The sequence below is a fragment of the Bombus fervidus genome, chromosome 11, assembly GCF_041682495.2.
Source record: "Bombus fervidus isolate BK054 chromosome 11, iyBomFerv1, whole genome shotgun sequence".
NCBI lineage: Eukaryota > Metazoa > Arthropoda > Insecta > Hymenoptera > Apidae > Bombus > Bombus fervidus.
Window position 1 is genome coordinate 10,943,383 of NC_091527.1, and position 220,343 is coordinate 11,163,725.

Here is a 220,343-nt window from a genome sequence, read left to right on the forward strand (position 1 = left end):
CAATACGTTTGATTTCTCGTTTCAATTTTATGCCACAACCTCTTTGAAGATACTTATTTTTAGCTCGTTTCTATATATAATAAATATCTTATATCGAAGAATCTGAGAAATGAATAATCCAATCAAGTGAATCGTAATTTTTGTCACTTTACATTATCGGTGTAACACGCGAGTAAGTTAAGAGTAATTAATAATTACCAGTGTATAGATCAGTAATCTCCGATAAAAACAAGAAGCTACGATACTTCAACGACGCTGATCTTAGTCGTCTAATCATTGAGTATTTGAGAGATAAATTTCACGTAATCAGAGAGCGAGTTGCGGGAAGGAGACTAAAGATAACCGATAGAGCAGAACCGTACTTATTGTTACGCGGATGTCGCAGATGAAGTTGATACGGACATCAGCAATTAAAGTTCTCCATTATCGCCGATGAGAAATCGGTGAGCATCGCTCTATGCATCGATTATGTATTTGTTTTTTCCGACTTATTCCCTCGAGTTTCAAAGGAGATACGCGATATACTGCGAATAATAAAATAATCATTGATCACATTTAACTCTATGTACATGGAATTTCAATTGGACTGGTACGATTTTTTCGGCGTTATGAGTAAACTTATAAACGTATCCAGGAACGAACTTTATATTCAAAAATATTTTCGTTCTTTTAAAAAACATTCACGCACATACACACGTGATCAATCCGTGTAAACATTATAGACGTTGCATATAGAAAGAAATTGTAAAAGAATAGCTATCAGTTTTTGAGTAGGCTCTACAAATTATTCCAAAAGATTGAACTTTCTTCTGTAATTACTCTTTCGAGTAATCATTCGGGCAATTATTTTAAGAGATAGGGAGTTACTTGAGTCATCGTTTCTTTCAGAATAACCGATACCTTTTCCTTCTACCTTATGAGATTTTCCATGACAGTAGAACGGGTTCGTGCCTACTGACGTGTTAGGTGAGATCGGTTTGTACTTCGGTCGCTGTGCATCCAACGCTCGTATATGTGCACACTCGAGGCTGATGGAGTAGGAAGGTGGAAAAGACTGACTCTAGGGAGTCGATGCTATCGATTCGGTCGATCTATGGAACCTGAACGCTCACAAATCAACCTCTACACCTATTTCCTTCTATTCTGTGTACGTTGCTAACCGATAACTATTACTTCCCATTGCTTAAACGCGTCTCGTTCTGTATATATTTTGTTCAACATCCGAGAGCGGAGAGGGAGAGGGGAGAAGATGCAAAGTCGTGTCAAACGGTAATTACTTGTAATTATCGATTTCATGGGACACAATCGAAGAAAAGGCATCGCTAGTCGAATGGAATTTTAATTAAAATTCTGTCAACGATCAGGCATCGCCGGAACGAAATTAACCGGATAATATGAAATTGCGCCCTGAACTACTTAACGAAGTTGTAATACGGATATACTTTTTCATTTGAAGGAAACTGAAAAAAAGAAGGGGAAAAATGCCGTTTTCCGTTTGGTACATTAGCCGGGGGCTCTTGCCGCGCGCGGCTTTCCCGCGCGATTAAAAGCAAAATGACGTTAATTAACGTGAACGAGCTTACAAATATACTGCTACGCTGTGTAACTCCATCAACTTGGCGATTTTTCAATGCGTTTTCTTCCATCCGACACGGGCACAGTTCGAGTTTCCTGGCCTCGCAAATATTCGATTTCGCGAGACACGAGCGAAACCTCGACTTCTGGACAGAGCCATATTTGAAGCAAGACTCGTAATTGAAGCCATTTACATACGGTGGATGAAAGTCAATTTGGAATTTCTGATGGTAATTTGTAACGTGAAATGAAACGCGGTATTGTAAAATTTTTAGGTTGGTCATAATCTTTTTTAAATTTTAGTCGAAAAACCACGTCGACTGTCGTAAAAATAAAAAAACATTTTAACATTTTGATCGTATTGTGAGATCCATATGTATGGACAGAGTATTGTGACAGATGTAGATGTGAGAGATATGAGTCACTCATGTTGATCATAAATTGAATAGAATAGAATTGGATAGAATAGAAAAACAAAGTTTACAGACATTTTTTAAAGATTCGCCTTGGAATTTGCAACTATAGTACCATCTCGTGATAAATAAATTTATGAAAATCATTCAATTAATTATTACTAACTATTTATCTCAATAACGTGCAATTAATAACTTTATGAAAAGTGTAGTTAATCAGTTTGATTCCTAAAAGATTCGTATATGCATTCGGCAATGAGGCAGAACAAGAACGTGAAGACGAAAATATAATATTTCTATAAGTATCGGTAGCAAAATTCTTATCGCAAAAAAAAAAAATTACACAAATATCGAATCAAACATCCATGCATTAGCTTTAAGACACACTGTGTACATACTGACGTTTAATCACTCGAAACGAGACGAAGTAACTGCTTTAAAAACAAAACATCCCATAAATACGAACCTGATTAAACAGCGTGCCGGTGGACGGTAGAGTAAAAACAGAAACCGCTGAAACGGAACGATATCCCGAGGAAGAAACGCGAAGGTGAAGAAGCGAAGGCAAAGAAAAGCCGCGGATGATACGTTGTCCCTGTTGTTGTTTTTGTTACAGAGTAGAGGAGAAGTACGTCACGGCGGCCGACTAGCGAAAGCTGCGCAAAAAAAACCGCAACGGTGGAACCCGGACGGTCTGTAAAAAAGGAGGAAAAAAAACCGGAAAAAAAATAGTGAACCGATCCCCACCACGTTTCCCTTCCCGACGCTTGGTCGACGGTACGGTCGGTGGTAGGGGTGGAAATGAAATCGACAGGGCGTCCACCTATCGGTCCGATGGCACGTATACAACACACGATCGCATACATGGAACGCCTTGCACACGGTGCTGGCCGATGCTTTGTCCACGTGTGTCGCGATACGTGGCACGGACTCGACCACACCGCCACGCGACTGCACACACGCTCTCTGTATGCATGTGTGTGCGCGCATGTTGACTGATCGTGTGTACGCCGACATAACTAAACAAGCAACAAGTGACCTTAAAATCTGCGAATAAAAATACCGGCTACTGATCGGGTATCGTGCGCAGCTGCGAGCCTGCCGGTGGCAAAGGGGTTGCAGGGTGTATTTCGCCGTGCCAAGGAACCACCAGCAACCCGTTGCCGCATGTAAACACCGGGATCGTAGTTTAAAAAAACAGAAAAGAAAGAAACAAAAAAAAAAAGAAAGAAAAAGAAGAAAAAAGAAACCGCTGCTGGCAACGTCAGTTGCGCTTTCCTTTTTTCCTCCCTCCCTCTTGCCCGACACGCGCTTGTTTCTGTCAATAGGAGAAAAGTTTTACCAATCAGTTACGCGCGCGTAACTTAAACCGGTAGCTCTATCGTTGATCGATCTATTATACGTGTGTGTATACGTACATCGTTTTTTTTAGCATTTTTTCTTCGCTTCTTCGAGACGAAACTGGTACGCGGCATTGCTCTGTTAATCGTCGGAGTTATTCACGGTGGTAATTGGTGTACGCGTGTATGCCGAGTTGGGCGAGTTGAAACGTAGGGACGGTACCTTCGGTAAAGAGAGAGCTAAGTGGTTTGCATAATGGGAAGCAAAAATTGTGCGACGAACAGTAGTGGAAATTGTAACGAAACTGCGTAATTCATTGAGCACTCGATAATAATATTCGTTACTTTACAAGTGACGATAGTAGAATGACGAAGGTACCTAATAGAAGGTATGCGACCGTATAAAGGTTTTTCTCATAGAAAACTTAAGAAAGGAACTCCCGCAAATTGTTGCGTCGGGTCGATCGATCAGTAGCTATTTCTTTTTGCGGAAACAGCTGTTTTTTTCGAAAAGAGATACAGCATTCGACCCGGGGTCGAGATATGAAATTAAAGAGCAACAAGTGACCTCAAAATGTACGAACATAAAAATGCGAATGGCCGATCGAGAGTTTTACGCGGCTCAATCGAACTCAAAGCGGTAGGCGAGATCGTTCGGAAAGGGGAATATGGGGTTAGAGTAAACCGAGAGGTAAAAAGGGGCGAGAGTCGACACGGCCGAGGGTAGTTCAGATAGATAAATACTTAGAAGTTACGCTGCTTTATTGACCATTTCTGACGTCATCGGCGACTACAAAGAAACCGAACCCCTCTCGTGCATATCTTGGGGGATAAAACGAGGGGTACTGGGTTTTCATCAGAATTAAAAGCACAAACATCGAGATCGCGAAACTGCTTATATAGAGTTAAACGAATTCTTTTTACTTCTTTAAAGAAACTAACATAAACAATCTGAAATTTTACTTGGCGAATAAATTGCTTAAAAATTATATTTGTGACGATAATCAAACGTTCAATAATAAGACCTAAGATACGTAAATAGGTACGAATGAATATTTTTTTAAATTAAAACAAAAAATATTTCGACGCTGCATACGCAAAGATTTAATAGGCTAAAAGGGGAAATCGCAGCAATAGAATCGCGTACAAAGAGCGGAAAGGTATTTGATTCAAGCTGTTTCTACGTTAGTTCCAATATCAGCCGTCTAAGCAAGAGCTCGCCACTGTCCAGCGACCCTTTCACCAACACAAGCAGGATTCAACCCCTTAGCACACACGGATACGTCTCCACAGACGGGGGTGATTTTTCTTTGGAACACCGACACAGAACCGAGTCGTCTCACCGTCAGGAACACAGACTCGATACGAGCATGCATCAGTGGGGTTGCGAGTATCCTCGTTTCGCTCCGAAAGCGATAGCTACCCTCTCTTTTCTCGAGAATCGCGCATGACCGAAACCATTCGCGCTCTTCCTCGCGCTATCTTCGTCGAAGCAACATCAAATGAATCGCTCCTTCCAGAGGACATAAAAGTACTCGATTGTTATCGTTAATGTCGTTCACTGAGGCTCGTATCAGTCTAAAAAGGGGAAAAAATATCGTGTATTTCCTTAATTGACTAAATACGGTTTAAAGTTTTCTTGCTTTAGAATAATAATTTACGTTACGACAAGTTACTTTAGAATGACAGCATTCTCGCAATACCATTTTAAATATCATTTTATACTTGCGTAACCAATTATTCTTTTTTCGTAAAATAGAAATAATCTACATTCCTATATAAACCATCTTAGTAACCAGTTATGCTTTTTTTGTAAAATTGAAATCATCAACGTTCCTACATAAACCATCTTAGTCTGCCTAATTTCCGTTGCATTCGTCGGAAGCTTGCACGTGTCCAGCCTATCCGATATCAGCATATACCATCGCCTCGAAAGCCCCCATTACACCTCGACGTAGACACGCACACGTACACAGGGGCAGCGTGATAAAGTAGAAAAGCTCTCTGTTCCTGTCCATCTAGGTGCAACGCGTTTGTCCGTCCTTCTCGGCGGTTCACCGTTGCGAAGCATACGAGCGCGTGGTCAGCTTGCGAAAAAGCTCTCCGTCGTTCCAATGGTGTCTATTCTATCATCCTCTTCGTCTTCGTCCACACCAGCCGCGCGGCTCGTTTTCTCTTTTTCACCAGCGATCGTTCCACAAGCTCCGTCTCCGTCTTCTGAACGGCTGGCCAGTCGAGTGCGTCTCGGACGAGATCGGGGATGTTCGTGTCGTTTGCAGTCGTCCTCGTTACGCCCTCGTGGACGTCACGGCGCGTCATCTTCCTCTCGTAATTTATCCCCTTCTCCCGGCGTAACCTGTTCACCCACCACCGACGATTCCGTCGCAAGCTTCCACGATCGAGATCCTCCTCGTCACACAAACGACTCCCTCGTTGATATCGTCTTCCTCTGAATTCATTCAGTGCCGGCTACTGGACTCTGGTTACCCTATGCAACGAGCATTTCTTCGAGTCAACGAGAATAGGCCAACGCGTAATAAGTTCTTAAGCTTAATAAACATTTCTTTCTCTTCTTTTCTTATTTCTATTATTGTCTGTCTGTGGAAGATGTTGTTACGTATAAGAAAATTTCATGCTGATAGAATAAAAATAGTATCGTCCCTCGTCGAACACTGTCCCTAACTATCTCCCTATGACAAAGATCGTATCGGAGAAAAGTTAGACTAGAAAAGAAAAACAAAAAGTGTTCCGCGACAACGACCGAACGGTAGGTGAAACGTTCGCGAGAAACATCTCATCATAAATCTTGAATTTTGCCGGGGCAGTCAGAGCGGGTGCCGCTAGGCCGGTGCCAAGGGGCGGTCATGTCCTCGCCGTCGTTCGGCTCGTCCCTTCTTTCTCGCGTTACAAACATTCCCGCATAAGTGAGTCTCTGTCGCGCATCCGGCGTTTACTTTCTCTGTTCTTTGGTCGGTCGGGTCCGATCGCACTCCCGCGGCTCTCACAGCTCGCTAGGAGAAGCAGGCGGCAAGCTTTCGTGTCCGAACGGCAGGGGAGCCACCGTCCGGGGCAGCGGCCAAGAGGGGCCACCGGCTTGCCTCCGCTTGCTGGCCGGCGCGCGTGTTTCTCTCCCTTCGGCTTACAGCATCCGCCGGACCTTCTCCTCTCTCCGCCTACGCGGTGCGAGTATGCTGTGTGCGCCAGTGCGCCCGCAAGCCCGCAAGTTCGCGCTCCGCCACGCAGCCCAAGCTCTCTCTAGCCGCGCGCTGATCGGCCACGTTCGTCAGCCGGGCCCCACGCAAAAAGGCAGCGGGGCCGCGCGCGAGCCGACTGGACACGGACACACACAACGGACGATTTCTTACTGTTAATTCGAAGACAAACACGAACGAACGGACCGGGCCGGCTTGGCGAGCAACGCGTCTCCAAGACAAGTCTCTTAAGGAAACGATCATTCTTATATACTATATATACATATACATAGTAACGTTCTCGCTCGCCGCTCAAGGAAACAGTTCGACGACGTGGTGTGACACGTAATACGAGTGAAAACATTCGAAACACGCGCGCTCCGACCTGATCACACGAGACCTCTTCGAAGAAACGGGCAGTGACTGTGAGGAAACGAACAGGATATCACGGACTGCTATCCAGTGCGCTGTTTTCGTTTGTGAAACACCGTTTACGCACGTCCTCGAACACGTCTTCTTGGGATCGCCGCGATCGTACAGGTGAGTCCGCCTCCTCAACGATCATCAGGATATTTTGCTTTTTCTTTTTCGTTCGTTTCTTTCGTTTCTCCTTTTGGTGTTCGATCTTCCTTTCATAGGAACGGTCGCGAGAAATGTCTCGTAGGGTGGCACTAGCGAGGTGTTTCAGTGTACGATGAAGAATTTTTTAATTTACATCGTTAGAACGTCTCGAGGGAATATACTTTGTAATTGGAAATTGATCGTTTCGTAGGTTCGTAAGGTGTATCGTGAGGAAATGTCATCGTTGCCAGCAACTGTCAGATCGATTCTGACTAACAGTGATGCTCTGTACTTTAAAATATTTAAATATATCATTTTTAAAGAACTGGTAGCCATTAAGTTTTTCTCTTTTCGTCTATTATCTGTTTATTCTAATGAAAGTTTTGCAACGAGGTTGAAAGAAATCGTCCGATGACGACAGAAGTGTTTCTGTTGAATTTTTATATTTTTTTGTTTGTCTCTAACTTCTTCAAAATCGTCAAATTATTACCCTGTTACAGTGCTTTTTATTTTCCCGGTGAGATAAATGAAATTTTGTTTCTTCGTTTCAAGTCGTATCGCAAGCTATTTTTATAGTTCGATTGCTTCTTTTCTGTAAAATCTAATAGGAAATAGCGTATTTTTGAAGGTGAAGGATGTATTTTTCAGTCGCGATCAGGCGATTTCCCTTTGGTCTAAGTGGCTTGTCTATCGTTCACAGATACATTCCCCTTTTTCGTAGACATTTCTCAAGCAAAGACGCGTCTCTGATTGTGTGGTGACACTCGTGGTGACAGTGTACAGTGGTGGTGGTGCTAATTGTGAGCTAAACAACACGATTAATCAATACGATTGCGAAATAAGAATAAATTTTGAAAATTAGCCGGAACGAGGGACAAATCGTATACTGACGATCGTATGAAAACAGTGGAAGTGACATTTCGTTCTAAGAATTCGGTTAAAACACGTGTCACTGGACGTTTGTGTGATGAAAAAATTCCTTGTAAATATAAGAGTCTGTTAATAAAGTGACAATTACGTATTAATTTTGTCATTATTAAATCGAAACACAATTGCCGAGGTGCGAATATAATGAAAATCAAAGTCACGTGTGCGCGTAATTAAAATATCGCAAATATGAATGTTTCATTCTCGGTATATTAATATTCCAGTTCGTGTATATTAATAAACATATGCCGATGGGGTTCGTCATCGGAAAACTATGCGGCTCATCTTAAAACAAAAGATAGGAGAATATTTTAACAACTAAGACTTCCATTCAATTTGCAAAAAGTCCAGTGAAACACGTATGAATAAATATAGTCGTTTTCAAAGGAAATGTGAATAAAATCGAGCCGATAAAATCTTTGATCAAAACGTGTAAAAAACTATTAGAACATTTTTATAGTAACATATTCTACTATCAAATATACGTAAAATGATATAAATAGTAATGAAGGCATTATTATTAGAGTATTAGAAATAACTCGTGGAACGTGTGTCTAATAAAAAATGTACGAATCGTCCGCCTCGAAGTAGATACGGCGAGTTCTTGTCAGACGTAAGACGATACATACGCCCGAACTACTCTTCCGTCGGCAACCAGATAGAACGGGGCATGTTTAGAAAATAAAAGATGAATAACACGAGATAATGAAAGATAACACTGTACATTTTTAAATAAAACTTGTAAAATGATAGATTAATGATGCGAATAATACTGACGTTACCGGAAATTGAAAAGTAAGAAAAATCATAATCTAACATACGTATAAAATCGTTAATATACACTAAAAAGTATTAAAAACACCTCTAAATATCACGTTCGTATTAATAAAAACATATTTTCGTTTAACGACAATCAATCGTGTTATCGAGTCGTATTAAAACACTTAAATCGTGATTTAAAACCGATAAATGTACTCAAACTGTCTAAAACTCGATGAACGATCGATGTTATCGTAAAAACTAACGAAATTAATCTTTATAAGCATTTTCGACTCTAATCGTAAAATCACCACCGGAATAATCTCGTCCGCAAATTCGAATCGGCTGCGTTGGAGGACGAAACAACGTTTACAGAATGATTTTCGGTGCAACCACGAGAACTCTATCGAGTACGAAAAATTAGACACTTTCACGATACTATAAAGACCCCTAATCGTGGCGGCGTTCTCGTGGAACTGAGGGTCCGAAAATCAGTATCTAACTTGGATCATGAATCTGGTGGAACCAGTTTCGCCGGTCCGAGCGAAGGGTTGGGCAAAAAAAGAAAAGAGAACGTATGCACAGGCAGTCATGCAGGAAGGGTTACCGATGGAACGCAACCTCGGAAGCGTTTTGTTGTTGAAATGCCGCGTGGCAGTTGGCAACTCGATCGATGACCGCGTATAAACAGCTAATAATCAAACGAATCGTGTCATAAACAATCCTGCGGGGGGCGGTAGAGTGGTGGTAAAAGTATAAATGAATTTCGATGACGGAGTGGGGTGCAACAACGTGACGGGGTAGGGGTGATCAATTTGAAAAGCATAGGAAATCTCGACCCGCTGAAAAATTTTGTTTCGATGTCCGACTTTCATCTGGATGTTTCCAGTTTTCAGTTACATCGATGTGTCGTAGTGTGATTTCTCGAACATTCTAAGTTTTTTGGTATTTTCGAATATCAAAAGTAACTTTCTTTTTTCCTCTATAACTTCGTTCAACGATTCTTGCCGTCTACTTTGGACAGGGGAAGATCGTCAGATACAACGATAGGAAGAAAACATTTGATGTGCTTGATCGATTTCGAATTGGATCTTGTTCAAGTCCCAAGCTCAACTTCTAAATCATTGGATCCGCTCAGATTTTGCGTAGGTTGCATTGAATACGTCGCGTATAGTGGAACATGTGTTTGATCAAGCCTATGCTGCTACTTTGAAAAGCTGAACGCTACTTTCGCGTTGAAAGGTTTCATTGACGTTTGTTCTTGTTTCTATTAAATCGTAGAGGCACGCGCTATGGGAAAGAAACGAACGTGTTCCACTGCGAGAAGTCAGACAGTGGAGTCTGTTTTTATTCATCTTATTCTGCGATGACATGTCTCCGTACCAAAATATGTACCGACTTATTTTGCTTCCACGAATCATCCAACTTATACATGGAATCTAGTTAGATCTTTTTTATTCGTTAAAAGTCAATTTCGTAATCCTTGTATGGAGATTCGTTGAAATTCCAAATATACACCTTCGCAGAAATTTATATTAAAAAGCAAAATAGAATAAATTTCAGGCAATATGAGGCAAAGTTCAAGCAAATTAAAATCAAATAAGAGCATTCTCTCAATTTTCAACGTTTGGTCAAATTTTTCGACGTCGAGTCAAAGTTGAAAATGTCTACAGTCGTATAAATCTCGCAAAAACGTAACAGGGATCACAGACTATATTTCATTCTTCTCTGTCACCCATCGTCAGTTTAATCTTTCGCATCCCTTTACGCTGCATGTCAACATTTCCGTTAAAATCAGACACCTTGTCCCTTCTTTAACACGCAAAACTTCTAATAGCGCAGGGAATCTTTCGCTATCCGCCTCTAAACCTGTCTAATAATTTACATGTCCTTCCCGCATCGTTTACGTCCTTTGTCCACACGAGAAATACGAATCCTGACCCCTTTCCTGAATATATCTCCGAAATACCAAAAAAAAAAAAAAAGAAAAAAAACAGAATCCAGAAAGATCCAGGCAAGAACTAAAACCTCGGAGCTGGTACGTCCGATCGGGAAGAAATGGGGGCGAAAGTGATCTTGCCGGTCACGTCACAGCGACACGACGACAGAACTGAATACGTACACGTCGAAGATCGATGTGCCTAAAAAAGGTCCTCAAAAAAAAAAAAAAAAAAAACAACACACTGACAACAATATATACCGACTCTGTGAAAAAACACGAGGTCGTTCTCGTTGTTGTCGTCTCCCGTTGGTGGGAGACTCTGGGTGGTCAAGGTGGGGGTATGTATGTTCCGAGGGTGAACGGTATGATAACGTCGAACAGGTCGACACGCGATGTATCGGTCGGTGAAGAGTGGAAAAAATGGGGGTGGACGGGGAGGGGGAGGATTGAAGGTTGCCCCCGAAAGAATCGAAAGTTTCGTCGAGTCAGAGAGAGAGAGAGAGAGAGAGAAAGAGAGAGAAGAGAGAGAGAGAGAAAGAGACTGTACGATCGAGCGAAGAAGAAAAGAGAAGCAGAGGATTGAAAAAGGGGTTGGGGTGAGTCGTGGTTGCTTGCAAGGGCTAGTATAGAGAGAAAAGAGAGAGGAAGACAGAGAGGAGAGGTTAGGAAGAAGGGGTAGCCTGGTATCGAGAAAGAGAAGGGGATAGTGGTAGAGAAGGTATAAGGAGGGGTAGAAGGAAAAGTCTGTCGGATGGTAGGGGTACACGAGGCGAGGGTGAGTGGGTTAACTGCAAAACCCGATCGTCCGTGTTTTTATCTTAAGACGACTCTCCGACTAGAAGCCGCGTAGGAGACGAAGAGAAGAAGGGGTTCGTCGGTGGTGGTTCTGGAAGGGGTTCTTCTCAAGCTCGGAGTCCAGTTGGAGGGGTAGAAACGACAACGGCGGCGGCGTCGACGTCGGCGGCGGTGGCGGCGTGCGTCGCGGGGTATAGAGGTTTCTGGTGGTGGCAGCGCTGGACCGTCTGGGGGTGGGTGGGGGTGGTAGTCTCACTCCGACGGAAGAAATGGTGGGGATAAGACTACCCTCGGAGGCAGGAGTGCGTTTGCGCCGCCGCCGTGGAGGTGGCATCGGGTGCTAAGGGTTGCTTATTCGCCCCAGTCCCTGGCGGCGGAGGGGTGGTCTCTCTCTCGCCCGCTCACGACGGGGGTGGGGAACCCCTCGTCCCCGACTGCAGGGTTAGGGTGGTCTTTAGGTCTGTCAGTAGCAAAGCGGCGGCCTCATCATACGGAGCTGCCGGGCTGACCAGCCAGGCCGAAATCACTTAAGACGCGTACACCTTGTAATATAACCACCGTAGAGGCGCGCGCGCGCTCCCGCGTCGTCCGCACCTACACCTACTCACACGTATATACATACACGTACATACGACTACCCACAACCACACCGTACATATACATATGTGTACATTGAAACGCGCGCGCGCGACCAAAATTCTATATGTATATATAAGCTGGTACACGCACCAACACTGCAACTCACATACGCACAACTGCCCAACCAATACAGGTCGAACCACATCGCGCTTATTTACGACACACGATCGTGCCGAAACACGCGGACACTGCTGCTCTTATACTACGTGCACGCGCGCATCCGTTGCGTATACCAGTCATCAACGCGAGCGCGGTCATCGGTCAGTTCTTCTAATATACGTGCACCTTAAGGACACGGAGGTGCATACGTCCTGCGAAGACGCGTACGTTGAAACAGTGGTGTACGCCGATCGTTTGAACAGAGGTGAGATGTGAGGTGAGGAGACACGACGCGCAGTGGTGGTCGACCGATTAAGAACGCGAACAGACGGTGATTCTTGATTCAGTGCTGGACGCGTGAACATAGAAAGAGGAACAAAACGGAATCTATATGTGTCGTGATTGGCATTCGTCACCGTGTACATCGTCGATGCCAGTTATCGTCACGATGAAACGATCGTGGATTAGTTTACCGCCGTAACAGGACACCGTTCGTTGGTTTTCGTGAATGAAAGATGCTCGGGATTGTATAGAACAAAGATGACCGGACAGTATCGTGAAAATCGAGTACAGTGTGTAAGAACATTGTGAGGCTGCTGCCGGTAGAAGGCAGTAGATCCCTCTGCTTCTTCGTCACGTTGGTCAGTGGTTTGTCGACCTTCGACCGAGACTGTTGTGTTTCTACGTACAACTCTCGTACAGCTCGTGTGACCGACTCGACCCACGACTGTTCCGTTGATCATCCCTCGTGTTATACTACGTCGTGACTCAGTGTGACACGTGTATTTTTTATCGTCCGGATAAACGTGGCTGCGTCGACAATAATAAGGTAATACATCGTGAATGTCCTGTTGACTAATGTGTTCACTAATCAACCGGGTTCAAGTGATTCTAGTGATTCTAGATTTCTCCATGTCCTTGAATTATCTTAGGGTTCGTTTCTTGAATTTCCATCTATTCGAGTATTGTTATAGGAGAGAGATGTTCGTCGACTGTCCCGTGATCATCGAAGAAGAAACCTGTGCTATCATATCGTTAAGACACTCGGCGGTACTGAGTTCCGCCCGTGAAATTCGACGTTATTCTGCGAAAAAGTTTAACGAATCGAGAAATAGGTTACGTGATACCTTCCTTCGTTGATTATTGTGAAGTACGATGAAAATTAACCCGCCTCGGTGATCGACGAGCAAAATTGATTGCTTTGCAATTGTACCGGTGGAACTTCGGTATCGTCGAGTCTCATAAAAAATTTCGCATGTCAAAATTCGGCGACAATAAAATCGCGGTTGTTAGCTGTTGACTATCAGTGGCCATGGATTGTAATTTTAATGAAGCCGCCTTTACGATTTGTACGGAACCGTTGTTCGACAGTGATTGCGTGCTGTTTTTCAAGCTGAATGAACACACGGCCGGTGTTTAACACAGACAGAGAGAAAGGGAGAGAAAGAGAGTGTGCGGGTGTATGTGTGAGCGAGACGAGTATTTAAAAAAAAAACGCGTTCGCTTGTCGAACAGCGCTGAAAAGAGCAGCGGATCGTATTATTTGGTGGTGTTTAATTGAGATTTAATTGACCCCTCCATTATTCATCGCGATTGTCAATGAGCGGTTTACGCGGTGTATGCGACCAGTGTTTCACTTTCGTTCCATCGAATCCTAACCATGAAATACAATTTATGTTTTTTTTTGTGTTGCGTTGCATTTTTATTTATTTCTTTTCCTTTCTTATCCTTTCGTTTTCCTTGCATCAACTTGATCGCGCAAGTTCTGTCATGCTATTTTTCAGCAGTTCTAGCAAAAATTACATACAGTGACGATCGTTCTTTCACTTTGAAAAATTCAAAGATGAAGTATAGAAAAGTCTTGCGCGATCAAGAGCACTTATGCTCTTACATTTAATTTAGTTATTATTCATTTGTTTACTGCAATTTATTTGCAATTTAATTGCTTCTCACAGCGTGAAATTTCAATCATCGAACGTGTCAAGGAACGGTGTATGGTTCAACAAACAAAAAAAAGAAAAAAGAAAAAGGAAAGAAAAGAAAGAGAAGAGAAAATGAAAGAAAAGGAAACAACTGTGAACGCCGTGACAACGATTAATTAGCACGGCAACGAGAGCATTGCCGCGGCACTGGAAAGAATGGGTACGCGTGACGTTTCAATAATCATTTTAAATCCATTTCGTGATTCTGCGTCCCCTCCGTCGGGAGTCTTTCGTATCAAGCCACAGTCTTTCTCTCTCTCTCTCTCTCTCTCTCTCTTTCTCGGTTTCTGTCCATCGCCAAGTGGATTCTACCCAATAATAGATCAAAATCGTGCTGTCATCCAACGAAGACCGATATTTCACGCTCTCGCGCTTCCGTGATAGCTTCTGAATTGTTCAAACGATCCACTCTACGATACGTTCCTAAATTCAAAGAGCCAAATTTATACAAGATACCTACGATTAATTCAACGTCTCGTGGTTAGGACCATCGCGGGAATAACTATTCCGTTCGCTTTAAATAGCAGAAGTCTGAAATCACAAGGAAGAGACGCGAGATTACTCTGTCGATCGGTCTTAGTAGTAGCAAGCGTGTGTGGTCAGACGTCACAGTCCGATAGACTACGAACGCCTGGCGCCTGAGACGAGAGAGAACTCGTCATGCACAATGCTAAAGCTCCATTCAAGGGAATTATATTTATTGTGATCAATAGTTCGGTCTCTCTTTACCCTATATCGAATAACTAGCCACGGTGCTGCTGATTTATTTATCAGAAGCGAGAGACACTCGAGTTGTTCCCCGACCTTCAATAATTCAGTCAGATGTCATTATTTCGATGTATATTTCTCACCGTAGTAAGGACTTGATTCTGTATGCATTCCGACATGTTCGAGCTGTCAGCAGGATGAACGCGAAGGAAACGGGTAATAATACCTTTTACAAAGAATTCGATACGTTATCGCGAAAAGTCGGGAATAATCATACATATATACATATATATGTAGGACGTATGCAAATTTTTGACAGAATATTATCTCGAGTTGTCTAATTCGACTTCATCGAGTCGCTTACTATTTTTATGCTTGGCGAATTTGAATGGTTCTGGAACTCGAAGGGATCGGTCGGCGATCGCACGGGAAATCGGAGGCGGCAGAAAAAAAAGCGGCATTTTTTTACAGCGATGAGGGGGAAAAATGTCGAGCCTTTCTTCGATAATTCTTTGATTCGTAAGGGGCCTTTGACCTATAATCAGCGAACGTGTCGAACAATACGGGGCAGCTGTCACTGTCCCTGTCTCTGTCGCTGTCGTCCGTTATCAACATCTGCCTCGTAAAGCAGCGCGGTCCGCTTGTGCATGTATGTGCACGCGTGCACACACGCGCGCACGGGCGCAAACAACGCCGGAGCCAGCATAATCTACGACAGCTTCGAATTCAGAGTTTCACGCTTATCGCGGGCACTCCTTCCAATATTTGTTCTCGGCGAAAAGGGGATCGAGTGACTTTTATCAAATGGATGTATTGTTAGCGAGAGAATGGACTACGCTTTCCCACACGGGAACAGCCTCCTTAACGTTCGCGATCGTTTTCACGGGGTTCATTAACCATGCACGCGGACCATGACAAAGCTCTCCGGTATCGTTGTCCGTAAGGAAATGCGACGACTCCCTTTTGCTTTCGAAACGCCGCGCGATTTGACAGCTCGATCCCGTGCAACGATGGTGTCGCTTGTTTCTGGTTACGAAAAAAAGAAAAAGAAAAAAAGCGTTGAATACGATCGCGTATTCGATTCGAGGTCGTTCAATTAGTATCGAACCGGGAATAGAACAGTGACGGCTGCTTCGAACTTTTTTCTCCAATTTATATTGCTACTTTCGAGTATACTGAAAAAATGGTTATCGAACTCCACGAGGTCGTAAGACGATGTATTTGTTAATTATTCGATGATTTCTTTCGTTTGACATAATTAATTCGCGAAATCTGTAAAAATGATCTGAGAATTTTTAATTGGCTGTACAAAAAGCTTCTTTGATTAATAGTCTGATCAATCTGTTATACTTTATCGCGAATTGTATCATATCGTATGAAAGTTGGTCTTTTCCGTTCGATACCATACGCCACCGAGTTTTACGGTAATGCTTAGTAATAAGATAAGAAAATTAAATATTTAGACAATATTTAATGGCTAATAGTTTATTCGCAATCATATTGATAAAAAATACTATACGCGAATTTACGATCAAAATCCACTGACATTTCTAGAGAAAAATACGTCATAGAATTTCAAATATTCATTGAAAAATACTAAGAATCTAGTAACTGATCATAAAAAAAAAAAAAATACTTTTTCGGATAAATGTTTTTTGCCATAATACTCTAGATTCTAGACACTTTGAATTCTTCGCGCTTCTATTCAACAATTTCGATTTTTTGTAACTTAGCTTATTTATGAAATCTAAAGAAAAATACGTTCCTCGCCATCCTCGATACTTCTTCAAAATTCTGAACTGAAAGGTTACGTTACGAATTTGACATGCTGTCAAAAAATGAAAGAGATCAGACGAACCCTAGCGACTGAAAGTCAATCGGTCAGAATTAAACTCTCCGTCGGTTCTTCGTTACTTAAGATCTTAGATCTCCTCGGCTTCGAATCTTAATTAATTTTCCTAAAACCAATTTGCCACGGGGATCACGCGAAATCTCGGTTGCGCGGAGTCGACGGAAACTTTTTCCACGAGCGGCTGTTCGAGGCTTAAAATGGGAACGAGGTATACGTTGCCTAATGAAATCTCAGAATCTCGCCATTAGGAATCCCGCGGGGGTGCGTCGCGTTTCTCAAACTTCTCGTTCACTTTGCCTGCGAAACTTGAGCTCCGCTTCCGGCTTAACTTTTCACCGACGTTCTGAGGAACGTCGCGCAAACGGTAATGCGTCGCGACGATTCGATTCGTTGCAATGTATCCGGCCAAAGTTGTCCATTGTAATGCACCGAGTTACAAATTTACTTCTGAATTTATTTTATTTAGCTTTGGAAACATATCGTGTTCAATGTTTCTGTAATTTAAGCCTAGAGAATTATGTCTATCGAATAATTATTCTATAAATTAACTATCGCTTTATTTTGTTTCTTTTGTTAGTTGCTTTTCGCTCTTCCTTTTCACATAGCATCTGCATTTTTCAAATTGACAAGGCTTAAATTGAAGCCGAATTTCAAGACCAGTCATTTTCAACGAATAGAATCTAGCCATGCACGGTTATCGAATGATCGTAAAAGCAACAGTAGATGTTTTAACAGCGTTAAACCTAAAATACGATAATCGTAAAACTGAATAAAAATTTATATTCGTAACTGTCAAAAATTCTGCTCGTGTTGAAAAGAAAATACCGTTGTGCGTTTATATTTGAATATTGACAAGTGTTTTATAGATTTATATTTATTAACCTTCGACTCAACTTTTCAAATTCTTTAACATTTTTGCTTCGAAGCTTATTTCTCACTTGAAAAGAAATCTTTTACTCTGAAATCCAAGCAGCGCGTAAAAATATGAATGCATTCGCTTAGTTTAGAAGATTTGTCCATTCGATTTTATTCTGAAAAACAGTCGTCACATTTTTAACGCCGAAACTGCACCCGTGTTGTCAGCAATGCAACGAAGATCGAACGATTAGGCGACGTTCCAAATGCTTCCCATTTCATCGAGCCGCTGTTAAGCTTTCAAAATCGCTATGCAGGATTATGTCTTGGCAAGTGTTGGGAATAACGACTTCTAGGCGCTCCCAAATGGCGGCCGTTGTCAGAATTTGCTAAGTTCTCGAGTGCCACACCGTGACGCATCTTAACGTATCCTCGCGTCATCGTCTGACTAACGAAAGTTTCATCGTCGAGCCTCGATTGTCGAGCCTAATCTCGTGGGAGGCGAAGAAGTCGCGAGCTAAATCGTATACGAATCAACCGAATTTACAGTTGTGAATTTCATCCAGAGGAAAATTCGTTTTGTTAATTTTGAGAATTAACAATGCTTTTTTCTATTAGATTAATGGTAAGAAATAGTTCGTAAATAACTAAGTATTTTTTAATCTTGCGAGATTCGCGTTAGCCACGCAAATGTTAATCTTAACTACTCCGTTAATTCTAATGTCACCTTAATTGTTTGTTACATGTTCCTCGAAAAATATGATATAATACGTACATTTTTTGTGCCGGGCTTTTAATTTCAACGAAGTGAAGTCTTCATGGAAAGAAACTATTTTGTTCTCATCGTGTGAATTGATTATCTTATTAAGATAAATAAATAATAATAATGAAAGCTAAGATAGAAACGTCCTTAAGTTTTTCAAATTGTGCAGCTTTACACTGTTTCTGAAATTGTTTGTCTTGGTAATTTATATTTGCATAAAGTTTTATTCGTTCTACCTTTGACATTCGAAATTACAAATTTTGATCATATAGTGAAATAACTATATAAACACATAGCTTGATAAACACGTACTAATATATTTTCCATCTAATCGTGATATTACTTAATTTTATTGCCACTTACTTTCGTCACATGTCGGGTAATTATTGATTCTGAGTTAAAATTGACTATTTTATAATTGGACATAAATAAATAAGTAGGTTCCAGAATAATCTATCGGCTTCTCGTTATGTTTTTACAAATATTACTTATATATTTTTCCTTCCTTGTTTACGCCATTCAGTTTATATGTATCTGCAAAAAATATCTGATACCCCCTTCCGTCAATCATAGTTACACCTAGTTTTTTCCTAAATTTAAAAGTACATTCCAAAATGCATGCCCTTAATACGCTGACTAATAGGAATCTTGATTGGCAGAATGTCACATAATCCAATAATCATAAAATCGATATTCCAGTATAAAAAGCCATAGAATACCATAGAAATCAAAATTTGACAATATTCAAAATAAAATCTCATTCGTGTACAGTTTGTCGATTTAATACAGTCGCCATAAATATTGTGATCCTTTACTCAATTATCTCAACTAATTTTTTATTTAATGCGTGCAATACACGTAGTAATAATACGAAACAGGTAATCAAATTTGCTTGTCACTGCGGTATTTACAGGACATCGTACATTGCTCGCTACGTTTCATCATTTTCATCTTATCCTCGATTTACAAGACGTTCTAACAAAGAGAGGAAAGTACGAGAAAGAAAGAAGGAAAGAGAAACGATCGCGACTGGCAAACAACGTTCGCGCACGGTAGCCGTGAAAATGAAATCGAGACAATAAAAGTACCTACAGGAAGGTGGAGGGCAGGGCTCCCCTTGTTTTTGAAAGATTTCAGGCCACGCGGTGAACTTTTATGAGCCTTCCACGAAGGAACCTTGTCGCTTCTAAGCTCGTTGAAACAAATGTAGCCGAATGCCGGCCTATTTGCATACTCATTGTAAGCCGTAAGTGCTTCACCCTAAAGCCGGCGGATAGCTGGTCTCGTGACGAAACCGGGAAACGATGGTACGAGAGGGCGAGACGAAAATTTTCGTCACGGACGTCCTTGCTCGTTTCATTAACAAGGATTTATCATCGAAACGAGAAGCGACGCCCTTTTCTAGCCAGTTTTTAATACACACGGTTGTTCTGTTACGTCGAAACTGATAAAATATACGGCCGTGAGCGTGTGACCGGGCTTATTTTTCGCAGGTTTCCAACCAAAATATCCGATTTCACTCAACGCTGAAAAATAATTTTATTGGTACCTCGATGCGAACAACGAAAAAAAAAAAAAAAAAAAAAAAAATGGAAGCCGTAGAAGTTCTTACGAGCGATGTTTGATGTCGACGTTACACGCTATCATTTTTACAGTTTTGCGGGTTTGATGGAGTAAAATATTGAGAGAAATTGGAACTAAAATTTTCCAGTCTTTTCTATTATTTATATTGCGATATATGAAATCAACGATGAAATTGTTAAGAGTATTTTAACGATGTCTACAACTATGTACGATGTTCCGTCGCTATGTTCTGGGAAATATAGATGCCTTACTCAGAATTGATAAACATTGAGAGATCATTCTTATCGGTGTTCGAGTAATCTCCGACTTCCGCTACAATTAAAAGCAAACCGCGGAATATTCTTCCTTCGATAGAAAAACTTACTTCGATCAGCACGCAGTAGTTATGAACTTTTAATTACGATTTACCGAGGGAAAACTGATTTTCTGATGACTTACGAATCAAGAAACTGAAGCCAAGGGACTAAAAATTTGGTCGTTTGTTGCAAGAAGAAGAACAAGATTTGGGGCATAAAAATTCGAGGACTGTAGTGGCGTTCATAGACTGTAATGTCATTCACCTAATAGAACAAGATCTTCTTTGAAAAAGATAACACGTAGGTATGTGATTAGTCGCGGGTTCTCACGCGTTCCTTCAATTATTTCCTGGTAGGCGCGAAAAGCGTCGTTATCCGACGTCGACTGAAAATGGGGAACTCGTCGCAATTAATAATATTGGTAATTGGTGTACGCGTGTCGTGTGCCGCTGAACTTCAAAGGTCATCGATTGGCAGCCAGTTTAATTAACGCAATCAAATGAAAATATTAATGCACGCGCCGCGGTATGCGTGAACGTGCATGGGGTGGATCGGTGATGGTGCGTCGCTCGCGGCCGCGAGGCTCATTATGCAAAAGTCCGTTGCGCTACCCCACGCCGCACCTCACCGTCATGCAATTTCGATATTCGTTCGGCCTCCAAAAAGATTGGATACACGCGTTAAATCGTAGCATTGACCCACATCGAATGATTCCGAGTTTGACTGCGTCGTCATGCCGACACATCTTGTAATTCGTTTTCGATTCTCAGTTTCAATTTTCTCTATGCTTTGATCGTTAGATCTCAAATGAGCGGTTTCTCTGGTAGGGTGATGTTACAATTCAATCTTAAATTTTCATAAAATCATCAGATTCGTATATTGTAAGAGAAAAGAGAGCTCAATTTTATTATTATCATTATTATATTATTAGTATCTTAATATGGCAACCGAAATGATAATCCCAGAGTTTTTAATAATACATTCCCAACGATCTTTTTCAGTTTAACCTGATTATCGTGAAAAATCTAATACTTTATCATGCAACGAGTGAAATTCATATTAAAACGTTAAGTATATCACTTTTTGTACGATCTAAATTTCCAAACGAAGCTTAACAATTTCCTAATGGTTTCTCAGGTTTTATCTTATTTTTCTGTAAGTGTTTTAGTATCTACTTATAAACAAAGGTGTACATGAGTTCATAAAAAGAGAATAAAAGTCTGTCTATAAAATGTATCACGTTGCCACATGGATCGGTCGAGGTAGCCTGGACTTATCAACGAGGAAGGATGTTTTAAAAGAGTTTGATTGCACCGCGACGTTGTATCCGTTCGGCGACGTGCTTGAGGTCGAATTTATCGCGCAAGGAAGCCAGAAAAAGCGTCGCGGCTACGGAAAAATAACATTCAACATTTAATTGAAGACCCGCCGCGCCGGTAGGTGCATTAACGATAGTTTTACAGTGAGGGGGTCGGGGGGGGGGCGCAATCGCAATTTGAAAACGGCTTTTAATTGCGTTTTCCCTTCCTTTTTTTCTTCCCTATCCCCCTCTCTTTTCCATCTACTTTCCTTTTTTTTTTTCAAACGATCCCGCGTAGACCGTGAAATACCATTAAATTATCTCGACGATCGTTCCGAAACTAATTTCGAAAAAACGTCGGTAATAAAAGTAAAACTCTCGTGCTCAACATTTTACGTTTCGAACAATGCGTCCCATTGAAAGGAGCACTCGAACGAAACGACACTCGAGCGAAAGATCCGGAAGACCGCGATGAAATTGCGAATTGAATATGTTTTTTAATATTCATTTCGACCAGAAACCGATTACCGCATCTCTTCACTCTCTCTCTCTTTCACTCTCTCTCTCTCTCTCTCTCTCTCTCTCTCACTCTCGTTTATTTCCCTTCTTTGATTAAATAAAAAAATCAAGAAAGGAAACAAAGAAGGCAAAGCTTCTGGTGTTTCTTCTTCGATAAAGCCCACACTTATGACGCATGATCATGCACGATGCTTCATACGATACTAAATATTACCGTCCCGGAAATCGTGTGGCTTTCTGCTGTTGGCTCAGTAGCAATTGGTCGTCCTTCGTCACCCTCCGCAATTGTCTCGAGGATGCGAGCCGATTCTCGCACGGTAATTGCGAATCGACGTGTCGCGTTAATGCGTCACAATCGCGTCACGTATCCAGCGGCTCGAGTCCGCCATTAAAGCGCAGTCTTCGAGCCGTGGGAACACATATTCACGGGACTGGCCTTCGTTAAAATAGAGAAGAACGCATCCGTGTTGAACTATTGGTTGTTCTTATTTATTAGATCGTGCGAAAAGTTTCTTTCGTTTCATGAGGAAATAGTAAACGCACAACGTTATTTGTTTTATATTATTTTGTCGAATCACGTACGATCCATTTTCTTCTGTTGAGATAAACACCGCGACATTTCACAGACTTGGTTTCACGTTTGTACGAAGGTGAATTGTTGTAGAAAACACGTTTGCGAAAGAAAGACACCCTAATACATCAAGATCTTGTTAATAATAATTTCCAAGTGAGTCAAACTTTCACTTCGTTCGACCGTGTTTGCCACGAGTATTGCAATTTTCCCAAAATTTGTTAAATTTTCCTTTAACGTATTCTTTAATATATTGTGATATAAAATTCGTAGATTCATACTTGTTGAAAAATTCTCCGGACTTAACACTAGATTTGTATAAATCTGTTGTATTATTTTAGGCTGCTTTTAGAAATGTATGATACAAAAGATTACTTTGTGAAAGATTATCATCAAGATTGCAAGAAATTGTACCATATCGTAGAGTTATACATTATAGGGAAGATAGCAAGTAGCGACATTTGTTATTTACAGCAATGAAAGAATTAAATCCAAACAATAAAGTTGCGATGAAATTTTGATTAATCTGTACTAATTCATATAGTTTTACTCTACAGACTAAAATACATGTTTTCGGTTATTGTTTAATGCGTCGATTCTGAAACAGATAGCATCAAAATTGTATAACCTTTCTATCGTGAAATTTAATTATGTATTTCTCTGAAAAACTCGTGACACGTAAAACAGTTGAATGTAAATATCACCTTTTCCAAAAATGAGCAATGTTGGTCATTAAAAATTTCTTAAATCGTAGGTTACTGTGTTTCAAAATTCCTTAAGAATTTAAATAATAAATTGATACTCTAAATAGCAATTTGCATAACGACAGAGATCATTGACTACGATAGCTAAATAACGTTATAATTAAGTATCTTAAAAATCTGGAAACTTAAAAGAACCACGAACTAAATCGTATCAAACGATACATTAAGTAACAACGCGCGATATATCAATTACAGGCATACACACGCATGCACGATTCGTTAGTGAATCTCACGAGAAATGTATATGTATGTTCCACATTATATGTGCGTATGTCGTGTGTATATGACACGTGTGCGAGTAAAGGACACGGTATCAGGACGAAAGACACGGACTCGAGGCACGGAGACACATACTAATTAAACGGCAGTATTGTCTGGCCCGTTGTGCGAAGACATGCTAATTACATTTCGAAGAAGAAATCCTTTTTCACCCCATAGACCTGGCCATGAATGAAGCGCGAATCTCGCGCCCGTTTTCTTTTTTCCGCCGAATGAAAAGGATTTCTCCGTTGCTCGTTCATCGCCTCTGTCTGTCTCTCGTGCGCCCGTGTACGTCTCCTCTGAAACGACCAACTGCTGTGTGCCAGTTCGTATATCCACGGGCCGACCCTAACGTCGCCATTGTATTCTACATATATATATGCACATGAGCACACGGTTCTTTTAAAAGAAAACTACTCGTTCGTCTGTGCCTTCTTCTCCCGAGAAGTCTTTTTCCTCTTGAACGATGACGATGACGTCGATAACGAGGATGTTCATGGCTGTTGGTATTCGCGTACAAGCTATTTATGCTTCCATCGGTTATTATGTAAGTGATACGATGATACAGAGAGATCATAGAGTTTGTCATTCGATCGGTTAATTTCGGAATTAATCAAACGAATTGTATCGTATTGGATCTTGTTACCACGTGAGAGTTTTATATGTTTCTTTAGGTACGTTCGTAAAACTATAAGGTTCCACAAATATTGACAGTCTATGCACAGTTTTACATCAAATATTCACCGAACTGCTGAAACGATGGAGTGCCTTTCTGACCAATACAAATTTATATTTATATCACAATTTCTCCTTTCGTTTTAAACTTATTGCAATGGTACGTCTATTTGCTGGTTTTCTATTTATGAATGTAGTATCATAAGTTCGAAGTAGGTAACTTTTTATCGTATGAAATACTTAAACACAGTTGGTGTCGAGAGCTTAATTAACGACTACGCTGTAACTTGGCCCATACTATATACAATTGAAACGAACAATAAAACCCCGATGGTGGTAATTAGCGATCGAGGCTCGATAATCAGGTTGGTTTGTTGAGCGGCATTGTGCCGGCCGTTCCCGGCCAACCGTTTCATTCAACGCATTTTGTTGTTATTTTGTATAAATATTTGCGGATTTTAATATGAAGTGACCGACAGAACGTGACGGCATAATGCGAAGGTGATGCAATTTAATAGAAATTACTTGAAATTCATTAAAACTACCGGCGCGCGAGTATCGAAATTAATTTATGCCCGTCGGTGAAACATGCGCCGCGATAAAATCGAAATTATTATAAATTCCGCTGCCGCTGCACTTGACCTTGTTGCATCGAATTAAATGTTTAAACGGATTTCGAACCCCCGTTCCGCACGCCGCGCCGCTTCGAAAATGAGAGGAAAGCAATCGACAATCACACTCGAAACGCACACATTCGTTTGCCCACTAACCGTTCTTTCACCGTTTCGTTTGTTCTTTAGATTGACGAATGACGACGTAACAGAGAGCTGGCTGGTGCGCGGATACCGGGACACAAGAGGTAAGTCGAACTATGATTAAACAATAGGACTATTCTGGCGCGCGGTTTTCCTTTGACGGTGCATTCGTAATTTCCTAAGTGTCGCCCCGTGTCGAATCGCTCGAAAAATCATCGGCCGCGTAACAAGCGCGAAATTAAGCGAGCAGAAAAACGCGAGGAAACTGAATGCATATTGATTACGCTCGCTGAGAAGAAACGAGGGAACACGGTATTTATATTCGATGAAATATGTATCGCATTGACACGCCAGAAGAGCGAATGCAACACGTGTGAAAGGTAGCTTTCAATCTGGATATTTCAATATTTTTGTCTGCTCTGTTCCTTTCGACTTTTCGGCCACTTTTCAGCCGTCTCGTTAAAATCACTCGCACGCGCTCTCGTTTCTTGTCACTTTGTCGATCCTCTGATAAAAATGCTACAATCGGATCTTGTTTTATCAGGTGTTTATAAGTAAATATACATGCACGATACTTTATAATTTTATTGACTCAAACTACGCTGGGTAATTGAACCGTTGATGTGAAGTTTAACGATCGATACAGGTTTTCGTCAATCATAATTTATACTGAAATAAAAATATGTAAAGGAATTACGTTAAATGATAGAAAGAAATATAGAGAATTTACATTTATTGACATACACAAATTTGTTATATTGTTATTGTTATTGTTATTATTATACCGCAGATATTTATGCAAATTCATATTAATAATAAGGACAAATAAAGCATTGAAACTGGAATAAGAGAACGTTTTATCCTCTAAATGCAGCAGTATATTCTCTTTGCTTTTAATATTCTGTATACGTGTTTCTTCGTGTGTGCACACTTTTTTTTATTATTGCATATGTACATCTACTTGTCATAAATACGTAAATATCCACGATATAATACATCGTATAGCGGACTTTTGTCGTGCAATTCTTTGAGAAAATGTACTAATCTCCCAATCGATACCTCTAAAATTATCACACTCTGAACGTAAACTTAATTTTTCTTTTCTTCTCCTCAACGTGATCTATCGACTGAATTTTATATCTGTAGTTTGCTTAGCCTGCAGGCGCAAAAGTACCTGCCTCTTACAAGCAGGCAAACTATTCATACGAAAAATCGCGCAATGTAAGCGCCGAGGCAGTCTCCGTCTTTGACGGATATCGTGGACGAAAGTTCACGTGGCCTGCGTCTGCGGAGGCATCCGGCAAAGGTCTCTGATTCGACCAGTGCATTTTAATTCCTCCCCGTTGGCTCTCCGCAGTTCTTTTTTAACTTTTATACATCACCGGGCAGGATTATGCAAGCAAAGAGCCGAGGTCTTTCCATGACGCGGAGCGAATGCTTAGAATTTAAAATGCATTTCATATCGTTATGCTCTCCGCTTTCTCTTTCTCATCGCGCTCTTCTTTTGCCGGGCACCGTCTCTCGCTTCTTCGTACATCGCACGCGCCCCGTCTCCCTTTTTTCACCCTCTTTCTCTGAACCCCACACCCCCTCTTGTACCGTATCTGTTTCCCTCTTTTTCTCTCTTCCACCTTCCTCTCTGTCTTCGTTCTACTCCTCTTTCCAAGAATCAGTCCTCCTGCCCGCTCGTTCAACAGACGGCATATATGTCTTTATGAACGGTATGTGGAGTAGACAAGTGCATTAAAACCTCGGGCGTTAGTTCAAGCTTCAAGAGGGAGGAGGATGACTGGGTTGTAGGAGGGTAGATGGAGGGCTCAGGAGGACACACAAAGGAATGCAAAGTAAGAACCACGACCTCCGCCAAACCCCTTCTCGCGGCTGCCCCTCCATTCCGTGCTTCATCCGGCCTCATCCTCGGCAACCTGCTCCTCCACCTCCGTCATCTCCAACCATCTACCTCCTTCTTCACCGTATCGTTCTCCTCTGCCGGAGGTTACAACGCATTATCATACAAGGCGGTCCTCTCCTCGCCTTCCCTTAATTGTTTTCCACCCCCGTGTTTTCTTCTTCCTTCTCTCTCTTCCTTCTCTTTCGCTCCACGGTTCCATGCTTGTCATCCACCTCGCTCTCCAACGTCTCCGGACAATCAGTGCCCTACCCCCCTCCCCTCTTCTCTTCGCACACCGATCACCTGCGTTGAAACCACCAAACGACACGAAAAGAGTGTTTCCCTTTGCCTTGGATGGAGACACTCGTCGCGGATCCACGAGTGGTCACTCGTAGGGCGCCGAATTCCACGCCTTCGAGCGCGATCATCCACGATTGTTCGACATCAAAGGTGATTCCCTGCAACACTTTGTGCCTCGCCCGTCGAGTCTGTGTAACCAAGAGAAACTCGTAAGCCCGACAAGCCCAGGGATTCTGGTCTTTCCCCCTACTTCTTCTCTTCCTTCATTGCAGAAATAAGAATCAGTTTGATGAATTTTGAACGCGCCCCTCTCTCCTAGTCCCCAAGCACCCGACAGATTCGTTTGAGCGTAAATGATTAAAGGAACGACGAGGTGTCGAAGGATCTTCGCGTTTCAATTATCGCCTTGCTTTTCTCTTGTTTATACGTTCGAGTGGACGCCAATCGTGATCTTTTACCGACAAAAAAATATCGTTGTTCGGCTGCCTACTTTTAGCGCGGTGATCGTTGAACGATTTGTTTCGTGTCTTATACGCAGTGGTAGTGAATTGTCGTACATTTGACTATAGTGCATGGTAATATACATACATGTATATGAGAATAAACAGTATTAGTTAAACTACAGATATTTCCGAAAGCAGCTTCCACGGAGGAGTAGCTGTATTTTAGTAACGGACAACACGAATTTATAGTAGCTTTCAAAAAGTGATTCGATTTCGATCGATTTTGAGTTGGCGTTCGCTGGTTTATTCAAACTATGTATTGGCAAATGGAGGTGTCTCCTTATGAATTCTAATGCTGGTGATCAGTGATATCCGTGCCAGTGAACGTGCTAATGCGCAGGAAGCAAACAGATCCCACGATCAGCGGCCTTCCATATTTCCGCGTGCTCGTATATTTTTTCCTCTCGCGATGCGTTCCATTCGCGTTTCGCTCACCGATTACAATTTGCCGGCAAGTTGTTTGCCGCGCCAATTTATATTCGCCCAGCTCCCAGCACGTACCGCGTTCTCCGCTAACGTTCGGTTGCTAGGAGACGAACCGGGCCGCGGTCTGCAATTGAAATTAATTTGGTTGACTTTTTGAAAGCAAGCACGGACAATGGTTCGTGCGCAACCCGAGATGCTTCTCGCCATGGTTTCCGGTGAAATTTCACGTTCGATTCTATTTTTTATTCCACGCGGCTCTCGTTTTATCGTCGTTGTATCTCTGATGTAAGAAATATGTAATTGGCGAGGGAATGAGGAAGACCAACTGGGAGGAAGGAAATCACACTTGCCACAATTATTTACCGATAAGTTTATTAGCAGAACCGTTCCCGTATATGTTCGCGGTATATGTGCAAAGTGTCTATTTGGGGATAATTTCGTGATGTTTATCTATGTAAATAAATGTGGTGTTCGAGTACACTGTTGATTCCCGTGGTGGATTAGGGAATCGAATTGTGCCTGGTGCTGCTCTTATGGGAATAGTCTGTTTCAATTTGTGACTGCGTCAGGTGTAGATTAGATAAATTCTTGAAAAAGGTTATGCGAGATAAAGTTAGCAGAAAATGTTCTATTTGAATATCTATGTATATTCTATTTAAGGGATTTTCTGAATCTTCTATGATAAGGATATAGTAGGTGAGCAATGTATTTTTCAGTGAAAATATTGAATTAGTATTATGACGTTTTTATTCGTTGTGCAAATATAAAAGGAACGAAGAAAAAAGCAGGTAATATTAAAATACTAGAATTAAAATCAATTCGCCATATTATTTTATAAATATTTTTCTCAGAAAGTCCCTTATTTTCTTGATATCTTAATATGTTTTCAGTTCTAGGATTACGAATGATAGATGTACAAAGCACGATGTTTCATTCATCCAGGAAATAAATAACGTAACTTTACACAGAAAATTCGAACAAACGAAAGTGAAACTAAATATCTCGACTTATTGTGTTTAACTTAATGAATTATGTACAATATTCAATGGCAAAGGTATTAATACGGGTAATAATTTCTGTAGAATTAAATTATATATTCGTTTGAAGGATGATAATACTTCTTTAACATATTATTGAATTATTTTGTAATTACAGAGCAATTACAATTACACATACATAAAATAACATATGAAATAATTGTATCCAGTTAGAATTAAATACTGAACTATTAATGCTTTTAGCGCTAGAAAATAGAATGTTTCTTCGGTCCTGTAGTGAAATAAACAATGGTAAACTTAGAAATGAAAAAAGAGAAAAGGATATTACAATTACATACCTTTTTTCAACGGTTGTTTTATCAAAAGTATTTGGATATTTTTACTAAATATAAAACAAGGAAATCTGAAACACGTCATTTGGATCACTTTGATAATTTTGGTACCGAAAGAAGACAATGTGTTGACAAAATTCTTCCAAAAACCTATGACAAGAAGAATCATAACCACGTTGAACAAACAGTTATAATCAACCGATTCTCATCTTTGAATGCTAACATAATTGCATGCTTAACTATTACGATTATCGTATCACACTTGGTCATTCTTACACGATACTACGCGAATTGTCAAAGATCACGGAGAGAGCGGCGATTAGTTACGACAAGTTACTGAAGTTTAGTCACAACTTCCCGTTCCAGATCGACATCTGTTTAAGATGAAACGGTTCACCCTCGATTAACCTCGACGGATGTGAAATTTCTGAAACTCTCGTTAAGGATTCCAACGCTGTGCGATTCGCTTCTAAACCACAAGTAGTCGTTCTCGAACTCGATTAGCATTCTCATTTTCGGAGATATCAGAAATTGGCTCGGTTTCAAGAAAGCACCGTCTGTATCGAAGCGAGAAGCGTGACATCGATAAAAAGGAACTTGAAAATCATTAACGAAACGATTAAATTTATAATGCTGGTCGTGACATGGAGGTGACCGCGTGATATTCGATCGATCGTATTTTCAAAAGTGACAATTCGCCACGCGAGCCAGTTCACAAACACTTTCTTTCATCTGGTTTACGGTCGTGCACCATCGGTACGATGTAACGCAATTACAAAGCCGTAACATACTAATTCGGTTAATTCCAAATTATCACCCCTGATTTTACGCGTCGTCAAGCATCGTTAACGCGGTGAGCTCGCGCGCGCGCGCGCCTATGCGGGGGCGATAAAAGCGATTCGCGTCGATTATGTATATGAGCGGCGGAAACCATTGCAAATTTTATTACGACAAACTAAACAGGCCGCGATCGCCGATCGAGAGAGGTTCTTCACCGATTATAATGGCGAAAATATTAATTTGTCGACCATTGAACCGATCGCGAAGATCGTTATTTCGTTTGAAGGAAGTTAGGCGATGGTTAATACATCGTCCATCGGCACCAGAATATGGTCCCTGTAACGCAAGTAGTTTGATCTTGTTTGTCTACTACAGCGAACTCTCAGGAGGATTCTATCTTTCTAAATATAAATAAAAATGGATTCACGATTATGACGATGAGAATTATGGTTGTAATATACAAGGAGAAATGTTAACTGTGATCAAGAGTTGTATGAAATTAATGAAAAATATTAGGAATGTCGACCACTTAATCAATATCGAGGTAAATTATAATTCGTCCAATATAACCTCGCTAATATGTAATTAAATTTATTAATCGAATAACAATATCGATAAAACGATTCTGTGTGTTCAAGAAATAACAGGTTTTACCACATGTGGGCCGTTTAAAGCGATCGAAGAACATTGACAAGTTTGACATTAATGCAAATAAAATTTTGCAAATAGATTTTGCAGATTACGCGCTATCTAATTATACTTGACGAAAAACTTGAATGCCATAACAACGAAGGCTACAACCCATGTGCTATTACGTAGTTGGCAAATTATTGTACAATGGCTTGAATTATAGAGCTACGTAATTAAGTATAAAGGAAAAATGCTAGGGTTGGTAGATCATTGATACCACAGGACACATAATAAATATCGAGTGTGAAATTTGACAATGACCCTAAACGTGAATATAAAGGTTCGTTGAACGGCACACGACCTTGCTCTGATCGCAATTTCTGATATCAAAATACATCGATTTACACCTCCATTGTTCCTCGACTCGAAATGTATCATAAAACAGCGATATGTGTGAATACCTGCAACGCATCCCCTGTTTTGTGTCGTTCGACCAGTCGACAGGGTTAATGGTTTTCTGAAATTTCTACCCGATTTGCAAAATTGCTGTGTCGGTACTTTTTCCATAACAAACAGCTATGATCGAACCTGTAATTAAAATTCCATCACTGGAGCGATTTAGACCTTCTATCGAGAAAAATCGAGTGTTCACGTCTTGGATAACTTTTAAGAATTGCTTGGACATCGACGTAAACCTTAGAGGAGTGAACAAGTTATCAGATCGGTTGATCAAATCGTCTTCGACGTTTGTCAAATGTGAAATTAATCCTTTCAAAAGTATGTTGACAATTGTTCTTCGATACGACTTGAAGAAACAAAAACACGATCTGTCGTAGTTGTTTCGTTACAACCCCTTATCGAACACGTTGAAGTTTATTACAAGATACAATTGCCTCTGGAAATATATATTGTATCGAGCAAATCAGATTTTATCGTATCTCTGTCCAAGCAACTGCCACCTAGTTGCGTGGCAAATTCCTAGGTACCAACGTCGACAGAAGACATAAGTCGCAAATCCCTATCATTGGCAATAATCAAGAACCACGAATTATCGGCGTTTTCTAATCACGCAACGAATACGAAAGCCTTGACAACTTCCCGGGTGTCCGGTCGCTAATTAGTCGGAGCGGTTGGTATGAGAAAGAGGCAACACCGGATGCAGAAGGCTACCTCGACTTCGGAGAACACGAATAATTTCCCGAGCTAGGTGGAGCTCTTACATCACGGCTCGTCACCGTTTACGAGAACACTAGAGAATCACGGTAAATCTGCGAAGGCGTGTGTAAGTGTATCGAATCGCCGGCAAACGAAGGCGAGGCAATGCACGCTGAATGGCCATTGAGAATGGCGACCGACAATGGACGATCGGCGTTCTTCCGGAGCGATCGCCGTTTCCCGCGCGCTGCTCTACGCCCATTCCCGACCAACGGGGCCGGATCTTCGCTCACTGGGCCCTCATGATCGCGATTCGAGTCTACCAGGTTCCAGTTGTTACCAGGTTACCCGCCAATCGCGACTTTCCAAACGGAATAAAGAATCCGGATAATTGCACCCGCTGCAACCGTTCGCACGCGATCCGCGCCGTCTGGCTGTAACCAGTCCTTTTCCAGATGGAGGCATCGATTTTTGCGGACGGCCTCGAGCACCCATCCGCCTCGATATCGAGTTACTGACCACTTGGGGACGTATTATTGCTGAGGATGAGATGTCTAGGAACGATTGCTATCTCTAGAGTTAGACACTTATGCGATGGCTATTTCTGGTCATGTTAGATATTGGCAGAATTCTTGAACGCGAGAAATTGATTCTCTATTTGTAATTTAGTCATCGGAAACTCTACCATGTACGTTGGTCTAGATGTTTTGGTGTATTTATACGAATACGTTTATTGCTATCACAGTTTGTCAATTGAGATTTCTGAAAGATACTTTTCAAGTTTCTTCGTAAATTAAATCTATAAGTTGATTGGAAATTGAAATGAATTTCAATAGTAATTGGAAAGAATTTTTCGTAATGAAATAACTTCTTAGAGGGTAGTCAATGATGTTGCTTCTCTTTGGTTTGTTCATGCGCAACAACCGCGCATCGTAGTTACCCAAATACAGAAAATAGAATATAATGTTTATAAGAAATTAGAAAATAAGCTTTCGTATTCGTGTCGTATAAAATTTTGAAGATTATCGAGTTACATTTAGAGTTCTGAGAAGCTTCCAGATAAAGTTTAAAATTTTTCATAGAATGTTATATTTCCGCTAATAAATTTTAAAACAGAACTCGAAGAAGTACAAGAATCCATATCGAAATCAACATGTTTCGCTTTATTCAAAATTAAAATTCGCATTGGACGTGGCCGTACGATCGACTTAGCATCCCTGAAAAGTCTCTACAGATCGTGAACCATCATGAATCCAAGAGAAAAGAAAAAGAAAAAAACAGAAACGTGGAAAGAAAGTACAGAGAAAGGCGGCAGAATTGTGTCACGGTTTCCACGCACGCGGAACGAGCTACGAGCGGTAAATGGTGAAACTAGAGTGCTTAGATCACGGTATAATGAACGTCGTACGAAGATTACGTTCGTGGGTGGAGAACCTATTTACATAGATGCAGAGGGTATGTTTGGATGGTAGGGAGCCGGAGAATTGCGTCGTCGGTATGGGGCAGAAGTACGTTCGCTCATGCACTTGCACTTCCACTCTTAACGGAGATTATGCGACGCGTGTGTCATGTGGTCGGAGGCTTATGAGTCGTCAGTGACGGACACGTGAAGATGATTCTTTATCCCTGTCTTTATCGTTCGACTAATATCCGTCATTTTAGTAATCACATACACATATATATCTGCTTGTTTGCTTCTAACGGAGAATATTTTTCATGGTAAAATTTTTACGATACCCAAAAGATTCTTATTTATCAAAATAAAATTGTAGTTTAATTAATAATCAATAAGTTATATACCATGTGTTATTTGAGTTCAAGTACTGGGTTTTCTTTCCTTCTTTCTACCCTTTCGATATAAATGTTGAAATTATTAAATGATCGATAAAATTCATCTTATATATTATTAATCACATCTTCCCTTAAAATACTGTTTGTAAATATATATCGAATCAATTAGTTATGTATCTTCTCGTACGATCAAAAGTCCGCTTTTCCTCGCTTCAACGAGCTTGACAAGAGGACCTTCTTTGAAATCTAGAAAAACGTAGGTGTAAAAAACAATTGCGGTCAAGGAATATATCGCCGCGGGTCTTGCAAGATACCGCCCGACGCTATCGTCCGGCAATATTTCCGGTTCCTGCCCAAGAAGCGTGTTCTCGAAGATAAATGATTTATCGCGCTATGAACCGGACTTTCTGTTCGTTTCTGCGAACTGAACTACACAAGACGGCGATGACGACGTCGACGAGGCAACGGGATGGAGAGGCGGCGGAGATAATTAAAAAGGGAGAATAATCCTGAATCAGCGTGTCCTCGAGCGGACGAAACGGATTCTCCTCGTAGCAGAGCGAAGGCTAAACGGATGCGCATTGTGCGCCACTCTTGCGCGTCGTCTTGTCACTAGTATCGCAATCTCTACACGGGAGCACACGACGACGATGAAAACACAACCTGAACGCAGTGACGATCTATCGGGTCTAGTCAGCGTGTCCGTCGCATCTTCTTTCGCTTTTGTGCGGCTGCGAAGGACAGATTCGTTGAATAGATTCTGCGTGGCGCGCGCGACAAGACGCCCGATCGGAAAGCTGTCGTCCGATCGCTTACGATATTTTCCATTCGCCCGCCATCCACCTCCGTCCGGCCCCCTGGCCACGAGTATTGATCGGAATCTCCGGTTTTTATGGAACTCTCTTCTCGCTCGGCCTGGATAACGCTCTCTACTTCGAACGATAACGCAACAATGAAGTCTGCAATTTCAAACAGGCAACCGCGGCATAAGGAGCGTATCAATGAGACGAAGGATAAACCGAGGAGGCGTAGTTCGATACGAAACCGCGAAATCAAGAAATGATATAATGGGTAGGGTTGGCGAATAGAAAGAAGTTGAACGAGCATAGAGAAACTCGTTTTCGAACAGCAGGCACCGATCAAACCGAAACAAAACGATGATGCTTTGATTGGCTGGCTTCGAGAAGTCTTGGAGTTCTGAAGTAAGAACGGATGGATGGAGAGAGGGGAGCGTTTGATCGTGAAAGAAAATCCAACGAATACGATAGAATTTCTAGGTAGCACGAGAGAAAGAGGAGAGGCAGCGACTGCATCCGCAGCTGCAGGAAAAAGAGAGGAGCATCGAACGGTCGAACCATCGGGCCGGCTCGTCTCATGACTCGCGGTATAAAACAATATTGATTGGTCGTACAATGTGGGTGGGATTATGGGGTGGATCGGTCGTGGAGGCGGAGAGGGTGGACCACGGTGCATTGTGCTCGCTGCGTCCGGTCAAACTTTTCATCGTCCCTCGCAGCTCTCCTCTCTTTTCTGCTCTCCTTTCTTTTTCTGTCCGCGCGCACCGACCTCTCTGTCCCTTTTCCCGTTGCCCTTCCATTCTCCCTTCGCCGTTCCTTTTTTCTCTTCTTTCCCGAGACCCCCGATAATTATTGCAGACTGTCTCGGTTTCGTTGGTCGCCCGATTCCTCCCGATTCCCGCTAACCTGCACGCTTCCAACTTTTCTACCCTTCCGCTCCGACTCAAGAAATCAGCCAAGATGTTGTACGATTCTGTACGAGTCGTTCGTTCGTGTTATTTTTTTCCATTGGTAATTTTTGATTGAAATAGAAATGGTCGTAACACGATGTTGTGAGAAAAACGAATAGCTAATCAATTACGCGATAAATACATCTATGTATAGATATATCTGGTAAGATCGGTCTTACCTCTTTTGCTCAAACATGGGAAGAAATCTTGTCCGTTTAGAAAAAATGTAATTTTATTATTGATAATTGAAAATTAAATTTTGTTCGCTGTTGTGAAAAATATAGCCCAGAAAGGGTTAAATGATACGAATAGTATAAAAGATTGAATTTCCAACGAATAATCGATCTGGAGGAAATGCAGATTTGAAAATTTATCGTATAAATTTGACAAACACGACGTTATCATTAGCGTTATTGCATTTACATAAATATTATGTCCTGCTTGCGAATTTCTACAAATGGAAACATTACAACAAACGTGATGAAACGTTATTTATTTAATAACTTCTATTTAATCTGTCAACATGAAATTACTATTAACAAACTTTCCAATTATACGAATTCCATCTCATATCTTCTGTTCTTTTACGTTTCACAATTTTAAATAGTACATGCTTCTTTTAATAACCAACAACGATATTAATTAAGTAAGCACACCCCACATTGTCTTTGGGTTAAACGATTCTTCGAATAAATGATTTTTTCAAATCTTTAATTAATAGTACAGTAACTTTACAGAATCGTACTTTGTCTCCAAAGATCATCGTATTTATACTACGAACGGCAATTAGATAGCTGTCGAAACCGATTCACGGGTGTCGAGTAAAAAAATCAATTTTTCCGTCGAAACGAAGTATTATACAACTTTGGTAATATTTAAAGCTGTTGCTCGTCGATTTCGTCGAACAGTATGCGGAAACTTTGAAAACTAATATCACCGTCAACTCTGGCTGACAAAGGCTCGCCCCAACGACATCACGCACACGTTCCTTCCACCCATACACACGCGCATTTTATAGATGCTCGCGCAAACACACGCGTTGTGTACACTTGGATTACTCGCAATTACGCTCCGTAGATCAGATGACTCTTCTCAGGCAGCGCCTTTATTGCGGCTTTATTAAACGGCGATGGCCGATGCGATCGGTCGTGGATCCTATAGTGACTATAGTGTGTAGTTACAAAGTCTGAAGGCGACAAACAAAAGAAGGCGCGATGATAAATAAAAAACAGCGTGTGGCAGACTCGGAAAGGAACGGACCGTCGCGAAACACATGCACACACACACACACATATACTGCGCAATAAAGAAAGAGAGAGAGAGGAAGAAAAAGACGGGAAAGCAAGAGCAACGGAGAGCAGAGGAGAATATACAAAGGAAAACGGAGAAAAAGGAGACGATGATTCGCCAAATTGCGAGCTTCGAGGAACTCGCTACGAGAAGCTGTAAAACACCTAAACCATACGTCTACTTCTCCGCTTGGAGATACGCTTGCAACCAGAGACCGTGCAAGTATCGTGTAACTACGCGATAACTGTAGCGCACGACCGCGATACTTCTCCAACACGAAAGCAAAGGGTACACAGAACACACGAGAAATGTTTCTATGACTCGCTATTGCTCTAGCAAGGGCCAGGCAGTAGCGAGGAAGGCCACGTATGAGAGAAAAGTCGGAGGAATTGACGGCAAGGTGTGCACTCTGGGACCGTATACCGGAAAAATTCGAAACTCGGTAAACTCCACGAACTACGTAATGATACACATGTGTTATGGCCAACTTCGGCCCTTCAAGCTGCCCGCCTTGTTACCATGGCTAGCTTACACGCTGCTACTCGTCGAATTTTCCAAATATACCGGCCAACTTCGCGATCGTCGTTTTCTTTTACGGTCGCGTTTTGCCGACCACTGACAACTTCATAGCAAGTTACGAGTGTGACGGTTTTAGTAACGTTCTTTGATAACGAGTATATGTTAGAAAATTCTGTTAAACGAGAGGTAATTTTGTTCATCATATAGATGTTCGTGTGACTGATAATTTACCATGGATATGGATATCCTATTGGTAATAAATTTTTATTAAGAGTACACGTTGGAATTAACTACGATTTTTACGATGATAGTACTTGAAAAGGACCATAAAATATTTCAATTGATCTTCTACAACCATTAACACAAAATCATACAAACTTGCATATTATTTACAGCAATAAGCATGAATAATTGGAAAATTCTAAATTTCTCTTTACTCACAGAACATTCTTACGTATTCCTTTTTTCAAACATATACCACGACTTGGTACAATTATTTACAAATTAATATTTAACTATAATCGTCTCTTTATTCATTTCCACGAGAAAGGATACGCCTCCTGTTTCTCATTAAAGCCTAAAAAAAAACCGGTTCCAATGCTCGTTTCCCCGGTTTCAAAATTTCGCATTCACCGAATCGATTTCTCTTCTGGAACACGGTTCCGCTCGGTCCTCCCCCAACGGAAGTGACAATCGAGCCTCGTCTTTGCCGTTGCCCCATCACATCGGAGCGGTTACCAGAGGGAAACGAAGAACGAGCCGTTCGATCCGCGTCGAGATTGTTTCGCGAACGGTTCGACGTTTCGGAAGAAGGGTGGACATTCTTGGGAACAGCGCGCAGTTTGGTAATTTATTTCTTGCTGGATCTCCTGACCACAGGATGCCTGACGAGGGTGGCGCTCAGGTTCATTCCCAAACTGAACTTGGTTTAGTCCGCGCCGCCAACTATTTCGGAATTAATTAAACTATCGAGGCGACCGAGTGTGTGCGATTGAATCGTTAATTAGCAACTGCCCTCCGTGCTCGTCCCTCCACAAGTTACACAATCGGCACGCCCTACCCTTTATTTACACTTGTCGCGTCTTCAAATGTTCGGGGTTAGCATCGGGATGTTCTTCTAATTAGAAATTTCTTTCTCTTTCTCTTTTTTATCACGTAAAACTATCAGTATATTTAGTAAAGCTGAAAACAAATAAACGATATTAACATGGATAATATACCGGTATGTATCGGATATTGAGTTAAAAAATAGAAGATTTGTCCGAAAGAGAGAAAAAATTCTAGATATTCAATGTACCATGAAAACATAAAACGAAATCTACAATGCAAGAATTATCCAAATGTCAGACTTCACAGCACTTACAACTGAAAGTGCAGTTAAAACGCAATAAAAACAAATACTACAAAAATCAAATGATAAAAACAACAATGCCAAACAACAGGGCATTGTTCCAAAGCACTCCACTTACAAATCCGACAAGAAACGTGCAAATCTGAAATCGATAACTCAGTCGATCAAAATGAAAACTAATTATCGAAACGGCACACGAATTGATAAGAAAACGACTATCGATGATCGCAATCGGGACAATAAATATCATCGTGTTGCCATAAGCGTTGAAAAAGAAGCTCGAGGAAAATTCGCAAATAATAATAACTGCAACCGATGGAAACGCGGTGTATTTATTTACGGACGAAAAATTATTCGCTCGAGGTCCAGCCACGATTTTCTCTGCATCCTTTCGACCACGAGTTATACCTGCACCGGCGCCGAAAGACGCGCAAGATTGTCAAGAATTACACAATGCCGCGCGACAAATGAAGCATTTCAGGGGAATGCGATCCGCCCCCACCTCGTGCATGAAAACAAGGGGGAGCAGAGCAGGAGTGGAGTTTAAAAAACAGAAAAAATCAAGAGAAGGAGAGAGTTGGAGAGAGATAGATAGAAAAAGAGAGATTGTCCGTGCGGCGTACGAGCCTCGGAGCTCCATCAAGCCCTTCGAAAGGTTATGAATAAGGGATGAAGTTCATGCGTAGCGACGCACATACGCCGCCGGTGTCCACGCATTCATACGAACTCGGCCGAGTTTAAGCTCGATTGTATGCCGATAAACGAATAAATGTGCAAATTTGACGAACCAGCCCCACTCTCCTTGGCTATCCTCTCTCGCCCCTTGTCTCCCTTGCCCTCTCCTCATCTATTGGAAAAAGGACGCGCGTACAAGCACGCCTGTCAGCGACGAGTGTACGTGAGAGAAAATAGAAAAAAAGCAGAGAGAAAAAAGTTAAGAGAGAAAAAGATAGCAGATTATGCGCGTACGCCCATGCGTCCATACTTTCGAGAATTTTCTGGTCGCATCGTAGATGCGTGAGGGCTTGGGCGCGCGTTCCATGAGCTTCCCCAGAAAAATTTGACGTATATCCCAGGAACAAGTGCGCGAATATGTACATACGTGCGTGCGCACCTGAGTATATAAAAAAAATATATATATATACGTGGAATATGTCAGTGGCCCCGAGTGGTGCATGTTGACGCGTAGATCGGCCCTGATGGGCGCGTTGGGCGTTTCTACATGCGGAGTCGTGAATAAAAATAATTAACGGAAAATATATACGAACGTCGAAGCGGCGATTGATTTACGGGAATGCACGGAGGTACGAGGCGGGACCCGTAATTTCGCAAAAACCGCGTATCTGCGGGCTCGGCCTCGATTTTTGTTTTTACCCCGACCAACCAGATCGACTGCACACCTCGTACCTCTTTCTCTTTCTATTTCGCGCTTTTTCTTTCTCTCTTTATCTCTGTCGATACACGCAGGAACAAGAAGCGCGCGTGTGTACGAGTGTGTCCGAGCCTGTGCAAATTTACGTTCGTGCACAAGCATTTAGGCGTGCATGAAATTTTTTCGCCGTTCATCGCCCTCTCAAACTGTGCAGACTCGACGGTCCACGATACTCGTTGCCACAGATATTACGGATAATTTAGCAATAGCTTTTTGCCTTTAATCAAATACAACAGCTGATAATCCGAGGACACTTCAACATGGATAATGTTTTTCGTAGCGTCAGGAGGGTTCTGCGTTTTGTTCGGCCAGTCGATTTTTTTCGACATCCATCGTTAAACAGGGACAAGAATGAGAAAGTTTCGTTCGTTTCTTCTCGGACAAATCAATATCTTTTTTGTCTACTGTTTTATAATCGAATCTCAATCTTGTCATCGTTCTTCCCGCGTGGAGCCGTAAGTAATCGCTAGCATCGATGTTCGTTGAACAATATCCCTGTTTGATCGAATCAAAGAATCGTATTTTGTGTAGAATCTATATAAATCTCTCGTATTATCGTTGCCTAAGTAATTCTCCTACAAGTATTAAAACTTTGTTATTACGCCAATGTATCCAGATGTACGAGCTTGCAAATAGTATACAGCAGATGGTAGCCCACACCCCTACAATAATCGGTGCAGTTTACTCAGGGTGGCGTGGAGGTTATCTTTAAGAGACGTTGCGAACTGCTTCCAAGTAATAGAATCGAAGTAATACGTCGCATAATCTGAAGAAGCTCCTAAAGCCGCTATAAATCAAGCGCATGGCAGATGCGCGGCGCGATCGTCTCGTCCAAAAGAATTTCGTTGATTAATCGCTCTTTTCCTAATATAATATCGCAATTGTTCCTGGTACAATCTTTTCTGTTCTCGAGGGTTCTTGTCCGACTACCGCAAAAATCGCTCGTCGCTCGCGAGCTCCGGCACGGTCAGCAAACACCGAGAGAATAAATACGCGGCCCCGGCTCAGTGCTTCTCTTTCTTCCAAGATAATAACTTTTTTAATTAAAGGAAGCAAAGCGACGGCAACGGAGAAAACAGCGTCACTGTAGAAAAGAGAGAAATAAAACGACAACGCGGTGTGTCCCGTGACGTAAGGCACCTCGCACACCGCCGTTGCACTTTGCATTATCTTATTCTGGAGAGGGTGAGGCAGTTTACAAAGCAACGGGTGCGCGAAGCGGCGGAGCCGAAGAGACGATTTAACGCCCTGAACGACTTTCTCACCCCAGACTTAGACAGAGGATGGAGTGGGGGAGGGGGTGAGAAACGAAGCACGAGGCGCTAGGGAGAACTAAGAACCTTGAGCGTTCCAGAGCAGAGAGAAAGACACACCGTTGGAAGAATAGCACGGTTGAAGAGGGACAGAGGACGAGTCTTGTAGACATAGGGCTAGGGTGCTTAGTTTGCCCGGTGTGAAAAGCGGAGAAAAGCGCAAGAGAGCTTTTTTTCCAGCGGGCTCTGAAGTAAGTGGCTACATCGTACATAGCACGTAAGTCCACAGGTGTCCGCGGACAATGACTCGCGTCCCTGTTGTACGTCTGCACATGCACATGGTCCCGTGGATAGAGACCGCTGTGATCGGCTAACGTGTGTGCGTGTCACAGATTCGCGGCCCCGAGTGCCTGTGCGTTGCACGTCCGTATATACGCGGATCCTGCGAAGGGGTTGGACTACCGGCAGAAGTCTCTTAATTTCCGTGCTTCGGGACAAAGGGGAAAAAACGAGCGCTCGAGAAAAGAGTCGAAGGTAGAAAAGGATCGTCCGACGTCTGCCTTTCTTCTTCTATCATTTTTCCGAGCCCTCTTGCTGCTTTCTACCGGTGCGCGTTTCCTCGCGCGTCCCCGTCTTCGTTCCTCTCCTGCTGCGCTCCTACGTGCCGCTTCTTCTTCGTTCTCCTTCTCTCTTCTTTCTTTTCCCTTAACTCTCTGCTCTTCGATGGTAAATAGTAAGAGAGAGGGAGACAACCAAGGCGACCACACGGCGAGGGTGCGCTGCGACTCGATACCGTGTACATATATATATATATATATGTATATACGCAAACATTCGCGTACCAGACAAGATCCTTTGAGTCTATCTCGTAACAGGTTTGCTCGGTACGTCAACCGGTGAAGCAGCCGTAGGATCGCCGTGACTTCAATTCCGCGATTGTTCGTTCCGCCAATCCCTCAGAAGTTAACTGAAGTGGCACAGAAGTTTTACCGCGTCATACGTGTCATTATATCTTCGGTTTATCCTGCGATTGTGCGTTCCGCGAAACAAGCCCGGCTCCGTTCCCCGGCAAATTTCTTTTCATACGAGGCACGCATGCGTTTCGTCAGTAATCTCGTTCGTGACTTCCGTTTGTTACTCCGTTTTATATGCGACGAAACCGTTGCATCGTTGATTTTTCGAAAGACTCGCGAAACACGGGCGTATTGAAAATTTTCTGCGCTGGCGTTACTAGCACGGAATCAGGGACTAGGTTTCTCTTCCGCTCGCCGCGCCGGTTCGTTGATCTTCGGCCGCTATCGAGTCTCCTTCCGTTTCATTGTCCTTTGTTGCGATTCTTATACGGCCTGTTCCTTTCTTTCAGAATTCACGGTGGAGACCACCCTTCGTTGTTAATATTTATTGGTGCTTATTTGAGAGCAGACAAAGGAGAGATTTATTGGAATAGAATGTAAAGAATAAGCTTAAAACGTAGTGTAGCTGCACTATCGATTGTGGCTACTCGAGATTATCTCTTTCATTGTTTCTACTTGAATTATGAATAATATCGTGAGAACTATTTGTCTGTGTTTATTCTTGTGTAGGATTGTTTTGCTCCGATACTGCATTTATTTCTTGAGATTTACTAAGATGTACATCGGTATAATTAAGAATGTAATAGCTATGGCAAGTATCGGATCTGAATTGCGGAATAATGCAACGTGTCTATTCATCCAGACAAAACTAATATTTCTCTTTCTTAATTAAAAGTTAAATATGTATATACGAGCGTTATGAAACAATCGTATCAACTGGTGGTCGACGATTTTAGTCAAAGTCTCCTTTAACTCGTTCTTAATAAATCAATAACAAAAGCTCGAAAATAGTATCGGAAAAGCAATAAATCTTCCGATTCGATTCTAACGTAGTAAGCACTTAAGAAACACGGTCCGATACTTCGGCTAATAGCTGCTATAATATTAACAACTATTCGATAATAAATAAACATAGCGTGCAATCGTTTTATCGACGACACTTTCGTCTCGAACGAAATCTTATTTTCCGTCTGCAGAAACGATACAACTGTTTCATCAAAATTATCCTCTCATCGAGCTACGTTATCAATCATTACGTAATTATCAAAAAATTATCAGATCGTAACGCGTCGTATGCGTCATCAACAACAAAACTATAAAACTAAGCAACACCTATAAGATGTCCTCTTTCCGAACAATTCGATCACTATAACCAACAAACCGAAATCTATCCGACGAAGACATCGATCTCCGAGTTCTCGACTTAAATCCATTATCCTCGCGTTATTGTCTCCGCGATGAAGCAATTTCGACATCTGCCGAATGGCAGCTGAGAAAGAACAGCATCATCTCAAATTACTCTGGGCGCTTCTTCGACGTTGCGGTTCCCTTAGATTCCTCGTGCGGCCCGCGTGTAATGTCCGCCTGTCGCTAATCCCAAAAATCTTGAAAAAGGTTCATCATCTGCTCGTGTAGTAGGTGGCTGTTTGTCTGTTTGTATGTCTGTATACGACGACTGCATAATGCCGATCGTCTCGTGTTTACGGCGTTTTGTGGGCAAACAGAATCGACGATCTCCTCCACTTTTCTTACTGCTTATTTTTGCCCTCCACCCCCGTTGCCGTACTAAACGAAACGAGGGCCTCCCTCTAGCTTCGCGGCTGGCACACCTTTTGTCGGTGTTCGCCCGAGCGATGCGCCGTTGCTCTGCATATTTTGAATATATCTGAAAGGATCCCGTGCTCCTTTTCGACGCAACACAGAGCTCGTCTCTTTTCTCGTCACGCGATCGAGCCAGACCTAGCCCCGACGTGATCGAGTGCATCCCGCTGCTAGGCGTCCTCCTGGCCGGAAGGATGCGTCCGGATGCATTCTGGGATATTGACGTAACAGTACGACACGGAGCTTGTTAAATATTTATCCTTGCGTCGGGTTTGGTCGATACAATAGACGTATTCTCCAATAAGAGGATGAAAAAGAACAGCTCCTAGGCTGGAAGTCACGCGCCGTTTAGAGGCTGTGTTTCGCGAGTACTTTAGGCAGATGAAGAACGATAGGATCCGGAACTGGCAGCTGAGAGGCTAGCCCGCGATCAATCCTGTTAATCGACTGGAGATGCCGTGTACGCGGGCGTAGATTCTTTTGACAGATTCGAGGAAATAGGGTGAGATAGAGTCGATTGTGCAGCCAGCCCCTTTGTCGGGATAATTCTTTGTCAATCAACGAGACAATCGAGGTGGACGAAGATTTTGGTATCGGACGAAGCGAGGAAATATAAACCCGATGGAACAAAAGAGGTTTAAAGCTGTTTGGGTAGTGGCAAGTGATATTCTTTTTTTTTTTTTTTTGTGCTTTAGCTTATCGGATTAAGAAAATTTTTATTAGTTATGTTCGGTCTGGGATAGTTGTTCCAGGATATGGATAGGAAAATTAGAAATTGCTTAGGTAATATCGTTTTCCTATTAAGCCATTAAATTTAGTTTTCTTTGCTACTGTATATATTGAATCGTGAAATTTATAACAGAATTTTTTTCATTAAAATCTTTCATGGAATAATTGATTCCTAATTACCATTGTACTACTAACAATTTCTCTACTATTATCAACAACGATAATATATAGAATATTTTTACCAATTAAATTTAGATAATTCGGTAGAATTACAGAAACTGTTTCATACTATAACGATAATGAACAGGATGTTATTAAAGATCTTTAACTAATTATACTTTGATCTACATACATTTACAAATTTTTAACCATTTGGTAAACACTTCATATATAACAATCCAAGTTGTTATACAATCGTATCAGCATTTAATTAGAAATTTAGCAAATCGATAAAAAAGCAAGGACCAACAGAGATACTGTAGTTTTTTTATTAGCAACCTAAGATATGCGAATAATCAACCGTACGAAGAACACGCGTGGTGTAGTTAACGCGACGCCGACCAAGGGTTTTATCTTCGTCTCCACGTAATTTCCTCGTAACGCCAATTTTCCTCAAGACTAGTAACCCTTCACACCACGCTCGAGCGCCCTCTGGGAAAACAAAGGTGTCACTTCTTCAAAGAGCTCTTGGCTTCTCTGACTCTTTTACTGTCTCTCTTCAGGGATTCGCCGTGTCGCGTCTTTCCGTCTGGAAAGATCTCGGCTATCATTCTTTCCTTTTCACGCTTTGCCACTCGTCGTTCTATCTATGTCACTCTATAGATTTTATCCCAAGCATCTCAAGATTCTTGTACAGCAGAGGCCCCCAACTAAACTTCCAGCCCCTTCTTCATCGGTGCCAAGAACTTTATCTCTTGAGGGGTTGCTTCAACAGGTTACAAGACATCGGTCGTTTGGTTTTTCTTAAGGCGAGCTTACCCCCAAGAAATGCTCATCCTCTTGATCTCACTCGGCTTTCTTAGCCTACGGGAAACGTCTGCTAATTACTACAGCCTCCCTCGGTGATTTTCTCGGCTTGTTAACCATTACCATGGACAATAAAGCAATAAACTTCCCGTAGAAAGCAACCTGTCAGGTAGACAGTCTTTTAAACTTTAAAGTTTCTTTAAGTTTCTTTAAGATCTTATCGATCCGAGAGACGATCACATTTTAAAGAACTTTTAAAAGACTTTTATAGAAACATATTGATGTTCGATCTCATGTCTGAATTTATATTTTGTTTATTCTGTTGTAACAGCGAATTTAGTAGATAAAGAGTCATTTTTATGTTTCGACTGACATCGTTCATCCATATTTGTTGAAAAGTACTTTATGCTCGTGTTTTGTCTTTTTTATAAATGATAAAAGATCTCAGTAAACCTTTACTCTCTCGGTTAAGTAAATCTCATTCTTTATTTGTCTGTACATTAAACGTAAATGAGCGAAATATTTTATTTATAATAAACTGAAAGTATAATTAAAATATAATATTAAATTTAATAAAGATATCACAGTACAAATAATAACTAGCAAAAGATATAGAAAATATCCTTTTAATACACCTTTTTAATAAGTCATTTGTTACCTTTATTACCTTTCTATTCCATTACCTAAATAAACAAACTCTCGATTACCTTAAATACCATATTACCGCGTTATCTCACCACGCACAGTAAACAAGCCTCCATAATCTCAACGCTTCGCAGCCGCAAAACGCCAACCAACCACGTAGTTCAATGAGGAGGTACTTTATCCCATTCGAAGAGGGTAATTCCAACAGGTTACAAGACGCTGAGTGCGGTTGAATCGTCTTCACGGTAACCACCCCTAAGGAAACACCGTCCCTTTACATCTTGGTCGTTTCCTGAACCCTAAGGAAGCCCATTCTACCCCGAATTCAGCCAGTTTTCTTAGCCCCTTCACGGACGAGGAACTTCCCTACGAAGATTTTCCGGGCTAGAGGGTACGGATAAGGAATCTGTTGATGAAAAGGGACAACCAGCTAGGGGATGAAAGTAAGAAAAGAAAGGAAAAGCGTTTTCTTACGACGATACTCTCCTCCTCCTATTGCTCGAGTCCTCCTACCCCTGGGCCGCCCTCGAGGGAACAAGATATCAACTTGTTGCTGTTGGGATTGAGCGTGGGCCAAGGATCTAGAGGGTCGAGGTTTTTATTTTATTATTTAGAGACGGCACGCGAAACCGACGCGCCCCATTCCACGTCATGTTTCGCCTTCTTTCCCGTCCCTGGATTAGGAGCGCTTTGTTCCGTGTTAATACGGAGAAACTTTGGTACGTTGGAAAGTTACTTCTTTCTTTCTTTTTTCTCACATTTTTTTCTTCTTTTCGTTTTCTTCGTCCCTTTTTTTTTCTTTTTTTTGTTTTGTTTGTTCTTTTAGAGATTAGAATGGAAGGTGGAAGTGATGAAAGTTTTAAAGGCTAGGAGTTCTTTAGAAATAGTTGGACGTTATTATTTCTTCTAGGGCTGTGAAATATCAAAACAGGAATTGCGTGGAGAACAAGTGAAAAATAGATATTAGAAGCAACGTACAGGAATGTTATTATTAGTCTTGTTATCGCCAGGATACTCCTGTTTCCTTCTACAGTACGCAAAATGAATGCAACGAAAGTTTACAAATATAGTGAATGTCTCTTTTTCGATAGAAGCGATGAAGTGTACATTTTTTTTTTTTTTTTTAAATTAGCGAATATCATTTTAAGATTTTAAGTAAAGAGCCACAGAATTGTACAAATGTCTGGGAAAATTATATTTTTATATATATCTAATTAATATGTAGGTAACTACTAATAATATGTTTTTCGTTTCAATTTAAACAAATGAAAAGCCACGCTATATTTATAACTAAAAAAAATGCAGTTACTTTTTTAAGTCAAAAAAAAAAAACGATCGTAGTGTAATAATAAGATAAATAAGAATGTGAAACAAGTGGCTTAGTATAACGAACAAATTGTTTTATTGGATATCCAGATAATCCAATTGAACTGTACAAACATTTCGTGACAAACAGCTGCTTTCGCTAAACTTCCTGCGAAAGATTCCCAGAACATGCGTCCATTCGGAAAACACTTGTTGAACATCGAACTAAGATTGCCTGAGCTAAGAAGCCACTTGTTGCTTCATCCTTCCTGTAAGGAACTCGCTGTCCCGTTTCAGGATACTTAGCGTAACAGCTGGATATATTCTGTCTTACTCTTACCTTGACCTTCTCTTTTCCGTGATTCAGGTTGATTCTCGCTCGATTCTTTTAACTTTTATTATTTTATGGACTCTCGTCAAAATTTTATTCCGAGCAAAAATACAGCAAAATATAAATAGTACATTTTTTCAGAAAATTAATCGTAAGATATAGATAGTAAATTTTCTAATTATTCTGTAAAAGATGAATTGTAGAATATTGTTTAAAAGTGTAACATCTAAAGATACCTTTTTATTAGGTACGGCGAATAAAAACTAAGATAACGTGAGATTATTAGGAATCTTGTTACAGCACATAAGTAGTAGAATAATCTATAATGATAGACGGAGCATAATTATAGCTTTGTGAAGAACGGTAGCGATCCCCCGATTCTTCGATTGAAATAATCCATTAGCGGTGCAACGATTAGATGAAAGGGGCGTCTCCTGAGGCAGGGGCCACGTGTTTCTAGCATAGTTCCAGACACACGTACAACTTGCACGCACGACACCAGCTTAATCAATCGAACGACGTATCGAGCGCCGACTTCGAACTGATACGAACACATCGAAACAAATCTTTCCGATTGCTTTGCTACATTGGAACAGATATTTATGCTAAATTTAATAAATCCACCGAGAATACATCTACTTTACTGTAAAATATAAATACGTTAGCTGTTATTTCAGTATCAAACAGTAAGTAAAATGTTAATTCCTACGTCTTTGTTTTATTCCTAGACGTCCCTTCGTCCGACAGACTGATATCGGATAATCCTAATGAATGAATCTAAATAGATTCGTAAATGAGTTTTAGAAGCTAAAAACTATTGTAAATTAAAGTCCTTAAAATCGGACAAAATGTTTGAAATATGTCTCGTAGCTCGTCATTGTATAATATTAGTAAGTGTGTGGCGTTGATTTTCTTCGCTCCTTTGCGATATTCTGACACAGTTATAATAGAAATTTGCTACTTGTTCGTTGGTTATGATCATATAACTAGTAATATTCATTTCACGGTTTTCGGAGAATTAGCGAAAAGCAATTTATTGAGATCGATAATCGAATTAAGATAGAGAAGGGACGATAAAACGACGCCAAATATATCCGATCAGTCTTTTCGACAAACCAACGAATCCTAACAGAAACTCGATAAGTCGGATTGACAATTGGAAAAAGAATAAATGTTCCAAACGCTAGCAGAATATTATCGTGTAAATTATAGAGACTGAATTGCATATCGTTCAAATACGTTCATTCATCCCGACATTTACGTAAATACCGTTTTGCGTTGCACGAAAACAACTTTGTCTCATAGAGCGGCGCGGATTAACGAACGAACTTCTATCGACTTAGCACGCTGAATTGACGGAACTTAAAAAGAAAAAAAAAAAACAAAAAATACAAGCTCACCCTGAAACTTGCGAGTATGATTAGATTCTGCCACGTGCCCATTGTGCCAGCCATCGACGTAACGCCCCTTCCTATACGCGCGTGTGCGTTTCAGTGCGTTCAGACACGTTCATGCGTGTCAGTGCCATAACGTGAATCGCAAGACACAGGACTGTAATCTAGCATCACGTCATTCGTATCGAGAGACTGGACTTTACGGGAATTTATTGTTACCCGGAATTATTGGATCCACGATCGCCCTTCTCTCGTGCGAGCTTCGCTCCAGAATTTCGGAATATTATTCCTTTTCACAACAGGTTACGACGTAGTTGCTTTGGAAGAACGATAACACAAACATATAACAAGTAACGAAATAATAGCATTCAAATAGTAATATAAGAAAGTAATTCTTCAAAAGACTCCCTTTAATTTTGTAATTAAAGAGTATTTAATGATGTGGAAGTGTTTGTTACATCGAAATTATCTAGCTTTATAGAAAAAAATCAGGTTTTTCTGAGTACAGTGATTGTGAAATGAATTATTTATACAAAATAGTTTAATTTCACCACTTTCTTATTTCATTGCTCTTCCGAGGTAGCGGCACGATGTTATGATATTACGAATAATACAATTCTGAACAATACCGTTTAAACTATTTCTACCATAATCGAACAGAAGTAAACGATAGAGTTGTTTCATACCGTGGTACAAAACTCGATCGCATTTCGTGATGCTATGTGAATTTTCCAGGACAGTGTTATATCGCCCATAAAACAGAAATTCCACCTATAAGTCCTTTGGAAAACAATGTTAAATGTAAATCACGTACATATTTACGAAAGTGTAACTCGAGCATAGTAAACACGAGACAAATTACCAACGAGGGAGCATTCGTGACGAGCAGTTCAAACGCGGTCGCGCCATTTGCGGTTGCACAGTATTTAGAAACGTTTCCCCTGATACGATCCGCCGATCTCCCAAAACGCAAGCCCGACGGTAAAAAAGAAATCACAATACCGCAGAAAAAGCGTGGAACGATCGTAATTCCCGCAGCTAATTCCACATCCAATAGCGGGTGTCGTAACGAGGTTTTGCGGAAGGGAGTCTCCTAATCGTCTAATCGTCATGGAACACGGCATGGAGCACCCTTCGATCGTTCTTGACGCGGTTTTCGTCGTTTCGAGGGGGAACTGAAACTTCTGATCGGCGCGATCGCGAAGAAAGATAAGAGTTACGGTCAATAGAGAAGGAACGACAGAGAGATTTCAATCTTGACAACGATCAAGGTTTCCCATCGAGACGACGCTATTTGATTTTCAACCCCATCGTCCCTTTGACGATCGGTCCGTGTGCCTGCACGAGGGCAAGAGCGTTCGCGTCGAAGGACGATCGACTTTGGACGCTGGTTTTATCGAGTTACGCAACGCGCCACGAAAGGCAGTAGACCAAGTTCTTTGTCTAACGGGCCATCTGTCACCCTGAAGAGAAGAGAGCCGACGTCGTCTCTCGTCAGGAGGGTGGCGTGGGGACAACGATGTGGGCGTTACGGCAAACGCGTTACGACGACCTACTTGTGTTTGTAAATGCTTCGCTCATCACCTCTCTATCGTCTGAGCAGGCGACGTACGACTGTATTTCCCACGAGCGCGCCAATACCAAACAGATAGCATCGTGATAAAAGAGAGATAGCGCGAGACAAGTAGAGAAGCGGACCTCTGCAAGGATACGTATGTGTATCGGGTATTGATTTTCCACGTACGGAGTTACGCCAACGGGGTAAGCCGAGACGCGACAAAGTTTATTAATCCTGGGGGCAGCAGACGCGTCTGCGTAGCCCCGGACACAGCGAAACGCGCGTTCCACGAGGATACGAAACTTTTCACGTCGATCGTTGCGCTTGTATCCTCTGCCGCTTAGTTCCTCTGTCCACTTTGTATGAAAATTCGGACATTTTTCTTCCTTTTTTTTTTTTTTTTTTTTTTGTAGCTCGTATTATCCGTGTATTAGCAAAATTCTATACTCGAAGGAATTTCGAATAATTGTAACGTTCAGCTCTACAACGATTAATACGATAATTCAACGATAAGCTCAGGAGGAAGTTCTTTACGAGCTTAAGTGCACTTCAATCCGATTCGCATCGAGATATATAACGGTGCGTTTAGTTTACTGAAATATTTGAACGATCGCAATGAATTTGGGCAAAAGAGAAACATTCAAAATATTTTATATGCATTAACTGTTGAGGGTATTCTTTCTATAAAAGGAATTCGTAACAAAAATCTATATCACATAGCAAAGTACCATATGTTTCTTCGCTTATTTCCTATTTTAGAATCTAAATCGATAGAAAATCTAAGTTAATCGTTTGGTATAGGTGTATAGGAGTTAGAAACTCAAGTCAAAGCAGATGGTTCGCACGAGAAATTCATTCATATTATACTCTGTGTTAGGTATACATCCTATACTATAGTACAAGAGCTATTGTTAAACTACATACATTTCATTGCTTTAATACGAGTTTATCCTTTTAATTCTCTCCTAGATTTACGATTGTAAAACTACCCAGAGTGCATACGATAAAACAAAGTATAATATTTATTAAATATATTATAAACATATCAATAGCAATAGCAATATATTACTAATAACTCTATTAATATATTTATTATATTAATAATACTAAATATATAGGTGAAATAATATTGATTAATAATAATAATAATAAGGTAGGAAAAATACATGTGTATCATTTTATATGTATATTTGTGAATCATTTTAACCACTATGCCCGTTCTATCGTTGAAAAGTCCGCGGTCCATCTCATCCAAACTTATTCCAATACATAACAGTAACATAATTGTAGTCTTTCTTTTAAAAAATTACTGGTACCCGATCATTTTAAATTCTTGTGTATCGCAATGAGAAGCGTCGTTAATTCGGTTAGATGGAAGTTTCGCGTAGACTGCCGGCTACGACATAAATTGGTCAACCGAAAGGCGCGGTAACGGAGGAAAGGAACGCGGCAGAATGAACGGGGAACATCTAATACATCATAAACTTGGAAACAAAGAGGAGAGAGGATGTCGTGGCAGCGCCGGAGAATCCGCCGGGCGCGGTATCCTCGGAACAAAACTTTGCCTATTTGTTAAGTCTTGCCCGCTGAAACTGTCTCAGATACTGGCGTCGAACTATGCCTCACACCTATGACCTCCTTAGTTTCGTCCTTCTTCCTTCCTTACCCTCGCCACCAAAGCGTTGTACCGATGCATCCTTCGCCGAGACCGCTGAATAGGAGCACAGAAAGACGCATTCTGATTCGTGGAATTTCGCTGTTTCACGAGAAATTGATGATACGCTACAACTCAGTTCTCCTCTCGCGATGAAAGTAAAGGAGGTTGAGACACGTACATAGATGTTTCGTAGTGTTTCGGCTTTAAATATCATGAGTCGGTCGAGTTCGAAGTTGACAAGACGTTGCAAATGGATAAGAAGATTTATATTTACTCTGTGAATTATTATTATATAATAAATTTATTCTATATTATATAATATTTATTTAAAGATTTATTATATGTTACATAATAAAATAGAAAAACTTGGGAGAGTATTCACTGAAAGAACCGAAAAGTATATAGAGTCAAAGTACGTGTTAGAATTTAATCTTAAAGTTAAGATAAATAATCTGTGGAAGACACAAGGTTTATGTTAAAATAATATTCGGTGATATTTATTAAACAGAACGAAATGTATATAAGTGAGTGATATGGTATAATTAACAAAGTATGCAGGTAAAGAATTTATGGATCGTTGACAGTTGACCAGTCACTCTGAAAGTGACTGTAAGTAGTGACCCATGATCCCTTAAATATTTTGAACCCCATTCTCTATACAGTAATAAGTATGACCTGTATAAGTGTCCTGTTCAAATGCCTGTGTAGGTGTCTGTATAAGAGTTGTATTCCAACAGTATGGAACTTAGCATTTATTTCACATAAATAGATGCTATTTCGTTTATATTATGTTGTAGTCAAATTGTAAGGAGTTAAATTATTCTTTAAAAAGAGCGAGACAAACAATATATACGTGTAATATGAAATCTGAAACATTTCTTCGTTGCAAGATATAATCTTGTATTTATGAATAATTTAAATATATCACTTGGTGATGTATTAAATGTGAATAAAAGATCGAAGTGCGAAAAGATTAATTAAACGAAAAGAAATACCGTATCGCGAGAGAAGATCATTATTATTACGATATCAAAGAAAATATTCATTCATAGTAAGGCTTGAAACTTTATATCCGCTTTCGCTAGAAATATACTTTCCTTTTATTTGAATACGATATTCGCATATGTAAATTTTATATCGACAGATGTATATCTTCGTATTTTCCTGTTTTACTCCACATTGTTTGCACAGATACATAAGTATATACATTTCCCATGCATTATTGTAATTCAGCTACATTATTTACAATGGGTGAATGAATTATAACCGACAAGTATTCATATAAGATGTATATAGGTGTATTATTTTATACTAAAGATACCTATCGATCTTAGAATCGATGCAGATTAAATATATTTCACTTTTCTTAATGAGTACTATAATTGTATGCATTTTATATATTTTTACATCTTTAAATATCTCACGAGATCATAATAAACCATAATCTAGCTACTACAATTCAAATTTGCAACTTTTCGAAACCTGTTTCTGTACTCCACATATGTATACTTGCAATCGCTCTTTTGCCGAAGCTGCAATTTAATCGTCAAATAACACCAACTCGAAGACACGAACAATGGGTACGTCGCCACCTGCAATGCAATGTAAATTAGCAGGAAGGCTAGCGTAACTATTTCGAGCCGGTAATACCTATCGGAAACTAAATTCGTGCCGGAACGAGAATTCAAAATTAAAAAGTTTGCGCGGACGAGGCTGGTCATCTGCATCTAAATTTTCTCCGGCGCAAGTTTCGGCTGGCGCACGGCTGTTTCAAAAGGATTTTAGCGTGTCCAGAGGGACAACTCGAAAACTATAAAAAAAAAAAAAAAAAAAGGGAAGAAAAAATACGAGGAGAGGAAAAAACAGAAAAAAAAGGCTGATAAAATTTTTTTGTTAGCCGTGCCGTGATGTATGCGTGATCAGAATTCGCGAAGTTTCGCGCATCTGGTTCGAGGCGAAAGTTCGAGTGCGACACCCGCACATGACATCGCTGTGTCGGAGTGTGTATCGAGGGATGGGATAGCGAGCTTCGGGGGGAGGGCGGTTTCATTGTGACGACAATATCGCCTTGGGCGGCATTGGCGAGGCAGAGATGCAAATTTCGTGGAGGACGGCTCTGTTCTCTGCGTTTTCATCTACGGACAACGAATTTGGTAATACTGCAAGGGATTCTAACGGCACTCGCTTCTTCAGGATCTGCTTACCGAAACAATTAATTTTCCTTAAGACGGAATACCTTTGATCGTTATGTGAATTTAACTTGTGAAATCCTTTCTAAAATTACTTTCAATGATTTTAGAAATAATTTGAAAATAAGGAAACGAAAATTAATATTACCAGAAATGGTTTTCTTTAAATCTTTATTACCAAGATGCCTTCATTTTACGAAGATTTACATTCGCAATTTTCTTTTGTTGCAGGGGACAGCATCTTTCAAATCGCCACAGCAACGTTTATCGTAAGTACCAATATCCTTCATCGTTATCCATCGATACTCTTCAACTCCTTCTCTAAATCACCCTCAAGCCAACCTCGAAGATGTTACGCATCGCGTTAGATGTCTATACGTATAAGAACTTAAGCTTAACCCATCGAAGCTCTCGAAGAAAACGAAGAATCGTTTATCTCGCGTCTGTAGAGACGCGATTCTTCCGCTTTCTACGCCATTGCGTGCATACACTCGTGCAGGGAGCAACGGGTTGGCAGAAGGAAGGGGTTGACAATGCAGCTGCGACGGGGTGGCAGATTCGTAGTCGTCGTAGTAGTCTCGTCGTCGTCGAAGTCGTCGTCGTCATCGTCGTCGTCGTCGTCGTCGTCGTCGTCGTCGTGCAATGTCAGTGGCGATGTGACGGTGACGGAGACAAAGTAGGAAGAAGGAAGGGTGGTTAGACGCGCGGGAGAAGGTAGGTAAACGGGTGCTCGAAGAAGGGAGGAGAAGGAGAAGGGCGGAACTGATAAACGGAGGTGGAGACGCTCTAAGGTACATAATCATGCTTGCTGATTCCTTCGCTAATAAAAGTCTCACTGTCTGCCCATCCCCGGCAGTTTCGTACCTCACCCTCTTTTGCCCTCGTCATACTCTCGTTTCTCTCGTTCCGTGGCGTTCGCAGCACACGGAGATCTACCTTTTCCGCGGCCTCTGGCTGACTCTGGTTTTCTTCTCTCTTGCTCGCGCGCTCGCAAGTCGCGGCACACACGCGTCACGTAGACAAAAGTGCATGTGTGCCTACGAGCGCGGTAACCGGGTCCGCGAAATGCACCCTTGCACGTAGCCAAGTCCCGCGACAGAGATCGGGGTGAACTCAGGCTGTGTAAGAAGACAAAAGTAGCAGGGTACGGGAAAGGGCAACGAGAATTGCACGAGATACGGGTCAGAAATGCTTGCCGTAGCAGCATCTGAAGTTGCAATTTTTTTCATCTCCCGATATCCACTCGAAGATTACGCATACGTGTATTCGTACAGTCGTTTCGTCTCGCGTCTCGATTTCCTACTCTCTTCTGTGGACTTGCCTCGTTTCTGCATTCGTTGGGGTTCGTCGATACCGTCCGGGACTTGCGACGATGAACACTCGGTATGTATATCGATTAGGGAGCGACCGACGATCCCTTCGAGATCCGCATCAAGAACGATTCGCAAATTAATTTGGCTTTGTCGGTGAGCCTGCCGCGATACACTGATCTTCAAGGTAAACAGCCCATGTACGTCGCTCTTCGTTTTCTTTCTGTGGTTCTATAAAATGTTAATCGGTATTCAGTGGAAGGATGCAAGATGCATGGACCATTGCATTAATATTTTATTTGAAAGCACGAGATCTTATAGATTATAGATGCATCGTTCTTTAGTTCGTTTACTCACAGAGTAAGACTTTCTATAAAAAAAGATTTAAGAAAATAAATTCAATGTAATAAATTCCCGTTTCCCAAGTAAACAGAGAAGATGAAACATATCGACCTAAATGCAGTTCGGTAAAAACTATCCATCACCTAAACACACCCCTTCGATCAAAACCTTAAAAAAAAGGGCTCCTGCGAGTCCATTAAACCCGATACAAACCAAACAGCGAGATGTCCGTGGAGAAACACGATCCAAATCAACGGAACAGAAGAACGTGTACACGTATTAAAAAAAGTGAAGAGAGAGCCGGACCATTGAATGGTGTGGTTACCCTCGAGGTTGTTAAGGTGAGCCAAGGGTAAGGTCTCGGTGTCTTCGTTTCAGGATCGATCTTTAAAGGGCCAAGCGTTCGAGTTCGAGGGTCCTTGGTCCAAACAGGTCTCAAGGTGTGTGTCTCTGGTGGATTTAAAAGGCCCTTAAGGTGGCCGTGTGCAGAGCAAAGAACCAGATGGCTCGACCTACCCCACCTTTCTCGTCCTTCTGCTTCCTCCACCCACGTGTCTAGGCGCTCGAGTCGTTCTCGACATGAAAATGGATTTTCCTTCGTTCTTTACTACCACTCCGTCTTTCTCTATCTTCCTTCCGTCTAGATTTCTTTTCCGACCCGTTACAATTTCCTGCACGAGAGAACGAACCGTTTTTCCCCTCTTCTGGCACGCGTTAATAACGTATCTTGATGCGACCGAGAGAAACTCCGTCGTTCGACATATGTTCCAAAGTCATTGTGCACCGTACGGTGAAAGAGACGATACAGTCGCGTTGCTCGATCGTGAAACGCTCCTGGATGCGGTTAGTTTTTGATGATGTTAAGCTCCCGTTAGGGAGGAGGCGGTTCAAAAATGGAGCCGGATATAGCGAAGAGCGTCGGCCAATCTGTCGCGAACAGTCGAAGAATTGGAAGGCTCGCGAGGGTGGAAGAAAAGATAGAGAACACTGGTGGATTCCGTTTCGGTCTTTTTATCGCAGGCACTTTAGCCGTCGAACCATTGCGTTCGCATGATTCCATAATTCAGTTTCTGACAGGCACGCGTGTATGTATAATATACTTGAAAGTCGAAAACGTAACGGAATTGGACGTCAAGAGGTGAGAAACGGTGCTGTGATGGGTTTCTGCAGGAAACTTATGCGAGCAGATGTTTCGTGAGACAAGTTGTTTTATAGACGATGATAGTATTGGAGGAACGTTGGAGAATTGAATTAGACGCTGAACGATGAATCGGCTCTTTAGTAAATAGCAGCTTCGTTAGTTTCTTCGTGACCACTTCGCAAAGCCACTTCAATGCAGATGCGACGTTAGTAAGTTTGATTGAAGTGGAAAAGGAACAGGGATAGAATCAGTTGTTAGAAAAATAATGATTGATAGAAAGTACGAGTTAAAAAATCTCTCAAATTAACTGTATCAGAACAAGCAACGATGCTACAGCCATAAAATTGACCATGTATAATTAATATGTTACATAAAATTGGTATACATAATAATGAGCATATAAATAGGGAAAGTCGTTATAGCAAATTCAATTTGATTTAATTCTTAATTATTACTCTGTACTTACTACTGTAATTATTACAAGAAAGGTATCTTTATATTCGATATTGTGGAATAAAATAGGAATAAATTTTTCCATAATGTCATTAGTTGAATTTACGAGTAAGCATTTCCATATTTATAAAACTATTTTAATTTCACATATGAGTATTTCTATTCTGACGAGTAATTAGATAATAAAAAATTGAGAATAATAGTCTATCTTAAATACTTTGATACATATGAAAATTCAAATATAATGTCTCGTATAAAATAAAAAATAAACAAGGAAAGCTCCAAATTCCGATACAGGACTCCAATACGATTTAATAAAGATACCAGGTGTAATGCTCGGAAAAGACCGATCGGGCACACGTTCAGTTCATGCGGAAAAACGAAGGTACACAACGCAGACAAAAGGTTTTACGGTCAGGACATTATGTTTACCACACGAAACGCCCCCGCGATACCTTGCTCGGCGCACCGGATGTCTCGTGCTGAGAATTAGCAGGAAAGATTTACGACCGACGACAAATCGGTCTGCAGTTCCTCTCTTTCAACCGAGGCGTGAAAACGGTCGAGTCTTCCTCGTTACTGGCCATTTTGACGCAGTTTAAGAGGTTTTAGCCACTGTGCAGTAACACGCCGGACAATGAACCGCCTCACTTTACACTCATTTTCGCGCCTTTGTACATTTTTATGGTACCCGCTGTAATTAGTTCGGATCCTTTTCTCGACTAAAGAAAACGGTCACTGAAGGTAGTGGACAGGCAGTTTTCCTTAACATAACCGAATCTTTTGTCGCTGTATTAATAGATCAAGAGGCTAAGGTCCAATTGAAAGGATACAATAATATTCTTCGGATCTTTTGTCAAGTTTTATGTACAGCTTGATAAAAGGTTCTACGATTCTTTTATACAATAATTTACCAGCTAGTGATATTAACGAATTAGCAAGTGATAAATTTGAGATTATATTTATACATTAACATTGCAGAAACAATTCCTTCTTTTTTAACGAGTATTTGACAATGTACAATGATGGTAAACATTAGCCTTATACCGATTCATCGAGTAATTCGGTTTCCTTGATAAACATTAAGAAATTCTGATTTTTGTTCTCTTCCAAATTATCTTCCAAGTTATGTAAACAATTTTACAATAAACTGTCTTATAATTTGCGCTTGCTTTAATACCAAATCTGTTGCCCTTATACATTATACAATTTATTCGAACAATTTATCTGTTTATTAGAATTCATTAATTCATTTGTGTAAAATGATTTATCGCCTTCGAGCTTACGAATACTAAAATCTATCCAATTTGTTATATAAAAAATATACTTCGGTGATCTGAAGATTAGTCTGCTCCGCGTGCCGTGTCATTTTTTCCAAAATAAAATATTGCATTTCTGCCCCTTTGGTACATATAGCGAAGAGGGCGCATCCCGAACAAATCGATCGAAAGTTCGTCACCTTAATAATCTCTTTCTTTCTGCCGTCCCCCGGTTCACGGTATTGCACGCAGCACGCGAGGGAGCAGCCGGGCGTCTGGCCAGACGGAATTTTAATGGGGCACGGCACCCCATGGCAGTTCCGTTCTCTAATGTGGAAGTAGCTCGTGCTACCTGAGCAGCTGCGCGTGTGTGCGAGGAAAAGGGAACTCCCTTGACAGAAGTTTTATTTTATTTTGCCTTACCTTATGGGGCCACCGATGAAGAAGGGGGGACCGCGCTACGATACACGGCCAGAGAAAGAGGGAGTAGGGTGAGACGAAGAGAAAGGAAAGAAGCCCCATGGGTAGACGCCGCCAGGTACCCACTGCGGGCCAAACATCACGGTTGAGAAGGGGGCCCATCTGCCCCCTAACGAGTGTGTGACGTCAGGTGTGACGACGTGTGTTACGAGCTAGACGCGTCTTCTGCGTTTTTCACCCTCTTCTGTATCCCTTCGTTACCAAAATGTATAATGCACCAATGATATACGCTATACAGGATGTTTCAAAAAGTTTCGATCAAACTTCAGAAGCATGTAATACAAACCAAAATAAATTCGATTTTCCTTGTTCAAACATTTGAAACGATAAAACATCCGGTCGAATCGTTTATTTCTCTTTTTCTTTATTTACAATTGTTCAACATCAACTGCATTCGTGTATAAATATTTTGTTAAGATAATTTATATGTATAAATATAAATAAAGTATACATACAAATATTTTATTTCGAAAATTATAATAAATGCTTACTAATGCTTTTCGAGTTATCTTCTTTTCACGGTCCTTGGCATGTTTTGATCCGCGTCGTTTTTGAAGCAAGGATACGATACGATATAGTGTGAAGTCTTATAGCTTCGAAATTAATGACGTTCGATCTATTCCGTTTAAGACTTTCTTACTGATTTTGGCGAGTACTATATGCTGTTGACTTTTTGAAACAGCATATGTAATCTGTCTGCGTCGACTTTTGTTTCAACTGGGCGTATGTAGGTACGCGCGTGGAATCGTCCGGCGGGGCAATTCATCGAATCGAGGCCGCTGCGTTTTCGCGGCATCCATTTGCCGCGATTGTGCTCGCCGCAAAAATTGTCTCTTTCAATTTGCCCGGTGTCGCCGGCTGTATAAAATATGAAGTTCGGGGTTTCACGGTTAATTGTATTGGCGTCTGAAGGGTCACCTTTTCAATTCGTGAAATTAATTTCGTGGCCAGCGCGAGCGCAAGCGGCCATCTCACCCTATTGATTGGAAAGTTTACGCGAATGCCTATACATCGATTTCGATTTCGCTTGGAACTTTGCCGCGCGCGTCTCAAAGCAACCCTTGATTAATGGAAAACCGTTTTTCACGTTCTGCGATCCTTCGTATAATTAATTATTTCTTGAATCAGCAAGGTCGAAATAAACGTTTTGATTGGAAACATCGACCGATTCTAGTCGCCTTTTTATCTTGGCAATCGATGGTGAAAAACGGAAACGAGAAGTCGCGAACTTTGGATGGCAAACGCGGAAAGTCACGCGCGCCTTATGGTCGTTCATCGCTTCGATACGTTAGGAAGTTGGTCGAAGTACTAGGATGGTAGGGATAATTACCGGGTTTTCTAAATTACAGTTAATTATGCCAGTCAGTTTGGCAACAACTTGCTTTCTTTCAGTGGCAAAAGCTGTTCTATAAAAATTTGCTTGAATCGATAGCGTGGTTCTACGGTTTTATCGATTCACGAGCTCTCCTTTTACAGGTCTTTCACAGTTTCTATACAAATTGATTTTTACGCGAAACTTATAAAAGATAAAAATCTCCTTTATCGCGTGTGCTACGTTTTCTTTTAAATATTTTCGTTTTTGGCCAGTTTAACATTAAAAATTACCGATAATCGTAAGAAACGAGGAACAGCATTAATCTTAGCAAATAATAAAATAAAAATTGCAATATTTGAAAGTTAAACATACTTTTAAGACAATGTTTCTGTCTCAGAGTAAGATATATATTTCCAGAAATAAGAAAATAACAATTTACTCCAGTTAGGACAGAAATCCTTAAATTCTCTAACTTGGGATGATCGAATTGATTCAGAAAAGTAAATTTTCTTAGAACAAATACACGAATATTCAAAACTACATACACAGAGAACGTCGTAACTTATGAAATCTCGTATTTGCGTAAATTATTCCCTATGTCTATTAAAATCATGTTGTTTTCGTAGTTTCAAAGGCACTGCATTATATTCTTATTGACACAGTGGTTCGATATCCTTGGTACATATTACGTTTCAACGATCGAAACACGCTGGCTCACTCACTTTTATCGCAGTAGGCGTATTTCGTATCTTTAACAAGACCGTTAAATTGTTCTTTATCACACGGCTCGGAGTTATCGTGCTAGGCGGTTTCTGGAGATATATGCACGCACACTTACTTGTTCTCAGCACGCCCAGAAAGCCTGTGCGTGATTTCTGCTGTTTACAAAGAACATTCACATCCGAAGAGACGAGTCAGACTTTTCCGCGCGCGTTGACATCCATTTCAAAGTCGTCGTTCAATCAGCGTCAAAAGACTCGAGTAAAACACGTTGCCAACCACGCGAACCCGTTAAAATAGAATATTACATTGCAACAAAACACCTGTATAAGTCGAAATTGTTGCAACATTTTTTTCTATCAATTTCATCATTTTGTTGGGAATGGAATTTTTTTTGGAAATATATTTTCTAAGATCGATGAGTTTCTACCATTATAAATATTTCATTTCAATTTTTATACGCAGTGTTTACAGACGTTTTATATCTATTTAATCTTCTAACGATTTCTTAAAGATTTTGAAATTTTTAATACACGCATCTTTTAATAATTCTATTTATATTGCTACACGATGTTGCATTGCTCTTACCATTGGTCCTATATTGGAAACTTGGACACAAAATTAATTCGGTTTTAGTTGTAACTAACTTCCTATTTTCACGTTATAGATTCCAAAATGTAGAAGAGGGGAACGAATTAAGATAAGGATATAGGATGCAATTATATTTCATTATTCGATGTAAGTCAGGTCATCGATTTTTACTAATGACGTCGAAACTATATTTTTGTTTCGATACAAATAAGCTTGGAAGATTTGGGAATAAATGAACATTATGACAGAGATATTGCAAAAATGCATTTCGGTCAACTGTATCCTACACTTTCTGCTCCGAAACGAAAACCAGAATAGACGGCCAGTGACCCTATCTCATCCGACGTTTCAAATAACGCAGAAAGTCAGATAGTACTTGGAATTAAAACATTTGTCAAGTGTCCTATTTTCATTTTACGCCGAGTAATCGGCTCATACAGAATTACATAAAAGTATATCATTTTATATAAACACTTACTTTCAAAACCTTCTGATCGTAATAGAACTTCGTTAAATAATACTAAACAACCTGTTTTCCAACCTTGCGTGCTAATTTCAATTCGTATCATCATAATTATCATACAAATATTTTCCTGCCACCTCCACCAATCTCGAACCACTATCAATCCAGACACGCGCCTCTACAGAAACCATAAAACTGGTGTGTCGTTGACCATCCGGAAAACACGGGATTGGTTGCGCAAAGGGTTGGCTCAGCATGCGTGCAATCCATCAAAGAGTCAAGAGTTGGCCCTCCTTCAATCGGCGTTCGCATTCTTCGAGGCGAGCAGGAGCGCGCGCGTGCACGAACGCCGAAAGAATCGTGCATATGCATATCGATCGATCGGTGGTCGGTCGGTCGGTCGCGTGTTACACGCCTTGCACGAACGAGCTCCAAGTATAAGTACGTAATACGCAGGAATGAAGGGGCATGCGTCACGGGACATCTGCCGCGGGCGCGTGGCCCCCGTTTGTGCCCCAAAGAGCACCGACTGAAGAGAAGGGTCCTTTGAGACAAAGAAAAAGTATGACGTACCGGCAGCTGCCGCTCACGGTGACGTAGGGCCCCCTCTGTCTACCACCGATCATCTAAGGTGAGTTCTCGATGGAACGAAGATTTACGATCGGTGATCGCGCGTATGACCGCAGCCGCACCGCTAATTCACACTCGAGGTGGCGTTCGGGGTGAAGCCATAGTATTTTTTCTCTCTTTAGAATTTGGACCATCTATTCTTATCGTTGTAAGAATTGTTTACATAGGTTTCCGATATCGGGAATAGGCGTAATGGTGTACTAAAGGGTAAATCGAATATTTTCACTGTTATGCACGTATGGTTTCTTCCGAAAGTATCGGATACAGCAAGAGTTTTGCGCAAGATCGTATTTTTGTAAACGCTAGTAAAAAAATGGAATCTAGCTAAAGGATCGTTTCAAGTTTGCTTTGCAAATTTCGTATATTTTTCCACGTAACCTGAGTACCATAAGAGGATGCATTAGTAGTTTACTTATCTTTATTGGTAGCTCACTTTGAACAAGAATATCATAGTCTTTCGTCTATTTTAAAAAGAAGCGGACAAAGCTGATTGACATTTAGTCTTTTACCATGACGTATAACTAGGTCCCCCATTATGGTAGTGTTTGACTTCTTTCCACGACTACGTTCTTACGTAATACGTGTAACTTGAAAGAGAGGAATTGAAATCTCCGATGGACGACGCAAACAAAAGCTTCGTTCAACCTGGTTTCCATTATAATCCGTCGACTCGCGATCGTAGGTACTTTCATAAACATCTGGAAAGTTTAACTTGAACGGTGGACTGACGACTTGCGAAAATATCGCGTACCAGTGGAACTCGGCGTAAGCCTCGATCCGGCTTCTTTTTTTTCACCAGTGTCTCCCCTGGCTGCCCGATAGAGACGAAGCAAAGTCCGAGAGTCCATCCTCAAAGCTTGCAGGCCGCTGAGTGCATGCCTTTCTTCTCGACAGAGACGCGAAAGAGGAAAGGAGACAAAGACAGAGGTACGCGGTAAAGCGTACTAATCTCCCAAGTAGACACGCTAATGAAAGCTCGGATGCCACTGTCTTTCCCAGTTTTTTTTCAAGGCTCGCTCGCTGTACGCGCATCTTTTGTCTCTCAGTTTTCAACGGAAATTAAACCCAAGACATTGAGATTCCGTACGTCGTAATAAGGATTCCTTCATTCGCCCGATATGCACGTTAACAAATTTCAAAGCTACGTCGTTTCCGTGATACTCGTATTTTTAGACATAAATTTCAGAAACGGGTTTTCTTATTTAATTCTGTAATGTATAGAAATTCGTGATATAGTTCAGTATACGTGAATTTGGCTACTTTCTAGCTGTATCGTTTGATGAGAAAATGCACTGGAATATTTCTCGACTATACGTGTACAGACGTTAGATTTGGATTAAACAAGATCGATTTTCTCGAAAATAAAATCGCCAGTTCAGTTTTTGTTATTTTCGATCTTCGTCTTATTTTCAGTCACGGAATTTCCACGTTTGACCACATTTGAACCACGATTTTCGGTCCATCTTATATAATGTGCGTATAAGTAAGCTAAAAAGTTAGGAGAAATCATTAGAACATTAAGAAGAGCAGTAACGAAATCAACAAGCAAGGTTGCGTTTGAATAGGCAGGCATTTGTATAAGTCAGAGTAAAATTCACGTGCTAGCCAAAGAATAGCGTACTGGGATCCTTGTTATTACCTGATGGTTTCCGCGCCCCTGACTAAGGGTGCTCCACAGTACCTCTACCATTCCCAATCTCCTCGCATCTGTCAGGGCACGCGAATCGCGTTTGCACTTGAAAGATGAGGTTCGGGGGAAAAAAGAAATAACACGTCCACGGTGGTACTTCCCCTTCTAAAGAGATCAATTAAACCGCTCTTGTTCAATTGCACGAAATTAATTCGCGTCAAATGGAACAATAGAAAAATATATTTTGTCCATTCTGATTTTTCCTTCAGTTTCCGATTACTATTGCATATAGTATGCAAAAATACCAAAAAAAAAAAAAAAAAAAAATTAGAAATTAAAAATAAAGTAAAATTATAATATATATAGAGGATGAAGAAATTTTTATTTAAATCCCATTTCTTTAGCTCTATTGCAGTGCAACGATAAATATTATTAAATTTCATAAAAATATGAATTTGCATAAATATGCAATCAATGTTGTTAGTTAATGTTAGTTTTTAGAAAATAGTTTCGTCAATTTACGTTTATTAATTTTTAAATTTTGATACTTTAACAATTTTTCTGGAATGTTATGGATTATAGTTGAAGATTGAAGGATGAAAATTTAATATTCTTACATGTTGTTTGTTACGAAATTATCTGCTTACGGAGAAGATTTAACTCTGCACATTTTTAGACGCGAAGAAAGCACATGTTAGAATAATCAAGTTTACCTGAAAGAAATAATTAATTACCGTGAGTTGGAGCATAACTGCGCTCGTCCGCCAACATGACATTTCATTTCCTTTACAAACAGTGTAAACATCCTCCATTCCCGCGTCTGCTGAATATTTGAACGTCTGTATAAATATGTCGCGACTCGTATTTTTCCTGACCCCACCCTTCAATTTCAAAGCGTCAATTATTCTTGTCCATTATACCGCGCATACTCTTCCACGGTTCGTAAAAGTTCCGTGATGCGAATGTCTTGACCACGATTTAATTCTTTGAGCTAAATATCAGGATTTTTGACAACACTCAACACGACACGTAATTATTTTTAAATCTGAAACATAGGACGACTTGTACTACAGAGATTTCTTACGTGACAATTAAAAATCATTACACTTGTCAAATCAAACGAGGTTAGTATTACAAAAAGTATTACTGAAAACTCGGAACGCAATTTACTCGCATCGTTATAAGACTTTATCTTATAAACTTCAAAAGGTTGAACCATTAATAGTCAATAGTCATTTCTGACTACCGTTTCGCAAACTTTTAATCGAATCAAATCAAAAACAGACACTTTATGAGTATCGTATACTTTAGGAGTAAACTAATAGATCCACAAGACAAGTGAAATAATTGACATAAGCGAAACATTTATAATACTCCCCTTCTGGGAGCTTTTAATCCTTGCACACGTTAATCTCCAAGTACCTTCGAAACGTTTCCATCCTGAAGGATTTCGACTGCGACGATCTTCCGCGAAACATTTTTGCTCGAGTCATTCGCCGGTGGTTTTCATGAGCCGAAAGAATTGCACAAGGGGTAGCGAAGGGGTTACTCCTTGTTGCAAGACAGAATTCCGAGAGTGGCAGGGAGAGAGAAACAGAGAGGATCGAGAGCACAATGACCGCGGCGAATCACGAGTGAATTTGAGAGCGAAATCGCAGGATATTGTTTGCGAGACAGATGCATCATATACATGGAGAGGAGAATGTGAGCTGCTGTCGATGAAAAGGATTCGCAAAAGGGCCCAGCAGAGCAAAGCCGCGATTCCTTTGCATTCGTCTATTCGGGAAGAACCCTTTCATTTGCATCTGTCTCCGAAATGCAAAAAGGCCTTTTCCAAAATACAGATGTTCCTAACCGGCGGGTTAGTCCGCGAGCAGCCGCTCAAGTGGAACAGAAAATAGGATATTGTGCTTTCTTCGGCTTCCTCCAAGACATTCGTTTCCACCTTCCTGGTAACCTTCGAATCTCAATTCGGTCGTAGGAGGGACAGATGTGACCAGCGATCATCTGCTTACCCCTTCGATCGAAGAAAATCACGTTTAACGAGCGATGTATTCAATCGCTTCCGCTCACGGCGAATAGGCGATTTTGATAGGCATTTTTCACAAAAGTGACGAACTACCATAAACGTTTCTCTGCGTTGTACTCTTATTCTTCCCGCGAAGAAATTGTTTTATTCTCTGAAACTGTTTGGTTTGGGATAGTCAGAACTTTAGATATTAAGGAACCAAAACCAATAAAGACAGTGAAATAATTTTGAAATTATAGGTAAATATAAACTAGCAAATTGGTTGATAGATGTAAAGTAATATTCCCAATCAGATTACTGTGGATTTTATGAATTCAAATTTTAGGCTTGCATCGAATAGAAAATATAGGAAGAAAAGATTCGACGGAATAATCTTGATATAGGAGATCGTGGTTTATGGTTATGCTCCTGTCACACGACAAATTAATCGACTGATTATTTTTAAATAAGCAGCGTCGACACTTGGCCGAATTTTTCCGCTTATAATTCTCATCGTTAGAGCACATAGTTGTATACATGGACGCGTTTATCGGTGTCGCGTTTATCATCGTTAAAATATTTTGCATCGAGCGTCAATGCGCGTTTAAACGTTATTTGCTATCGCGCGACCGTGATTATCGTTGGTCGGTGAAAAGCTATTAACGGAAGAAGCAACCGTGTACGCGAGTAGAGGAGAAGAAGCTCGGAACAACGAAAGAAAGGGAAGGTGAAAAGAGGGTTGGCGGAGGAAAATCGACGAAAGAACGTGGAAGAAGGTAGACAAAAAGAACGGAAACGGAACCACGGTGATAATGCCTATTTGGCATTTCGATTATCGAGATCAAAAAAGATTTTCAGTTCGTAGTTCATAGGTACGTGCGCGTATTAGCTGACAGGTCTGAAATTGCGAAAAAAGGAGAAAACGCAAGATCGGACCGCTTCACGAACGGTGAGACGCAAGCGCAGTGGTGCAGAAAAAGAGAGTACGCGTTAGATCGAGTTTGCTGATTTTCTGTCGTACGTAAATTCTTCGCCTTTTTTCCACCTCGCCTCACCTCCCGCCACCTCGGCTTAGCCGGCAGTGCCGCCGTCGCCCAACCTCTCCCCCTTGGTCAGATTCCATCCTCCAGCAACCATGCTCCTGGAATGCGAGGACGAGGGGACGGAGGGTGGCGTGCGCACTTTTTGCGCGGAGATTTTTCGCAACGCCCTTCGGCTTGTCCTCCACCTCCACCTGTGCCACTGGCAGTAGCCCCCTCCTCCACAGCCTGCTGCTAGCCTAGCCACGTTTTTTATTTTACCCCGCGCGTCGCCGCTCGGACCGTGCCGGGCGATCAATGAATTGAAGCGTCCGTCCTTTTTCCTTTTTTTTTGGTCAGCTCCTGCCTCTCCTCGTTCGACGCACTGCCGCCTGCACATTTCCATCTCCTTTGCACCACGTTCCATCTCGCTTCGACTCCGCTCCGAATCAACCTTCTACCTCTGTCCCTCTCGTGTTTCATCCACCTCTTTCTTTCTCCCGATTTTCCTGCACTCTCTCTGCATCTCCTCTTTCTATCCAACGGTCTTTCTCTTTTGCTGCCGGTGCCGGTATTCGTTCGTTCGTTCGTTCGTTCGTTCGTTCGTTCGGGCCTCTCTCTATCCGCATATCTCATTCTATTCCCATATCCTCCTGTTTCTCCTCTCCGTTATCGTCCTTCTCCACCTCCGCCGAGCTGGTCCACCTCTGGTCCTTCTCGTTCCTCATCCGACTCACCCTTCCGCGTTCGAGAGAAACGGACTGGAAGCTGTCCCGCTCGCACCCTGATCGCCCTTCTCTTTCGCAACGTCGTTCCACTAACGGCCTATCCGACCCTATCCTTTCTCCGTCCCTCTTCGATGCTCGCCGGACACACAGCCACCCTCTCTCTGTTTCCCTCTCCACACATGCACGCACTCACACACGTGACCGGTTACCACGGTGCATATACATTCCACATGCACCTGCACGCATGCAACCCTCGCGTTTCGCGATCTCGCATCGCCAGATAAATCTCACTGACGCTTACGTGCGAGCGACAGAGAAAAAGGGAGGCTCGACGAGAGATAGAGAGGATGAAGACTGGTGCATGCGCCCTGGAGAGGGAACATTACCTTTCCATATATGTATCCGTACTTCTTTCTTCTCTCCCCCCCCCCTCCCACTCTCTCTCACTCTCTCTTTGGAAATTTTTCTTTTTCTCTCTCCCACTATCCGACGCCTTTTTTCGTCTTTCTTTTTCACGTTGCACTTTTATTTCGACAAAGATCCCCCTCGAAGGTTAATGCGAATTTCCACGTAAAGTGACTGATGCGCCTTCGAGTAACATCGCGCGGTTGAGCGCGAGACGCGTGACCGTAAACAACCGACCCCACCGGAAATGGACCAGACCCCTGCTCACAGACCGGCGCTCTTTCTCGCGAGCTTCGGATTTTCAGGGGAAAATGATTGGAATCGTCGGATGAAAGGCAATCGATGTCAGTCCTTCCGGGAAAACTCCTCGAAATTCGCCGACGAAGAAACGCTTTTTCCACCGGCATTGTTCTAGCCCGGAATGGAACGTTGTTACACGAGACACGCAATTAATTGAAATGACGCGTAAAATTCCATCAAACGGAGCTCGTTGACGCCGAAACATAAAAATGTCAAAGTCGCCTTCCTAAAATTTGTGATGTGAATCTCACGCAGAAGATTTGTTTCATTTTAATGTTTAAATGGATCGTTCGATTTGAAAGGAATTTCTGGATATGAAACGATTCGTTTATAATTCAGAAGAATAATTCAGAAGATGTGTCGTATCTTGAGAAAGTATCGATAGGACTGTTTTTTGCGTAACGGCAACGCCAATATGAAAAAAAAAAAAAACATTTGCAATTAGTCGAGTCGACTAACATAGGAATATTCCTATAGGGGAGGAAAGATACACAAATTCCGAAAAATTATTACCAACGCGCGCTCTCGTATCGGTGTTTCAATATTTTCAGAGATTCACTTATCTCTCTGCAGCATTCCTGCTCTGTGTTATTCTTCAGAATTTTGTTTTACATACTTCCATATCATATATTGCTGTGGCACAGCCGCGTGCTCCACAGGCTTGCAAAAAGCGTTTCCCCTAGAAACCTGTGGCAGCGACAAATGTAAAATTTATAACGCATTACGTGCTCGCGAATATTGTGACACGCTCGCGTCCGGTTATCATCTATAAAAAAAAATAAAAATAAAAAGCAAGCGCAACAAGGTAAAACAAAAAAAAAAAAATACATATATGTATACAATTGCACAAAAATAGCGACGTGATAAAAATAATAATTATGTTCTTCTGCGTGGTATAAAATTGCCGGTCCCCACCCTTTCTTTTTTTTTGTCTCTTTTTTTCTCCGCATCTCCGTCCCTATCTCTCTAAAAAGACGTAAGTTTATTCATTATCCTGGACGTACAGTACTGGACAGTAGTCGACTGGACAATTGGACTGCCAACCCCATCGAGGATAGCCTGGGAGCTCCGGCGGCAAATAAAATCGTATTTCATCCCCTTGCCGGCGAAAATTTTGTCTCTCTTTCTTGCCTCCTCGTTCTCTCTCTCGTGTCCTCTCTTTTCGCGGCGCAAGCTCGTACATCAAAGCTCGTATGCGTCTATCTTCCTCCTCGAATGTTGCTGCTGTAGCTGCTACTGCTGCTGCTGCCGGTGCTGGTGCAGCTACCGGTGCTGTTGCTGGTGCTGCTGTTGCCCTTTCTCTCGCGTTCCTCGCTTCTCTGCCGACCCATCAGCTCGAATCCCCCACTGCTCACCCCCGTGAACCCCCACATTGCCCATACCCCCTTTTGCCGCCCTTCCGACCGCCACCCACTCAAGCCCATCCTGTGTACAACTCATAAACTTTTGTACCGAGGTTTAGTAGTTGGAAGCTAACTTCCGGTTCTCGTGACACGCTCCTCTGTCCAGTGTCAGGCGTTGACGATGCCAATCGAGAAATCGTCGTGTTGTTACTGCTCGTTTTCAAACACCCGCCGCGCAGCCACGCTAACCATGCGTTGTGTTCTCCTCGCCGTAAACATATTTACCTGTTTATTCCCCTGTATCGACAGCAGCGATATTCTTTCATAGATGTCTAAGCGTGTTTTAGTAGATCGTATCCGATGTATTCTTCATAACAGTAGTTTCTTGCTTTTTCAATGTTTTGGTATTTTGCAAAGCGAAGACTGCACTAAGGATGTTTACCTGTTAATGGAAATTAGAGAAGCAAAGAATTTTACGATATAATACAGAAAGTTACGTTGAATATCTAAAGCACAGTAATCGTTAAAATATCTAACCGATAGAGCCTACACTCTGTATTTTGATTATTCATATAAGAATATACATTTTCATAAACACATCAAGAATTCAGTGATTAAACTTTTTATCAACGAAAAACAGAAGATATCAGACACATGACTAACGAAACGAATTTCAATTTTTCTTTCGAATATTCCTCCTCACGTAAGAAGGTAGACATCTAGATGATTTCAAGGGACAAAGTAATCAGTCGCGCAAGAAGTTAACTCGAACGCAGCATCGCGATTTATTTCAACCCTTTCATGGCCCAGGCTGACTTCGGGACGTAGAATGCAAACCCCGGCGGTAAAGCTAGCTGACCACCAGTGGTTTTCATCGTATAACTCGATTAGCCCTGAATTCTCTCTTTTTCGATATAATTCAACGCCAATGCAATTTTCAGTAATTACGATAGAGAGCGTCGGACAAAAGAGGACAAGGCAAAAGGGAGGGGCGGTGAAGCCGGAGATCCCATCAAACTCGCGGAATCCCATCTTTATGAGACTGGAGGACATTGCAAATCGAGTTTTCGTTTACATCCATGAGCATGGAGTTCGCATGGAAGGGAAAAAACGACTGGACGATTTGCGAGAAAACGACAATTAGATCATCCGTCGCAGACGATCGCAGGCAAAGAAATACACGGCTATGGAAAGACTCGAGCTTAACGAGGTCTCCACTTTGTCTCAATATTCGACGTCTTACGCGCGTTAAAGACAAACGCATTTCGTTTCTGAGAATTGAAAATTTTGTTAAGTCGCCGATAGATCGACGTCCTCGTTTTCCCATGGCGCGATAAACGGAACGCTAACGCTCAAAGGGTAGAAGAGAAGCACGAAGGGGGTGTAGGCTGAAATGCATTTCCGCGCTGATTCTTCGAAGCGGTTAACAGAGCTTAGAAAGCTGGTTTCTCCTTTCTGAATACGGCGGAGACCTTACTTATTAGACTCAAATTACAGAAAACTAGGTTGGAGGAACGTTTTTCAACCAGCTTTATTCAACGCGGAAAAGATTAAAAGTACAAGGAGAACTCGCGGTCCGCCGTCACGAGGCGGAAGCTGTACGCCGCTTTCGACGTTTACTTACGCGCTTCCTCTGCCACGCGAGCGTAGGTCTCGCCAATTAAAAAACCCGACTTCTGCCAATGCGGTTTCGCTAGGCTCCCATTTGTGACTGACAGTTTTCATCGGTGCGCTTGCCGCCTGCCGCGTTAAAAAAGAAAGCCTCGCCACCCTGGAGCAGAGTGAGCCAGGTAGAAAGAAAGGCGGGCGCAAGGGAAGGAATGAAAGAAGGAGAGGAAAAAAACTGTTTCCCGAAAACCCTTCCGAGCGTACACATCAAAAGCATCAGGCCGCGGCGGATGCGAAGAGAACGGTCCGCCCTCTTGGCACACACTCGAAGGTGCGCTCCTAATTGCGTTATCCGCGGCGAGAGGAGAAACGAAATGAGGGAAAAAACTGTTATAATTTTTAATTGGAGAACGCAACTGTCGTCCATCAAATTGGACCATTTGGCACGTGGCTGCCACGCGAGACTCCCGTTAAACACCCCATGCAGCGTACACCGTTAGGGTCTACGCTACGCGTTTTCCTCCTGGAACTATAATAACAGGTGCTATGTATAGTAATTATAGTGTAGCGGTTCGCATTGGAACGCACAAATATCGACGGCCATTAAGAAGACGTAGTGCGCGTTCGAGGATACCTTCCGATGACGAGGAGATTTATGACGGTGATCGATAAATCGGAAAACACTTTGCCTGGAATTCGAGCATAGTTATTCTTGTATTCGTGTTAAGATTTGCATTTTCTTCATATTTAGAGAATACAACTGTGAGATCTGATACTTGACTCTTTTATACTCTTCTCGTATCTCGCGTGTGACACGATAGTTGGATCTCTTTTCTTCTATTTTATATGAAATATACCGCCTTCCTCAGTTGAAATGCTTAGCATTTTTTCTTTTTTTTTTTATTTTTAGAGATGGGCATACTAGAGTATTTGCAGTTACCGGTGTGTTTTCTTCTTTAAGCAAAGTTATATATATATATATGTATGTATAGGATGTTACGAAATAGCGATTAAATGTTTGAAATTGAACGAAGAAAAACAAAATCGACGCAGAAGATAATAAAACTTCAATTTTCTCGAATATTTTGAAATGATAGTAGAACGTTTTAATTATCGAGGACGATATGATAGGTAGATCCTTGTATTTTCTTCTTTTTTTTTTTTTTTTACGTTTCTGTAGATATAAAGAGTAGCAGGAAAAATGAAGTTGGCGTTTCTATACATTCGTTAAATTATATTTGTTACGAAATGACCATAAAACTTTCTCCACGTGGATATTATTAAAACACGTTTGATTAAATGCGACCAACGATGTTTGAATATCATTGGTTTTTTCAAACTTTTTGTTCGAATAAGTATTTAACTTTCCAATAAGAATTCGTAACGCAGTAAAATTTCAAATTAAGTGTCTTGCTTTTATAATTAAACGATATGAATGAGAAAAAAGATTTCACCAATCGCAATCAATTATTGGAAAATGAAGAGACAGCAGATAAACATTATAGAAGTGCTCGATATAAAACGTTCGTGAAATGTAAAATGTAGAAGATGTCTATGTACTTGTTTGCTTTTGTTTTTAAAAGAAATTTAGTCATTTCAACAAAGATGTATAATCCAAATACTCTTTATGCGATATTTCTTAAAATACATTAAAATCTGTAGTTCAAAGTTTCACCATGCTTCTCTAGTAATCTCTATATATTTACATAAATGTATGTTTCTGCATATTTCTCTGCACTTTCGTATCTTTAATTTCTTATAAATGCGTTAACTCGCGCAATCTACTAATCAGACAGCAGTCGCGGAGAATCGAAAGTGATTTAATATCGACGAGCTTGCGTCAAGGCTGTCGTAAATGATTGAAAAGGCCGTTAATGCGTTTTCTTGACCGGATCTGTTGCCTAATTTCTGTCAGAGTTTTCGGTCACCGCCTGTCGACGCGGAACAGACGCGGTCAAGCAGATTCTTTCCATTTGTTTCGATTGGCGGACGATCGGCGCGCGTACTCACGACCGGATTCGGAATCGAATCGTGAATTTTGCATGCGAGGAGGGGCCGTGCAGTATTCGCTCGCGCCACATCGCAGGAAGTCTCCTCTCTCTTCGTTATGGCGAGTGAAAAAAAAAAAAATGAGAACCAGAGAGAGAAAAAGGGAGGAAGAGAGAAAGAGAGAGAGAGAGCTTTTGTCGCGTTTGTAAATCGAATCCGTCGTCAAGTGCTCGTTCATATTTCACGCGGCAAGCTGCGAACGTTGTTCTCCGGTTGGAGGAGCTATCGAGAACGTCGCTGTCGAATGGTCAGAACGTTCGGTTCTTCGAATAGTGATGGCTTCTCGTTGTTTGATGGCGTTCGTTGTTTTGGTAGAGCTTGACATTCGTTTTCGTTGTTCCGTGATAAGGTTCGGCTAGACGACAGCTCGTCGATTATTGCAGGATATATGACGATCTCTAATGCTAAATAAATTTCCTGAATTGTGTAACGATAAAGACTGGATAACGTATATCACCTGCTCCTAAGTATTAGGATGCTTGCTTATGTTTAATGTCGATTGAATGCTCTTTTATTTTCTAGGTATTTTATTGTTGATCTGTTGCTTCATTCGCGTATCTTAGAATATAAAATATGGCAAAAAGTAAAATTAGGTATGATAGCCTTCAAGACTCCTAAAATCGAATTTAAGATGCATTTTACTTTTGTTCTTTTTGTAGTCTATAAATATTTATCAATAACGAAAACTTATTTCTTGTTTTATTCCTCGTTTTTTCGTACCATCGGGTATCTTCAAAATGAGTATGATAATTTCATAAAAGTTGTGCAAGTAGACGTACAGGATGCTACCACGGTGGAAAAATTAATTCTTACAAAAAAATTAATACCCAATCGTGTAACACGAATCTCAATATTGAAATAAATTTGGTTTCCACGTCTGACGTTTATTATCGATTGAATTGCTCGTAGTTCAGCAATGAACGCCAAAACAAAAATGTCTGTTTATTTATTCTATCTCTACCACGTAGGTTCATGACGTGATTCGTGTAAAGGAAAGTTTTCCCATACGAAAAAAGAGATAAGCTACAGTAATTAGTTGAATGCAATCTAATAACTCGTTTCGAATAAAGGGAGAATATATGGAATAAAGAAGAAGGATATAAATAGGAGAAGAATAAAGGTAAAATATGAGAAACTAATAGCACACGTAGATTCGTACAACGAGAGAAGAAAAATAGAGAAGATGTACGAAATAAAAGTCATGTATATTTCCTTAAACAGAGATAACAGATTCTAGTATACAAATGGTCAAAGCAGAAATGCATTGTTAAAGAAATACGTTACATAAAAGTACGCGGAATTCACGATGAACGTAGTGGAATTGACGAACAGGAGAGCAGATACGAAGAATATTGATCGAATCCCATAAATCCTCATCGGTGATGTCGATAATCGGAGAATCCAATAATCGAGTCGCGAGGCCGACGTGCACGGCTAACAATCGCGGAAAAACGAAGAACGCGAGAAACGAAAGATCGCTTTGCATTCGAAACCTGGACAATCCACGAGATATTTGCAAACGTAAAAGTTCGGTCGGAGAAAAATGGCGATTATTCGGACGAAACGATGAGAGCGGAGGGAGCTTGTGCCGCTTGAATTGCTCGATCTTCTTCTGTGTCGGTGGCGCGTTCTCGCAAAAGAAACTGGTAAACGGGGAATCGGCGTGTTCTCCATAATTAAGGAAGACCGTTTAAAGCTTACACGATCCGGCGAGTTTTCGGGGGTTGAATTGTAACTTTCTCATGAGGAAAGAAACGCGCAAACGGCTCGGTGCTCGAGATTTAACGCATTTGCCGCGCTGCGGGCCGCGTTGCGGTTCATTCTTCCCGTGATTTCGCGTCCACTGATGCGTGTCCAGCCAGACTTTTTCGACGAGCCTCGCCAGCGCGTATCCGCACGCACCGAACCGCGGCTTGCCTCGCCCGAATATTCGTCTCTACACATACACACCGGCTTTTTTAATCTATATCTATATCCATACACACGTACACAGCAGCAGTAGCGAGCGCACGCGCGCTCTCGCTTCCACTCGCATAGGAGGCATGCACACGCACACGAAGAAAGAGAGAGAAAGAAGAAACAGAACGCACAGAGCGCGCTCGCGAAACCAGCCAGGAATTTTCTACCGTCGTCGTCCTACCATCGTCGAATCCAGAATGCCGTCGTGAATTCTGCATAATGCACGGGCCACGCTCGGCCGAGCTTCCTGCATAAAATAATCTCTTTCCGCGATCGCGATTCGCGGCCCAAGCCGGCCAAGTGAAAGAGTGGCAGATGTCACGTTGCCGCGTATTTTTCACCGACCCACTCCTACCCTCTCCGCCTACCGGTCCCTCTCCTTTTTACCTACCCTGCCTCTCCCTCGTGCCGTATTTTCTATCCATCGTCCCTCTTTTTCGCGGTTGTCGTCGACAGGGACGAAACGTGAGCCGAGGGAAAGAGAGAGAGAGAGACAGAGAGAGAGGGAGAGAGAGAGAGAGGTATAAACGGAGAGGAAGAGGAGGAAGAGACGGAGGAAGAGCAGAAGGATGGATAGGAAAGATGAGAGAGAAGCGTGGTAAAAATGAGAGAGAAAAGGAGAGAGACAAGAGGGGGTGGCTACACCGGGGTGGTAGTATAACGGCGTGGTACGCGGGAACGTGCGTTACGCGCGTGTACGTGTGCTGACGTACGTGAGAGGGTTGGGATTACGGGAGGATAAAGAGAGAATTCGAGAGTGGCGATGAAAAATCATTTCGAGCCCGGTACCGAACCTTCGGCACGACGATTATTATCGTTATTAGCCGAACCGGTGCAAATTCGACAAGAAAAAAAGGGATGGGACGTATAGCCTTCGTACGGGAAGACGCCTGGTTTCTAGGCATCGATGACGTTGGATCTGAGGATATTAATGGATTACGGTCGTCCTTGCGGAGATATAATCCGTTGGACTACGTCCACAGCAAAAATGAGCGAAACGGATATCACTTTTGCTCGGCTGCTGTCGACATTAATGCCTTGTTTCCTGGGCGGCGCGGCGGCGATGGTTTTTAATTAATACTTGTTATGTCTGACTAGCGCGCGCTGCCGGTTCTTTCGTTTGGTGAAACACGGATGATATGTTGTTTGCACGCCGGGACAACGGACGCGGCGCAACACAGGCAGGATTAATGGGAGACGGTCCGATGATGTAATTCCAGGAACGTTTGATATTTCGCTGGCGCGGTAACAACGATTTTTTCCTTTTTTCTTCTATTTTTACGCGCGCGAGTATGCGTGTGTGCGTGTGTCGTTGGTTCTCTGTCGGAGGATCAAAGGTACACGAAACGCCGACGATCGATCGATTCGAGACTCGCGGAGAACACGACGAAAGTCTTCACGGAGATCGGCGATAAAAAATTTTTGTAATTATCCTTTGTTATCCGATTATCGAACGTTTCGATATATTCGCGGATAAAGAGGCGGTTATCGTGTAAAACGTCATTTTCTGGGTATATTAAGCGGCGGACAGGGGAAAACGAACGGCTACAATCTTTTCAACGGGAATCAAATATTCCGAAAGACACGGCGTGCAAACGAGGTAAAAGAGAGATGGGAAGAGGGAATGAGGAGCAGCAGGAGGTGGAGATGGTGGACGCTGCACTATATGACGACGGCAGACAAATTAACTCTACGCGTTGGCGAGCGCATATTTTCCTGAAATTAATAAAAAAATAACGGATAGCGGATGCTTCAAGCGCACACACAGCAGCACGTTACATGCACGCATAATGCGCATAAAAAATCCGGTACGTCGGGCTCGTTTAAAAAATTCAACGTATCCGGGCTTCTAGCCGCGATGCTGGACGATTTTATATGTAAAAAAAACAAAAAAAAAAAGACAACCAGGACGTCAGGAGTAGGGAAAAACGAAGGGAGCGAGAGTGAGAGAAAAAGTACGAGAGAGAAAATACGAGAGAATAAAAAGAAGCGGGAAAGATGTTAAAGGTAGGAGAAAATTAATCGCGATTTACTCGATGAACCATCGCGTAGATAAAGCGCGAACGTTCAAGGGTCGGCAAAGAAACGAACACAAAAACGGCCCTCCGTCAAAAGAGAATCGCGTTTCTGCGATGCATTAGCGACATACGAACCCATTATTTTTCACGAACTTAATCTCCCTTCGAAACGGAAAATCGAATTCGCGTACGCGAGTTTCGCAGCGCGAAAAGAGAAAATCGCAGCGAGGCAAGCGATCCCGGTGAACACTCGCATCATCCTCGATCACGGTCGACCATCCTCAAAGCTTTGAAGAGTGGCGTGGATTTATCCTAGACCGGTATTCTAATGAGAGTCCAACACGCTCAAGGACAGCGAGCGGAAAAGCAACGGGGTGCGAGTGGATAGAAGGGCCGTGCACGCCGCGTGGTGCAGCTCTGCTTGGCGCGGCTCGGCGTGGCGCGACGGTGACGACGGGTTTCGGGAGTGGGAGACGTAGGAGAGAACGACGGCCGAGGACGAATTAGCCCAGCGGATTAGCGTCCGCATATTTTTGCAAAAACGAGATAATGCAAAAAAGCGTGCTGACCGGTCCAGCCAGGCTGGTACGGATGCTGCGTAGTAGAAAGGCAGGTAGAGGAAAAGGGGTGGTTGGGTGAGGATGGTTCGTGACGGACGGAGGGCAGGAGGTGGAGGAGGTGGTCGGAGGTGGATGAGGGGGCTGCGTCGGGGGTGGAGGGCGTGGCCAGGCGGCCTCTGGCAGGTTTCAAACGAGAAAGAGAAAGAGGAACCGCGTTTCCGTGGTACCAGAACTCGCGAGAGCGAGAGCCAGAGAAAGAGAACGGCATAGCAGACCAGACCAGAGCAGAGCAGAGCAGAGCAGAGCAGAGCAGAACAGAGCAGAGCAGAGCAGAGTCGCGGCGATAGGAAAGAGGGCGAAAGAGAGAAAAGCGGAGAGATCGAGGGAAAAAGAGGAGGGAAGAGAGACAGAGAAGGTGAGATCGTAGAGAATCGTGTACGGATAGAGAGGAGCGGAAAACGACAGAGAACGAAAGAGATGGAGAGAGGGAGGACGATGAGAAAAAGTTATAGATGCATCGTTTGCATGTGGTTCGCGTACGTGGGCCGACAAGACGCGTGTGTACTGGTGCGTTGCATACGTGACACGTACGTGCATGCCACGTATGCAGCGGCGCATATACGATCGCACACGCTCAGACACACATATACACGTGGCCGCGTATCGAGCACGGACCTGTGTGCGTTTAACTATAGCCAACGTGGCCCGTGGGGCAACTGGGGGATGGGGTGGGACAAAGGGGTAAAAATCATTGCGCGGTCCAGCCTCGAGGCTGATCGATGGTTGCTGCACTCACCCCTGCATCTACTACCCTCTACCTCTCTGTACCCGTACCCTCGACGACTACCCTATACCACCTACATCCCTCCCCCCGCGCTCACATTCACTGATCCCTGGGACTCACTGACTGGCCAGACAAAAAATGGCCGGTTCGAAGCCCATCCGCCTCTGCCCAGGCTGACGTCGGGTGTTTGATGACCTCGGGGTGGCAAGAGAGGCCCGGGAGGTGAAGGGTGCAACTACGAGTCAGGGTGCAACCGACGGCGGGGGACGGCTGGTGCACCCGAGGGCCGACGGCCGGAAAACCGACACCCTCCACCCGCTACAACCCTCTACCCACCGACCACCCTTCCGACCCACCCTCGCGTTTCGACCACCTACAAAAGGGTGGACGCCGGGAGGGAATCGATGACGGTAGATGATTTTACGTAGACTAGTTCGCCGGTCAACTCTGCCCTCTTTTCGTGGATTCGGTAGCTTCACGATTCGTAGCGGACCAGCCAACGTGTTCCAAGCCGCCGTCGTCGTCGTTGCACGCCTCTTTTCTCACTACTCTTCTCGTGTTTTTCAAGGAGTATCGTTTGATGAACGCGACAGAGGATCGACGTTCTTCAGAACGGACGAGAGAAAGAGAGAGAGAGAGAGAGAGAGGATCATAGGTAAAGAAACCGAGAAGCAGTCTGAAGGATTTTCTTTTCTCCCTTTATTTCTTTTCTTTTTCTTCTTTTCCCTTGTTTTTTCGTGCATTTCACAATTCGCATACAATTTGTTTTGCGGTCGAATAGATATTGGACGATCTACTATCGACGAAATTCTCGCTTTTCGAACGATTACTATCCAATACCGAGAAAGCGTTTCATCCTATCGAAACGTTCGATTTACATAGCTCGATCACGCGTATACTGCATGTTTTAAAATTACGCGCTTGTCGACACGGTCCACCTGTCCGATCGCAAAAGCATCCTTATTTCGCACGATGTTCCTACATTTTGCAAACTCCGTCGATACAATATTCTAGAAAAAAGAAAATGTCAGAAAAACGAAATGAAAAAAATACGGCCGACCAGCCAAAGCCGCTCCCTTCGATGTAGCCTCTGGAAATTTCGATCCCCAACCGATGCTTTACAGGCGGCCTTCTAAAGTCGATCGTTGGTAACCCCTTGCCGAAGCTCTTTCCGCGCGGCAAACTGGCGAAGTTCAACGCCAATGACACGTCGTCAGGGCCGTTAATGATGCGCCCCTACCCCCGAGCCAGCGGCGCCTACACTCGACTCCGATCCTTAGGTTCACGCCCCCGGAGACAAAACGCTCCCTCTGCAACCGAGGCGTCCTAAACGGATGTGTGTATGATAGAATTTCTTCCGTCATTAAGAAAGCCTTACAATGTATACGGGTTTCTAAGCGCGACCGTACAACTCTCGTCCGTATCGTGAGACGAGGTGTCGCGCCGCGGCGTGTGTCGCCGTGGGACAAAACTTTCGCGGTCCTCGGGGCGACGAAAGTACACCGGGTCCACCCCCACCCACCCCTTTTTCGTAGTATATATCCGCGGTGTCTATTGAAGTAACGGTAAACGCGACTCGTGAAAATTCCTCGCACTTTGCGCTCCAGATCCGCCAGGTTTCTTGTCTCCTCTTTCTTTCTCCCTTCCGCCTTTCCTCGTGCGCCCATACAGCCTCCTTTTCCGCTCCCGTCACGCTTCTTCTTCGAACCGCCACGCTTTTTTTCTCCCCCGCGAAACTGCTGGCTCAATGGTTACGCGCGTCCCGCGTCTACGCTCAGGTGACGACTCCAGTCGGAAAGGGGTGCGGGCGGTACCTGGTGTCGTTGTCGGCATTATGCGCTGAGTTTTCCATGCGGGAGGGTAGAACGGAGATGTTCATCGGTTCTTCGTGCCGCAAGAGCATGTTACAGTTTGATATTTTTTCTTTGTTTCTACCGGCCTTTAGAGATACGTCTCCTCGTGTCTTGCTAGCACCTGCCGTGGCTTTTTTTTCTCACCCGAAGATACCCTCTGATACGTATAGGTATACGAGTCGGTTTTAGATCCCGTCGCCACGGCTCTGACGGCCGTTTGTCTCGAAAGGAAGAGACTCCCGTTGCTCGGTTAACCAACGAGAACTATATTGGCATTCACCGTTTCCGCGTTCGCAGTTTCGGATATTTAGATGGGAAAAGTGAGAGCTATATACATGGACGTATATACATCATGACAGAAAGTCGGGGACCGTGCTAAAATGAATCGAATTTTTATTCGCAGCCGAATACTTTCAACGAACGGCCGTTCATTGGAAGCTTCTTTAATAGACGATATTGATCTTTCGCTGCACGATTATACAATTGTATTGGCCACTATTGAAGGTCCATTTTATATATAACTGCCGCTTCGTCCTACAAACTGGTGAACGAACTTATTCGTATTATCGATTGAGCCAATTGTATCAGATCGAAATTTAGTTTCAATTAGAATTGAAAGTAGCCTCGTAGGAAATAAACCATACGATAACTGATATCCGAATAGATGGGCCGTAAACGGTATACAGGAGTTTATTACTGCCTCAAGTTACACGACTCTATCAACTTGTGTATACGGGTAGCATCGCCTCTTCCCCAATAAAACCGATCAATTCATCGGCGAAGCATTCGTTACAACTCCATCGACGATCCATCGCTCGGCGCTCTTGCCTCGATCCTCCTGCAGCGGTTATAACACGGTCACGCGTTCAATCGGGTCTAGATACTCTGACATAGTAGGTAGCGTATGGCAAAGTACGGCAAAGTGTCCCATCGCGTTTGGATACCGGTCCGTGCCGCGTCGACATACCGGCAACCCTAACCGAGCCGAGTCGATTCAGAAAGCGGCGTAGGAGCAAGAGAGGACAAGAGGAAGAGTATATGGATATAAAGTAGCTCGAGTACGGCTGATAGAGACGGAGAGAGAGAGGTGGTTCAGGCGCGTTCGTGAGAGAGAAGGAGGGAAGCGAAGAGAAAGAACTCCAACCCGGCCTAACCTACCCCAATCGAGGGCTTACGTTGGAAAGCTTGTACGGCACAACGCAGTGCGCGGTGGAGGCAACGGCAGGAGAATCATCGAAAAGCCCGGCGCTTTGCTGGGTGGTGCAGGGTGAACGAGCTACCGGTGCGCGGTCATTGAATGGACGGAAAAGGGAGTAAAAATCATTGAAAAGCGATGACTGCAGCCCGACGCTGGCAGAGTGGATCATCGAATGACCAGAGGCCACCCCAGCCCGCTTCTAGCAGCCGCCCTCGTGTGGACCCCGCTTTCATGATTTCTACTGGAAATTAGCCAACTGGCTAACGACCAAATAGGAGCCTTTCGCCTTCTCCCTTCCTCCCTGTACACCTCTTGTCTCTGAATCTCTGTCTCTCCTCTTGCCCGCCCTCTCACCTCTGTTCTCTCTTCCTGGCCCGACCGTCTGTCCCTCTCTATTTCTCATTCTCTTTCCTCTCGCGAACGCACCCTGTGTCGATCGCTCGTCCTCTCTCCCTCCTTCCCTCTCTCTTTTGCTCTCGAATTTACGCCCTCCGCCGGTGCACCCTGTCGCTCGATCGGCCGGCCATGTCTGCGTTTTTATTTCGCCAACTCTCCGGCAGTGGCACGATCGTCCGGCCAAGTCCTTCCTCGCTGAGATTTCACCCACCCAGCCCGATCAATGATCCAAAACTTTCAGCAATTACTATTACGAACTAAGTTCGAAACTAAGTTTAACCTTTCGTCCGATTTTATATTTTTTTGTTATTCTTCTTGAAGGAAGCCTTAGAGAATCTTGAAAGCGAAGAAAAATCGATAAAGAAGAGAAATTATATATATATTACGTATGCGTATATCGCGTAATATACGTAATACGGAGAAATAACACGGAAAACATTTTTTTTATAAATATTACAGATTAAAATATTAATAATTTAGCCCTGTCGTTATATGTCGTCGTTCCGAAGAAAGTAAGCTTAATAATCTAATCTATTTAAAGGTAACAAAGAAAGTTGGAAAAGAACGCGAACAAATGTAAATCAGAAAAGAAGGAAAGGCAACAGAAAGTCTGTATAGTGTCGTTCGAACTCGCACGGAGGAAACGATCAATTAAAATGCTCGTGATCGAGGGTCGAGTGGAATCATGAACGCGCGCGAACGCAATCGTCGAAAAAGTCAAAGTTAAAGTTGAATTCGCGGCTGTGGAGGCGCCTAAAACGGTGTGTCGGGTTCTCGGGCCGCGCAAGAATATATCTCGGCCGAAGGAAATATCGGATGATACCGGGCCGATCCACGCGAGCTGGAAGGTGGAAGGTGGGACGGGACACGGGAACAAAAGTTTCGCGGTTCGTGATAGAATGATAGACGTTTGTTCGGGAAAGAAAAATGCAAGATTCGCTGCAGTCACGAAATGGCAAATTGGAGTTGAAACTTCCCTCGTACAGGTTTGGGATAGGTTGGGTTAAGGCGTGACGGTGGAGGGTGCGAGAGTGCGAGGGAGGAGGGGAGACCGGTTCTCCTACGGAAAACACAGGTCGAGGGTGAGAGTTCTGGTTAATCGAGTTTCGTCTCCACGGGAATTACGAATTCGTGCGTATCGCTTTAAGCACATCCCACGATATTTATCCACCCGGGAAATTATAATATTTCTTACGTAAACTTCTTTCTATTTTTTTCCTCTTTCTTTCTTCTAACGTGAATCGCTTTGCAACTTATCACCTTCGTATCGCGGGTTCTCATCGAGTTACGGAGAACGAAGTTTTTCTTCCCAGCTTTCTTCTATAACGGCTATTTATTCGCCAACGAATCGGAACAAAATCGTAATGCCTCTTTAAAGAGATACGTATCGTTTGCTTTTGTAAATATCATCTATGTGTTATCGTTGAATATCAGAATTTGACAGATATGGATAATCGAATTTGCTATATATTCAATGAAATAAATCTTGCTTGATGCGGTTAACTGTTCTTTAACGTTTCTTTCTTTATGTGTGTGTTTTCATATTAACAAATGGATTTTATCGAATTGAATTTCAATTAAACAGTAGAATTCGAATAATTCAAAAGTGTGTGTACGTACTTATCATACGTTCGAAATAACGCTCCTCGTTAAATTAAACGTATACACTTTTGATATACTGAACCGAAGTGTGAATACATTGGTCTAGGAATCTTCCGAATTTGGAAATCTTGGAAATCTTCCGATACTTTCGATTCTTAGAGAACTTTGGATATTATTTTTATTCTGATCTTTTTATGGCATTTCAAATGATTCCTTTCGAACTAAGTTTTCAATTACATGTATCACAGGAAGCAAATTCAAACTCGACTTACAACTGTACTTTACGCTTTCAAATTTAATTTCATAACTTCGCATTCAATTTTTAAAATGTTCCTTTGCCTCAGACTTAGCAATCACGACATGTCTATAGACAGTGAACTAACTTAAGTTAAACTATACCTAGATATACGTATAACGTGTAACAGACATTCCACCAAACTCTGTATACCTGAAACTTCATTCGATATACCAATTGAAAAAATCTTTACGTTCAAAAAACACTAGCAACATTGAAAATTGTCTCCTGCGTCGAATAAAATCAAACGCAAACTAGAAACAAAGATAAAAAACAAATATTCTCTCTCTTGAAGAACAACGTTTTCAATATCCAAGCATATGCAGTCGAACATACAGCGATAGCAAGAAACGATTAGTCGTACGATGATCGAAATTAAGCGTGACACTGCAACGAAAGAGGGTGGCTGGTCGAACGTTCGCGTCACGCCGCCATGGATTCTCTCGTAACCTTAAAAAATCTTAATGTGGCTTTCGAAGCCGAATCGGGGTAAAGTTTAAATTGAACCGAGCTGGCGGAAGGGACGCGAGATGACGGCAGAAAGAGAAAGACGTAGGCCAGGGGAGAAGGTTAGGGGCTTTGGAAGATATACACCGAGCGTTGGCTCACGTGGCTCGTCGTTGGGGTTCGGCGGGGGGTGGTACAGGGTGTGGGCCGTGCGTGCGAATCCCCGAACGGAACACATGCAAGCTTTGATAAGCTTTAGGAACACATATACATGGTAGCGAGTCATTCGAGCTTCTGGCATCGCGGTTCGCATAATATTACGTAACGCGCGATTCAACGCGGTTCCTTTTTAGCGCCATCGTGCCGTGCTACGAGAAAGACCCCGTCGAAAGAGCAAATAATAGCCAGCGTCTGACTCTCGCGCGATCGGCAGCTACTCGTTCTCGCGATGTAACGCCGATTTCCTTTGGCGGTGGCATTGATGTTCAGCGGTGAACGAAAACGTACACATAAGGTTTGATGCAGTGGAGAAATTGTAGCACATCGAGACTGTGCGATCGAGTAATTAGAAACTCGGTTTTCGAGAGGTTCTTTGACGTAAAAAGGTTTTGATTCGGAGATTTTATGCGTTGCGTTTAGGTTGGTGTATTCCGTGCGTGAAATGAAATTTGTAATAACGTAATGATGTCTTTTAATGATGTATCTGCAATCCGTACAATCCGGCAAATAATACCGCATATAAAATGGAATCATACGATATCCCATATCAACAATTAACTTTCTCATTTATGTGTTACTCACATATTTCGTTACATTTTACTACGTTTCACTCTCGTTATTCAGTTTCCAAACTTCGTGTAGCATATCACGAAAACATCTAGAAGAATGTCTCTCACCTAACATCATCACCAAACAGATCAGTATGTGAACATTTAAGTACAATGTACGTTGGAATTTTTGTTCAAGCAGTATCTGTTTTCCTAAAAAAGGGAATCGCAAGTTTTTTCCTCGCTACTTTTTTTCTACTTCTTACGTATTTTTTATCTTACCGTGTCTTCTCCGCGAGATACCATGGGCCGAACCCTGACGTTGAAAGTAAGGGTTGCATCGGACAAGTAAGGCGCAGCAAGAGAGGGCAGAATATCACCCTAACCGAGTCTGGTGGCGCACTCCCTCCACTAGAGGATGCTTCAAGGAGGGTCCCTACTGCTTATTTATTTCTCCATTTGAATTTTATTATCTTGTTCCGTCGTTACGGAGCCCCGGTTCGTTTTCTTCGTTCTTACATACACGACATCAACCAGCACGTCCGCCACCAAGGACCCGGAGGACAGTCCTCTGTCAACGACACACAGAATTCCTTCTTTCGAGGGCAATTCTGCGGACGCAGCGGCGCGTTAATTCGAACACGATAATGGATCACCGTGTTTTCGCTACATAACATTCTACGCCGTCTTTTATTACATCCTATTGATACCTTCTCTGCGTTACTTTCTAAAATCTTCCATCATTATTATTGCACCGTTTCGTGTTACGTAACCGTCAATAATTCTCGCGTAATTACTGAACGACTTAAAGATTTGCGATTTTTGAAACCTTACAGTAGTATCACGATACTAGAAGTTCGTGATTAATAAAATTTCAATATGTTTTATATAACCCGTAAGATATTACATATAAGTTTCAAGTGTTCGAGTGCTTTCGCGAGGCATTGCGATTATGAGACGCCAGCGTATTTCGAGTATCCCTGGATCTTCACCGACAGTGTCCTAGAAACGACCGTTTTTCCACTCATAGGATAAAATCAAGCCGCGTTGAACGACTAGTTTTGCGCGGCGTTTGTTCTTCCTTTTCGAGGAGGACGCTCGAATATTCGAGCGATGCCGCGTTTTAACTGGGCATAAGTTTTTTAACATGGCCATATTACGTTGCGCGGACCCGTTTGCGGGCGTCACTCGCCAGAGAGAAAAAAGGCAAAGCGACGAGAAAGAGCTGGGAAGGGGTTTATACATAAGTTTCGAAGGTCCTCCAAAAACCGGCGTTCGCGGGCACCGTAGGTTTGCCAAATTGCCGTGTAGAAAAAGTTCTCTTTAAATCGTCCCGCTCTATCTGACCGCTGCAAGCCTCCTCTTCCCCTCCCCCGTCACCCTCGCTGTGCCTCTAGTCGTTTCCGGGCATAGAAAACATGTGTGCTAACATGGCACGCTGAACCTGCCGAATGTTAGGTAAAACGCGCGTGTACGCGCGGCCGGCCCTCCGAGTTTTGTGGACCCTTCTCTCTGACCCTTCAGCGCTCGCGAAGTTGGGTTTATCGATCGCTGATGCAGCCCCATGTTACGCTGCAATTTCGGTGTTTTCGTCATTCGAAGAAACTCTGACTCGTACGATATCGGCTCTCCGGCTTTCTCAGAATCACCCGTTTTCGTTCTCAACTCGTTTCCTAGCAAGTTTGCAGCGTTTGATCAAGCGCGACGACCAACTATATCGTTAGCAACGATATCTCTCGTCGACATTTAGAATTTTTAGATGGCTTTTAGTATTATTTCTTGCAGTTTTATCGACGATAAAATGATTATTATGTATTCGCAGAAGAGCAAAGTATATGACTGAAGTAAATACGCTATCGTTCTTTAATCATTTTCCAAGATTACGTAGCTATCAGAATAAATTATCCGAAAAGGAAAATTCAAAGTTTCATATTGGAGCATTCAACCGAAAGAAAATTAGAAAAATTAAATATCTTTTTTCGAGATATTTAGATATTTAGATAGAAATACCTTCAAGAAGATAAACCAATAATACTATATCTTGAAACAAAGTATATCATTTCTAACGAAATGATACGATTCGTTAATCGAAGTTCGATATCCAACGGAGGACTTTCTCCTCTCTGATAGTTGATTGCCCGAGAGATGGGAGCCAAATTGTACCTACCTTAACCTCGCTACGTTTATGCACACTTTAATCTTTTTCGTTCACTCAAACTCAGTTTTATCCTACTTACCTTCGACGCTGGTTCGACTCTCGTCAGTCAGAGTAGAAGAAGGGTTCCAGTCTTTCTTCCCTCTCGACCGAATCCTTCCGGCTCCCTCTTTTGCCCTCCTTGCGAACATGACTTAAAGCTTGCCGTCCTTCAGCCGAATGGGGTTTCGATGGGGTGATTTCGACGATTCGCTCGTCGACTGCTTGCGAGCCTCTAACTTCGTCTCGAGTCGTGGCTACCGTGGGGAAAGGGATCTCGCCTCCTTGGAAACTCGTTAGACTGACGAATTTATCGGCCTCCCCACCCTTCGATGCTTTAAAATGCATGCAGCCGTGCACATTATTCTCCGAGTTATTTATTTTGCCCGTCGTTCTCCTCTTTCTCAGGTGATATCGATGGCTCCTTTATCCTCTGCATTAATACAACAGTAATCGAGCTGTCTTGTTCCTGGTTTTAGCAAGGTGTCTTTCATTTTATGAAATTATTTCTCGACGTATTTCTGATGCTTCGTTCTCGCATTGTGTTCCGACGTTTCGCAAACATAACAGTTTACTTCTTCTAGACAGACCTGATCGAAATCGTAGTGGATTAATAAAAATATGAAGAACCATAAGTATCGTGATGTCGTAATATGTCATCGTATGTCACCAAGTAATTAGAAATCGGAGGTTTCAAGTTAGTACTAAAGTTAATGTATATTGAATATATTATATTTTAAGATATTTAGTATCAGTGGTATTTAAATTACAATTTTCACGAGAGTTAAACATTTTCTAAAAAGCAGACTATCCTATATCACGAAGATAATCATCGTTACTAAGAAGCAATCCCGAGGAATTGCAATTTTTATTTCAATATCAATTGAAAATCGGAATGATCGAGATTCGTTAGAAAAATGTAGAAAGTTTCCAAATTTAAAAAAGGAAATACCAAATTACAAAAGAAAGAAGCAAAGCCGAGGAATCGTACGAATAATCAAGACTACTCTCGATAAGTCATCGTACCTTACTCCATACTCGATCTAAAATCATGGCGTTATCGACATGGTATCAAGACGTAACCCGTCCCACAGGCGATTATTATTCGAATCCAGAGAAATCGAGTCCTCCCCCATTGTGCAGTGAGAAGTTTGACAAGGGTCGTTGAAACTTTGTTCAATTCTCGTTGGAGGAAAAATCGCAGCGCGCGTACCGAGGAACGCACGATCGAGCGAAGAAAATCGGATCGTTGGACAGACGCTGGGCGTCGTCGTCTCTGACACGCAAATCTTACAACGTCTCGGAAACGCATCGGCCGAGAGAGGAAGAAGCTTCTCCGATATTCCCGGCAGGCATTAAATCGGTCCGCGACGTGGAATTTTCTTAATAGCGAAAACGAGCTCTGGTTCCGAAGGGCGACTCGAGGATGAGGGGGTGGTAGAAGCTACGGGGAATGGAGGATGAGCGAGCGAAACGGGCCGCGGAAGACAGAGAAACCGACGAGAAAGGAAGAGAAGTAGGCAGGGTTCGGTGGAAGAAACGAAAGAAACGGGAGCAGAAGACGGAGAAGAAACGAAGGTATTGGTGGGGTGAGAAAGAAAGAACGGCAGAGAAACGAAAAAGGAGAGAGCGAGAGAAAGGAAAGAGAGAAGGTCTGAGGAGTCGGCTGCCGACTCGACGACCTCCACCACGACGATGAGAACCCTTTAAAGAGAGACGGAGAAGGAAAGAGTTAAGAGTCGGCTTGATGACGAGCGTAACGGAGAAGTAGAAAGAGAAGGCGAGGGGGCGGAAGGGGTGGAAGAGGTGGCGGGTGGCGTAGTCGGGAGGTGGAGTAGACTGGATGGAGGAGCCCACGTTGCAATGATATCGATTCCAATGCTTCTTACTAGACGCGGTTGGTTAGGGTGGGCAACCCCTTACTTTTTATCCCTTTTCCTCCGCCTCACTTCCCTGTACGCGCTCCGACCACAGTTCTCGTCCTTCTCCCGGCCCCTCTAACCCTCTTCCGATCCTCTCGCGATATTTTACTCGGTTATTTTTGCTAGTATTCCTTTTACCCCTTTTCCCCCGGTGATAGCTCCTCTATCTTTGCTTCTTCGCCGTCTTTCCGTCACCGTTTCTCCTCGCTTTTCCTTCTTCTTCGTCCGCTATCGGTTTCGGTCACTTAAGAGAGACGGACGGTGTTTTTCTCGTCGAGCAGTCAGTCAGTCAGGGTCAGAGGGAGCCGAGACGAAGTTAACGAAGTGTTATCGCCGGCATCATGATGCCGCTTGTTAGCATGCTGACTCGATTGCGTGACACGGAATTTTGATTACGCGATCAGAGAGAACCGAGTCATAGACGCTCGTTAAATTCGACGTTTGCTTGGACGAACGATTAATTTCTCTTTCATTTACGGTATCTGGTCTGTGCAAAGTCCTTTTGCCACACAGATCGTTCGACAAATCTGAAGAGACACGCGGAAACATGTACACGAGTAAATTCGGTACAACGAAAAGGAAATCCATTCACGCTCGCGGACTCGTTCTTCGTTAAACGATTCGCCGATTCAATGAGTCGGCGGTGAAATTAAATGTATTACAGGTTCGGGAAAGGACCGCAGCAACCGGTTCCCTCCTTAAATTTCCCCCACGTGCAGGGCCAAGCCAGAAAAGTTTACCAGCGCTACACTCGAACCACCGCTTCAGTTTTTCTTGGCCGCGATATTATTATTCTTTCTTTGCCGCGAGCTGACTGAACTTCGGTATCCTTCTTATCCGAACCTCCGCTTGATGAACTCTTCAATGAAGAGAAACGAAGACGGGAAAAGTGAAAGAAAGCAGGAGGAGAGGGGGAGGGATAGGATTGCAAGCGACGAAATAGATGAGGAGAATCTGAGGGAGTTAGTGAGAGAAAAGAGAAGAGCGTGTATATATATGTACATATATCTAGAGATCCCCTGATTACTGCGAATTCCGTCTTTCGCCGTCTGTCTTTTCGTCTTTCCCCGCTTCATCCACTTGACAGAGAGCGGCCTACCTCCTGCTCGCCCCTCCTCCGCCATGCTCCTTCTCCTTCCTTCCCTCTCCTGTTCGCTCGCACTTTCCATCTATCCTCCTCCATCGTCCCTTAGCTGGATTCCCCTCCTCTCTTCGTCGGTCCTCCTCTGTCGTCCTCTCTCCCCGAGCAGCAGGCTCTCTTCGTTTAATTGATTTCTTAAGACCCGATGGGGTTCGCGGATGTGACTCGAACGGATGCAGTTTTTCCTGCTTCTCGCCCCACTGTCCTCCAGCGCTCCATCCCCGCGGCTTCGTCGTTCGCTCCGTTGCTATTCCCGGATTTTCTTCTTTCTCTTTTTTCCTTCGACGACGACGTCGACCACGACCATGACGCGAAAGTCGTCGATGACGACGACGACAACGACGACGACGACAAATACGAAGATCGCGAGGACGACGTAAACGGACGTGGAGATGGACGGGATAGAGGAAAAGGCGTAGCAGAAAGAGGAGACGGAGAAGGGTGCACCGATGCTGGTAGGAGGGGGATGCAAGATATTGCAGCCCCGCGGGACACACAGAGACGTAATCTCCACGACGGAGCTGGAGACGTATTACAATCCCGCGGTCCTCCAACTACCAAGTCACTCAGTTTCCCGTGCATGAATGGCCCATTCTCCTTGGCCTGTCTCTAGGAAAGTCTCTATCTATCCCGATTACCGTTCCACCGCCACCCCTTCTTCCTTCTTCTTCGCTCATCCGCAGTGCTGGCTCACTGGTTGGCGTTTCTCGCTCTCGGAACGAGCATCAGCTCGCAGTTTTACCTTGCTTTTTCAACTACCAGCTGCCTACCTAGGCCGCCGGCTTCGGAGAACAAAGATTTCATTTTTCACCAGACGCCAGGGACCAAGGCGGCGGGTTCAGGAACGGAGGCGGAGGAGGCACGCTTCTTGCGTTGCAGATTTCTTCCATTATTCCTCTTAATCACGCCTCGCTGCGCTGACTGCGCCGTTCCTCTCGTGAGTTCTGACGCGCGGAATCAGGACAGCGAATGAGATTCTTTTAAGAAGACGTTCCTCGCCCCTGCGCCGCCCTCTCCGCCGCTTTTCTAGATCATCCCTCAGACCTCGAATTCCTGATTCTTCAACGGAGAAATTATTCTCTTAACCGTGTCCTAAACGGAACCGCGATATTTCACACAACCATTCAAAGGGCAAAGTACAAATCTTTGGAATCTCTCGGACCGGAAATCTAGACCGTCGCTTTATTAGGACGGAAACGTATCGAAGAAAGTTAAAGCTGCGACGTTACGATCGCCGATTCCTTTTCCTTCTTCTTACGTATTATTTTTCAACGATGCAAAAAAGAGTCTCGTAGACGCGCGTAGAATAAAACGAGACAGGAGTAAGTAAATCGAGCGTGTAGGTAGCGCGACAAGAATAACGATTCACTTCCCGAATCCACCTTCCTTAAAACATCCTTCTACCCCCTTAGCACAGACGGTAGCCCCCTTCGTCCTCGAGAATCCGCACACTTCTTTTCTCCCTGTCCTTCGAGCGTCTCCCTGCCAGCCTCTGAAGCTTGTCTCTCCCATCGTAGACGTATATACGAAGGGGTGCGAAGTCGTATGAGCATGTATACGGAACAGGAATTGGAGGAGGACGAGGGCCAGGACGAGGGGGACCTCGTAGAACAAAGAGTGCAAGTATAAGGTGGACGGGAGGGAGGGTTAGCTCCGAGGGGTGGGTCGGGTGGGTGGTGCATATAAGATGGGCGACGTACAATGCACGCACCCTCGGCGCACTCGAGGCTCCTCAAGCAATGCCCGTGAAGGGACGAAGGGTACGGAGGGAAGATTCCAAAAACTCGGCCGCTCAATACCTCCGTGCTTCGACTCACCCTCGTATTTTCTTTCCTACCTTCTTCTCTTGCTCCTCCTTTCGCCGCGTCTTTCCTTCCGCGCTCTCTCTTCTTGTATCGCTGCATCGTCGTCTTTGTTCAACTCTCTTGTTTCTCCGTAAAAGCCTATCTATCTCTCTTCGTCGATATCTCAGTTGCACTCTCTCACCCTCCGAATACCATCTACGACAGCGATCGCAGTTCGACGCACAATCAGGCCGATCGAGCATCGTCATAGACGACACCAGGAAGCTTAATTGCGTTTAATGGGCCTCGAAAGGGGCCGCGTAACAGGGATGGAACTTTGTTGTGTCTCCAGCCGCGGTTCTGCTTGCTTTTGCACGACCAAGCGGTTTCGTTTCCCTGCTATCGAATCGTTTAAATTGGCCAGCTTCCGGCTTGGCCAGCGGGCCGCTGTGTTTCTAATAGATCATTTCGTAATGCATATTACTCTCCCCGTGTACTCCCTCTCCTCTCTGCGCTAATTGACCGTTCAAAATTGCGACATTACGCGTGTAATTAACGCTTCACGTAAACTCGATCCCTCATTGATGTCGTAATAATAACCTTATCGGCGTAGGTTGTCGTCAAATAAGCACAACGCAACACGTGCCTTGCGCCTAAAATTCAACGTTGCATGGAAAGTTCGCGTGCAAAAGGCATCTCTGTTTCTACCTTTTTCGTGTTGGTCGTCGAACGTGGTTCGATTTTTCAGTTAGTCGAACAGACCAATATCGTGACGCCCGCAACGTAGTGTTCTTGCAAAGGGATATTTGAGCACCCCTTGTAAGGTGGATACACCGGCGACACTCCAGCATTCCTTGCGCATCCTCAGGGGGTGGGCGGTCGAAGCTCAAGTGGAGTCATCGTTTGCGAGAGTGCTTACCAGCCCAACGTCATCCTCCTCTCCCCTCCCCCTTCATCATCCTCCAATCTCCATCTCCATCTCCTTCCTTCTTCCGGAGGAGAAGACTCGCCGGGCGAATCCTCGAGCATCGAGGCATCGTCTACAACGAGAGCGGCGTAAACCTTATTCTTACGCCACTTTGCCACAAGATGTTAGTCACGGAAGGGGGCACTCTTGCCATCAACGTATGTATAATCCCTTCATCGTAACGGTGACGAACTTTCGAGAGGACGGTCCCTCGTCTCGTTCCCTTATCGCGTATTACTTCCTGTCTTCCTTCTTCGTCTCTGTCTCCTTCGCCGTCATGCTCTTTGATCCAGCCCGTGTTTACACGCGACGAGAAAGAAAGACAGAGGAAGAGTTGGAGGAGACGCTCCAGATCTGCTCGACGACCAGAACTTGGCCGGCTGCAAAGTTTCCTGCGTCTTCGACCCAGTTCGCATCGTCTGCACCCGCTGGTCCGTGATCAACGTCGTTCAGAATTATTATCAAAGATTACTGGGTCATCTCGTCTCCATCGACATTGCCAGGGAAAAGCTTCCTTTCCGGAACTTTGAGAGCCTTCCAGATGCGGCAATGTCCTCCTTTTTCTTCTTCTTTCTTTTTTTTTTTTTTTTTTTTTGTATAGTTCGTTGTTTATAGGTGATGGATTATTGAAAATTTCTGTCGTTGTTGTTTATCACTTGTGTACTCAGTTTTAAGGAATGTAATAAGCGTAATTATTGTAAGGGCAGTAATTTAAAAACGCATGAAAATTGCAGATCTATTTTATAGACTATTTGCTTTGAATTCAGTAAACGAGTTTCATCTGTTTTGTACAATTTGAATAATTACAACGTTCGAAATTTAGAGATTTCTATCCCAAATGTCTATCTGAGGTGTGGAAGTATTTGCAACATCAAATAATCAAATATGTACAACATGTTTTATTTTCTTATATAATTGGTCAAATTTCGATTACAACATTGAACATATGAATTTTTGATGCAATTTGCAAACAAGCTAATAATCGATAATTTTTCTTAAATATGGTAACATTTTCAAACGAAATAAAATTGTATATTTCCAAGCATATCACGCACAGAGAAAGAAACGGTTCGTATTGCCTAAATAAATCGCGTGTCTGTAGACCAACCATCGACGAAAGTAAGTAAGTCGACCGCGATTCAAGCTCACCATCATCCACTCGTTCGCCGAGTTAATCATATCGTCAAATTAATGCTCCCGCGAGCTCTAGTTCGGTCGTTAGCTAAAATACCCTATTCATCCGTACCCTTTCCACGAGCAGAAGCTTTTCTTCGGCATCGTTAATGCAACGTACATACCAGTAATCTCGGCACAAGCTGCCAGCACTGTACAAAGAACGGAGCTGCAGACGGTCGGATGCAGGCACTTCCTATCGGAACACTTTCCACCATCGTTTCCCATCTTTCTTCTTTAGCTTATAAGGGAGGCCTTTTCCGGACGACGAGGCTTATAAAGAAAAGCCGGTCGTGGCCATCGTCGTCGTCGTCGTCGTCGTCGTCGTCGTCGTCGTCGACGTCATCGTCGTCGCCGCCGTCATTCTCTTCATCCGCGTCGTTCTCCATCGGCAGAGTGCTACTTAGAGAAATCAGAGCGCGGCTCGGTATACGGTTTCTCGTGCTACTTACATCGTAAATAGAAGAAGACTAAGAGAAAAGAGGTATCCGGTGGATGGAGCGGAACCCGTTGGATGCCTCGAACTCCAACGGTAATGTCGAGTGCACGCTTACTCGTCGTCAGAAGAGCTTTTCTTGTTCTTGATGCGCGTTGGACAATGGCGAAAAAACACTCTCCTACCTCCTCACTCTTTCCCCACCTCGTCCCCTCTCTGTTCCTCTTTCTATTTCGCGTTCTCTGTCGTTCTGCAGGCAACTTTTCTCGTTCCGGCAACCCCTCAGTGGTCTTTTACCACTCCTGTCTGTTGGCTTTCGTGATGACACGAGAAGGCAAAGAGGAGGAGGTGGAAGAGGAGGAGGAGGAAGAGAAGAAGTAAGAGAGCGGTGGAGGAGGAAGATGAGAGGACCACGAGAAAGAGAAAGCCTCCTGAATGTCCTCCACTTACTTTTCTTCTTTTCCTCCGCGCTGGCTCCTTCTCCTTTTCTACACGGAAGAAAAGACGCGTAGGTGGAGCAGGAACGCACGTGGAAAGGACAAAAGTAACGCGCGAGGTACGATTTGAGACGTAGGTACACGGCATTCGTGGAACTTCCTCCGGTCCTCGTTTCGAAAGAGACGAGACGACAAAGAAGGTGTAGGTGTCGCCTTCAGGAATTCAAGAAAGCTGCAATGCTGAATGCGTCGAGGAGCCACGCTTTTTACCACTTCTTTCTCTTTCTTCCTCTTTCCTTGCTATTTTTTTTTTTCACCTCCTTTTTTCTTTTTTTCCACCTTTTGCCCGAGGGTCCGGATACGACGAACCAAGAACAGAAAAGGAGGTCCGCGAGAGATAGAAGAAGACCGTGACACCGAGCAAAGAAAACCGTAATATGCTCGAGTGGTGCGAAACGAGGATTGTCCCTTTCTTCGCCGCACTGCCACCTTCGTCTTAACGCCGACAAGTGTATTAGCCACTCGACTCGTTGCTTCGTCCCAAAGAACTTCTTCTTTTCCATCCGACCGATGGTGTCATCATTTAAACGTCTTTTCGCGCCCAAAGGAATCGTTCTTCTAAGTCCTTGAGGCAATTATAAGCCACTTTAACGTCGCGCCGGCTGACGACTAATTTCAGCTAGATTTAAGTGACATATTCGTGATATTAATTATCTAAGGAAGATGATATTAATCATTCGGTTAGAAGTAACGGACTTGAAAATAATTTCTTTATTTCTTCCTAACACTTGTGGGAATTATAAATACTATGGCTGTATAGCGTCAAATACATGTCTCGATTATCTCATCATCATCTATTAACAGCTTTAATGGTACCATTCTAAAAGAATTGCAATTAACTGCGAATTTTAATATGACATTTATTGCTTTCATCCGTGTTTATACTTCCGTATATGTTTCACCATACAATTTTAAAAAATATTATTTGATCGACTAAAACACAATTTACTTTTTAACGTTTCATACCTTTTGTATGTCTTTGTATATCTTTCAGCGTTCTGTGTTATATAACGAGCCGTTGTCCGATTATCTTCCTTCCAATTCTTAAAATTTTAAAAAGATGCGTAATCAGCAAACCAGAACCTAATTGAAAATTACCGTATAATATAGTAGCCACCTTTAAATAACAGATAAGTTCTTGTATAATGGTCGAGTTTGCGTAATTTCCCTTCGCCTATTGTATGAATATATACGTAGCTTAATTTGTAAAATTTAAAAGTAATTTCGAGAATCGTACCCGAAATAAACACATAATCTGTCAATATATGTCAACGTGACTACAAAAATGCCTGCGGTTTGAAAAGCGGTGTCTTCTTGAATAGAAAGCGATTGAAACACAAAAGGAAACAATTCACGGGTTAATTACAGTCACTCGCCGGAATATATTACGAGGTGTGTCAAACGACGAAAAGGCAATATAATTTTCTGCGGAGCGTAGCGTTCCCGAAGCGCGACAAATAGGCGCCGGAAGTTCGTATCCGCTGGACCAGGTATCCTTACTGGAAGCTTCCACTTTCATGGAGGAAATGAGCTCTCGCTCCTTCCGTTCGTGCCGCGATAAAGTCTCGATACGAGAACGACCACCGAGCATCACCGTACCAAACGATTTTACTTTTTCTTCCATTTTAATTCAATTTTTCAAATGCACGTACGTACATGCGCAATTATAACCACTTCCACCCTTCGATCCGGTGAGCAGACCGAAAGATAGGAGAATGTGTTAATGCAGAAAAGGCCAGGTGAAAAGAAGAAAAAAAAAATAATTTTATTCGATCTGTTCAATATTCCAGTCGGGCGTATAACTTTTTATTACGCTACATTATATCAGATTTCTTTCCAGCCGGGTCCTGGCTGGAAAACGCCGGATAATGGACTTTGAAACAACAGGCCGGTTCTGCACGCTGCGTGTGAAACGCAGTCCAAGGGGAAAAGCCGGAACGAAAAAATATTTACGCTCTTTGTTACTCGCCCTTGCTCGTCCTCCACCCTCCCCCTTTCTTTCTCTGTTAACAGCGAAACGACGAAAAATGATATTGGGAATCGGAGGACGGCTGAAAAAGTGAATGCACGAATGTTTGGAAAACATTACTCGGCCAGGATCCGGAGAAAATCACGCGGGATCGAACGACCCAACGAATAAGCGAAGAACATAATAATATTAGTAATTCGATGACGAGATCAGGATTCGACGTAATATGAGAAATTCGCGCAGATCTTTAGCTTTTACCGAATAAAAGGACTCTTATAGGTGAACTTAAAATCACAAAAGAAATTCAGATAATCAAACTTGTTTATCGATATCAGACTGTACATTACGAATAAAATAATTCGCAACTGAATCTTGTGCACGAGAGAGTGCAAAAGAGTAATTAGAAACACGGGGAGGAGTCGATCGCGAGATTTGAACGGGTCAGCGAGCCGGAAAGAGAAAAGGAACCGGCGACGGGAGAAAATTAAGCAAATCGAATTCTAGCCGGTGCACACGAATCTAATATGATAGCACGGAGCCTCTTGTTGATCGATCAATCGAAACCCCTGGAAATCTCATCCCAGCTGCACCTAATTATTAGAAGCCGCCAATTACCATCTATAAACCATCCCCGAAAATCCGCTTCCCCGCCTCTCCTATCCTTCGTTCCGTTTCTGCCCCACACCCTATTCTACCCTTGTTCACCTTGCTCTCCGAAGCGGTCGTTACTTCATCGACAAGATCCTCGCGCGCTCGGTGTATTACGAAACGTGACCGGAAACTCGTGTGCGCTGGACCAAGTAACCTCGCCTGGAAGCTTCCACTTTTCCAGAGGAAACGAGGCTGTGGTTCGATCTTCGTTCTCTGTGGCGGACCAGAGATGCACGCTACGAAAGAAAGACGGATGCCTGGATGGGGGTAGAAACGAGTGTAGAAAAGATGCATAGAAAAACGACGCGGCGGTGGCTAGGAAGGGGCAAAGAGGACGAGAGAGATCTGATCAGCGACGGTAGAAAGGCTACAGAGATATCGGAGGGAGGAATCGGAAGACAATGGGTGGGACTGAGGCGAACGAAAAGGGACGGAACACGCCGGTGGAGAAAACGGTAGTACGAGGTAGAGTGAAAGGGAAAGAGAGTAAGTGGCAGAGGGACGCGGAAAAAAAAAAGAGGAAGGGACAGAGAAAGAGCGTGAGAGAGGAGTGTCGTACTAAGGGGAACGATACCTGTGCGACTGTCTGTCGTCCGGACATCCGTTGTTTTGTTACAATCACGTATCCGTGGTTTACGCGGGCACATATCGGCGCGTTGTAACCGGCATACCAACACGAGAAAACGAACCAGGATGTGAGCCGTGACTGGGGCTCGGCTCGAGTGGACGCGGGCCCGCGATGACTCGAAAGGTGCGGAACCGTGTGTTCCGGCCTTCGTCAACGCATTATTGTACGTCGGACCGGAAATGATGTCTTAATTGACTCCGTTTGCGCTGCCGTGACCATCGACCATCGCCAGTAGTTGCTAACAGTCGAACACGTCGTTTTTATCGTTCAAATTGCTCGCCAAGAGATTGATTCGAAATTTTCACTCGGCATAGATTTATCGGGCCTCGTTTATGCCATTACGGAAGAGCCAATTTACACGGACCTCCACCAAGGGTCTCTCATGACAGAAATAGAAAATCGCATGCTACTTGTTTTTCGTTGCTCGGGCTGCTTCCGTGCGATTTCGAGACGGAAACGGTGCGAAGATTGAAACTGTGTTACCGTGGTACCGATTGCGATGATTTTGATACGACGGAGATTTTTAGCAAACTATCTTTTCAAAAGATAAAGATAGAGTTACGAAGATAAATTATATGAAACGTTTTGCCTCTAAAAGACTTTGTTACTGGCTTGTTTCTTTTGTTTTGATCCTAGAATCATTTACTCTTATTAGAAACGATATTTCTTTAGTTGTTCGTTGTGAATTACATTTAATGGTCTTTAAATATTATTATAGGTAGCATTTGATTAATTGTTTGTCCACACAGTTCACTTTTTATCGTCGTTGAACTATCGTAACGCTCGTCTAACATACTCCATTAACTTTTATATCATCGGTGACTTCTACAATAATTTTTAGATTCATTTGCAGTACGGGAAATTTCTTCCTCTTCGATTCGATCAAGGACAATCGATAATGCGAGAAAATTTTTCGGGAAGACTACGTCACGCATCAACATAATATTTGTCATTTTCGATCACTAGATACGAACAATATAGTTATACAAATTTTATTAATCCTAACCCTAAACATTTCTCCGCGGCATTCAAGACTGGTTGGACAACGGTAAGCATTACAGTCCTAAGTTGCACGCTTGGTTGGCAAGTTTAAAATTACGGTTACGTGCAAGAGGAAAGAATACTTATAACAAAATATGCAAACTTCTCGGTCCCCTCGCGGGTGAACTTCAGTTCTATTTATTATTTCAAGCGATTACCAGCAGCGTCTACGTCCATCGCATCTAATTGATGCAACGATGGACGTTAAAGGGGTCGCGAATTGATGAAATATTAACCCGTTCCTTCGTCGCAGTTCTTTTCTTCTTGGTAAAAAACAAGAGGCCGAATGATCACGATGAACATCAAGGGAGGGGAAAAAAAAATGAACAGAAAGTAAAAGGATAGTTTGAATAAGCTTTACGAACTCTGCAAGCGAATAAATCCTCTTTTCAATTTAACCGACGAATAATATAGTTGTACGTTAATTAACAAATGGGTTAAATCTAACTCGATATTCACCGATCATTGTCGACAGGAAAACTGCGTTAAAACGGGAACGAAACTTTCGTTGGAACGACAAAAATATTCTTATTGAAATTAAATTTTTAACAAATTTAGAACAGTCGTAACAGTTCTCGATCGTGAAATATTCTACCAGAATTTACACTATTGTATCTATAATTATATAATATTGACATTTAGCAATATATCTGATTAATATAAAATAATTGTAATCTTTAACAAGCTATCAAACAGAAAAATATATTGCCATTTGTAATTTTATTAGAATACGACAGGTATCCTGATTTCAAATGGCAATTCAAAAGTTCACAGCTTTTCCTAACATCGACAAATAATATAAAATAGTTTTTATATTCGTTTATTCGTATTCTACTTAATAACAACTCTCAAAACAACATATTGAACTGCTCTGGAAACTTCTATAGCTTTTCTAAAGGAAATTTAAAAATATCTTTAAATTATCCAGATTTTTTAACAATACGCAAACTCTCTTTTCTCTTTCTAAAGTCTCAACATTTATTAAATTCAATCAGTTTACTAAAATTTTTCAAACGACGATTTGACCAACCCACGATTCCACTTCAAAGTCCGTAATCGAACGAGCGGAATAAAAAAAGCGCTCGAGTGTCCGAGCTATCTCGCGTTTCGAGGGGGTGCCGAACGTTGTTACGTCGCGTAGGGAGGGAACGCGAGAACGCGTAAAAATTCGTCGACGGACTTGCGACGTACTCTCCCGCGGACAATAAAATGCTTTTATAATACTTTGTTACGTAGCCAGCCGGCTCGTTATGTTTCTCGCGGTGCGTTACGACCGCTCTTTACTGCCTTTGAGTTTCTGGCGGACAGTTTACGGCCTTCGTCGCACGACTTCAGCCGAGAGGCGTGCACGCTGCAACGTGGTTCGTTCTATGGTAAAAATTCTCGCGTTGTAAAACTATGGTTGTAGGATAAAATTGTAGAAAGCGATACTGCGAGCAGAAAAGAAGAGTATCTAAAGTATATACGCACATGAGACATTATTAGGTTTGGAATACAATTCTTCGCTATTTGGGAAATTGTCAATTCATGTTTATCAGTGACTGTCTTCAAATAGAGTCTAATGCTTTCGTTATTAACAACGCATATACTGCGTCTCTTAAATTATCTAATTAATTTATTCGTTATCTTATTAGCTCGCAAAGTGCTGTTTTTTAACATCGAATATGTGAAGCTTTAATTACATAATTTTTTCCAAGTACAATAAAACACTTTTGTGAAATTACCAACGTATATCTCTAAATATACAGAAAACTAAGATGGGCAACGATTATAAAGCCAACAATAGATTATAAAAAATAGATTGCATTAAAATTGTAAAGAAAAAGATTGATTATAAAATATATATGGTCTGTTACTCCAATTATCTGCCGGCCAACCAATAAAATCTTTTTCATAATTATTCATAAAATGCCATTTATACGGTACACCTGTAATTATCTTCGCGAGGACTTAGCATTGGCTCTTCCAAAATTCTCCGGCGAATTGATGCATGGTAATTCCGTAGAGAGGAGAATCCACGTACGGAACGGTGCTTAGCGTGACAGATACACGCGCGAATACTCAGTAAAGGGTAAAAGGAGTAGTATCCGCCACGGAAACGCACAATGGCTGACGCGCACACGCGGCCTGCCCGTGCAATTACTAGCGTGCGCGGGTCTGAGTCACGAGTATGCACGCGTGCAACGACGACGGACGCGCGGATACCGCGTACGCCTCCCACACGTCGTTTTTCTCTGTTCTTCGTTGTGCCGTGAATCCGCAACAAGTTTGCTGCACGACGGACGCTCGCGTATCGCTCACTGGGTAGGTCTAATGTATCGTGATTACGTATTTAGAGCGACAAAGCGCCCGGGAGAATTCTCTGGGACAGTTATCGTCGGTCGACCATGAATGCGCGTGTAAAATAGTCGCGATTCCTTCGCATTCTCTTCCTTCTTCCTCTTTCTTTTTTATCACCGAAAAGAGCCGGCGTAATTTTTGGAGAGAACGCGACTTAACTGACGGTATTAGAAGATTTTGCAATGATGGGAAAATTCAACATTTATTAGCGAAATCAAACCTTTTATAATGGTTAAAATTCGTATTTGTTTGGCGTAGAGAAATATTTTGCAATTTTAGTTCTGTACATCTTATTTTCTTAATTAAAATTCGAATATTTTATCGTTCTTTAACGCGTTCGTTTAATTTTTAAAGATATATATCGATTTTTGCATTCTGATTGTGATATAATTGAAAAAGTGCAATGGCAATCGATAAAGCGCTTGTTTAACACGAGTTTTATTCACGAAGTATCTGAACTTTCTTGTTTGTTACGTTTTTAATGATACATAATACATATGTAAGAAGTACTTAATATCAGGGATTTTTTTTTCAAGAGTTTTTGATTCCAAGTTAACATATGTGTAGTCCGCGTCTGAGTAATTGCTGAAAGTTTGGGGCTCTTTAATAGGATGACGTATGTACTATAGAAGTAATTAACACTCTCGTCACGTAATCGAGAAATTGAAATGCGCGCTTATGTTTCGTATCTTTTAACTGTAACATTAGACTTAATTTCCTAACAGTGTTGTTTTCGCCGTAGAAATTACACGAAAGAAAGCGTCCAACAATGACGTTCATTAAATTTTAAAAAATCTAAAACGTTCTAATTTGCGGTGTTCAAAATTTCTAAGCGAATTATCGCTTGGGAATTTGGAAACATTAATTCTTATCCAAAAAAAAAGAAAAGACTAGAAAATCACTCGAATCTTGTTTCCTTTAAATCTTCTCTGTCGTCTGTCTAATTATTCAATACTCGTTCGGTAATCAAAAAGAAAAGAGAAAGAGAAAAGTTAAGGTGTTTCATTATTCGCAAACGCATTACTCTATCCTGCTCCATTTGCCGTCTGGGAAAAATTTTGATCGCGAGGATTGCGCGGTACACGTACGCACACAGGCTCGGTGAAAATCGAGCCGAAACTAATTATTCTCGCAGCGGTCGTGCGCTAATTAAGCGCATGTACGCTTAACATAAATAAGCCGCGGCGCGAGCGAGTGCCGTCATCAAAGGAACGCAAAGGCAAAAGACGCGTGATAACGTACGCGCTACCTACGACAGCACTTAAATCGTTCAATTACCAATACATCGTCGCTCGGGAGGGACAGTGACAGGATTATTTATTACGTTTCGCGTGAATCAAAAGCGACGAGTCGAGATTGCATTCCGTTCGATAGCGGCCCTGATAAAAAAAAATTCCCGTTTGATCAGCCGCCTAACAATAATGAAAATATTGAAGCGTTAAGGCGATATGCTTGCTAATGAAATACAAATTAAGATGTATACATGCACCGAGTGAAAGATTAAATAACAACAGACCCGTTACGTGTTAATAAGTCTGTGGATCTCTCGATTATTATCCAAGCGAGCCATAATTATACGAAGACGAGAAATAAATATAATCGTCACTATGACAGACAGAGAATATACTATAATACGTCGAGTCGATCAGTCGTCCGTTAAATTCGATTCGATCGAATTTAAATCAATTAAGATCTCGCGAAGGAAGAGAGGAAGGAGGCTTAAAGCAGGAGAGCTGTGTATTTGTCACGGCCACGACAAACGAGCGGATGCAAAACCGGACGCAGCTACGGGGACATTCGCTATCATGGACCGCGCGCGTTAAATTAATCGTTGCACACTTACGTTTCTTAATTGCCATCGAAACGGACCTCAAAAGATCCTGTCCCGTCCAGTGACCGCGGATGCAAGTGCTTCGATTACCATAAACGTTCAAAGGCCGGGTCTTGTCTACGAAACGATCGACGCGGCAACCGGTTGACCCTGTGAAGATACGCTAGAGAAGAGCCTTTTCCTCCTCCTCTTCTTTTCTATTCCTTTTATTCTTCCTTTACTTCGTGGTAAGCCGCAAGGCAAGTGTCTTGACCGAAGAAGAAAAGGAGAGAGCCGCTGGGAGCCGAGGAGCTTCCGACAAGTGGCTTTTCCTTAAGGAGAGACAGACGATAGGGATGGGAGAACGGTGATTGGTAGTAGAGGCACAGTATGAGAGAGAAGTAGAAACGCGGATATCGAGAGAGGAAGAGAGAAGCCGTGATAGAAAGGGAAGGAGGGATTATGGTCGTGAGTTTGTCGAGGGACGATGGCCAGGGACGAAGAGGGGTAACTCAAGACGGGTCTAAGTGAGTCTTCCGGTCGACAGGCAATGATAGCCCTGAGAACTGACCCGACCCCCGGATATGTGTTGCGCATATATGTGGGGACACATACATAGCAGCATCGCAAACGTGTCACAACATTGTCCGCCTCTATTCGGCCCGGACCTGGTCATCGTAATAGCTTATTTCGTAAATCGGAGATTCGTAATGGGGTACGCACGCGTGACGATAGGTAAGCCAGTATGCGGTCAATTCGGCATAAGCGGTTTGCATGATGCCGAAGAGTTTCGGCTGTTGAGGTTACGAGGTGAACGCCAAAGACCAGGCTATTAGGGATCGGACGATGAACGCCGTTCCCGAATAGAGTTCATTCGTGTACAGCGACCGTGCGATTCGATTTAGGCCTCTGCAAACGTTTATGCGAACGATTTTGTTCGAAATTATCGATATTGAATACGACGATGAGAATTATCATGTTGAAAAGCTTTTTGGATTATGGGGTGTAACAACTATGGTGCGATAAAAAAGAGTTTAATACGGTGTAACGAAGTGATAAAATCGGTTGGTAATTAGAGTAATTATACTTTGAACGTCGAGATAAAAGAATCGATGATAGAAATGTAGGTGTATACATAAGTATTTGATACCTCGGACAGTGCCGTACGAAGACATTTGTAATACGGAGTCTACGTACAACGCTTTGATTTATCGAAATAAAAATTTACCTTAGAATTTTCCTTCCCGGTTTTCAATTTATTAAAATAGTAAATGATATAATTCGTTATTAATAAAATTGCAAAATAGAATATATTACGCGAAATCGTAATCATAATCGGTTAAACGCTGATTTAATTTACGACGTGACCATACTGCGGTTCGTACTAGACTTTAAAAAATCGTTGATAAAAGTACAAACAATAACAAAAATGTTAAACAAAACAGATTTAACTGCTAGATATTTCCAGTCTCTTTCAGATATTTTGTCGATATTCGAGACGCACGAGTATCGTCACATTCGAACAGTTTGAACAGACGCGAACAGAAGACAGATTATACGACACTATAAATCATGAAACAGTGACATAACGCCTCCTACGCCAGCTCGCGACCTCGTAGTTGTCAGATAATTAGCTCGGCCAACCTTCGTAAGAATCTCCTCTGCACTAGAAATTACGCAACCGCCAGAGGAAAATCCTTTGAAAAACGATCATTTTTCTCTGTTGTATGATTTAAAAATTCATCGCAATATACGCCGATCTTTCAGAATGAACGCTGGAACGAGAAATACTCGGAAGATAACTATCAGACTGAGTTTCAGTTAAATCGCTAAAGCAGTTCGAAGGAGCGATCCTCCTCCCCACTTACCTCTTGGGCGTCCATTTAATCGTCTACTTCGTAATTTTAATTTGTGAGAACGACGTCTCATTAACACCCGGCCGACCATTTGCCGCGTCTTACTTATGTTCGACTTAAAGCTTAATGAGAGCCACGCGGTAAGTTCGTGCCTCGTGCGCTTAATGACGTCGAAGGTATCAGTTTGAGGGGATGACGAGGGACAGGGGAGAAGGGGATCGAGCTTTAAGGTCGTAGGACGATCGATGGCTGGAGAGCACGCCGGCTAAAGGAGTCATTTGTCTTCGTAGCCACTTTGCTTGTCAAATCGAGCCGGCCTATTATTACGGCACAGCGCTGTTAGACGCCTTAGATTTAAACACGCCCGTTTTAAGCTAATATCCTGCCGCCTCTGACGCGGCTCCACTTTTCAAACACGGTTAACCCTTTTGAATAGTGGCGCGCGAGCGCTGCCGCTTCGATCGCTACCCTGCCATTCAGCCTCGTTTGTTCGAAATTTGGCGACGCTTGCTCGTCACGATTTGTAATTGCCCCCGTTCGATCGGTGTGTTCAACGTTGATGGCGAGATCGTGCGTGGAATCTTATCGCGGTTTGGCACTGAGAATTTTAATACGAATAGGACGTAGTGGGGTGATTTAAATTAGACGACATTTTGGGATTGTAAATCCCAAGGAAATTAAAAAATATAATTATACAGGAAGAAATGTCTTTAACGAAATATATTTGTACTTCGGAATAGGTTACCGCTGGGATGAAAAATATCTAGTTCATAAATTTCATTATATATATAGTACTCTTATAAAGTTTTGTAGCTCATTGTAGCGTTATCGTATCTTATAAAATCTTTTAAAGTGCTTGTTGGTTAAAGCGTTTCATTTCTGATGATTTTTAAAATCTAACGAGATTTTAGATACCTTACAGAAGAACTTTTAAGAATTGTATTAAACTTACAATTTTTAACTATTAGCATAAATTTGAAGGTAAAAGTATCGATAATTCTCAATAATAGTATCGTAGTATTAAATACACGGGTTCGTAAAACGAAGTTTCACCACAGAGTTGTCCATATCATCGTGTCATATTTTCCCAGAATTTCAACGTTAACGAGACAAGATTAGCCGAGCTATTTAGAGACGCGGTATCCAATAAATAAATTACCAAGCACTTACACGGTGCTTCTATACGTTGTCCACAAGCCAACACCGTTTCCCCGTTACTGTTAGGAAGAAGACAGTCGGTATTTTCTCGAAATCGCGAGCGAAGGATCGTTCTGGGTCATCTCCGTGGATGAACGGAAACGTTGAAAAACATTTTTCCCTTTTTACAAGGCACGACGGCGTATGCACCAGCGTACAACCCGCTAATTAGCATTCTCATTGAAAAAGGCTTTTCTCGAGCGAGGCTGAATCCTTAGCTCGGCGAACATGATATGCGCGGGGAATCACGGATCTCGAAAACGAGGAAAGGCCCGCGCACAAAGGGAGTAGCAAGGTTTGTACTGACTTGCGGAAAGAGGCGGTCACGCCGCGTTTCCGAGTCGCTGCCGGCGCGTCTGCTTATTTACTAATTCGGAAGCAATGTAAATAATCGCGCCATCACAGCCGGACGGTAATCACGGCACGAATAGCCGTACCCGGTGTCTCTCAGGAGACGAGCTTCACTGACCACGTGGCACGACGAGAAAGTATAGTCGAGAGGTATAAGCGAGCCGACGCAGGTGTGACGGGTCAATAAATGACCGATTGTCGCAATCGTCCAGGTGTATCGCCTTCCGTAGCATTGTCAACAAGTTCCGGATCTGAGATACCCGCCTACGTATCTATCTCGGGTAATACGGTCCTCTTTTTCTCTCTTCCCTCCAACCTTTTCCTTTTTTCCTTCCTTTCCTTTTGTTTTTATTCTTTTTTCTCTCTCTTTTGTCCTTTTTCCTTCTTTGTTTTGTTTCGTTGAGCCAGAGCCACGCCGAGCGCGAATCCGTGATCAATTCATTTTCCAACGACCGCGGCGAGCGCGTGCATTCAATTTCTTAATGAGGTTTATTACACTCCACTCTTTCTCGCTCCGCCTCCCCTCCGGTTCACCCTTTGCCTCGCCCTTACGTCTTCCTTTGTCCCGCGCTCTTTTAACATTCGCGTTTGATAATATTTTTATTTCCCTGTTATTCTCACGCCCCAGGTGTTTCCATTGTAACCTCATTAACATTGCCGCAAACTCGATACACTTTCGCTCACCCTCTCCCTCTCCCTCTTTACTCTCTTACATACGCATTCCCTCGAATTTTTCTCGCTGTCTCGCGACCCGCGATGTTTCGGTGCATCGGTGCATCGGTGCAGTCTAGACGGTCCTCGTCAAATTTTCCTCCGCGACTCGCAGAATCGTTATTTTTACACCGGGGATCTTCCCGTGGGATCTAGCGAACCCGGGATAGGAACGGCGATACCCTGTCGTTCGTTCCTGTCACGTTATCTCGGCGACCGTGCATCCAGCAGCGCTGGCGGAAACTTTTTCCTGTTCTTTCTGCGCGTCCACCGTCCCGCCGCCCCTTCTCGTCCGACTCTTTCTCTTTCCTTCTCTTTCTCTCTATGACTCCCTTTTCTTTCATGTCCTGCCGCAAGGTCTCGTTTTATAACCACGTAAACTCTGTTTAATTAACGCGTGGACTGAAAGAGGAGGAATTTTCGATGTAAGCGGCGCATTGCACCGCCGGTGCATAAGGTACAGCGCGCATTGCGATGATCCTATGTCGGTGATGGAGTTGGTCGAGACGGTGCGCGCCGTGTGGAGGAGTGGAGATGGTTAGAGGTCGGTCTGCAGGGGTTGCAACAGGGAGGACCGTAATACTGGTGCCGGTGGTCGTAACGTTGATGATGGTGGTGGTGATGGCGATGGTGGTAGTAGTGGGTACTTGAGAGAGCTCGCCGTTTCCCTTATTCCTTCAATCAACGTCAGCTGGGGAGGCGAGTCTAGTGTGTACCCTGAGCAAATACTCGCGTGCTCCGCACTAGAGCAGCATAGAGCTCAATGACTACATCATCCACGAAGGTGGTGGTTAGCTAGACGCGCCTTTGCCCCATCCGGTCAGACAGTCATCGAAATCGATTCTTTCCGTGATATAAACGGCCAGCTCGCAAATACCGGACAGTATTATAGTAAATACGCGGTCCGTGGTTGCACGCCGATGACGCGATCTCGAAATATAGTAAGACGCGACTTTTGCGCGAAACATGCGCCGATTAAACGGTAAACGTACGAAAAAACTTAATACGCAGTTAGAAATCATCCTCTTAAACTGATATTAGTGATAATCGTTGCAATTAATTATTTGTAAAGTAACGAGTTATAAAAGAATAAGAGACAATGCTAGTAAAAATACTCGCGCAAGAATATCCAAACCGAAGGAAAAGTGTCGATCGATGTCTCGCGATAAATTTGTCCAATAAATTCTCCAATCGCTTGTACGTTCTACCGTTGAACCGATATCGAATATCAGCGAAATTAACGAAGCAATCGAATCAAGGAGATGAAAATGGAACGAGCTTTAGGAGATTCGCGTCTGCAGAGTTCGTGAAACGTTCGTCCTCCCTTAAGCATTTCCTCCGTTAAACGCATCGTATGGGTGTCGATGTCTCGCGTCTGGAAAGGTCTCGTTAAAATAGGAAGGAAGAGGGCCGGATACACGGCGGTTACGCATGCATCATGGGTCGTCTAAACAAGCTGTTTAGACGACTTCAAGTTAACCCAAATTGACTCAATTGGATTAACCGCGCCGTGGCTCACCCGACACTTGGGAACCGGCCTGTACCGGCGTCACCGTATCCGCGAGAGAGCCAGTCCTTTGCTTCTCATGCAAATACGCATCGCGTTATTCCACCACTTCAGCCCGTTTCTCTCCCTCGTTTCTCGTCCGAGTCCTTTTTTCTCACCCGTTTCGCCTGTCCCCTGTGCCCTCCTTGCCTCGTTCGCGAATTTAGCTGGTTAGCTGAATTGATGGCGTTTGGGAAAATTGCCTCGTCTACGCTTCGTACGGGGCTATCAGAGAGGCCCTGCTCTCACAAGGAGACCCTCCGCGTCTTCTCCGTTCGCCAGCCGTTTCCCTCTCTGTTGCTCTGATATCGGCGGGGGCGATCTCTTCTCCGAATAGCATCCACAGCGTTGCATCACGAGCACATTGACGCGGTTAGGCTTTACAGAGGCTCTAGGCCGAGGCTCTTTCAGGAGAGTATCGTTCGGTGTGCATGCAGACCGGACCATGTCAACGCGGACCACGAAGAGTCTTCCGCTCCTCGAGCCAGTTTCGCGTGTACACGTGACGTGCTGACGCACGTCGTTCTCCTCTGTCCTGTCTCTCATGTCAATTTGCGGCCGAGGGCCGCGGAAGGAAGAGACGGAGCAGTGGAGAGGAGGAACAGGAGGCAGAGCGAGCGGCAGAGAGGCGGCGTAGGAGAGCCCAGAGAGGCTTACGTTAAATCGTAGGATCGAGGGAGTGTTGCGTGGATTGAAGTGTCCGTTCCTTGGCTAACCGTGGACCCCATGCGTATATATGAGTAATACAAATGCAACCTCCTCCACCTCCATCGGCCTCGACGCTCTGTGTTCTCTGTTTCTCCGTGTCCCCCGACTAGCCTTGTCTTTTATCGTCGTTGCGCCCGACCGGGCGGTCTTTCTCGCTCCCTTGGGCCGCTCTCCGCGATATATGGATCGTCGGAAGTCACCTTCCTCATTATCATACCAACAGGCTCGCTCGCTCACTCGGGCACAGCCTTCATCCTGTGCCCTAGTCACTTACGGTTCGCGGGTGACCAACCCAAGTGCGAGCTACTCCAACGTCCGACGATCGGTAGGGTGAACGCTGGATCGTTCCAGTAAGCCGCGAGAACCACTGGCCTGGGGAACAAGACGCAAGTCCATTATACTCAATCACGGCGTGATTGGCTCAAACGATCGGACCACCGCTCGCCGTGCGTCGTTCCACGGAGATTCGCGCGGACGTGCCGCGTTGAGTTTCGTAACGTCAAGAAGGAAAGATCCTGCTCTGGACCGCTTCTCATCGCCCTCGAGTTTCCTCTTCCCGTTCATTTTTCTCTCCTTTACTTAAACAAAGGCATTCGCGACCTTCTGACATTCCAGTTTAAGATAACTCGCTAAATATCTGATCTCAGAAAATAACATACTGCGGTTTGAAAAGCTTCAAGTAAAAATTTTGAAATTATATCGGTAACGACTTTTAGTAAAACTTTTGGATAGTTGGAGGAAAACGATATTATCACCGTTTTCTTGATATATAAAAAATACAAATTTACAATGAAAGCAATCAAATTACGAGTGTTAGTATCGTTATATCGAGTAAAGATCTGAAATTAGTTAAATTCATTTAGAGCAGGTAATGTCTGATTCACCTAGGAAACATTTGCTTTTTTCTCCTTCTTCTCGGAACACTTAGCGTCAATATCATTCTCTTTTTCGTTTCGAACAATCCAATCGTAATTAAGAGAATCTTACAGATTCGTCAGTCTCCGAACTCGTTAGCATCCATCCGATAAATCGAATCGCAGTAACCAGGTGTTTCCGATTTCGAGAACGATCAAAGGTGTGTCCCATGCACTCCGTTTCTAGAACCACGAATGTAGACCAAGGTCCAGCTGCAACAAAAGGTCCACGGCACACTCTAAACTACGCAGACCCCATTTCGAGTCTATCTATTCTCACATCTGTTCCGCTAGATTCGAAAGGTGACTTTCCATCTCCAGTCTGATCTATCTTTCCAATCTCTCTATCTCTCTTATACTCCCATTATGTTTTTTATTCAACCATTCCCAGGCAGATTATCAGAGAACTGTGTCGAAAAAGACGAACGAGAATCGCTCCGCGTCCGTGGTTCGTATCTCTCTCGTAATCGGGCTCGTGGCGAGCTATCGTGCACGAGCACCTTAACGACTTGAAACATAGCCGTTTCTTTTTCTCGTTTTTCTCCGGCTGGACAATAGCAGACAGATATTTGCAGCGGCTCGTATCGAGACTTTCGTCAGCCACGGCGCAATGTATCTTTCTTTTATTCCCGTTATTTCGAGATGACGATATAATTCGTAAATAACGGCTAGAAGAAGCGGAATCGTCGCTTCGTTCGTTGGCATACTTTTCGAAATTGCCGTGACTTCGAGACAGTGAGGATACGTAGTACGATGATCGTTGGTCCGAGCCAAACGCCGCGAGCACGGTAACTTTGGCAATTGAATATAATTAAGTAATCTCGGTACGATATCGTGGAGATGGTTGGACGACAGGAAAAAGCCGGCGCGGCGAAAACTGGAGGGCAGGTTGGCCGACTGCCATAAGGAGGCCTCGCCTCGAAATGCCAACGACAATAACGCCGATAATCCTGCAGGCTCCTGCTTGCCAATATGCTGCGGACGTATCTACGTAACTGCCTCGAAAAGTAGCCCGTGGCCAATAAAATGCAAACAGGGAAAGACCGGGAATCTGTCGTTGAGCCTCCTCGATCTGCTTCGCCGCTGATTACTCGACTCGCGAATCTGGGACTCTTGCTTGGCATCGGAGAACGAAGGAGGTGGAACTCTTATGCCGAAAACTCCATATTCCACAGAGATGGACCGGCCTGGCCAGTTGTTTTCCACCGAATCGTAGCGAGGTGGAAATTATTGGCTGGGAACTATCAGAGATTATTTACATTCTGATCGAAACTCGTCGACTGAACGTTGAAATTAGTTTTCCGTATAATTTTTTCCCTCTTATATCTTGTTTTATATATTTTCTTTTTTTTTTTTTTTTTTTTTTTTTTTTTTGACTAGGTAGGAGTAAAGTTTTACAATGCATAGAAAATAGCAATTGCTTTCGAGCATTGGTAATGGGTAATCTTCATGTGTCGATATCTCGCTATTTTTGGTTCTTGGCGTTTGCTTCTCTCGTTTACGAATAAACGCTGTTAATGTAATGGTATATAGTAATTGACAGTTGCAAGAAAACAGGAAAAAGGGAGATTGAAAGATTTACATTTTCGCAGTAGAATTCCAAAGGTATTAGTGTAGGTTTCTAAATTCTAAAGAAATATACTCGTATACTTCGAATTATTTTAATAAATGTAAGCTATTTCGTTCGTTAATTATCATTACATATGTATTCTATTTGTACGCGATTTCCATTTACAGCTATGAAAATAATTTATATCTTTCCAATGTACTTCTTCCTACTTCTTTGTAAGAATTCATTCTCGTGTTCAACCATCACGCAATTTACTTATTCTATTCAAATACACAGCAATTTTCTAACAACTGATTCTCCTTGAAACTTTCCCACTAATCGTTTTCTAGAAATCAATGATGTAACGCGACGTTTTTTTCCATAATACTTGTTTTTTGCGTTCGAAATTTCAGAACTAAAGTGCAGAATCTATAAACATAACAATATGTAAAACAATTCCTACACGAAAATCCTGCAACGTTTACGATAGCAGAAAGATCCTAATCTAAATCAAAATTTTAAGTATAATTAGACAAATACGTAGTTCCCAAAATCTGCTCAATATCTCCTAAATTAAAAATCGTGATTTTTAAAGCAAGTTTTGAAAAACTGATAAAAGGTGATAAAAATTGTTAAGTTGGCATTTATCATCCTTTTTCAATTCTACGTAACATCGTCAAGTTATTGGAACTTGAAAGATTCGTGTCGCTACAATATTCCGCACACACGAAACTGAAGAACGAAAATTGCAAATTTTCCTAAAATGAAAATTTTAAAAAGATTTCTAACTCACCTGGTTGCTGTATCCCGTTAATTCTTCGAAACAGTAAACATTTAAACGTACTTAACGCTCGAGATGTTTCTCCCCTGCTAAGCGATCCAACGTACGCTGCTTCGTGTAATTATTAGCAACCCTAAGACGAAACGGTGTTCCGAGCACCCTTATCTCGAGCGTATCGGATCGAACAGAATAACATGGTGTCGTCGAAGGGAAACAGCTAGACCGTTACTCCACCCAGGCACGAGTCAACCGACTGGGTCGCGTGATTCTTAAGACGTTGGAAAAGTAGGGGTTCGTTTGTGCTCTAAGACGTTAGAGCGACCTCGTCAGGGGTTCGAATAATGGTAACAAGAAGCCAAAACGTCGGTTACTCCTCGTGAACGGCAGCTGGCACGCGCTCCTTCCAATTCCTAAGGAGACCTTTCCTTCTGTCTTCTTCGCCCTTCTCCGCCTTAAGTCTTGAGCGCGCGCTGGGGAACCAAACTAAGAGGGGAAGCCAGTCTCGAGAAGTTACCTTACCTGAATCCAGTTGGGGATACCTAGACATTTAAATCGGGGGACACCACCCGGCGGAACCACCTGAATACTAGCAAGGGGGCCTTCTTGATCTTACAGTGGCGTAGAACTTAAGGGCTGTTTCTCACCAGTCGATTACGTTTTCTTGATTCCACTGAGATCATTCGGATCTTCATATTTCAACGTTGCTCTCGTTTCGAGAACAATTCTTAAAAGTTTTGAAGCGTGTGTTATTCGCGCGAAGATTCGTATCTCGTTTCATAAATATATCCGATTCGCTTGAAAAATTAAAGTAGCGGAATGTTTCAAGAATGGCGTGAAAGTTAAACGTTCAACGAATGAATAAATGGCACGAGATTCTTTGCAATTTTAATCATTTCAAATGAAAGAAAAATATGAGCCAGAGTAACAAAAATGTCATTAATTTAAAAAATTAAAGTACTTTCGATTGTAATTTATAAATTCACGATGGCTAAAAGTCAAGGCGATACAGGAAATGTTTGCAAATCCAATCGAAGTCGTAAGTTTAAATGTCCCACGAGATTTCAACGACCGTCACAGCGACAGGGTAGCGTCTACGCTGTTGAGGGCAAGGACCGTTGTTCCTACTTCCTTTCCAGAGGGAGGACGAAGGGCGCCGTAGGATTTTTTGTAACTTTCAATATTAGACGTTAGCGTTTCCCACAGAGAGAAGTCATGGGAACACATTGAACGAAAGGCCGCAGAACGTCTCGTGGAAATTCTTCAGAGGAGATTTGCGATTGCACCTTGGGTAGAATTCCCCGTATAAAGGATGTGCAATGTGCGTTTAAATCTTCCTCTTTCTTTGACGTCCGAACCTTAAATTCGTACGATCCCTTCCTTAGGTATTTCGTGCTTTGGACTATCTTTGGTGACTGTTATATCAAAAATTCGATCTATCTCGTTCCTATTTTTTTCCCATGAAAAACAACGATATTTCGATCGATGGCCGCATAAAGCAGCAATTTAGACGAAAGAAATACGTAGAAATTCGTTCGACGACGAATTTCAACGCTCGACGCTCGCCCTTTAATTCACGAGATGTTCGCTGATCTTTCTCCTCTGCTTTTCGTAATTTGCAAAATCCGGTACGTGGTATAACGGCGGAGCAATGTCACGGACAAATCGGACCGGTATTCCCATTCATCCCGCTAAACCAAAAAATTCCAGCATCATCGAGTCCGCGGCTCGTAAAAGTGGCGCGCTCATTATCGCTCGTATTATCTGTAACGCAGCATGAATGGCGACCGAAATCGAAATGAAAACGCAGGAAAGGTCATGCTCGCGTGCCAGGAATAACACGGTGGCCGTGGCGTTGACCCACATTGTTTTTGAAACGCGATTAAACTCATTGGAAACGACCGAAGGTAGATTAATGGTCCTGGGTCGCGTAACCGTGCGCGGAAAGCGAGGTAAAAAGCGAAACAAATTTAACGAGCTGTGAATTATGAAAATCGGTGACAGGCCGCCGCTTTTAAATGCTCTTTCTCTCTCTCTCTCTCTCTCTCTTTTCCTCTCTCGCGTGCCGATTCTCTCCACGTTGTCTGGCTCTCTCGCGCTTGCGAAGTTTGGTTTGGGCGCGTGCCAATGAATCGAAACGATTCGAATGCAAAATAATAATAAAACAGTGGAGGGTGTACGGCGCCGCGGGTGTGACGTCGGGTGGACGGGGGAGGAGGGCGGGGTCGGCAGCGCATTAACGCAATTAACCTCCAATTAATAACACATCAATTGACACCCGGTCAACTTGTTGCATCGGAGCAACCCGATAATATGCAGAACGCGTGTGAGCCGTGTATATACACATACGAGTCACCATGCTTCTGCTTTTGTATGCGTGTATCATTCTCTATATAGAACAGAATAGCTGCCTCTCTCTCTCTCTCTCTCTCGCTCTCTCTCTCGCTCTCTCGCAGCTTCCTATGTCCATGTGTTATTCCGTCTCGTGATCTCCGCGACTGTCTGCCTGTCCGTCTGTCTGCTAGTCATGTACATACGTGTAAATACACATTGACGATTAGGCGTCATGAAACGCTGATGCGTTTGCATGTTTGCGAATTCCTGTCACCAAAGGGGTTACTACCTTCGTCCCGGGTGGTGGATAATAACGAAACGAATGCTACAATAATTTACTATGTATATCGAGAGGGAGAGCGACGCATAGCGATGCGTGCGTGGTATACACGCAGAGCACCACGATGGACATGGACTGATGACCATAGCCGGGTTCCCATGCACAACCCCCTGCGAACACTACGGCCACATGACACCTACAGGGGGTGGAATTCCGATACACATGCCATTGCTGCGTCACCTCGACAACACCATGTGGGGTACGCGCACCATGTGATATTCAGCAAGTAGGAGCTTAGTAAACCTGCTTGCGCTCATGGTGGTTCGCGGCTTCATGCCGGAAGGAAGTCGTTGCCAATCGCAAAGTATAAGTAGTATTGTTTCGTTTTCGCAACGGGTTCCGTGCTGGTGGATCGCTTTGTTTCGCGCAACGATCGACCAGTATCGAAACCAACGGCTCGTCGACAGGAGACTTTCGAAATCGAATGGAAGCATCGAGGAAAATAGATCGGTTCGTACCGTTCCGTTGTCCTTTTTCTCTTTCTATCTATTGATCTTCCAAGTATTACTTTCATCGCGAAGAAAAGATCTGCTCGAAGAAGCAAAGATCTTTGCCCGATAAGACAGTAAGAAAGAAATTTTGTTTCACGCATAGGCTACGCCGATACCGCGAGTTCGTTCGTCTTATATCGATTCTAACAGTGTGTTTGGTTGTCGTTCCGTGGTAGGACAGTGCAGTCAACGCGAAAGAATCGGCGCGGCAACAGAGCAGATATGCCCTCTTTCTTTTCATCGATGGATTCATTAAAAAATTTCGATTCGCGGTATTCCCTTTGAAATTTCATACAAGGTCGATAGAAACCACGTAATGGACGGTAGGAGATTAACGAACGCTTTCCTCGCCCCGGGCTCTTTTGTGTTCCGGTCTCTTCCTTAATTACCCGAGCTATAGGTGGAAGTTATCTGCGTCGATAGTTCGAAACAATGGCTACCTTAGATTCTAACCCCTTCTCGATGAAAAATCTTCGGGAAAAGTTCACGAGATTACAAAGACGGTCTTTTGTTAACTTTCTCGTATAATCGATAGTTAATTTTTAATGCGATATAGATACCTCGCTAACTCGCTCTTTATATTGTTCGTTTTTAATTTACCTCGTTGCGTCTCATCCATATTCTTTTATGCTTTTTTCTTGACAATTCTTCCTCCAAGATTACGTTTATTAATATCGTTGAAATCCAGGACAGAGTATTGAACGAGTAACGAGCCAGACAAGTCGGTTCCAACCAGCGATTTTCTAATCTTGTATCGCAACCCCACCGGCATGACCTGCAATCACCCCTTCAAATCAAGTCACCTGCTTAAACGGTAAATATCGCATGACGCACAGGAAATGGCTGTTGGTGGTTCATCAGACTGTTTTCGTCTCGCTCGAAGATGATCGATGCGAGTGTCATTGCCCATAGAAATACAGGGTTTTGTAATGACAAAGTCACGTTCGTTACTCTCTGGCTGACGTGTTTTGTAAACTCGTACGTGCTTCATCATTTCGTCACATTTCGCCAGGAATTATAAAATCGAACGCGCAAACAAAACGATTTCAATTCGTTCGTTTTGTCAGCAACGTGATATATTTATCAAATTTAATAGATATCTTTACTTGCCGATATTTGCGAATGATAAATAGAGGATCAATGATTTTTCTAACGTCGACACTGCAAATTTTCGAAAAGAACAACGCTGAATAATTTCTTCGTTAAACGATGCTTTACTAATAACGTTTCATCGGTAATAATTACAGATCGCGAATGTTTATATAAATTCTACGTATTTGCACAAGTAAAAAATACAGAGATTATTATTTGCTCGTTAAACGATAATTAGTCGGTACTATACCTTGGATATTTTATATATTTTTGCAAATTATATGCATTTTGATGGCCATCCATTAAGAAATTATTTTCCGGAGACCGCGTCGAAGTAACAAAAAGTAATTTACTTGGGAATTGAACGAAGCGCATCTGCTCGATATAACATACATCGACAATGGGGTCACGAAAGCTCCTCGAACACATCGCCACGTATAATACACGTTTCTCGCGTGTAATTAGCCCGGCGTGTCTACTTCCGAGTCGAGTTGGTGGGAGAGTTCCTAAAACCATTTCCGGCCGGAGCACCTTTTTATTCTGACCGTCCCACGCGTGACGGCACAGGAGGGAAGTGGCGATCAAACGTAGGAAGAACAGACTTTGCTGACCCCCCTCGAAGCGTTACGTTCTTCGAGGCAGGTACGATCGTAGACGTTATCGAGCTTGAGACCATATGTCACCCTTTCAACCAATAAGAGTAAGATAATTATTGCTGGGGAATAGTATCCCGGAACAGAATGCCTTTTTTTTTACGAGAAACACACTGGAAAATATGTTTAGCTAGTACAGTCGTATACGTTATTCTTTCAAAGGTTTACAAAGTAGAAGTAATTTTTCGATACGAATTATTCACTATGCCACATGTCGATACAATCAAAGCGTTTAATAAGGAATATCCGAATGCATTTGTTACATACAGAACAAGATATAGAGATTGTAAGAAAATAATCTGCGAAAGCAGAATTCTAATTGTTTGACCATCTTCGTTGCATTTCATTGCCATTGATGTTTGCGATTTTATACGCATAAGAACAAGAACAAGTTTCTATTATCGGACTCTTTTACTTACTTATGCACTTGCTCGTGAACGAAAATGCGTTACGAATGATGCAGACACTAGTTACGACGTAAATTCGCTAGATAATGAACGAAAACGTTAAATTTTCTAGTTGCAAGAGAGACGCATCTTTTCATTTAAAGAGAATCATTCGATTTTGTTAAGCGTACGTGATAATGAAATTTTGGAATACATATTCCTCGACGCATATAAACGTTCGTGGAAGACCATCGTCGTAAAAGACAAGTGAGAAAAAAGTAGGAAAAGTGGGAAAGAAACACGCGATGGAAATAATCGCTGGCGATGCCAGAAGTGGCAAGTCCTAATTCAATTTTCATTCGGCTCCGAGTCCTTTGTATCGATTCGACGGGGTAAACAGAAACAGTGGATAATCGTTATTCAATTAGATGCATCGACGAGGCAAACGAATAATCGATGAATTCTAAGCTGCTGATTTCCAACCCTCCTTGCGCGATCGCGCGAACACGAGAGAACAGTAGAACTGGAAACGAGCGTTCGCGCTCGCGCGCCCGCATACGAGTTCTGCTCGTACCGGCCGAGGGGAAAAAGTACAACGATTCCATGCTTTCACCAATTCGCCGCTTTTGCCACGTGTTGCTATATACGTATTCCTCTCTTTGAACCTTCTTGTCGCTTCGTGAGCCACGCGTATATATACGTCTAGTCTCTCTTCGTCAATATACGTATAGGGGCGAGTGCTCGTGTCCTCGAACGCAGGCGGCTCGTGCGTAGGCAAACTATGGAATATGTCAGCCTATTGAGCGCAGGTGCTTTAAGCTGCTCAGCTGTTGCTTCGAATCTCATGTACATTCGCGCGGCTGTGTATCACGTTGATATTGGTGCACACTAAGCATCGTACCGTATCGGCCATCCGCGTGCGTGCAAACGCTGAACCGACTCACGTGTTTCACCCACGCACTTATGCGTATCGGCAATTGAATGGTGAAACGATCGGGCCCTCGCCTCGCCGCGAGCATCGTCGTCGCTCAATGAATTCGTTGAACGACCGTCGATTATCATCCATCGACGAAGTCGTTTCCTGAGAACGATGTCGTGGAAATAATTTACCCTTGTTTGGAGCGAAGAACGTTCGCGTTAACGTTTTCCCTACTTATCGTCGAAACTTACCAATCGAAATACGTACTCGTGTTGCTCTCGAGAAATATTATTGTTTTACGCTTGTATAAAATATTCACGGATAAAAAAAATATATTAGTAGAAAAAAATTCGTGTGTATTCGTTATATCATAGCAACGAGAACATAGTATCTCAAATAAAAGATACCTACACAGATATACGATACGAAAGAACATGATAAATCGATAGTCAATTTTATATAAATTATACGGAGGATGAATGATACACCTCTAGATAGGTACAATCTAAAAAAAGCGTCTGAAATAATCTACAAAAATGGTTCAAATGAATAATTCAAACGTAGCAAAACCTAATAGTTTAAGACGTAAAATCGTTTCTAAAAGAATGTAAGCATGTTTGAATCATCAAGGAAACAAAGCTTTGGATACAATTTGTCTATTAAATCAATTACAGGAATACGATTTAATAATAATATAGTTTCTGCACAACTTTTTATCCTTGAAATCGATTAAAACAGACAATGCATCCAGTTTATGACGAAGGATTACTATCAATTACTTTTTTGTGCATATTTGTCTCCAACTATCGATCAACGACAGGGGGTAATTGAGAAAGAGTCGACTTGCCGGAACTGACTACGTTCTGAATAAGAAATTCAATACAAGTAATTTTCTTATGGTCTTTCCACGGCCATCCTCGTCTTCGACAAATCCTGCAGTTCGCTGTACTTGTAGTTTTTCTCGCTAGAACTCTCGGCAGAAGACTTCGGCAGACAAAGTTAAACCATACCGTTCTCACTACCGCTCTATTCCTCGTCTTGTAGTCATGATCGATTACTAGTATTTTTAACTGGTAACACTTGCTATTCTCCCCGTGCACATTCTCCTACGGTTACGTGACATGATCGTGCATTGAACCGGTATACTTATCCCAAATATACGAGACCTGACAGAGGGAAGAATTCTATTTCCTATGTAAATCTGTACAATTTCGATGGCTATATAAAAAGCTGATGAATTATAAATCACCTAGTACGTAAGATGAAACGAATATAATTCCGAAATACCTTATCAACGAAATCAAGATAAGATTCACAATGAGAGATAAGTACGTTTTTCTTTCTTCACAAAATTACTTTTTTACTTCTTTAGAGATTTGAAATTTAGAACGTGTTAAATATTTCCTCTCTGAAATTTTCTCTCTATTTACAACGAAGTCATCCCTTCCTCGTAATTAAGTCTGTCTATGTCGTAAAATGAAGTGAACGACAATCGTATATACAGTCTCAGACGCTTTTATCTACGGAAGTCGAGAGCCTATATACGGAAGGCGTTTAAGCTAAAATACGATTCACGATCGTAACTTTTCTAAGTGTGGAGTATCGATCGTGTATCGCTATGTATAAGCGTGATCGAGCTCGGTATTTTTTTTTTTTTTTATAGGGGCGAGATAAGTAATGCATATCTTGGTTTGTTTGTGTTTCAGACGAATAAGAAGAACCGCGGGAAGGAAAATCGAGACGAGGGAGCGAGGGGCACCGAGCCCTTTGGCGAGCTCGAAGGATGCAGCTCCCAGGCGGGAGCACGAGAATTCCGCCCGCGAGATCACCGGCCTCAGTTCTCGTGATCATCAACGGAAGTAACATCGTATCGACTGTCACGAAGAAACGTAACGGCAACGGTAGACATAGTAACGAAAACGACGGACCTGGTACGAATAGCGGTAGAGACTTAAGGAAAAGTAGAAACAGTCCCGAGAACGAGCCGCGTCTCCTTAAAAGAAATCGTCATTGTGAGACGAGGACGAGTCGCCGACACCGAGTCATCGAGAAGCCCCAGCTGTTGGCGTCAGCTCCAAGGCGGAAGGAGCGGGGCGAGGAATAGTGAAAAGAAAGTAGAGAAAAACCGAGGAACGACGGAAGAAGAGGAAGAGGAGGCGCGAGAGAAGGAGAAAAAGGTGAAGAGGAGGAAGCAAGAGTTCGTCAGGAAGGAGAAGGGTGCCGACGTCGTCGTCGTCGGCGGCGGCGGCGGAGGAGGAGGAGGAGGAGGAAGAGGAGGAAGAGGAGGAAGAGGAGGAGGAGGAGGAGGAGGAGGAGGAGGAGGAGGAGGCGGCGGCGGCGGCAGAGAAGGAGGAGGAGAAAGAAGAAGAGGAGGCGGCGGCGGCGGAAGCGCGACGGAGGAGAAAGAGGTGGAGGAGGAAAAGGAAGAGAAGGAGAAGGAGACGGCAAAGACGAAGAAATTCGAGAGGGGAGAGTGCCGGCGATCGGAGTGGGGAGGACAAGGTAGTAGAAGGAACAAGGAGAAAAGACGGCTGTGGTAGGGGAAACGGCGAGAATAGAGTAGAGAAACGGAGGCAGCGCGCTGAGCCACGAGGGGCTATTCGAGCGAGAAGGGGAGGGGTGACAAGGAACCCTGGCGGGGAGGGGACGCGGAGGCCTTCGGGGGGCCGACCAACCAGACGGCCGATGATGTCATCGGGGGAGGAGACCGAGTATTTCGCCCCCTACGGAGCAACTACGGAAAGCAAGCAACAGCGACTCCAGAAGAAGCAGAAGCGCACCAGACAGCGCGTGGACGCCGGCGAGCCGCGCAACAACTACTCGAGTATACCGCACTTCACCTCCCGGCCATCCTTCCACAGCGGTGGTCTGTACGGTTCTATCTTCGGCGGCAGCGGACCAACGCACCAGCAACAACAACAACCACAGTCGCAGCAACATCATCAGTCGCAAGCGCAACAACAACAGCAACAACAACAACAGCTTCAGCAGCCTCAAGCTGGAGCGGCAAGCAGTCAAGGTCATTTAAGCACAGCTACCACGGGTCCTAGCACTCAGCAGCATTCCGCCCACGCGGCTTTTGGCTTTTTCGGGGCACCGGGTTACGGCCCCGCCAAGATGTTGAACGAGCTACTCGGACGACAGGTCAAACAGGCCAGTGACGCTGGTGGCTCACCGCCAGAGGGCGGCCACGGAATGACTGGTGCCGGCATGGACCCCGCTGCTAATTTGCAATCCGGTGCTGTAGTTAATTGCGACGATCCCGCCACCGCCGAGCTCACGCAGCACATGCTCCGCGATATACTCCAAGGGCGCAAAATCTCCGCGCTCGCGCTGCAAGAACAGCCAAACAACAACAACAGCATACACAGTAACAACAACAACACCACAGCGGATCTACTTAAGTCTCAACAACAACATCATCAGAGCCCTCAACAGCATCAACAACAAAACAGTGATAGTGCACGTAGTGGAACAGTGCAGAGTGGTGGAGAGGAAAGTGGTGATGGAAATAACGTCGTGAATAACGCGAATCACAGTGATCGTGATACGGTGATGCCGGGCGATGCCGAGGATAGCGCCGAGGACGCAGCCGCAGCCGCACGTGCTATGGAAGAGGCGTTCGCCGAAGCTGGTATGGAGCCCGGAGCCAACCTCGATGGATCCGATTGCGAACAGAGTTTACCTCCCAGTCCCACGCAGCCAAGGTCAGGGTCCGTTTCCGTCAAGGAGGAGATACAGGACTCGTTAAACATCAAACGTAGTCCCAGTCACTCTCCTTGTCCGATCGTGCCCAAAACGGAGACCAGCTCGCCAACCACGGAAACGAAGCGCGCTCGTGTCGAGAATATCGTCAGCACGATGCGTAGCAGTCCAGCGCTTCAAACTGCCACTGTGAACGGTTGCAAGAAACGTAAACTCTACCAACCCCAGCAACAAACGGTGCATCACGTCCTCCAGCACGGTGTTAACGATACCATGATGGACGACGAGGAAGAGAGCGAGGAGGAGGAGGATCCTTCGACGATCAGGCAAAAACGCGAGGAAAAGGATAACCTCCAGACGCAGCTGAAAAAGTTGCACGAACAATTAGCCGTGATGCAGCAAAAGTACAATGAGCTTACGAGTAGAATCGATTCGGACGCGAGCGAAAGCATCGGTGCTCCCTTAAGTCCTCAGCCACCGCTCAAACCACCGCAACCTCATCCACCGCCGTACAACGGACTCCCGGCCCTCCCAACCGAACACCCACACGCCGCGGCAGCCGCTATGTATCACATGGGACAGAAACTCTACCTCGAACAGCAACAAGCTGCTCTGGAGAGGATGAAGCAGCATCAGGAAGCTACTGTCAGGCAACAGCAGCAACAGCATCAACAACAGCAACAGCAGCATCAACGACAAAGTTCTCCACCACCGCCTCCGAGTCAAGCACAGCAACAGAGTCAAAGCAATACCGGCCCGTCCACGCCGCAAACACCACAAATGCAGCCAGCCAGTACGCCTCTTCAACATAAAGAATTCCAGGAAAGGATAAATGTTTTTAGAAGTACAGCGGCCGCAGCTAGCTCGTCGGGTCCTCACATAACCGACGAAGATCTACAAAGTTTGTCGGATACGTTGAAAGCAGAGATCACCTCGTACTTGACGAATTTAATCGACAAAGTGGTAACAAGGTTCATGCAACAGAGGAGGTATCTTGGAAATCAAAGCGAGGCGGCGCAAGTCGCTGCCGAGCAATTAAACAAGGACCTTTTGTTGGCCAGCCAGATACTCGAAAGAAAATCACCCAGGACGAAAGTAGTAGATAGAGGAGCACCGCAACCACCCGGTGGCCCAAACGGGCCACGGGGGCCCCACAATGGCGGGCCCCCACCTCCACAGTCTACGGGTTTCCCACAAATCGGGTCCATGGGTGGTGGTCCTCATGGCCCACATTCTGGCCCCACGGAAAACAATCTTAACCAAATGAATCAACTGCCCTCACACGTGAGGTCCTGTGGCAGGATGTTTCAGACGCCAAAACCGCCAACGATGTACAGCATGGCCTCTATGCAGGCACAGCAGCAACAGCAACAACAGCAACATCAACAGCAACGCGAACATCAGCAGAGAGAACAGCAACAACGCGAGAAATATTGTAACTTGAGGGGCGACGAGAGAGAAAGCAGGGACTCGGAACAGAACGAGGCGCTCTCCCTCGTAATGACACCGAAAAAGAAACGTCATAAGGTAATTATCTACTTTTTATCTTCGATAAAAATACCGATATGTCATAGACGACCGTTCGTACAAGTAAATTCACTTGTTGCTTCCTCGAATAAAAGCTCCAGTCATTGATCTATAATCGATTATATCGATCGTTATTACAATTCAATATAATTCGAAAAAGTATTATATAAAGTACGATGCATCGATGAAAATATTTTAAATCCATAATTTATACAGTAAATTCTATTTGTCAATAATATTATTACATGCACATTTATATACGTAGTATCAAGTAGAACAAGTAAAACAATTTCACTGACGAATATTTCAAATTTTGTTAATTATTATGTTAACATTGTATGTTCTGTTAATATCGATAAAGATGATAAAAAACTGAATTTCCACTGCTTTGTATTCCAAATTTATAATTTATATCGATCATTTCATTCGTCCGTACTATCGTACACGCGATATTAAGTAGTAGAAGAAACTAATTTCATCGACGAGCATTTCAAATTTACTATCTGTACCGTTAAGTTTGTTCGTCAGTGAGAGTGTACAAATACTGTTAATATTAAACAGAACAAAAGAAAAAAAAATAAATTTCACCGATACATATTTCAAATTTACAATTTGCATTTGTAAATTTCTAATAATTTTGTTCGTCAATATCATTGAATGCTTAATATAACGTAGAACAAGACTCTGAATTTCATCGACGAATATTTCAAATTTATAGTTCACGACAATAATTTCATTCATCGATGCATTGTATACTTGATATTAAGTAGTATAAGAAACTAAATTTCACTGACGAATACTTCCAAATTATACTTGATGCAAAGTAGCATCAAGCATAAAAAAAAAAGCATAATTCTATTCGCCAGTGAATATTTATTAGTTTTAAGTAGGATAAGAGACTGAATTGCACAATGGTAAAGTCGAGGCATCAATTAGTATTTCCCTCCACAGGTGACGGACACGAGGCTGACGCCGAGGACGGTATCGAGAATCCTGGCCCAGGAAGGTGGCGGTTCCCAAGGAGGCAGCGAAAGTCCACCGCCCCCGCCTCCACCGAGATCGTATCATCCGCCACCACCGATGCTGCCAGTGTCCCTGCCAACCAGCGTAGCGATACCAAACCCGAGTCTTCACGAAAGTCAAGTGTTCTCGCCGTATTCACCGTTCTTCAACCCTCATGCGGGTCACCCAGGCCAGGTACCACCTCCCGGGCCACATCACTTACCCGCAAGTCCTCCTGGTGGAGGTGTAGATGTCAGGGATTCGCCTCCACTGCCCCATCCGCCATCTATATTGCATCCTGCCTTATTGGCGGCTGCCCAGCATGGCAGTCCAGACTATGGACATCTCAGGATGGACAGCAACGACCGGCCCAACGACTGCAACTCCGACGACATCAGTTACGACGGGATTCAGCCTACAATATCCTTTTCTAATACAACGTCGTCGAGAAAGAAAAAGAAAGAACGAAAACCAGAAAAACAGATAAAAAAAAAAAACGTTCGTCTCGATGCCTTTGGTAGACGAAAGTTGGAGAACGTCCAGAACGACGTGCCCCAAACACGAGGGGTAGGCCATTTGTGTAATAGTTAGCGAACTGTCGAAGTTTCCGCTCGAAAACGGATATCTCTCTGTTTGTTAGAGCAACAACAACAAGCGCGGAATCTCCGTCGACTTTGTACCTCTGGTAATATCGCGAAGGGACAGCGAGTCTGAACGTTCTCCAAAGAAAGTACGACGAAACTTTCGATATTAAATCGGCAAGTAGCGTACGGTCAGGACCGCGCTTTTAAAGAGCTGTATAAAGAGACGAGCGAAAAAACGAGCGTCAAAAAGTGGTAGGAAGGCGAAAGAGTTGATGACGATGCTTAGGAATGTGTTTTTTTTTCGTTTCTTTTCTTCGTGTACCTTTTTTCTTCTTTGCCTCTGTAGAAGGGAACACGGGTGTGTGTGAGAAAGAGAGAGAAAGAGAGAGAGGTTGGAAACTTTGGAAAACAACGCGGATTTCTACGAGAGAAAAAGGCAGACCCGCCAACAAGGAGAAGGAAATCGGCAGATAGAGAGTAGAAGGAAGAGTGGGTGGCCACGGGGAGGCTCAGACGAATGTTAGATTAGTTTGCCACGGAGTTAGGCTAATGTTGGCTGCACCTACGAGTAGAGTTTGTCCGGCAACAACGCGCGAGGTCGAAAGTTCTTTGCCTACTCGGCCCACCCTCGGCCTCGAGACTCACCCAACTTCGCAAGCCAATAATCTGTCCCGCAATTTCGGAATTTAACCGCGGAAACGAGAAAGAGAGAGCGAGAGAAAGAGAGAGAGAGAGAGAGAGAGGGAAAGAGAGAAGGCGGTCCGCCAACTTCTCCTCGCTAACGTCTCCTCAACTTATCGTAGATAAGCCACTTCTACTACTTCTCCGACCGTATGAGAGAATTCACCGTAGGAACTCCATTTCTACAGGGTCAACTTGCCGCCAACTATATTCCTTACGCTAGATCGTCCAATATCGAATTGTCTATTAAACCATATCGTTTTCGCATATCTCGTCATTTACCCGCCTTTTATCCAATCGAGTCGATCATTCTTCGCAAATGTTCTTTGAATATCCTTTCGTTTTCTCTTTGTCTTCTTTCTCTCGTTTCTCTGTTGCATCGATCATCGACGCGCTCGACGAAGGATAAGAAAAGAACACTTGGACGCGTTCCCTTCGATGGAAAACCGGTCACGCAAAACAGCCAGAGATGTACGCATCTACAGAACGGGGAGGCATCGGTGACCTCGTAGTACGCTTTGACTTCGTAAAAATAGCCGGCGAACGGACGAAGTTAAGACACATCCTTCTCTACGATCGTCTGAAAGCGTGATCAACAGGCGCGAAAAGTTCAGCAGCTAGATTATCACGCATGACCCGGCCGGGTAAGGTAGCTCCTCGCTATGGCCATTGCTGCTCTCACACTTACCGAAAGCACTCGCAAATATATCGAAGGGACCTCGCGTTAACCAGGAAAAAAAGAAGTCGCGCGGGGGCGTACGGTAAACGCGTCGGCAACGATGCAACGTCGCTAGAACTGCATCGGCGTGTGTTGGTCCGGGTCGTTCGATCGGCAGCGCGGCGTTCTTTGCCGCCTTTTTAGTCGGCCTTTGATGTAAAATCAATGGCGCATTTTTTTCACTCCCTCCTCTTGGGGTAGGTCGAGCGCATGACCGCGGCGCAACCTGCTGTTCACCACTCGCCTCTGGATTCACCCTTGTCTGTTGCTGTTCCTACCGGCCTTCGGCGTATCCAAATATGCTTTTCACGCTGCTCGACTTTCTTGGGCGAGCTACGTTCACGGCCGAACGTGTTGGTGAACGTTGGTGAACGCTCATCGCCGGGGCTGCTGAGTGCGACGATAGGGTAGACAAACGTTTCGGTATACGGGCTTGGCAAAGAAGTTGTCGATTATCGAATTTTGTTCTATAAAAAATTAACGTAACGTATATGTCTATGGTAGTAGATGATGTGCGAGACTAGCAAGAATGCCTGATTCCGAATAATCGTAAATAATTTTAAGACAGTTTCTTCCATTCGATACGATAGCGAGTAAATACGTATTACCATTCGTCTTCACACCGATTCCCAATAACGTTGTATCGATAATTTTCTTTGTATTCATAGATCTTCTTTCCATCGTATTCGTTTTTATATTTTCTCAATGCATCCCACTGGAACGTTTCTATCGAACAATTCGTTAAAATCATTTTATCATAGATTTCATGATCTAACGTGGTTCTTCCGTCGAACAAAAATCACCGGTAACTTAATCGTCATCCACCGTGACAACGTGTACCTATAAACGCTATATCGCTGGCTTTCTTTCCGCTTCTTTCTTTTCAATGTTCGAGGTGTGCCGATTACATAGCATAATAAGCACGAGACACGTAGGTGCGGGCCGCGCGTTGAGAGGACCAGCTCGACTAATCCAGGGGTGGCTACACGCCGGAATAACCCTTATTACTGTCTGGCATCTCGTTATCGCTCATCGACGTTACCGCAAGCGCAAAATGCGACGCTCACCACGCGTGCACGTTTGATGCGTACGGCTACACTTGTCAACTCGTTCGCTCGTGAACGGAACGACTTCGCTTGTGCACGCTGAGAGTTCGCACGCTGACGGTAACACCAATGACGATAGACGTCCGTGAAAATTGTAAACGTTCCGCGCTTTTCCCGTCTCCTCGCGGAATTAGATGGCTTTCAGCGGATCGAGTATCCGAGAAAAACGTTGCACAAATTTCATCTGATTATTGTCACTCTCTATTCCTCGTTGTATATCAACAAGATTCGCGTTGATAAAATTACCAAGGTGAAATTAATCGGACAAGTTTGTTATAGGGCTGTCTTCACCGATAATGTCTTTCATGATGTATTTATTCGCATTAACTTTCAATTGTATTCGTCTCGGTTAAGGAACAAATAAGAGACGAATTTTCGATTTGTTCGAAAGGGGATGGATTTCTTCGAGAAGCGTGCCTTAAGGCATGGACGAACTGCGGCAGATTGAACACACGGATTAACCAAATAAGAATGCGATGAAACCACATGAAGAGATCCTATTACCGATAAGGAGTCGGTAAGGCTTCCGTTGAGGATACGGCCAATCGTGGGTCAACCTCGGTGAGAACGTTCGAGCCCTACTACCCTCGCGACATCCACAGCTTGTACGATTTCTAATCCAATTTGATACGAAGGAAACACGATTAAGTTTGAGATATTTGCGTACATAGGAACAGATTGCCGTACAGAACGTCCTTCTTCGGATCGACGACATTACTTACGCCTTTATCAAAATCCATGTTTCTTCTTCTCTCTTGATAGAAAGATAGGACGCGAATTGTGGTAAAATCGACGAAATATGTTCGAAATATGTTAAAAATCCATTTCAATGGTCGTTTGACAAGCAAAAGAGTATTTCCTTAACCACGGTGAACTCGTCAATGCTGACACCGATACATCTGAGGAAGGCGAAGCTGATGTTCTTCTGGGTCAGGTACCCGTCCTCGTCCATCCTCAAGATGTACTTCCCCGACATCAGGTTCAATAAGAACAACACAGCGCAGCTGGTCAAGTGGTTCTCCAACTTCCGGTGAGTACAGTGACATTGTATTGAGAATTTACGGTTAACCACGGAAGTCGAAGGATTGTTCCAAAGTTCGAGTAACGGTTAAGATTCCGTAGCATATGACGCTGAGATATTGTATAACCACGATATCTTCTCCATGCGTTTTAACATGTACATGTTCACATTTACCAGTATAGAAATTTAACAAATTACGAACATCGATTAAGGATCTTACATACGTTACACAAGAACGACCCCTTCATCGTAGTTGGATTAATTTGTACGTACATAAATCATATAAATTTGTTGCAAGATAAAATAACATAGAAGATTTGAACATTTATTTAAAATATACCGAAGTCATAAAAGGTAATATTATCGTATTTAAAAAGAAATGAAAAAATTTTCTTTCGAGCTTCAATGATAATGTACGGGAACGATCCTTCGATCAACGATTGCATGCTCGTTATTTACCAAAAGAGAGCGCCGATCATCGGTAGCGAATGAATTTGCATAACATTCCCCAACGACAAGAACGACTCTCCTGTAAGAGCCGATCGTCGATATGAGATATCGTCGTCTTGGAACTCGCAAATCTGGGAATCAACGAGGAACATCGTTCTCGATTGACATCGTGTTGCCACTCCCTAGCTAGAGTTTCCGTGTCGCAGTCGGGAAAAGAAACGCGATCGTGGAAGATGTTCGAGGTACGCGAGTCCTGTTCCGTGTATGCAAACGAGAACGAGCTTTTCAAGTGATCGACCACTCCCTGTGTAGAAGCGGTCAGAGCCCAAGAGACGAGAGTCACGATGGGTGTGTCCGAATCTTAATTACCCTCTCTTCGGTCGGGAATAAGTAACAGCGGCTACATTGCGGCCAGGTATGAAGAGCGTAGGAGTCAGCACGGGTACCGGCGCGTACCGGCCACAGCAGGCATTAGGCTGATTATAATTAGGCTGAGTACAGTACAGATCCGAGATATAAGGCGGTCGAGAAACGCGTGCCCGTGTCCCTACATTATTGCCGCTTTCTTATCGCGAGAGACGCCCATCCTCTTGGAGACCATAAGTTTTCGCTCGACCTCCGACATTCAACGCGTTTGCGGCTCTATTCCTGAAGGGAGGGTTGCTTGCTCGTTTCGTGACTTATTCGAGGGTGAGGGATTTAGAATTACACTATCGTTCAGGAGTATTCGGACACTAAATTATTTTTTATGAGATTCAATAATTATAGGTAAAACGATCGACGATGAATTTTTGCCTTATAATCGTCGCAAGTAGTTTTATATTTTTAGTAAAATTATTATAAAATTCAGTTCTTTTAATAACAAAATTCGTACGCTGTAACCTTCAATTAATATAATTTGACTCGCGTCTTAACTTTAAATCGAACAAGTTTGTATTCTGTGATTTATACGATAAACGCTACTAATTGCGTTTATCACAAGATTCGATAATATCGATGGAGAAAATGAATCTAATCTAGTAGAACGTCTAAAGATCATGTTACTATTTTATTTATTACCAACGATTACGAATTCAACTGTCACAGATGAAACAAAACGCGAATAAATTGTTATGAACGATTTCTCTCTTACACGGATGATCGTGAATCGTTGAATTCCATTGAAATCAGCAATGAAAATGTTCACGCAGGCTATACGCTTTAAAATACGTGGCAATCAATTTCATCATCGAAATTCAATGTCCATCATCGCGCATCGTTTCGTCGATCTCGTACGAAATATTCGAGGCACTCGAGCGAACGGGGGAAACCGGCCGCGAAATTTAATTAACGCAGGAAAAGGTCCATTAAAAAAGCTAGTCCCATGGAAATGAGGAAAGGGTACACTTAAAATTCCGTCGGGGAAAATGAGCGAAAAAAAAAGTTGTTCGAAATTTTATTCCGTAAAAACGACGTGTGCGGTCAAATGCCTGTTCGCCGAAACCACGAACGTAATTCCGGAATCATCTGTGATCTATCCCGAGTCACTGATCAGAAAACGAAGCGACGAAATTCGGAACACCAAAAACATACGAAAAAAAAGGAAAAACGAGTCGTCGTCGCGTTTGTGGACTGTGAAATAAAAAAAGGAAAGCGAAGGGCAGGACGAATGGCGAATCACAGTTGTACCGAGGAAGTTGTTCCTCGTGCCTATGCTCTTGTGTTCCGCACCCCTGCGATCTCATCCCCTCGTGGCCCTGTTTCGTTCACCCGAAACATTTTCATCGAAGGCAACGAAAAAGAGAATCGGCTAGAGTGGTTGATAAGAGAGAACGGGCAGGAACGGAGTGTGTTTGCAAAAGTTTCAAACGTCCAGTAAAAATTGCATCGGAGGTCGGCTTCCGCCGTTAAGCACAAAGCTAATTACCGGCTGAATATATTTCGGTACATTTCGTCGTGTCGGGGCCGGAGGGGTCTTTGGTCTCTCTTCTTCGACCTATGTACCTCCCCAACCTCGTTCTTTCCTTTTTCTTCTTCGCTGTCTCATGTAGCTACTATTCCCAATGACGAACCAGACGAAGAACGAGCGAAACACGACAAGGGTTCTTTCGGAATCTCTTTCAACGACGATCGACGAAACCGATAGCTATATTTCTCTGTCCGCCCCTTGCTGTTTCTTTCGCTCCTCGAATTTCGTCGTACGCGATGTTCGCGAAAATCAAAGGGGATCTCGATCTTGAACCGCGAACTCCTTTCTTCTTTCTCTCTTTTCCTTCGACTTCAACGATAATCAACGACGCAACGAAACGATCGAAAGATCGAAACCGTCTTCTGAAACGGGTCGGAGGGGAACGCGAGCGAACGACGATGTGCAATTAACCCGAAGCCGGGTGATAAAATTAACGCGTTCGAGGCGGACCGTCCGCGACAGATAAACTATTGCGGTTGATGGAGAGAATTAATCGCGAGGGAAAAAAGATCCACCCTTCGGACGGTGCCGGTTATAATCTCAATGTTTCTAGCCTGGCCGTGTCCATAAATAATTACCGCGTCTACCCCGACGGCCACCCTAACGATCGTAAAAGGGAGAAATTGACAACTTTCCTCTTGATAATCCTTGCATATTAGTTTCGTACAAGTTTCCCGTAAAATGGCGATTAAAGGACGACACGAAGGTGCCAATCTCGCGGCTCATTAGGCACACTTTCACCCTACGAACCCTCTCCTTTGACGACTAATCACGTAAGGGTTTACCCCGGACACTTTTTCCTCCTGGCTCTACGGCAGTCGTTGTCGAGCGTGCTCGATCTGATAGCCTAATGCACGGCTTCCTATGCGGAAATGCTTCGCCACATTATTCTACGCTGCTACGTGTACTCCGACCACCCGTCACCCTTCGCCACCCTGCCGACGTTATACTTTTGTCACGAGAACCGAGTCGTGTTCCGTTGCCATCGTCCACGCTTTTTCAATCTTCCCGGTTAGTTTCGACCGATTTTCATCGAGGAAAAGAACGTTCGACTCAATTTAAGGGGTTGCTATGATCGATCGATCCACCCCTTGGTTCAATCGAATCGCTTACGACCCGAGTGAATTACAGGCAAGATTCAGATAAGAAGCTGTCAAGGTGATGAATTTTTGGCTTTATCGAATGAACAATAGGAGAACGTTCGAGGAATCGATCGATGCGATCGATAAAAAGTACGCGTGGAAATTTTACGTTATTTGCAATCGTTCGAAGACCTTTCTTGAAATTTATTCGAATATATATAAATTTCGTCGGGAGATTTTCTTAAACCTCTGCTTGATCGAATCGTTTTGATCCAGAGAATCGTAGTTTTGTATATATTACAACGATAAAAAGAAGAAATAGACGCGTCATGTAACTACGACGTTCTCCGATACTCGAAAAGCATGCAACACCCTTTTTATTAAATAATTAAATACCGACACGCGATAATCTGTCTTTCATTAATCACCTCGAACATTATAATCAAAAAGCAATCACGCTTGAAACTCATAATCAAACATACATATACGCATACGATCATATTCTATTTGACGAAATATTTCAAACTTCCAACTTTAATTATTAGAATAATAATTAATAAACTGTTTCGCAACACGAACGCCACGCATAAGGATATTTCCTTTAGACGTTCGCGCGGCGAGAAAATCGGTCCCGAAGCGACAAGACTTAAGGGGGAGAAAGAGGATCCGGTGTTGAGCGTCGTGGAAAGCGCGAGGCAAGGAGCGAAAGGAGATCAGGCGAGAAAGAGAGGGACGAGCTTTCACAAAGCGATTCTTCGCACCCTATTTTCTCACGCGCACGTCGAATCGAAAGCACGTCCGATATCTTACGGAGACTCGTTGACGTCGAGCGTACATCATCGGATCTGCTTATACCGACGACGATATTGACAGCCTTCGTTCGATGAAGCTTGCCGGGGGGGATGATTGGGGTCGTCGATGACAGTGTTGCGACGCCTGTGTGCGCCTCGAACGTGTGTCACGTTCGTGTCCCGCTCTCTCTAGCTCTCTTTCTCTATATCTGGCTGCATCTCTGCCTCCGTTCGTCTGTTTGTGCGCGAAATAAGGGAGGAAAAAAGGAGGGTAGACAGAACGAGAGAAAGAAAGGGTGAGATGCGCGCGGACTCGGGTTAGTTCGTTATCAGATCTCACGGTAGGACACGCGACTCGGCCCGAGAGATCTTATCGTACGGATGGAAGGAATTTTATGTCGTATAATGGACAACGCTCGTACACGACACAGAGACGGGGCGTCGCGATGGATCTGCGTCGCGTGGAGCCGCACGACTTCTCGGTAGCGAATAAAAGGCCACCGCGATTCCTCCTCTTGTTTCTTTTATATCGGCAGACTTTTTTTCCCTGAACTCACATTTTTTTGCCATGTTTTCATTGATCGATTCGTTTGCTACGAACTAATTTAGAATTCGTAGGAGGCAGGGGTGAAAAATAGATCGCGTCGAAGATGTACCTTGGAAATTTGACGTCAAGCCGCGATAATATTATACGAAGATGGTTTTTTGTTTAAAGGATAAGAAATTAGAATTATCGAGGACGATCTATATTACATTTATATCTTTTTTAAACAAATATATCTTGATCAATAGTTTGATATTATCGATTAATATTTAAAGATCTGTTTGGTATCTGCTAAGAAAAATTTTGTATTTATTATATACGAATTGTATACATGTAATCACAGATAACAGCTTTCGTATACTTTACAATTTATAAATAGAACATACTTATTAAAGTTCCTATTAGAACAGTCTGTTGCGAGAACTCGTGGCAAAATTAGTAATTCCATGCTCGTTAACTTTTTGCAATACTCCAATGGCTACGATCAGACGGAAATAAATCCAGACGAAAGGACAGCGTTCTGTCTACGAAAAAAAAAAAAAAAAAGATAACACGAAAACGTAACTGGATAAACATAAACGCGGGGGTTAACGATTAAGCCAGCAAAGTGTCTGGAACGCGAGTAAAGTAATAAGAAGAGGAAGTGTTCGTTGTAAACGAAGAATCGAAAGCTCTCGAGCAGTCGAATAATGAAGTCGACGATGAATTTACCCAGTCACGCTTTCGAGGGGTTGCTTATCGTCTCGAAATCCTCGATAATTCTTCAACGAGGGTGCCTGTTCGCGTCTCTCTTTCTAATTTCTCCTTCGCCTCGTTCTTATCAACCGACGATCTACTTCGCTGTGGACATTGCCAGTCGGTTCTCCACCCTGTCCCCGCTGACCACGATGGTTAGGGTAATGACGCGGTAATTTTCTAAACAGGAATTTCCTTTTCCAACCCCTATCTGCCGGACACGAGCACGTGACCGGTCGTTAGCGACCACTTTCCTTCGCCTCCACGCTATTTCTGCAAACCGCGATGTTCTTCGATAGTTCTTGATTCTACCGTTAAAGAGGAAATCGGATTATTTATTTGCATTGTAAAAAACTGTAGGTTGAAATAATTTTATCGGTCATATTGAGAATTGCCGCAAGTTTTGTATTTTATTATTTTCATTCAAATAAGTTAAGAGATTTTAGTTGTTATTTTTATGATATTTCTCTTGACTGATTTTTCCCGTTTCTTTTTCCTGCTTTTTTCTTTTTTCGAGCAGGTTTGATCGAAGCAGATTACTCGGCAGCAAAAACGTTTCTCGACGTTTCTGGACGGTCGACGTAATGGTGGTTTCCTCGTTTTAGCGTTTTTAGATCGCATAAAATCTTTTTCAACGGAAAATGATTACGATCGATGAATCGTTGATGAATTAGTCGATACGAAATCACAGCTTTTCTTCATTATTATCGTGTTTCCTGTCTTTAATATGATCACCACGGTTTAAGTGTACGTCGTTTCTTATTTACAGAAAAAGTAAAATCAAGCGGACAGCTATTCGATCACGTTCATGTTGATAATAATATGCGAGGATTTTCATTTGCGCGGGTTCTATCAATTATAGAAAGACACGATTTTCTTTGGATAGGTAGTTTGTGGAGTTAATCTTCGATTCTCAGCTATTTAAAATACGATCGGGAAAGAAATTAAGCCAATTACAGATTTCTACTCTCCGAAACGTCGATATCGCTTTAAAAATGAAAAAAGAAACGAATACCTCTTCAATAAGAGCAGCTTGCAAATAATTATATTAAACAGAAAACAAACTTAAAAAAGACATTTCAAACCCTACATGCACAAATATCTATTTATATTTCATTAAATTACAGATGGCAAAATGTTTAATTCTTAACTATCTTTTCATTCCAATCTGTCTTAACTTTGACTACGAATTTTCCGAACGACGCATTAACGCGTGTTAGAATATCTTGAAAATACCTATTTTTCATAAAAATATAACATTGCCTAAACGTTTGCGGTCCAATCATAATTTCCAACAAATGCAACGTGCATCTATATTGAAAAAATCGCTTCCGGAACTATGACAACCAAAAATTTGTCACAACGATCGACATACAGTGCGAGAAGGAACACGTGCGAACGACAAAGGGACAATAAGCAGCGCAAAAATTGAAATTAAAGGCGAAAAAGCGATAATCCGTGTGTTCGCCGAAATCTTGACGACTACAAACGGGCCGAGAGACTGTTGGCAACCTCCAGGCGCGGGACCACGCGAGTGTTCGCTGCTCCTCGGCGTACGCGGCGGCTTGTGTTTTAATCCCACAAGATTGTGCATGCTTCGTAGAAGGAGAGAAGTGCGAGACATAGGGCTGACGGTGGATGGAGTCGAGGGATAGATCGGCGGTAGAAGGCGTGCGTGGGCGGCTGCGTGGTAAACAGGCGAGAGCAGGCGAGGGCCATTTAGCGAGAAAGCTAGACACGAGCGTCGTCACGCGTGCTCTTGCACGTATGTACGCGTGTGCACCCATACGCGAACGATGACGACCGAGCCCCGGTTTTCTCTTATTGTGAGGAATAAGCTGGCTGCAACCGAGGGAAGAGAAAGAGGGTGGGTAGTCGGAGAAAATTCGAGCCTTGAGGTAGTAGACACACCGGGAGCAACTGTGACAGAGAAGAGAGAGAAAGATGGAAATCCGTACGTCGTATGCAAACGTTCGTAGGTAACGTGCAGGAGGCGAAGCGAACGCGTGCTTACGTTCGTAGGTAGTGGCCTGTTCTCTGGTATGAAGTGTGCGAGCTACGGGATAGAGCCGGAGGAACACGAGCCTTGTAATTACTATGCTCTCGTAATCTTTTCTACTTCCACCTATGTATCCCCATCCGACGCTTCTTCCGGCGTGTTCTTCTTTCAATTCGTTGGCTGCTTCCTGCTTGCTGGTTTCGTTGTTTCACGAGCCTTCCTTTCTCTTCTTCGTCCTTTCCCGCTGGTCGCTATGGTTTTTGGACACGCGACATGTGCACGGTATACGTATGTAACAGTGTACCGCACGATGCTTGTAATTGGGCTCGTTTCCTGGTTCGTTGAGTTTCCCAGCAAGACGAGATTTCGCTTATTTTTTACATGGAACATGTTACGGTTTACCACGGGGAAGAAGTTCTGGTATAGAGGCCTTAATTTTTAAAACGCTTGTTTCCAGATTCGCTTCATTGTGTTTCCCCTCTTTCCTATGAATTTCGCTTTTTCTTTTTTCTTTTTTATTTTTCTGCCGTTCTCACTCGAGTTTAAGCAACGTTGATTCGTAGCAAGAAACGATGCGAGCGCCTGGCTCCTCCGAGAGAAACGAAGCGTGTCTTCGAGATCGTTGACATCGGAAGCTTCGACTCTTTCCCCAGAGGATTCCGATTCGCTTCTGTGCAAAGTCCTCTCTCGATTTGCTTCTCATTTCGCATGCAGGAGAGTCCGGTCGTCGAGAGGAAGAAAGGATTCTGGTCGAAATGAGCAAGTACGAATTCTTTGAGACAAAAGCCAAAGCGTAGAGAAGCAGAGAGAAAGAGAGAGGGAGAGAGAAAGGTGGTCTAGGGCCAGAGGTAATACATCGAACACGAAAAAGGGTTGGGGGTGGCAGAAACAGCAGCAACAGTAAGAAGTGGTAGGAGTAGAAAAGGGAGGGAAAGGAGAAGACGATGACGGAGGGGGTGGTGGTAGGAAAAGAAAGGGGTAGGAAGAGACGGGAGAGAATGTATCGTGGCAGTTCCGTAGCCAGGACCCTCTAATGAAAAGAAGGAAACTTTGGTCTTTGACTTTCGGGCCGCGGCCTTGCTGACGGCTATACCTGCTTCTCCGAAGGGTAGAAAACGAAGGAATGGCAAAGAAGAAGACGCCGGTGATCTCTTCGGCCGCCGCAAGGCCCTTGAAGTTCACAAAGGAGCCCTCTTTCGTTCCTCGTGTTCTCTTTCGTGTCTCTGTGCTACACAGATGCACGCGCGTCCTGCACGCGCTCGTCTGCCAAAGACGTACACGCACGGACGTAATGGCGAACCACGAGCGAACGAGTTATATAGGTAGTCGAGCGAGATCTCGAGAAATTCGCGCCAGCTCCTTAATTAAAAACTCAGTGTACGGCACAATGGAGTGGCAACTCTTTGGGTACCGCTACTTGCTACCGCCCTGCTGCCGCTACCACCACCGTTGCTGACGCTGGCCTTCTGTAGACAGGTACCTACAATACCGACCTACCCCAACCACCAGACTTTTACTTCCTTACTGAGGTGGTCAGGGTGCCTCATTCCTACCAAATAATCAGCCTCGGTTCATCGCGCGAGCGATTTTATTATTTACCGAATCGATCGGTTCTTTAATTGCTACGTTCACGCGACTTTGTCGAGTCGTTTGTATCGTACACGTACGTATTCTTTGCAAATGTACGAATACGCACGCATTGTTTGCGCATCCCTGAAACGCAAATGAATCCATTCAAGGGTATCGCTTTCTTTCTTTTTTTAACTTCAACGTACGAATTGCGAGTATCCGATATTCTCGATGGAACGATCGTTTTCCACGTTTACGCACACCACGGGCAAGTATCTTCGCAGAGCAAGTGAGACTTGTCGGTTATCGCCCGAATTCCCGCGAGGAAGCGAATTTTTCGGAAGAAGGGTAATCCGGCTTACGGCGATGCAGCCGGGATGAAGCACCCTGCATCCAGTCAGCTTACCTCGTACGTGGTGGTTGTGCGCGTAAACGGCAGTCACTTAATTAAAAATTACTTAATTACGTTCTTGGCACTAATTAGTGGCGCTTGGCTCTCTCTCGCCCGTACGCCTTCACTACCTAGGCACTGCTGCCACCTTCTTTCTCTCTTTCGCGCGCTCAGCCAGCCCGCCCACACCACGACCTCCTTCAACCCTCTCTCGCCTTCCTCGACCGTTAGCTGCCTCCTCCATCTCCTCTTACACCCTCCTTCTACACTCCGTTCACAACCAGCCGGCAGCGAAATCTCTGTCTTGGTTTGCATTCTTCTTCTCTCTTCCGCCGCTCGGTATTACCGCCAACCCCCGCATCCACCTTGCCACCCGCCAACAATCCAACACCCTCTGCTTTCTCTCTCGCTCTCTTTCTCTCTCTCTCTGTCTATTTCCATTTCTCTGTCCCTCTCTTCGCCCTTTTCTTTCCCTGCTCTCCGGAAGTCAGACTAGCAACGAGTTACCCGAAGCGCCGTAAACTTCCGGTTAACGTTATTTCTCTTCTTATTCGGTTTTCTTCGCGGTTTTCACGCACTGCCGACCCTCCGCCGCCCTCTCCGCGCCCCGTCACCTGGCTTCCGCAGGGATTACCCCTTTGTTGCCGAGTACACGACTCCGGAGTCATCTTTGAAACTCCAATGCTATATACCAGCAAACAAGCAGAAGCTCCCGCTTCTTCTTTCTCGTTTTTCCTCTCGTCGCTCGTACTGATAATCCAAGAGAAACGCCGGCTGAACGAGGGTGAAACGAAGTGAAGTCGTTCGTTTACGCCGTTCGATGTTGAATTTTTATTAATACGATCTTCATCGATTCCATTTCTGTTCCGCTATTGTCTGAACGTCGTTTGATATTGTAACGGACGAGTACTAAAATCGATCGATCCTCGATAAAGAAAAAGAAGAATCTCGATATTCTAAACGGTGGAAACCAACCCCCCTTCTGACAACACCTTCGCCGCGCAATTCGCCCCCGCGAACGATCAGAAAAAATAGGAATCCTGATCAGACAGACGAGGAAGAGAGCGAACGAGCTTACCACCCTCGCGATATGTCAGTGCCGTAACATAAGGGGTTCCTGCTGGCGTTGCAGCAGGCAACCAGTCAGGCGGCAGTCGTGGCAGCAGCAGCATCATTCCTTTTCGAATTTTTTGATAATGAACACAAGTACGAGAAACACGACGGGTATTGGCTGGGCGGCAGACAATGCGGTGGCCGCAGGGTTATCGCGGGAGGAACAACGAAGGAGGCGGGGGCTAACTGACGGGGTTTCGATGGGAGCGAGCCTCTGCGCGGGGAGAGAAAAGGAAGAGGAGCAGGGGGGAGAAGGGGGTGGCGGAGGGTGATGCCAGGGGACTTTATAGGGGATGTAAGCATCGCCACTGCAAGGCTAATCCGTCGCTATGAGCTGCTACTTGCAGCATGAGTACGGTACACTCCCTGCCAAAGATTCTTTTCCCTACCACCTTCTCCCTCCTCCGACTCACGATGCCCCCTTGGGCAGTCATCTTTCTTCTTGTTGATAGAACGAACTGGTTCATTGACCCTGCCAGCGAGGATATTGCGCCGAAAGATCTCGCGATCCTCGTCTTTCCTAAGATGTTGCAACTTCAAAGACACTCGATGATTTCGACCAGATTAAAGTTCAGAAGATGTTAACGTTCCCGTACGTGTTCTCGTCGATCATCCTCCCAGATCCGAATAATTCGGAGGATCGAGAAAAGAGCAACGATATTTCTAGTAAAATGATTCAATTATGATTCGGTTTTTTTTTACCAGATAACCCGTATCGATGCGAATGAGAGGAAACGAAATAGGTAGGACGATTGATTAGATCCGCGAGGTCGACGATACCGAACATGATATTGCACGGTGGCCCGATTACGTAAAGTCTCGGAGTCTTGTCACTTTGGGGGTATTTAATACCTCGAGAAAAATGCTTGTGACGTTGTAAAGAATTTTATTGTCCGGGCCGTATGAGCTAGGTCCGAGGGCTCGTTATCCGTATTTCTATTGTTCACCGAGTGCATTCCTGTCGGGCGCAAATTACGCCGAAACATCTGCCGGCTACCGTACAATATCAGCCCCTCTACCTAAGAAATATCGGAAATAGTTGGCCGATCCGCGAAGGAAACACTTGGCACGCTGCCTAGTTCGCTCTCGGCGGCTTTGCTCCGGTTGCGCTACTTGCCGATGCATTACTTAGCTAGCAAGTGCAAGCAAGCGGCCGAGCTTACACGAGCAAGGAGACCTAGAAAATTCATCGTCCACGATGAATATGCCGTTTCTAAATGCGAGTGCTTACTTTTTATCTTCTTTTTCTTTTCTCTCTTCCTTTCGTTTATCCCTTTCTCCTTCTTTTTCAGTTTGTTTCTTTGCAAACCGTGCGCTGTGATCGCCTTCGCCATCGTTGACACACGCATACCCACCATATCCTACACACATATATACAGATAAAAGAGACGCCACGGAATTAAAATACGATATTGACCGCGTCCCGGTCTAACTAAATATTGATCGTTCTCCTTTGCGATCCCTTTTGTTTCGTTTGCGGCCGGGAGAGGCCAACTGACACGAATATCTTCTTTTCTTGCCTTAAGACGAGACTAGTGGAGTCATTAACGAGACGGCCTCGGTTTTCTCGCGACACTGATTCCACTCCTTGAACCCCTTCGCGTTCTTCTTTCTCTCTACACGTTTAAATACTACCACCACTCCGACGTAATTGTTTTCCGTGGAACAGGCAGTCGCGTGCTTTTCAGACGCGGTTAGAAGAGAGAGGAACTTTTAGAACTAAGGCTGACGACTAACACGACCGTCACGAAAAAAGGACCTGTATATGTTTTTAAGCGAATTAATCCTAGCGCGAGATCGTTAAGACAAGTGCGGGGCCACTTTCGATATAATACCGCGTTTAACCGTTTCTCAAAGTGGTTCTACTTAGCGCGATCGCGTATTCGAATCTATCGAAAATGTCGTAGTCAACCATATTGCAAACACGTGTTTGTGAATGTAATGGGGAAAATATCATACCTAGCGTTTTATATATATTATTAGAAATATATAAATATTGTCATACCAAGTATCTATTATATTGTAACTATGTAGAGAAACTTTGAAAATCCTTTCATAGACAAGTAGGTCTTACAATTTCGAAGTGCTAATTTCATTTTACCAATTATATAAAAATACTATATCGCGTTATAAACTTAATAAGGTACGTAAGTCGTAGAATAGAAAGAATTTAGATGATATAATTTACTACTATGTAATCCGCTAATTGATTTTTTTCTACCAAGGAATACGTACGGTAACATGAAAAAATTGCCGCCATATATGGTACTTTAAAAATCCGGGAAATATCCGCAAAAATAGGTATACATAAAATGCCTTGAATTCTCTGGCAATTTTTCTCGATTCTCTTAAAAATATAATTAAATCAAGTATCTCGACCGTACGATCCTAACATCCGGAGGAAGTCTACTCGAGTTTTAAATCACGGGTAAGGTAATTCGTTATTCCGCGTGTCTCGGTAGTCGCGTCACGCGGTCCGGTTATCGAGCGTTATTTGCTATCCATGTTCGAAGGATTTCCACGGAAAAACGCGCGCATTCGTCTACGTCCATCCTCTGCTGCGCTGAGTACGCGCAGGATCTGCTCGCGCGTCAGCCGTCGAGATACCGGGCGCTCGTTGCCCGGAGACTCTTCTCGTTTTTGTGCTCCGCACGAAAAACGTGAAATGATAATGTAGCCGGTATCCCGCCCTAATCGGCTTTGTATCCACCGTGATGGCTGGTGGACCGGGGTACTGCAAGCCGTGCGGCATAGGCACGGAACGAGGGAGGTGGCAGTTGGATCCTGGGGGCAGCTGGGAGAGATGCAAGCCTCCTCCGGCCTCCATGGAGGATTTAATTTACATCCACCGGCGAAAAACGCGGAAAACAGTTTATCAAAAAAGTTACCGCGCAGGCTCCGACCGTGCCGAGAGGCAGAGATAAAACGATGGAAGAAAAGAGAGAGAAAGAGAAAAGAGTGGGAAACAGCGGACCAGCAGGAGGAGGTGGTAGAGGTGGTGGAGGAGATGCCGGAGGAAAAGGGGGTGCGGGATAGAAAGAGGGTTCACGACGGCAGAAATGAAATTGTCCGTGCATGGATTACCGTCGACTTCGTTATACCGTCGAATTAGTCTCCCTCTCCACCCTTCTACTTCCCTCTTTCTCTCGGCTCTACATGTCCATTCTTCTACCTCTATCTCGCGGCGCATCATTTATTCACCGCTCCTAAAACGGCACTTAAGTATTTTTTAATAAAACCTCTTAGCTCGTGCGAGTACTTATATACCTCTGCCATTTATTACACTACGTCTTTCTTTGGCGGTTTCTTTTATTACTCGTCGGATAAACACCGACTTAATTTTCTATCTTTCCGGAATCTGGTCCCTTTCCCCTTACGCTGAGCTTCACCCGCTTACTCCCGATTCTTATCATCGTCATACGCCGATGCATCGTCGTCACGACAATCGCAAATAGATTCGATCATTCAGTTACGTAATTACGTACATATCGATATCCGTTTCAGATTTCCGACGAATTATCGACGAGGAAGAGGTTTCAGAGAAATAACGATCATGCGTGACCCGACGCGTAAAACGATGGCGGCTCGTTCGGTGCAACTTTAAATTTCCCGCTAATCCCACGGGGAATCGGTCCGATGCCTCTTGTGACGGTTCGCGGCAAAGCGAATCAGGATTCGAAATCGGCATGGACCGAGCGTAAAATTACTGTTTCGGCCAACATTTACTCCGGCGCTCGCGGGGGTAACGTTCGACTGGACAGCGACTCTGAATTGATTTCGTTTGAAATCCCATCCCCCATCCTCCCTTCTACCTCTTCTACGTCCGCCACTCACTCTTCCCCTTTCTCCCCTTCTCTCTTTCCCTCTCATCCAGGATCGTTGTTCGCTACCCTCGCCTTTCTCTTCTCTCACTCTCCCTCTCTCTCTCTCTCTCTCTCTCTTTGTCTCTCTCTCCCTCTCTCTCTCTCTCTATCCATCTATCTCTATCTCTATCTGGCGCCCTCTTTCTCCCTCTTTTCCTCCCTCTCTTCGTTTTCGAATCTCGTCCGGGTCTCTGACGCCTACATACTGAGACCAGGGCGAAATGCATTTCGATCCGCGCCATTTTCTACCGGTCGCATCTGCGTGTCCAGCTTCGAAATGGAGAAAAAAGACAAGCATTGATATGAGGAGGTGGGGAGGAGGAAGGGCGAAGGAAAAAGGAGAGAGAGAGAGAGAGAGAGAGAGGACTCATTAGCCAGGGTAACGTGACACACGAGCCGGAGAAAGTGATGCTGCAATCAATAACCAGCGACGCTATTTCCCGATGCGTGCCCCTTCGAAATTTCTGCAATTTCGCCACCGATTGCGAAACAATGCGCACCACCCGCCACGATTCCGCGGCCGTCACGCGGACCGCCATACGTTTCATGCGCGTTGTTTTTTCCACCGCGCAACTCTCGCAACTCTTGGACATTACCCCCACGCTGGCTAGACAATTCTACTAACTTTCAAGTTTAAAACGACGCGCGTCTAATCGTTTCTTGTTGCTTGCTCTTTTCGAATTTGCTACGATTTTCGAATTTATCGTATTCGATTATCTATTTCGATCGCAATAGCAGACAAAAATGATAGAACTCTGAGAACGTCAGGAATTATCGCTGTTTTCTTTTGTCTTCTTTAATGGTGAACGATTCATTCAGTGTTCGGAAACTTATTTTATATAAAAAAAAGTTTAGAAGAAAGGAATTGTGAAAACGACGAACGAGTTTCGAATTTAACGAAGATGGTATATCGTAAAATTATGTAATAGCTATAGGAATAACTAAGAATTGTCAATGTACGAGGAAAATTATGCAATTTCGTAATATTCTTTGCTTAAAAGAATACGATAATTTTGCCTAAAATTTAGGTAATAATGATTTCAATGAATACGTGTTCACGGGTCAAGAATCGGCTAAAGTTCTCGCTATTGTTCATCATTTTCACGATCGAGCGCAGGTAGAAAAGTTGGCTGGAAAGTTAGAAGCCGTCGATCATCGATATAATGTAAAACGCTACGACCAGCGGCACATCAAAAGAGCGAATTGCAAAATAATAGAGCAACGCGGTTAGTTCAAAATTCAACGAACCCCGTCCATGAAGGCTGGTAATCAATGAACCTTATGCGGAACAAAGAGATCAATGAACGCGAATGACTCGATGATACCAAGCTAGGAGCAAAATAAACCGGGGTTCGTGAAACTGGATGAGAGATGAAATGAAAAGCCTAGTTTAAAAACTTCAAAAAAAGAAAAAAGGAAAAAAGCAAAATAAAAAGGAAGAAAAAAGAGAAAAATGAGAGGAGAAAAAAGAGAAAGGGAAAAAGAGAAAGATTCGTAGGAAATTCAACAACGAACGGCCCAACCGATAATATCCATCGTCCACTCGAAGACGGGGTAGAGGGTCGGTGTCACTGGTCCCGGCGCCACGTCATTCGATATTTTTGTCAGTAAAACGATATCAGGCAAATTGCATCTGTCCTTTACACCGTGGCTCCGAGCCAGATCAAACAGTGTTCGTCCCTGGATATTACTCTTCCCTCATCGGTAGCCAGGGTGCACTTTCTCGTTCGTATCCGGCAGTCGGGCGTCGATGGAGTGCCTTTCGACGGTAAAAGGGGCGCGCGAGAGTGCGCAATAAATTTAGAGATGCTCAGAGATTAGTTTTATCGGGTAATCTATATCGCAAAAATGACATCACGCACGTGGGTCTGGCGATATTATTCCGTTTCTCCTCTAGTCTTTTTTCATCGAACGCGTTGTTCTTGTTGCGTTGTGAACGCGTCCTTCTTGTTACGTTATGAACGCACTTTCCGATGCAACGCTGCTAATATGATTTCCCAAGAGACGAAAAAGTTTCGTTGACTGCGCCGTCGTAGCAGCTTCGTAAAATTCGTTCCGAAAACGCTGGACGAATCCGTTAATGCTACCTTTAATTTGGCGCTCCTCCAAAAGAACTCATTCGAAGCGGGCGCAGAGGCCGCGGAACCTGGGCAATGGCCGCCGAACGGGACTCTTATTGGCGTCGTATGTAAATCGCCCATATGCCGAGTCAATTCTCTTGAGCACACCGTAAGCATGCGGGCAAACGAAGCACGCCAAGCACGACTATCTTACGACACGACATACGGGCGACAAGTAGGCCGGTGTCGTTAAAGGAGTAGCAACCTCGGACGTGTCTACAAAGAAACATGAAGGTTTTGACCGCTTTCGTTCACTCATCGGATACATTCTTCGCTCGATATAGACCTCGTGGTATAGACGAATGGAAAGTCCCGCGTAAAATGAATACCGTTCACATCGTTTTCCTAAATACCGTGCGAGATAATTTTATGGATTTCAGTTTTCCTGAATAAGTCAAATATCTTGTGTTTCATTTGGTTGACAGGTTTATCGAATTTATTACAAGAAACGACGCGTTAGATTCGTTGGGAACTCTAGATATCACTAAGCTATTGCCAGTACAACGTTAAAAACGTTTATTTCGTATATTATGTTAAAAGAAAGCTTTAGGAAAACTTTAAGAAAATTCTCGATGTTCCTGTGAATTCTTAAACCTTAAAATAAATTCTTCTATCGTATTAATATTATTAATTGAAATATACGAAGATCGTAGTGTTAATTACGAGACCAATCAACTTAAATTATCGAAAGCAGAAGAGTCACTTACTCGATTCGTGTCTTAGAACAATCTGATAATCCAATGTTCCTTTCACGATGAAAGACACGAAGGTGTCATATACCTGGGATCGACGGAAATGGTATCGTTTAAGACCCATGAACCTAAGCCGGTCGAATATTTACGGCAGCTTCTCCTATCCCGGGTGGTCGACAGTTGTCTAGTAAATCCTATTTACTGTTACCCAATGGTCTATGTGCGCTAGAGATGCTGGGAGGGTGCCTATCACCCCTAGCTAACCTACTGCCCTACTGCCACGAGTCTCACCCCTGAAAGAGTCTGTCGTATCTCTTTCTTTCCTTCACAACCTTTCACACGGTCTCCATCTCCCTTTGCCACTCTTTCCGTGATAGAGCTTTTGCTTTTTTCTCTTACCATCCCCTTCCCCCTTCGTGTTACGTCGCCATCTTTCCTCATACACGTAACGGTCCTTCACAGATCGGATCACGCGATGATCTCACGATATTCGTCATTTTCTATGGGACGAGCGAAGGGCGACTGTTTTTCAAGGTTTCTCGTACCTCGGAAACCGTCCCCTTTATTCCTATCGTGCCCCTTCCGTACGTAGTTCTTCGGTTACGCCTGATAATCGTTTCGAATCAACAAATACCAAGTATCGATCGAAGTTCTTTCCGAAGTATTGGCTAATTTGTTGGCTGTCGTCGCATCGAACTCTCTTTCCACCTTCGGAGAATTATCCATTGAATCACAAGTACTCGTTACTTGTATTTAGTAGACAAAATTCGAACAAACTTTACGAGGCATATAGGCGAAAGCAACGAAAAGCATTCGATATCTACTAAATATCAATAGATATCCTAATATTTATGTGGAAACGTCCGAATTTAGCTACAAAGAATCGTGTAAATTTTAATTATATCATACACGATCCTAATATATTCTTCCTAGACATTTAGGACACCTCTACTTTTCGCTATGTACCAACGTATTCTATCAAAACGCTAACGATAGGAATTATCAAATTATATTATCAGAGGCAAAATTACCGTAATCTTTTAGCGAAGATTCCAAACGTTAGAGGGAGGAAAGTGAATAAAGAAACGAGAAGCCCGCGGGAACGCGGAGGCTCCCTTGAAAAACGCGACCTAGACCCGTGGTTCTGTTCCGCGTTACAGCTCTTTCAAGCTGCGGAAACGTGCCCGTAATGTGGTTTAGCGTGGCATGACAGGAGGTAAACTTGACGACAAAGAATTATTGATTTTTTTTGAGCGGGTTGAACGAGTTGCTGGGCGGCTGAAGCGGTCCCGGTAGGGTATTCGACAAAGGATGTTTTCCAAGTCCCTAACCTAGGTAACCCTTCTCCTACGCTTCTGTCGCATGTGTACGTGTTTCCGTGTGCCACCCGGACTCTCAGTGGTTCTACTCTTGCCCCTGTGTCGACGTGTGTGCCGGGGGTTCGCCCTCTCCTTCTCTTTCTCTTTTCCTCTTTCTTTCTCTCTTTCTCTCTCTCTTCCGCCTGTCCTCTTTCCCCTCTTTTTCGTCTCTCGCTGCCCACACGCCGTGTGTACTCAGCCGATGCACCGAGGACTTAACTGCCTTATTGTCGTCCCAACAGGCATCGGAGCTTCGGGACAGATGTGCAAAATTTAAGGTTAGAATACCAGAGAAATCGTCACTGACGTCGAGACCCAAGCCTCTTCCTTGCTTCTCGCAATAACGCTCTCCCCTTGCTTTCCACCAATGAATAGGAAGTCGATGACCCACGAATTTCTTCAGATTAAATCGGTAAATACGGCGTCTCGCAGAGTAATCGGTCAATTGATACCTTTGAGTAACAGATTATGGTCGGAATATATGATTATGGTCGTGGGCTAATCCCTTGACAGCGTGATAAAACGACGAAGAGTTTGTAACGAATAATTTTGAAAATAATTACCTTATTCTCATGATTTCAGACATATTTTGCTATCAAATATAAAAAATACCTACTTTTAGATTTTTATAGGCAATAAATATTAATAATTGCATCACTACGTGTATTTGACGATTTGGACGAATTAATGTTCCGACGAATGAAACATCCGAAGCCCGAAGTGTACCCATTCATAAGAATGTATACCTAATACCTGTTTATAGATAGCAAATCCAACTGTTGTACTTTAATGAACTTTCGTAACGTACACGTATCATCGATACCATCATCAGATTTGTTCGACACGTAAAGACCCGCATTGTTCGTAACAGAAGCGTGTAACTATTCATGAAAGGATCAATTACATCGTACAATAGACAAGCTCAAAAGCGTCGCTAGTTTAACAACCGGTGGACGAAAACTTAAGAAAATTTGTTGCAACTTTTTACATCCTTCGTAGATAAATTACATAGATACGTCTTGCATAGATAGGAACACGAGGACAGAGAATCGATAAGTAACGTTTGGGAAACCAACCAGTTATTACACATATGTATACCAATCAAAGAACATTCGACGATTAACGCTCGGACAAGCTTTCGAACGGTCAGTCGAAGAAGGTCAAAGACCCTGGGCTCGAATTCCCGCCGGAATGGATCCGGTGTTCCACGATCAAGTAAGACGCTCAAGAATGCATCGTACCGGAACCCGGTAATTGAACCATTAAAAATTCGTTCGATCCCTTAATCAAAGAATGCGTTTAAAGCAAAGTGATCGAACAGTGTGGCTTCGCGTCTGACATCCCCTACCCCGATGATCGTAGTAGGCTTCCGTCGTTGCAGCAAGGCAACAGCCGCCAGTAGCAGTAACAGCAGCAGCAACCAACCTGGCTGAAAGTGCATCCACGTTAGAGCTCGGTCTTTTTGGAACACCGTACACCCAAATAGTCTAATTCAGCTTTCGCACCTTATGCACGCGAGGCTGCACATGCATAGTGCAACAGCGGCCGGTGCATCGGTGGCGGCTGCTCGGACGCCGGGGAAAAATCGATCGAATAAAAAATGCTTGGCCGATGCCGACGTGTGACGAGGACGCGAATCGCGGCCGATAGCAGCCAGTGGAGGTGGAGGAGGACGAGGACGAGGAGGACGAGGACGCCGGCGGGGTTGAAGGAGGGGTGGTGGTGAAGGCGGACGGGGGCTTAGTACGGTAGCAGAAGGAGGGATAGTCCGGGACCATTGAAGAGTGAAACCGCTCAAAGCAGCTGCCCCCGCCCCCTCTCTCGTCCAACCTTTCACCCTCCTCCTCGCCCCCTGATCCTCGCCCGCTTCGGCCTGTGCGCCCACCGATCCCAGAACCTCGACTCTCTCTTACTCCTCGTAGCTTTGAAAACCACCCCTCTCCGCTCCAACGTATCGTAGAGCCCTACAGCATCGCCACTCTCTCCCTCTCCTCTTCCTCCCTGTGTAGCCGCTTTCTTTTTCTCCTTCTCGTTCGCGCTCGCTCTCGTTCGTCTGCTTGCTCGCCGATTTCCCTTAAGGGAAGCCAAAAATCCCCGCGCTCTAAGAGTTCGTCGTGTGGCCGTGCTGCAAGAAACCGAATTACGTTTCTCCGATTCCCGATCCTTCGTTCGTGTTTTTCTGACCAAACCGTCCGCCTCGATGCTCGTTTTCCAGGTTCGGTGCGCGGCTGCTTGTTGAACCGCGATTACGACCGCCATGGAACAACTTCTTGAATGAGAGACGGGTCGCGTGGGTCCAGATCGGACAATTGCTTCGCATTCCCGCCGCTTAATACCCAGTATTAACGCGTTCCGTTTTTGATTATTTTCTTCTCTCGCTTACTTGTCATAAACTGGTTCGACGCAGTCTCGCGAAAATACCGAGCAATGCTATTTGACGAGAGGAACAAACGCGTCCAAAGCAACAAAGTACGGGGTACTGCATATACGAACGAGCTAAAGGTGCAGAAAATAAAAAGGATCCGCTCGAGTATCGGTTACCGGTACACCAGAAAATATGCAAATGCGTCTTTCGATTTCAATGAGCAGCGGCTCGCGCCGAGTCTTCTTCGGTCGTTCTAATGCTCTTTGCATAATAAATTCGACTCTCCGCCGTGCGATTTACATTAGGCAAGCGTGTGCCACGAGTGGCCAAGTTATTCGTCCGCCTATCTGTCTGTCGGCACACTGTTGATGTTCCCCGAGGCCAACGTTAAGAGAATGAAAACGAGTTAGCAAGGAGAGAAAGACCGAGGATCAAAACGAGGGGAGCACTAAGGGGGTCGAAGGGGGTCTAAGGCAGCCAGATGTAAAAAGAGAGAGAAGAGAGTAAAAGAAGCGGGAAGGGGAGTCGAAAAGCAAGGGGCACACTAGGAGCGTGCATTGTAAGATCGGCGCGTGCGGCACGCGGAGCCTTCGTTCGCCTAAGTTTGTGCCCTGTGTCGTAGAACCCCCGTGTTCAGAACCGGACCCCCGTCTCCCTTCTGCCTTTTCGTGCCACCGTTTCTCGAGTTCCCTCTTTTATGAAGGGCGAGGGCCCAGAAGCTCATTGTCGGGGGCACATCTGCTGCGCGATCGCCAAACGATTGTCTCGCAAGCTTAGGAAACTTGCTCCTCGTCGAAAAAAAGGTGGCTTAGCAGCCGGGCGAACCAAGCACGCGGCCAAACGTACGTGCGTTCCCCCTTCGAGGGGATGACCAGAAGGACGACTGTTTTCGTAGAAGCAATGTAACTTTTGGCAAATGTCTATCTGCACGTTAATAATTTGAATGATCGTCGTGTCTTGGTTCGCAGACAAGTCATTCGATGCGACTAAATTATTCTTATTAACGAGAATGAATTTTGGATAACTCGAAAGATAGTTGTTTCTTGACTCTGTCGCGTCACTTGTCGTTGTTACGATGCATAATTTTTCGCACATACATTGCGAGATCGGGATATAGAAATTTTAATTGATAAGCATGTCGAAAGTTTATTACGAATACATCTTAAAATCTTGAATTTTATATTAGAATTAAAAGCAAAGTCTGCAATTGCGTGATCCATCTTGATGTACAAAAAGAACAAAGTACTCGAAGTAATATACAACAATGCAGACTTCTACAACACGAATAATATTGATCGGTCATTTACTTCGAGTCTCGCTGTAAAAGGTATGCATCATGGCGATACTTTTCAGAGTTTCTTACAACACCCTGAAAGAAACCGTAATTACGGTTCCCTCGTAATTTAAACGCGTGGCGCGCATCGCCGCGAGAAAATGATCTAATTCGCGTATCTCTTCACCCCCCTGCTACCCACCCACCCATGCTCTCGGACGTTCCGTGGAAAAAAGTTCATCGTTCACAAGCCACGACTCGTCACCCCTTCCGAAAAGCGGCACCGGATATTACTCCGTCCGCCTAGCACCCATCAGTAAGCCCAACAAACCGCCTCGCCGGTCGCAATCAACAACACCGGCGACACAGAGCAAGCGTGCGACCCTTAAGCCCTTGCGGAAATAGCACGCGAGCGTACGGAACGTGTCATACTTGGCTAGGTGGCCGTGACGGGACAGAATGAAGTAATCACTTGCTAACTTGTATTTTAATTACTTGATTTTCCGGGCTGCGATCGCGCCGTCGTCGACAACGACCACGACGAAGTCGGGACGACCAACGCAGAGCGGCATCGCAGCCTGGATGATCGTCGTCGTCGCGTTTGCCGCTCCAAGTCTGAGTACAGATGGCGTTAAAGTGTTAATTACTAATTAAGAAGGGTGCACAGGGTGCAGCATCAAGACCCTGCGCGACACCTTTTTGAACGCGCCCTCTGAATGGACGCTTACGCCCTGACGGGCAAACGCGTGTACTCACCCATCCATCCGCATTCATGAGCCACGCAACCACGCACACACCTATATACATACGCACCGCGTACTACGCGATCTGTCCACGTAAAGAGGGAAAGAGAGAGGACGTGCGTCTGTGGGAGGTGTGCTCGGTTGCACGCGCGTGAGGACCGAGACACGATGCGATACGATGCGATACGATGCGGCGCGACACGATGCGACCTTACCAACCCTACATGCAAGCAAGACGAACGAAACCGGAACGCGCGCGCAAACACGTAACACGCGCGCGCCCAGGCCACCGTTATGTTACGAGCGCGCAGACGCTTAATGTTCTCTCGTTATATGCACTTTCACGCCTCGTGCCCGTTACCCGTGAGGATAAAGTAGCGCGTGGCACGACGTTCCTCTCGAATTCTTTGCGAATTCTTCTTCCGTACCCTCTCGTCTCGCGCGTCCACGAGACGGTTTTTCCAGCTGGCTGTGACGCCATCGGCCACCGCACAAAACAGCTGCGTGTGAATTTATCTCTGTTGATGGCGGTTGAACGCGCCGATTCAACTTCGCCCACGATGTTTCTCTGTTAATTGTGCTGAACGCGCCGGTATTCCGTAAATGGACCCCGTTTCTGCCCGCTGATAATTATAAGCTGAAAAGAAAGCCGCCGCGCGGTAGTAAGGAAACGCCAGGGTAATGTTGTCCCTTTTCCTTGCGCTACCGGTTAAACGTTCCTCTCGAGCGTCCCTGAGCCGTGAACTTGAGTTTTTTGGCGCACGGTTTAGGAGGACGAGGAGAAGTAGCCATCCAGGCAAAGATTAAGCGAACGAAATTTTGCGTTTTTGTGGTCTGTACACCGTGTTTGTCCTGAAACGGGCCCTAAAGATTCCTGCGAGTAAACTACCTTAAAAGTCTCTCTTATTTTAACAGTGTCCCTTTCACGAAGATCGCGCGCGTTACAAAATATTTAAAAACCCGCGTTTTAACCGTTGCTCCTATGTAGAAACGTTTTAAAACGCTCGCCGTTTACTTCAGTAAAATTTTAAACTAGTATTTTAATCTCAATTACATTAAACAGGCTTGCAATTAGATATACCATTTATCGTATTAACTCTATCGTAAAAATATTTTTACTAGTCTTGTACAAATACTTGCACAAACTAGATTATTCCATATGATCGAATTCTTGTTCATCGGCTATTTTCACAGCCTTGTTATATAATTCTACAGACATTAGATAGACGCACGCTACAAACGTTTATAAATCGTTACGTTTATCGGCGATCGATGAGCCAATAAGTAATAGATAAATGTAGAAATTGATTCCATAAACGGGTGTCGAACTTCAGCCAAGGGTAGATAGATTTAAAGGATGTAAAAAGTTTGTTCGGGCCGATCGAAGAACAGCTGTTTCACAGAGGGGACAAAAAGGTTCCAAGGTGATCGAGCCCGCGGCCGACACTTTGCGAATCTTGGCGGATTGTCGGCCGTTCCTTGAGCGTCTTCTCCCCTTCGAGAGGGAGTCGTCCGTGGGAAAGTTCTGGCAAGAAAGCCGCGCGAGGGGTTGAGAGAGACTTTAAGGGTCAGCTCCGGTCTTGGGGAGCCGAGGTGTTCGGCATTGTCGAAGGTCGACCGACTTGGCATAACCGTTAAAAGGGAGCCGGCTGTCTGGCTTAAGAAGCACGATCTTTGAATAGAGACGGGGATGAGGAATATAAGTGACGAGTACAAGGCGAGAAGACGCGAGTCGTCGTTACGCCCAGAGTCACTTTACAGTCTGGAAACGAGCGGCCGATTTCTCGCCGCGCTTTTCCACGCCCCTGTTTTCTACTACATCCCTGTTTGCCGAATGCAAATGCAAATAGGTTCTCTTTAGAACTGCGGGAAGCAAGTCATCTTGCGACGACACCCTTACGTTTCAAAGCGAAGAGAAACGTTAAGAAGGAAGCAAATAATAAAAAGAAGAGAAGAAAGGCCAAGTATATGTATGTTTAAGCCGGTGAAAATTCTTAACTAGCTCGAAAGTATGTTTGGACAATGACGATTGGAATTCGAAAGAGACGCGCGTTTTTTCGCGAATCGACAAAATAGTGGTTAGAGAGTGGTGTGAAATTAAAAAAAAAAAAAAAAAAAAAGAAAAACAGGCAGGTACTGATGTTCCCCCTTTTAATTGGTGCTCTCGCCTATACGGCGTGCAACCCGTTACAAAAGCGACGCGTCGAAACAGCAACCCGCGACGATGAAGATCGCGTATGAAGGAGGCGTCACGTCGACAGCCATCATTGCCATTAAACGCTTCAATACGCGGCGCCTCTACAACTCGCATTATTGCTTCACCTGTGCCACGGTACGCACCATCGTCACGAAAAAGGAATCGACGAATTTATGTTTATCGCGGTGCACCCTGTTGCCTTTGTGCTTGTTGAAAACGCGGCCCAAAAGGATCGGTTGCAACTCGAGGAATTCTCCAACGACAGAAGCGTTCCATTCAAAGGTGGCAAGTGAACGCGAATGTTCGAACGACCATGAAAGGAGATACTAAAATTAAAAAAAAAAAGACTAAGAAAGAAAGCGAACAAAATGCTCGCGTACGTGTTCACGTAAATGACGAAAACAGAGATACACGCGTCAAAGTCTATTAAATTACACGCGTTACAAACGTGTGCTGTTAAGAACGAACAAGTTACGGGAAAGAAGGATACTCTCCCTCGAGAGTGTCTCTCGCGATGCTAAGAATCGCGAAAAACTCGAGCTAACGATTTCCGTTCGCGGCAAGAGCTAATTATTCCCTCCTCGAAGACACCCCGCATCTTCGCCTTCTTTCTAGTCATCACCTCCTGCTCTCTCTCTCTATCTCTGCCTCTGTTTTTTCGGTGGTAAAGGCAGCTCGTAATTAGATGCTAATAATCAGCACCCTCCAGGAGGATCACGCTCTTTTCCTCTGTCTCATTCGCGTCTCTGTCGCTCTCTTTCGCCGTCGCCCCGTTGCAACGGGGCGCAAGAAAACCCAAGCCCCTGAAGAGCTTATTATTATCCTAATTATACAATACTATAATGAATGACTCCGCGGCTCACCCTCTAGCCCTTACTCTCACTATCTTCCTCCCGGTGGTGGCACGTTCTCTTTTTTTCTTCGTTCCTCGTGGTCTCTCCCTCTCGCTCCTTTTCCTTTCTTCTCGCTCACCGTTGCTCTTCTCCTCTGCACTTGGTAGTCGAAGAGTGGCAATTCTAGCACTCGGGCTTTTTGTCAAACCGACTACGGAACTAGTGCCGTCTCCCTCGCGCCCTTACACCCTATTATGCGACCAGCCTCGTCTCTCGTCCCGTTTTCTCTCTGTCTCCTGGTGTCTGTTTTAATTAGGCACTTCGCGGATATATATACGTATCTACCATGCGGTATTACGTAGGTACATAACCCAGCCGAGCCCAGCCCAGCCCAGACCTAGCCCAGTCTGCCTACCGTACGTATTCCACCTATACTCGGCGATCCGACGAGCTTGAATGCGGTTGATGGGTGGTTGAGTAAGGATTATAGACGCAGGTGACACATACACGTTACCTCCGAGAGGTTGAAGTCGGGGGTGGCTCGGCCCCGATGGGTGCTGCTGACGGTTCAAGGAGACGTTGAAATAGAGAGACGGAGCGCGAGATAGGAAGAGAAAGAGAGAAGGAGAGGAACGCACACGTGAGAGCGTGCGAAAGGGAGAGCGGCCACGAAGGGAGAAAGTGAACGCGAACGAGCTACCGAAGAGAGGGAGAAGGGACTCGGGACACGATTCTACAGAGACACACTCCTCTTTCAATTCTCCTCTCTCGTGTGCACAACCTTCTCTGACTGACTGCTGATAAGAGCACGCGAAATTGTCTTAATTGGCGAGAGAGCCAATCTGGAGTGATCGAATGAGAAGTGGCTCTCGCGTCTCCGCCACCTGACTCCTCTACTCGCCCTTTCTTCTGGTCGCTGAAGAGATAGATCGGAACGTGACGCGCCAAGGATCCCATTGTTTTCTTTCGTTGATTCGAATAGACGAGTTCGATAGACGAGTGTAGCTGCGTCGATCTTGTTTCCTCGATCCTCGATCTTGCCATCTTGTTCGTTACTTCGAGTATCATCCGCTCGCAACCGCGGTTGCTGGTCTTATCGATGACTCGGGTCTACCTAAAACTTTACCCCCTTACCGATATCGTTGAAGTTATCGGGTCGAGAGGTATCTTTACTATGTACGTTTTCAACATCGTCGAGAAAACAAAATAAAAAAAAAAAAAGAAGAGAGAGAGAGGAAGACCGAAGATCTCTGTGAAACCTCTGTAGTAAGACTATTAAAAAAACTGTAAAAAATCCTTCGTTCGTCGCATGACCATTTTAATCGTCAATTTCAAAGATTCAATTAATCGTTGATTCCCGAGCAATTACTTAACTCTAAAGAACGTAGGAACAAAACATCTTCAAAGGGTTGGTTTCAAAGGTAAACAGGAAACTATGGCGGAAGAAAGGAAGGGATGAAAACACCGTATAATGGAATATTCCTAGATGCATTTGGTTTGGCGGAAACGACGGAGACGAAGGGTATGGAAATGTTAGTCGATCTCCTGTTTCATGAGCTGCGCGCGAGTCCGCCAGGCGGAAGCAATCTTAAAAATTGCTCCCAGAGGCACCGAGCGAAGACCAAGACCCGAAGGTTTGAACCGGTTGCCTCATATTGTCGAGCATTCAGGGACCTCGAGTTATACAAGCCGCAGTAGCACTACCGACTCGTTGCTTTCCCGCTGAACCGTACTTCTTTGCATCCCCTCGGGATCCAAAGTGCAAGATCAACCTGACTGCTATTTTCGCTGCCATTCTGGCCTGCTACTCTAGGATACTTCCACCACCGAGCGCTCACTTTTCTGTGTGCGTTTAAGGGTGAGGAGGATAGGGACTTCGGAAAGAAAGATCGAGAAAAGAATGGAAAAATATCCGGACAAGTAGCAACCTTCGCTTACCCGTTCCTTCTCTCTGTCTCTCTGCCCCGGTCGTCGCGTCAAGTCATTTTTGTATTTCCCTCGCTCGACTTGTTCGTTGCTGATATCGATAAATGCGGGGACGGTTTCCTTCTTCGTCGCCATCGACGTCTTTCCCTCTCTTATTCCGTTTTCTTCCATCTGTCGCGACAACTTCGTTGGATACGTGAACGTATGACAAGTATGAGAAGACACGTATTCATTTATTTACTCCTATAAATTTTGAATTTTGCGATTATAGTTACTAATTAATTATAGTCTCTCGAATGCAGTTATCTGAACGTCAACTCTTATTATGTACCGTTGAAGTGGTCAACACTTCTAAGAAAACTCTACATCTGGTCTTTCGGTTTTCTCAAGCGCCGAAGCTATCGACAGCGTATAGACAAAAGACTGCGTCGAAGGCAGACCATAAACAGTAGACAGGCGACGATGGCTTCAGGGCTTTCGGTCATAGGGTAACACTGTTAGCGTGCGGATCTGCACCAGCTCAATTATATTCCGATTTGTATTTACACTTCAGTATTTAAAATATATTTTCTACCTTACAATTTATCCACGCGTTCCTTTGTTCATCTAATAATCTCAACATGTACATACACGAAGGAAAAGTCATAGATAGTGAAGGGAATCAGTTAACTTGTAGTAGACGAACTGCAGCTGTATCAATTGTTTGTCTACCGATGGTTAAAGTAATCCATAGTCTTGAACGATCTATTTACTATGTTACAAACCTTGAGAAAATCTATTTTCAGAATACACTATGTAACACGTGATACTCGCTTTATCCCTGACATTTACTTTGCTACCCTTCTGTGATTAAAAACTTGTAACGCTTTGAAACCCAGCATTAGTTTCCTAAGGTTTTATTAGAATAGTTGACGAACGCTTACCGCCTTAATTAAACACATTTTGAAAAATCTGTGAGAAATTTTGTGAAACGCAACAAAAGTGACAAAGGTTGTTCATTGTGGTACGGTAATCGCATCTTAGCGAGATCGTGTTCAACCCCTTCACCTTGAAAACGAACGAAAAAGCGTTGCATAGAAAGTAATTCCGTCGGCGTTTCAGTTGAAAAAATAATTAATTTCTTAATCAGTGGCAGCCGTATTGAAGCGGTTGTCGCGTACGCAAAGACGTCGTACAAAGGACCGGTTCGCGTTCAAAGTAGCGTGTTTCGTTTCAGTGTCGGCACGACGCGTCGTAACCGTTCCTTTCCCGAGTTTTCGGTGAGATCCAGCGAAGCGAAGCTACCCCTTGGTACCGCCCCTTCTCGGTTTCTCCACGCGAAGGCTCGGGTCACTATTACTATACAAATTACCCGCCAATTAGTGACTTGTGCTTGTTTAACTGCGTTAATTAATGAACGTAAACGGCAAACTTGACGTCGGGAACTCGATTTTTTCCTTTGCCGGTGCAGAGAAAAGGAAAAAAAAAATGACGGTATCGCGCGCAATCCTGCGGCGTTTGTAAGTGTACGCGCGTACACTCGTTCGTGCTTTTCTGTAAACGTCGGCGGTTGCCTCTGCGAGGGTGTCGAGGTCTTCTTGGACGATACAGTGTAACACGTTCTTAATAGTCTCTTTGAACCGCGTCGCTTGCCAGCCGACGAGGAGTTGTACACACTCTTTGCGACTCTTTCCCCTTCTTCCTTCTTCACCTTCTACCGCTTGCGTCAGACCACTTTTAGTATCGACCCTTAATTAATTATCGGTAGTGCATTAGCATTCTCCGTTCCGCGAGAATCAACGTCAAGCATGGCGCTTGCTAACTTTCGAAGGAGAAAATATATTTTTACCCCCCACCACGGTTCGTCGTTTTCTAGCTACCAGCGAATTAAGAGGATTTCTAATATCTTCATTAGGTTCCTTTCAACGGGTGGTGAAATTACGAAGTTTTGTACGGCGAAGCTCTGATATATTTCACGTCGATGTAATTGTCGAATTTTTTATTTGAAGTCTGATGAAAAGATTATGTTGTTTTTCTTTTTTTAATGCAGATTTGAAATCATTTTGAAGAGAATAGAAAACAAAGTAGTGATTTAAAATTGTTGCAAGGCCGACGACTAATTTACTTTTGTTGTTTCAGGGAGTTCTACTACATCCAGATGGAGAAATACGCGAGGCAAGCTGTTTCGGAAGGCGTGAAGAACGTAGATGACCTACGAGTTGGAGGTGACTCGGAAATCTATCGAGTTCTCAACCTTCATTACAACAGAAATAACCATATTGAGGTAAATTGATCGTTATACTGCGCAAAATTCTGCGAAAAAAAGAATTCCGTAAAAAGAAGATATATGAAAAATTCATTTCGAATTCTATTTGAGAAAACGAAATTCAAAAATTGATTGAAGCCAATTGACGTCGACTTCTGCTATGAGACGTTTCAGCCGCATTTATTAAGCCCGAAAAATTACGCGATAATAAAGGATCAGAAGAGGAGGAAACAGTATTTTTGAAAATCTACACTTTTCCAATTATTTATGACGTCTTCTTGCAATGACTGAAAGTTATAGAAGCAGGCCATTGGTCATTTAAGAAGATGAACGCTAATTACGTTTTCGTAGAATAGAATTTTTCAGAAATGAAAGTATAGTTTTCGTAAAGTTGAACCGCGATTCGCCATACCTTAATACGATAAAAGTTGCAGCACTCATAATGTCGTTAGAAAAACAAAGAAACGGTTTCGATGCACGACCACCTGCGTGTCCTATGATTCGCCAATCAAACTCGTGACATGCCGCTGGAATCGAGCTGTCAGAGTCGAAATTTCGATAGAAGCGACAAAATTGCCGGCAGTCGGATCGTTTCCAGCACGGAGACAGCGCGCGACCGTGCAATTATTCGGCGGTCGGCCATGACCGCGCCACGTTACCCCGTCTTTCTCATCTCGCGGAACGCTTTTAAACGAATTCGAACCGGTTAGGTTGAATCCGAAGTTACACGTCGCAAAGCCGGTGTTACCTGGCAAATCACTCGTACGTCTCTACTTTCCCATTGTTGGGCGCAATTTACTTTCGCCACAGCGTAACGACCGTTGATTGTATTTGCAGCAAGTTGCGCGACGCGGCGCGTGCACGCGTAAAGCAGCTATTTAATATTATTTAACGAGTCTCCGGTGAAACCTGGAGGCACCATTCTTCCGGGCCTGGTCACAATCGTCACCCGCTTGACGCGTAATTAATTACTCGTGTTCGTTAATAACCCAAACGTACTAATTATAAGTGGAAACTCTTAGCATGCGGCTCAGGCAACGCGGACGAACCTGCGCGCCCGCTCGCCTCGTGCTCGTTAAGCGATACATGCGTGACATCGCTTTAATTCTTCGGATACGCGCGACTCCTTCGATGAATCGTAATGAGCGCAGAGAAATTATCTTTCTCGTCTCTACCGGATATATATATATATTTTTTTCCCTCCTCTTAACCACGTTCGAGATTTCCTCGTCGTTGAGGGTGTACGGCGTGTCGATTGATCATTTTACGCGAATTCCGTTCGTCGATGAACTTTTTCAGCATGAACGCGTTCTTGAGTAAAACAGACTCGATTTCTCGCGGCATGTAAGAAACGATACAACGAGATAACAGACTCGTTGCTCTTTTCAAAATTGCTAATGTTTCGTTGGAATTTCCAGGTGCCGAGCAACTTCAGGTTTGTGGTCGAACAAACGCTAAAAGAATTCTTCAAGGCGATTCAGGGTGGCAAGGACACCGAACAGAGCTGGAAAAAGTCCATCTACAAAGTGATCTCGAGGCTGGACGACCCGGTACCGGAGTACTTCAAGACCCCGAACTTCCTGCAGCAGCTCGGTTAAATCAGGAGGTCGCGTGGCTCTTGCTCTTCGTGGTGCGCGGGCTCATCAGCGCTCGTCGGCTCCCGGTAAAACCAAGAAACCAAAAATATATAGCGAAAGAAGGAACGGTCAGCGAAGAAGGATCGCATCCGCCAGGAGGTACACGTCCTTCGCGTAAAGCGCGTTCAGGTATCCTTAAACTAACATATCGCAAAACGAGCGTGAGAGAGAACGTGAGAGGGAGAGAAAGAAAGAGAGAGAGAGAGAGAGAGAGAGAACATGAGAGAGTTAGGGAGATTGTACACACAACGTTCAGGAAGAACGAACGGAACGAATGAACACGCGACGTACGGAGGCATCGATCATCAGCAGGAACGATGAGGAGTGCCGACGAAGGATCAGGCTGTGACCTAATCACGAGACAATGTCTACGCGCGAGATGGGTGGATAATTATTATACGCTTCGTGCCTTTAATTACCCGATCGAACGTCTCTCGATCGGGACACCGTGAGTTACTAACGAGGCCACGAACTATCCACCCTTTCCTTACCGTGGACAACACCGATACCGAAACCGACGGTCTTTGGAGGAAGCGGAAGAAAACAGGACGAAAGCGTGGTCAACGAACGGCAAGGAATTACACAATACACAGCTTCGAGCGTCGAGAGTACCTATTGTTTCGATTTGTTGCGTACATAATACGGTTCACCGATGAATATCGCCTAATTTTAAGACACTCGTTTCTCCGAGTAGGCATTAAGGAGCGTAATAACCCGCGACGACGACCGATGGGTGGCTTTCGTTCGAACGAACGTTGACGAGGTGTGTAAACGATGATAGCTATATTTGTCCACGTTTCTAGAGAAACCGATGATACTTATTATCTACTGATGATGGAGCGAGTTCCGCTGGACGGATCCTCCGCAGCTTCCGGTTGAGAGGCAGAAGAGGAACCCTTCTCGTGGATCTTCCGGAAACGACTCGCAACAAACGGCTAACAAAACCCTTCGTTTCGAGTCGTTTCGAAACGGTATGGAACAACGATGGCCAGTTTCACTCGGCATTCGTCACGCTGCGTACCTCGTGGCATTTTGTTTTTTCTTTTTTTTTTTTCTTCTTTTTTCTCAAAGCGCGGACCTCGTGATTCGATCGCACCCCTGTCGAACGTCGTCTCGGTAGCATTAGTTTCTATAGCGCGATCACTGCAACAGACTGGCTCCGACACAGGGAGAGCCTGGATGATTCGTTGTTTCCAACGAGAATGCTAGGATGGCGGTTCGTACCGAATCGACGGGAACGAAACCCGATGTTCTTTTCTTCAACGGAAGTAACATTTTTCCATAAGAAAGATAGAAACGGCCGGAACACGCAGGAAAACCTGCGTGGGAAGGCTAGCAAGATATAAAATCCCTTTTCTTAAGTTGTACACAAGATTTTTGTCTCGTAATCGCACCATGTGAAAATAAACGAAAAATCGAACGACACGTTGGAAATCGTCGCGAATATACTTGGTTCTTATTCGATGGAAATTCAAACGTAGATTATAACCAACGATGAACATTCCTAACCCGGTGAACGCCTCGAAAATTCCGTATTCGGACGAGCGTGACGCGCGAATGTCGAAAAACACGAGCGTATCGCGGACGCGATCCTGACGATGCTCGCGATCGCGAAAACAAACGTCGATTTAACTTGGCAAAGAAGAAAAATTCTCTGTCGTTGTATTTTTCTCGGTTCGAAGTTCGCTCTCGTGAAAACAGGAGAACGAAAACGAAACGCGATTGTAAACGGAGAGAAAATGTCCGCGGTGCACGTATAATATTTCGCGTAAAACAAAAGTAAATTACGTAGAGAGATGTTTTTATTAACGATTAATTGATAGAATATAAACGAGGTTAGGCTAGTCGCAGTGACAGGAGTACGAGTAACAGGGACGACAACAGGGAGGGGCGAACGAACGCGTAAACGTACGAGATATTTTAACGAAAACGATCCAGCACCGGCGATTAATTTTTCAGAAATAAATAAAACGTGTTGTAGACATTTAGATTCGGCAAAGTTGATTCAAACGAACATACATATACGAGGAAAAGAAAATGTAACGATTATCATCGAGTAACAATGGGGAGGGAGGAGAAAGTTGATATAGATTAAAAAGAGGCTAAAACAAAAATAAAAAAAAAAAAACAATCGTACGCCGGTGCGTAACTAATATAAAGTAGATTATATTAAAAACGTATATATGTATATATACACACATGTATAAATATATATATACCTATATATATATATGAGAAAAATTGAAGTATAAAAGATATACATAGATATATATATATGTATAATTACATAAAATTATATGTATATATATAATAGGCATATAAAACGAAAGACGGATGTTGGCGCGATTAAAATTGCGTAAGGAATGTGTGACAAAGGGTTAGCCACCCACGCCTCCCTTATTCCACTTGTATCCGACCTATAGCACACGACACTCGCGCGCGCGTACACATTCAAGCACACGTATACACATTCATACAGTTACACATCCGCATACACACACATTACACGGTGTATTTCGATACCCGTTTTCGAACGTTGTACAGACCACGTTATACGTACACATACGCAGAGGCAAGTGCGGATTTTGACGCGAGAATTCATTGCCCGAGTCTACACATGTTCTCTTACTACGAACGTTTGTTTTCTTTTTCCCCTATATACGTATAGACGGTTTTGTAGATAACTTATCGTACGATATAATATGATTATTATAATTATACATATGTCTCGGGTGGTAGCGAGTTCTTGTAAGTTAACCTAATTACCTTCTCACCTTTACTACCACTATTATTCTCGCTATTATGTGCACTATTATTATTAAAATTATTATTATTATTATTATTATTGCTATTATTATTATTATTATTATTATTATCGGTACCATTATTATCAGTTATGTTATGTATATTATGTGACGATTTTTGTTTAAATCGCGATTATCACGAACCTGATCAACAGTAGCCATTGATTTTATTTGTTTGGCATTGTAGTTCACCCCTAGTTTCGCGTCGCGTTGCGTATCACCGAACGACACGATGTCCCTTGTTCGTAAATTCCTGTCTCCCTTTTGCATTTCCTTTTTCCCTTTTACGTTAAGATGAAATCCCTTCTTATCAGAACTCCTTCGTACCCTGTTCATTCAACGATACTTTTCGCCTATGTTTTGACATTTTAGTTATTATTTGTGTATTTTAGTTATTGTATCACGACGATCATTATTCTTATTATCATTATTATGATTATCATTACAATTAAGCATGAGTTTATACAAGTGTACACGACAGAGAAAGGGAGCAAATAAAAAAGAAAAAGAATGGAAAGAGAGAAGAGACACGCGTACGTACACGTATACATATACACACACGTTTCTGTAAGCGGTGAGTCTTAACCTAGTCACGAGTCACTAATATTTTAATTTTAACGATCGATTTATTGATTATTATTTTATTTATTATTTACGAGGAATAAAAACGACACATTGGACTCTGATTTGTCTTCTTTTATTTTATTTACCATTAACCGCGGCCACGTTTTACACCGTTGCGTTTCATACTGTTGTTTAGCATTATAAGATAAACCACCGTCGTGCGTTACATTCCCTGTTCCCATCTCTCTTCAAGTCCCACATCGAAATTGTAGATTTGAATGCGACACCTGGCGAATTGTCTCGAGCTCAGACGTTTCGAACATATTCGACTGCCGCATACCCGGCCTACCTTCAATCCGAAAACCGAACGAGTCTCGTATATCTGAAAATGAAGATTGCGGTGACGTGTTCAAGCTGGAAATCGACGTTAATCGAGTCGAATCGCTACAAAGAGTTAGCAAATGATAAAAACAGATTACATAAAGTAAAAGGCAGAAAAAGACGTTTATGGGACAAGGGCTGATGTAAATTTATAGAAACTTTCGACTCTTAGATACGATTAGACAGTGGCCTAAAATTAATGTAGCACATCTCCTTCGGCGTTGGCCTAAGATTTTGGTCTAAAAAGTGTTTACGTTCGGGGAGGTAAGGAACGGAGCGGGGAAGAAACGTGTTGCAAAGATCGAATATTTAACAAATTATTCGTTTTAGGGGATTTTTCGAAACGACGATCACGTACCTGCGACTCGAGATCGCGATTTCCGGCTGAACGATCCACGTTGACCGCGCACGATTCCCGTGCTCGTTCGGTGCTCAGTTCCTACGTTCTACTCGCATCTGCGATCAGCGACAACATCATCATTCGCCAGGGGAAATTTAGCAGTGAATCTCGAGGGAGATTTAATCTACCAATGCGCGAAGCGATCAACGCGGGACGGCGAACGCATGCCGCAAATCCCGCGCGTTTGCGCCTCGCAAACACATTTGTCGATTCGTTGAAATTTGCCCGACAAAACTTTTCGTCGCACGCTCTTTGATCGTTAAACGTCTATAACTCGATTTTTTGCATTAACAGGTATTGCTAGCCGATAACGACGTAAATTCGAGACATCTACTAGGCAAAGTGAGAGAAAAGCTGATAGTATTCGCTGTAATTGTTAAACGAATTGATCGTTGCGTAACGAATTAGAATACGGTGGAGAAAAATTTATCGACGTATAAAATTTCGAAGGATCCTGGAGATCGATTATTTTTTTACAAATTTATTTAAAGTTCTGTCTCTTATTAACTGTACACGTGCGTGTAGATCAACGATCAACCGATTACGTGGAGATTAGTAGGAGATCTCCATGGAAATAATTTTATTCGCAAAACGCATTCGTGGATTAAACTGAGCTCGCTACCGCGATATTCGCAGATAGCACTTTGCGCTTGCACGTAGCTACGCGTCAACGTCTTTCTCCAATAAAACGGAGCATTCTCCTCGTAACCATAAAAGAAAAAAAAAAAACATTTAACTGCCATACACACCGTTAGCCAAAATAAAAAAGAAAAAAAAAACAGAAAGCAAAACTTAAAATTAAGAAAACACTTATCTATAATGGAACCGCGTAAAAATAGTAAGCACCCTGATACTCCGCCATTATTGCGACAAACAGTAACAGCCAGCCCAATAGAAAGTAATATCCTAAGGGAAACAGAAATTAACAAACGATCAATAGCACGTAATTCGTTGAAACAGCTGAAAACAGAACCAAAGAAGCTCAAAGGCTGGAGCGAAAACTCCAGCCTTCGAATCACACACGCTTAAAACAGAAAAACAGAAGCATGCCAACAGTTGACCGACAGTTCGAAACCGGGACAAAATCCATTTCCAAAAACGAAATAGAAAAATCCCGAGTCGTCCTTCTCATCGCAGACAGAGGCTCGCCACGTCGTTTGTGAGCGTTCTGAGAATCTAGATACGTTAAACACACACAATATATACGATAGAAGCAGATAATTGATTAAAAATATTGAAAAAAAAAAAAAGAAGTGGGAAAAAAAGCAGTGGGTACTAGAAGCAACAAGAGCGATACATCTCCGTTAAACCGAGGAAAGCACACGTCGAAACCTAATTCTCGTAAGCAATAGCAGATAAGCGATTTTCGATTTCTTTCTCCGTCGATCGAGGATCAAGGGTCCCGGCGCGAAGGACGAACCGCCACGGATCACGCAAACGAATCGCGAACACGTGCTCGATGTCCGAAGACGAGAAACACAGCGAAACGGAAACGAAACCCGTGACCAGCTGCATTCTCTCGTCTCTCGCGAAAAATTCCTCCGCTCGAACGATCGAAATCACGGACTTGACCGTTCATACGAGAACGATCGAGCACCGTGAATTTGTGAAAGCGATCTCGAAAGGGTTGCTAATCGTTCGGGTCGTTATCGATCGTTAGACAACGAGGACGTCGTTCGACGTTATCACGGAGGCTCGTCGAGAGACGAAGAATGAGAAAGAGAAGGAAATTAACGCGGGCTCGAAATTGAAGCGAACGAAAGGGATTCCCTGTGCCGACGAAACTTTCACGGGCAAAAGAGTCCGCGCGATTCCTGTTCGAGGTACGAATATGTGGATGGCGAGACTGTGAGAAAAGGAAGAGAAACGGAGGAGAAAAAGAAGAAAGCCGATCGACTCGCCGTTATTACGTTTTGTGCAGCGGGGCCGTAGCACGGAGAACGAGTAGACGAGACGAAACGAGATGACTTGAAGCAGGAGAAAGAGAAAGTGCGAGATACGAGAGATAAATAAGCGAGAAGGAAACGAGTGAATTGTTTTTAATGAAATGAAAAGGAAAAGGATGGAAATGGAATAATAAGCATACGTACACATACCTAAACGCGTAAGTTTTAAGGAACACGTGTAAGCAGAATTAAGTAATAGTATTTAACGTTAACACTTGCAAGTTATTAATTATTATATAAACGATTAAACTAACGGTAATTAATGCGAAAAATAAGAAAACGTAAATATACTAAAAGACAAGCCGAGCGGAAGGTCGTATCACGCTGCAGAGGAAGAGGATTGTGAGCCGCTCCGTGAAATGGGCGGGCGAAGCGAAAAAAATACTTAAAAAAACAGATTACACACACACACTAATAAACTAATTATTATTATATGATTATATATTATTATTACGATTATTACTATCGAGTTCGAGAATCGTCGTGATAAAAAATGTGGAAAAAAAATGTAAGAAATTAGGAAATAGCTGTGAGAGAGTGCGGGCTAAATCCGAGCGTAAGAGAGAATGAGCACAACGAGAACGTTGGGTGTGCGTGTTGAAAGAGAGAACGTTAGTGAGAAATGAACACCTCGAGAGAGTTAGAACGACAGTGGGGACGAGAGAAAGAAAGAGAGACAGACAGACAGAGAGACAGAGAGAGAGAAAGAGAGAGCGAGAGAGAGAGAGAGGGAAGCTGTGAATACTTCGAAGTATGTTCATCGAGAATAATAATTCCTCAAACTATTAGGAGCGTAATTAGGGTATATTTATTATAACGAAATACGCGTTTACGGAAGATTTACGTAATGCAACGCACGCGACACATAGAGCGGAAGAATGCATAGAGCGAGAGTTAGAGAGCAAAGAGAAAAAAGATAAAGTAGGGAAGATATAAAATAAAATCGTGTCTTTTTTTTCTTTATCTCCGTAGAGTCCGATATCGCGAACACGCGAATCGCGTCTCCCGCGGACATGAAGTACGCGCGCGATATTAAAAATTAGTCTAGAAACGAAAGAAAACGAAAATTTCGTGTTGTCTTTCTTTCTTCTTTTTTTCTTTTCTTTTTCTTTTTCTTTATTTTTTTTTTCTGTTTTTTCGAGAAGAGTTGCGTACGACTGAATTCAATGCGAGAGAAAGAGAGGGAGAGAACGTGGGAAAGCATACGGAGGAAGGGGGAGAGAGACAGCGAGTGAAAACGCGGACAGAGTGATAGATTATTTAGTGACGCGAGAGAACGGTGCGAGAAGCTATGTTTTTAAATGCAAGGGAGCGCGTGCGTAAGGAAACTAAAAAAGAAAAAGAAACAAAGGAAAGAGATAATTGAAGAAGATTAGAGGAGATGGTAGGGGAGAAGAAATTACTGATTGTTGACACCGAGTGAGCAAACTTTCTGTGTGATAATCTCGTAGTACACGTAGCACGTTAAGTCTACAATACGTTTCGGTAGGGGATTTTTAGGTGAGAGCGACTAAAACTTTTTTAAGAAAAATTTAAAAAACGAACATAAAAAACATGAAAAGTCGGACGAAATGAGAAATTAACGCGAGGCGAAGGAGACGATAACGTCGAGCCCTACGGTCGAGAATTTCGAGAGGTGTCAGGTACATCCGAATTTTGGTGATTTCTTTCTGAGGAATAAAAAAAAAAAAAAAAAAAAGAGGAAAAGAAAAAGGAGAAAAAGAAAAATTGGTCGGTGGTGGAAACACAACGTATCCAACTATCGACAATGGACATATCATCGCGTGTATCGTAATATCGATTCTCCGTTTTGTGATTGGTTACAGGGAACTCGACGATGCCGTAGATCACTCCGGTGCCGTCGAATTAACCTTAAGCAATTAGTTCTTTGATTTAGCGAGTAAATACGCGTCACATATACCGTGGAAAATTGTTCGTTTCGGACAGCGAGATACGAGACTGTATGTTTCTCGATTTCATTTACAGAACGGTAGAAAAGGCAGTGGATACTCCTGCCTCGAGCACAGAGACTCGATCCCTTGCAGGCTGCGATATTAAAACACGTGATTCGGTTCTGTGTCGATGTAAATCGTTTCGCGTTCTTCGGTTCATGATTTCGCGTTAATCGTGCAATAGCTTGCGTTTCACCGCGGATAAACGTTTCGCTCGTTTTCCATTAGGGGTTGTTTGTTTAAAGGGCAACGACGAACAGATTCAACGTGAGAAATTTTGCAAAAAAGAACAAGGAAAAATGAAAAGGGACTAAGATCGAGAGAATTAGTTTCTAATGTCTTTGGCGCAATTTTTGAAAAATCTATTTCGTGGACAAGCGTGAAAGGGAGGGAGAGAATGAAAGATTAAACGTACGAAAGGGACGAGAGCAAGCGCGAAAGAGAGAACGAGCAAGTGTGATATGAAAAAAATTCGTAGAGGTAGCGAAAATTCTAAATTAAAGTTCCTATCGCTTCGCCTTCTAGCCTGAACGTCGACCAGCAGCTTTAAATAAACAACCCTCCGTCCCACACGACCACATCAATTGCCGTTGAACTACCTCGAATTATAAAAACCACTGACGGCACTCCCCCAGCGACCTAAAACCGCCTGCAAGGGGTTGACTCGCCCCTACGCCATCCTTTCTTCCCTTCTTTTCCTACGGAACAAGCGCGCACCTTTCAGTAGGCACACACAGATTACGAAGAACGAGAGGCTGTTGATACTCCAGCTCTCGAAATGTCTCAAACTGCACGATTAGATCCCACGGTTACGCGATTCCTCGCCAGTTTCGGATCTCGTCTAGTCGATGAACGAAAAATTTCCACGTCGCCTCGAATCGATCAGTTTCTCGAGCTTCTAAATCGACGAAACTCGAGGCCTGGCTATATACGTTAGATACTGTTAGGCCTCGAAGAAACCGAACCTCTCGGAATTCGTCGCGCGATCGAGGATCCGTTCAAGTCGGGAATCTGGGCGGGAGGGTGGGTGGGTGGGTGGGGTCAGGGATGTAAGGGATGGGGTTTAAGGGGATAGAGATGGAAACCGACGAAATTGGGAATGGTGTAGAAGCGTGTAGGGAGCCAAGTGTCCTTGATGCGACCGTCGTTGAAGCCACGAAATCTCGCGATCTCAACAGGTGATTTTTTTCAGGAAGGTTCGAACAGATAAAGAGAAAAGGTGAAAGGGAGATAAGATGAGATAAAAAGGAGAAAGGTACGATCAGGACTGACAACAGGCGTCTAGAAACGGTAAAAGATCAAGGGGAATCAGAGGGAAAAAAAGTCACGCCTGAGAAGAAATCCAAGCGAATTGCGATTTCGGAACTGAGTTCGGAGCCACGGGCGATAGACGTTCGGCGCAAACCGATCCTAGTTGAGCGAGAGAAAGGCAGAACGAGTGAGAGCGAATGAGTAACAGAAAGAAAAAGCGAGAGAATGGTGACGGACGACAGGACAACGAACGAAAGGAGAATCGAGCGGATGCGAGGTGTGATCGGGATGAATCGAATGAATGCGTTGAAGAAAAATTGAAAAGAGAAAAAGAAATGAGAAAAAATTATACAGAGAGAGCCGACCTCCTTGCCTACCGGGAGGTCCGCATATATATAAAAAAAAAAAAGACTAGTAAATGATAAAGTGGAAAGAAGAGAGAAAATTAGGAGAGAAGACGAGAATAGAGGAGAGGAAAAAGAGAAGAAATTATTAGACCAGTTGTAAGTGTAAGTTAAACGAGGAATTTTCTCCCCCCACCCTTTTCGTGCACGATACTTTTGGCAATTCTTTCGCTAGCGAGAGTGCGATCGTGAAAAAGCCTTGTTACGTGTGAATATGTGAAATTACATGCGTTTACGTGTGAATAGATGAAACGAGAGAAGGAGAGAAAGAGCAACGGTGAGAGTGCGAGTGATAGAGAGATCTATTTAAAAAAAAAAAAAAAAAGGAAACAAAAAGGAATGAAATAAGAGAAAAGGAAGGAAAAAAGGTAAAAGTGGAATGTGAGAGGACGGGATTAAATGGCCCATTACAGATCCGTCGTCCGACTCAGTAGCGCTATCGAGGAGGATATAATCGATTGCAAAGAGGCAGGCAATACACACAAAGCACCAAGAATGGCAGGTACTAAAAGTGTCACGATCCATCCAACCCTTCAGCCACCGAGTGTGAGAGCAACGAATGACTAGCGGAAAAGTGTGAATCTTAACCGGATCTTGCTTGCCAGTGGAACGCATTCCGACCCCTCCGTTTTAATTTCATTCGCGAAACGTCGTTCGTCGATGTTTTCGCGTTGCGACGTATTTTTCAAACTGTCAATTATCCCTCTGTTATACAAGCGTTGATCAGCAACGGAATATATAAATCGTTCTGTTTTATTTCTTCTGTCTTATCGTCTAACTGTCATATATTAAATCGTCCGAAGGAAGAGAAAAATGGAAGGGAAAAAATTAAACCAGGGAAATTATTCGAAAGAATTTGATTCGTCGTCTACAGTTGCAACGTACAACTTGGAATTTTCGAGCGGAAAAAGAACAAACGCCGATAGAGGCGGTTTGAAACAGGCGATTCCGTTGCGAAAATTCTTTCCCCGACTTTCATCGCTGATTTTGCCGAGTTTTATCATTCTTATCTGGCGATCTTACGGCAACGAAACGAAAGGAAAGGGAAGAAAAGATGAAATGGAGAGAAAGGAAAAGAATAAAACCGACGTTACGTCCCGAAACTTCTAATTTATCGTTGCGTCTGATATCCTTCGTCTATGAATGAGTCAAGGAACGGGAAGAGGGTGGTTGAATGATACGTGCGTGTACCCGAGAAGAACACACACGAGATGAATAGATGAGAAATTGTGTTTAAATATATCTGTAATTCCTGGCATGTATTACTTGCGCATACGTCTCAACCGGCAAGTCGTGTTAGGTTATACGTATTATCGTAGTAGGGAATCGTAGGTTTATTAAGCTAAACATTAACATAAACATAACAAAACAAATAAACAATACAAAACTAACAGAACAAAAGTGTGAAAAACAGAACCATGAACAAATGAAGGAGATGAATTTTAATAGAAGGGAAAGAAAAGAAACAAAAGCGAAGGAAGAAAAAAAAACAATAGAAAAAAGATGGAATAAGAAAGAGGTGAAACTCTTATTTAGTAATGAAACAGAAGCAGAAATACAAGCAGTAGCAGCGAAACAACAAGAAAACAAAGCGAAATATAAAGAAAAAAATACCTACGTTGATGTGTGAGGATGTGAGCTAGATCGCCGCGTTGAGTCCAATGAAGTCCTCAGAGATATTATAGAAGCGCAGACCCTCCGCAGATTGAGGTGAAACAATGGGACGCGAAACTGGGCATCGCGTCGGCCATCGTTCGTCGATCCGGGATTTGCATCAGGGGTTTATATAGTGTTTAAAGTATCACGCCAAAGACAGACAATACTTTGATAAAAATAAATGTTAGTCGTTAAATTTCGTCGAAGCCTGATCGATCGTGGACGCGGCACGCGCGACCCGGAGGAAACAAACTTTCGAGCAGAAATATTTTTTTCGAAAGGTGTATCCGATAGTCGACAACAGGGAAAAAAAAAAAGTAAACGAAAACGCGGGACGACGAACGACGACGCCGACCATGCCCGGTCAGCTGGAACGTCTTGTAAAGAATATTGTGGGAATTGTTTTTCTGCGCTCCGGCCCGAGCTCGAGCTTATCGAGCCGAGTCGAGGCAACCTGCTCACGCAAGTACATTTTATGCTTCGTACCTCTGTCTCTGTTCTCTTCTCAAGAATCCCACGCAATGTCACGTTCTTTACGGATAACACAGATCACTGGTCTCCTCTCCTTTCAACATCACTTGCAAGATCTTCAGGAAATTTCGTTTGACGTCGAGCGATTTAATCGTGAGGTACCTTTGAAACAAAGTTCCGACGAACAGAAATTAGTAGAAATGTTTAATCGACAATTAGTTACGAAACGTTTTAAGCAAAAGATGACGATGGTTGATAATATAAAAGAATTAAAGAGAAATTTCGAGCAATTTTTTGATTTTCGGTAGATTCGTTCGAAAGTAAAAGCCAATCGTAAATTTCGATAATTAATATCTTTTCTAATTAAGACTCGATTACATCGCTCGATCACCGTTACAGAGACGATTTTCGTTACAATAGCATCGCCGATAGTCGTGCAGACTCCGACTTGGCGAATCGCAGAAATCACAGATATTCAGGAGAACTTGAGACAGAGGTCTTAGCTCGCCAACCTGCCTACTTTCACGCATTACGATATTTAATGTCTATACCACTTTCGACACGAGGACATTCCTTTCGTACATTTTACCGGCGTTTTACTAAGTTCGCTTTCGACACGAGAAGTTTCGGATTGATTCATTGCTGTCCTAGGTTGCGCACAAGACGACACACAGAGACGTGGCGTGGAGGAACGTCCCTATCGTTCTCACTTAACGATTGACGCAGGATCGAGAACACTTCGCGTTCGAAATCTGCATGGATGTCGTGAAAAGCGTGGAGAACGAAAGCAGGACGTTTCATCGCGACAGAGAGCAAAAAAATTCCGTTTTTCGGCAAACACCAAAAAGAAAAACTCAGCTCGAATAGCTCGCGAGAGCGTGCGCGCGTGCACACTTTCGTGACATGCACGCACGAACGTTTTCGTGGCCAATTCGGACCACACAACAAATAAGTGTTCGTCAAGGCGGCGTACGTCGGTCGCCTAGCGGCACACCCACACACACGCGTACAGCGACACACCGTGTACACGAATGTAGAGGGACATACACATACGTACGCACACACTTACAACACTCGCGGACACACACTACGCGTACACTAACACATGACACACGTAAACGCAGTTTCGGCCAGAATCTAAAAGACACATCAAGGAAAAAAGTACAAGTTTATCACGTTGCGCCTTAATGTTAAAATTAAAAGTTGATCAAAAGAGTGGAAGATGAAAGAAAGAGAAAAAAAAAAAAATAATGCGAAGCGTATTCTTAACCAAAATCGGCCTTAGTATATACATTTTTTCCGGGGCCAGCCGACGACGAACGACGAGCGACCCTCCCACTCGTCCCTATCCCTTGAAAATTCCTCTTTCTCTAGATTATAAGATTTCTCTAGATTATATCTATAAAAATGATATATTATAAATATATGTATACATATGATATATATCCGCCGGCGGCGGGACGTTTCGAAACCTCGCAGCTAACTCAGCAATCCACCAAACTATCGAAAGATTTAGGGAGAATTGAAAAAGAAAAGGGAAAAAAAGAAAATGAAGAAGAAAATGACGAAGAAGAAGAAAGAAATAGTCTTCTCAGTTCCCGCCGCGTCTGGCCGGATTCGAAATTCTTACGGTTCGCGTCCACGTTGAACGAGCAAATGGTCGACGCGATTGCACACCGTAAGCGAGCCTCGCGAGGCGTCCACGCGACCAGGGTGCGACGTGGACGCGACACCTGTCTTTCAAAGTCCCTCCTCGAACGCCGGAAGGTCGCCAGTCGATCGTCTCGCGGCCCGAACAACCCCGCTCCAGCAAACCCCGCGACATTTGTCCATCCACGAGCCCTTTACCACAAACCCCTTACCACAAACCCCGCTCCAAAAAAAAAAAAAAAAAATTCACACCCAACCTCCTGAAAGATACAATCCTTATCCGCTCGAGAACGAAGAGCACAAGAAGCTAGAGTGGAAACACACAGTGAAAGACATCCATCCGTCAGGCGAGAGAAAGAGAAGGAGAGAAGAGGCGTTTCCTTTCTCGCGTCAAAGAAGAAAAACACTTCCTGCATGTGTGAAGCTAAGCGACAACGCGAGTGGACGGGTCACCCGAAATTATTCTAAGGACTCTCGTCTTCGGGCGGGAACGCAGATGGATTGACGAAGACAATAGGAATAACGATGACGATAGCGGTGTTAAGGAGACGCGAGTAAGAAAGCGAAAAAGAGTGGTCGGAAGACGGAAGAGGATATAGAATAATTGCGAACGGGAGAAACCAACAAGATCGAACGATACGGAACGAAAGATTTTGATGGACTCGATTGTCGACTCGCTGTTTCCCGCGGCCGGGACGAGGGAAAATTCGCCGAAAATCCGAGAGAATCGAAAAGCCTGCGACAGACAGGCAGAGAGAAAGGAAGAAAGAACGAGCGAAAGAACGAAGGGAAACGAAAAAGAGTAGAGATCTCAGGTGTTGAGGAGGGATCGACCACGTATTATCTCGTCGCGTAGATCCGCGGTATTCTTTGCCATCCGTTTTCATTTTTCACGAACCGTATATCTCCGAGAGACTCGAACATAACTCAGAAAATAAGAGAGAGAGAGAGAGAGAGAAAAGAAATTAAGAGGGGCGAGGATCATTCGTGTTGACTGGTGCCTGTTCTGGGTGAATTCGAACACGCGATGCTGCGCATCGGTGAACGGCTGAGCTCGCGACACTGGGTGCAACAGCTTTACGCACGAACAGAAAAACCACGGACGAACATCGAGAAGGATTTAGTTCAGTTCGATCGACCGAAACATTGAGGATCAATTATGTGTTCCTTTTTGTATAAGTTCAATATACATGACATATAACTGTTTCGACGATAGAAATTAAGAAAAACGTATAGATGTATATATATACACACGTATATACATATATATATATATATCTCTAAATATATATAACATTTTCATCAAATAGCGAATATTCAGGATTACCGAAAGCAAAGAAAAATTCCAAATTCCTATTTCGATTGACGAAAAGAGCCATTTCATCAAAGAGCCATTAAGGACTTAAATTAAAAGATATCGCAGCTTATGTCCCCGTGTTCGTTTGCAGTCACCTTACTCGGCCGATGTCATCGGTCATGTCCGTGCATTTTGGGCCAGCTCGTGTAACTCACGTATGTACCTATTCGTTCATGAAAATCGAGACGGCGACCAAGCCGAGAAATTGAAGGCAAAAACAGTAAACAAAGGCGAAAAGAAAAGAGAAAAGGAAACAAGTATCAAGGAACGATCGTTTCGGCAGACTTCTGATAAAACGTTTAAAATTCGTCACGGATGTAAGTACGCGCCATTCCATGGACGCGCTCGTATACCGATATCATTGAGGATCCCAATAGAAACCCAGCCGCCTTCAACCCTCTGAACAACACGCGACGATCCAACTGAACCGGTCCAATCCGACAGATATGCAAATGCAGAAAAAAAACCGTTCGAAGGAATCAACGCTGGATACACGCAACAGTTTTACCGCGACAAAACCAGCAAGCATCAACGACCACGCAACTTAACAATAAATAACGCACCGCATGCATCACAGCCTACACACCGCACGCCGTAACGAACAGTCAAACACCGTGACAACGTTCAAACGTTCTAGGAGGATGCGATCAGCCTCGACGAGGCGTAATGCCCCGCAAAAAGATGGATGAAGAAAACAAAAAATAGCGTAGAGCGTCTCGGGATCTCCCTTCGATAATATATACACACACAAATGAACACACACGCACACACACATACATAAACAGTTAAAAGTTAAGGAACAAAGTAATAAGAAAAATGAAAAAAAATATAAGGAAAGAAGTTAACGAGGATATGAAAACTCGATCTTCTTCGATTAGTCTTCAGTGTACATAGTAACGATATCACCGGTAGATAATAATTCAGGCAGGCAATAATCGCAGCGACAATTATTGCTCGTTCGTCCGATTCGACGATAATGTTGAACGTGGAATAATCATTGTAAGGAGCGATAATAACGGCGTATCGACGGTAATTACCGAGGACGATGGTGTCGGATGCAGATGCTCCCCGACGCTGATCGATAAAGGCAGCTTAATATTTCGTCGATACCTTATAACTGGAGGGTTATCAAGAACTTGTTGATTTCCGTTCCCACAGTTCCATACACATACACGCACACTTACAAATTTCCCATCGATCGTTTACAGGAAAACAGACACGTCGAACAAATCGACGCCGTACCGGTCTTCTTTTCTCTCGCGACAAACCTCTAGACGTTCATTCGTATTTACGCATTTTCGTGCGACGCTTTACATTCGAAACGTTGTTGCGATATTGACGCCTGATTCGGCAACGTGAACATAGTAACGATTTAATCGAATGCTTTAAGTTCGTTCACAACCAATTACAAAGCTATGATTTACAGGCAGACACATCGAACGCGAACGATTCGATACCGGTTTTCATTTCTCTACCAGGAACACCGATCCCACCAATTCATGACGAATACACGGGAATCGGTGATCGATAAAACGATTTCATTAACAATTTTATCGAGATTTTTGAATTTCCTTTCGGTTGAACGCGACGACGATTAAACAGTTTTTTTCACAATACCATAAATGCAATATCGAACGAGCAAAAGGTTCGATCATCGAATCCGGCACAGACGCACAGAGACACGAAAATGATCATGCCAGCATCAAATAGGATACCGAAGCTTAAACGATGTTAATCTTCAAACATAGTCTCGAATAGAATTCTAGCTACGCACCGCTGAAATATACGGCATTTCTCACGACTCAATTCTGACGGGACAGCATTACGAATCGAAGCGGCGAGCATCGTACTTCCGGCGATCGATCCGCGATCAGGAAGCCGTGAATACTAAACGAGACGCCCGTGAACCAGAGGATCATTATCAGGAACGAAGAGTAGAGCCACGTGGAAGAAGACAAAGTCGCTGGCCCGGTATGCGGGCAAACGTCGACTAGCACGACACCGAATTCTCGCTTGAACGAGAAGAAGCCAAACCACTGGAAGCACAGCGAATCGTGGAACATGCACACAAACACACACGTACACGTCGACACATAGTACACGAAAACGCAGAGAAGCGAAAATACAAGTGTAAGAATCAAACGAAAGAAACCGAAGCAGAAAGAAGCGAAAAAAGCAAAGGAAAAAGAAGAACGAGAATAAAATGCACGACCGATTTTTATAAATAAATAAGCATAACCGCCACCGAACAGGCAGAGAAAGAAGTGTCAAAAAAGAAGTAAGGTATCGAACGCACGCGGGGATAAGCGTTCTCCGCGCCGATTCGACACTACCACTTGCTAATTAAAAAACCAATTACCCGAGAAACCTTGCCACTTGCAATTCGTTGAAAACGCGACGCGTTCTAAGCAAATTCGCATAACGTAAACATAAAAGAAAGCAAAATAAAAAAAAAAAAACACAGAAAACGAAGCGAGAAAACTACTGTGAAAAGTGGGAGCGTGTGTGTTTGAGAGAGAACGAGAGCGGGAGGGAGAGAGGCAGCGCGCGAGAGAGAGCGAGCGAGAGAGGAAGCGAACGAAAGGGAGAGAAACAGGAGAAGGGAACGACTGAATGAACGGGAAGGAGAGAGCTTTTTTTTATAGATAGGTGGACAAAGAGCGAGATGGGAGAGAGAGAGAAAGAAAGAAAGAACGGAATGCGTGATTTTTTAAGGATAAACGAAACCAACCAACAAGATAAAGTCAACCGAGTAAAACACAAGCAACCAAAAAACGAAACAATGAAACAAAAGAAAATGAAAGCAAGCAAGCAAGCAAGCAAGCAAACAACGGAAAAAGAAAATTAAAAAAAAAAAAGCAAAAAAAAGGAGCGCAAAAATTCCACGGAATCGCTGGAGATTCGCTATTCGACTTTCTGATTTTTCGCAGATTTTCGCGCGGGACAACAGGTGCGTCCCCTCCGAGATCCCATCCCGCCCCCGTAACCACCGCTGAACAAGATAAACAAGATAAGAGCCACCACCTTCCACCCCCTCGGTAAATCCTTCCCAAACAGGAATAAGGTTTGCTTCCAAAAAAATAAGGTTAATAATAATAATAATAATAATAATAATAATAATAATAATAATAATAATCCGTACGCGTTATCGAAACCTAATAAAAAAAAAAAACTATAAACTACCTAACAATAATTATTAAACGATAAAAGGGTTAAGAGTATTGATTAATTGAATTATACCTAACGATTAATTAAAATAATTAATGACTAATAATACTTATAACGATAATACGATATAATGATATATAGTATAAACGGTACGAGGACAACCCGATAAAACATGGCGGCTAACAAACAATCCACCGAGACGAAGCGATCCGGCCTAGAAATCGGTCGCCTGAACGGGGCGGTGCCGATCGAGCGTGACGTTTTTTTATTTCTCTTAAGGGACAAAGAAACGAAAGAGAACAAAGGAACGAACAAAGAAAACAATGCGAAACCGAATAAAATAAACGAACGAACGAATAAATGAAGTCTTTCCTTCGAACGATCGCGCTCGAGTTCGACTCGGGACAAGGCCGATGCCGCGACGCCTTCCCCGACGTCGGCGTCGCGTTCCCTCAAGTCGGATTCTCTCTCGTCGAGGTGGTCGTTTCTTACCCATCATTTATACGCTAGCTTGTAACTTGAGACTTAAGTATAATTGAAAGGAAAGGCGAAAAAGAGTACACGCAAGAGATACACACTCACACGTACACACATTAAACAAGCATTAATGATACCTAATGATATAATTATATTATTGATATAACTTACGATTATGAACTATCCTAGCGGTATTATATGACGACATAGTTGATTGATCTGTTTAATATTGAATGTCTGTAGATCACGGAGCGTTTGGAACTCTATGCTACCCGTCAAAGCACCTCATACGATCCAGCTTTGCTCTCCCTTTCCCATCCCATACCCCGATATTCCCTGACACCCCAACAGATCCAACGCCACGCATACCGTCACTACCAATCCAATCGAAGTAAAGAAGAAAAAAACGGAAACCGCGTATCACTTGAAACAATCGTCGACCAAATCGTATTCATCGCGTTTATATCCTGGAATTACGTACGATTGGATGCAACACCGTGTGAATAAAGAAAAATCAAAATATAAGAAAAAAGAATGAAATCGCTCAATTTCCCCAAATAAAACGCGAGAACGAAGCGAAATTAATCGAGATCCGATTATCATCCGATGGAAAGAATCCCTTTTATCTAAATATGAGATAGCTCGAACTATCTGTCGCGCAAACGAGGCTAAATCATTGTCGGATCGTTGTCTGTAATATGAAAAAAAAAAAAAAAAAAATAGAAAAAATTCGATTCTTAAAGGTAAAAAGGACCCTTCGAAAATTTCAAGAACGGATTCACTTCGAACATGTATCGATTGTTGTTATTTTGGGGGTGCGAATGTTTCATGGAAGGATGCGCAGAAGGCAACTCTGCTCTTACAACCGGATTTCAGTTCCACATCTTTTATACTGACCTCGGTGCCAACCACGCACCGCACACCACACGATAGCAAATATAACTCGAGGACAACTGGTTTTAAGTTTCGAATCGAACAGGACGATGCAAATAACAATTGACGAGCGCAATAGTAAATCCAGAGGACCGCACAGAGTCCTCTGTTCCGTGTACACTTAGCCTTCGTATAGAGCACATCCGCATGGAAACGACAGATCGACACCTGACCTTCAAACGATCGAGAATCGAAGAATACGACGAAATTCGACGTGAATTGCGTCGAGATCGCATCGGCGTATGAATAGGGAAAAAATCGAGGGAAGAAAATAGAAAAAAATTACAAATCAACGGAATTAAACGAAACATAGTGCAATTGATAAAATTAACGAGGTAGAAATCCTTTACAGCGCGATCACGTATCGTCCAACGAGCCATAAGAAAGCGAGGCCTAGAAAGGAAAATTTCGTGAGAAACACCTGCAAGCCCTCTGCCTCTGTTTTTTAGAACACGCGTGCCACGTGACGTCCGTCGACAAGAACCGCAGCCTCCGATCGAATCGCATCTTACGATCACTAGCTTCCGTTTAAAACGAAAGCTCACGGAAGGACGGTTCATTCTTCTCGATCGACGTCTCCGCCAATAGGATTGTTGTGTTTAAGTTTTTCTAGCAAGTAACTCCACTTAGTGCTGGACGATCGTGCGTGGTCCAAAAGTCGCGCGTTATCTTCCGGCACGTGAACGATTTTCATTGTCCAAGTTGGATGTTTCCCACCAAAAAAAAAAAAAAAAGACAGAACCTCGTTCGAGTGCCAGCAAGATGCACGCGAATGAACCCTACGATCGTCGCAATTCTTTGTACATTTACCGGTATGTTACCTCTTTAACGATCGAACAATGTGTTTTAATTCTTATTAACGTTTTATTGCTAGGAAGCGATTTTGAGAGCGTCCATCGTACGCCCAACTCGCGCCTGTTCCCGAAAGAAAGCACTTGATCGCGACCACGAGCCTCCATTACGTAGGTGATCAAATAGTTACGTTCTGCTGTTTACTTCGATTATTTCGACTGTTGACTCGTTAAACCGACACTAAAACGAGGCTCGATCGCGATCATCGGTCCGAACGATCGTCCAACTCGGAATTCTCTTTCCGAGTCTTGTTCGACGTCGCTTTCGCGAAAGTGAAAGAACTGGGCGACGATGGACGCACTCGCGATCACCGTTTGGACAAATCCGCGCGAACACGGACCAATCCAGCCGGATGTTATTTATATAGATTTGACCGTTATCAGAGGGTGATACGGACAGTTTGGGGATAAAGCGAAATAAATTAGGGACCTCTAAGAGTCGCGCTAGGTTACTCGTGGAACCGTCTTGCGAACGCATCGATCGTTCACAGCCAATTTCGCGATTTCGTTTCACATTCGTGGTGCTTCGTCACGCACCAACGATCCGATTGATTGATCCGACGCAAACGGGCGACGGTTTCAGTCATGGTAACGATACTTGATCACGGTGAATTCTAACGTAACACGCGGTTGCTTTTGCAGTCATAGCCGGAAACGCGAGGCCGATCTCCTCGCGTTCCGCGGCTCTCTGTTTAGTCCAATGTAACGTGAACTTGATTCTAGACCGATCGAAGGGTTCCTGTCGGTTCTATGTGCTTCCGCACTAGTGAGCAATGTTTCCCTCTCCGACGAAATTCTGCAAAGTTCAGAGAACGATAGAGAACACACGATACACACTGTCACATCGAATACACACGCGCGAGCCTTCATACGCTCGAGCATACACACGAGATTACACGCAGACTCTTCTCGTTATGATTCCCGTGCTCCGAGTCCATGTTAGAATGGCCTGTCTTGGTTATTCGGCGAAGACCACGTCGGACGATCGATACACTCCGTTTTCGAAGAATCACCGATAATCGACGTAGTCCGGAAACAAAACGCCGAATCGTCAGCCAGGTTTGTGTTTCAACGTGATCGAAGATCGAACGAAAGTAGTCGTTTCTTTACAAGTGCCTCGCGATCGTCGTTGATACTCCGACTGATCGTCCCAACCTTCTAGATCCAACGAATTTTATTTCACTCCTCTATATAGATATAGATACTCGAGACGTATAATTTGCCGAGATTATGATCGATTTGGTACAAGCTGTATGATAGTACCGGTTGAATAATTTCACACAGCGTCGATTTTCGATCGCCTGATCGTTCGATTTGAATTTTCTACGAAACTTCCATAGCGACGAAACTGTCAACCCGACCACGTCCAAACCAATCGACGACGCGTTTATTGTCTTCGCGTGGATCGCGGATCTACGGCCGTACCACATGTGACTCGAAGCACAAACCCCAGAGAGAGTTTGAGTTTAGCCTTGGGCAAGGTCAGGCGAGCGTCGGGCCGGCTCTCAATTTTGAAATAGCCATTTCGACGAAAAGCGAAAAAAATGAACAGACCCCCAAAACCCGACGCAATAGAGGAAGGCAACCGGATCAAAATAACCGCCACACGAATCAACAGTTTCTCGCGCGGGGCCCGGCCGCGGCAGCCACCAAAGATATTTCCGCTTTAGACAAATGAAAAAGAAATTAAGGTTATCCTTGTACCCCGTCCCAACCCTCTCCCCCGTCCGCTTTTCCACCCCGAAATCCCCGATATCTCGTGTAACGAGCTCTGCGAGCCTCGAAAGAAAAAAACCCCAGAGGATATCCAGATAATTTTATTAGGTGCGGCAGCCCGTTAGTTTAGAGGGGGAGGTGCATAATGCCACCCTTCGGGTCCGCAATAAAAAAAAAAAGAAGATAAAGAAAACGATACGCCAGGTTTGCCGCGGTCACGTGAGCGCGTGGAAGCGGGTCCCGCGCCCAATCTCATTCACAGCACACACTGGGCCGACTCGTCCGATAGAATGTGCCTTCAGTGTTGATTTTATACGAAAAAAATACTAAAATTATACAAAGGGGCCCGACATAGACCGAACGCCCACCCAAAGCCTGACTGGTGCTCGCCCGCTGCCCGTTTTCTCATCCTAATGCCGGTCTCAAAGCACACACAGTTTACAATCACAGATACACGTAACACGAATACATCCGTCTCGAAAAGAAGACGTTAGTAGGATCTGTTGATCGTCGGTGGTTTAAATAGTTCTCACGACGACGACGACGAAACGCTGCAATATTCTCGGTCGTTTCTACAACCCCTGTATAAATTCGTTCGAAATCGGTGGATCGCGTTCGATTCGCCAAACGGGAGAAGCATCGTTTTCGCGTAACCGGTGCTCAAATTTGAAATCAATTCGGAGAAGAAGGTTCGAGTCGACTGCCTGAGAAACGCGATCCCCCTTCTCCCCGAGACTATTTAAAACGCGGGTATCTTTCCTTCCATTTCTTTTCTCACATTTTTTACGAATCCACGATCAACACTCGCATCTGGGACCACGTTCAAAAAGACGTTATACATTCCTCTAACATCATATTAGGTTTATCGTTTGCCAGGACACCTTGTCGAACGTGCGCCAACACTCGAATAGATTTCTACGGAACAACATTGTCGTCTTTGTCGCGCGACGATAATCGAATACACCCAGCGCGAAGCTATCGATATATCTTCTTCGCTCGTGCGCGTTCAATACGGTATTTCCAAGATGAAGATAAAATAGATCTACAGACGAACGACCGAGAGACTTACATGATCGCGTCGAGTCATCGAGTGAGAAACATTAAACTGTCCACGGAAACAGATGCGAAACGCGTCTTCTTCAGAGACGATTATTGTCGCTTCGAAAAGGAAGAGATATACCCTGGAGCACGAAATACGCGGATCGACACACGACTACATGGACACGAACGTGCCCAGGGAATAAAACACACACACACACACACACATACGCGCACATAAATACGCTCGCAATATATCCAACAACATCCCAAGAAAAAAGAAATATTTTGGTTGATGCAAGGAGTTCGGAACGCTGCTATGCACCGATAACACACGTATATTGATTAAATGCAATTACTATGCGATAAGTATACTTACATAATATATATGTGTACTATGGTCTCTCCCACTTTCCAGTCAGAAAAGCCCGAGCTGTCGCGCGCCGATCGAGCGGACAATCGTTGACTCGCGAGCGCACACGCGGCCCTCGATCGTTGACCGGAGACGATTTCTTTGAAATCGTTCGATGCGATCCGCGAGGGAGAAGATTCGGCAACGAGTAGACGCAACGCACGTTGACGTCGCTCTCGCGATCGTTTGTCAACACTTGGATCGGTGCACGGCTTCGCCCACACTCTCCAATTCCCCGGGAACCCCGAAAAAAACGTGACCCCGAAAATATCCCCAGTCTCCCATCGCTCCTGAACGAAAACCCTGAAATTCCCCAGAAATACAAGCGTAGAATTTAACCACATTAACTATGAACGACGAGAAGCTACGTAAGAAGCTAACTAACTAACTACAATTAAACTTACTTAATTATTAACAATTAAACAAGCAGTAAAGCAGTATAAACAGTAAACGCCCAGTAATCATTGAATTGTGTGTCGACAACTACATACTAACTACCTACCGTATATTGAAGTAATAGCCGTATGTAAAACGAATGAAAAAAAACTTGTATTCTACCAGTTGTATCAGCCAGTCCAGTTCTAATAAGCAAGCGATTAAAAGTAACCCAATGCCCGGTTTTAATCACCTCTCTTTCTTTCCCCTTTTACCGTGACCCCCGCCTCATCACCCTCTTTTTTTCTGGTATATCCCTCTTACAGCATCTCTACTCACCGGATCAACCAATTACTTAACTCCGTTCCGACCGTAATCATCCCGACCCAATTACCAATCTGTCCGTCTCCTTCGACGTAAGTAACCAGCAGAATGTAACCCAGTGTTCCCATCAACGTTTCTCTGTAGCTCTCCTTTTTCCCATCCCGTGGACCTAACCCGTTACCCTCCAGCCTTCCGTCTTTCCGACATTTTTCCCCTCCCACGTCACTTCCACGATAAATCCTCCGACTAAACAATCACGCAATATAACCCAGTCAGTATAAACACGATCCGCCGGATAACAGAATAAAAACATGATATTTACCATTAGTGTTTTTTCGTAGAGAGACGTATTAAAGAATGGAAACAAAGACTTCGTTTACGATTATACGCACACGTGTGGGGAGACCATGTAACTTTAGCTCCGCCGCTCATCGAGCCGGCCGCGCTTCGCGATCGATGGGTTGTCCGATGCGTTCCCTGCTCGAGGAATCGCAATCTCTTTCGGCAATGGACCGATCCGTGGATCGAGATTCCGTCAACGATCGAGAGGATTCCTGGTCGCGCGGAACGTGTGGCATCGACCAAGTGATCGCGAGCGCGGACGCGCGAAACGCCCCGAAACAACAAGCACAGCTGGTATTAGCAGCTAGCGCCCTTTTCGATTCCCCGTAACCAGTGTCCCTCGACATCCTCTCCACTCTCTACCCCGGAACCTAAAATCGAAAGGAAAAAAAAAAGACATCAAGCCCAAAAACCCTATCCACGCCTCCGCAACCCTCGATTCCCTACGTGTTGTATTATCCGTTATTTTCGATATAATATTATATATAGTATACTAATGATATTTAATGATAATACGACGACGATAAGGTATGGGAGACGTTTGGTCACACACAAAAGTAGGACACTACACGAATCACGCCATCCTCACACGACCATTTTTTCTGATCGACACAGCGACGAAACTCGTATGATCGGATACATACATTCAAAAAGTATTAAAAAAGGAAGACACACGTACACACACTGCAGACACACGCATACTACACACGCGGACATACACGTTCCTACACGCGTACAGATTACCGAACACGCACACAGCATCACTTTCAATTACACGCAGTATACGTGACAGGATAATACGTACACGCAGCTACACACGCATACGGCCACGCACTTCTACAGATACCAGCAGTAATAGAACAGACGTAACAGGAAACAAAAATAAAAAAAAAAAAATCGTAAGAAAATGAATAACAGAAACACTAGTTGCCGTGCAGTTTGTGAAGAAAATAAAAAAAATGCAGTAATGATAACCACCGACCTACCCGCGGGTCCGCTTCGTTCTGGCCCCGCGAGACTGAGCCGCGCGTTCTCGCCACGCGACGGACGAACGTTCACACGCACACGCACACAAACACACAACAAACACGCAAACGCATACACTGTGTGTGTGTGTATATATATAACACACGCAGACACACACACACAAACAAACACACAGGCAAACATACACGCACACGCACACGCACACGTAACAAGGCGGTCGAATCTCCTGTTTTTTCTTAATCTTTGCCGAAAGAGTACAACACCGCCTGCACCGCATATCCCGTGACGTTTCCTCTTGCTGTACGTCATGCGCATCGGTCACGATGTCATAGTTGATGATGACGAGCGAGAGAACTCGCGCGGCTCAGGGTTCGCGACAGGGGCTGAATCTGCCTCAAGCGTAGCTAAACGTTTTTGTACAGGATTAACAATGATGCATAAACTGGATGTAAAATCTTGAGTTACAGAGCAGCACTATACATACCACACAGATGATGTATATATTTTTACGTTACAGAATATGCCTGCGCTACAGTCAGGTGCCATAAGACTGGTTCTCATTTCCCACGAATACAATGCGTATATACATGCCACATAAACTTTAACGAGAAAAGCAAAATGACCGATATATTGTAATGTAAAACTTAATGATATTTGTATACAGTATACCGCCTGGTATCACAACACGGGGGTTAAAACAAACACGCCATGGTCAAACGAGACTGGGGCTGCCCGCTTGCAACGACGCGGATAATCGGTCGGGAATCGAGATTCGAGAGGTCGTCGCGTAAACCGGATCAAAGCGAGTTAACCCGGCAAGAAAATATCCTTTGCCGAGACTGTAGAAAGGAGGAAAATATTCTCGACGCGTGAATTATTAACGTTGACGAACGAAATGATGATAAACGAGAAGGTTTACGAAAACGCCTCTCGGGTTTCGAAGTAAAATGGGTAGAGAAGCCGTCGTGGCTTGAAAATCCAAGGTGACTACACAAATTGGCAAACGAATTCGCGAACAGACCTGTGCGTTTTAAACACCATGGAAATTACCATCCTGATTTTCTCATTAGGCCGTTATGCCCATCGAGCTCCATTCAAACTCGTGTCCAAAAGCGTAAACCGGAAAAAAAGAAAAAATAGAGAATAATCAAGCGAGAAAACGAAAATCAAAAGAGGAAGGAGTATGACAACAATCAGATCCGTCGTCGACTGCGATCGACCGCGAACGCGATCGCAGAAAGGAACGAGCAGAAAGGGTTCTTCTCTTTGCTCGTTCCTCGGGGGTGACGTGTTGCTTGCGGGTACCCCGACAGAAGCATAACGCGGGTAGGAGTTTCTAAACATTGAATTCCCGTCGCGCTCGAGTAGCATCGCGACTCGAGTCGCGGGAAAGTCCTAATTTTCCGAAAATAAAAAAAGTTAATAATAATAAACACTAAATCCGCACTCAGGGTCCGTTGGTCGCGAGCAGATCGATCGTATCGATCGACGTATATAATCCGTCCTTTCCATCCGGGACGGAAAACGAAGGAGAAGAAACGAAAACGCGTCCAAGATATGCGAGGGGACAAAGAGAAACGCGAAACGGTGAACGAATGGGCCTAAAACGTCGCGAACGAAGGAAACCGGATCGATCGATATGTCTGTCTGCGTCGCCACTCACGGACCAGGAGACCTTCATGACACACATTTGAGTTGCAGTGCAAGCGAACATCTGTAGAGCCATATACGTATAGTATGTTGTTGTATCTTTAAACGAGAAGAAGAAAAATTGAACAATTGACGAGAATTTAAGCGTAGTAAGTGTACATTTTTATAAAATGCAAAAAAGAAAAAGAGAAAAACGAAAGAAAATGGATTCAGCAAGAAAACAAAATGGTCGCGGTTGCGTTTCGATGAAAAGTTCGATGCGGCAAAAAATACGAAAATGAAAGCGAAACAAAAAGTCGTAACGACACGGAAAACTTAACGAAACAAACTAACAGGCAAACAAAATGAAAACGATGCGAAACAAAAAGGAAAATATATGGGGCGGCAGATTCGTAGCGAGGAATCGCGATAATATGTAAACGATATAAAAATTCGAAAACCGAAAACAAGAAAGAAAAACGGCGCGAGAGAAAGAGGATGTAAAAATGGCAGAGCGATAGGTACGAAAGAGAGAACGCGTGCACAGTATGCGATCGAAAGCATGAGTGTGATAAGAATTAACGTAACATTGCGAAAGAACGTAGGAGTGTGAATGTATGCGTGTGAACAACAACAACAACAAAAACAACAACATCAACAACAAGAACAACAAAAAAAAACGAAACAACAAAAATATGATAAAAAGAAAAAAAGAAAAGACAAAACGCCAGCGAAGGTTGCATGCTAGAATCGCGATTGGCGGCTTGGTCACCGGCGGCCCCGTCCGTAACGGGTGCAAGTAACTTTAGGTGTATAATACGAAATCGTGAAGTGGTCGAAAAAAAAAAGAAAGAGATACAAATTTTACCTTATGCTCTCGTGGTTTTTAGGGTGTTCTAAAAAAAAAAAAAATAATTATTGTAGAAAAAGAAAAAGGAACGGAGAAAGAGGGAAAGAAAAAGCGAGTGAAAGAGAAAAATAACGAAAGACCTATTATAAGGAACGACGACAAGTTTCGAAGTCAACCCGTTGCGCTAAACGCACAACAGGCGAATGTTGTATGAAGTGAAACGCGTAAACTACGAGCGTGTAAACTCGTGCGGAGTGCGTGCGCGAATTTCGACAAACGCGTGTGAATGAGACTTTTAGCATACGTGGATTATATGTATGAGAGTGAAAATGTTAACAAAAAAGAAAAAAAAAAAAAGAAAAAAAGAAAAAAAAGGTAAGGGAAGGAGAGAAAGCGAGAGAGAGAAAGGGAAAAGAAACAAAATTTATGGTAGATTTCATGGGGGTGATTCGGTCGCCCAGTGACCGAGCCCCGATCTCGATGCGAGCTCGAAATTTCATGGGCGCCGGATACCAGACGCACGGAGGAAAATATCGACGACCAAGTGTGTAGAGGGGATCGATCGTATACATTTCGCCAATTAATTGCGAATAATTTGCTTGTAAATATTTTCCTCCGTGCCGCGTTCGATGACCGAAATTAGTTTCCTTCTTCTTCCTGGCTCAAAAAGTGGTTTAAAGCGAATACATAGATAAAGGTACGCCCGAAGGAAGCGACTAAAAGAGAGAAAAAAGAGAGGTATATACATATATTTTCGGAGGATTTCGGCTAAACTCGAGGCAGACGAAAGAAAGCAAAGTAATAATAATTAAAAGAAAAAAAAAAAAAAAGAAAAAAAGAGAAAAAATAAAAGGAGAGAGAAAAGAGTAGAGACAAAACGCGACTAGTAAAATATAAAAATGTTTAGAGAGCAAAGAAAAGAATAATATCGTTTCCGAGATCACGCGATTCGGCGTCCTTGCCTATTTCGACCGGAGCAGGCTTGTTTCGATTTCGAAAAAATGTCGATTATGGGTTTTTTATATATTTTTGGCAACGATATCTCGATACTATTTAAGGTTTAAGCTTAACGAACAAATATGAGAGAAGGGGAAAAAAACGCGAACGAAATGGAGTGTAGGAGAATCGATAGACGACGGAAGAACGACGGAGACGAAGGCGTATGGCTGTCGTGTTTTTGTAAAAAAAATTTTGGACACAAAGAATGCCGTGCGATAGTGTGAGAACGAGAGAGAGAGATAGAGAGAGAGAGAGTGTGTGTGTGTATGTGTGCGTGTGAGAGAGAGAGTAAGTGAGAAAATGGGCGACAAAGAGCAAAATTACGGTGTGCATGCGAGAAGAAAAGCTAGACGAAAAATACGAGCACGAGGTAACGAGAGAATGCGAGCGAAAACGGTAGGAACAGAGAAAAAATGGTGGTAAAGTAATATTTAAATATTCGTATCAAAAGGAAAAAAAAAATGTGTAGGGCCTCGAAAATACTGGCGACCGAATGGGACAAGGGAGACAAGAAAAGTTGTGAAATGAACAAAAATGAAACTACTTAGCGAAGGCGAAATAGAGGCCGAACTATTAAAAAATATTTATAATATATGGCTACAAGTACAAATTACTTCGACTACTGAGCGTAGGTGTATTGATGTGTGAACAAAATTTGGTTGGCCAATGACCGTTTTTGAAACCATCATACTGCGTATCAAAGTATGTAAAATTTATTGAATAAACGCTAGCGTATTATGATATAATGTAATCTAATAATGTAATATTGTAATGACGAGTCTAAATGATGATGTTAACTTGAAGTTTAGGAGCGCGCGTGAGAGATTGTGCACGTGGATGATTTAAAGAGAAAACAAAAAGAAACAAAGAAATAAGAGAGGACAAAAAGAGGTTATTGTGCATACGAAAACATAAAAAAAAAAAGAGAGAGAGAGAAAGAGAGAGAGCAAATGATGAAAAAAGGAATTACAAATTGCATCTTTATAACGATTATCATTACGATTACTATTATTATTATTATTGCGATTTACGATTGTCAATCACCCGTCACTTGTCATTATCGCGAACGAAACATACGAAAAACAAAGAAAGAAAAAGAAATTGTAAACCGTTTCCACGGGAAACGGTGTTATTCGTCCTCCCCTTAATAATGTTCGTTTCTTATCATTGATCTATCCGTGAGAAAAAAGCAAGAAGCAAACGAGAGAGAAAAAAAGAAAAAATTGAACACATGGAAGTGCGACGATTGTAACCGTTATTATAATTATCATTATTCTTATGGTTATCATTATGATTATTATTACTACGGCGATTAATGGTATTCTGATTGTCATTATTATTATTATTATTATTATTATTATTATTATATTGTACGTACATTGTAAACGACAGCGAAAACCGACTCAGTTGTTCACAATTTTGAGACACATATATACCTATGTACGTTCTTGGGAAAACTCTACAGAAAAGATGAGATCAGAGGAGAATGACAGAAAGATATAGATGAAAACGACTGGTGCGTTTACAAGGTGGATAACTGACCGCGTGACTGGGAATCGTGCGAATGAGTTTGAGAGCCGGACAAACGGGATGAACGCAGCGAGTACGCTGGAGAATCGAGTTCGAGCGATTGATAGCTGGGTAAAGATGCGAGACGAGCGAAAGGGTGAACGAAGCGAGAACGAGACTTTGCGGCGCGATAAGTGAGAACCGTGTAAAAGTAGAAAGGATGAGAGAATGCGGTGTAAGAGACTGTAATGTATGTATGCGCAAAAGAATATATGTATAGAAATTAACGAGGAAGAAAATTCTCATACGCTAAATTACTTGCACGGGGGTGAATAGAACGAACGGCGATCGGCGCGACGGTGGGCGTCGGAGCTGGTAGACGACGTTTCACGGTTTTCCCATCACGGGGCAAACATCGGGGAACGGGAACGGGAACGAGACGACGAAGAAGGAAATGAAAAATTCCGCAAACCGGCGTAGCGTTAACGTTTTTTTCGGCGACATACGTTAAAAAAACAAAGGCAGGGGGATCACGCCGTGTCACGGGGCTGCTACTTTCTTTCGGAATCGTTCGGACATGCTAAATAAACCGAAAAAAAAAAAAAAAAAAAAAAAACAAATAGGAGAAACAAACGAAGATAAAACAGAGAAAAAGAAAAAAAGACGAAGAAAACGCGAGCGACGCGAAAAAAACGAAAAAGAAGAAAAAAAAGAAAAAAAGAAAAGGGAAGAAAAAGATACGAAACAAAGAGCGAAAAAATTCCTAATGAACTCGCCCGCGCCCGGCAGCGACGCACTTTCCGCGCCTCGCGAAATTCTATTTTTGTAAGCATATTTCTATAAAGGTATACTAACGATACGGCAAAATTTATTATTCCTAGTGTGGTGAAAATGAAAATTGAACGTTTAGATTTCGTTAGTATAGTGTAAAGATGATGATGATGATGATGATGATGATGAAAAAATTAACGATGTCTAGGTCCTATTCGTGTATTTAAAGGCGAACTATAAGAAAATAAAAAAATTATATCGTCGGCGGCGTCGTAGGTTGTAAAATTGTACATAAATTATTGCAAGAGGAGGCGCGGACGGTTGCATCGCTGAAATCGCGGCACGTGGCTGGTTTTCCTCATATATATGTATGTAAGTATGTATGTATGTATGTATATCTTTGGCGCTGTATAGAAAAACGAAGAATAAGACGGAAAACTGAAGGGTTAGTCGGGGAGGGGGGTTGGGTGGGGGGGGGGGTCGAGACGAAGGAGCACGGAAGTGTGAAACGTGGTAGAGTTTAAGGGACACGTACACAACGCACATCACTTTCGGCACAGGGAGTCAAAATTTCGCGTCTTCTTCGACGTTTCAATACCGCCGCGCGTACGATCGCCGATCGAGAGCCCCGTACGTTCCTACGATGTGTCACGATACCACAGAAAACAGAAAACAATGGGAGAAAAAGAGAAAGAACAAGAGTTTAGTGAGTTTAAAAGAGAGAATGAGTGAGAGGGTGGGTAAAAGAAGCAAGGATAGAGAGAAGAAAACGAAAGCGAGAGAGAAAGAGAGTGAGAGAGAGAGAGAGAGAGAGAGAGAGAGGGAGAGAAAGAGAGACGAAGAGGAGGAATTTCATGGAGAAAATCAGAGAGTGTATTTTTTGGATTTTTGGCTGTCTCGTCGCGAAACGAAGGTGAATGAAGAAGTAATTACAAGTAACGAACAACAAAAAAAAAAAAAAAAATAAAAAATTAAGGTAAAGAATGAAAACGATCGCCCTCCCTTCTCATAGCCCGAGGAGTGAATTCGACGACGATGCACTGCCGCTTTTTGAAGTAGAAAAAAAAAAAAAAAGAAACGAAATAATATATATATAAATATATAAATATATTATATATATATATATAGGTAGGTAAATAGATAGAAGAACCAAAAATATGGCAGAACGGAAATCGTGCGAAATTCTGCGCGCGGCTGACTGAATCGTGGAGGGCGCCTCGTATGTTACCGAGTCTCTTCTTCCGTTTACTCTCGGGAAAATTATGTTCGCCGGTGCACGCGACCGTACCCTCTCTTATTGCCCGTTTTTCATTTTCCAAAGTCGACGAGCGCCGCCTATTTCTCCACGCGTTATATCGCAATTTACCATTCGACGTATACGATATATGAACTACAGTAAATGTCTTTTCTTTTACCGTTTTTTCTCCTCACGACGTTACCGTGAGGCATTTCCAAAGACGATTCACGACGAAAGAGACAATGAAGGGAGCGAGTGAGATCGAATGACTGCGAGACGGAGAACGAAGATCGGGAGAAAGGCTGTAAGAACGAAGGAATTAATAAAATGGTGATTAACGAAAAGAGAAATTGAACGCGAAAGAACGTCGATTCGAACGAGATGCGTTTGAGAAACCGGACGAATCTCGTTCGACATCGTGCTTCCTATTCGATCGTCACGTGTCCTGTTTGAGTTCTTCCATACGTTTTTCCGAATTTCCATGCGCGGCGTCTCTCCATCGAGAAAATTCGCCGCGTCTTGGAAATTCGTCGAAAGCAAGAAACTGGATTTCTCCTGAAACGGTTAGAACGTTTTACCATCGGCGAAAGAGAGTGGCAAGAGTGCACGAAATGCGAGAACGTGAGAAATTGTGACAAGAAGGAAGTGAAACCGGGTGACAGAGAGCGATAGAATGAAAGGAAGGGAAAAAAAGAAAGGAGAGAAAGGTCGTGAGGAAGAAGAGCGAACGAGCGAAAGAAAGAAATCGAGAGAGGAGACACAAGAGTATCGTAGTACACAGAGACACACGCATTCATAACACTTGGAAGTACATGCAACCTACATACACCTACAGGGACATACACATATATATATACACGTACACATATTTGCGGAGACAAACACCCACAAGTGCATCCACATGGAAATATACTGACACAGGGACACGCAATATTATATATATACGACTCCATAGATGATGGCGCGGCACACTCACATAGTGTCTCTCGGATTGTTCCACAAAACTTTTCATTCGAGTTTGCTTCAAGAAACCTTCTGTTTTCTAATGTATGACGTGTTGTTGTCGATATATAAAATAAACTTAATAAAAAAATACATCATGCGGTATAAATCCGTCGCCCTTCATTCAATCCCGTCAACCATACAACTTTCGACATCAGAAGATCTAATTACGTTATTCCGACAGTTGTTTATGTTTTATTTCTTGTCTTTTATTACGCCATTCAGCAAAATATTCGTTATCTCGATTAATAAATGTAAATGCTCGTAATCTTTCGCTTAAAAAAGAAGAGGCCAGATTTCGTTATCTGTTTTATTTGCGAATTCTTCTTCGATTCGTTCTTTTCGAGTATAAAGATAAAATGGAAAGTAAAGAGAATATTAAAAAAAAAAGAAATTCTGGTTTTTCTAGCGTTAACAAATTTTCTCGATTCACCGACGATATTCTGTCGTAAAAGTATCGAATCACCGTATCATCGGCTGTAATCGTTAATATGGTTCGTTCCTTTCATCGTCAAATTTAAATAGTCGGAGAACGGAAAAGAAAATTTACGGTACAAGTTTTTATTCTGACGAGAATAACTGTAGATTGTAGTTTGCATGTAGCACCAGGACAAATTTGGCAAACTACGTATACACGAAACAAATACGAGAGATCAGTGGTGATATTCCATTAGGAGTCGCCAAGGATTGTTAAATCTCTGAAGATCTTAAAACGACGATAAAGATGAAATATACTTTGGTATTTACCTTTGTGTTTATTTCCATATGGAAACATCGAGTTAAATCAAAATACGAGATAGAAATTTTGAAACGTTACAACCGAGATATTACAACACGTGTAAATAATGCGTTGAACACAGGTATTCGAAAAATTTTTTCATATTACGGAACATAAATGTTCGTTTAGGAAATATTAATATTTACAATTGAGATTACTTGCGCAGCACTGGAAACGTTTTCGATTAGAAAAGGTAATTCTGTTATACATACATCGAAATTCAATTATAAAGGCTATTCCAACAAAACATTCATATTTTCTTTACTATTACACATAGATACGAAACGTTCGAAATTGATTTGCAATTTAAATAAATGTTTCAACATATTCACGAAACAATTAATTGACACTTGCTATATAACATTATCGTACCGTCAAATTAGTTTAATTGCGGAAGTATATACAAAAGGGATACAAACGCGCAAGAAAGAATATAAAAAGGATGAAAGAGAAAAGAAGATAAACAAGAGGAAGAGAAAGATTAATTAAAGCTGTGATTATTGTATTCAAAAACGTGTAAATGTGTGGATAATATAAATAAATGTCGTACCATATACCTCAGTGTGTAGTAAACGAGTCTTAAATTAATTAATTAATTGATTAAACGAATTATCGATAAGAAGAAAAAAATATATAGCCTTGTCTGAGAAATTTAATAACCAATTCGTTGATATTTCTAGGATATCTATGTCTGATATTTAAAAACGTTAAAAACAAGAAATAACTTTTACGAAGAAAGCTAATTTTTATTAACAGGCGAAATTTCGAAATTGGAAAAACATTAAAGAAGAAAGAATAACGAGAACGTCATGACAGATTTATGAGCTTGAACAGTTCGGTAAATATGTTTCAGGCTTCTCCTCCTGTAAATTGAAAATAGATGTATTAGTAAAAAATTATTAAACACGGCAGGTAGCCCGTTAACTTCTCCACTACGGTGGAGTTCGGTCGAAAAGCGCTCGAAAATTTTGACTCATTGGTATTCTACTTTAGGTAATTAAACGTAACCAACCTGTGTCGTCAAATAGAACGATAACGATATTACGAATACGTATAATTATTTGGTAATATTTTTCTGAAAAAAAAAACCAGTGTAGGATTTGCAGAATCACGTAGCGAGGGATTTTCGTTTAAAGTACAAGTTCATTGCATCAATTAAACGATAAACGAACAATTTAACTTTAAGATTTAGTCGCGCAAAAATGTAAATTGATAAAACAATGCTCCCCTTTTCTGGAAATCGGTAATTGCATTGATTTCTTTACGAATGTATAAAAACTATAATAGATTCAACAAAATCAATACTAATGTAAAATATCCACCGGGCGAAGCCTTCATTTTTAATATGGAACGGTAAGTCGATAACAAAGAATAACATTTTTTCATACGAGATTCTATTTTTTAGAAAATCCACTTTAAACGTTCACTTGGAAAGTTTAAAGAGATTTCGTTAGAAGCTAATATCTCTACTTATGTTTGTCCGTGATATTTTCTATTTTTTAAGCGATTTTTTATATCAGGTTGCCCAAAAAGTGTCTTTCTTTTACGAAACCTAATCTGTCGAACGTTGTAATCTTTATCTCGATAGAACAAAGTGGATCCTACGCGATTCGACAAAATAATGTAAAACGATAAACATCGTGCATCCATTATTTCCTTATAAAACGAAAGAAACTTTTCGCACGACCTAATACTTATGCAAAATTATAGAAAACGTAATTGAACCTTGAAACACAAACGTGAAAACTCGGAAACGATAATATTTCCATATCTACGTAAGATGGAAGAATGAACCTATAAATTTGACAAATATCGCATACATAGAAGAAAGCTTGTACGAAAAGTAGCAAAAGAAATCCATTGCAACGTTAGTACAACTAACGAGTGGAGTGTAACGATCGTCGCACAACATATTCCGGTATGCGCAGCGTGAGAACAATAAAATTAAATTCGCCTCTTCTCGTATCAGACTTTTCTTACATCAACATCGGTAACAAGGAAAACGATTCGACAATGGTAATAAATCTCTCTGTAAAAAAAAACCAAAGAAACAGATCCGTTTTAATTAAGCGTTTCCCTTCTCCGTTGAAAAATATCCGTGTAGCACCGCGTTGGCATCTCTCGTAGCGCTCGTAGTTGCATTATTCTTTTACCAATGCGTAAACTAATGTGGACGATTGTGCAAACGGGCGCGATTAAAATACAGGCTCGACGAAAACGGCGGCGGCGGCGGCGGAACACCGTGCGGAAACTGGAAATTGTAGGAATTATTGTTAAAAAAAAAAATAGAGGTCGCGGAGTCAAGAAAACACTCGACAACGTGTTCCACCGCGGGAACAAGTCTGAAAAAGGGAATGCAGTTTATTTAGTACGATTGCTATGTTACAATCTTATTCACGTCTCGCAGCAATTAATGTTCATTAGCGTTGAAATCGGTATTCTTTCGCTGAACGCGCGGCTTGTCAAGCGGTGTTCTTAAGTTACCCCGTTCGCGCCGCTTCGTCCGCCACGCGTTAACACGGTGAAATTAAATTTCCATTTTTCCTCGATCTACCCTCTCCCACTCAGATACGCGAAAGGTTATGGGGTTGAGCACCGACGAGAGTTGGGAAGCGCTTAGAACACCGCTAAGTCGACTAATTCCGGCGCGTCGTCGACCGTCCAGAAAACAGCGCCGAGCGTCGTTGATTCGGCGCGCGCGGCTTCACGACACCGGCCTTTAGACGGGCAACGGCGCGTAAAGCTGAATACAAAAACTTCTGGAAGTGTAATTAGAGCGGCAGTACATCTTAGATCGTTATTTTGAGAATATGTTAATGACGGAAAGTTAATGAAACGGATGAATAGGGTCTCTTTCTCTTCTCCGCCGGGCGAAAAGGACGTTCTGGCTGAAAACCCCGAGCACAGGCTCCGATCTTCCAAGTGACGGCGTACAGAAGAACCACCCTGAAGCATGTAAATTCGCTTACGCATCTCTAAGGGCCATCCACCCTCGAACAAACATCCAGCACGGCGGAGACTGGCTGAGTGTCCGAGTGAGAGAGACGGGGAGACCTTACGCGGTGTGCTTCATTAGACCCTTAATGAAATTTCAACACTTTAACGCCCCGACGCCCTGGGAAATATATAACCAATGAACTCGTTTTCACACCAGACTGCCCCGCATCTTCGTCGCCGGCATGGTCGGTCCTTCGAGCTCTCCTACCCTCCTCGGGGTTGCGTCTCGAAAGGAAAACAGGGGTAGAGTTTACCCTCGGAAAGACGCTCGAGTGTAACCGCGCATCGTGGACCGACCACTGCCGCGTTTCGTATTTACTCAAAGCGATCCTGCAGTCGATTCGCCGAAACTACGCTCCGAACGCAGTCGCGTCGGTAAACGCAAATTCAACGAGATCGACACGAGATGCTAGGGATTTCTAGGGATCTTTGGAAGCTTTCTCTATGGCTATGGTATGTACGTGTGTTTATTCGGTGCTATCCTGTTTCTCGTGTTTACACCTGCAGTGAATAACATCTTTTTCCCATTGATGTCGGTAAATGCAGGAAGGAACTTCAATGGTAAATACGTCGTGACAACCGTAAACGGGGTAAAGCGAGAGGAATTAAATAAACGAATATTTTATAATTGAAACGTATGAAACAGATATTTAGCTACCACAGAGAGCGTTTGTTAATTCCTTTATATCTTTAAAAGCAAAAATATATTTATGTAACCATAATATATAAAAGTTACGTACTTTAGAATGATATAGAAGTAATTTATATTTCTTTAAGTAGGTTAACGCTCTTCTATCTGCAGGTAAGATAAAGCAAACTCATTATCCGATGTACATATTTGTTTTCGGGAATATCCAACCTCTCTTATCATTTTAGTGTCGCGCCCACTGTTATCGATTCGACATGGGATAAGTTTACGATATTAGTGATGGACGGTAGTAAATACAAAGTACATACAAATTATTAGTTACATACAAATACATAAATTGTATGTAAATGTGAAATTACAAATATAGTAAAATATGTAGAATATATCGTATATTATAGGATCTGTTACAATCGCAAACCATTGGTATAATATTGTATAAAATTTTGCTTTAGGAAGGAAGCTTCGTATACCTCGTACACAAGGTACTCGGCTACAAGTATAAAAAAATTTAAGAGGTAATCCTTGGAGCTAAAATAAGACGAAAATCAAGAATGAAAAAATTGCGTTTTCGGCTTTGTTTGTTAGTTATTGAGAATAAAAGATTAACCGAAATATCCCTATGCGCGAGCAAACCTCCTTACACGAACGAAAGTAAGTCAGCCTAAAATTTTACTGGTAAATAAATGTTCCAAAAAATGTGACGTTCCTACGAAATTACATCAAAACTGGTATTTTGAAGTTTTCGTTTATCCAATGGCAAGTGTGAATTTTTAATGCACACTACGTTATCGGCTAAAGGAACACTAAGGCGAAGTATCTTTTAGACGGTAAATATCTACGTGTGTACATACGTGCACGATATAGTCAACGACAAGGGGTCAATTATAAATACGTATCGACTGTTTCAGTCATATTCTGTTCGAATTTGTCAACGCGCAAAGAAAAGTATACGGATCAATGTTTGTACTTCGTCCGTAGTTTAAATGATATCTAGATAGAGTGCGCTTGAATACTGTTTGCCTGCATAAATTGAAAATGTTCAGTTGCGATATAAATATGTAGCGTTCCAATTTGTACAAAGTTTATATCATATACTTTTATTATTTTAAACGCAATTAAAATCACTAAACACAATTAGAAAGATACTTATTATCATTGTTAAAGACATATATATATACTTTATCGAAGTAAACTAATAATTCTCTAACTTATAGTACAACGAAAACATTGTTTTCCGTAAATCTTTAAACAATCGCCGATATTTAATTTCTCAAACAACTCCAAAGGGAACTAACCAACGATCATTCTCGGAAGCAATCTTTTATCAACTGAAAATGTTTCAGGAACTAAGGTATTAAAAGAAGCATTAATTCGAAACTTCTGCAGAGATACACAAAAAGCATAGATATCGTTCGTGCATCTTTCGAAACCGTCTGCTGGCCAAGTTCTCAGGTCACTTGAGGACAAGTTCTTTCTTTACATTCCATTCTTTACGATCAGCCGGCGAATAATATCACAATGTTGGTCAGATTTGGTTCCTCGCGTTTAATCCGCCATCCGCCCTCGTTTACATTCCACGTTTTACGACCAGGCCAAACATAATGTCGCGAAATTTATTACAAGTATCATCTGCAATCTGAACGTCAACGTGAATCGAGATCGAGATTAAAAAACAAAATACAAGTACCTGCCTCTGATACTTTCGGGCCCTTGATATCGTGGTCGATTAAATCAACTCGTCAGGCCAATTAGAGAGACTTAGTTCTCAAATTAAGCTTTTACGACGCTTTTTAGAAAGTTTTAACTTTTCAAAAGAATTTCTTAGAAACTTCTCAAGCGTTCTATAATTTCATAAATACGTTTATTTATCTTTCAACCATAAATGCTATGAAAAGAAGAAAATTACTAAACAAGGAAGCTTTAAAGTGTATGTAAACTATTGATAAGTTCATCTCGTATATGTTAGCCACTTGATTATCTTCAAATCTTTTCTTCGACAAAAAGAAAGATTCACCATGACTTCGAATTTACAAAATTTTCATCTATTGAACTGTTAATAGAAATACAACTAAATCACGAAACACGAAGGATAGAATATCGAAGTTGGATGCGCATTTCAATTTGAATTTATTACCGTAAATAAAATTGTAATAGAGATTATAACTGCAATAACGAAGGTAAAGGAATGTATATGGGATACGCGTGTAAAGTTGCAAATTCATTGGATAATTAATTTTTTGTCGCTTTAGATCCGAGTTCCTTAGTCACAGGGTCGATAAACGAACGAAGATTCTGCAGCGAAAAACCGTAGCATATTTTTCACAACAGGTTTACCACGTTGCATCCCCGATTGTACGTTCGCTGAAAGAACTTACTTGGTTGAAAAATCTGCGGCCAGGTTATTGATAGTGATGGGATCAAGTGGGATACGTATGTTATGAATCCGAATCAGATAAATATTTACTTATATAGAGCTCGAATCTAGTCGACCAATGTTCCACCCTACTACTTGCGACGTGCTTAAGCCCATCGCTAGTTATTTACACCAAAAAAGTTCATTATAATCTGCCTGACTCGGCTGCAAGTAGGTAGTCCATCATTACCTGAAACCGGTTTTTTCGGCCCACACCGAGACCCTTCGAACTGCTACTTATTGCGTATTTGTGATCTCGAATCGGTGACCTCTGATTGATTTTTATCGTTTTCTTTTATCTCGTAATTACCATCCTGTATTGTAGCCTGTTTTTATTACAAAGATCGCATTGTTGGTAAGCTGATATATCCGTCAATGCGTTCAACAGTCAACGAACATACCTCGAACACCTTCCTCGCATTCCAAGCAAATTGACAAACACGTATTTGCATCGTGAGAATATGCATCTTCTACCCTTGAAAGCTACCGACGCAGGAATGGGTTTTTAATTTTTTATTTCACTCTGGAAATAGAGTATAATAAATACAAGAGCGAAAACGTTCCCTATATTTGTTTGATATATTCCTAAGTATCACCCTGATTTCGCTGAAAGTGTGCAAAATGTTATTACTTGTAATCTTTTCTGTAATTAGTTTATAATGATAGAAATTGTAAATTTCTTTTTATTTTTGGATGTTTTTTTTTTTTTTTATAAATTTCTGTTGCTCCGATAAAAGTTACAAAGTTTTTGACAAAGATCTATTTGCAATCTATTTGCAACGCACTATATAAATATTTAATATAAATATTTAAAACTCGTAAAGTACAACGCAAAATTGCATTTATATATAAAATAGTACAATTTGACAAAATGATAATCCGATTTATACGTTTCTTTACTCTTATACAAATGGAACAAATAAGATTCGTATATCGCTAGAAATTCTAATTTTTGTTGCCTGTTTTCCAAATTGCTCGGCTCCCCAATTTAAATTCACCCAGTTAAATTCAGCTGATTGGTAAGCTATGAATGAAACATGGGCAATTCGTTGTTTTAATAGCATAAGATACACCTCATTCATAGCGCGTGATTCAATTCGTGATAGAGCTAATTGCAATACGTTTTCGAAAAGAATACATACCTGTAGATTACACCTGGAAACTCCAACTTTGATAATTGCGTAATATTCGTCCGTGAATTGTTCCTTATGATGGTGCAAATAATCTCTCCATGAAGAGATTATCTCTCGTTCTTTTTTTTTAGGTTTTCAATGTTCGCCACATTTCAAAAATACGTAACATGTTCATGAATTAATTGAGTGATCCAAGCTAAAAATAAACTAACTCGCTCAATGAAATCGTTCTATATCTAAAATAGATGTTTGATTGTTGATAACAGTTTGATTTTGAAAAAATAAATTTCTTCGCTTTTGCGTGATTAATAACTATAACTTATAGGAATAATTAGCCATCAACTGATAGATTATAAGCGAACGCAATATCTTGAAGTAAAAATGCTATTGATAGTCTTCATAACGTAAACTGCGGAACACAGACCCAAATAAAAAATACTGAAATAAAACTGAATCACCTACTACCCTGCTATAAATTCAGTCGATGGTATAAACTCACATTTAGAAAAAATATAGCTTGGTACATTTGTGATATCAACACCTTAATTTACCTATAAACGTACGGACGACAGAAATTCCACACGCTTCTAATAGCTCACGGCGCGACATGGTGCGGCACAGCGCCCAGTATCCAATTGCAATACCCAAAGAAAGTAACGCATCCCTGACAACGAAGCCAGTAAGTATGTCGTGCGAATGGTCAGACGACCTGTCACCTCTTTCTGTCTGGTGTATGAAATCGAAGAAAATCGTGACAAGGCTTGTGAATGAAGAAAGTAACCGCAACATTAGCATAGTTCGTAGACGTTACGTCCACGTACGTGACGCGCGTATCGCATAGGCGCTCCGATATTCACAGGTCGCGTCGGCTCGCGGTATAACCGAGATCATCAATTTCGTGTTTATTGATGCTACGCCACGAAACTGGTCAAACACTTTCAGCGTATGCATACACCAAGTACAAATGCGTCAGAGAAGAGATGCATGTCAGTAGAAATGACTCGCACCGGTAAGAGGGCTGAAACGCGGTGCGAAAGGGCTGAAAATAACCTGCGGTGTTGCTGACCCCTCGCCAACGGCCAGTCAGCATCGTGTGTAACCGCACCAAACGATACGAGCACGTGAATTAGTAGAATCTTGGCCGGAAATCGCAGCTGTGGAAGGTCAATTTTAGAGAGCTGATCATCTTGTTCCAGTACCAGACGTCCAGTTTATTTGATCGTTCAAGCGCGTTACGTATTTGATTCCTTTTAAACTTTCCCCCGTTAAACGAGCCTAAATTGATTCGGCGATTCGAATTCGATCGTAACTGGAGAATTATCGAGTTTGTGTTTCAGATCTACGACGTTAGATCTGGAACCATACAATTCAAAATTTTTATCCTAGTACGATATCAATATGAGAAATTAAAGATAGTACGTGCTATCGATTGGAATGCAATAACTAAACTTGATCTTTTTCTTAAGAATATAGAGCAACGTGAATAATATGTGATAATTGTATCTTGTAATATCTCGATATTAAACATATTTGAAACATATTTTAACGAATGTATAGATCTCTGAAAATTGTAGAGATACAAGCACACTGTGCCAAGTTGTTCTATTTTCTAACAAAATGATCCTGATTTCCCGACCGTTATCCAACTGGCTAAACTGGAAGTTCTTGGACAACTACCGAATGAAGCGATCGATCATAATAACCCAAGCTCTACGAAAACGATGTCCAATGTAAAAAACGAAAAAAAGGTAGATAGTGACGTTGCAGGCTGAAACAAAGGAAAAAACTCGACCACGATATAAGAAACTGGTTTACCAACGTAAAAAGCTTTTGCCCGCAATGGAGTTTCGAAACGGCGATCCTTCGCGATTATAGTGTATAAGTGGTGTACAGTGGTAAAGAGGGGAGAAAGAGTGAAAAGAAGAAAGGACAGAAAACGATGAAGAAAACGGTATTTTCTCAGGTATGAAGTACACGCATAAAGGCGAAGCAAATCGATGAAGATTCTTTCGTGAATCGCCAATAATGCCGTTGCTGTTGAATCTTGCTTACCAGCCATTCGACGAAAGATTATCCTCCAGTGAAACCAGAAAGGGGGAAACCGGTGCATATACTTGGTTAACCGATCGGAGGCGAGATAGAAATACAAATTGTAGTTACAATGTTGTACGTACAGTTCCGAACAAAAGGTATTGTTCGTCCATCGTTCGAGTAGACCAGTTTAAATGGAAAATGTTAATTTCCGAGTAAATTAAATAAATTAAAGGAACGATGCGTTTTCTAGTAATGAAATCATATCTTACAATATGCAAAATTCATAAATGAGTTTTGTAAAAGAAGTCGTCCTGCTTATGTTTAATTGCTTTGCTTCTTTTCAACTTTATATTGAATTAAAATTTATGATTTTTTAAGAAAAATTCGTCCGTATGTTGAACAGCTTACAATTAACAATATACGAACTAAGAGATTAAAGAATAAAATTCTGAAACTTGAACATCTACGTCATAGTTTTCTATTCCTTATGATTATGTTAAAATATTGACTGGCGCTGTATAATATTTGAATTATATTACAGTTTGAAGAAGTTAAATTAATACGAAAGTGTATTGATATTTCCTATAGTCTACACCATACAGAGACAAGTCGGCAACCGTAAAGAAAATTAAAAATACCAGACAAATTGCTCGACGAACAAAAACCATGAAATTCGAATTTTTGTTCGTCTCTTTTTATATTTGCAACATCGTAAATGAAGGTATCGGAGCGATCCCCGCAATCTTAATATCATCGATCTGATCCATGACGAATCGATTGGCTGTGCATGTATCTTGTAGATGTGGACACTCGAACATTTCGCAATTTTTTTGGAGATGAAACTGCTGCATAGGAAATTGCGGTTACACGAATGGTATGCAACGCGTTTGAAGTAGGGGAAACCGGGGCAAGTTGATATACAGGGCCTGGTTGATATACAGACATTTTTTCGTCACTCGGTATACTTATGTGAATCCAGATGGGATAAAAAAAAATATGTCCGTTTAAGGGAACCCACAGTTTGCAAAAATATAAAAATATCTTTCTGTCCTAACTTTGATAAAATTTTGCTTAATTCTGAATTGTAAAAGTATGTAAATTTTTATTTCCAAAAGTTGATTGCCATCGAAGCATCGAAGTAACCGAATGTTAAAATTCCTAGTTCATGAGGAAGATCATCTACTGTTTATCTTTTTCTCCTGTTTAAAAGCTACGTAATTTGTTGGCATTTACAAATCGGTGTTCGATAAAAATTCATCACATCATCGTGTAATTTTTTTCTAAAAGCTAATATTGTTTCATGTAAATAACATTTTTTTGATTGCTATAATACGTGTTTCGACTCTTTTAACTTATAATGAACGATGCATAGTCACATGAGAAGAACAAATGTATACGTATGTTAAAGATTGGAAACGAAAAATATTTCAAGCTTGTATGCTACTATAAAGATCAGTTGCACAAAAACAATTGTGTAACGTTCTATTTTCTTTACATCAAACCATAGGTTTGGTATAGGTAATTTTTGTTTTACGATTGTTTCTACCGAGGCTCACTTACATTGCTTAAAACGTAATAATTTGAGAATCATCCAGATAAATATTTACTATCGTTAACCATGTTAATAAAATATCAAACGCTTGCAATGTCTTTTCTAATAAAGCTGTAACAAAGTGTTGGTTAGGTAACGATACATACTATCGTAATTATCGACATTTAAATTTTTGCTGCTGTTGGAAACTATATATCGAAACCGATATTATACCGATATTGCGATTGTCTGGTAAGACTATGTTGAATACAAATATATCAGAATTGGCAAGTATGTGCTGGTGGAATGTCATCCAGCCGCAACAAGCTGTGAATGATGGCGGCTTATAGTCTGTCATGAAACGTTACATCCACGTTGACGCTAGAATCAAAGCTACGCGAAGGAATTCCTTTTCTTTAGTTACTCACAAAAACGGACAATGCCATTGTGGTTTCATTCATTGAGTTGTTTGATTTAGATCGCTATAGTTTGTAGCGCTAGGCAGTAGCCAATACGATTAATCGATCGACCCGGTAATTCTGTTAATATATGTTATAATATTTAAAATAATTTGTATAACACACATAAAATATATTAAAAACATATAATACGTTAATGATTGGGATCACTATTACCGTACTTAATTACAACTCGCAATATCCCGCTTTTTCGTTTCTTAATTTTAATTTTCGACAATTTATCTTTTAATTACTCATCGCGAGAAACTTGTTCAACACTACTTTCACTTGTTCGATAATATCAAGTACTGAGAAACACCGAAAATGTTTTGCATCTTCGAAAGCGAATATGACAAGATTAATCGTTTATAAATAAATGATAGCCTTGCGATGGTAATAAGTTTCTTACCTTATAAGGATATAGAATTTCTAATTGAAACGAAGTACGCGTCGCAAATTTCCAACTGAAGCACAATCTAGTACACATCAGAGACAAAATAAGGACAAAATAATAGAAACGCAAAATATTTTGTATATATCGATAATATTACGGTGTTTTCCTGATTGTAGTAGATAAGATCTAAGTAGGGTCACATTTTTAATTAAAATCTTTCTCCCACGTAGTTAATAACGCACATACACGTACTTATGGCATTACAGATACGAGAGAAGTAAGTATTTTAGTGTATTTTTGTAACATTTCAATATTTACATCATTCAGTCCACGTTTTTTAAGCGACATAATGCCGAATAAATAAAGCACACATTCTTCGAGTATTTAATCGTAGCATTAAATATTTTCAAAGATTTAGTATAGGAAATAGCGTGACAAAATGTCAAGCTATAATTATATTTATAAATACAAAAATACCTAATACGCTTCATTTTAACGATTCATTCATTTTTCGATTTATTTCATATCGCTTTGTCTACGCGTGCGATACAACGAGGAAGCTTCGTTTATTTGTCGTTTTTTATTTACATTCGATTCGCGGTTTAAACCGATATATGATAAACATTGCCAGAAAATATTTTTATATCGTCGACGTTCGACCGTCTGGCTACGCCAATGTTTGATATCTTCGTCTAACTATCATCTTGAATGGAAAATGGAGAGTTTAGCTCCAAGGAAGATGAATGGTATAGAATAAATTGGAATGCAACATTGCTACTTTGTCGACGAGGAGACGAACGATGTGGAAGCACTTGATGTGACGGCGGGAGGGCGAATTAGGCTCGATCCACAACGCACACTGTAAATGTAACTAACTTCATATCATTCAGTGTCTTATGATGCAACTGGATTACTGACGTTACCGATCTATGCGATTTCTGAAAAAGCAAAGACTCGAAACAAGATCTTTTCGTTACTAAAATTTCTATCACGTCGATAACTCTAACGAATATCATCTGTTGTATGAACAAATCTTAAAATGGTTAGAGAAATTCACGTAGAAGGGGCAGGGCAAACGACCAGCACTGCGCGACCAAGCGAAGATCGCATTGGCGTAACAAACTTTGAATCGCTTATGCGGCCAGACGTAACGCTTACCTTAGTGTGCGGCAAAAGACCGACTTATAGCATGATATATCGAATAGAGATTGCCATTTATAACTTGAACAAGACAGGGATCTGCTGAAGACAAGCTCCAGACATTGAAGGATTTATTTTTTCGTGTTTCGTTCGACCGATCTCATCGCTGACTCGACGTGTCTTCTTTCTTGCACACTGATCCTCTCACCTTCGCTCGCGCACCATCTTTCTGATACCTCTTTTCGTGCCCTTTTTACTTTGTCGAGTACGCACGTAGCCAAGCCTCTGGTTCCGTCTTGCATAAACGACGATGCACCGGAGCTAACCACTTATCTCAATGTCATTGCACTTACACCTCAAAACCGAAAGGTTCGTTGTCTCTTGAACTTCGATTTTTATCGTCTGAAATAGGAATACCAAATATTTACGAAACTATGGAGTAATTACGATTATTTTAGATACGTACATGAAGTTAAAACTCGCTGCACTTTTTATCAACGGATTTAATTAAAATTAAATTAGTCTATACGATATGATCGGTCTATAACGTGTAGTCCTATAGTCGATACGATAAAGGATAGTTCGAAGACTTTCGTATAATAATGCCTCGAGAGCAACTACCGTATAAAATTGACGATAAAATGAACACTGTGATAGCTGAGCAAATCTTAAATTTATTTTGACTAATATAAACTATCAATAACATTGTCACGAACAAGTCATTCCTGGATACCTTCACAAATTTTCTCTTCGTCATCTTCTTCGCGTTACTAAGCCATAGTTTTTATCAAATTACACATGAGTGAACTTCCTATGTATAGGCACTGGCTTTCTGTAATAGAAAAGGGATTACATATTCTATAAAAAAAACTGGTGTGTTTTGGCAGAATCTTTTTTAATAAATTATGCATGTATGTATATATATATATGTATATTTTTCGTATATCCGTGCGTACTACGAGTGACAAATCATATTTCCATCTTAAAACACGGTGGCTTGACGTTAACAACAGTCAAAGTTGAAGAAGAAGAGACTTCGTCGTAAGTCAAACGTTGCAACGTTAATCGTGGAATTAGAGAAATAGCGATATGATTTCTCTTTTGTTTCCCACGCTGAAATTTCATGACTCTATTCGTCAAGATCCGTTTGGTTGGGTATCTAGCAGGCGATTAATCGCTTGTTTTACGGTCTGTGACCGTGTGTTGCTATTAGAAGACGCAGAGCTACAAACTTTGTGTGTAATTAGTTATGTCACTATGGTACTTAACAAGAGAAAATGATGAGTAGTATGGAGTGCAATAAATTAAGCTTTTCTTACAAGAGTAACTAGTAATGCATGGGTTAAGAAGATTGATTGCTTTGCAACTGCGTTTTCGAGAAACTGACATTCGTTATAGAATCGTCGGTGTTGACGAAAGAAGACTTCGAGCAACTTTACTACATCGTAGCATTTTTCTTTTAAAAAATCTATAAAATAAAGCTAAAAGCTGTACTAATACCATTCGGAAAGATCTGGACTTTTCAGTTTGTAATTACTTAGAAAGAATTCCAAAAAGATAATGTATTCTATCAAGTATCATTTATAAACCGTATCCTATTATTACGCATTGCGTTACCTTCGATTCGTTGGCGCATTCGTACAGTTCCGAAACCAAATATCGAATTGTTTCATTTATAAACTAGCTGGTCGTCCGCGGCTTCGCTCGTACAGTATTTGGGTTTATGTTTATTGCTCATTGTTTGAACATTCTTTAAGAGTTGAATTTTAAAAAACGGTCCAACACACGTTTATTTATTTTTAACGAGGAGTTGATATGCCGAATTTCACGTTTCTAACTTTAGTGAACATAGAGATACGATTATCCTGTAAGAAAAATTTCACCCCTTTTTGTTCCTTTAGGGTCTCATTTTTATTTCCACAAATCCTTTCTTATTCCATGTCCAAATTTTCGCCGTATCTAGATACAGCGATTTAGACTGGGCGTTGATGATTAGATCAGTCATTTTTACATTATATATACATACATAGAGATAATTGAAAATTCAACAATTACGATGCAAGGGATCAAACTCAAACCGTTTGTGTTTCACGAGGCTACGTGGAGAGGACGAGAACGAAGCAATCAATGAATGCGAATACCGGAGTCATGAGGACAAAAGGGTAAACGCGCGAACAAGCGGCAAAAAGAGAGGAAAAGAAGGCACGGTGACGGAGGAGAAGAAATACCGGTAGAATTTGTAACCTAAGACGGTGGCAGCATTGGCAAAAACTTCGACGTAACAACGACATGAATGTGTAAACCGCAGCAAGGTATTTTATTCCAGAGCACAGAACAATTTACGATGTTGCATGCGTGTGTTAACATATGGCTACGAGATTGTTATATGTTCACCGATGAGCGTTGCACGAGAATGCAGTGACCGAATCGTGCGTATACGTAAAACAAACATACGATCGTATGTGCGTGTTTCCCGAAAAAGATCATCTTTGATGACACCTTATAAGTTAGCGAAGCGATAAGTAAGATTATAAATTGAAAGATCAAGCAGTGACATTGATTTGGTGAAGAGTTGATATTTTATTTCTGAAACACGTTTTTATTTTAAACAGATATTTTGCAAAGTCTGTATACTCCATTTATAGATTCCTTAATCGGTATAATCATTGCGTACATATCTTTCCTTAATGATTTTACCGTTGAAATAACTTGATAATTATTAATAATTCGTGAATTATGAAAAGTGTTAGGAAACTGACAATATCGGCTACAATTCGTTATGGTTACATCGATGGATTAATACGTTCTTTGTATGCAAATTATAAATCAGTTCCTGCGACTACTTTTTTTTTTATTTAATACGAAAGCAAAAGTCTTAAATAGCAGTAGTGAATATAATCATCTTTTCATGCCAGATTATTATGTTTGAATTATCAGAGACGGTTAACGCGAACGATGTAACCTTAAACTTTGGATATACATCGATGGGACGTAATTACCATTATCGCTTCCTGCGTCTCTGATAAGACACATTCTCGTTTCTATACCACGAATCGTACTATCAATATCGTTTAGTGGAGTTGTTAATTAAATCTTGTTATGCATAGTTTTAGATTAAAATTAACAACAAACGTAATGCCCGTGAATTCAAATAAAATAAAATACTAATTAAATATTTATAAATATATTTATAAAATAAAAATATTAATTCTGCAACTAGACTATTATACAGATTACCCGTTTAGTAATTGTACACGTTTCATTATGAAACCATTCATAAATATATTATACTTATACAAGGTATAAAATATTCTATTATATACCGGAAGAGAAATTTGGCCCATCTATGAAAAGATAGTATTTTTATTTGTTTCCACACTACGAAAAATACAGCGAACGTGTTATCTCCGGCATTAGAAATTTGCAGTAGGGCTCAAAGAATTTTTCCAAACGATCGAAGTTAACATTTTTTGTTTTATATTATAAATATGTTGTCACAAAATGGATCATACATAATTCAATAAAATAATATAAAACAAAAAATGTTGTGTATCTATTATTTCCTTATAAAACGAAAGAAACTTTTAGGACAACCTAATATATATACATATTTATATATATTATGACGATCCACGTACATTACGTTTCTCGTTCATGCAACGGGTATGTATAATGCACGCTAAACGAATCAAATCATATACAACCAGATCGGCGATCAACTATTTCTGTCGGTACAGTCGTGGACAAAACGTAGTCAACATCACAGGTGATCGTCAGCCTGTCCAGTTCAACCGCGACAGAAAAGTTATATTTTGTCGCCGTGTGATTAATCATTACAATCGGTACTCTTTCTTTTTCTTTTCAACCTATTCTTAACTCACGTTCACGACCCTTATTCGTTTTGCAGAAATGACTATAATCGAGACGAAGATCAACAATACGCGCTGTTTCGCGACCATCTGCAGTATTTGCATAGCATCGTGTGTGTCATCGATTCGAATTGCGGGAAACGCGTGCGAAGAAAAGAACAAGAATGAAAAGAGAAGAAACGAAAAAGTCAAACGGTGTTATTAATTCGATTGCTACTCTCGAAATATAAAGTTAGCGGCCTATGAGAAGAATTAATAAATAAATTAAGATATCAAAAATACATATCTACGTACTTCTTGTATATAAAAACTATATAATTCTTGTATATATTGCTGAAGAGTGGCAAAGGACTATACGAATAATTTAAATTAGAATATTTTTTTCTAACCTAGCCTATTTTCCAATGTTTCTATTTTCCAATAATGGTGGAAGCAACTTTTATTTAACGTTACACAACGTAATAACACGACGGCATGATACTGTTTTATCATTGTTCGAGTGACGAATGTGTATTCTACAAACCGTAATTTTATAGAAAACATGTAGTTTCGAAAAGTCGACATTAAGAGCAATAGACAAATAATTGAGAATGATCCAAATATTCTGGCAATGAAGTGTTTCGCTCTCCCTTTATAACTGCACTAGCTGTGCCAGACATACGCACATCGTATAATTGATATAACTGATTGTGAGTGTAAACACCAGATGAACAGGTGACAGATAACGTTGCCAAGTACAGGTTAAAACAGTGTATAAATTTGTTGTGTCTAATACAGTATACAGTGACTAAACTTGGTCTGCGACGCAGTTATGTGCTGCATCTTTATATCATTGCGCAATTTTATTTACCATTATCTTAATACACTATTACTAGTAATCTTACTATACTTGTAATAGTTATTTATTATTTTCCATATTGTTTCACTGTTTCTTTTATTATATATCAATATTAAGTCGCAATAAACTAGCTTCTTTGTTGATAGGATTGTACTGACAATTACACCATTTTTAATATAGTAAGATGTTAAATATGTTATAATTTGATTACGAGTTCTTTTCTTTAAAAATATTTCTTATGTACTCTTGCTTTCTTTTCATGTTTTTGACGATAATTGCCAAAATACTTTCGAAATACATTGGACGAATTATGGCTATCATTCTCATCATAAATATAATATTTATCAAAACGATCGGTGCTTATAGAGATACTAATTAATATAGTAAACAATAAGTAAACGTTGTTTGTTAAATTATTAAATTATCTAGCTGGAAAACAATACACTCGAAACGATAAACTAAATAACATGTAGCTCATGTCCGATAACTTAGTATTCCACAGATTCTTAGAATCAACAATAATTCCAATGCACGACAGCAGTCGTCTAAATGCCGGCTTCGTTTATGTGCATCTGGTATTGACAAGAATACACGTAAGACACTTGTAATTTCATACCATCTCTACCATGTAACCAATCCACGTTAATCTACAGGACTTTGACCTCGATTTGCGTAAATTCTGCAGAAAATAAGCACTGCCCACACGAACAACTGACGCTCCAGTGCTCGTCAACTTTTTTTCTTTAACGTCGTTCATGGAGATAAAGCGAGACTACACGTCGCAGAGAAATACATTCACCTAGAAAACATAGTCGATCGAAGGACATATTTTGTCACATTCGATATACCGCGTGTAAATCGATTGTAAACTGTTCTACTCAAAACAAACATAAAAAAAAAAAAAAATAGTTTTGCACGATATGATAATTTTATTTGATATTTCTAATAACTTCAAATCACACGTAAAGTCGATTAAGTCAGCTATAAATGAATTAGATTATTTGGCAGGATATTTTCTTAGTCAAATACTTGCAAAAATAAGAATTTACAATTAGTATTGGAATGCAAAACATTGGATATATGAATGCAAATCTAGAATTGTTTTAAAGTAAAAATATCTATATATAATAAAAAACCACCGCGTATCTTCCTATTTTAAATTTGCATACGATAAACATACAACTATATACAATAGATATGAGAATTCTAAAAGATCTATAAATTATTCGTTGTTCGAGGGAAGAATTAAGAGGAAAATATATGTCCAATATATTTTAGCACTTTCTTCTTCGATAGTACACAATATCATTTCAATTTTTTTACGACACATATAGACGCGTTAAACATTCTATATGCAACGAAACACGGAATGGCTGTAAAAGTGATAAAATCTGGTAAAAATTCATATTTCTACATACGTAGGTAACAATGCAATTTATATGTCACCGAAATGCAATATACATTCAACATAAATTACATATAATTGAAAGGGATGCAAAAAGACACAAAGAAAATTGAAATGCACTGGTTCGAAAACATATCTTTAGGCATTTGTGCGTGCATACGAACACGTATATGTACATAAACTTGTGTAAACGTGTAATACCGCATATACACATGTTGGTTGTTTATGAGTAACAAAAACGCAAAAGCTAAGATAACAGAGTAACTGGAGAGAAGGAAACACGTAAACCTTACAAATGGTGTGTAAGACCCGAAAGGAATGAATAAAACGGAACAAAATAAAGAAAAGAAACAGCATTTCCAAGAAAAAGTAAATACACAGTTAAGAATAAAATAGAAGGAGACAGAGAAAAGAGAGAAAAAATTGTGACAAATAAGCAAAACAGACACAAAAACTATCAATGGATAAACAATGTGTTCGATGGCAAAAATTGTTTGCAGCGTAATATACACATTATAGTTAAAATATTTCAACGTTAAATATACAAGATCTTTTCAAAGATCTAAATTCCATTAATATTTGGTCCTCGCTACATCGTGCAATTTTCTATTAAAAGAGAAATTTAAAGGCGTTTGGTTTTTACACGCGACTCCTCTCGTGCAGTTTCTAGATCGTCAAAATAGAATTGTCTACTATCACGCAAACTTTAATCAATATCTTCTTGTACATGTACCTATTTTAAAAGTTATTTTTTAAACGGATTCATACAACTTTCTCCTCACTACGTATCTCATAACTTCGTTTATTAGCGTCATAAAAAATAGGATTGTTATCCTTGATATATCAGATAAAGATTAATTGTTTCGAAAGGTAATACATTCCTCAAGTCGTAGTTTCTATCATGTAAATTTGAATTATTTTGTATTGTAAAATATATAATCAAATATTTGTATTATTATCTAACTAATAAAATTTATTATACAAGTTATTTACGTTGTATTATGCAGGACATCTTTTCACAAATTTGTAAAGTACACATTATGGACCGAAAAACGTTAAAATATGATACTATAATAAATTCGAAAGTAATTTTAAAATACAATATTATATCATTAAAGACAGTAAAATAATTTGGTAGAAACAAATTTTTAATGTGTAAAAAATATAATTTAAAACAATCAAACGCAAAAACTTTTGCTCTTATAATAATATCAAGAAACAATTCAATTGCCAAGTGGTAAAACCCAAAATATGCCAGTTTTCATGTAGTCCTACAATTTCACATAATCATCGAGTAGCAAATAAAATAAGTTAACTCGACTCGCCGCTGCGCTGGAGTCTCCGCAGTTTTGTTGGAGCCGAAATATCACTTCAATTACAGGTGTCGAGATCCTCATTTTTTTTTTTTTTTTTTTTCACGAAAATCTTTAGCCATTCGTATCGCACGAAATATGCTGCGTTATCATTACACGCATGAAGAACTTTTATTTTGCTGATTATTTTGCTGATTATTTTGCTGAAGAACTTTTATTTTGATGAACGCCGATTTTGCTAACATATTTTTCTTTCACAGTTTGGTTACCAGTAATTTATAATTCCGTAGTAATTTATAATAAATTTATAATTTTAACACATGTGGTTACACAGATTGTTCCTTGATTAAATTAAAATCCTCCATAATTAAAAACGGATTGGAGATTTTGTAAATACTGATAAAAATAAATATACAGTCGGTCACAAAAAGATCTAGACACTGTACAAATTTAATTTCTAGGCACTGTATTCTCAATAAATGCACAAAGACCAACAAAAATGTATATCATTGTGTTACACTACATTATATAGATAATACTGGAAAAATCTTTTGAGTTATTAATTATCGTTGTTTAAATATTAAAATAAAAACTGAAAAATGACACATTTTTCCGTCACAAAAAATTTCGAACAATTTATTCAAATGGCAATAAAAGGGGTTAGGTCCTCATTATTATTATTTTTTATTATAATCCACCAGTATCAGAATTGATTTTCGATAATTTCGATCTTAAAGACGCAGCACGTTCTGGAAGGCCAGTTGAGGCTAACGAACACCAAATAAAGGCATTGGTCGAAGCAAATCGTCGCATAACAACACGGGAAATTGTTAAAAAATTGAGTTTACATAACTGAATAAAACTGAATAAAAAGATCGTCTTCCATTCTCATAAAAAAAAAAAAAAAGAAATTACATTCCAAACAACTCAATAGGCGAACTGCATCATCAAGTATCGTATTTTTCAAAGCATCGTCCCAAACGATAGAATTTAAGTAGTTACACACTCCAGTGTAATCACTACGTTTGAAATCGTACTTATAGGTAACATTATTATTAGTAAACGTTGCGTAGAGTGATGGATGAACGTGCAATTGCATGGTTAAGGCAGGATAGTATAAATCACATTGGAGTAAGGGATCGACGGATACAGATATCACAACGTCATTGATGTTAGAGAAACTCAAATCCAAGCAAGAGGCAAGAGAGTTCCACGTATGATTTATTTGGGCTAAACTGCAGAGACTCCTTAATGCACCAAATTCTAGTGGAATTTGACCACTCCACTTAACACAGGGCTGATTAAAGTCACCCCATGTAAATACGTAATTGTTAAAATACAGGTCAACAATCTCGATAATACTATTGGAAAAATCTGAGTATAGGGAGAATGGTGATGCTATAGACAGGAATAACGAGAGGAAAAAAAGCAATAGAAAACGACAGTCATTGAAAATTAGAGTAATATATACCCAACATAAATATAATTGTACACCAACACATACGAGTTACGATGTCAACAGAGTCGAGAGAACAATAGCGAGTTACTGAAAAAAAGAGTTAAAAGGAAAAGAGCAGAAAAACTGAGCATTCAGTGGCTTGTGATCGCACCAGCTAATTGGATCAGAAATACCATTGATACACAGATATATCAGAACATAATGAAGACATCCAGGAGATGTTATCACCATATTGACAATAGCAATCGTGACAATAATACGTTATTAACGAAAATCGATAATTTGTAATTGCGCAAGATGCAATCAGATTAGTCAGAGAGATTTACGATTTAACTGGAAACAATTTGACGTAAGAGCTCCACGTAAAGATTTTTGTCACTGATCCGGCATCTGTGGAATGCGTAAAATCCGTTTCTACCGTAACGACAACAATTGTCGTGGTTCAATCAGTAAATTTAGTCGCAAGTAAAGTACTGCCGGGATGATATCGCATGTGCACACGTATCTTTCGTTGGCTATCGCACGGTGAATCCACTCCGAGGACGTTTTACGATCGTCATTTCACCCCAACCACTAATCCTAACTTCCAAGTCATCTAAACTCCACGTTCACCCCTGCAACGTTCCTATTTTCTCAAGTCAATAGTTAAGAACATTTGCTGTCCTGTCTTAATTACATATATGCACTGACCTATCTAAGTAATAAATATCGTAATGGATTCAAACCAAACTTTGTGATAATTTGAAAATTCTATATATAATCAATGTATTTTGTGGATTTTTATACATTGTATGACTTAAATTTCATACACATTTACAAGGTAAGCTATTCGTTATAATATTTAGTAAGCAAAACAAATTTTTGCCTATGTTTCATTTAATTTATTACCAACTGACAAACAAAAGTACTGGCATAGCAGGGATTTTCGTATAAAATTCTTTGTAAATCTATATATCTATATATAGATTTATATAGACAAACACACAGCCTACATTATTGGACAATGGATCATTTTTAGTACACCGCACTGTACGATCAATTTAGTGATCAAGTATATTCTTACGATTTTATATCGAAAAGCGTATCCGAGGAAAATCAATATTTTTATAAAATTAATTTAAAAAATAACAATACTGCAACAAGCGTGTGTTAATTAGATAGACTTAGTTAAAGGATAAGAATCAAGATTTATTTAGGAATTTGTAGCGATATTTATCTATTTAATAGTAGAAAA

The 220,343-nt window shown here is 42.5% G+C and overlaps 1 protein-coding gene and 2 long non-coding RNA genes across 4 annotated transcripts; all 3 read left to right on the forward strand.

Annotated features, from left to right (window-relative positions):
- Positions 1 to 6,539: 6,539 nt before the first annotated feature.
- LOC139992598 (uncharacterized) lies at positions 6,540 to 122,797 on the forward strand. The gene is made up of 4 exons (XR_011801159.1): positions 6,540 to 7,059; positions 25,172 to 25,230; positions 55,205 to 55,242; positions 122,731 to 122,797. It is a non-coding gene; the product is annotated as an uncharacterized lncRNA (long non-coding RNA).
- A 329-nt stretch (positions 122,798 to 123,126) lies between these two features.
- LOC139992596 (uncharacterized) lies at positions 123,127 to 164,825 on the forward strand. 2 transcript variants are annotated; one of them, XM_072013552.1, is made up of 5 exons: positions 123,127 to 126,256; positions 127,193 to 127,678; positions 131,223 to 131,377; positions 161,479 to 161,623; positions 163,024 to 164,825. In XM_072013552.1, exons 1-5 carry the CDS (start codon positions 123,710 to 123,712, stop codon positions 163,201 to 163,203), a joined length of 3,513 nt encoding a protein of 1,170 aa, XP_071869653.1. In that variant the 5' UTR covers positions 123,127 to 123,709; the 3' UTR covers positions 163,204 to 164,825. The 2 variants fall into 2 exon arrangements, with proteins under 2 accessions (XP_071869653.1, XP_071869654.1); XM_072013553.1 differs by having other exon boundaries at positions 127,208 to 127,678.
- A 7,521-nt stretch (positions 164,826 to 172,346) lies between these two features.
- Positions 172,347 to 196,807, forward strand: LOC139992586 (uncharacterized). Its single transcript, XR_011801154.1, has 2 exons — positions 172,347 to 178,237; positions 178,281 to 196,807. It is a non-coding gene; the product is annotated as an uncharacterized lncRNA (long non-coding RNA).
- Positions 196,808 to 220,343: the final 23,536 nt, after the last annotated feature.

What these genes read in the sequence shown, in the direction of transcription:
- LOC139992596 (XM_072013552.1), top strand. Translation starts at nt 123,710, where the DNA reads ATGATGTCATCGGGGGAGGAGACCGAGTATTTCGCCCCCTACGGAGCA. An exon ending in ACGACGGGATTCAGCCTACA is followed by an intron (nt 127,679 to 131,222) that starts ATATCCTTTTCT and finishes ACCACGGTGAAC; the next exon opens with TCGTCAATGCTGACACCGAT. An exon ending in ACAGAAATAACCATATTGAG is followed by an intron (nt 161,624 to 163,023) that starts GTAAATTGATCG and finishes TGGAATTTCCAG; the next exon opens with GTGCCGAGCAACTTCAGGTT.